Genomic DNA, 268,917 nt, shown 5'->3' on the forward strand with positions numbered 1-268,917 from the left:
CTTATAAGACACTCAAACAATGATATAGACTGTTAGAAACCGGCAATTGCAATGACGAGGAAGAAACTGATTTAATTTCAAGGCTGTGCCGTGGTAGGAGATCACTGACTTGACGACAATTACGGCCCGACAACGGTGGTAATCGACAGAGAGAGAAATTTGGCAAGGATATCAAGGGATTGCCATAAAAACTATAACATTCAAAACCGTTACATAAATACTATAACGTTTGAAACCGTTACTCACACACTCAGCCCGGGTCCAAAAAGATAGTTAAGTTAAGTTTATTCCCCAAAGCCTAAGGCCCATGGACCGAGTAGGTGTGCACGTGTGTGTTAGCAAGCCTAAGTCTAAACATGATAACCAACCACAAAAGCATCTCAAATACCAACTCAATAAGAGTAAGAAGAAAGGGAATATATAAACAAGGGATCGTATTTCCTCTCACAAACAATTTGAGACTTTCAGGAAAAGAGGCTTGTCAAACCTTAATTCCAACATATACAATCTTTAGTGCCTTCTATGAAAGCGAAATTATACATAAGTCCAAACTCCATATAATTAGTAAACCTCCACAACAATTGACCCATGGTGACAAAGTCTAAGAATAGTCTATAGCAAGTTCATGTTTCAAACCATAATTAAGAAATATGTCTGAACACTTTTTAAAATGTAGAGAAACGTCATATGCTGGAGTCAGGCATAAAGTGAAGAATGAAAAACGTCATATGTATGTTCTTTCGGCTAAAATGAAGTAGAAGATATGGATCACCTATTCATACTTTGTCCTAGAGCCACTGAAATTTGGAACTTGGCTAATATTGAAACTAATTTTCATCATCCTTTTAGAGATTAAAATATGACTGGTTGAATAAAGAAGTTATAAAGAAACCTTCTATTGCTCATAATGTCCTATTTTTCTTTTCTCCATGGTCTATTTGGTTAAGAAGAAATGCTTGAATTTTTAAGAAGAATAACATACCATCAAATGTCCTAATTAAAAACATTTGTTGGGTTGCCATCGAATGGTTCTTTATCCAGCATCAACCTAAGGTGGGAAAAGCACCTAACTTCTCTCCCTCTCTTGGTCACCCCCTCCCTCTATTTACCTAAAAATAAACATTGATGGTGTTGAGCCACTATGAGTTTTGATGATGATAAACTAAAGTAATAACTAACAAAGTTTATAAGTTTTATGTGTGCAAGGTTCAGTGATTAATATTTGTGCTTTATAAAGATAATAAGTGAAGTTCCTGAGTTGGAACTCCAAGAGAAAAACGAAGTTCCTAAGCGATGATTCATGATTACAGTTCTTGTTCAATAGTTCCTCAAGGAACTGTCTGCTGTTCCTGAGCTAGACGCATTCTAGTTTCTGTCTGTTGTTCCTTTCCAGATGCATTTGGTTTCACAGTTCCTCAGGAACTACGTGTTGTTCCTTAACAGATGCATTCGTGTTTTACCGTTTTTTCAAGAAACTGTCTGTTGTTCCTTTCCAGATGCATTTGGTTTCACAGTTCCTCAGAAACTACCTACTGCATCAGTTCCTCAGGAACTACCTGCTGCATCAGTTCCTCAGGAACTACCTGCTGCATTCGTGTTTTCTAGTTCCTTCAAGGAACTGTCTGTTGTTCCTGAGATAGGACGTATGGATCTTCAGAGTTGAAGATTTAAAGGGATGACATGAAGTCTAAGTTCAAGAGTATGTACTTAGGATTTATGTAAGTAATTTACGTTGCTTTATTCTAAGGAACTACATGGAATTTAATTAATGCAACATGGGTTTAGAAAAGTATTTAAGGCAGAGTTTTTAGGAAATATTGTTAATAAATAAAATAGTTTTATTTTTAATAAAGATTCTTTCTTTGATACTGGATAAATAAAAAATGGATTTCCTAAATAAATTCCTTATTTCTTTCAACTATTTAAAACCACGTACTGTTAGTGGATTATCCAGTACTTTGCTTGTTCCTCAAGAAGTGTGAACGTGGAAAAATGATTCTGCGTGGGTTACTGCTTCACACTTAGTGGAGGAACAAGTGGAACTGGCATGAGAAGACTTCACTATAAGAAGAGAAGTCTGCCTCATTACAATCCACCAACTGAAAACATATTTCTATTGCTAAATCTTAAGTGTTTTCTGAAAAGGTCTGTTGCATTATTAAGTGAGTTTCTAAGTTCCTTAAGTATTTGAGTTCAACGTAATTACTAGTGTTTTCACAAAAATTGAGTTGTAATTTGGGGTTCAAGGGTTGAGTGACTCTTGTAAGACTTAGAGTTAAGTCAGTGAGTATAGGCTTCAGAGTAGAAGCAAGAGAGAGAAGAGTTCCAGTAATCAAAGGGGATTACTGTGGGGAACTTGAGTTCGAGAGAGAGTAGAGTTTCAGTAGTCGAAGGGGACTACTGTGAGGAACTTGAGTTCGAGAGGAACTCAAGTTATAGAGAGTGATTGTAATAGAGTTATTGCAATAATATAGTTTTTGAGGTTTTGATTGTAATAGAGTTATTGCAATAATATAGTTTTTGAGGTTTTCCCTTCTTGATAAGGTTCAAGAAGTTTCCTCAATTTTATATTTCTCAGTCTCTCTGATTACTGTTCCTTTATTGTTTTAAAATTCCGCAAGAAACTTTGTTAAAAGTTCCAAGTACAATTCCCCCCCCCCCCCTTTTGTACGTGTTCCATTGAAGTATCAGATGGCTCCTTTCTTCATGAATAAAAAGAAACTTACCTTGTCGCTGTTTGTCGAGATCATTTGGGTACTTGGTTGGAAGGTTGTCAGGCTGGTGGTTTCTCTCAGGATGTTAGCGAGGCAAAAGCTCGGGGCCTCCTTATGGGGCTTCAATGGATAAAACAAAATGAGTAGATAAACTGCATCATTTCCATGGATTGTTTGCATGTAATGAAGGAGGTCAATGAGAAACGAAAGTTTGATACTCACATATCTAATATAATTGATTATTGCAGGGTATTGATCCAAGAGGTTACATGCACTAGGCTCGTCTATGAAGGAAGAGGGACTAACCCACTTGTTGCAACGGAAGCGAATAAACAGACAAACAAACACAAAAAACGAATAAAGAACACGCAAGATTTCACGAGGTTCACTATCAATTTGATAGCTACGTCCTTAGGGTAGGGATACTCTTTCACTATGATCAAGCGGAACGATGAATACAATAGGCAAGAGAATCACTTGAATACTCTCTTCAATTAATCTCTCAAAGCTCTCTCTCTTAGAACTTCTCTATTGTTTTCTCTCTTGTATTTTGATGATCTTATTCTTAATCTTGTTGAACGGCTCCTAAACCTATTTATTCTAAGTTTAGGATTGGAAGAAACGGGATTAAAAGAGCTGAATAGCTTGTTATGTCGAAGTGCGCGACCCGGGCACTAAAGGTACGTGATCCGGGCACTAGATACTGACAAAACTCCTCTTTTGCTCGATATGCCCAACCCGGGCACTTTTGGTGCGCGGCCCGGGAACGAGCTCCTGTCTGGCATATTTGTCTTCAGTATATGCCCAACTTCATCTCCACATCATATTGATCCCCCAAGGCTCCTAGCACACGATCAAGTCATCATTCTGACACTGTCACACAACTTGCGGACTACAATTGCAAGGAAAGAACAAGGGAGAACATATAGATGGTTTCAATAATATTTGTATTTTGTTAGTCCCTCCCCCGAATTGTATGAAATTTTATGTTATGGAAAAACAACAATATATGGAAACTTCTGTTAATTTGAGTGATCCGATGCGTGCATCACAACTAATTGTACCATATTGTCCATATACTATAATTAATACGTAATCTAATGTTCCTCTTTCTACCAGAAAATCTGGCTACTATTGGAGGGGGTGGGGTGGGCGGTCATTAATCATATAACTTTAAACATAGATAACATAGATACTTTCAGTCCCCAATACACACTAGACTCAGGGCCTCACAATTAGAAGGGCTCCAAATTTAAAGAAAAATCTTTAACTAATGAGTTCAAAATACTGCGCACCACTGTACAATATGAAGCTACAATACCGGGCGGCAAACAACTTAACTTTTCTCCTCACAATTAGAGGGCCCCAGATTTATCTCACTCCTTCCTTTTCTCCTTACAATTGGACTTTCTCCTAATGTTATGTGTCTGGAATCACGGCCAAATAGTATGTTTTCAAAATTTTGAAGGTTTTTTTAACCTAATTCTGATTTCCAGGCTTTTTTACTTTTCTCAACCAATGGACTTTCTCTCTGACTCTCTCAACCAGAAATGAGAAATCCGTGATACCAGGTGGCAAGCAACTTAATTCTTACACACGCTATGAAGCATGAAGGTACAAGATTCACATCACTAAAATCTTCTTCATCGAGAAAAAATCAATTCCTATAATGGTGATGTTGGTGTATGTTAATTTCTTATGTAACAGTGGAAGAAAATATGGGCTATTGATTTCAACTTTTGTATTTGAAAAGAGAAGTAGCAGTATAAAGTGAGATAAGTTAATTGAGTCCAGATTCGACAAGAGGGAGTCGTCGAAGGATTGTTTAGTTATTTTACTTATGCCTTCTCGATTTAGAAAATATGATTCCGGACATGAAAAACATAAATAGAAAACAAGAATTGAAAAACAATTTGCTTTTAAATTTTTATACATAGGGGCTTATATTTTAATATCAGCACATGACCTCCATATCGTTCGGACGGGGCTAATGGTTTTCAAGTGGTATCATCATACAACTCAATTATTTCTCATTGAGTTAAAAAAAAAAAAAAGTATAAGAAAACAGTGTCCGTCACTTTTCATTAAAATTATTAATGACTTCTACCTCTACGTAGTTTTTTGTTACATCATTTCCTCCATATTTCTAACAAATATAAGCGTAATAGCTCCTATGATTTGCGAAAAATTAGAGTATAATCGTCTCAGCTAAACCTTCATCAAGTACATCTTACAAACACATCCATCTTATCCACTTATCATACATTACTCGGAATAGTTATCCAAATTATGTTATCAGCATCATCTTAAATTGACTAATATTTCCAAACAGTCATGCATACCCAATTACCCATATCTTTTATTAGCTATAGGATATAACTTTTTTTAGCTAGGATATACTTGGACAATTGAATCTTTGACTACATTCTGTCTTGACGGCATTATCTAAATGACTAAATCTATATTGCGTGGTCATAATAAGTGTGCTAATGTCTGCTATCACAAGAGGCGAAAGAGAGAACTTTTTCATCGACAAAAAAAAAACCCCTTACCCTTATCTTGTTCTTCCAAAAATAGCAATAACTTTTCTCCATCATACATTGGAAGCTCGAACCTATTATTTTGTGTGTTTTAACTTTTAACTAGTGTGAAAAGAAAACCAATCACCAAGTGAATAAAGTGACAAAAATACATAACCTTTTCCAAAAACTCAAAATAAAGAAATTTGTAGCCTTGTAGGCAATATTTTATGAAACAAGGGGATGAGACAACTTGTAGGAATTATTAGTGTAATATTGTATTTACACAAGATAGAAATGAATTTCATTTGTATTAGGTCTGTAAACTCCTATATATATATGTGTGCGCGCGCGCCATGATTAACCTAATCAGGTTAACACAATTATCAGGGCCGTTCCTGAATATTATTGGGCCCGGGGCGTTATATAAAAGAAGGGCCCCTAATGCATAAGAGACGATTATATAAAATATGTACGTTTATAGGATAAAACTAATTATTTACCGACAAATATCTCTTCAAAATAAGAGAAGTTTTTCATTTTTATATGATTAATATATAATCTAACACTCCCTCTATCCTAGAAAGATTTGAACACTTGTTGTGTCACGTGATTTAAGGTGATAAGTTGTAGTATAGGTATCAAATGTTATTTATATGAAAAAAAATTGATATAATAGGAGCCGGTGGATATTTGTTATTGAAAAAGAGATAAATCACATAATAATAGTAGTTCCATGCCTTAAATAAAAGTGTTCAAACTGAAATGAACGACGAAGAACAAAAGTCATAAAACTATTGTGTGACAAATGAAGCAGTTCGTAATAAACAGATCAACTAATAAGTTGACGAATAAAATTGGAATATTTTAATATAGAATACAGTTTATCACCCAATGCCTAAAACAATGAAGATTAGAAATCTAATAAATTGTGTACATTATATTTTTAACAATTTTCAATTTAATGATATGGTGGCAGAAAAAAAAATCAAGAAGCAAGTTGGAGTTATTTTAAAAAGAAAATAAAAAAAGAAAAGGAAATTAACAAAGGGGAGTATTTAGGGAAAAAAATGCCATGAATTGGAGTCGAACCCTTGTTGGCCGTGTACATTCATCTTTCCCACAAAGTCAACTACCATCTCTGCTAAGTTATATAATTACAATACTAATGTTAAATAAGCTACTTATAAGTATTTAAGATTCTGGGCCCTGGGCGAGTGCCCCGCCTGCCCTGGCCCAGGGCCGGCCCTGACAATTATTTTCCACCCTTGTACATGGTATCACAGTCCTAGGTTGTTAAATATTTTTTTTCCATGATTCCTACGACTGCATCTCTTGATCTATCCTACGCCATGGACGACACCTCATCTGCGTCGATCACCACCCTTCCTGCCGCCTCACTTTCCGCTGCTTTGGTCGCCACCGCGCCACCCTCGGCAGGCGTGGCCTCCCTGCTCCGCTGAATTCTTTCAGCTCTCTTGCTTCGATGGGTGTTGCCCAGCCAAGCCTCGACATTGCTGCACTTTTTCAGCCCCAAATGGCCTCCTCTTCATGGTTCTCTCACCCCTACTCGGCTGCTCTAGCGTCTCCTATGCAGCCTTCATCGTTGTCGCGCACTCCCGTGCGCTACCCTCCGAGCTTCCATCTGACGCACATCGTTATGCCGCACATGTCCTCGATTCCGAAGCCCCTTTTTGCTCTTCCGCAGCTTTCCGCGCCTAATTTCAATAATTTGTAACTATAACTCTCTCTTCTCCTGAAGGTTCTTTGTTGTGGAACACTCAAATCACTTGTTTGCTTGTTTCCCGTCAATTACTTGGTATGGTTGAAGGCACGACTTCAATTCCCCCTTCTCATATTTTAGATGAACGTGGTGTTTCGATTCCTAATGCTCAATTCTATGAATATTTTACGTGTTGATCAACAATCAAATCTTGGATTTTTGCAACGTTATCTCGTGATGTATATGTTGATATGGAAATTTTGAATCGTCTGCAAACTCGTTTTATGCGTGCTAGTATGAAGCGTTTTATAGAATTGAAAGGTCGTCTTTCACACATTAAAAAGAGTGATTCTCATACTATGGATGGTTATTTGACTGAGATCAAGGTTATTGTTGATTCTTTAGCTGCTATTCAGTGCCCTGACTCCAATCAGGATTTGGTTCAGTTTGCGTTATTTGGTCTGGATAATCGTGGTTCGGACTATGATCATATTGTCACCGCTTTGTTACATTATCTATTTGCTTTGAGTTTTGATGACTTGCGCCCCAAGCTCTTGCTTCATGAGCAACGTATCAAAAGCTCTAAGGAGGGGTTGCACTCTTCCTCTTATCATGCCTTGGTTGCGGTTCAATCAATAGTTCTACTAATTCCACTACTAAGAATAATTCAGGTGGCCAAAATACAAGCAAGAATAATAAAAACAAAGGTGGTAACAATGGTGGCCGCAATAATCAAAATCGTGGTCAATTCAATGCTTGAGGCACTGGTAACAACAACAACAATGCTAATGGGGGTTGTCATAATGGTATAATACTTATCATGCCTTGTCATTACCTAGTATTCCTTGCATTGATTCTATCACTAATAACCTATCTTCAGCAGGGAATAATTTGCCAAGTGGCAATTTAAGCTCTACCCCTACTTCCGATACTTGTAGTCTTTGTTGGTTTCCAGGTCATCAAGCGGCTTATTGCCTACAACGAACAAATTCAAACTTTGTTCCTTTTGCCCCAGATAGTGTCACTCGTGCCTTTGCTGCACTGTCTGTTGGTGGTGAAGCAAATGACACTATGGTACCCGGATTCGGGAGCTACATCTTACATGATTCCTTAGGATGGTAAGCTTTCTGCTATTCTTTCTTACACTGGGTCAAGTTGTGTTGTAGGGAATGGTACCTCTTTCCCTATTAAAAGTATTGGAAATTTGACATTAAAAACTTCAAGTCGTCCTCTTACTTTGTCTTCTGTTTGTCATGTGCCTAAACTCAAACATAGTTTATTATCTGTCAACAAGTTGTGTCAAGAAAATTATTGTGTTGTGTGTTTTGATAAAAAAAAAACATGTTTTTGTTAAGGACAAGACAACAGGGGAGGTTTTGCTTTGGGGATCCAGTAAGCACGGTGTATATCCCATACATTCAACCCAAACTTGTCACTGCTGCCTCTTAGGACTCGACTTTGCTAGCTACTAAGAAGTCGGGAGATGTTTGACATGCTCATCTTGGTCACACTTCCTCTAGACTTTTAGGATCTTTATGTTCAAATAAGTCTACCTCATGTACTTCTAAATTTCATGATGATTGAGTTGGTTATAAGTTAGAAAAAATTCATCGATTACCTTTTGAATTTGTTGAACATTGTTCTCCTTATACATTGTAAAAAAAATCACAGTTATCTTTGACAATCTACTATTTTGCCAAATCAATCTTATCGTTATTATGCTGCATTTTGATGATTTTCGCGCTATTCCTGGATTTATCCTTTATTTCGCAAATCAAAAGCTCACTCTCAATTTCTTGTTTTTCAAAAGATGGTGGAAAACTTATTTAATTGCAAAATTAAAATCTTCCAAAGTGATGGAGGTGGGGAGTTTGATAATACTCCTCTTCTTCAACATTTTCGTCACAAATGATATTATTTTTCAAAAGTCATGTCCTCATACTCAAGCTCAAAATGGTGTTATTGAATGCAAACATCGTCATCTTATTGAATTGGCTCGTATTGTGCTTATTCATTCTAATTTTCCTACTGAATTTTGGGTTGACGCTCCGTACACTGCCACTTACACTATCAATAGGTTGCCTAGCTCGGTTCTAGGGGGTGTTTCTCCTTTTGAAAAGCTATTTCATCCTTCTCCTTCCTATTCTTTTTTAAAACGTTTGGTTGTGTGTTGTTTCCCTTGCTAATGGATCCGAAAATCAACAAACTTCAATCTAAATCAAAACACTGCGTTTTATTGGCTATGATGTGTATTATAAAGGTTATAGTTGTCTTGATCCTCTTACTCACAAAGTCTAAATCAGTCGTCTTGTTTTTTTCATGAACATAAGTTCCATTATAGGACTCTTGTTGGTTCTAAGTCTTCTGTGCCATATACGTCTCCCTCAGTCATGCTTGTTGATTGGAGTCCCACAAATGTCTCTTGTGTCCCTCCCCAACCCCTAGCACCTGTCGTTATGTGTGTCCAGTCATTGCCCACAACTCATTTTGACACTTCACAGGGAGCCCGTGGCCTTGCTCACCATGCCATGGGTTACCTGTGGCCAATACTGTCTACCCCAACAAGCAGCGCCGCTGCTGCTTGGCCCAACATGTCACTAGCGCACGTTGACTTCCCCTCTCCTCACTTGTGCAACTGGCTTCCCCCTCCTAACCTACGTGTCTAGCTTGGCCCACTAGCTCCCTCCTCCCCCTTGCGCGTCTGCTAATTTGGGCCTTAATTGGGTCTCTAGCGCCCAATGGTACACCCACCCCCCTTATTGGCTCGCACGCCTAGCATGTCGGCCTCTCCCGCCCACTGCTGGGCCTTCTCCTCTACTTGTTGGGCCTCACTTCTCCAAGGAGTGCGATGTCCCCCCCCCCCTCGCCTTGCTTGTCCACTTGGGACTCCTCTCCAGCAACGAGCTCTCTCATTTTGTCCTCCCCTTTCCCCCTTCTCCGGTTGGTTCTTCCTCTTCCCCAATGTCCGGATCTCCATCCATTGTCTTAAATCAACATCCTATAGTCACTCGGTTAAAAGATGATGTTTCAAAGCCACGAAGTTAATGAACTTAAAAACAGATGTTATTGAGTCAGAACCAACTAACTTTAAGCAAGTTTCTAAAGACTCACGTTGGCGTCAAGACTCAAAATCGTAAGGTGGGTTTTACCAACTTTGCTTAACCACATCTTAAGACGAATTAATTTTTTGAATCAAGACTTAAATTTGTAAGGTGGGCTTTACCAACTTGGTTACCACTAAGCTGACAATAGTTACTAGTCAATTTATGTGATTTGAAAAAAAAAAAAAAAAAAAAAATCAAATGATTAAGGAAACTATAAAAGCAATGATGATAAGCACTAGATTTTATTACATTATCTTTCTTTCAATAATGTCGACTGAACAGTAGAAAAAAGATAATCAATGTAGTAAGATACTATAATGAGATTAGCGTAGTAGTACGACATTGGATTTTATTATATTGGAAGTGGCATAAAAGGCAGCAAAATAATACAGTACGAGATGCCAGGTCTACGGGTGAGAATTAAGATGCGAGTTTTCAAATAAAAGGTTCCAAAAGTATATCTTGCAATTTCGTTGATGACTACAGCTCTGTTTTTCCCGACTTATTTTTAGTTCAGTTTAGTTTAGTACAATTTAGTTTAATTCAATTCAGTTCAATTTAGCTTTAAATAATATTTTTTACTTTCACATATTACTATTCATTTCAATTCAGTTATGCTGAATAAAACAGGCCCTAAATAAATTACATATATTTAAACTTGTTAAATATTGGATCGAAAATCTATACAATAAAAACTAGGAAAATATATGAGATGACTATCTAGGAAAATAAAAACTAGGAAAATCTATACACTTGTTATTTTACTATTTTTTTGTTAAAAGCTACTTAATTAAAAAATATTGTGGGAAATTACTTCAATATTTCCTCGTTTACTCTAGTTTTAACATATTAACTTATGATATCATTCTTGTGTTATTTATATAGAAAATATAGTCATGTGAATCTTGTTAGCTCTACGTCAATATATATTTTCATAATGTAAATTTTTTATAATTATAATACGAGCAAAAACATTGCTAAGTTGGAATTGAAATATTCCGTGAAAGATGATGACTGATCATGTAGAAATTAAGATGCTAGCTTTGCATCTCAAAAATGACCGAGTGCCCTTCCATTTTGGGCACAAACAGAATATATACATCATAGAATGTCAACACTGAGTTGTTCTTTAAGCATTTCCTTCAGATTCTAAGCATCTTTCAAATAATGTTACAAGTTACAACTCACAGGACATGCATAAAATACAAAACAAAACATTGTGAAAGCAAAGTTAATAATATTAAACCACAAGTGTTATATATAATTCAAACTAATCTTCCATAATACAGTATATTTCAGCCAAAGTTTTGAACCAAAAAAATGGCAGATGAAAACTACAATCAAAATGATCAAGAAAATAACGTCGAACCTCCTCCGGTTGCAGCAGTGATGGTGCCCTTCCCAATGCAAGGCCATCTCAATGAGGCTCTTCATCTGTCCAACCTCATAGCATCATATAGTATACCAGTTCATTTTGCTGGATCAACAACGCACAATAGCCAAGTCAAACTACGTCTCCATGGTTGGAACCCAGAAAATACAAGTAAAATTCATTTTCATGACTTAAAACTCCCTCCATTTAGCTCCATTCCTCCCAAATTCAATGCTCATACCACATTTCCTGGGCACCTCCAACCACTTTTTGATGCTTTCGAATATCTCCGCGAGCCTGTGTATCAGCTTCTACAAGAACTTTCAGGTAAATTTAGGAAAGTTGTGGTCATTCATGATACTCTGACAGCATCGGTTGTTCAAGATGTTAAACTGATCTCAAACGCTGTGACATATGCCCTGCATAGTGTCTCTGCCTTCACCATCTTCTTCTATACATGGGATTCAATAACCGAGAAGCCTTTTCAGCTAGATTTTGATATCCCAGATGATATTCCATCTAAGGAAGGGTGCTTTACACCCGAGTTTGAAGACTTTATAGCAAAACAATACAAGGTTTTGAACTTTGAAAGTGGAAGACTCTACAACACAAGCAGAGAGATTGAAGGTAGATATATGGACTTGCTGGAAAAACTACCAACAAATGCTAACAAGAAACTTTTTGCAATCGGACCGTTGAATCCAGTGGAGTTAAAAAGCAATTGCAGTAAAAGCAGACATAAATGCATCGAGTGGCTGGACAAACAAGAGAAAGATTCTGTTATATATGTCTCCTTTGGAACAGCAACATCAACGACAGAAGAGCAGATCAGTGAGTTGGCAGTCGGGTTGGAGAAAAGCGGGCATAAATTTTTATGGGTTCTTCGAAGTGCTGATAGAATAGATCCTTTCACAGAAGATAGTGTGCAAAGGCCTCAGCTGCCAGCAGGTTTTAGAGACAGACTACAGAGCAGGGGAATGGTGGTAACAGACTGGGCACCCCAGCTCGAAGTTCTAGCACACCCATCAACGGGAGGGTTCATGAGTCACTGTGGGTGGAACTCGTGCATGGAGAGCATCAGCATGGGAGTGCCGATAGCAGCATGGCCAATGCATTCTGACCAGCCACGGAACACCATTTTGGTAACACGAGTTCTTAAAACTGGTATACATGTCAGGGATTGGACAAAAAGAACTGAGCTGGTTACATCAACTACAATAGAAAGTGCAGTCAGAAGTTTAATGGAATCAGAGGAGGGTAAAGAGATGAGAAGACGGGCTGCAGAGCTTGGAGACATTGTTAGAGGATCAACTGTTGAAGGTGGTACTTCTCGCTTAGAAATGGATTCTTTCATTGCTCACATCACCAGAGAATACTCCGAAACAGAGGCTATAGCATAAGAAAATCTTAGATTACTGGACACATAAATCATAAATGAGTATGAATGTACGATCATGGATGAAGAAAGAACGAGGTCTCAGTCGTTCAATCCAAAAAAAACAAGCCAACTTGATAAAACTAGTTTATGTCTTTGTCAACTCAGCACTCAAGCTGACAACAGCATGTCATAACTGAACTCTGCTAAAGTATGAGTGGCTATTTGGCTAGATTTTAGTTAGCTAATTTTTGTCCCAAGACTCAAGAGAGTCATAACGAGGGTATTTTGAAAATTTAGTCTATTTGCCACAGCCCTCCTTTAGCCAAATATAGTTTTTAAGTAATGCAAGAATTTTTCTTTACTTAGTGATGTGTACATTTGATTAATTACCAATCCAAGATTAAACACCTTGGCTATCCGATTCAAGGAGAAAGCGACTTATATCCTTCGTATGTTGGAAAGACAATAGTTATCCTTTGCCATACTCCAATATGTATTAAACCCAACAAATACAGCAGTATCAAATATGTTCTATATATGTATGTGAATCCATTCATTGGTCTCAAGATATCTGAAGTTCATGTGGTACTTCATTACCCTACTCGTGCCATTTTAAGTGGCATTTGAAAGGCCATATCAAGTTATCAACCACTATGTTAACAAATTCACAGTGCTTTTAACTCAAGTAATCAACTTAGATTCAGATATTATCAAATTTCCTTTAAGCCAACACTCCTATGTAATGCAATCAACCTAGTAAATTTTCAAAAGTTTTCATGATGAAGATCCTTGTCAACAAAGTCTATTCAGAATCATAGAAATGAAAACAAAAAAGGCTAACTTCCTCCTAAGGGCCAATAAATTGGTTTCCTAATCTACACTCAAATATCATCCAAGGACTACCCAGTGTATGTAATACTCTTCTGTATCAAGCACAAATATCAATTATTTGTGGGTTCTTATGTTTCCATTAACTTCTTAGCTTTCAAGCTTGTGAAATGGACGAAAATTGACTTGTCTTAAATTCAAAATTAAGACTTTTCCTTATCTCAAGTCATCAACTTCTCCACAAAGTGCCAAAAGTATAAGATAATTACAAAGCAGCCCAACACAAAACCAAACAGTTTAAATTAGAATATCTTATGTTAACTTTTATATACACGAAAAAAGATAGAAATAAGAACTCTTTCCAACACAGGGCTAATAATATTTTGACTGTCATCTTCAAACCATGATAATGAATAATATTACTTTTCCTAACACAAGGTTAGTGGAAGAAACTGTCTTTTGTTCATCCGAATATTTTCTTGGAATTTGCACTTGAAAATGTCTTGATATTACTCCAGAAACAAAATATAAAAAAATTGTTTAGAAGATTTATTTTAAGATAAGGCATCTGTTTCTTTTCTAGTCTTCCAATGCTAATCTAAATTCATCCCAAGTCATATCCCAAAATTGATTCAATATGGATGGACTAAGTTGCTGTCAAAATGGCCTTAAAGATCATCAACTGGTTGTGGTGATGGTGCCTTTTCCAGCCCAAGGACATACCAACCAGCTCCTCCATCTTTCTCGTCTAATAATCTCCTATGGAATACCAGTTCATTATGCTGGGTCTAGTGTGCACAACCGCCAAGCTAAGCTCCGCGTCCATGGTTGGGACCCGGAAAGCTCGAGTAATGTCCATTTCCATGACTTTCAACTTCCTCCTTTCAGCTCACTTCCCCCTAATCCCAATGCCTGCACCAAATTTCCAGAGCATCTCCAGCCACTTTTTTTTGCTTCTTCCCATCTCCGTCAACCTGTCTTCCAACTTTTTGAAGAACTCTCTTCTAAGTTCAGGAAAGTTATCATCATCCATGATAATCTAATGGCTTCAGTAGTGCAAGACGTAAAATTGATCCCCAATGCCGAATCCTATACTTTTCTATCAGTGTCTGCCTTTACCATCTTCTTCAACAAATGGGAGTCAATAACAGAAAAACCATTTGAGCTAGATTCTGATATTCCAAAATGCATCCCCTCTAGAGAAGGATCTTTCACACCAGAATTTGAGAAGTTCATAATTAATCAACACAAACTTCTAGAATTTGAATCCGGAAGACTATTCAATTCGTGCAAATTGATAGAAGGTAGATACATGGAATTACTGTCAAAACTACAAACAAATGGTAACAAGAAACTCTTTGCTGTTGGACCTTTCAATCCTGTGGAAGCAAAAGGAAAAACCAATGCTTCTAGGCATATATGCCTCGAATGGCTAGACAAACAGGAGAATGACTCTGTTATCTACATCTCTTTTGGAACAATAACATCAATAGCTGATGAGCAAGTCAGAGAGTTGGCAATGGGATTGCAAAGAAGTGGACAAAAGTTTATATGGGTTCTTAGAGATGCTGATAAAGGCGATTTATTCGAGGAAAATAAGGAGAGAAGGCCTGAGCTGCCACAAGGGTATGAAGAAAGTGTGAAACATAGGGGACTCATTGTGAGAGACTGGGCACCTCAGCTTGAGATTCTGGCCCACCCAGCAACTGGTGGGTTCATGAGTCACTGCGGGTGGAACTCTTGCTTGGAGAGCATCACCATGGGAGTGCCAATAGCAGCATGGCCTATGCATTCTGACCAACCAAAGAACAGTATCTTGTTAACAGAAGACCTAAAGATTGGTTTGTTAACCAGGGGGTGGGAGCATAGAGCTGAGCTAGTAACATCAACTGCTGTAGAGAACACAGTAAGAAAATTGATGAAATCAAAGGAAGGAGACGAGATAAGGAAAAGGGCTGTACATCTAGGTGCCGCCATTCGAGGATCAGTTGCTGATGGTGGAAGTTCTCGCTTAGAAATGGATTCTTTCATTGCTCACATCAGCAGATGATGCTCTTTCTCAGCACAGGATACAACAGGGTAAGCAGCCTATACATGAGCAGTATTGAGCACTATATCTATCTGTATCCTAGTCTTGTGGATTGAACATTGTTACATCAATGAAACAGAAGATAAGTCTTATTTTAGCCTTGCCCAATACTGCAATTGTACTCTAGGACATGATCAAGTCTGAGAAGGCTATAACAGGATAAAAAGAGCTTAATTGTGATTTGGAAGTAAATAGTAGACTTCTCACAATCTGTATGTAAGATTGTAATTATGTTTGGGTCATATGAATATCTTTTGTAGATATGAACAAAAAAGTAGTCTATACTATATATATATAGGGTTGGGTTCTAGTGAGAACCCTCTTATGGTGAGAACCGTGAGAACCACTTAAAATAAGCAAAAACTTCCTAAAATGAGCAAAAAAAAGTAATAAATGAGCAGAAACATAAAATGAGTAGAACACATTAAGTTATCAAAAACGTAAAATGTACAAAAATGTAAAAGAAGAAAAACGTAAAATGAGCATAAAAAAGTTCAATGAGAAAAAAAAGTAAAATGAGCAAAAATGTTGATAAATGAGCACAAAATTGTTAAATGAGCAAAACCATAAAATAAGCGAAACAAGAAATGAGCAAAAATGTTATGAAACGATCAAAATCTTCGTAAAATGAGGAAAAATGAATGGTTCTCACGGTTCTCACCATAAGGGTGGTTCTCATATGAACTTAAACCTATATATATATATATATATATATATATATATATATATACATATATATAATTATTAATATATATATATATATATATATATTATAAAGTAGTGCATTTGTTATTGAATATACTACTTTTTCGATAGAGTATACTACCTAATCTGTTTTTTTTTTTTTTTTTTTTTGACATTAAGAAAATTTGCATTAATGAAAATCGGGAGTACAACCTAATGGTAATACAACCAAACTAAACCGAAACAAGAAACAACTGAAACTATGAAAACCACAATAACTAGTACAAACAATTTAACGTAAACACTAACTAGAAAAAGTCCAGTCCGAATAACAAGTATCTTGAGCGATGGGGAGTGAAGTTGGATGTGAGACACAATCTGTTGAAGTACACAATTACGATCTTCATAGAGAGATTGTCGTATAACTGCTAGTAGATCCTGTCCACTAGGCACGAAATCCCAAGGTCCTGGATGATCCTCCTGGGATTCTCCTGATGCAATTAACAAAGAAGTCACGTTCGATAGTGACTTCTGACCCTGCTGCGAGGGTATGCGAAGTTCAGTCACACTAGACTGAAACTCAAAAGAGGTGGAGGTCTTGACGTGCCCCAAATCAAGTGGGGGGCCTCCCACAAGATGCGTTTTTGAGGTGTGATGACACATGAAGTCATCACGAGAATTTGGGGCGAGTTAGAATGATAAACTACGCCCCGCTGACGGATCCTAAGATCCAAAGTGACAATCCCAATTCTACAAGATCGACAAACAACAGATTTGAAACAAACGAACCTGAAAATAATGAAACCAAAAACTACCACCCGACACAAAGAACTACGCCTGCACACAACATCGTCAAGAACCTGCACCAAACGCTTCCTTGGCACACTAAATACACGGACGTCAACTAACACTAGTGGGGGACGGGGAGGGGACACTCGACGACACCTAAACCTAACCAGGGGGACGGGGAAGGGGAAACTGAGACTAAACCACATTAAGAGGAAGGGATCAGGGAGGGGAGACGCTTGACCACGGAAGCTGGGGGTGAGGCACCCCACAGACGAGCCGAAACGGGGGTGGTAGAAAGAAACGGCCACGAACAGGGGTAAAAGGGGAAAAGGGACGCAGCGAACAGGGGAGGGGGTGGAATCGCACATACTCGGGGGAAACCTACGGACTGGAGGATGACCGACGAAACGAGATAACGGCGGCGGCGGACTGAACGCCGCTACCACAACACCAAAAAAAAAAAAACCGATCCGAAACCCGGGGGGGAGGGATCGATGGCACCGGGGACTGAAAAGTAGAGAAAAGAAAGCGACGAGAAGAAGCAGCGGCCTAAGCTCGCCGGAGTCGAGGCTGAGTAGCCACCCTCCGGCGAGCCTAGGAGAAAAGGCGGCTGGAGTTTTTGTAGGGTTAGGGTTAGGGTGGGAGCGTTTTTGTAGAGAAAGAAGTTGTGTGCGTACCTAATCTGTTAATATTAACAAAAAAATGTTCATAACTGATACAAACAAGGCAGCCCTTTGAAAGCTGATAACTAGGGCTGTTCAAAGTGCGGTCTGGACCGCACCAAACCACAACCCAAACCGTTTTTTTGCGGGTTGGGTTGGGTTGTGGTTTCAAAATTGTGGTTTGGGCTACGATTTCAAGCAAACCGCGGTTTGCAGTTTGGGTTGGGTTTGAATTTTTGTAAACTGCAACCACACCGTAAACCGCATTTTTATATTATATAATTTTTTAAAAATTTTTTTTATCTATTTTGAGTTTTTTAAAGAAATACACTTGTTGACACTTGAGTACTTTGACAATACTATACGCTTTTAGGTTAGGTTAATGGTTTCTTTGGCTCTTTTCAAATTACAGTTCGCACTTCGCAGTCATCAACTCATCACTCTTCACTCATCTGCATTCTGCTGCTCATTCTCATCAACGCACTACTGCTCCTCTAAATCTAATCCTCTTCCGCGGCTACATCTGCTGCTCATTCTCATCCTTTTTTTTATTTTTCTTTTTGCAATAATCTTAGAAATATAAAAAAAGTCAACTTCAAATTTTTTTTTTTTAATATTAGATTACAAAATTAATGTCGCGGAAAAAAAATGGTTAAACCGCAAACCAAACAGCAACAAACCGTTTTGCGCGGTTTGGGCAAAAGTGCGGTGCGGTTTGGGTTGGAAAAATCCCAAACCGTATATTTGCGGTTTGGGTTGGGTTACTTCCCAAACCGCACCAACCCAAACCGCGAACACCCCTACTGATGACTGCTTAAAAAACGTAATTCATCATATAATTTTCAGCCAGTGCTAATTATATATGAGAAAATAAGGGCTAAAATAAGGTCAAATATAAGTTCATATAAAGGACTATAAGTTCAAGTAAGATATAATAAGTGTGATTTTGATGAAGATAAACACGCAATAAAACAAACAGATTAGACATTTAATTGATGAGGATATGAGAACACGACTACCTACACATTCTTTGGTGCTTCAAGAGCACCTAGAACTATGTGTTTTCAAGCACATTTATTTGCACATTTGTCACATATTTTGCTCGAATGAGCAAAATGTTGTACAAAAATTGTGTGAGAGAGTATGTAGCTCTTGGGAGCATTATGGAGATGCTATACAAACTAAGATTAGGTTATTGTAGGAATAAAAGAAGCTAATTTTCATTTAATTTATACACTTAACATTTTACTACATATTTGAAACCATACTTTTCTATTCTTTTTCAACAATAGGTTTTAACCAGATAATTGAGACTAACATGATGAAACAGTAATTTATCTGAATAATTGACAATAGATCAACAAGATTATCTTTTACATTAAAAAAATCCCATACTATACACATAAAAATAAATCTAATCAAGCATATCTTATTGAAAAAGAGGTAAGATAGTTTAGACTAATTCAACAAAAAGATAAAGTAAGTCCAATTGAGGCAGCCAGGCAGGCATTGTTGACCTATTATTGGGACTACTTTGTGTACAAGCTGTGATCTTTTCGCGCACTCCAAGTTATCACCAATATAAAACTACAATTCGACCAGCTCTCAAATCCAACCTCCCAAGTTCAGGTCAGCAACCCAAAATTAGAACCAATATGGAAGACCAAAATCCTCAAGTGGCAGTGGTAATGGTACCACTTCCAGCTCAAAGTCATCTCAATCAACTCCTCCATCTATCTCATGTCATAACCTCCTATGGATTACCAGTTCATTTTGCTGGATCTGCGAGTCACAATCGCCAAACAAAGCTCCGTCTCCATGGTTGGGACGCTCAAAGTTTAGCTAAAATTCAATTTCATGACTTTCAACTCCCTCCTTATGATGCCTCACCAACACCTACTTCAACCTCAGGCCACTGTATCCCTTTTCCTGCACACTTCTATCCACTTTTCGAAGCTGCCACGCATCTCCGTAAACCTGTTTTTGAACTCTTACAACAGCTCTCAACTAAGTTCAAAAGAATCGTTGTCATTCATGATATTGTACTAGCTTCTGTGGTCCAAGATGTTAAATACATCCCAAATGCTGAATCCTATAGTTTGATTCCCATTTCCGCTTTTACTCTCTTCTTAGATTTCTGGGAAAGCATGCCAGAGAAACCATTTCAGCTAGATTCAGATGTTCTCCCGAAATGCATTCCTTCCCATGAAGGTTGCACTCCACCAGAGATTGACAACTTTGTAGCCGATCAATTCCAGTATTTAGGACTAGAGTCCGGAAGGCTCTACAACACATCTAGACCGATAGAAGGCAAATATGTTGAACTATTGGAAAAGATATCAACATATGATGGGATAAAACATTTTGTTCTTGGACCTTTTAATCCGGTGGAGATCAAGAGCATAAGTGGAAAAGAGAGACATCAATGCTTAGAATGGCTGGACGAACAAGAGCAAAAATCTGTGATATATGTGTCTTTTGGATCATCAACATCACTAAGTTACAAACAGATCGAGGAATTGGCAGTTGGGTTAGAAAGAAGTGAGCAAAAGTTTGTATGGGTGCTTAGAAACTCAGATACAGGTAATATTTTTGCGGAAGGTGAAGGAAGGAATCCTCAACTACCCGAAGGATACGAAGAAAGAGTGAAAAACAGGGGAATTGTAGTAAAAGACTGGGCTCCTCAGTTAGATATATTAGCCCATCCATCAATAGGTGGGTTCATGAGTCATTGTGGTTGGAACTCGTGCATTGAAAGTATCAGCATGGGAGTCGCCATAGCAGCATGGCCTATGCATTCTGACCAGCCAAGAAACGCCGTATTGGTGACAGATGTTTTGAAGATTGGAATATTGGTGAGGGATTGGGCAGACCGTGCTCAGTTGGTTACATCAACTACTATAGAGAAAACAGTTAAAACACTGATGGATACAGAGGAAGGAGAGAAGATGAGGAAAAGAGCTGCAGAGCTAGGTGAAGCTGTTCAAGGATCAGTGGCTAAAGGTGGTGCTGCTCACTTTGAAATGAATTCTTTCATTGCTCATATCACCAGATGACCCTTATTTAGCAAAATCCAAAGATGGTACTAGGCATATATCTTGAATGTATTCACCAAAACACAGATACAACTCTTCCACATACTTCAGAAAACGAAAACACATTGTTCGTGATGTAATGTTTCAGTAAGGTTGCACTAAGATTTCAATGCCAAGAAATAATATGTTTTGTTCATTCTGTACAACTACTTTCATGAGGAAGTTTATCACAAACCCAAAGCAATATTACTTTCAATTCTATAATTAAATTAACATTTTATAGTTCTTGGTACAAAAATATTTCAACAATATATCCTCTATTTTAGAAACTTTTAACTACAATGCGTTTGTGCCAATAACCAAGTCACGGATTGCACTCCCTATAGAAAGTAATCCCATCCATGCACTGCAAATTCGCAAAGCTCAAGATTGCAAGTTTGCAACTGTCCTCTTGATAAATTAATATAAAGAAGGTCCAACAACATAGAAAACTAGCCTAATTCAGAAGCATTCGAGCATACTTCTAGTGTTGTATAAAGAGTTTGTTCCAAATCTGCTTGATACTAAAAAGTAAAAACAGAAAGAAGGATCTGTCCTATATATACTCAGCTTCAATAAACAGAAAACATATCGTTCCAGCATTAAGGGAAGGATTGCTATATTACCTAGACTCATAGATCCATGTCTAACACAGGTACGTGTCCAAGTGTGACTCGGCTATTCTATGAATTTTTTTTGATGATTTTGGCCGAAAATGAAGTATCCAAATGTACGTGTTCACGTCTAAGTATCAAGGATCTGACACGGGTACTTGAGGTAAATTAAAGAGTCCATGTAACTGCAGGAGTATGCTAGTACACTTAAAATATATCGGAAATGCAATCCTTTTCCAGAATTCCTGCTCCTACCAAGCTGTGATATGCTAGTATATCACAATCTCTAAGACGACGACTTTCATCGATAATATCTTTAGCTATACTCCATATATTTTAAAAACTTGCAAAAAAAAAATGATAGATTGAACAAACACAATGAAATAAATCCAAAAAATCCTTCATGACAATCAAATTTCTTAGAGAATCAAACCTTTTTCAATCTTATTCAAAATTGCTTAGATTGTTTCTTAACACCTTCAATATTTGCTTTAAATGGAATTTCAAACCCAGACATAGCAAATTATTGGTAAGAAATTGAACTAACTGAACTAATACCCCAAAAAAAATGATTACTTAAAAAGCAATTGCCGCCTTAGTTAAAAAGTATTGATAAATTTGTGAATTTGCCTAAGCAATGAACGAGTAATTCGACTGAGAAAATTCGAAATTTCATGCTAATAATACTATGTTTTACTCATGATTATAAAAGAAACGACGTAAAATCTAGGTTAAACTCACGCAATTCTGTCAATTATTGATGATGAACATTTAGGAGAAAATTTCAAAGTAGAAATGTAGGATAAGATACAAACAGAATTATACCAGGCGAATCGTACGGTGATGGCAGCGACGAATACGATGATGATTTGGCGTACGTAGGCTCCGTTTGTTAGGGCTTAAAACATTTTCACTATAAAATGATTTTCATGAAAAATAATTTATAATTGAAACCACAATTCCAAAATTAGTTTTTCGTTTTTTGGTTTCATGTAAGGAAAATGATGAAATGAAAGGAAAATGAAAGAGAAAGTAAGGAGATAGTGAGAAAAGTGTACAAGAGGGATAAGGAAAATAATTTTCCCTTTATTTGCAAAGAAAAATGGTTTTTCATCATTAGGAGAGTAATTTTACCCCAAAAAAAATTATTCTACACTCTTTTGCCAACAAAATAATGTAAAACTGAAAATAGAGTAAAACATTTTACGCCCTACCAAACGGAGCCGTAGTTGGCAAATTATTTTTTTTAAAAAACGAAATTTTCATTTGAAGACCAGATGACATCTACAAATAAGGATAGTCCGTTACATAAAAAACAATCACTCCCTCCCTGTTACACTAGATTATCTATTTGCATTCCAAGACCCATTTGTTATGTGAAAGATAGACCACACAAAATTATCTGATTTAGATATCACAACTTGAGACCTATATTGGACTCGAAAATAGGCAAATGGCGACTCAAAGTTGAATCAAGGCCCAAAGTGACTTAACTCGAGTCATATCAAACCCAATCAACTCAACTCGACTCATATAAGGTAAATTATGATTCTCCACTAGAAAATGAACTTAATTCTAATTTTCTTTTGCTTATTCTACCACATAAGTCCACTTGGTTTATTATAAAATATTCGTGTTTATAAATAACTTTCTTTGCCTTACCCCAAAAGTCGAAAGAAAAACCTTATTCTACAAACTCCTACATTTGTTCTTGGTTTTTGGAACTACAACAAGGTTTCGTTCTCCTCAACTTATTCAAATATTTTTCAGTAAAAAATAAGTTTATTCTAACTAAAATAAGTTAAATTCGGCAAAAGTATGTTGAACAAAAATAGCTTTATCAAAATAAGTTAAATAAATATAAGTTGAGTTACAAATATCTACTCGAAGTTAGCAGCAAAAATAATTAAAAATAAGTCTTAGCTAAAAAATATATTCAGTAAAAATAAACTAAGTTTAACAAAAATACATTCAACAAATATGAGTTAACTTGAATTAAACAAAAATAATTGGAGAGAACACAGCCTAAATAGATTTAACTTGAAGGTTTCATGAAATAATTGATTGTAGGGTATTTCTAAATGCTAGTTTAAAAATGATGGACTTCATCAATGATAATAATTAGTTACAAGAAAAAAATGCACTTTATAAGAATTAATTCTATGATCACAAGTTTATAGTATATAGTAGTACTAAAGTAGAGATGGCAAGTGTCCATGGATGAGTGAATTATTCACCCACCCGCCCCGAAGAAATGGGTGATCACCTGCGGTGAAGCGAATGACTAGCGGGTGATGGATAGATTAGGTGGTAGGTCGGGACGGGTATGAATGATATATATATATACAATACAAAAACATTTTTAATACGGTTTTTTCACCATATACCCCTGACAAATTTTTTTTTTGCACCATATACCCTTTCAACTTTCCAAATTCATCATATACCCCTCACTTTTCGAAAAATACATCAAGTTACCCTTAATGACTAACGGTGTTAAACTCCGTTAGTCATTAACCCTTAATCACCCTCTAACCCTAATTAATTAACCTAAATCTAACCCTAATATATAACCCTAACCCAAACCCTAACCTCCACCCCCACCCCCACCCCCACGCCCACCCCCACCCCTGCAGTCCCCTTCCCCACCACCCAACCACCCCCGAAACCCCCCTCCACCCTTCCGCCACCTTCATCGTCGCACCCCCCTCCTCTTCCGCCACTCGCACCACTGCACCCGCAACACAAACTCACGCAAACCGCAGCACAAACTCGCGCAAACTCGCAGTTAGTCTCGCTGAAATCCGGCAGCCGCAATATAAACTCGCTGAAATAGGGGGAGAAGGGGAGGGGGAGAAGGGGAGGGGGAGCTGCGAGAAAAGGGTAGGGGGGATGCTGCGTGGTCGGGGATGGCGGAAAGGGGGGAGGTGCGAAAATCCGGTAGGGTCGGGTGGGGTGCGAAATTCCGGTCAGGGGTGGGGGTCACATATGCGAAAATCCGGCAGGGTGGGTGGGGTGCGAAATTCCGGTCATGGGTGGGGGTCATATGTGCGAAAATCCGGTGGGGTGGGTGGAGTGCAAAATTCCGGTCAGGGTGGGGGTGGTGGGTCAGGTGGTGGTCAAGGCCTCAAGGGTGGTGGGTCTAGGCATGGGTAGTGGTGTTGGGCCTGGGCATGGGCATGGGTAGTGGGGTGGGTTGGGCTGGTGGGATTTTAGGGTTAGGTTTTTGGGTTAATTAAGTTTAGGGTTAGGGTTAGTGTTAGGGTTAGGTTTAGGGTAGTTAATTAGGATTAAATGGGGGTTTAGGGGTTAATGACTAACGGAGTTTAACGCCGTTAGTCATTAAGGGTAGTTTGATGTAGTTTTTGAAAAGTGAAGGGTATATGGTGAATTTCAAAAGTCGAAAGGGTATATGGTGCAAAAAAAAATTTGTCAGGGGTATATGGTGAAAAAACGGTTTTTAATAAGATTGATATTTTGTCACTTAATTGTTAATATATGAGACTATGATTAATTTTATATATATTAATTCTTTTAAAATTGCTAAGTCTAAAAAATAGTTTTTGTTCCTAGTATCACCCGTTTTCCACCCGTACCACCCGTGGATGATGGGTGGAGCGGATATGGGTGAAGTTTTTGGCGGGTGATGGGTGGTGTAGATGGAGTTTTGGGTTGCGGGTGATTGGGCGGATGGAGCTCCATCCGACCCATTTCCGATCCATTACCATCCCTATACTTAGGCCTTGTTTGGTTGACAAAAAAAATCATGGGAAGTGCAAATTCCTAGGAAGTAGAATTATATGAAGTTGTTTGGTTGGCAAAACCATGGAATTTGCACTTCCTAGGAAGTTCTACTTCCTCCAAAATGGAGGAAATTACTTACCTTGGTCCCCCTAGGTAAGTAAAGCTTCCTATATGAAATTCTACTTCCCATTATCAACCAAACACAATTTTACACTTCCTAGGAATTTCAAATACATGGAAAAAATAACTTCCTAGGAAGTATGACTTCCTATATACAACCAAACAAGGCCTTAAGTTTTATCCACAGCACTAAAAAAAATATTTGGTGTTATTATTTTAAAATCAAATATTGCTAAATGAAGAATATAATTACTCGGGCATAACATCAGAACCCAAGCCTAAAACTAATTTGATAAATTAAAAAGGGATTCTTTCTAAAACATGAATGGTTTTTTCTTACATTACATTTACAACTTGTGTAGATCTGGTCGTTAGATCTTCCCAGTTCCCACTAATATAGGAATTTCACAAACTAACTCTCAATCTCTCAATTTTGTTCCTATCACCAATTACCAATCTTCCTTCTTGGCTCCTTTCCATCTCTAAATAATATTTTTTTTTCCTTTGCCATGCCCAATTATATAAACATCAAAATCATCATCTTTGTACTCCTATGCATATATTTAGTCTCACATGTATGTGACTCACTGCGGTTCGACCTCCAATCAGGAGAAACAAAATGCATCTCGGAAGAGATCAAGCACGACGCCATGAGTGTTGGCAAATACAATGTCATTAGCCCCATTGAAGGTCATCATGTTCCCGACATTCACCGCATCACTGCTCGTGTAATTAGCATCCTCCCGACCCCTCTCTCATTTTGACTCTTTCTACAATTTTATTCAAATTAGTAGGTGTACACGTCCGAATGATGGGGAAGGTGCACACGATGAACACAAAAACCAATATCAATGAACATATATATACTAATAGAGATGTATATATGTTCATTTGGCTGGTTAGCAATGTACATGTGTTAATTTGACGTGTTATTCATGTAAATTTGGCTTGTTAGTTAGTTATATACATGTGCGCACCTTGCTCACCATACGGACGTATGCACCATCTAGGGATTGGCATTCTATGCATGAATATGATTCTTGTTATTGATCATAAAGTTTTTTATTGTAAAGAATACATGTTACCTTTTTATTTTGGCATTGATAAAGCGTTGAAAATTAATATCTAAGAATGTGTCTTGGGTGTAACATGTTACATTATATAGTGGAGTGTTTATATAGACGCTCTAATAGATGCTATAGTCCATTTTTATAGATATATATATAGATTATATTGCTATTATTGTTGTTAAAAAAAAGTTCAAATTTAATATCATAGGTAGTCAACCTATTGTCATGCTAGTTAGGCCTTGATTTATTACAGTTTTAAAATCATAGCAAAATTTTCTTTTAAAACCGCAACAATAAAAGTATTATTTTTATTTGTGTGAATCTTGTAAACTTCCCCAATCGAGTAATAAATAATTTTGAGATGCAGGTGACATCGCCACGAGGTAACCATTATCATTATAAAGATGTGGTAGACTCAGGCAGTTTTGCTTTCACAGCAGCAGAATCTGGGGATTTTATGACATGCTTTTGGGCTTCATACCATAATCCTCCAACAAAAATTACTATCGAGTTTGAATGGAGAACTGGGGTTGATTCTAGGGATTGGTACAATGTTGCTCGAAGAGGCCAAATTGATGTAAGTATAAAATTATCCCTTTCCGTTCCTTTAAAGATTTTATTTTTCTGATCCATATAAACTACAAAGGCATTACATTGAAGGGGAGAATTTGAACATGTGACCTATCATTCACACCACCTCAATCTTAACCATTAGGCTAAGATATCCTTAGTTCCTCCAAACATTTTATTATTGTGCTTATGTTGCTTAGATGTGTTGTGAAATGTGCTTAGACAATCAACAACGTAATTGACGTTGTAACAATTAAAGGATGAAATGTCTAGTGTCTCGTCTTTGCTTTATTGTCATAAAAGCCATGAAACTCTACTATATATTTCCTTTTTTTAGTTTGGCGTTTTAACTTTTGATTTTTGACACTGGTTATATATTTGAATTCGACTATTTGTACTTTTTTTATACATGATCATAGTCTTGTAAGATTCTTTTAGATTCATATTAATACATGTATGCATGCATCAATTTTTAAAATTTTCACTTTTAATTAAGCATATTAAAATACAATATTTTGCTTTGACACATGTGCAAATTAGAAATAGCACAACTAAAAAATGAAGAAAGTATGACATAGCAAATGTAGGTCGTACGTTGGTACGTGTGGTAGAGCTCAAATGGAGTGGTCTTCAGGTCTTGTGGCCTTTTTTCAAGTTTACGAACCCCATAGACCTTGAGGTACATAGTAGAGACCTATGTAAGTTTGCTTGTGTATATATATATACATAGATATATATGCTAAAAAAGAAGAATAAAAGATGAATCATGGCTTGCTTAGATGCAATATGTACATATTCGTGCAACTAGTCGATGGTTTTTGGAAGGGAAACAAAGGCGTTGATGCTTGATTTTTTTTTACTTGTAGATAAACAATAAACCACTTTCGTTCCTCTCAGTAAGGGTGCGTTCTCTTCTCCTAAACTTATTTAAATTGAACTTATATTAGAATTGATTAAACCCTGTTTATTAACCCTAATTTCACCTTATATTTACACATAGGTGCACTTTATTAACCTTAAAACATAGTAGTATATCTTAGGGTAAATCGAATACACACTTTTATAATGGGTTACCATTCCTAACCAATGAATATCAACTTTTTATCGTGTTAGAAGATATGGAATGCTATCTTACATGGATTTTTTTTCACAAATTCTTAGGTGAAAACTGTTAGTCTGTTACATCATAATTATAGTGCAGCAATCCACAAATCACCGTTTTTTTTTTTGTAAAAAAAAAATCAAATGAAATGAAATAAACAACATAATGACATGAGAGTCATGTCATTATTTGCATAGTCCATGTCATTCTTATTACAGCCTATGTCATTATACATGTTACACAATAAGTTATAGTGTAACATGTTACACCCGATACACTTTTATTTCCCTTATGGTGCAATTGTTTTCTTCCTTATTATCGGTAGTTGTTGGACATTGAGATAAGAAGATTGTTGGAGACAGTGAAATCCATCCACGAGGAAATGTTTTACCTACGTGAAAGGTAAGAATACATACTAGTCTTTCATATTCCTCATTTTGGCATCAAATTTTTCATTTTGGAATAATTTTTTATTGTTTTGTATTTCTAGAGAAGAAGAAATGCAATTGTTGAATAAATCAACCAAATCGAAGATGGCAGTGTTTAGTTTCATTTCAATCATGCTTGTCATGTTTGTGGCCGGAATACAACTGTGGCATCTTAAAGCATATTTTGAGAGGAAGAAACTCCTCTAATTTTAAAGATGTATACATATTTTGTGGAACTTTCCTCCTTATTTTCAGTTGCATCTAGGCAAAGCTTTGTTATGTCGAGTGTACTGTGTACATTTTTCGAACATAAAATTTTCACTCTGAGTTCAAAAGTTCCTTTCTGTCCAATTTCTCCAGGTTTTGATTTGATAAATACCCAAAGCATCATATACCTTATTTGAATCTTGATCTCCATAAATCTTGAGCAATTGCAACAATTTCATATTTCTTAAGTCCCGTTCTGTTCAACTTATTTAAAAGTTTATAAGATAAGATCAGATAATATAAGACAAAATAAGTTGAATCAAAATGACCCTAAACTCAGAAGTTCAGTCAAGAACTAACAAATTTAACCTCCTTATATCCATTTTTTAACCACTCAGGGTTGTTTAGAGTGTGGTTTGGACCGCAACCCAAACCATTTTTTCGCGGTTTTGATTGGTTTGCGGTTTGGGTTATGATTTCAAGTAATCTACAGTTTACGGTTTGGGTTTTAATTTTTGTAAATCGAAACCGCATCGTAAACCGCAATTTTATATGATTTTTTTAAAAAAATACTTAAATACACTTAACAAGGTGACATACAAGTATACAACTGAAAAAATAAGTTTGAGGTAAAGAACTTGAAAACTTCCGATAAATTATTATTTATCTTTAGTGAGTCCGTTTTTGGAGAGACAGTCTCACATTAGTGTTAACGTGAGACCGCTTATGTCATGCTGACATCACGCATGTGCATCAAACCAGCAGTAGAATTAGTTAAGCGTTTGCACCCATTAGTTAAGCGCTTGCACCCATTAGTTATGCTATCCTTAAATTGTTTCTAGGTGAATTAGTTAAGCGTTGAAGTACATTAGTTAAGCGCTGAAGTACATTAGTTAAGCGCTGAAGTATATTAGTTATAACATAAAAATCAGAGTATAATGCATTTTATTGGCCTTAGTTTCAGTATCATGCATAAATAATTATCTCTTTCTTAAATTAATTCGCACTAATTCTCTTTTTCTTGAATAACTAAAGCATTTTTATATTAGTTATGCCAACCTCAAATAACCAATGCAAAAACAATGTTTCCTAATGCATACAATAAATAAAACTAATGACTTTAAAATCATAACTATTACACGCATACTATCAACTCTCAAAGTATAATTGTTAACTAAATATCAAAACTATAACCATAAAACCATGCATCATTATTACTCATGAAATTAATAAATAATTATTCATATGCTATAATTATAGTCTTCAGTTATTTTCTAGACTAAAACTATTAGCCATATAAGAAACTAAAAAACAAAAAGTCATAACTAATGTAAAAAACAATAATAACTAAATACCCACATATCATAACTACTTATTAAAAAACAATAATTAGGGCCTGTTCTCCCCAGCTTATTTTCAGTTCAGTTCAGCTCCAATAAGTTCAGTTCAGTTCAGTTCAGCTCAGCTCCATTCTTTTATAATCATTTTGTTAAATATTATTATTATGTTGGTATAATTTATTTTACTAATTACTCTTATTATTATTATTATTATTTAAATATATATCATTACTATTAAGTAGTATTATTATTGTTGTTGTTTCTATATATTATTTTGTTTATTATAGCTTTACTCATTATTATTACTATTATTATTAGGAGGAACATGGTTTAGGTCAAAGCACAAATAAACCCACTTTTTTTAGCCCATAAACCAATCAAATCTCATCAAGACAGTTTATGATGTAATTTTCGCGGTCCGACTCAATCATTATTTTTATTACTAAATATTTTTATATTATTAAATCTAATTATTAAAATAGTAATATTAATTTACTTCTTAGATATTATTGTTATTATATCATCATCAAGTATTAATATATTAATACAAATAATAGAAAATAATTATTATTAATTATCATTATTATCATTAATTATTATTATTAATAATTTATGATTATTAATATTATTTATTTATAACTATCATTTAAAAATATCCAAAATACTATTATTATTATTATTATTCATTATTATTACTTATCATTATAATTATTATTTGATATTTATATTATTATTGTTTAAAATATTATTTGTATATTTATAACATTCAGTTTAATTAAATTTAATTTAATTTAATTCAATTCAATTCAATTCAATTCAATTCAATTCAATTCAATTCAATTCAGTTCTGTTCAGTTCAGTTCAGTTCAGATCAGTTCAGCTCCAATAAGTTCAGTTCAGTTCAGCTTCAATAAGTTCAGTTCAGTTCAGTTCAGCTGTTTTATGCCGAAGAGAACAGGCCCTTAATAGCTAGAATCACAACTATCAACCATAAAACTATAGTTAAAGGTCGAGGATGAGAATTGGAGGAAAAACGGACTCTTCTCACGTTAGTGTTAACGTGAGACGATCTGTTATACGACTTTGTGATGGTTAATTATGAAGTCAATTTCATATTTATTTGGACTCTTTATATTTATTAACAATTTTTTTACTCTTAGATTACAAAATTAATGTCGCCGAGAAAAAAAATGGTTGAACTGCAAACCAAACCGCACCAAATCGTTTTGCACGGTTCAATTTGGGCTGGTTTGGGAAAAAGTGCAGTGCGATTTGGGTTGACAAAATGTTAAACCGTATATTTGCGGTTTGGTTAGGTTACATCCCATACCGTACCTACCCAAACTACGAACACCTCCACCTAAAAGTTTTCCTAAATCCAGGCGACCCCTTAGAGAGAATATTCTCAATATATAAGAAAATACTATAGTCATATATACTCATATATGATCTTGACTTATTAATATTCAATCGTTTAAATTTTTACTAATATATAATAAAAAATATTTCAGGTCCAAAAAGTATATATCGATAAACGCACAGAGAAAATATCTCTATTAATCAGAAAAAAGAAAAAAAAGTTAAAAACCTGCTTTAATTGATCAGAAAAAAAAATTAAATAATCATATCTCTATTCCAATTATATAAATACAATTTTATATATTTTTGCACGCATATCATACATATTACGATATTACGAAACTAGTTTAGATATTAGGGGGAGTAGTCGGTAAATAATTTAATTTCGATCCGGCTCAAATTGATATTTTCTCTAAAATAATCCAATCATATCTCTCTTTAAAAAAAAAAAAAAATCCAAGCAGATGGGTCCAAATTTCATTGGTATGATTTTCAACATTGTCCATTGACTTTTTCTCTTCCAAAATTAGAAAAATAAAATTTTCAAAAAACATCCTCCACAAACTCACCACTCCTAATAATACACACACTACTCCCCCAAATCAACCATTACAAAAAAAAACGTCAATCTCATAAACTCCATTTCATCATTCACCCACCCAACCAATCAATCAACCCCCCAAAACAAAAACAATGTCGTACTACCCAAGAGGCCGTGGTGGAGACGATGATAACGCCGACGATTTCGACGAGTACGATCCAACCCCATACGGCGGAGGATACGACCAATCTCTCACTTACGGTCGTCCAATCTCTCCTTGCCATGAAACATGTTACCCTCCTTCTTCCTCTGGTAGCGGCAACACTGAGTTAGACTACGATCGACCTCAATACACTTCTTACGCCCAACCTTCTGCTTATGGCGAAGAAGCTCAAGAGAATGAATACAAAAGTTATTCTCGTCCTAATTATCGCCCACCTGTTTCTTATGGTGGTACACCTCAACCCGCACCTGGGTATGGGTCTGGATCCGGGTTTCAACCTCATCTTCCTCAACCTGAATATGAAGAACCCACTTCTGAATATGGATCTGGTTATGGCCGGAAACCTCAATATGAAGCTCCAAGTTCTGAATATGGATCTGGGTATGGTGGGAGAAAACCTGATTATGAAGCTCCAAGTTCTGAATATGGATCTGGGTATGGTGGGAGACCACAATATGAGGCTCCATCTTCTGAATATGGATCTGGGTATGGGAGGAAACCCGAGTATGAAGCTCCATCTTCTGAATATGGATCTGGGTATGGAAGAAAGCCCGAATATGAAGCTCCAAGTTCAGAATATGGATCTGGGTATGGTGGGAGGCCACAATATGAAGCACCCAGTTCGGAATATGGATCTGGGCATGGTGGGAGACCACAATATGAGGCACCCAGTTCGGAATATGGATCTGGGTATGGGAGGAAAAGTGAGTATGAAGCTCCAAGTGCGGAATATGGATCTGGGTATGGGAGGAAAAATGAGTATGAAGCTCCGAGTGCGGAATATGGATCAGGGTATGGGAGGAGTGAGTATGAGAAGCCTAGTTATGAGAGGCAGGAAGGAGAAGGATATGGTGGATCTTCTTATGGTAGGTCTGATTATGGAAGAAAGAAGGATGATGATGATGAGGGTTATGGCCGTAAAAAACATGTAAGTTGATCATTTGATTGTTTTGGTTTGATATTTGATATTTATGCATATGTATTTGGTTTGTGTTTTGAATTTTGTTGACATGTATTGGGATCACATATTTAGATGATAGACATATATCCCACATTATAGACATTAGACAAAAGGGTGCATTTTTTTTTTTACCTGAACTTATTAGACCTGATTGGATCTTTTCAAAGTTGAGGCTCTTAAGATGAACATAAGACGATTCAATTCGACTCTAAGAGGCGGCCGCTAAGTTAAAGCACCACCACTTCATGATCAATCAGACAATAGAAAGCTTCTTCTTAAATAAAATTAAGGAATATCTGATTTGAGTCTATATATTTGTCAAGTATGCCTTTGGAGTTGTGAAGGGTACATAATTGCTTATGCTGCATGAGGTACATGGAATGACATTGGCAAAACTGGATATTGTTTGTGCTCTTTTTAAAGTTTTGGTTAGAGTTGATGTGTGATCACAAGGCTTCAAAGGCTTGAATAGCTGTACTTTATGATGATCCGGAACGGCATGAAAAATGCTGATTTTATGGCTAATCTTCCTCATAGATGTTTTTGTGTATTGGTTACATCATATGTTAGTTGATTTTGGTTTAGAGCTTCTAATCTTGCCACATTACTATATCAAAATCAACATATTCAAGTATTAAGTGTTGTGCTTGGTGATGTTGCAATTAAGGAGGAAGTCGGTATAAACCCATAAGGTGACAGCCCCCCTCCGGCCCTCCCCCCTATTAGGTGTGAAAAGAATCCAAGTATTATCATAAAGGGTCTCCAAGAACTGATCTCATATCCTTAATTAGGAGGGGTTAGAATAATTTGACATTTATTTTTAGATGGAGGAAGTTTTTACTATGATTCAGCAACACTTTTCTACTTAGTTTGGTGAAACCTGTTCTATGAACTATTTAAATTGTTACTTTACTTGCTGTGTATAGTACAAGCATTTAACTGCTTTTCATGTCCTCTGGTTTAAGCGACGGAGTTGAATGAAATTTTATCTGTTATCTAGCATGCTTTTGTGCTACTAGAAAACATAAAAACTTAAGTTCTCCTTGCTGAAAAGCATATAGAACTAAGGTTTTCTGTTGGGTCTTTATTAATCTGCTATGATTCTTTTCCTAACACAACAATAGATTTAGTGGAATTTAATCTGTTGTGATCCAGTATATCAGTACTTGCCTCCATGATTGCAAACTTAGATGTCTTCATCTCTATATAGTATCTCGTTTTCAACATTTGTTTACACATCGTACTGAGTTTCCCAGATATTGCACTCACATGCTGTCTTACTTTTTTATGAATTGGCAGAGTGACAATGATTCTGATGATGATGATGAAGAGAAGCGTCGTCACAGGCACCACCACCAGCACCGCAGGCACCATGATGAGGATTAAGATGGTTGATCGTCAGTTCTAAGTTGATCTCCCCCATCTTTCTCCTTAGCTATTAGAATAAGGGGTTGAGAGTGTTTGGCCTATGTTATATACTTGCTGCTGTATGTTTCTTTTGTATGACGGCTCATTTTGTGATTCTATCATTTACTGTTGAACAAAATTCCTGTGTGTTTTGTATTAAATGGTGTCGACATTGTGTTGAGTTATATAAATCCTTTTATGTGTGTATTCTATTTTCTTTCTTCTTTTTCTTAAGAACACGAGGAAAATTAACAAAGGACAATAATGCACCCAAAACCTATTATAATCTTTTCAAAAAAAGAAAAGAAGGGACTGACATTTTCTTAGTTATATTTATTCCTGAAGAGTAGCACATAGCTCTATTAAAATTGATCATCTGGTTATGTGAGCAATAAAAGAATCCATTTCTAGGCGAGCTGCACCATCTTTAGCAAGTGATCCTCTTACAGCATTGCCTAGCTCTGCAGCTCTTTTCTTCATGTCATGTCCTTCCTTTGTAGTCATCAATGTTTTAACTGCGTTCTCTATAGTGGTTGAAGTTACCAACTGAGCATGGTGTGCCCAATCTCTCACCACTGTACCAATTTTTAGTTGGTCAACAACATGGTGTTCCTTGGTTGGTCAGAATGCATAGGCCATGCTGCTACTGGCACTCCCATGCTGATAGTCTCAAGGCTCGAGTTCCACCCACAATGATTCATGAATAGACCTGGTTATTGGGCGGGTCGGGTCAGGGTCAGTGCGGGTTAGAAGCGGGTCGGGTCATAAGAGGGTCGCCTCATAAAGGGTCGGTAGCGGGCCGGGCCAAATGGATAGAGGTCTTATAGCGGGACGATAATGGACGGGTCGGTAAACGAGCCAGAAAAACAAGGAACAAAGAGAGTCAAAAGTAAGTATAAATGAATGCGAATCCGAATATGTAATTGTTTTTACAAAATTTATTTTATTTTTTAAAATTATTGGGTTTCTTTGTTGACCCTATAATGACCCTATCCAATAATGACCCTGTCCAATAAAATCCTATAAAATTGACCCTAATCCTTTAACCATTGGGCTACCTTGTCCAATAACCACGTCTACTCATGAACCAACCTGTACCAAGTAAATATGGATGAGGCAAGCAATTACGCACAATCTGAGAGGCAATTACTTCCTCCATTTTTCATACTTGTAACATTTTCCTTTTTTAAAGTTCTAAATTACTTGCAATCTTGACATGTTTAATAATATCTTCTTTCTTTTTCTTTTCTAGCATATAAGGTTCTTTTCTGTTTTTCTCTTTCTCTGTATTCTCATTGGTTCTTATACACATCTCAACATTGTAAGTATAACAAACAAATTAAGGGTGAGTTTATCCCTTATACTCAGCTCCAACCTTCAGATTGTGCCATATTAGCTTTTCACTACTTTTAAATTCTACAAACTCACTTCAGACTCATTCCAATTTTATACTCTATCCCTCATATTATCTACAGACTCAGCTTAAACAAAAAAAAAGCAAAAAAAAGAAGAAGATAGTGGCAAGTTTCCATTGCAAGTTGAGTCTTTAGACGAGTTTTTGATTTCAAAACTGAACCTCAGACTTCCTCCAAAATTTTGATGAATATCCCTGAGTCTTGTACAAGACTCTTGTTTAAGACTTTACTCAAAATCCTGGGATATTCATACCCTAAGATATTCCGACTATAACAGTTTTGTGCATGAAAACTAGTCTGATACAACTTTTTTTTCATGCAAGTGGTCAAAACTCGAAAGCACTATTACAACTAATTGTGACCAGGAACTCTGACACCCTGATTGTTGTAGAAAAGGTAAAGACAAATTCCTTTATGTGCACCTCAACGCTGTCAAGTATTATAAACTAGAATATGCAAAATTAGGATCCTCCACTTCCAAAAATCCAGGCGCACAAAATAGTTGGCCAATATGGAAAGCCAAAATTGCAAAGTAAAGCAACTTCATCCAGTGGCAGTGGTGATAGTACCACTTCCAGCACAAGGCCATCTAAACCAACTCCTCCACCTCTCTCACCTCATCGCCTCCTACGGCATACCTGTCCATTACGCCGGCTCAACCACGCACAACCGCCAAGCGAAACTCCGTCTTCATGGTCGGGACTCGCAAAGTTTAGCCAAAATCCACTTCCATGACTTCCAACTCCCTCCTTACCACTCACCCCCTCCAAGTATAGACATCTCTGTTCCTTTCCCTGATCACTTCACCCCACTCTTCGAGGCGTCTAACCAACTAAGGGAACCCATTTCTCAACTCTTGCACCAACTCTCGCAAAAGTTCAGTCGAGTTGTTGTCATTCATGATCATACAATGACTTATGTGGTTCAAGATGTGAAGCTTATCCCAAATGCTAAAGCCTTTACCTTCATTCCGATTTCGGCCTTTACCATGTTTTCAAACACATGGGAAAGCATACCTGAGGAAGCCAAACCATTTAAGCTAGATTCAAATGATATCCCCGAGAATATGCCTACTAATGAAGGGTGTGCAACGAAAGAAGTGTTGGAGTTTGCAAGGAAACAAATAGAATGTCTTGGGTTCGAGTCAGGATGGATTTTCAACACCTGTAGAGCTATAGAAGGCAAATATGTTACTTTGTTGGATAAGCTATCTTCGACTAATAAGTCACAGATAAAACACTTTGCAATAGGACCGTTTCATCCGGTGAATATCGAAAACAAAAACAGTGAAAACAGACATCAATGCCTAAAATGGCTAGATGAACAAGAGAAAGGCACAGTAATTTATGTGTCTTTTGGGTCAACAACATCATTACCAGATGATCAGATTGAAGAGCTGGCAAATGGGTTGGAACAAAGCGAGGTGAAGTTTCTATGGGTGCTCCGAAGAGCTGACCCGAATGATGTTTTTGAAGAAGCTGATAGAGTAAAAAAGGCTCAACTTCCAGAAGGGTATGAAGACAGAGTGAAAGACAGGGGAATGATAGTTAAAGATTGGGCACCACAGCTTGAAATATTAGCACATCCGTCGACTGGCGGGTTTATGAGTCATTGTGGGTGGAATTCATGTATGGAAAGTATGAGTATGGGTGTGCCGGTTGCGGCGTGGCCGATGCATTCTGATCAGCCAAGGAATGCGGTTTTGTTGACCGAGGTGCTTAGAATTGGAATATTGGTAAGAGATTGGGCACACCGTGGCGAGGTTGTGAAATCAAGTACTATAGAGAATGTGGTGAAGACATTGATGGCATCAGAAGAAGGCAAAGAGATGAAGAAAAGGGCTGCAGAGTTGGGTGAAAGTGTCAGAGGATCAGTTGCTGAAGGTGGTGTGAGTTGTTTAGAGAGGGACTCTTTCATTGCGCATATCTCTAAATAATGCAACCTTGTGTGTCTTTATATGTTTTTGTTATCATTTTATCTGCAACTCAAAAAATCTTGTTGAGGTATTGTTATTCATTTGATTTTTGGCTTAGTTTGATTTGGATTGGATTGTTTTCAATTTGTATAATAATATCGTGGTATTAGTTTTGTTGTTTCAATTCACTTTAACATGATTCGGTTCAAGTTCATCAACTCTCATTCATTTTCTTTGGTATTTTAAATTCCTTATATGGCTTGATTGTTTTAGAATGGTGTTAGGAAACAGGGTGTTGTAGTTTGATTTAATGCGGAACAAAATCAATGGAATAATAAAGATAAGAAAAACAATAAAGATGAACAAACAAAGAACACAAGGATTTACGTGGTTCAATCAGATTTTTCCTACGTCCACAGATGGAGGATTAGAACTTCTTCAATATAACGGAGAAAACCAGAGAGAATAATACAAGGAGTCCTAAATTTACCAAAGGCTAAAAGTGTTTCTAAAGTTGTGCATTAAATAATGAACACTAGAAAGCCCTTATATAACATAAGGAACCCCGTACAAAACCCTAAAAGATAACTTAAAAACGAAAAATTGAAAACCGCGTACTTGCTAAGCCGCCCGATCGGGTTGGGCGACATCCACCCGATCCGGCGCTCGTTTTTCCAAAATTGCTAACGTCTTGGGCCCGATCGGGCGACGTCCGCCCGATCGGGCGGGCTTGCGAAAATAGATTTTGACGAATTTCAAGACATAAAACTTAAAAACTGCACTTTCAATAAGTATATACAATTTTTTCACGTCATGTGATAATATTATGTCATTACCATTATTTATTTTTCATTTGTATAGTTCGAATTGCCATACCAATTAAGGAGTACACATTATACTAGGACATCCTTATAACAAGGAGAGAGAAAATAAGTGGAGTGTTCAGGAATGGAAGAAGGATACCGATAGACATGTGAGAGTGCAAGCGAAAATTCACTACAAGAAATTATTTCAAAGAGGGCAATATTTATCAATCAAGGAGGGCAATTAGCTATTTGCCCTGTCTAATAGTATCAAAAAAGGCAAATAAAATTTCCCCTTTTTGAAAATAAATAAGAAGACAATTTTATCATTTTGCCCTATTTGATATCACCTAAAAGGGCAATATTAAATTTGCCCTCTATAATATTACCTAATAAAACAACTTCATAAATTTGCCCTTTTAAAAGACACCTACTAAGGCAATTTATTTGTTTGATATCTTTGAAAAATTTAAAGGACAATTGAAATATTTTGCCTTCTTTGAAATATATTTAAAAAGGCAGTTTATCTTATTTTGCCCTATTTGAAATTAACTAAGAGGGCAAAATAATGTAAAGTGCCTTCCTTCAAAAACGCTGATATTTAAGAATTACGAAGTCCTTGATATAACTAATGAACAATCATAAACGCTGATATTTTTCATCCTCAATCTCAGACAACACACAAAACAATTGAAACTCAGCCGATTCGCTACTACTTGTTGAAGCTCAATTTTACGCAACAATTTTGTCAGTATATTCAACCTAATCCATCAGATTGTTCGATTACTTTTGGAATCAAAAGCGAATTTGTTTGAAATCGAAGCTTATTGAATCGCCATAACATCATTTTTTCAATCTCCGCCTTTTTAATCCCAAGGTAAATACCTAATAACTTCTGTTTATGGTTCAATTTGATAAATAAAGTGTTTATTATATCTGATTCAAATTTTTGTTTATATTTCGTTTTTTCACTTTTCTATCCTTGATTTATCTGAATGATTTTGCTTATGAGTGACAGATTTGTATGCTTGTATGTGTGTTTTGTGTTATTTTGGTGAACTTAGGTTTGGAATTTGAAAATTTGTGTTTCAATTAGATAAATTGTTGTGAACTTAGGTTTGGAATTTGAAATTCTGTATGTATGTATGTATTAGGATAGAATTTCAAGTTTAGTTTGGTCAAAGTCCGTGCAATTTGTTCGATCGACTTTGTTTCACTCGATTTCATCCTCATCTTTCTTTAATTTCACTTCAATTGATTCATCCTCAAATTCAGGTTTGTTTTCTTTCAATTAGTTTGTAATTAATTAATTATTCTTCTGATTTACTTAATCTTAAAATTATGTCATTAAATTTTTTTGTGGTTCACAAATCACAATTTTTCCTTTGTCTAGCCTCTCGAATGTCCTCGTACCTGGAGAGTATACAAGGAAATGAATATACAATTAACATACATAGGTTGATAATGCAAAGAAAAGTATTAAAATTCAATATGCCATAAACCTGAAATGTACAAGGAATATGAACAAGTTGATGCAAAGCACTGATGTAAGTGAACTAGGCAAATCTGTCATTGAAGACAGGAGGTTAGTATTATGATATTATCCCCTTGAAAGAAAACAAGTCTGATTCTGTGTTCTGAATTTCTTCATTCTTCTCTGAAATCTGCAGAATTAGAATCTCTAAATCACTAATTTTTTTTTCTGATTGTTTATATGAGTTCTGACATCTGATCTGATTCACTTTCTTGAAATTACTTCATTTGATTTGTTTTAGTAATCTAAATTCTTCATATCTGATTCAAAATCTCATATTAAGATGCCTCAAATTGAAAATAAAATTCCAAATTCTACTCCAATAAACCTGCAGAATCCTAGCAATATCTAATGTGTGCAGGGGTTGTAGGAGGGGGGGGGGTGTGCAGGGGCTGTAGGAGGGGCTGTAGGAGGGGGTGTGTGTGCAGGGCTGTAGGAGGGTGTCTGTGTGCAAACTAATATGGTAGCGAAGATCAAAGCTGAATGTCTCTCCAACATCCCAAGCTAGCATACACAGCTGTTGTTCTTCATTAGTTATATTTTTATAGTTTCTAAATGATTTGTAATCAATGCAAAAGTGAGAAATCCTGATCTAAGCTTAAAAAAACAAATGTTATCTATGTGCTTCAGTAGTGCTGGATCCATAAAAGTATAAACATCTTATACATATAAAAAAAAGTCTACATACATTCATTAGCGTTCACCAGTAAATAGTCATTGAGCAACATATACAAGTAAAATAGCAAACAAGCTATGCACATCACAAATCCTTGTTCTTCCTTCTTCTTTTGGGGGCAGGGGATCTCATGCCTTATTTTTGTTAGGCCCTTTATTTTTGTAGCTGACATTAAATTTTCTGGCAAATCTATTATGCCTTATTCTTTTCACCTATAAGATCCAAGACTTATATGAAGTTCATAGCTATAAACTTAATGCATCTGAAAATGTTTACCATATACTGAACTTGTCCGAACATACTTTTAGCACTGAAAGGCTGAACTATTTTACAGCCATAAACTAAACTAATCTGAGCAATGAGCCCTTTACTGAACCTATTTAATATGTTTAAAATGGCTGCGTCTGAAATATGTCTGGTGAAGATCGGGAAGCTGATGGTCTGATGGCTAATACTGAAGATACACTCAGCTTGCGGGGCTAAATCCAAAGCTAGGATTATATACGAGTTTGTAAGTTCAATTCATAACCTGTATTTTTCATTTTTTTGTGGTCTGATGGCTAATGACTGGCGGATGACAGATTCAATTTTCCAATAGATGCCTGTATGAATTGTGGAGTATTGACAACATATGGGTACTGATGTATGAATTGTAGAGGAAAAAGCATAAATGGCTACTTCTCTATCTAACACTATGTATTGACAACATTACCCTTGCGTATCTAACCCAACCTGAGTTTAGTATGGGTACTGATGTCAATACTCAATACATAGGATGTTACATGGAGAACTATTTTGCCATTTAGCTAGACTCATTTTTTAAGCTTCAACAAAATTCTAGTCTAATAAACAGATCTCTATGTGATCAAACAAAAACTTCGGACAACAATACATACCAAAAACATCCACAGATAAACAAACAACAACAAAAGTATATACATGACTATACAATCTACATAAAGTCTGAAGGTTGAGGGATTGATGAGGTTTCAGGAAAGGATGCAATATACAGACAAAAGGGGTGAAAGTAAAACGAAATGATTACTCAGCCCTAATAACACCAACTACCCATTTGCATACAATATCCTACATGATCCTTTTTTCTTTCTTTTTTTGCTAGATGACAGAAACTTAAAAATGAGCATGTTTGTTCAAGTATAAATAGTATGACGTTGTGCTTTACCTTTGCTTTGGTCATCTTTATATTTCAAATAATCCACATTTTTACTATCATCATGAATTTTTTGATGGATCACTGAAGGCATAAAGATGGATCACTGAAGGCTCACATTTTTTGGCGACTTGTCAGCATGGTGCTCTTGCTGTGAAGAAATGTTAGTGGACTCTTCCTGACTATCTCAGTCTCAGGTGCAGAAAATGTGATTCGTCTAGAATTTTCTGGTTTTATGTGGTATCTGATTTGTACATTGAACATTTTAGTTGAGAGTGTAAAGATTTAGCCGCTGCAAAGCTTAGTTGGTGCAGAAAATGTCAAATAGTGATCTGGTAGTGTAGATACATCAGACTGTGTTCTTATTATTGAGACATGTGGTATTTCAAAAATTGCAATGTGCATTACGTGATATTTGGTGTTAATGTTACGCGCTTCCCTACACTTTTAGCAATTGCAAATTTTCCCAACTTCTATCATGTTAATGGATCCTATTTGGGCTTGACAAAGTAAAAAGAGGGCAATATCTTATTTTTGCCCTGCTTGATAAAGTACAAAGAAGGCAATATCTAATTTTTGCCCCGCTTGATAAAGTACAAATAGGGCCATATCTTATTTTTGCCCTGTTTGTTGTAGACCAAATAAGACAATTGTGTTTGTCTTCTTTGTTTTTGAGCAAAGAGGGCAAAAGTATTGCCCTTTCTGATGATCATAGAGGGCAACTTTATTTGCCTTAGTTGATGAATCAAAGAGGGCAAATTTTTTTGCCCTTTTATTATTGGATCAAAGAGGGCAAAAACATGAGTTTTGCCTTGAAACCTAATACAACGGGGCTAAAAGGGCAACGGAAGGGCAATTTTAAAATTGTCCTCGTAGCCTATGAAGGCAAATTTTGTATCAAAGAGGGCAATTTTAATTGCCCTCTTTGAAGCTGTTTGTTGTAGTGATTTTGATGGACCTGAATAATGTAACAAATTCTTTTTTTTATAAATTATAGTTTTTTGAAGGTATTTTTAATAATTGTACAACTATATATATGCAAGAGTCCATATCTCTTTTTTTTTTTGTTGTTGTTGAACCCTTGTTTTCTACACTTTTAAAAATTTTGTGGAAGCTCTCTTGATTAGCTCATCTTTCAATTCTTGCACATACAATATATTTATAGTTATTGTACCCTATTTTCTAGATTTCTTTATACTTGTCTAGTATTACGTATTTCTACATCACATATCTATAGTTTTTACAAAATATTTCTAGATACATCACCGTTTTATTTTTCCAGTTAATGCAAGATTTTTCTAAATTAATCTCTATTATATACTACAAGCTATATATAGATTTTTGCAACCTTCAACCATTTTAAAAATCCTAAACAGATTATTTATATATTCCCTCCCAAAAAAAAAGTACCCATCTTTTTCTAGAATTACGATAAATCAAGATATATAAACTTATATGGGACAAGTGGCTAATAAATACTTGATTACCTCTTGAGTCTTGCATGAGACTATGATTTTAGAAGTTTGCTAATTTTGCCATTTGATTAGACTACTCTTGGTGAACACAAGTGATGTAAACTAACTTGGAAGTAAATATAATATGACAAACATTGTTTTTTTTTAATCGATAATGAGTCACAAAGGCCATACAAAGTACAAAGAAGGAGAGAGAAAATTCAAACCTGTAATTTATCGTTCACAACACCTCAAACATAACCACTAGGCCAAGACATATACTCGATTATATAAACAAACATTGTGAACTATACAGATGCTCCAAGGGCATTGGTCTAGTCCTAAAGAGATTTGCATTTACCATCTTATATGTGCAGCTTTGGCCTCTTTTATTTAAGTTAGGAAGGAAAATCGACTAACAAGGAAAGTATTCCACAAAATTACAATCACGTTCGATGATAAGATTAGAGAAACCAACTTTCTAAGCATAAGCAAGTCATTAGAATAGACAATTATTTCAGCAATTTGCGTAGTAGACAAACTCTTTTTGCAGGCTTTAGCCTGGAGAACCATTACCATCATGTGACATCTAAGTGCATTATGCATAACCTAATTTGTTTGTTTTCAAGACCTTCTTTCCACCTCCATTTCGTTATTTCGTAAACGTATCCTTCTTTTATCCTCATCATCACCATAAATTTTGTAGCTAGGGGTAGTTTCCAAGATTATCTAAAATGAAAATTGGTCTATTCACTGACAAAAGTATTCTATATTGAAATTCTACACACCCAAAATTCCAAAAATATAAAATTGGATAAATAAATGAACGAAAATGATGATAATAGAGGAAAGTTGGACAATGTTAGACCCATTTGACTAAAATAGAATTTTAATTATTGAAAAGAAAAGTTAAAAGATATAACTTTGAATATGCTCCCAATCTATTATAAAATCCCTCCTTTAATAATGGATAGTTGTTTCACCTTTAATTAACACCAATATTTATCTGATTTATTTTTCCAGAAGGTGAATTAAAGTTCCCTCTACGCTTTCTTCTTGGGAAGATTTTTTCTCTCTAGGATTTCTCGGTAGGAGGGGTTTTTTCCTAGCCTCTGTCGCTAGGTTTTTCTTCTTTTTTGAAGGTTTTTCCTTCATTCTTTCTTCTTTCTCTTTGTTTTTTCATCACTTTTCTTTTTGGTCTCAATTGTGAATCTTTGTAGGGGCTTTCGGTGTTCGTACCGGTGGTAAGCCCCAAAAACCTTTTTAATTGCTTCCAATAGTATATCCCATCATTAAGATGGTATCTATTTTAGGATGTTCCATTTCTTTTTTTGTTCGTCTAATGAAGAAGGAAGATCTAACCATCACTATTCTCTGTAAGAATCTAGAAGACCACGGAAGTATTTTCAACCAAACGACTATGCATCAGCGGAAGTTAAGCCGAATTAGGGCGAACTCACAGATGGTATTGCTTCAGATGAAGTTTTTTTATTAAGGCTATTTTTTATCAAATCTGCGATGTATCTAGTTATAAGGTGTTATATATACCTATGTTGGAATTTTCTATTTTTCGGGAATTGATTGTAAGTGCCGTTTGGCTATCCCTTATGAATGAAATTATTTTTCTTCCTGTCAAAAAAAAAAATAAATTAACACTAATATTTTATCAATATTTATTTTTTTTACCTCCCTTTCGAGAACCCGTGGTGAGATAAATTTTCCTCTGGGTTACCCTCGCACAGGGCCGCTCACCTAGAGGCCCAACAAGCCACAAGCTCCCATCCCCTTCCTCCCAAGAAATTTTGTTTCCACCAAAATTTTAACATTGGTCACCTATGTAGGAGATAGGAAGTCATACCATTGAACCCAAGGGTCCTTAAGTTGATCAAGTACATTCATCATACACTTGAGTGTACCATTTCCAAGTACACTAAAGACTAATTATTGCTAATTTATTCATTTGAGACTTTTTTTTAAGTACATTTTACTCATTTGGATGATTTCAAAAAAGCATTGAGCAAAAAAATAGTTTGGGTGTATCGTGCTCACTATAGACCCGGGTGTATAATAAATTTCATAATACGAAATATATGTTAATAGTGAAATTACGTTGAGTAATGTAAAAAAGGAAATATAGCCTCGACGCAAACAACCCAAGTAGGATCTGCGTCGGACTGGGATACGACGCAATTAATAGACCATTTGCGTCAGACATTTATCGACGCATATGCCACCATTCCATCAAGGTCAAGATTAAACCATATGCGTCGGAGGATGGGACCCATCCAATGCAAATGTCACACATCATGCTACTCAGGCATTGCGCCTTGTTTTTCACACTAAAAATTGATTTGCGTCGGACATGTCACAACATCCGATGCAAATTACTGCTTTTCATTAAAAAAATATTCACGAACCATTAAACTAGCACAACCCACAACAATAAAAACCAAAATAATGAAATTTAGCAAATAAAAAGCAAACGAGATTGAATTTATACAGTAGAACCTAATTACAAAAAGAATACATAAATTACAGAAAATCAAAAATAAGAAAATCAACAAGACTAAAAATGTTCAATAATCTAAAAATAAAAATAAAAAAATTACATTGGAAGTTAAGCTTTCGAGGATCTCGATCTTTCTCTCAATCAATGCACCCCGAGATTCATTGTATATCCTGAAAAATTGGAATACCAATAATGGAATAAAAAATATTAATAAAGTCTGCAACAAATAATATAATTTCGGACTTAAATTAACAAGAATTTGGAAGAGGAAAATCTGAAAAATTGGATGCTAAACCTTCATCTAAGAAGACGGAAGAACAGATAAATAATTTAAATCTTAAGAACAGAGATGGAAAAAAAATGAAATAAAACAGAATTGAATAAATAGTCTTCCTTTTTCATCGAAAGTGCTCCCAAATCATTCATCAAACTCGACTTGAATAAATTGAAAAATAAAAAAAACAAGGAGAGAGAAAAACGAACCTAAATTGCTATGGTTTTATGATGCTAAATTTGCGGGTTTAAAAAACTTATTCATATCGAAACCTTGTTGTTGATGTTGCTGTTGTTGATTCGAATTTCCAGTCGAAGCCATCTTTCTCAATTTTACATCCATCAAACAACCAAAACAATTTTCCTTAGAAATAGAAATAGAAATATTACTCTAAAAAACCAAAAGCGGATTAAAAACAGATCTAAAACACAAATAAGGAAGCGAAACGGATGAAGAACCATTTGCGTTGAAGGAAGCGGTAGCGGCGAAGCACCGTCCACACACCATCTGCGTTAACGTTGATGCCTGAAATGAAGAATACGGGTCCAAATGGTCGACCCATAACCCGACTTGATTCAAATCCACAATGTTCTGTGCTTTTCGAAAACTTCATCAAAGCCCGACAGAGAGAGGATGAAGGAGATTTACAAAGTTTGTTGTAAGAGATGAAGATTTCACACACAGGCAGGCCCGACCCTGGGGGTTGTTTTGAGGGCAACCGCCCAGGGCCCATTAATATAAGGGGCCTAGTTTTGATTTAAAGCTTGTAATAAAAGGAAGAAACAACAATTAAAATCAAGAAAATGAAGTTTTGCTTGGTGATTTGCTTTACACTTGCTAGTGTAGAAGACATGGGCTCAAATCCCATAAGGATAGAAAGTTTGCTTTTCTATTTGTTTTTGGCAATGATTTGCTTTTCTATATTCAACTTCTTTTTATGTTTTTTTTATCTACATTTTTTCTTTTTACACCCTCTATCACACAATACTTTTTACACTTTTTATTTTTATTAGTCGTACTTACCCTTTGCAATTTTATTTTTGGATACAACCCATTGCTATATTAATCTTTTTTTTTCAACAAACATGAACCACCACTCTCTCTCCTCCAAGAAAAATAACTACTCTGCTAGACTGCTACCTTGTGTCATATCTACTTTTTCTTTAATAAAAAAACAATTGATAATAATCATCTAAAGTTATGTATCTTAATAGATGTAAGAAGTGATTTTAGACGAAGGAAGTAATTCATTTTAAAAGTTTTCATTATTCATTTTAACATATTTCTCATTTTGACTTTAATACTATTTAGATATACACACAACCTTCACTATATTTTGATGTGTGCTTAAGGAAAAACATAGTGCACTTATTTTGCTCTGTAAGTGTCAAATGAAGTACTAATGAGTGGTGAAAATTTTGTTCTGCCACCATATATAAAAGGCCCTAAAATTTAGTTTCGCCTCGGGCCTATAAAATGTCAGGAACGACCCTGCACATAGGTGAGAGAAAGAGATGAAGATGCATGAGAGAAAGAGATGAAGATGAGAGATGAGAGAGAGGTGAGGATGAATCGATGAGAGAAAATGAGAGATCTAGGTCAAATAAGTTCTTTAAAAAAAAGGCTGAAGAGAAATAGGAGAAAGTGGGTTTTAAATATTGTTGATTATCTGCGTCGCACAAAGAGGCTCATCCGACGTACTTTACAGTTTTTTTGTTGGTTATTTAATTCTAATCCGCCCAACTCATCTGCGTCGGATGGGCCTCTATGTCCAACGAAAATAGCGTGATACAAGTATTTGCAACGCACAATAGACGCGTTCGACGCAAATCTACTTTACCCATGTGCGTCGGATGTCTAGGGCCACGCGAAGCAAATCCTCTTGCCATTTATTTGACGTGGGCATTTGTGTCGGGCGTTGATTATAATCCGACGCAAATCCTCTGCTCCTGGCGATTTGCATCAGTTCTTTATGCATACGACGCAAATAATATGACGCAAATTATCATTTTTCTAGTAGTGCTACAATATAAAGCCTAAATAACGCGCAAATATTATTATTAGTAGTACTAATTACGCAATGTTATGTCGCAACCTTTAAAAAAATTAAACAAAGGAAGCTCCTCTGCTTACAAGCTAAAGCCATCCCAAACATACAATTACTCTAAAAAATCCCAATATATCACTCCAAATGGAAGGCCAGAAGTAGAGGTGAGCATGGGCCGGGACGACACGCGGCCCGGCCCAGCACGATTTGGGCCCGGCGCGGCCCGTTTTCCGCTACGTGGGACGCGGGCCTGTCACTGTCAAGAAATTTTATTTCCGGCCCGCACCGGCACGAGCCCGCGTGGGCTGGCCCGCGGGCCGAACGCTCCTTTCCTTTGTTTTTTACCCTAAAACTGTCAAAAATACAACATAAAACATGGGCCAGCCCGCGGTCCCGTGGAATTTTTTTTTAAATTTCAACCCCGGCCCGGCACGGCTCGCCACTCATGGGCCTGGGTCCGGCCCGGTCCGCCATTTACTCAAGCCCGCGAGCCGATCCTGTGAATAGGCCCGGCCGGACCCATGCCCACCTCTAGCCAGAAGTGTTATAAACAAGTTGATATAAATTTGAGGGCGCATGCATAATTGTACTAGACCCTAAAAAATAAGTTCATAAATTGCAAAGTATTGATTACATCAAAAAATTGTATATTAATAATAATTTGGTGGGACACTTAATTCCACACCTTACAAAAATAACTCTCATATACTATTTGTTTGTGAGCTCATGTCTCACATATCTCTCCACCTTTCATGTACGGTGAGCTCATGTCTCATCCTTGGTAAACCACTTTTTTTTTCCCCACCAACTTCTTGATTATATCACTTGTATATTTATAGCATGCTAAACCAACATATTCTTCCTACTTCTATGAACTAGATAGTTCTAGGTAGATGTTTCTATATTTCCTTCTATTAGTTTTTCCATTGTCTTCTCTAGACTACATTGTTTCTATTTTTCAAGATTAATATTTTTAACACAAGTTCCCCAGTACAAGTTCGAGCAATATCCAATTATCCATTGAATAAAATACACCGCGACACAAAATCCTATATTATTTTTTTGAGGGGCAAAGCAAGCCAATAATCATTAAGGAAGAGACAAATTGTTCAAGAGTATATAGGGAGCCACCTCAGAAAGATAGTGGTTTTCCCAAACTTGTTCTACACCAAAAAGGAACTAACTTAGCTAAATGATGAACGATAAAATTGCCATCTCTTTTCACATGATACCAAGTAACATTTGAAAAATAAACACAAGAAGCTAAAATATCATGGAGGACTATATCCAAATTAGAGAGAAAAGTAGCATTCTTGGAAAGCTTATGAATCACCGTCTGACAGTCAGATTCAAGGATCAGAGCATTGAACCCATATCATTTAGCCAGCTTCAAAGTCATTGCAAATGTTTCGCTTCTGCAATCTCGGAGACCAGTAAGCCCTCATCCACCTTGTGGCAAAAAACGACAACACTTTCCCTTGATAGTCACGAGCAATAACGCCCAAGCCAACCCACCCTTCTATAGCGAGCGAAGCGTCGACGTTGAATTTAGTAATAATTGTCGGAGGGAGACACCAAATCTTCGAACCTGAGGCAGGTTTGTGCTGAGCATGTGAGTAAATATATGCTGCATACTGCCCATGTTCTTCAGTCCATCTATCAACACGGCGTAGCAGTAACTCATGGGGGAAAACATTGTTGTTGAAGACGATGTTGTTACGATCATCCCAAATTCCCCAGGCCAAGAAAGCTCCCTTACTTTGCTTCTTTTTAATTAATTTCCCCCAGCCCATCACAACTTCACACATACTTACAGTTGGGTTAACATTGCACATCTCATGACACCTAATGTCAATCCAAAGTTGGCTAATGAAAAAGGCACTCGAAAATGGCATATTCGCAGTTTCAAATTCACCGCAACCCCTAAGACACGTAGCATCCTCAATGAAATGGCGGTGATGAAGGAGGGCTCGCGTTGGGAGCGATTGGGTGCGAGCACGCCACAAGAAGTGCCTCACCTTTGGACTAGCCTCGAAGCTCCAAATATCGACCCAGACTTGATGGAAATTATCAAGATTGCACCCCTTACCTAGCATGTAGGCTGTTTTGACGGTGTACATCCCATTCTTAGAGAAGGCCCATGTCATTTCATCATCAACTCCGTTATCGCTTTAGGGAACGGCTAAGATTCACCTAGCATCTCGCTCATTGAAATGTTAATGAAATCAACCTTCCATTCACCACTTTCAGCATCAATAAGGTCGACTACCCAGGAGGCTAAATGATGTTCATTGGTGACAAAGGGCCCCTCTTCATCTAACAACCAAGGAGATTACCAAATGTTAATGCGTTCCCCATTACCAACTCGCCAACACACACCTTCTTTTAATAGTGCTTTAGAGCTCCAAATGTTTTTCCGTGAATAGCTGCAAGACGGACCCATATAGGCATCAAGGAACTTACATTTTGGATAGTACTTTGCCTTCAGAACACGACCAAGAAGAGAAGTTTATCACGTGCTAGGCGCTAAGCTTGACGCCCTAGAAGCACAACGTTGAAAACCGAGAAGTCTTTAAACCCCAAACCTCCAAGGCATTTCAAAGAGCATAAAGAATCCCAACTAACCCAGTGAGTCTTCTTTTTATCCTCCGTTCTCCCCCACCAAAAACGACTCATAAGAGAATGAATATTTTGAATAACAGTCTGAGGAAGTTTATAGACTCCCATAAGGTAAGTAGGAATAGCTTGGATGACAGACTTTAATAAGATTTCCTTCCTGGCTCTGGAAAGTAGCTTTTCCTTCCATCCTTGGAGTTTCTTCTAAATTCTATCAACAAGAGAATCAAAAAGAGCTTTCTTTGATCTACTCGCAATAGAAGGGATACCAAGGTACTTCTCATGTTTATCAACCTGTCTCATGTTCAAAATTCCCATCAAAGCTTCTATCTAGTGACTGCTGACTCCTCTACTAAATGACACTTCCGACTTTTCATAATTAATTTTCTGACCGGATGCTTTCACATTTGTTGAAAATATCAACTATCACTTCGCACTCCTGTCGGGTTACCCTGGTGAATAATAAGATCTCATCTGCAAAAAGAAGGTGAGAAACCTCCGGGACGCTATGGCTAGGCTTAGCTCCATGAATTATTTTCTCTTGAGCTTTACTCTCTAACATTTTAGAAAACGCATCAGCCACCAGAATAAATAAATACGGAGAAAGAGGGTCACCTTGACGGAGGCTCCTGCCCAGAGCAACAGAACCACAAACACCTCCATTAATAATGAAGGAATAGGAGACCGAAGAGACACACTGTACTCCATTATTAAATTGACTCATCGACCATCAAACCCATAGTGAGTAATAACTTCCTCATAAAACCTCACTCCACCCTGTCATATGCCTTGATCATATCAAACTTCATGGAGATGATACCACGACGACTACGATTCCGATGTTTCATAGAATGGAAAATCTCCATTGCTATCAGTGCATTATCAGTAATCAGGCGCCCTGGCACAAAAGCACTTTGGTTCTATGAAACTATGTCTGGAAGAAAATATTGCAATGTCATTACAATGGCTTTGGAGACAAGTTTATATATAACATTATAGAGAGCAATAGGTCTGAATTCATAGCAAGAGTGGGCTTTTTGACCTTAGGGATCAAAGCAATATTGATCTGATTAACAGAGCTGGGAGGAATAATACCATGCAAAATATTAGACAAAATTGTTAACATCATCACCAATAATATGCCTGAATCGTTGGTAAAAAAATAGCATGCATACCATCCGGCCCAGGAGCCTTGCAGGGGTGCATCTGCTGGAGAGCTGCAAAAATATCTTCTTTCACAAAGGGGCGCATAAGATGTCGATTACAATCTTCATTTACAACAGGCTTAATAAACTGAAGAACTTCTTGAATACCTTCGATATCTGAATCCTCCTCCCTCTAAATACCAGTACCATCAAATAAGCCATCAACATAGTTACGTTTTCTTCTCTGGGAGGCTTTGTGGTGAAAGTACTTGGTGTTTTTATCCCATCGCGAACCTCTGAACCACGAGAATGCAAATACCAGTAAGCCTCATGCATACTATGTAAACTGTTAAGGTTTTTCTCCAACTCTTATATAATGTGAGATTTTATATTTATTTTAAAAATAATCTACTAAAAGCATTATCGATTAATTTTTTTGGAACTTCTCAATTATTTTTTGAGAGTTCCAATCTTTTGTCCCTTTGTTTCATGTACCATTTGCGTCGCATTAATTTTTATTGATTGATTAAACACTACTACAAAAGCCATATGTTCGAGACGCTTTATCCTCGACGCGTGGATATAGGCGTTGGGGGGTTTGCAAATTCCCGCCTATCCTCAATGCTTAAAAGCGTCGTCAAGATGCTTCATTGCTTTTAGGTGTCGTTCAGGACACGTGCAGTTCACGTGTTATGTTAAATAGCGCTTCACCTTCTAGGAACGCTATACAAGAAGTCAAGAAGCGAAACCGCCTAACTTCCCACTTCAGTACTCCACGCACACACGAACCCTAATTCTTCACAATTCAATCTCAGTCTCAAATCTAGCCTAATTCACTCTCCAGTTCGTGCGCCCAGCAGGTATGTCTCCAATTCTTACCGTTTTTTTTTTTTTTTTTCATTTCTTCGATTTCTTCATTAAATTGTTCATCTTCAACCTCCTATCAGTCTTAAAGCAATTGCGAAGATTTTCGCGAAATTGAAATATTTGACAACAAATTTCTGGAAATTTCAATACAAGTCGTCAGCAGGTTTGTCTCGAATGATAGCCTTTTTTCTGCAATTCTGTAACATTCTCATCCGATTTTCTAATTTCCATAAAAATTCTGCAATTTGACATCGAATTTTCTTGAAATTTCCATGCAGTATTTAACATAGTCGAGCGAGTGATTTCTTGTTTCCATATATAACTATCTAATTTAATCTGTTTTTACACTAATGCTTTTGGTAGCTTTCTTTTACTCAGTAACTACTATAATGAGATCATCTCTCATATCTTTTCTCTGGCAGATGTTGATGAGTGTGTTGGGCCAAACAACCCTTGCTCTCATACATGTACCAACTCCCTGGTGGTTACAAGTGCTCTTGCCCAAAAGGACATCATGGCAACAGTCTGAAAAATGGCACCCATTGTTCTAGTGATCATTCAGAGTTCGTAACAAGGTTCAGTTTAGGTAATTACCACCTGAAAATTCTCTTATTTCTATAGATAGTAGTTATATTTAGATGTAGTAAAGTGCTTGGTAATAGAGTAATTGTAGCTAGAAGGTAAACTTGTTAAATGTGAGTTTTTCTTTCTTTAACTAAGCTCAACTCTTATTTCGTTTCTAACCAACTAGTAACAAAACTTTAGCTAATGCCCACTATAGACAATAAGTATTCACTAAAGTTTTTTATATTCTATGAGTTATATTTAGAATGGTATGTCCAAGTTAAACTACGGACAAAATGGAAATTATGTGTAATAAGTGTTAAGAGTTTACGAAGCAATATTTTAGGAAATAGAATCAGTTAACTAGAGTATTTGCTGCATAAGGATGGGATTAGGCCTGCTAAAAGTGTCACTATTTCTTTTGGAAGATTAATGTGGTGAGCAGCTGTTATAGATCCTAATCTGCCAAAGAGCTGTGTATTCTGCATCCTTCTTCAACAAACCCGGATAATCTCAACAGCATCACAGTAAACATGTACAATAATGAATTAGTGTTTATCAAGCCTAAAATCAGTGTTCATAACCCAGATATATGTATGAATCACTTGCTTAAAAACCCAACAACTTAATTTAGCTATATACAATTATATATTTATTAATGTGCAATAGATGCATCTAGAAAAATTTGCATCTGTTGTTTTCTTTTGAATAATCAGCAGTTGGTTTTGACTTGGCTGTCTTTTTTTTGTACTTAAATAAGCATAAAGTATGTTAAACCTGGATGATCTCAAAATCTTAGCAATTTTTATGTTCATATGGCATCTATGCTTATTCTAATATACCCTTGTACAACGATGAACAGCTTAAATTTAGACATACATTCTATTTTTACTGCCCTATACAAAAACCACCCAGAACAATGATGCAAACACAACCCACCTCGGGTTTGAATTATCAAGTACACGTTCTGGTGAAGTTTTCACATCATTTAATCGAGACACCTACTTTACCTGTCCCTTATAAAGTGCCTTCTAATTATTTAACCTAACATCACAGAGATGCTGGCAGAAACTTTATGTCGTGGTTCATTGAGTTCAATGAACATAACATTATATGTATGCGAAGCTAGATATGAGCTGTTATTCTCGCGGTTAGTTTCTGTTGCAATTCTCTTTTTTTATTCAGTTAATTTCCGTCCATTATGCATATCAGTTTTCAGTATTGTTGATGAGATTGTTTCGACGAATTTCAAAGAATGGTATTGATGATTATTTTCTAGCTAGTCATTGCATTATGATTTACAATAGGGCCAGTTTTTGGAAACTGTTGATTCTGCAATTTGAATCTTTTTTGAAAAGTTTATATTTGTGCCGAGGTTTATTATTCTTGTATTGCATTTTATTTCAATAGAACTACTCGGACAGGTTGCTTTAAGTCTCAAATCTAGAATGAGGGCAAACAAAGTGCCTGGTACAGGTGTTTGATGTTTCTGAGAAGTTTTTGCAGCTATTAGTCTTTAAAATAGATTTAGGCTCTCAAGTGCTTATGACCACAGGTCAGGACCAGCTAATTTTGATCCTGATATTGATAAGACAGTGTTTATTAGAACCATTGAGCACGGATGAAAGAATATCACAGCATAATCTATTGTAGTAGTCTGAAGATTTTGATCGTTAGGGTCAGCCATTTACATCATTAGGGAGCTGTAATAGATTGATTGTGGGCTTGCGTGATTAATGAAAGGGCAGTTAGCTTCTCATGTTATTTTAGCTCCTTTGTCTAACCTATGGGGAGAATATATGAGATAACATGATATTACTGGGTTTGGTTTGAGGATGCTATGTGTTTTTTTTCTCTTCATTGTTCCTATGGTAATGTCTACTGTGCTTTTACTGATCATCATGATTAGGAGTGACTGTACAAACTATTCTTGCTAAGAGTGACTGTACAAGACACAATCAAGGTATAATTCTTGGAATGATGTGATTAGCTTATAATTTAATGCATTCTCTTCTCTGAACTCTCTTTCTAATTGTATAATTCTTGGTATGATGTGATAGAATTATGGTTTATTGCATTTTCTTCTCCGGAATTGTGATTTGGTATTAGGAATGTTGTAAATTTCTTTTATTGTTTGGCTTGTGTTCATTTTCCTTTCTCATATTTTATGGGTATCTTTTGATAATCATCTTTCATTTTCAAAATTCACTTGGGATGATGTAAAGGTTGATAAACACAGAGAAAATTACTTGGGTCACAGTGTCAAGGCTCCTGTTGGGAGATGGTAGAAAGGTATTTAAATTTCTTTCACGTCTCGATTTTGTTGGTTATGGCATTACTCATCAGAGGCAGAAGATGTCTGGTACTCATGAAACTGGAGAAAGGAGGGGTGATTTGGCTGAATACTTTCTTTCTGTGATAGTTTAGGTGCTTCTAATTAGCTTTAATGGTTTTCTTTGGAAATATGTTGATTATAGTCTTTTCTCTTCATTGCTCCTATGGTAATGTCTACTGTGCTTTTACTGATCATCATGATTAGGAGTAATTCTAATACATAGAATGTTGATTGCTGTTTATTGAATTATTGCTATGATTATCTTTCTTAACATAATGAAATTTCGTTCGTTTTAAAAAGTTTCATGCGTGCTGGTGCATAATTGTAGCCATTTTTCTTAGCTTGCTAATCTGAACTTTTATATATATTATCATTACTGATTATATTTTTTTGTCTTTTTTATCTCCTTTTGAAGGTACTCGAAAATAATGAAGGTGCAACAGATCAAGAACGGATGGCTTCAAAGTAGCTACCATCGTATCGTCATCTATTTTGCTAGCGCGCTAGATCTTATTAGTTAGCTTATTTTCAAGGTTATTTCACTTTGGATATTTTTATTAATTAGACTTAACTACGACATACAATTTGCAATTATGTTTATAGAAAAATACATATATGGCTAGGATTTTGGTGAATATGCAATATTTGTAGGGATTTTAATTATCTTAGTATATATTTATAATATATTGATCAAAGTTTTTTTTATACCTTAGTGTGTGTATATATATATATATATTATATTATTACTGTATTGTTAATTAATTAATTATGAAAAACGTATCAAAAGAGTCCATACAAAATCTAGACGCTTTTCCTTGTCAAAAACTTATGATAAATATAAGAATAATTTTCCAGCCAAATTTCTCTCAACACTAAAAAGCGTCGTGACTAATTGTAGTCGACAAAAAGCAAGCGTTTATAAATTAATTGATGGCACCCCCACTAACCAATGTGGCGACGCCTATATAGGTAAGGGGGACGTTGTACAGCATCGCCAATGGCGACGTTTTTTGGAGACGCGAATTGCCGACTGATTCTGTTCGACGCTTTTTGGCAGCGTCGAGAGCAAATTTCGCGACGCTTTTAAGCGTCGCCAATTGGGCCAAAAAGCATCTTCACAACACTCCTTTTCTAGCAGTGAAAAAGTGCTATTAAATTTAATTATAAAGTAGTCGGTGATAGTAAGAATAACAACTAATAAAAAATAGTAGTAATTATGTACCTCTCTTGTACTAAAACAACTTTTACAAACATTCCTATTAGAAAACCAAAAACAACAAATAGAAACAGAGGGAGTAGCTCTCCACGTATTTTAAATGGACTAATTTTTATGCCTTTTTGGATAAATTTTGAGGATGAGTAGTAAAATTTGTTGTGAACAATGCAATCCTTGCCTAAGAGAAATGATAAAAAAAAAAATTCTTAAACATTTATTCTTTCGTTCTAAAATAAGTGAAACATATCTTTCAATTATGTGAGTATTTTCTTTATAAAAGTATTTTACTTATTTCATAACCAATGAAGTATATGAAAATAATGTAAAGAACCTTTTTTTCGTAAATTCAGCATCATTTATCAAGTACTCCGAGAATGCATGAACCCCAAGTTAAGGAACAAAATAAAAACCAAAAACACCTTATTTAAAAGGAAGCATCACATAGGGCTTGTTCTCCCCATCTTATTTTCAGTTCAGTTCAGTTCAATTCAGTTTAGTTCAGTTCAGTTCGGTTCAATTCAGTTTAGTTCGGTTCAGTTCGGTTCAATTCAGCTCTTGACAATACTTTTACTCTCAGATATCACTATTCATTTCAGTTCAGTTCAATTCAGCTGTTTTATGCCGAAAAGAACAAGCTCATATTCACATGGTATTCAATTTGTCCCCTGTCGGTTTCATATTTTCTTCCAAGAATGGATGAGGCAAGCAATTACGCAACATGAGTAGCAATCAAATAACGATTTATACGTTCCAATTGGAACTGTTTTATGAAGGGAAAAGTAGTCTGATACAAATTTTCTTGCATGCAAGTGGTCAAAACTCAAAAGCACTAAAGGCCATCACAACCCACTCCTCCACCTCTCTAGTCTCTCCCCCACAAATGCAGTTGAAAACGTCAAGACAAATTCCTTTGTGTGCTCTGCAAGTCTGCCATGTATTATAAACTAGAAATATATCACCACTTCCAAAAACATCCAAACCCACAAATAAGTTTAGCCAAAATGGAAAGCCAAAATAGCAATCTAAAACAACTTCCTCCAGTGGCAGTAGTGATTGTACCACTTCCAGCACAAGGCCATCTTAACCAACTCCTTCACCTCTCTCACCTCATCACCTCCTACGACATACCCGTCCATTACGCAGGTTCCACCACGCACAACCGCCAAGCGAAACTCCGTCTTCATGGTCGGGACACACAAAGTTTAACCAAAATACACTTCCATGACTTCCAACTTCCTCCTTACCACTCACCCCCTCCAAGTGTAGACATCTCTGCCCCTTCTCCTGAGCACTTCACCGCACTCTTTGAGGCGTCTACGCATCTTCGGGAGCCCATATCTCAACTCTTGCACCAACTCGCGCAAAAGTTTAATCGAGTTGTAGTCATTCATGATAACCTTATGGCCTATGTGGTTCAAGATGTGAAGCTCATCTCAAATGCTAAAGCCTTCACCTTCATTCCGATTTCGGCCTTTTCCATGTTTTCATACTCATGGGAAAGCATACCTGAGGAAGTCAAACTGTTACAGCTAGATTCAGAAGAGATCCCCGACAATATTCCTACTCATGAAGGGTGTGCAACGAAAGAAATGTTGGAGTTTGCAACGAAACAAATAGAATGTCTTGGGTTCGAGTCAGGGTGGATTTACAACACCTCCAGAGCTATAGAAGGCAGATATGTCACTTTGTTGGATAAGCTATATTCGAGTAAATCACAGATAAAACACTTTGCAATAGGACCGTTTCATCCGGTGAATATCGAAAACAAAAGCAGTGAAAACAGACATCAATGCCTAAAATGGCTAGATGAACAAGAGAAATGCTCAGTGATTTATGTGTCTTTTGGATCATCAACATCATTCACAGATGAACAGATTGAAGAGCTGGCAAACGGGTTGGAACGAAGCGAGGTGAAGTTTCTATGGGTGCTCCGAAGAGCTGACCCTAATGACGTTTTTGAAGAAGCTGATAGAGTAAAAAAGGCTCAACTTCCAAAAGGGTATGAAGACAGAGTGAAAGACAGGGGAATGATAGTTAAGGATTGGGCACCACAGCTTGAAATATTAGCACATCCGTCGACTGGCGGGTTTATGAGTCATTGTGGGTGGAATTCATGTATGGAAAGTATGAGTATGGGTGTGCCGGTTGCGGCGTGGCCGATGCATTCTGATCAGCCAAGGAATGCGGTTTTGTTGAGCGAGGTGCTTAGAATTGGTATATTGGTGAGAGATTGGGCACATCGTGGCGAGGTTGTGAAATCAAGTACTATAGAGAATGTGGTGAAGACATTGATGGTAACAGAAGAAGGCAAAGAGATGAAGAAAAGGGCTGCAGAGTTGGGTGAAAGTGTTAGAGGATCAGTTGCTGAAGGTGGTGTGAGTTGTTTAGAGAGGGACTCTTTCATTGCCTATATCTCTGGATAACGCAACCTTGTGTGTGTCTTTATATGCTTTTATTATCATTCTATCTGCAAGTCACGTTGAAAAAATCTTGTTGAGGTATAGTTATTTATTTGATTTTTGGCCTAGTTGGTTTAGATTGGATTGTTTTCAATTTGTGTTATAATATCGTGGTACTAGTTTTGTTGTTTCAATTCACTTAAACATGTTCATCAACTCTCATTCATTTTCTTTGGTATTCAAAATTACTAATATGGCTTGATTGTTTTAGAACTGCAACGGGTGTTCATAAAAAATCGAAAGATCGAAAAATTGGTCTAAAGGAGTGGTTACTGTAACGATAAAAAAAATTTCAACGGTACGATTATCAAACCGATAAAATTAACGGTTAAATGGTCCGATACGGTTATGATTTTTCGAATGAGCAGTTAACCGAAATACGAAATATGTTTTTTTTCTCTATTTAATTGTTCTGAAATATTTTCAAACAATTACATCAATTTTAATATTTGTTGCTAAGTTACAACAATTAGAGTATGTAGTTACTTGAAAACTCTAGTACTAACATAAACACTGTAATTAAGAAATGAAGTGAATTATTAGTGTTAGTCATATTTTCCAATGGATTTATTATCTACTTTATAATACATTTTATATTATAAATATATTTAATATTAAAAATATGCACAAAAAATATATATTTCCTCCGTTTCATATTACTCGCTACACTTCTCAATTCACAGACTCCTATGCAATATTTGGAGAAGAGAGATGTAGAGAGTAAAAAGACAAAGGACCCATGTAAGAGGAGAGAGATAGAGAGAGTTTATTGCCCAAAAAGGAAGTGTAGCAAGTAATGTGAAACTTCTCATAATTGAAAGTGTAGCGAGTAATATGGAATGTAGGAAGTAGTATTATTAAGTAAAACATAATGGTATAAATTAAGTAATGGTTAATGGTTAACCAAAACACCGTACCGAAAAAATGATTTTCCGCTTAAGCAGTAACCAGTCTAAACGGTTACGATTGGCAAAAAGAGCAAATCGAAATTTCTGGTTACCGAACCAAAATATTGTTTCAAGACGGTTAACCACCCGTGAACACATTATACTAATTATGATAATTATACACATTACATATATACAATTTTATTAGTCACGTCATATGATAATTATGTCATTAGTACGTGTTATTTATTTTTCATTTGTATAGTTCGAATTGCCATACAAATTAAGGAGAACACATTATACTAGGACATCCTTATAATAAGAAGAGAGAAAGATAAGTGGAGTATTAAGGGATTGGAGAGGGATATTGATAGAAATTTGAGGATGCACGCGAAAATTTTGATGTATCTAAATAATATAACAAAAACTCCTTATTATAAATTATATTTTTTTGAGGGGATTTTTAATACTTTCTCTTTTTCTTTTTACTTGTAACACTTTTTTTATCAACTCCAATGCAAAATTTGGGTATGAGTCTAGGAGAGAGGTAGAGGGGAAAAATAAAGGACCGCATGTGATTGAAAAGAAATAGAGAGAAACGAAAAACAAAAGTAGAAAGTGTTGCAAGTAATTAAAAAGTCTTGCAAGTAAAAAAAAGCGAAGGAAGTAATTATATTAATAAGAATTGTATAACTATATTTGTGAGAGTCCATATCTCTCATTTATTTTTATTTTTGTTGAACCCTTGTGTTGTAGCCTGAAAATCAACGGCTACCCTTATGACACGTGGCACTATCTCAGCCCTACATGTGGCATTCGCCTATGTAAAGAAAAGTACAAAGACCTGCAGGTTCTTTGGGCTAAAGTACACTTCTCTGAAGAAGAGGTGTACTGAAAAGCTCCCTTGTGGCCCTGAAATTGTACTTAGGCCCAATAGAGTGAAGCCTGATTCGGCTAAAAGGTAAAATGTGTTGGCCAATCAGCACTTGCCACGTGTCCTGATATTATTGCTCAGCCAATCAGATGCTCCCAAATTAGGGTGACATCAAGGTACAGCAGTCATTTCAAACAGTATAAGTAGTCCTTGAAATCAGGGGAAAGGTACGTTTTTCAGAGCATAGTACTGTTATTCTGCCATAAATTCTCTCTCTCTACTTTCTCTCTTTAAAAGTTCCTTCATATCCTGATATCTGACTTAAGCATCGGAGGGGGAAATACCACCCAAACCTCCAGGGTGGGTCCCTTTTTGCAGGTTGCTGATCGGAGTCCAGAATCGGGATTTGAGCCCAATCATTGTTGCACAAGTCTCCACATTAAGAACCTAAAGTTGGGAGTTGTTATTTTGCATTACTAGTTTCGTACTACGTAACACCTTGTTTTCTACCCTCTAAAAATTTTGTGGAAGCTCTCTTGATTAGCTCGTCTTAACCCTCTTGCACATACGATATATTTATAGTTATTGTGTACCCTATCTTCTAAATTTCTGTACCTTTGTCTAATATTACGTATTTCTACATCACATATCTTTAATTTTTACAAGATATTTCGATCTTTGTCCATTACATTTTCAACTTTTTTTTAATCTATCGTTGTTCTCCCTCGATTTCTTCTGAAATCCATTTAATATAATTTCAATTTTCTGCTTATTGTGCGGACGCATCTTATTCAACGTCTCATGTGCTCGAACCAATCAATGAATTCAGTCGTCCCTCATTTAAACCTCACATCTCAATTCTCATACAAAGGGAGTACTAGTTAGAAGTTTACGTTATATAATTAGCATATCACGGAAGATGGTCCTCGATCTATAACACATGATTGGCACTATAGTATAAAACCTAAATAACGTGCAAAAATATTAGGGGGCGTTTGGTTAGGAGTATTCTGGAAAGGGTAAGGGAATCAACTTAATTGATTCCCTTACTTGTTGTTTGTTTGCTCAATTTAATGATTCCCTTTACCCACCCCTTACCCCCAAAGTCCTCTACTCTCATTCCCCCCACCCCCCTAAGGTTTCACTTACCCTTTCTTGATTCATCATTGACCATATCTTTGACCACCCAACCACCACCACCACTTGACCACCTAACCATCTAACCCAACCATTATTACCACCCAACCCCTCCACCTGCCCACCAATCGGCACCAGAACTGCCCAACCGTCGCCCAATCAAGCCACTCAACCGACACTAGAACCGCCCAACTGCCGCCCAACCAAGCCACCCAACCGGCACCAGATTTGCCCAACCATCGCCCAACCAAGCTACCCACACACGTGAAAACCACCCACCACTTGAAATCCGCCACAACCACCCACCACCCAAACCACTGCCCACCTACAAACCCTAGAAAAAATGGAAGAATTGAGAGAAAGGGAGGAGAGAGAAAAGATGCAGCGACTAGAAGGGGAGGGGGAGGATGTGACGGCAAGGGGAGGGGGAACGTCGCGGCGGCAAGGGAAGGGGAAACATCGCGACGGCCAGGGGCTAAGGTGGAATTGACAGGGTTGCAGCAACAAGGGGAGGGGATGGAGACGTCGCAACCGCAAGGAGAGGGGCAGCGGCGGCGGAACTGGGGTGGGGAGGGGCAGCGGCGGCACTGGGGTGTGGGAGAGGTGGCGGGGGATATCAAGAGAGGGGGGATATGGTGGTGTTATGGTGGAAGAAGAAGAAAGAGGAAAGAGGAAAGACAATGTACTAACCAAACAACACATTAAATCTAAGGGTTTTGATTTCCTTTCCCCATCTACCCCTTTCTTGATTCCATTCCCTTCACCCATTTACAACCAAACGTCCCCTTATTATTAACAGTGTTATGGTTCAACCTTTAAACATCAAAGTAAGCTTCTCTGGTTAGTATTTACGTGCTAAAGCCAATTAAGCCATCCCAAATCCACAATTACTACAAAAAATCCCAAACCCACAACTACTATAAAAAAATCCCACTATTATCACTCCAAAATGAATGGTCAGAATTGCTATAAACAAGTTCCTTCACCTATAGTAGTGAATAGTGATTAGTGAAGTGGCAGTGGTGATGATACCCTTTCAGCACAAGGCCATCTTAACAACTCTCAATCATCTTACAACTTTCTATAGAATAATACCAGTACAATATGTCAAGTGATTTTTTAATTTCTATTGACGGTTTAGAAAGTGATATTAAAATCTAATTATAAAGTGACAAACTATAGTAATAATAATCCAAATATTATTTTGTCCTACAACAACTTATACAAACATTCCTACGAGAAAACCAAATCTCTATTATATAAGCCAAGGGAGGAGGTGTGGTGTCCTCTTTTGAAGCGACTAAAATACCCTTAATGATCTAATTAATGGAATGAAAAAAATTACAAAAGCAAATCATTTAAAAATTCTCATTCCAACTTGCCATTTAAAACAAGTTTAAAATGGTATATGCATCAAATACTTCAATCAAAAATTAAATGGAAAAAATATTTATACCTTATAAAAAAGATGGCATACATAACGTGCACATGAAAAGTCTGAACATTCACTATCTTTGATACTCTTTAATTCAGTTAAACCAACTCATTATTTTTGTTCTTCCTGTTCAATATTCATTCACAAAAAAATGATGTTAACAATCACTCACAATCTTTTTATTTTTTTACATTAGCGAATTAATATATCTAAATTCATCTTCTGTTGAATTTTTCACGTTCAAGTTTAATCATAAATAAAGTACGAATGGAGTATCTAAGAGAATAACAAATTTTGAAATTAACGCACGCATCGCGTGCATATGAAGGCTAGTATAACAAATACAAATAGAGGGAGTAACTCTCTACGTAACTTCAAAGGACTAATTTTTAAGTCTTTTTGTTTTTAGATAATTTTTCAGGATAAGTAGTAAAATTTGTCAACTATGCAAATCTTGCCTGAGAAAAATAATAAAAAGTTCGTTCTAAAATAAGTGAAACATTTCTCTAATTATGTGAAAGGTTTTTGAGGACCTACTTGTATGGCTTGAGGAAGGCCCTTCTAATGTAACGAGCCTAAAGGATAATTAATAAAAGAGTTCGTATTGTGTCGGACGAGTATTCTCGTCGGACCACTTCACTTGAGTTTCAGGTAGTCTTCATTTTTTTTTCAGGTAGTCTTCATTTTTTTTCAGATAGTCTTCATTTTTTTCAGTTAGTCTTAGTTCGTTTTCAGTTAGTCTTCATTTTTTTTAGTTAGTCTAAATGAAAGTAAGGTAACTCTAAATGAAAGTAACTTAGGTCTAAATGAAAGTAAGTTACCTCTAAATGAAAGTAACTTAGATTTAAATGAAAGTAACTTAGGTCTAACTGAAAATAACTTAGGTCTAACTGAAAGTAACTGAAAGAAAAAAAGAACTAACTGAAAGAATAAAAAACACCAACTGAAAGAATAAAAAACACTAACTGAAAGAAAAAAAGAACTAACTGAAAGAATAAAAAACACCAACTGAAAGAAAAAAAAAAACTAACTGAAAGAATAAAAAACACCAAGAAAAAAAGAACTAACTGAAAAAATAAAAAACACTAACTGAAAGAAAAAAAGAACTAACTGAAAGAATAAAAAATACCAAGTGAAAGAATAAATGGGAAGAAGATACCAATGAAACCAAACAACAGCAGCGGGTTATTTCTCTTTCAGGTGGACATGGGTTTGTCTCTGCAATTATGATTAATGTTATTGTTTGTTGTAATTGAGTAATTTTGAAATAGTTGATCACATCACACCACTCAAAAACTGCAAAGCCGATGAACTTTGTGTTTGTACGTGAAGTTGTTCTTGCCATTAACAAAGCCGATGAACTTTGTGTTTGTGGAGTTGTTATTGTCATTAACATGCGCTTTCGTTAAGACAAATTCGTCTGCTCCGAGTTTGCTACCTTTTCCGGTGAAAGTAGTTGCAGAATTTTTAAAGATGGTGAAGATGAATAGAGGAGAGAGAAAGAGGGCAATTGCAAAACCTGTGAAGTTCAGGACGGAGGAAGTGAAAGTGGAGATTTTTGGGTTTTAAATTTGTTTCAACAAATTCAAAGTACTGGGCTCAGCCCGTCTGACAATATGCATTGGGTCAGACGGTCTGACCCAATACTTTCACTTAATAAAAATGATACTCCCTCCGTCCCATAATATAGTGCCTATTTCATTTTTGGTGGTCAAACTTTAAAATCTTTGACCGAATATTCTCATTTGTATATATAAAAAAACATATTCATGTAGGATCTTGTTAGATTCGTCTCAATGTGTAGTTTCATAATATCAACTTTTTATATTTTTTATTAATAAGGAATTGAAGATATTAAAGGTCAAAGTTACGTTTTGGAGACCGTGAAAAAAGAAACAAGCACTATATTATGGGACGGAGGGAGTACTATTTTCCTGTGAAAAAAAATTCCTAGCACAATCAAAGCAACTCAAAAGCAGTAGTTTATGCGTATTATGAAATCAGGTCATGTGATAATTATCAAATATTTTCCGGCCTAAACAAATTTCTATTCTATTATTTTAATTTTTAAATAAATTATAGAAAAATATTTTCTTATCTTTAAAATATATATTGCTAATAAATAATAGAAAATGATATGTTTGACAATACTAGCTGAACATAAACTGAAACTGATAAGTAAACGGAAACTGACAAAATAAAAATGAAACTGGTAAGGGGCTAGAAATGGTAAGCTAGATGATTAGTTTAATTTTTTGGCAAAATTAGTTGCTTAAGTTGATAGATTATTTTGGCAAATTTAGTTGTTATCAAAATTTTAAAAAGATTTTCCAAAATTTCAGTCTGATTTAATAAAGATAAAAAATTTAATTTATCCTTTAAATTATTTTAACCACCTGAAATTATATTTTAGCTATTCCTTGAACACTATCAATCATTTTAACACCTAAAATATACTAGCACCTTATCATTTAAGGTAACTAAAATGCTTTCCTACTTTTCGTCGTTTTTTTCCTTATACACTTCTTGTTCTCACGCCATCCAATGCATTATTGTTATCAACATCTTTAATTAGGCATAGCGAAAAAAATATAAAAATATGATATTATGAAAACATGTATTAAGATGAAATAAACAAGATCCCACTTGACTATGTTATTTCTTATACGTAAGTGTAAATTTCATACTCATTTAATTAGTGTGACCAAAATGAATATTCATATTGAAAAAAATTCATATTCATTTAATTAGTATGACTAAAATTAATTATTGATGATGTAATAGCTTCTAATTTATATTTGGCAGTTAATGAAATTTAGGACTTTCTAGTTTCTAACTACTTATAAAAAAAAAAGTTCAACAAATTTAGTTAGAAGATTTCTAAATAATAGCATATAGTCCAGCATGGTGCAGGTACTACCTATCGTGACCCAACAATCCCCAAGCAGCAAAAAAAAAGCACTAAGATTTCTAAATAGTTGCTGCTAAGCCAAAATGGAAAGCCAGAATAGCAACCTAAAACAACTTCCTCAAGTGGCAGTGGTGTTAGTACCACTTCCAGCACAAGGTCATCTTAACCAACTCCTCCACCTCTCTCACCTCATCACCTCCTACGACATACCCATCCATTACGCCGGCTCAACCACGCACAACCGCCAAGCGAAACTCCGTCTCCAAGGTTGGGACTCACAAAGTTTAACCAAAATCCACTTCCATGACTTCCAACTCCCTCCTTACCACTCACCCCCTCCAAGTATAGACATCTCTGTTCCTTTCCCTGATCACTTCATCCCACTCTTCGAGGCGTCTATCAAACTTAGGGAACCCATTTCTCAACTCTTACACCAACTCTCACAAAAGTTCAGTCGAGTTGTTGTCATTCATGATCATAGTATGGCTTATGTGGTTCAAGATGTCAAGCTCATCCCAAATGCTAAAGCCTTTACCTTCATTGCATTTTCGGCCTTTACCATGTTTTCGAACACATGGGAAAGGATACCTGAGGAAGCTAAACCATTTCAGCTAGATTCAAATGATATCCCCGAGAATATGCCTACTAATGAAGGGTGCGTAACGAAAGAAGTGATGGAGTTTGCAACGAAACAAAGAGAATGTCTTGGGTTCGAGTCAGGGTGGATTTACAACACCTGTAGAGCTATAGAAGGCAGATATGTTACATTGTTGGATAAGCTATCTTCGACTAACAAGTCACAGATAAAACACTTTGCAATAGGACCATTTCATCCTGTGCATATCGAAAACAAAAACAGTGAAAACAGACATCAATGCCTAAAATGGCTAGATGAACAAGAGAAATGCTCAGTGATTTATGTGTCTTTTGGATCAACAACATCATTGACAGATGATCAGATTGAAGAGCTGGCAAACGGATTGGATCGAAGCGAGGTGAAGTTTCTATGGGTGCTTCGAAGAGCTGACCCTAATGACGTTTTTGAAGAAGCTGATAGAGTAAAAAAGGCTCAACTTCCAGAAGGGTATGAAGACAGAGTGAAAGACAGGGGAATGATAGTTAAGGATTGGGCACCACAGCTTGAAGTATTAGCGCATACGTCGACTGGCGGGTTTATGAGTCATTGTGGGTGGAATTCATGTATGGAAAGTATAAGTATGGCCGTATGGGTGTGCCAGTTGCGGCGTGGCCAATGCATTCTGATCAGCCAAGGAATGCGGTTTTACTGACCAAGGTGCTTAGAATTGGTATATTGGTAAGAGATTGGGCAAACCGTGGCGAAGTTGTGAAATCAAGTACTATAGATAATGTGGTGAAGACATTGATGGTAACAGAAGAAGGCAAAGAGATGAAGAAAAGGGCTGCAGAGTTGGGTGAAAGTGTCAGAGGATCAGTTGCTGAAGGTGGTGTGAGTTGTTTAGAGAGGGACTCTTTCATTGCCTATATCTCTAAATAATGCAACGTTGTTTTTTTTTTTTATCATTTTGGGTTTTGCTACAAGATAGACCCGTGCCTCATTGTTTTCTACGTTGTATGATTGTATCCTTTCCCCTTTTATTTGTTCTATGTTATATCCTTATATAAATTTGACTATTTTCTTACTCATTTGCTAAACGACGCCCTAAAATATCCTAGTAACGCCCTAAATACGTATAATATACGTATTTTTCCATCTTCAGATTTTCCACCGTCTACATTCACTTCTCTCCACTCTTCTCCCATATTACTATTGGGCACCGGTGCACCACCACCGCCACACCAGTCGCCGTCGCACCAGTACTGCGCCGCACCACCGACACACTGCCGCCGCACCACAACCGCCGTAACCCACCCTCCTCTTCTCTGTTTCTTCATTAACAGTAATTTGAAATTTTTTTAAAAAAAAGGGGAGGCGTCCACCATGGACGCCCCACCACTGGTGGAGGCGTCCATGGCAGGCGCTCCACCGCATGTTGAGGCGCCTGCCATGGACGCCTCCCTAGAAAAAAAGGGGAGGCGTCCACCATGGACGCCCCACCACTGGTGGAGGCGTCCATGGCAGGCGCCTCACCATGTGGTGGAGCGCCTGCCATGGACGCCTCCACCAGTGGTGGGGCGTCCATGGTGGACGCCTCCCCTTTTTTTTTAAAAAAAAAAATTCAGAAAATAAAGAAAACGAAGGAGAGAAGAAGGGGATGGTGGTGGTGTGTCGGGGGCACAGCGGGGGTACGGCGGTGGTGGCCGGGATACTACGGTAGTGGTGGTGCCGGCACATTGTTGTTAGAAGACAGGAGTCAGAAGTGTGAAATTGGAGAAGAATATGGTGGTGATGGTGTGGTGGCAGTTGTGGTGGAGAGGACAGAGAAAGTGAGTGAGTGAGGGGGAAAGAGAGGAAAGAAATGTAGGTATATAAATACGGTATGAAAATACCGTATTTAGGGCGTAACTAGAAAAATTTAGGGCGTAATTTAGCAAAGCCCTTTTCTTATCTCAAGTTCTTTACCTCTACATTAGGAGACATATTTATTAAAAATGTTTTAGCCTAGTGGTCAAGATTGAGGTGTTGTAAAGGATATGCCACAAGTTCAAATCCCCTTTTTTTTGTACTTTGTACTGCCTTCACTCCCATTGTCGTGTTTACCGTCCAACCTATTTAAAGCTGAAATTTTTTTCCCTTCTAATGTAAATCTAAACAATTGAAGATTACAAAATTTGAAGTTTACGGGTATAACAAAAAAGTAAAAAGACACAAGTCAAAACACAGAATATGTTAAAAGACACCGAACCACACAAAACAAAACCCAATTCTTTTTTTCATTTTATCTACAGGCGAGTTCAAGAAAATCTTGCTGAAGTAATTTTATTCATATTGATTTTGGGTTAGTTTGGTTCAGTTTGAATTGATTTCAATTCAAGTTGCAATTACATTGTGTATACTATCATGTAGTTTAAATTAGTTTAAAGATTATTCAGGTCATGTTGACCAACTCTCGTCCATTTTCCTGGGAATTCAAGATTATTTATATGGCTAGATTGTTTGAGTTGCATTTTTGTATGGATAGCACCCAAGTCTGTTAGCATACTCGAGTTATGTGGTTCGCCATGAACTCTGCAGGATGCGACCTCACTACGATGAGTAAAGCCAATTCTGATGAAGATTTGAGACTGTGCTCATGCTCACCTAATAGAACAAAATAAAGTAATCTTCCCTCCAATTAGACTCATCATAATCGTACACATGTCAACAAATTATACACCTTGTTAGAGGAATAATACTCTTATTAGCCCAATGGTACTATTCTGGATGTACCTTCTAAAACACTACTTTCACTCTACCCCTCTCTCTCTCTCTAAATCCTTGGCAGACACATACTAATTTGAGAGTCGTATGTGATTTTCTCGCATCCCCCAAGAGTAATTTTATTTGTTTCCTTGTAGCCTTTCATTCATGCATGAATTCCCCCACGATTAATGAAGGACATTTTGGAGGTCTGTCATCATTATGAAACGTAACAATTTTTACTTGAAAAATTAACTCCCAATAAATTCTAACTATTATCAATGTGTGTTAAATAATATTTACTCAACTATTGCCACAATAACACCAAGTATCAAGTGATTTGTGCTAAATAATATCCTGGTGACCTTACTTAAAATCCAAGGAAATATTCCGACCTTATTTATTAATTTCATATTTTATGTACTTTAGAGTATTAAAATATAATTACAAAATGATATTAAATGTTTTGTTCTACCAATTAACTACACTTTCCCCTATTGAGAAACAACTGCCCAATATTAACTCTCAGATCCCCAGCCCGGCACACACACCTTCCTATTTCCCCTAATGACAAATTTCCTCTCGAATCTTTTTCATTTTCTTTTAGTTGTTGTTCTCCAATGGTTAAATTGAAATTGCATAATGAGGGCATGCAATAGGATAACTTTTTTGTCCAAATCAATACTCATTACTACTATTTACTATTTTTCATTTGTACTTCCTCCGTGTTTTTATTCTTGCTACATAGAGAAACAGTGGCGGATGCAAGATTTTTGAGATGGTGGGTCACTTTATCAACCACTTTTATATTTTGTTTCAAAATAATTCATACTTGGTATTAAATTTTAGGAAAGTTTTCTTTCGGTTTAATAAATTTTTCATTTAGACTCCAACACGTTTGACCACTCAACTAACCATACAAACAGACTTTAGGTACATCTAAAATCACTTATAAAATTCATTTTTGACATCACTATAGGAAATTGTTAATTATGCATAGTCAAAGGGTTAGATTGTTAAAATCAATTATTCCTACTTCGTCGTCCATAATAAAATAGATGTTACACTTTTCAAATTACGATTTTTTAAGGCATAACAAAAATTACAATAATAATAATAACAAAAATAACAATAACAACAATAATCAATTATTTCTACTTCCTCAATAATAAAATAAATGTTACGCTTTTCAAATTTCGATTTTTTAAGGCATAACAAAAATAGCAAACAACAACAACAATAAATATAATAACAATAATAATAACAATAATAGTAACAGTAATAGTAAATTAAATTTTACCCAAAAAATTAGAAACATCATTTCATATTCACAAAAGCAAGCTCTGACAAAAATATTCTTAATGACATACTCCCTCTGTTTCAAATTATAAGGCATTTTAGCTAAAAAATTTTGTTTCAAAATATAAGGCGTTTTACATTACCAATGTAAAATTAAATGCAATTTTATACTATCAAGATAAGATTATAGGTTATTTTTTATTATCAATAGAATATTTAATGTTAATTCTTATTACCTATGCAAATCTAACTAAAACTAACTAAATTTTTAATATGCGGAAAAGTAGTTTACATGCCTTATAATTTGAAACGGAGGGAGTATTTATAATGACAATGTACAGTCGAAAAAATGCTAATAGACTCATAGAAAAGAGGATAGGAAGCAAGAACGATGAAATGTTTATTTATCCTGAGCTATGGTGGTGCACTTGACACATGGTGTCATGAACTGCATCCGCCACTGTAGAGAAAGTGGGGGGTTTTTAAGAAAGGTAGAGAGAGAAAGTAGGGGACCACCACTTTTTGAATAAAAAAACATTTGTTAAGGAAAAAGTATGAGTATTTTAAAAGAGAAGGTGGAGGACCGCCAACTTTTTAATAGTATTTTAAGATTTTTATGGTGAAAAAGAATCCATTTATGGTATGTAGCATCTATTATGACATTTCCATTTAAGGAAAATGTAGCATCTATAAAAAAAACGGAGGAAGTATAGTCCCAATAATAAGGGAGTAGACGTTATATTAGGATATCCATGTAATAAAGAGAGAAAGAAAAAGAGAAATGGAATAGGTATTCTTGGACAAAAAACAGTACTCCCTCCGTCCCATAATATAGTGCCTACTTCATTTTTGGCGAGTCAAACTTTAAAATCTTTGACCAAATATTCTCATTTGTATATATAAAAAAACATATTCATGTGGGGTCTTGTTAGATTCGTCTCAATGTGTAGTTTCATAATATCAACTTTTTATATTTTTTATTAATACGAAATTGAAGATATAAAAGGTCAAAGTTACATCTTGGAGACCGTGTAAAAAAGAAACAAACACTATATTATGGGACGGAGGGAGTACTATTTTAAGAATTGAAATTATGTAGTGAATTTAAGTTTTCAATATAAATCACATGCCAAACAAGTCCTATTTCCCATAATCTCATCCCAACATGGAAGGCCAAAATAACACTAAAGATGAGGCCAAAAGTTGCCTCAAACCTCAAGTGGCAGTTGTGGTGGTACCCTTTCCAGCACAAGGCCATCTCAACCAACTCCTTCATCTCTCTAATCTCATTACTTCCTATGGATTACCAGTTCACTATGCTGGATCCGCCTCCCACAACCGCCAAGCCAAACTCCGCCTTCATGGTTGGGACTCACAAAGTTCGAGCAAAGTTCATTTTCATGACTTCCAACTCCCTCCCTACAGCTCGCCTCCTCCCAACCCCGACCCTTCTATTCAATTCCCAGCGCACCTCCAACCTCTTTTCGACACTTCTTTACATCTTCGCCAACCTGTGAACCAACTCTTACATCAACTGTCAACCAACTTCAGGAGAATCATTGTCATTCATGATTGTTTAATGGCTTCTGTGGTGCAGGATGTCAAACTCATCCCAAATGCTGAAGCCTATGCTTTCATTCCCATCTCGGCCTTTACATCGTTCTTTAATTCCTGGGATAGAATACCAGACAAACCCTTTCAGTTGGATTCAGATATTCCTAAATGCATCCCTTCTACAGACGGCTGCTCAACACAGGAGATTGCAAACTTTATAGCCAACCAACGAAAATGTCTGGGGTTTGAGTCAGGAAGGCTCTACAATACATCCATGGTAATAGAAGGTAGATATATTGAACTGTTGAAAAAGCTGTCAAAAAAGTCTGAGATAAAACATTTTGCAGTTGGACCGTTAAATCCAGTGGAAATAGAAAACAAAAGCGAAAAACAGCAACATATGTGCTTGAAATGGCTAGATAAACAAATGAAAGATTCAGTGATATATGTCTCTTTTGGATCTACAACCACTATGACAGATGAGCAGATCATGGAGTTGGCAACAGGGTTGGAGAAAAGCGAGCAAAAGTTCATATGGGTGCTTAGAAGAGCTGACATTGGTGATGTTTTTAAAGGCGGTGAAGACAGAAAGCCACAGCTGCCAGAAGGGTACGAAGAGAGAATGGAAGACAGGGGAATGGTGGTAAGAGAGTGGGCACCTCAGCTAGAAATTCTAGCACATCCATCTATAGGTGGGTATATGAGTCATTGTGGGTGGAACTCGTGCATGGAGAGCATCAGCATAGGAGTACCGATGGCAGCTTGGCCTATGCATTCTGATCAACCAAAGAACGCTATTTTGGTGACAGAAGTGCTAAGAATTGGTACACTGGTGCGGGACTGGACACAGCATGCTGAACTAGTTATGTCAACTACTATAGAGAATGCATTAAGAAGATTGATGGCATCAAAAGAAGGAGAGGAGATGCGGAAAAGGGCAGCAGAATTAGGTGATGTTGTTCGAGCATCAGTTGCTAAAGGAGGTGCTTCTCGCCTAGAAATTGATTCTTTCATTTCTTATATCACCAGATGTTAACAATATGTCACAGTGAATTGAATTGGATTCTTCTATTTCTTAAATCCTTAAGTTTTTATTTGATTTCTATTATTCCTAATCCTGTCTCTTTGTTTGATATTATTTCGTCCATGAAATGAATCGAAATTGCATACTGATACAAGTAAACTTTAAGAATAATCTCATACAGAAAAAAATATTGCTGTCATAGAAGATTCCCAGTTGCTAATTTAGCTAAACAATCACCAGCCAGTGAAATATCACTAGTAATAAACTGAAATTAGACCTGTACTTACACTTGCCACAACAGATTGAGGGGTACTTACCCTTTGCTTTAAGAAAATTCAAAATTGTCAGCTGTACTAATCTTTGACTTACATATTGACAGATCAGTTAAGATTATACTTACCAAAATAATATATACGTGTGTCTAGTTGCTTTCTCTCGCAGATTCCCTTTCAAGCTGGATCTTTTGAATTTCATCTTTACTTTTGGCCATCTTAATTGACTTTTTAGGTAGCTCACTAGTTAAAAAAAATGAAGTAACAGTAACTCCTTTATCTAAACATTATGCATGATTGCAACTTGCATGTCATTTAGAAAAATTGAACTTGAAAATAGGATGATGTAAAGAACAGATGTAAACTAAATCTCATAATATAGTGCTTGTTTCTTAATTTTTACGAAAATTAAGGAAAGTGAAAAATGTTACTATTTGTATTATTTAATGATGTACTTGTATTGAAAAGCTAATTGTCTTTTTAATTTTAACAAAAAAACATAAGATCTATGGCTAAAAAATAACTAACACTACATTGAAAGTTACAACTAACAAGCAACATTGAATGTTTACTAACACTTCACATAGAGATGAACAAAAGTTTGCATGAATCCAAACAAACCAAAACTAACCAATAGAATTACATCAAATATTTCTAAAAACCAATAAAAATTAGGAAAAAGCTATATGCAACTCTTATGGCTGCATATAAGAAGTTAAAAATGGAAAAAAATGTATTAATTGATCATTTATTACATTGGTTGATGCATAATTTTTCTATAAATTCACAACTTATTTCCATTTTAGGTAGTATATTTATGTCTTATATGCAACCCTAAGAGTAGTATAAATATTTATAATAAAAATAATTTCTTGGGGTTCCATAATGTAGTGCTTGATTACATTTATTCACAGGAATTAAGGTAAATAGAATCATGGAAAAAGGTGATTTTAGGAGAGAGAATAGAGAATAATTAGTGAAAGAACATTAAATGTAACCCTTGGATTGAATAAACAAAGAAAAAAAACTAATTTCAAGAAGTAAATAAAATGATGACACGATTCTAGGCAAATCACAAAAAAATATACTCCCTTCGTCCCAAAATATAGTTCCCATTTCCATTTTGGGTATCCCAAAATATAGTTCCCATTTCCATATTTAGTTCCACATTTTTCCGTAATTTGTCTAGAAAAAACGTGTCCCATCATTTATTTTCTTCTTGAAATTTGTTTTTTCCTTTGTTTATTCAACCAAAATGTTACAATTAATGCTCTTTCACCAATATTGTCCACTCTCTCTCTCTTAAAATCATCTTTTCCCATACAACATTTTACATTTATTTAAATAAACAAAAAATCTTTACTATCTCTCTTAGATTTTACGTGCATAAATTACCGTGAAAAAAGGGAAATGGGAACTATAATTTGAGACGGAGGGAGTATGAGATTAAATATACAACCAAGCAGTATATTTTGGGACACCTAAAACGGAAATGAAGCACTATATAACCTATATTAGTATTATTGTGGAAGGGAGGAAGTACAAGCACTATATTATAAGAAGAGAGTAATATTATTTCTTAATTCAGTATATAATCAACCTTTTTATAATAATTGGGCATGTGAGTACTTACACTGATATCAAACGCTTGATCTACAAGAAGCAAAATGACCTTCAAGTGGCATCAAGGTGACAAAGTTTACCCTAAAATTGAGGCCATGACGTAACTAGTGAGATCAAAATAGAGGCGGTATCACATTGCTACTACTTAAAAAAAAACATAGACAGACTACTGTGTGTGTACTCCAAGTATTCAGTGTAAAATTCTAATCATTAAAAGATAGTCTAAAACTCACATTTCTTCCTAAGAACAACCCCCAAGATGGAAGGTAAATATTGCAATGAAAGTGGCAACCAAAATAGCTTAGAACACCCTCAAGTGGTAGTAGTGATGGTACCATTTCCAGCACAAGGCCATCTGAACCAACTCCTCCATCTGTCTCATCTCATAACCTCCTACAGAATACCAGTTCATTATGCCGGTTCCGCTACCCACAACCATCAAGCAAAGCTCAGACTCCATGGTTGGGACACTGAAAGTTTAGACAATATCCATTTCCATGACTTCCAACTACCTCTTTATAGCTCACCACCTCCCAACCCCGACGCTTCTACCCTTTTCCCTACAAACCTTGAACCACTTTTCGATGCTTCTATGCATCTCCGTCAACCTGTTTCCCTACTCTTGCAAGAACTCTCTACTAAGTTTAAGAGAATTGTTGTTATATTTGATAGTCTGATGGCTTACGTAGTCCAAGATGTGAAAATCATCCAAAATGCTGAATCATTTTCCTTCTTTACTGTCTCTGCTTTTACCATGTTCTTAAATATCTGGGAAGGAATACCTGAGAAACCTTTTCAGCTAGATTTAGAGATCCCAAGATGCATTCCCTCAAATGAAGGGTGCTTGACGCCGCTGGTTTTCAGCTTCATAGCCAACTTACATAAACTACTTGGGTTTCAGGCAGGAATGATTTACAACACATCTAGGCTGATAGAGGGTAGATATGTCGAACTGCTGCAGAAGCTATCGAAGAATGCTGAGGCAAAGCACTTTGCTGTTGGACCATTGAATCCAGTGGAAACGAAAAGCAAAAGCGAAAAAGATAGACATACATGCCTACTATGGCTAGACAAACAAGAAGTAGGTTCAGTGATATACATCTCCTTTGGATCAACAACCTCAATGACAGATGAGCAGATCACGGAGTTGGCACTAGGATTGGAAAGAAGTCGGCAAAAGTTTATATGGGTGCTTAGAAGGGCTGATACAGCTGATGCTCTCAGAGGCACTGAAGTGAGAAATCCTCAGCTGCCTGAAGTGTATGAAGAGAGAGTGAAAGACAGGGGAATAGTGATAAGAGACTGGGCACCCCAATTACAGATTTTAGCACATCCATCCACAGGTGGGTTCATGAGTCACTGTGGATGGAACTCGTGCATGGAGAGGCATTAGCATGGGAGTGCCAATGGCAGCATGGCCTATGCATTCAGACCAACCAAGGAATGCCGTTTTGGTGACAGAGGTGCTAAGAATTGGTACATTGGTGAGGGATTGGACAGACCGTGCTAAACTAGTGATGTCCACTACTATAGAGAATGTTGTGAGGAGATTGTTGGCGTCAGAGGAAGGAGAGGCGATGCAGAAAAGGGCTATAGGACTAGGTGAGGCTGTTAGAGCATCAGTTGCCGAAGATGGTGTTTCTCATTTAGAAATGGATTCTTTTATGTCTCATATCACCAGATGATGTACGTTAGTAATGGACACTTCTTCTGCATGATTTTCCACATACAAAAGGACTCAAGAACCCAACTCTGCTGTGCGCCTGTGCCTCACACTACTTCCAGAATTTTATGTGTTCTGTCTATCTAAGGATCCCGGGGTTTTGAGTTGGTTATTTTTTCATTAGTTCTATTCAGCAGGACTTTTTCAGAAAACTTTTGAAATAATACGCTTTGATCCTTCTTATTCATAGCCTTCTCTGTATTTGACTAAGAAATGAAATTCAAAAAATCCGGCTTGCAAGGGAGTCTACGAGAGAAAGGAAAAAGACGCGTGTATATATTACTAACATCTGTTTCTAAACAAGTGCAACAGTTTGACTTTCACACTTGTCAATGCACAACTTTAACCATTAATATCTCTAATTATGTATCAATAAAATTTATAAAAAGTTGATATTACGAAAATATTCACCGAAACAAACCCAACAACCTTTTAAATTATCATTTTTGTTTTTATATATTAGTAAAAAAATTCCGATTATAGTGAGGTGTGTAAATCTCTATTATATAAGGGAAGGGGGGCAATGGTGTCCTTTTTTGAAATGCCTATTTTGCCCCCTTTCCCTTTCTAAATTACAAAAGGATTGTCAAAATCAAAATAGGCACTCAAAGAAAACTACCTTACAACATTCACTCACAAATCACTTAAAAGAAGAAACTTTACAAATCACTCATACATTGAGAAAATCACGCAAATCACTCAAATAATCAGAAACGTTATTAAAACTTAAAATTAACATACAAACTAAAACTAATAACCTAAAATGTCAATACATACAAAAACATTTACAAAAATTACTTGCAAATCACTATTCTCAAGAACCATTCACAATTAATGGTGGGCCATAATAAAACATAGAGGTGTATTTGTAGTGAAATCAGAATTTAATTAGAAGTTAGACAAGGAAAAAAATTATTTACTTTTTTATAGTGTTTCCTATATATAATAAAAATTTTACATATATTTGGACCTATCTTTTTCTATTATATAATAGCGATTAATTATCAAGGTAAAAAGTTTATGTAAAATATCATTCAAGAATTAAAGTACAACATATCTCTATTATATAAGAGAAGGGGGGAGCTATGGTGTCCCCAAATGAAGAGACTATGTTACCCCCTTCCCATTCTAAATTACAAATTCACTTACAAATCAAATGGGGCTTCAAACAAAAATACCAAAAATAAAATTGTAACAATCACTCACAAACTACTACCTATGAAAAAATTGACTTGAAATCAAAGTGTCCACTTTTTTTATAATTTATGAAGTACTATACTTAATTCAAAAATCAACTAAAAAATTATAATATTAGAAATCATAAATAAATTCAATAAAATTTTATTTTGTTCATAGAATTTAACTTTGAAAAGTAAAAAAAAAAACAAAAAGAATGGTGAGAGACTTAAGTGACAGAAACTAAACCAATCAAATTTTGCAACTAAAAACAATTATACTTTGTATGTCTAAATTTCAAATTTTGACTCTTATGCCGAAGAAAATCGAGTTTCTGTTTCGAAAAAAAATTCAAGCATACATCGCGTGCAAAAAATTCTAGTAGTACAAGAGTCAACGTGTTGCACTTGAAAAAAAATTCAGAAAGTATTTTGGGCTGTTCTGTTCAGAAAAATGTTGTTGGACATCTCAAAACACAAAAAACATTATAAAAATATCAAGAAATCTCCACTCAAAATGAGTTATAAATTGAGTTATTGGCTCTGTTTGGCAATACTACCTGAAACGTAGCTGAAACTGATAAGGTAGCTGAAACTGATAAGGTATAGCTGAAACTGATAAGGTGCTGAAACTGATAAGGTAGCTGATTAGTTTAACTGTTTGGCAGAACTTGTTGCATAAGTTAATTAATTAATTAGATTTTGTAATTCTTTTATTATATATATTTCAACACTAATTTATTTCAGTAGCATATCCATATTCACAAGTAGCATATCCATCTTGATACACCCTATTTCATATATCTCGGGATCTACTCCTTTATTTTGAAACTTTTTTACTTCAGGTTTCTCCTACAAAATGCAAAGGTAGTATTATAAATTTAACTTATACAAATTAAATCTATTCAAAAAACAAGCTGCCAATCTCTCCTCATCCAATCATACTTATTCTTCATACTTTTTATTGGACATTTCGGTTTAATTCTTTTCTCAAACTTATCATGAACTAATACCCACTTAATTGCACGTCCTTTTACTTTTTCATCAAACAAGGCGATCAAAATTTCACAAAAAGCTATCATGTCATCATCTGTCCATATGAAATTCCCCTCTTTTTTATCATTTGATGGCGTCTATTAAAAAAAAAAATCCAAGAACCAAAAATAAAAATTCAAATCTTTCGAAGTGAAGACAATTGCATCCTTATGATTCCCAAGTTACAAACATCACAAACCACAAAACATTGTTTTATATTCACCAATGCTTATATACATTGGAAGTTTATTCTTTCTCTCCTTTAATTATAAACCAAAATCATTCAAAAATAGATATCGTGTTAGGTTTGGGCAAACATCTTAATAAGCTTTCTTAAGGAGTGTCGGCATTTTGGTAGATGGTGTGGAAGACTGGAAGTAATATAAGTATAAGAAAATCAATTAAGAGATAGAGAGAGAGATCTAGTGCATCCTACATCAAATGGGTTATGGAAGCCTAACTAGACGAAGGTATAGGAAACTTATGTGTTGCTGCCAAACAACAAATGAATGAAGCTTATTTTGGGAAGATAAACCAAAATCATTAAAAAAAACAGAGATTCCAAGGAGATGAATGAAATTGGAGATACCTGATGCAGAAACTTGAAAAGGGATGCAGTACATTGATGAAGTCAACAGCCAGTAGAGAAGACAAGAAAGTATGAGAGAGAATTCCGGTTGAGCCGTATATTTTCTCTAATTAACGTTATATTCCAAGATTTTAGGTACCTGATTTCAGATACCTGATTTTCAAACGTTATAATTTTTACCTTGTCAAAATCAGTCATTTTAGGAACTGAAATTTTATTTTAGTTATTTCCCAAACACACCTAAATCATTTTAGCACCTAAAAGTTTTAGCAACTTATCATTTTAGGCACCTAAAATGTCTCCCCAAACAGAGCCATTGAGGATGGTTATTTTGGTATAATCTTAACGAATCTGTCATTATATAAGTCAAAGATTATTACAGGTAACAATTTTATTAAATCAAAGTTTAATAGTGTTTCTTGATTCAGTATAATCTTAAGCAATCTCTCAGACTCTCATTATATAAGTCAAAGATTATTACACGTAACAATTTTATTAAATCAACGTTTTTATAAGAATTGAGCATGTGAGTGTTACACTGCCAGGCTATCAGACGCTTGATCAGAAGAATAATGAGGTAATGACACTCAGATGGCCTCAAGTTGACCCTAAAATTGGGGCCACGACGTATCTATTGAGATCAAAATTGAGGTGGTATCACGTCGTACTCCAAATATTCAATGTAAATGAGTTTCTATTCGTTAAAAAGATAGTTTATAAATCACAATTCTTTGCCAAAGTAGTAAGAACAACCCCAAAATGGAAGGCCAATGTTGCAACAAAAATGGCAACCAAAATGGCTTAGAACACCCTCAAGTGGCAGTGGTGATGGTACCATTTCCAGCGCAAGGCCATCTGAACCAGCTCCTCCATCTCTCTCATCTCATAATCTCGTACAACATACCGGTTTATTATGCCGGTTCAGCTACCGACAACCATCAAGCGAAGCTCCGACTTCATGGTTGGGACACTGAAATTTTAGACAAAATTCATTTTCATGACTTCCAACTCCCTATTTATAGCTCACCCCCTCCCAACCCCGACCCTTCTATCCTTTTCCCTAGGGAACTTGAACCACTTTTCGATGCTTCTAAGCATCTCCGTCAACCTGTTTCCTTACTCTTGCAAGGACTCTCTACTAAGTTCAAGAGAATTGTTGTTATATTTGATAGTCTGATGGCTTACGTAATCCAAGATGTAAAACTCATCCAAAATGCTGAATCATATGCCTTCCGTCCCTTCTCTGCCTTGTCCATTTTCTTAAATATCTGGGAAGGAATACCTGAGAAACCTTTTCAGCTAGATTTAGAGATCCCACGATGCATTCCCTCAAATGAAGGGTGCTTGACGCCGCTGGTTTTCAGCTTCATAGCCAATTTACATAAACTACTTGGGTTTCAGGCAGGAATGCTTTACAACACGTCTAGGCTGATAGAGGGTAGATATGTCGAACTGCTGCAGAAGCTATCGAAGAATGCTGAGGCAAAGCACTTTGCTGTTGGACCATTGAATCCAGTGGAAACGAAAAGCAAAAGCGAGAAAGATAGACATACATGCCTACTATGGCTAGACAAACAAGAAGTAGGTTCAGTGATATACATCTCCTTTGGATCAACAACCTCAATGACAGATGAGCAGATCACGGAGTTGGCACTAGGATTGGAAAGAAGTCAGCAAAAGTTTATATGGGTGCTTAGAAGGGCTGATACAGCTGATGCTCTCAGAGGCACTGAAGTGAGAAATCCTCAGCTGCCTGAAGTGTATGAAGAGAGAGTGAAAGACAGGGGAATAGTGATAAGAGACTGGGCACCCCAATTACAGATTTTAGCACATCCATCCACAGGTGGGTTCATGAGTCACTGTGGATGGAACTCGTGCATGGAGAGCATTAGCATGGGAGTGCCAATGGCAGCATGGCCTATGCATTCAGACCAACCAAGGAATGCCGTTTTGGTGACAGAGGTGCTAAGAATTGGTACATTGGTGAGGGATTGGACAGACCGTGCTAAACTAGTGATGTCCACTACTATAGAGAATGTATTGAGAAGATTGTTGGCGTCAGAAGAAGGAAAGGCGATGCAGGAAAGGGCTATAGAACTGGGTGATGCTGTTCGAGCATCAGTTGGCAAAGATGGTGTTTCTCGCTTAGAAATGGATTCTTTTATGTCTCATATCACCAGATGATGTACGTCAGTAATGGACAATTCCCCTTCAGGACTTCCACATACAAAAGGACTCGATCACTGCAGATCTCAGTTGCTTTCTCTCCAGAAGGCTCAAAAACCCAGTTGTGCTGTGCCTCTCTGTGCCTTTCATTACTTTCAGAATTCTGTCTTGTGTCTATCCTTCATTAAGCTATCCGAGTCTACTCATCATAGAAAGCAACCCGGTTGTTATGTATCAAATATTGTATGTCACAACTTCACATGTTTTGTTTGTCCTTTATAAAGCTATTTGTATCGGATATTGTATTCACAACTTCACATGTTCTGTTGTGTTAAGCATTGTTTAATACATGTAACAAAAAGTTGCATACCCATCTTGCTCATCAAAACTGTACTAGTTTGCATAATCTCATACTAGAAAGTTCTAAGATGACTCAAAACAGACCAAGTTGAAGATACATCAACTAATCATGACTTCTTGGAAACACATTTGTTTCGTAGCAAGGGCCGTTATGAAACATACTAGGCAGCCATTTTAGCTAGTTTATCACCAAAAGAAGTCCAAATGTTCGCTTCAGTCCTGCCTCAATACCAAAAACCTCGCTGCGCTTCTTGAAGACTCTGAATCACTAAGCCTCAACAGGATGCTAGTACGAAGAGTGGCATAACGCAAATAATAAGATGAGAATAAGACCTTCACTCAGCTTGTTGCCGGATATTAGAATTATTTGAGGGGTTCACCAGTAAGCAAAAAGGGTTTTTGTTATGATCTCCCTATTAAGCAAGCTAGCTGCAATCTGATGATTGTCACGGGATTACCGAACCTTTAGTCTCGCAAATCGACTCTTCCCAAATCCCAGCAACATGAGTAATAGATATATTGGCATCTTTCCTACTCTTTTAAGGAAGCAACCCTATGAGGTAAGAGCAGAAGCAAACTTCTGCTAGAAATATATATTTACTGTATCATTCACTTAAGCATAGTTCACTAATCAAGTACTTCATGAAGGCATGAATCCGAGAGTAACAAATAATCACTATGATTTGTGAATAGTGCATATCAAAATGTTAGTGAAAAAAACTTAGAAAGTTACCACCAAACAGTGTTACTCCAACACCTTCATTTACCTCAAAAGTGGGGTGTCGTGTCGTGTTGTGTCTGACACGACATTTTACTTGAATACTTCATTTTTAACTAAAAACTTGACTTTTTTCTACAAAATAGCCGAGTCGGACACTTGAACACTCGTATCCGAATAGATACTCAGAGTAACATAGCCACCAAACACCACCCTTTTTTTTAAAATCCAGAAAATACCCATAGTTCATCCCAAAATTACACAAGATACCATCATCATATCTCACTATTCACATATCAGATATCACCTTGATTATTTAAGACAACCTTGCGTAGAACCCAACATTGACGGACATATAAAATTGAAAATGATCTTGTTCACGAGGAAGCATCACATGGTATTCAATTAGCCCCCTATTTGTTTCACTGCTTTCTTTCCAAGTAAGGGTGGATGAGGCAAGCAATTACGCACACATCACTAGCCATTACTATATTCAGACTTGAAGTCTGTAATTCTTTTATAGAGACAAAAGTAGTCTGGCACAACTTTATTGCACGCAAGTGGTCAAATCAAATTGTGTCAAGAAAATCTGACTCAATGATTGCCTTTGAAAATGTCAAGACAAAATCCTTTTTGTGCGGAGATTGCTACATCTACTACATCTACCCACTGGATAAACTATCCATTAAAAATAAACAATTAAAGAATAAATAAATCTGCTGAGTTGGACTCCACTTATGATTAATGTCAATCTCTAGTGGATAGATTACCCGGTGGGTAGATAAAGTTTTTTCTTTTTGTGCACTCCAAGGCCGCCAATATAAACTAGAATCTTCCAGTTCCAAAAATATCACAATCCCACCAACAAGTTAACGACCAAATATGATAAGCCAGACTAACAACCTAAAACAACTTCCCCAAGTGGCAGTAGTGATGGTACCACTTCCAGCACAAGGCCATCTAAACCAACTCCTCCACCTCTCTCACCTCATCACCTCCTACGGCATACCTGTCCATTACGCCGGCTCAACCACGCACAACCGCCAAGCGAAGCTCCGTCTCCATGGTTGGGACTCACAAAGTTTAGCCAAAATCCATTTCCATGACTTCCAACTCCCTCCTTACCACTCACCCCCTCCAAGTATAGACACCTCTGTCCCTTTCCCTAATCACTTAACCGCACTCTTTCAGGCGTCATCTACCCATCTTAGGGAACCCGTATCTCAACTCTTGCACCAACTCTCGCAAAACTTCAGTCGAGTGGTCGTCATTCATGATATTATTATGGCTTATGTGATTCAAGATGTGAAGCTCATCCCAAATGCTAAAGTCTTTACCTTTGTTCCGACTTCAGCCTTTACCATGTTTGCAGACACATGGGAAAGCATACCTGAGGAAGTTAAACCGTTTCAGCTAGATTCAAAAGATATCCCAGAAAATATTCCTACTGGTGAAGGGTGTGCAACGAAAGAAATGGTGGAGTTTGCAATTAATCAAGTACAATGTCTTGGGTTCGAATCAGGGTGGATTTACAACACCTCTAGAGCTATAGATGGCAGATATGTCACTTTGCTGGAGAAGTTATCTTCAACTAAGTCACGGATAAAACACTTTGCATTAGGACCGTTTCATCCGGTGCATATCAAAAACGAAAACGGTGAAAACAGACATCAATGTCTGAAATGGCTAGATGAACAAGAGAAAGGCTCAGTAATTTATGTGTCTTTTGGGTCAACAACATCTTTGACAGATGATCAGATTGAAGAGCTGGCAAATGGGTTGGAAACAAGCAAGGTGAAGTTTATATGGGTGCTCCGTAGTGCAGACCGGACTAATATTTTTGAAGAAGCTGATAAATTCAGAAAGGCTCAACTTCCAGAAGGGTATGAAGATAGAGTGAGAGACAGGGGAATGGTAGTGAGAGATTGGGCACCACAGCTTGAAATATTAGCACATCCATCGACTGGCGGGTTTATGAGTCATTGTGGATGGAATTCATGTATGGAAAGTTTAAGTATGGGAGTGCCTATTGCAGCATGGCCAATGCATTCTGATCAGCCAAGAAATGCAGCTTTGCTGAGCGAGGTGCTTAGAGTTGGTATATTGGTGAGAGATTGGGCACACCGTGGCGAGATTGTGAAATCAAGTACTATAGAGAATGTGGTGAAGACATTGATGGCATCAGAAGAAGGAAAAGAGATGATGAAAAGGGCTGCAGAGTTGGGTGAAAGTGTTAGAGGATCAGTTGCTGAAGGTGGTGTGTGTTGTTTAGAGAGGGACTCTTTTATTGCCCATATGTCTGAATAATGCAACCTTGTTTTTTTTTTTTTTTGTTCTTTAGAAAAATTGATACCATTAATCCCAAATTGTTGTGTCTTCCATTGTCAATCTGAAGTTTCATTTATTTATAAATAATCCCAAGTTTGGAAGAGTCTTCCTAAATTAATCCTAGGCAACCTATTACCTGTTGTTAAACATGTAAAATTTTCTTTCTTCACTCTTTTCGTACTCATAAGTCGTGTCGCCTCGCTCGGACCTAGAAAACTAGCTGCAGCCACTATTCCCACCACTAAAGCACTCACCGTCGTCGAACCATCTGACCACCCCTTGTGAACCCCCTTCACTTCTTCCTCTGCTAACCCGTGGTTTTCGTACTAACCCAACACCTTTCTTTTTCTAAGGGATTGCAATGTTCTCATTCACCTTTTTTTTTTTATTAGGAAATTAAGTTAGCCCAAGGGCTAACCCCTACCAGGCTACTAGCCTGTAGGAAACACCAATACATTGGCTGGTAAGGCATGCATAGCATGCTAAGGAATACCCCAATATAATGCTGGAAGTAAGGATCGAACCCCTGACTTCAGGGGCCAAGGGGGAGCGCTCTACCCACTTGAGCTAACTCCTATCCTTATGTTCTCATTCACCTTTGATTAGAGCTCTTTCCACTTTCTCCAGCTCCTTTTTCTATGCTGTTAGCATTCAACAATAGCATCACAAATTCAGAACACCTTTCATTGTCTACCTTTTATCTAGTAACAACTAACAACAAAATAGAAGAAATCACTAAAGCAATGATCAAATCAGCATAATAATTAACAGTACTTGGTCAAATTAGTTGCCCAAAAAGTCCAAAATTATCTACAAGAATAAAAAATTGAATCAACCACCAATCTATGTTTGAACTTTTCAATCACCCCATTTGGTTATTCACCTAAATAAACACAACAGAGATATCCATAAATAAAAATCAGATATATATTAAAATTTTGGCAGGTGATTCATCATTCATGGAGTCTTGGTGATGACCAAAATTCAGAGCCAACTACTGCAGTGAATTAAGGGGCAGTACATTTTTGGGTCAGTCGTTTAGTTTGGATCGATTTCAATTCAAGTTACAATTTCATTGTACTATTTTTAGTGTAGTTTAAATTCGCTTAAAGATAATTCAGGATTTCAGAAGAAACATATCCATATTTGAAATAAACATCATTACATCAATGCTTGTGTTATGCTTGCAATATATGACCAAGCTGTGAAAGTCCTTTCGCAATTTAATTAGACATACTCTTGGTAGACGTGACTCGTGAGTGATGTAAAAACTAACTTAGAAATAGAGATGATATGACAAACATTGTCAACTATAGTTGGATGCTCTAAGAGTATTGATACTCCATAGTACTACTCAAAAGATGTTAGATTATCACCTTCGATGATAAGATGGATCACACCAATTTCTTGAACCATTAGCACGTCATTAGGAATGGCAATTGTTCTAGCAAGCAAAGTACGAGGAAGCGTCACATAGTACTCAATTAGTCTCCATTTTCTCTCTCCTTGGAGAGCACCAATGTCGGTCCTCTGAAGCAAGCAATTACGCACACATCACTAGCAATTATATTCCACTTAATTATTCTAAATATAAATATCTATCTATACAAATATATTAAAAGGCGTGCATAAACAAGAAAATGTGCCACGTGGCGCTCTCCATAGGGAATTTTAGTTCATGTAATCCATGTATAATAAAAAATTTAGAAATTGCATAGGGTTTGATCCCGAGACCTCAAGTACGTATAATAAAGTCTAACCACTAGGTTAAGTTGTATTTAGTGTTATTATAATAAAATATTATATTAATAAATGAATTTTTTTCTTACCCGAGACATAAGACCTAATAACTAGTTACTTTCTATTAAATGGAGTACATGAAAACCAGACTTATAAAAAAAACACCAATACTGGAACTGTTTTGTGGAGGAAAAAGTAGTCTGATACAACTTGCATGCAAGTGGTCAAAACTCAAAGCACTAATAGACCCAATTGTGAAAACTGACAAGGAACTCTGACTCCCTGATTGGCGTTGAAAACGTCAAGACAAATTTCTTTGTGTGCACTGCAAGGCTGTCAAGTATTATAAACGAATCCCCCAGTTCTAAAAAAAATCAGACCCACACAATAGTTGTAGCCAAAATGGAAAGCCAAAATTGCAACCTAAATCAACTTCCTCCAGTGGCAGTGGTGATGGTACCACTTCCAGCACAAGGCCATCTAAACCAACTCCTCCATCTTTCTCAACTCATTACTTCCTATGGGATACCAGTTCATTTTGCTGGATCCGCGACTCACAATAACCAAGCAAAGCTCCGTCTCCATGGTTGGGACGCAGAAAGTATGACAAGAATTCATTTCCATGACTTCCCTCTCCCTCCTTTGGCTCCACATAACAGCACCTCACCTCCTCCAAACCCTGGCCATTGTATTCCTTTTCCAGCGCACTTCTATCCACTTTTCGAAGCTGCTACGCATCTTCGTCAGCCTGTTTCTGAACTCTTGCATCAACTCTCAAGTATGTTCAAAAGAATTATTGTCATTCATGATATTATAATAACTTCCGTCGTCCAAGATGTTAAATTCATCCCAAACGCTGAATCCTATACTTTGATGCCCATTTCTGCTTTTACCCTTTTCTTAAGTTCTTGGGAAAACATAGCTGAGAAACCTTTTCAGCTAGGTTCAGAAGATATTCCAAAATGTATTCCTTCAAATGAAGGGTGCACTCCACCAGAGATTGACAACTTTGTAGCTAATCAATTCAAATTTTTGGGGTTAGAGTCCGGAAGGATTTACAATACATCCAGACCGATAGAAGGCAGATATGTTCAACTGTTGGAGAAGCTATCAACAAATGCTGATATGAAACACTTTGTACTGGGACCATTTAACCCAGTGGATATCAAAAGCAAAAGTGGAAGACAGAGACACCAATGCCTAGAATGGCTGGACCAACAAGAGCAAGGTTCTGTGATATATGTATCTTTTGGATCGTCCACATCACTGAGTGATGAGCAGATCAGGGAATTGGCAATAGGGTTGGAAAGAAGTGGGCAGAAGTTTGTATGGGTGCTTAGAAACTCTGATACAGGAGATATTTTTGCAGAAGGTGAAGCAAGAAAGCCTCAAGTACCACAAGGGTATGAAGAGAGACTGAAGGACAGAGGGATTGTAGAAAGAGACTGGGCACCCCAGTTAGAAATTCTAGCTCATCCAGCAACAGGTGGGTTCATGAGTCATTGTGGGTGGAACTCATGCATTGAGAGTATCAGCATGGGAGTGCCAATAGCAGCATGGCCTATGCATTCTGACCAGCCAAGGAACGCCATCTTGGTAACAGAGGTTCTAAGAATCGGTACACTGGTGAGGGATTGGGCACACCGTGCTCAACTGGTAACATCAACTACTATAGAGAACACAGTCAAAACATTGATGGATACAAAGGAAGGAAATGAAATGAGGAAAAGAGCTGCAGAGCTAGGTGATGCTGTTCAAGGGTCAGTTGCTAAAGGTGGTACTGCTCGGTTAGAAATGGATGACTTCATTGCTCACATCACCAGATGATTATTACTAGGGATGTCCCCTAATGGACTCAGCTAAAATCAGTATGCTTAGATAGCAATAACATGCTTCAAAGAAGTAAAACACGACCTATAGCATTGGAATCAGGAAACAAGGAATATCAAACATGTTGAATTCATATACAGCAGGATTTACAAAGTTGGAACAGCGAAAAGCCAGAGGCCATACCTTTTTACAAAGTTGGAACTGTGAAAAGCCATGTTGTATGTGTTATTTTATGATAATAGTATAATGCCAATGTCATACGTTAATCTGAATAATACCACAGCCATACAGTAAAGACATTGATCCTTACTTTGGCAATTGACACATTTCATTAACCTTGTATATGAAGTTAAATAAGCGTAAGCAAGTAAAAGCTATCATTAATAGATTATTTGGCATTTCATAAATCCATAATAGGTTGAAATGTCATATCGCATCTTGAAAAGCAACAATTATCAACGAGGACATCCGAAAATCATATTATTGCAATCATTATCACCATTGTCTATCAACATAAGCTCAGAATCAAGCCGCGACAGGTGCTCATAAGTGAATTCAAATGAAGGACTTGTTTCAGGTCGCGGAGGCAAGAGGTAGTATCAGCTATAAAATCGACAGAACACGTTCAATTAAGATCGCAATAACCTAAAATAACTAAATTTCTAATACACAAAAGACAAACAGTTAGAAGAAGCAAGGAAGACATGATTCTTGGGAGGGCGGACATTAAGGGGCATAGCAGGAGCAATGGAAAAATGTATCTGGGTGATCTTCAGTCAGGATTAACAAATATGAAAGCAGATGGTCATTTATGATGCATCAAAATAAGTGCACAAGTTACACAATTTAACTAATTGCCTATATATATGCTTTTTAAATTGGACTCAAATGCTCAATGTAGTTGAGAGTTCTCATAACGAAAACATATTGGAGTGTAATGGAAGTAGCAACCTGAAAAGACACTGCTAATTCTACATACCTTATGAAGAAGTTTTACGTGTCTATATTTATAGGAAGCATCCTCTACTACAAAAGTGAATTTTGGTCCTAGACCTCCTAGAGAACTATTGGATTTCACTAGAGGTTAGGTGTGTCCTAATACCGCACAATTTCTGAGTTCTGCAAGCCATGAAGTGAAGAAAAGAACTGTATATATGTAATATGACTATAAAGGGTAAACATAAATGGAAGTTGACATACAATTGCCTTCAGTAGCTCACTAGCTCTATATGATTCAGTTTCAGACATCCATGTTATAAAGTAAATATCATACTAGAACCCCATATCCAGATGAGTAAGATCAACATACATACTCGTACTGTCAGAGGGAAATAAGTTCACACCGAAGTTCCAACAAAAACCATACTGTTGTCTCTAGTGCTGACTTTTGAGCATCCCGTGTAGATATCCACCAGTCATTCCAAGAGAAAGAAGAGCAACAACTCCAGCAGGAAACACCTTTTTCGTCTTTAGGAAACGATAACCCATTGATCCGAGTAACATTGTAGATACCCCAACCCCAAGTGATGAGGCAAAAGCCGGCTTGTTTGGAAGTTCTGTGTAAACATAGTACAGTAGAGCAGATGATACACCACCGGCCCCAAGGGACATAAGGCTGCCTCTCTTCATATAACCCATAACTCCGCCAACTCCAACAAGGGTAGCATAGCCAAGAGTAAATTTCTGGGATGTTGACAAGTCCATATTCTTCCTTGAAATTAACAGTAGAGCAATCTGCAATGACCAAAAACAAACATAAATGAATCAGTTCCTTGCCTAAACGACTGATGATAGGAGGACTTAGATTGAAAGATAATGTCATGAACATTCAGAATAATTAAGAACCTTTACAAACACTCTATAAAACTAGTAGCTCGTATGATTAGTTCAATTTAAAAAAAAAAAAAAAAAAATATCTTCCACATTCCATTCTCTACTTAGGGCATGTTAACTTAAATGAATAGTGATATGTGAGCGTAAAAGTATTGTCAGAGCTGAACTGAATTGAATTAAATTGAATTGAACTGAAATGAAATGAAAATAATTTGGGGAGAATAGGCTCCTACTCTATTTTTTCCAAATGAGAAGTACGCGTATAACCCAAGTTTGATAAGGATGAAAACAATAAAAAGATAATAGGAGGTATGCATTTTCTCTTAATATGACCTCTTAACACAAAGATTTCTGTTAGCTCCCTATTCAAAAGTTTCAAAATAAACCCACCAACATCTAGCAGAAAGCTGCTGCATAAGAATGTTACCGCACCCATCTCCAACAAATCTCGGAAATAACCTCCATATGAACTATGAAAAAAGAGAAACAGAACATCTCAGCTACGGAATATGGTAGTTTGACAGTAAGATCATCATTGCCTTGTAAAACGGGCTATGTAATCAAAAGGGAAATAAGGCTTTTAACCAATACAAGCTGGACCTAATACAAATTATCTACTACCTCTATCTGGATTTAGTTATCACATTACTAGTTCGAATTACACTATCAACACAAGTAGGTGACTCTTGATTTCAGATGGAACCAGTGACATGTTGCAAAATTGGATCTTTTAGCAATAATGAGAAACTAAAATACCCAATCATATAATCCTCAAATTTGGTTCTCCAAATCAATATTAGTGTTAGTAATCATCATCAATTTATCTTACTATTTCACTACCAAAAAATCTAAATTATCGCCAACCTAAATTAAGGGAGTTCTAGTTTCATCTATAAAAGCCATTATCAAGGTCTTTACAATACATATTTAGCACTAAAATTCTAGTTTCACCCAGATTTTCAATTCCACTCTCAAAAAGCAGAAAAAAAAAATTAAAAGAACTTCAAAAAAAAAAAAATACAGCAGATGACATATAAAAAAAACTAAACAAAGAAACCTAAGTGTTCCTTGGAAAGTAATTTAAGCGAATAATTAATCAAACTAATGACAAAAACCCAACTAGAGAAGCAAAAACGATTAGAAATAATATGAAAGTGGAAAAAGAGTCCAAAAATGGCAAGCAGAATTGGCGGAGAAATACTCACTTGCTAGTTGCGTTTGGTAGACACTCCTGTAGTCCTGTTTGTTTCGTCAAATGAAGCATGAAGCCATGAAGGGGATGGAAAATTCACAAACTTCCCTTGTTAGTTGTTACCTTTTACCGTCTAGAAAAATACACTACTGCGATTACCACTGTGTCTAGCCTGATTGACCAATGACTTTATAGGGGTGTAATTTATAATTATTGTTATACAAATTACAGTAATCTATAAAATTTTAAGAAATTGAGATAAATATTTAGGAGGCGTTTGGTTCACGAAGTGGTATAGGTTTGAAATAAGGAATGAAACCGGAATGGTATTGGGCTGGAACTTGATACTTTATTCCATGTGTTTGGATTTATCTTGGAATGAACGTTTTCCTTTTATTTTAATACTTGAAGGTTTGGTATAGTGATGGCCACTGGTGCGGGTTGGGCGGGCCGGACCGCGGGCCGTAGTGGGTTGGGGTGAGATTTCACGGCCCAGGACCGGACCATGAAATTCATGGGTTGGGCGGGCTGGTCGGCGGACTAAAAAATCTTGGCCCACACCGGTCTGTTACCGGTTTTCACGGTTCGTGGGTCTGGTGGGCTGGACCGGGCTGACGGGCCGACATGAGAAATTTTTTTTCAAAATTATTTACACATTGAAATTATTAACTATTGTTACATAAAATCTTTAAAATGAATTAAAAATATATACAAATATTAATATAGATGAATAATTTGATTATTTTTTAATTTGATTGAATTATAATATATGCAATTTGATTAAAATATATACAATTTGATTAAAATATACACAATTTGGTTCAATATTTACTTGGATTGGGCTGGTCTGGTTCATGGGTCGGGTTGGACCGGTTTCATGTTCCGGGCTGATGGTTTTAGTAGTGGGCTTTAGTGGGTTGGGCTCAAGAAATTTGGCCCACGGTCCACCCACCAATTTCACAATTCGAGCTGGACTGGACCGGGCTTTTTACTGGCCCGGCCTACACGGCCCACGAGGTGGGCTGGGCTGGATGGGATGGATTGGCCCGCACTGTTGGCCATCTCTAGTTTATTTGGTATGAGTCATACCCACCTCCCCTCTTGGATTTCTAAACCCCATACCTTATGGGTTTGAGGCATGGGTTTAGAAATTTAAAATTTTGCAAACAAACACTAGGTATAGGTTTTAGTCATTCTAAACTCATACCTTATACCTTATTTCTTTGAACCAAACACCCCCTTGGCCCCTTAGATATAAAGTTTTATAGTCAAATTAAATTTGTTATTTTTTTTAATTATTGAGTAACCATTTTTCTCATTATGGCAAGTTTATTATTGAAATTTTTAACCTGTCTTTAATTTAGGAAAGGTTATAATTGTATAAAATCTAAATATTCAATTAAGTATATATATTTAGCTAAGAATAAAAAAGATATTTCATTGGAGGACACCATAGCTCCTCCTTGACTTATATAATAGAGATTGATCTGAACTTATTTGATGTGAACTTTTTTTTTGTATTTGATCTGATATGATCTGAACTTATTTAATCTGATCAGAACTTATCTTTTATAAAACATATAACTAATATTATTATTACTTTGTATTTTATTACTCGCATTACTATCATTTTATTACTATGCACAACTTTTAATAATAATTATTATTATTGTTAATATTTTATTTTATTTGAAAAAGAAACACATTAGTATATGAATATACAATTAAAAATAAAAGAACACATATTTTAGGTAACAAAAACATATTGTTCATGGTAAATAGAACCTATTGTTTTTGTCTAATGTCTGTTTAAAATAAGAATATAAGACAATCAATAGCAAATTAGGACAATTGCAAAATTTGATTTATCAATATATTAAAGTGAAAGTATTGGGTCAGACCGTCTGACCAAATACTTACTGTCAGACGGGCTGACCCAGTGACCTCAAAACACCCTCTCCTTTGGCCCTTCACAAAGCTCAATCATCACCATTTTCCCAACACTTTTCACCTCCCCAAAACCCCTAACTTTCCCACATTCTCTCTCCTCCATAACAACCCAAAAAAATGGGACTCAAAAAACGCAGCAAAAAAACCCACCCTCACCGACGTCGGAGACTCGCCGCCGGTGGGCCCATTTGTTGAGTTCCAGAACGGCGAAGACAACGCATGGCACAGTGTTCACCTCTTACTTCATGGCGAGACTTTCATCGTCACGTTCACCGAATTTCCCGACGAACAAGATCAACACTATCATGTCAAAGATTTCGACACTTACGACAATATTTCCAACTTCCAGCGAAGATTCCGGCCGTTGAGTTTGCAGTTTGAAGCGTCGGATTGTTTAATGGTGAAATTGGGTATGAGGTTTTCTTCATGAAATTCTTAATTTCAGTATTCATTCTTTTCCTATTTTCCATTTTCAGTTGGACTTTGTTTTGTTTCAGCTGGACTTTTTTTGTTTCAGTTGGACTTTGTTTCGTAATATGTATACCAACTGAAACAAATAATGGACCAACTGAAACAAAAAATGGACCAACAGAAAGAAATAATGGACCAACTGAAAGAAATAATGGACCAACTGAAAGAAATAATGGACTAACTGAAAAAAAATTAAGACTAACTGGAAAAAAATGAAGACTACCTGAAAAAAAATGAAGACTACCTGAAACTCAAGTGAAGTGGTCCGACGAGAATACGAACTCTATATTAAATTATGAATTTGATATTTGAGGAACCTTAGTTGTTTAGAAACACGAAAACAATATATACACACCAACTCAATAGTACATACCGATTTAAAAACTAGCAGGTTTGGCAAGAAATATTGCTTGTCAATTCCAACACAGCCTGACCTGATTTTTGAACAAAAAAGACGGGTCATGGACAACCATAATCTGAAAATTAGGCTAATTTTTTACTAAAATCAAAATAGTACGAAAAACCCACTTAGCCCATCCAAAAATATATGACTATAAAGCTTTTGTCCCAAAATGGGACTCTTTTTTTTTTACCCCCTACTGGCCTATGATCACTCCTAGTTAGACTGATTGAATATCAAGTCTACAATTTACCATACTCCTTTGTTGATCTATTCTTTTTGAAATTTTTTATTTTTCATAATGCACATAAACAATAGCAGTTTCTTAATATGCAATCGCACACGTTAAATATACAATCACGATGTAAGTTGTACTTTTTGTTTGGTATCAAGCTAATCAAGCAAGCAGCCTTCCATTTAGCACCACAGAAACCTCAGTAGTGCAAAGAAAGTAGCCTCTCAAGATAATCTATAATGGCATCCATTAAAGTGAAAGACAGTGCTATGTAGCAAGCATAAGAGAGCTGGTTAAAAAGACTATTCATTTGCTCTACCGCGCTAACAATTTCTATTATCGGTGATCATAGCCGAAAAATATCACTAAAGTAGTATGATAGTGGCCTCTAATACTTTCAAGCTGTCCACAGGTACAAATTTTGATGGCAGGACAACAAGATAACCTAAAACAAACACCCCAAGCCCCCTGATTTTTGCTGTGCCAAGAAATACTCTATAAATATTTGCATACAGGGTGGTTGAGAAAACCAAAACAAAAGGGCAAAAGAGAAGAAAAAGAAATTCTTGCTTCATATTTGTACAAAATGTGCAAGAGGAATGGCGAGCGCTTGGTGCCCAAAACCTGACTGAAAGTAAGCTTGAAAACACTGTCCAAGCTGCCAGCTTTTCCCCTATGCTTTACTTCAAAAACTTCTAGCGACCTTCTCATACAAATCACGAGGCCAATTTTGATGCAGATTGCTCGCCAGGAAATTTGCAATCTGCGAATGAAAATTTTCACATCAGACAAACTATCGCATCCTATCTACCTATTACTGTGGAAGCAAACTATTCTGTAACCCAATCATATACCAGTCCCACTTCTCTAGATCCCCCATATCCATGACATGGGAATCAGATAATATGATACTAAACGTGCTAATTGCTAAGCATGTTTTTAAGCAATAACTGGATGTCAAACTTTCATGTGATGACAAAATCAATAGCTTAGGAAAAAATGTATGATCAGGGAAGAAACAGAGAACAGCGCCTTTATATACCTTTGTTCTTAAGGCACGAAGAGATCCATCGGTATCTGTCACATTATCCAAGCAACTAAAGGCAACTCTTAAAAGGTCAGGGACACAAGCCTGGACGTAGGGGGATAGATTCTGGAAAGAGTCCATGGTCAACCCTTGTGCACGTGGATCCAATGGCAGGAAAGGAAGCTTTGCGATCTCTCGTAATGCATCCAAATGGTGGTCCTGTCGTGCCTGCTCGTGAATGAACAGTATTGCCTCAAGCTGCCTTAAGACAGTTTCTTGTTCTATAACATGCTCCCTATCTTTTACACTGCACGGATCATTTAAAATAAGCTACATGTTAGCACAAAGTCGAACCATTACGGCTCTTACAATAGAAAATCTACAAGGCAAAGAGGACTCACTACTATCAGCAATATAAAGGTTTGCGAGAACTAAGACAACCAAAAATGCATTATGTAATGCAAATTAAGCAGTAGAAATGATTGGATCTTGTTGGAGAGTGGCGATAAATTCAACCAGTAAATGAAATGGTGCTGGATGAAAGCTAGTATATGGGATGAGAAGAAGAGCTCGGGTAAACTTAAATTGATGCAATACGCCATCTGGTTTTTATTAGTTTATCCACTTTCTTTTTTGGGTTGTCCCTCATCAATTTTTTACCCACTTCTTTTTTTCTATTTTTGGAATGGTCCCGCCAATTGTTTATTGTTATCTGGATTTTTGGTCTTAGACTATATTTAACTTTCAAGTTTTTGTGAGAAACTATCTTATAAAAAATTTGTTGTCCCAAACTACCTTACTTTTACCATTTTGTTGTTGACAACTACATAATGCTGGTTTCCGGCGTTAAGACTTTTTTTTTCCAGTTTTTTTAATGTCACATAATATCACTTGACCTCTTCAAACACTTTTTCATATTCCCCCACCCTATTTTCCCCATTTCCCTATGTACTCTCTCTCTCTCGTATCTATGTCGACACTTTTACCACCAATCCACCATTAATTTTCTCTTCTAATACTTAAACTAAAATTGAAACAGTCACTCTCTCGATCCTCCTCTCAGTCTCCTCGAATCTCAAGCAATTTCCACAAGGATAATTTGATTTTCTCTCACAATTTTGAACTAGAAAAAAAAAAGTCAACGCCGAAAACCGGCATAAGGTAGCTGTCAACAATAAAATGGTAAAAGTTAGGTAGTTTGGGACAACAAATTTTTTATAAGGTAGTTTGTCACAAAAACTTAAAAGTTCAAGGTAATTTGGGACAAAAAATCCTTATTATCTTTACCTTCTCACTCCACTTTTCTTGGCCCACTACATTTCCTTCGATATACTATGCCAATAAGTTAATACTTTCTCTCTCCTTTTGTGACCCACATACCTATTTCTCATAAAACTCTATGCCCAAAGAAGTAGGTAAACTAATAAAAACCAGAGAGAGTAATTCTCAAGCAGTCTGTTAACTTGCTGCTAATGCTGCAAATTATTAGATATTACCAAAGTATGTGAACTATATAGATTGTTGTGTATGAATGCATGCATGCATGCATGTGTATGAGTGCCCTGGCTGCACACGCTGCACAAGACATAAACCAAAGTGCTCCTAACAAAAAAGTAATAGAAACAGGAATCTGCTGAGTACATAAGGGGAAAATAGATTCTTAATATTCTAGTCCTGCTCAAGTCTAGCCAGTATTTGGCATTACATAAGCTTTTTGGAGTATTAATCAGGTGAATCTATAATGAGATAAGAATGCACCCAATAATTTTTTTAAAATTATTTGCATGGACAAAATTAAAAAGACATACCTGATTTCAGGATAATATTTGCACATCTCTAAGATCTCATTTCCAGAATGGATGAGTGCAGCTGTACGACTATCACCATCCAGTTTACCACGCGACAGTGAGCATATTGCCTCAGATAGGCACTTGTTAATTGTATCCAAAGCCATTCCAAATGCACCAACTCTCTTCTGAATTTCTATGGACTGAAAGTCGAAATAGAATGGACATCATAAATAAAATACAAAACGTAAAAAGACTGGTTATATATTTATAAGCAGGGGAACAGAAGATACATGAATACACTTTCTCCACCAACAATACGGGTAACATTGTATCAAACACCTAATAATTAGAAAATTAACATGACTTTACTGAAAGATCCTTTATAATAATAACTCAGATCGTTTCACACTCCCCACCATTAAGTCCAAGCAGGGAACTTCTGGAAACAAAATGATGCTATTGCTACTTTAGGAGGGTGACCACATTTTAAGACATTTGAAAATAGCATATCTGACTACATTTCTAGGCAAAGGAATACTAATCAGCTAGCAACATCTATAGTTTGTCATGGCCATGAATCAAAAACGGAAGGTTTGCAAACACAAGTGACTAGATAAAAAGCAGCAATGAAGATTCAAAGCTTTTAAATATTACTTTGTCATATAAACCAGTTTCCTGACACTGCCGAGCTGCTTCAAGTAGAAACTGCTGCCTTGCAGAAGCATCAGTAAAAAACCGTCTCAGTTCAGCTTCCTCTCCAGCCCCTCTAGGTCCAAGTAAGAGATGAATTCCATTATCACGTAACAACAACTCTGTAAGAAGCTGCTTCAGCATCAAGCTCCTCTGCCTTTGCTGATCTAAACTAACTCTTCCTACCCATGACAACTGGCCACCTCCAACTGCAGCAGCTGCTTGTGCGTAATATTCCAATGCCACAGGAAGATTCCCAACTCTTACGTATGCAGAACCATACTGCCTAATCATGCTAGATACTTCAGCAAAAGCATCCATCAACCCCGGCTTCTGTCGTGCAGCAACACCTTCTGAGAAGACCCCATAATCTGCACATGTAATTGCTATGTGGACTGCATCGATGTTAAACCCTTCACCCATTTCCTTTGACAAGTAGATGACAGATGGTAACAACTGCACACTTAAAAGCAAAACATATGGATACATAAGAGGGTCCTTCCCACTCTTAGTGTAATACGATGGCTCAAACTTGTTGAGATATGTTTGCAAATCCTCCAAGGTGTAAGGCACAGATCCCTCATTCAGTACAGAGGAAGAGACAGCATGAGAACTCTCATGTATGGCACACAACTGGAACCAAAGAAAGTCCTCTATGGTATTAAAAAGATTTGGCAACTCTCTAAGCAGGCGATCAACCTGCCTGCGTGATCCAGAAATCATAGCATAAAGTAGCAATTTCTTTCTGTCATACACTGCTCGAGCCCCACGATCACCCATCCTAAACATTTTTTCACATTCTTCAGAAGCAGCAGCAGCTGTGTTTGCAGATACCACACCTCCAGTAGCTATCCATTCTGAAAGCTGCCAGAAAAGATGTTATGGAACATACCACCTTTAAGCTACAGAGTACAGAAGATGAACAAGTGATACCTGAGGAGCAAATTGAAGAGAAACACGAGATGACTGAGCTACACTCTTCGCTTCATCGTAATACCCACTTCTCAAGCAGAAATAAATCTGAAATGATCACGAGGAGAATTTAGCATACTTTACAGGCAACAGTTAGACACAAAACCAGTCTTCTACAGTTCTACGACATCAACTGGATGAGATGGTATGCTAATTATGAAACAGAAACCCAGTGCAGAAACAAATTTCAGAACTTAAACCACAATAAATTCTTGCATGCTAACAGGTTTCAAACAATGCTAACAGGTTTCGAACAATGCTAACAGGTTTCAAACAATATGTAAATTTTGCTAATACATTGATTAAAAGAGATTGTAGCGATGCAAATTTTGAAGCAACACAATCATCCTCCTGATTACTTCACTGATGCATATTGTTTGAATGATAATGAAACCAAGAAGGATAGTGTTGAAGGTAAGGATAAAAAAGAAAAATAGTGCACATGTTAACAGAAAATCCAGGACCTGTTGCCAAGTTGTATCTAAAGGAGGTTGCCTCCTGGCGTCAACTGCATCAAAATCTAGAACACCATGATCTCGTAAGCGGATCTGCAAAGAGCAAGCAGTTGATCATAATCCCGCAATATACACAAAGAATTCTGCAAAACTGTATAGAAACTCAAACTAACCCGAAGAAAGGCACGTATTCTTTGTAGATTACCGACTGAGCCCCCTAGTGCAGCCTGGTCACAGGAACCAAGTAGTGTAATGCAATAATACCCATGTCAGATATAAGATGCAAGCATTGATGTGTTAACTACAAGATGAAAAGTGGAGGGGGAAACTGCAAACACAAGCAAAGGTTTGACAATTTCATTTTTCTAACAAATTGAGAATAAGAAGTGGCCATAAGGCCCATAACTACTGCAAGCAGAAAGTAGTAACAGGAGAGCATACTGCACAAGCATTATTTTTGAGAAACACTTCTCAGAAAAAGCCACTGTTAGGTAGTAACCTGTACAGGATGATTTTGTATTGTTTCGATCACATGCTTTGAATGTCCCCACTCCAGATGCCGCCTTGCACCACTAACCAATAGCATTTTCTTTGAAACATTTTGCTGAACGTTCAGATCCTCACCCACCAATGCCTGCACGTGCCCAATTCATCATGATAAGAGCAAGAAAGATTGATAAAGTTGCAAGTTATAGTTTAGTCAGGAAGATGAACCATCTGATCTTGCAACTAACCTGCACAAGGTGCCATATCTTCTGCATGCCGACTGATCTCCCCCCAGATGCCTCAAGACCCAGACTTTCAAAAGCAGCCTTGAATGCTGCAGCAGGCTTTGCAAAAGTAAAGGCAAAAGAACCAGAAGTTAAAGCAATGCTCTGAGAATATAGCATACTCCTTGCAAACAAAGAGTGTTGAGACCATTCAGCATGAGGCATTCAAAAGAGTCACACTAAGAATCTTTATGATGATGGTCAACATCAAATTAACCGAATTATTAGGAGGTCATATATTTAGTACTTCCTCCGTTTACTTGTTATTGCAACACTTCCCTTTTATGGCACTTTCAAAATAATTGCCATACTAATTTATTTGGCATTGAGTTCACTCTATCTCTCCCTTCATCACATGGGTCCTTTTAATTCTCTCTATGTCTCTCCTCTCCTTGAAAATTGTGCCTCCCCTCCATGTTGCAAGTAAACGGAAGAAATATGAACTAGTAACAAGAGTCAGGAAAGATAGCAAATAAATATATTGGATTTGAATCAGATTTTTAATAACACCTTGTGAAAAAAACACCAAATTTAATGTTAGCCACCCTAGCTCAAATTATCAAAGACTTAAAAAACCTGGACATTGTCACACAATTTTCGAATCCGGTTCATGTAGTGTCGTCGTACCATTTTACATTTTGGTTCCATTTTTTATTACTTCCTCTACTCTAAAATACCTAATCAGCTAATTGACTTTCGCATACTAACTTAAGATTGCCCATTGACAAGAGTAGCAATTCATTAATTTCCAAACTTGTACATAACATAGTATTCTTCTTGTAACTCTCACCAAAAAGATATATAAAGGTAAAAAGTACTCGAGACATTAACTTCACTAAAATTAAAATGAATAAGGCAACCTCATAAAGTAATTGGAAGCGTATTCTGGACGGATGAAGTAAGTTCGAGAATCTGGATTGCCAACATGAACTAGACTTCTTCAGATTCGAAATCTTAACACAGATTTAATCCATAGAATCACACATATAGACTCAAGTTGACCTAATTAATTGAATGTAAAAAGGTCAAATATTCGAGACATAAAAAAGTTTATTTGAGAATTGAACCGATGTGGAGAGGTTTTCTTAGAAACCATTAAGGGTTAGTTTCAAGGAACAACCAATTCAAAGTGTGAACTTAATTGAAAAAACCAGACATAGAGCAAGGAAAAAGTCTCCTTAGGTCAATTTGCCCAACTACAAACTAAAGGAAAGTGTCTTCATAAGCTATGGGAAAGTAAATACTTTATTAAATAAAGATAGAGAGAAGGCTAATTAAACCAGAAACAGATGAGTAACAGCCTAACAAGAAGTGATTGGAACAAGAATGTCTCCTATTTGTCATCATATATTTTATAGGCTCAGCCCAAGTCCAAAATAAGGTAAACTCAAGGCTGTTTCATTCTATTTCTCAAAGATGTCTGACACCAAATCCTACCAGCTTTTCTAAAAATCTTTCTAGGCTTTACCCAGTAAATTATCAGGAGGTAATTATGCACTATCAAAAGAGCTAAACATATATAAACATAGATAAAAAGTTTTAGATAGACATAGGTATAGACATAAACAACATGCAGTAAATTATGCACTTTTTAGTGCTAGTCTTACTTTAAATGATAAAGCACGCTCCCTAGCACTGTTGAGACTCCTCACAACCTCAGCATAAACTGATGATTTTTTCTCCTCGATAGACTTATTAGCATGAGGGACAATCTCCATACTGGAGGGACCATTAAGGGATTGATGAGTGGAAGCCACTGATACTATTTGACCCGGATAAGTAATTGCACCAGTTGCTTCGCCGGTATTTGAACGTGGTAATGTTGAAATACGACTCAAGCCTTGAAGAAAATCCCTTTTTTCCTTTTGCCAATCATCCTGTAGAAAACCAACCATAATGTCCAGATAACAATAAGTAGAAAACTTTTTTTGCTCTTGTAGCAGTGAAGCACATACTGCTTTGATTCTTGTAAAAGGAAAAACAAATCGTAAAAGCATAGGAAGTACAAATGTACAATCAATAATTTGAATCAGACTCTAAAAGGCCATAATGGCCCATGAACAAAGAAACAGGAGAATTACAATATATATTGAAAATGAAAACTATATATGCCTGTAGAGGAAACCACACCACTATGTCAAATTAGGCAAATATAGAAAGGGGCTAGGTCATGTTTATGAGGGAGGAGGAGAGTTCAACCACTTGCAATCAAAACGATGCTTCAGTTAAAAAAACTAAAAAAACAAGTCCACAATAGGGGAGTAAGAGTGTAAGACAGGCTTATAAATAGCCATTTTCTATCCACCTCTCTAACATTAGAAGAATGTACAAGGGATCTCAATTCTCAGCAGGAAATCTATCTTCAATTCTCACCACTCGGTAAACTAATGACCACTGGGATGAAATCAGGTAATAAAAAGCTCTCTTGTGCTTGTCTCTAAACCTTTATCTCACTACAAAAATAAGCTCTTCCTTCACTGAGGTTAAAAAGGGAATAAGAACGAGTAGAACAAGAAGAAAATACGAAGGGATTCTGAACACAAGTTTGCAAAAAATAATCTTCAGAAGATGAGACTATAGAGTCAACCTTAATGTTCTTCTCCACTTAAATTTAGCTTGTTCACTGGGACGCTATGACACCAAAAGCATGGTACTAAAATTGAACAACTATGTTACCATGACTCTTCATCTTACCTCAAGGTGACATGAGTATGGACTATGGACTCTTGCAAAATCATTCTGGACTAGATGACGAAAAAAAGAACAGAAAGAGACCAAGTCTGACACTTGGACATATGACACGAGTATCGGAGTATGAGTAACATAGCTGAACTACAATGAGGCGCACGTGCAACAAAAGACTCGTTAATAACGATAAAGCACAAGGCAGAGCAATCAGCTTGGTACACTAACCTCCAAAACCTTCATCATATAGTCATTAAAATTTCTCAGATTATCCTTCTGAGCTTCCTGGATGGCTGACAGCATTGCCATCTCATGCACCTGCAGGCAAAATGAAAAAAAAAAATCGATACAAGCAACAACCAAATACCCATCCCAATAACTCAAGAAATATACAGAACTGCACCAAAGCTGAATAATTGAAACAGATGATGTAAGTTTTTTAACATGAATGAGCTGTAGAACAAAATCCATATTTTATTGGATTGCAAACTTATTATCAGTTTTAAAAATTGAACAGAATGACACACAAACCTATCTGGAATTCTCTTGGAGTATGGCTTCAGCTAATAAGCAGATAGGAAAATGTTCATAAGCAACAACAGCATTAACGTTAAACAAGAAAGTACCTGTTGGAGATACTCCTCAACAGAAGTTGCTTCAGCTGGGAAAACATCCTCATAGGTGGTCTTCAACATTATATACGAAAAAAAAAAAAAAACTGAGTCAAAGTTGTTCCATACAACAAGGGAAAGAAACTTAGGTATTGTAAGAATACAGTGAAACTTTCAGAATTTTGTGACAAATACAGCTAGCTCACTTTGCAAGCAATCAAAGAAATAATTACGGAAAAGCAGGACATACTATATCAACAAACTATGCCTATTAGAAAAGCTGAGCAGCTAGGATTAAATCCACATACATTAGAAACAATTCAGATAGCAATTACCTTTAATTCGAATGACTTTAAATCCCTTGCAAGTTGCTCTGCGTTGATTCCCTCACGAGCCAACAACCTGTTGACAGGCAGCAAATAAGGTCCACGCTCCACAGTGGTAGCCGGTAAGCATAAGGATGAAAAGATAAAAAAAGGATAAAAATGAGGCAGCATATTGTCTTTCTCTTAGTTTAGGAGATTACTAAAGGAGGAAGCATTAAAGAGTTTTAAGTTCTAACCCTTACCCAGATATCTTTCCGATATTCTCTAATCCTCAAGACCGATCAATCTCAACCCTTATATGGGATCCAATACCTGGTAAAGAGAGTTCCAAAATCCTTTTTTTTAATTACATTATCGGATTATCCTCACACCAGCCATCCAAACAATTCAAAATCCTTCTTACCCCCTCCCCCCAACTACCGTTATTATAACTCTCAAAAAGTTGCTGGTAATTAAACTTCACCTTCTAAACAAGGAAACTCTATAAAATGTGGCAATGAAACAATTTCTAACCCCATATCCTATTTCAACCTGTGATAACTGATGTAATCATAAAATGTTCATATTTCGCGTCAATTTATCACCTCAATCCAAATCAGTACTTAGTAGTTAGTTCCCTCACCTTCAATCCGAAGAGTCATCAAACAACACCAAACAGTATTAGGCAGACACTACACAGAATACAGCTAGTTCGTCTAATATGAAGTATACTTCTAATCAAGTACTAGCAATAACAAATTACAATGCAGAAACAATCTTGCCACAAATTCAACAAATAGTAAAACGAATTATAATAATAACGAAGAAAGAAACCATAAAAAGAACCTTGTAGCAGCGATAGACTGAGAAGGAGCTTCACTTCTTAGGGTTTTAGCCTTGAGTTTCTTCGACAAAGCTTCCAATTGATCCAAATTCCTCTAATATGAATCAAAATTGAAGAAAAGAAAAACAACAAAATTGAAATCTCAATCTGAAAAATTCATTGAAATTGAGAAATGCGAAATGAGTTTTAACAAAAACAGTTGAAATTGGAGGAGAGAGAAAGAGGACCTGAAGAGGAGGAAACTGAGCAGAAGGAGCGGCTTGTTCGAGAAGCTTCGTGGAGGAATGAAGAAGGTCAGTCCAACCACTCATGTCTGCATCGTTCGCCATTTTTATCTCTCTCTCTTTCTTCGTTTCTTTGTAGTGCGAGCAGACTGGTAGTGGGATGGAGGAGTAGAAAAACTAGCAATGCGCCAATGCGAATATTTCGGGGTTTTGGGGTTTTGAAAAGTGGTAAAAGGAGCGCTTTGGGGAAAAAAAATGGTGTTGTTTCTACACTCGCTAGTCGCTACATAGCCGTTTACTTGTATTTGAGGGATTAGAATGAACCAGGCTCTTTTCTTTTGGACTTATTTTCAGTTTAGATCTGTTAAATTCATGTACTTTCTGTATTTCAGTTCAGTTTAATTTATGTCAATTCGAAAGAATGGGAGCTAAGATAATAGTTTCAAATAAGCAAAATAATAACATTGGATAGATCATACTTGTGGTATACTTAAGAATATGGTAGATCTTTTTCTTTTGATACTCTCTAATTATCAACGTTTTTCATGGGTCGCTCGCCTTTTTCTTGGAAGACTAAGAAACAACCTACTGTATCCCGTTCTTCGGCTGAGGTTGAATATCGTTCTATGGCTGCTACTACTTGTGAGTTGAAATGATGGTTGAAAGTGTTGTTGTTTTCTCTTGGGGTTGGTCATTCGAAGCCCATGCAACTGTTTTGTGATAGTTAGTCAGCTTTACACATTGCCAAAAATCCGGTGTTTCATGATAGTACGAAACATATTGAGGTAGACTAACATTTTGTTCGGGATGAGTTGTTGAAAGGTAATGTTTCTACTTCATATGTTCAGACGACTCATCAATTGGCCGATATTCTTACGAAGGCTCTTGGACGACAACAATTTGTGTTTTTGTTAAGCAAGTTGGGCATTCGTGATTTACATGCTCCAACTTGAGGAGGAGTAACAGAAGTCAGTTGGTTATTTGTGATAAGTTGGTTATTTGTGATATATATTGTATATATTTGGCATGTATATCTCTTAGGAGTTTTAGGCAAGTATATTGTGGTGATTATCAATATAATCTAGCCGTTTTCTCCAATTTTTCTTGAGTTTAACACATATATTGAATTCTTATGGTTAGATATTTTGAATTGTGACTAATAGCACACCCATGTACGGTGATTTTTGTTAATAATGTTTGATATTTTTTCTTAGTTAGTGTTACAGCCTGTGAAGCACATATTCACTTTTGCCTTGTTAGATAAAAAGCTTCTAAAAGCCTTGTTTTACACCTTGTTCCACATTGGTAATGAAAAGGATGTTTTCTTTTTTTTATATATTCTATTTCTTCCCTTCATCTACTCTTTGAGTTGCTAGTATATGGTGCTTTTGTGGACATGAGGATGTTGGCATAAGTAACACACGGGCGCAAGATTTTGTAATAACAATTATTGATTTATAATTATGTTCATTTACATTGCTCTTACGTTCCTTACATATAAGGACCGTTAACCCCAAGGGGCATACCCCTAATACACTTTTGACATAATGTGACGTGGTGCCAATTGCTTGTTTGCGTTTTTGCTTCAACAAGGATACTAATACCCATACTTCACAGGTTTGATGTGTGGATTTAAAAATCATAACTTTACTAACTAAAACACTTGGTGTGGGTTTTATGTACTCCCACATTATACCCAATACTTGAACTTCACAAACCCAAACACTTCTTAAATGTTACTTATTTCATTATTTATGGTTGATTTATGATATCAGGTCATGGATGTTTTACTGTTGGTATTACTTGAGATTAATTAATTATCAAGCGATTAGTTATCTTGTTGTGTGGGTTTACTTCATATACCCCTTTAGGATTAAATATATCTTCATACTTATTATTAAAATGGAATTACTAATAATGTTATATGTGGATAACTTATTAGTCATATGTAAATATGTCATAATAATCAATTGATGATGTCCCACATTGCATGTAAGAATTTGTGAATAACATAAATCCTCCCCTCGTGTCTATGCACGACTTTAATGCAATATTTGCCTATATTGCCTACATTCTATAAAATTATGAAAAATTGATATTTTAAAATATACGTTGTCGGCATTGACATGCACCAGTTCAATAATATATTACTTCATAACATCTATTTTATTTATATTAGCAAAATGAGTTATGTTCAATTATGGTTGTTAGAAGAGGAAGGAGAAGTAAAAAGGTGGAGGTAAAAATTTGGCATGTGTGAGTTATGTTACACCCAAGATGCTTTTATGTTAAAATCCTAAATTTGTTCATCAGTTGTTTTATACGAAATTCAAGCATGTCATCTTCATGCTTAAAACATCAACATCAATTCAATCCATTTAAAATATGTGTTATTTTGTGCCGTGTTAACCTATATTAAAGATGTCAAAAATACAAATTTTGTCATACACGTACACCGTGAATAAGGTACACCCAAAAGCTATTATTCAATAATTGCTGATCTAAAATCTCTAAATGTTCATAATTAGCAATAAAAGAGTTTTAAATAAGCATTTGAAGTACTATATCATTATACACCCAGATACACAATAAAAGCTAGGGATGTTGATGGATGGTTAACCATCCCGAAACAACATTTTGGTTCGCTATTTTTGCAAACCGTAAACGTTTAGACCGGTTACTGCATAATTGGTTAACCGTTTTTTCGTACGATTTTTCGGTTAACCATTAACTGTTATTTAAATTGTACTATTATGTTTTACTTAAATGTACATATATATTTTTTATCTTTTGTGCACATATTTTATATAATATATACTCTAATATAAAATGTATTATAAAGTGGATAATAAATTTATTGGAAAACATAACTAACACTAAGAATTCACTCAATTTCCTAATTATTGTATTTATATTAATACTAAAGTTTTCAAATAATCATATACTTTCTCTAACTATTGTAACTTAGTAACAAATATTAGAATTAATATAATTGTTTGAAAATGTTTCACAATAAATATATAGAGAAGAAATATATTTTCGGTATTTCGGTTAATTGTTAACTCAAAAATCATAACCGCTTTAACCGTTAATTTTATCGGTTTAGTAACCATACCGTTAAAACATTTATTTATCATTACGTTTACCACCCATTTTAACTGATTTTTCGGTATTTCGATACGATATTTCGGTTTCGGTTTTTTTTATGAGCACTCCTACTAGAAGCCCTCAGTTGAAAACCCTTGACACTAACCTGTTATTTTGTACATTCAATTCGTGTCGTATCGGCTTTTACCAAAGGCTGCGAAGGGAAAGCAAAACTACGCGTCCAAGGCGTCGACAAATTGAGCTGTAATCGGAGGAAGAAGAAAAGAAATGCGGAAGGCTCGAGCATTACAAGCGATTCTCAATAAACGGGAAGCAATCAAAGCCAAAGGTCACGAATTACTCAAAGTCTTGCAGTCTGAGATCACTCATGAACTCTCCTCTCCCTGCTTTCAAGTACTGTAATTTCCCCCTTCTCTCTCTTCCCTTCATTTTTTTTCTTTCTTGAAAACCCTTTTCTAATATAATCATGTGTTTGAAGCATTGTCATTTGAATCTGTAAACTTTAGTTTATTCTAACCCACATTTTATCGCCTGTTTATGGGAAATTCGTGAAGTGAATTAAAATGTAGTATTGTAGGAGTATTATTGATGTGCTGCAATTAGATACATTTATGCGAATTATTGCGATCTTTTTTACGAAAATGTAGTTGGAATTAGGTTGGAGGTTAAAAAGTTTGAAGCTCTACGAATTTCTTGGGAAAATGATATCATTGAGTGAATGAGTGGTCATATTATATGGGTGCAACAACAACCAACTCAGGGGTCTTGTTGATTCATTAGTAAACTTTGGACACAAAAACTCGGAAGTTGTTTGGTTGACAAAAACGTGGTGGATTGGGTAACTAGTAACTACTAACCCCTTAGTTTAGTGAAACTTAGTGGGAATTACAATTTCTTGGGAAGTCTGATTTTTGTGCATATAACCAAACAATTTATGGACAATTTGCTGAATACACCAATACATAGGATTTTTATGATGTGTAGGACAATTTGCATTTTGAATTTCAGAAGCAATGCCTTATTCCTAAGTTGTAGCCAAACATATATTAAGAAGTTACTATCTTCTGTTTCTTGATTTGTGTTTATGCTTGAACATACTGGATTAGAGCAACTACTATTATTTGGTTAAGTCTTGATTGGTGCTCCTTATTTGTGTTTTGCTCATCTGAACCCCCAATCTATAACCACGGGTTTGGAAGGCACAGTCTAATTAGTGTTGGGTATATGGTAGTATATGAAGCTCATAGAGGTGTATGGGTGTGGAGAAAGGTTGCGTCGAAGTAAAAACGGTGAAGGAATTGAAGTAGGGGTGGCTCGAGGGATGCTCCAGGGGTGCCCGCACTCACCCGCGCTTGAGGGCCTGCGACCGCACGTCTGCGGGAGGAAGCACTGCAGTGCTGCTGTTCGCCCGCGCGCGAAATCCCGCGCCCGCAGGATGTCCTGCAGCGTTCTCCATCGATTTATGTCCGCCCGCGGGTTTTGACCCTGCGCCCGCAGGTCGTCGAACCGAGAGGACGAGTTTTCCGGTTTTTTGTTTCATTTAATGTGGGTATAAATAGAAGCCCTAATTATGATTATAAAATTAATCATCTCTAAACACATATTTGAGGGAGAAAAAGCTGTAGAGAGAGTTCTTGAGTGCTTTTGTAATCTTTCTTGAATATTCATCGATTCCTAGTGCAGATTCGTGGTTTTTCTCCCAGTTCTTGGGTTTCCACGTAAAATTTCTGGTGTGTTATTTCCTGCTTTATTATTTGATATTCTATTATTGTTTGATATTATTTTTAGATTGATAGTCAATAGAACTTACAATTAGCTCATTGTTACAGAGTTGGAGTTTTACTGGACAATGTGAATTATACTTGCTCATGTGTATTGAATTAGAATATCAATACATACCCCTTTGGCACACATATTAAGGCAATGGAATAGATAGAGACATGTGGTCCCTAATATCATGTGGAAAAGGGTAATTTGTGAGAGAAAAGTAGATATATAATGGAAAAGGGAAAATGTAAGGACTAGTAAAGAACAAAGGAAGTATGTGATGTATGTCTCTTCCACAGAAGAGAGGAAGGGAAGTAAAGGAACGGTATAATCTCGTGTATATCTATTTGAGAGATTGAGTGTGCAGGGGCATATTTCGTGGAATTTATGTTATTGGGACCTTTTCATTCTATCTCAAAAAATCGTGTTGTGTTGAATCCTGTTGACATGGGTATGAACACTTTGACAAATCATTTTGGGTCAAAACCAGGGTTATGATTTTTTCATAAAGTAGCTGAGTCTTTCATTTTGACATATACACGAGTTCGAGTAAGATAGTGTAGAATTATTCTCCTAATGCTTTGTTCCTTGGGTTGCTAACTTGTGCAAGAAGAAATGGTGAAGTAATTGGTTTGCGGCTTGGGTTGCTAAAAATAAGCTGTTTAATCTCTGCATCTGCTGCATGAAGTAGAATTTTGCTTCCCTTGTCCATATGCTGCTTTCAGTTTGAATTTCCTTTGGCATCTATTTGACATGCTTTGCAAAGGATCGTATGCAACATACTTTATATACAAACCATAAGAAGAGGCTATTATTCGGCTAACTGAATGATTTCTCAAATTGCCTTTTCTAATGCTATGCTTGAATGTTAAAATTGTATCATATTGTTGGTGCAGAATAATGAAGCTGGTTCCCCTGGAGACTTCACATTGGAATGGGATGCACCAAATTCTCAGGATATAGTACTGCGAAAGAAGTGTGATACTGGTGAGGAAGTTGCTGTATCAGCTTTACTTGGACCAGTAGAATACATAAGAAATGGAACATACCCAAGGGTGGTTAATATGAAGGTGTGCATAAAAAAGCCTGGTTTAAGTTCTCTCTTACAGTTTGACTGTAAAGTCGCCAATAGAAGTTATAATGGCCCTGAGTTCAACATCTCTTCTGCAAGTTATCTCAGATCAACAAACTCCACAGGTCCTAGATATTACAAGGCCCCCTTATACAGGTAAATCTGTTGTTCTCATTAGGATCAACAAGCACGACTTGTTCGTAGGGGGAAAAAGTCCTCATAAGAGATTTCTGTGGATTGTATGCTAGTTGTTGTTTAGTTTGCTATCAGCTCGCTTAAAAGATTCCACTCCTTGCATCTTTTGGATTCTTTACTTTCTGACCTTCAGGAAGGGGGTGGGGGGTTACCATTGATTGTTGAAAATTTCCCAATGGAATGGTCATCTTGCTTGATTTTTATTGTTTCCACTGTTAGAATTGTCTATTCTGGTTGCAGTCAGTTGAATCTTATTCTAGTTGAATCTTATTCAATTGCAATTCATGCCCTTGATTTAATCTTAGAATCTTCTTCTCTGAAACCATGCGATCATTACTCATGTAGAGCGAACTATCCTTGTTACAGTGAACTGGACCCTTTTCTTAAAGAAGTATGTTGAAATTGTCCTGATTTTATGTTGATTAACATTTTGATAATCGTATCTGGTTCCACTCAACAGTGAAGTTGACCCTCTTCTCCAAGATGCATTCAGAGACTATTTGGAGACCAAGGGGGTTGGAGAGAGCCTGATGAACTTCCTTGTTGTACACATGCACAAAAAGGAGGAAAATCAGTATGTCAATTGGCTGCAGAATCTTCAAGGAATGGTGTCTCGAGGTGAATGAAGCGTACTCGAGGAACTTGAGTTTTAGTCTGACCTATGAATCGATAGCTCTAGCATGAAAGTTTCACAGATGGAACAAGCCGTCGACCTTGTTAAATATTGGACTAGTCATCCGTTTTTGTGAAGGTGGCATCACTTAGCTGTTCTGGCCTGTAACCTGTTTATAATATATGAAGCATCACTGCAACTGGAACTTCTAAGAAATGTTCAATTACAAGTATGCTGATTTCATGCATAATGAACACATCATTATGCCCATTTTAATGGAAGTAGTTCACATGATCTTTTTGAATTGGCACATTGTAGACCTTCTAGTCGCCACAGCCCGACAAAGGCTGGCGGTTTTATGATTAAAATTATTGTGAGAGAGTGAATGGTATGAAATATTTTTCAAGATTCTAAGAAGCTATAAATTTGTTCAAAAAAGGTTGGGATATCAAAAGGTACTAACTTTAAGCACAAATTATCAAAATAGAGGGTTTATTTTCAACATAAAATTAGACGAATCCAATATTGAATTTTTCTAACAAGTTCATTCCATTTTACTCTAACGTAATACTATTCTAGTATTCCTTTTCTTCTCCCTCTTTGTTTTCTTGATTCTCAAACTAAAATAGACAATTTCAAAATATAACTCGGTAGTCTTATCGAACGGATTAAACTAGTCACTGAACGGGTTAGAGAATACCATTACTCAATAGATTAAAATGGTCATGAAATAGATTAAACTGATCCCTAAATAGATTAAACTAGTCACTACATTTAAAAAGGTGGCATGTTCTCTTCTTAATATTAGGATTGGGCAAACTAAAAGTAGGTAGTCTCTTACAAGACCAACTAAACTTTCAGATTAAAATGACATGTTAAAAACATATTGCCCCTCTTTTTAAATGGATGTTTCACTTTGACTTTTGCATTATTCACATATTCTATTTTGTTATATTTTTCTACACAGGTATAAAAACCAATGTTTGTATAAAAGAATTTGAATATGTTTTGACATATACATTAAAAATATCATTTTTTTTTTGTAATTTTACAATAATGGATAAATAAATATATTAATGTGCAAGTTTTACATTGACATGTATAGAAATTGAAATGGATCATTTATATAAAAATCGAAAGAAGTAAGAAATAACAAAAGGTAAATTGCAAATAACATCCTCAAACATAAGCGTACAATCTATCCAAAGCCCCCCACCACATTAGTGAGAAGGAAACCCACTACATGTGGATTGAAGGATTTAGGCCCTGTTTTTGTGGAGTGAGAGAAAATAAACGAAAGTTAATTGAACTTAATTGAGAGAAAATGAATGAAACGAAATTGAACCGAACTGAAATTAAGTCTAAAAGAATATGACCTTACTAATCACCATCCTTCTAAATCATAATTTTCGAAAAGGTATTCTTTATCATAATATATTGTACAGCTTTTTTTAAAAAAAGGTCAGAGTTGTTTAATGATGTATAAATAATCACTTTCTAAATTGCCTTTATTCTAAGGCATGTTCTCTTCTTAATATTAGGCTTGGACCGTGCCTAATTGTAAATTAAAAGTAGGCGGTCTCTTACAAAGACCAACTGGTTTTTTAATCACTCCCACTTAAAATTTTGACACTATTCCTACTTAGAGAGAATCTTCTCGATTATTTTTCAATTTATAAGAAAAAAATAGTTATGAGGAGTCTTGTTTAATTCGTCTCAATTAGTACTTTATTAATATTTAATTGTTATAATTATTACTCATATATAATGAAAAATATTTAAGTTCAACGATGTGTATAAGGAGACGCTTATAACAACGGGAGAAAGTTATAAAAAACAGAAAGAGTATATTATAACATGGATAAAGTATTAAATTTATAAATAACTCTAAAAGTCAAAATCAAAAATGGTTTGCAATTGACAAAAAAAAAAGTTAAAAAGAACGTGGAGAGCGCTAATATGGACCAACTCCTAGCCTCTGAAAGCGCGACTTTGAAAGGGGTGCAATCAGCATTAGCATCAATTTATTTATTCCTGAAACGCGCAAATCGTCCAAATATCTTTATCTTTTAAAAGCTGCTTAATTGAAATCCATACATATGGAGCTATAATTGCTCCGGTCATCGAACTATCTCTCTCTATATCTTCCTCCCGCCAATCTTTCAATCTCCAACAAAACACAAAACACAAAACACAAAACACAAAACACTTGAAAAGTAGCGAATTAGAAGAAGAAGTTGAATAATAATACAAAGATAATGGAGGAAAGACTGTTGAAAGACTTCAATTTACCACCTGATGCGCCGGAAGAAGCTCAGTTGCGTTGGAGAAAAGCCATCGGCTTAATCATTCGTAATCGTCGTCGGCGGTTTCGATACGTTGCTAATCTTCAAAGACGTTCTCAAGCTGCCAAAACTCTACAGGTTTTTACTTCTTTACTACCAAGGTCGTCTTAAAAATTTTGGTGTCCTTGTGCTAATTATAAAGTTGCCTCCGATTTCAAATTACTAAGCATAAATTGTGAAAATATTAAAATGTATGCTACAAAATAAACATATTGTATAAATTTTGTTGACAAAATATAGTTAGGTTTCAACGATAGGACTAAAACTAACAAATAATATAAGAGTTGTGGGCCCTTGAAAGAACGGAGTAATGTGTTGTAAGGCATTGTTTGGTTCACATGGGAAGTAATTTCCCATGGAAATTTACATTTCAGGGAAAATTCTTTTCATTGTTAATTTCCTATAAACTAAACAAAATTGTTTGGTTGTCACCATAGAAAATTGCATTTCCTAGGAAATTACTCACCAAGGGGGGGTTTGGTGAGTGATTTCCCATGTTTCATGGGAAATTCTATTTCCCTTGGAATTTGTATTTCCTATGCTTCTCTCATTTCCCTCCAGCCAAACACAACACCCATAATATATTTCCTAGGAATTTGTATTTCCAAGGAAAATAGCTTCCAACCAAACAACACCTAAGTTGTTTTGCACGTCTTATTAGACAACTTTACTTTCTAACACCAAAGGATTGTTTGGTTGAAGTTGGGAAGTATGGCTTCGCTTAAATTGCATTGCTCATGAAATTTCATTTGTAGGAAGTATATTTTTTTGTTTGGTTGAACATAGAAAATTCTATTTCCCATGGAAATTTCCACTTATCTAGGAGACGTAAGTAAATTATTTCCTTCATTTTGTAGGAAATAGAACTTCCTAGAAAGTTCTATTTTTCATGTTTTTGCCAATCAAACAACAACACATATACCTATTTTTTAGGAATTCTAATTTCCCATGTATATGAAGGTTAACCAAACAAGCTCCAACAATGTGTATTTATATGTACTTCCTAATAGCTTTTTCGACAAGTTAGAGTTAATAGTGTATGGGTTATGTCAATCATCACGTAGTTCATTGTTGTTGTAAGGGGAAAAGTAGTGGTGGAATTGAATTACTCGATCCATTTCATTTTAATCTACATATTTACACTTCTCATGCATGTCAGTGCAAAACTTTGAGGACATATATCTTTAGTTTTATATTTGTAAAAATTATAAAAAGTATATATTAATAAAATATATGTTATGATGAATCTAACAAGATCTTACATGACTATATTTTCATCCGTATATAAATCACAAATGATGGTCAAAGTAAATTTATAAATCATGTAATATATCAAAGTGTAACAATCAAAATAAAATCAATGGAGTACTAAACAACAAGGTGATATATAAGCTTTGTGGGTGGCGTCTCATTGTTGCAGTTCTTAAGAGTCAACAATCTTTTAAAGGATTTCAACAATGAGTTAAGATTCATTCTCATGTTTTCTCTTGGTGTATTAATTGTTTGAGTTGTTTTATTTTCGACTTTTGACTTTTTACCTCAACTATTCCACCTAATTGATTGAGTCACTATTGTTTTCATTTTTATATACCTCTAATGGTCCATTAATTCCACTTATATACTATTTTGATAAATTATGTACCCCATTCTATTGATTTCTTTCAACATTTTTTATGGATGAACAAAAAGAAAGAGAACTAGTGATATTGTTAATAATTGTATTGATTGATACCTAGCAATGAGCCAATTAGTATTAAATATAAATGTTGGGGTTAGTTCAATCCTCATTAGAAACATTTTGGAGAAGGGAATTTCCTTGTGTACTTTATCTATGTGTTAGTTATTGTGAAACGGAGAAAGTATAATGCAAGAAAATGAGGCTTTTTTAAACCATTTAAAAAGTTGGGATTTTCCAACACAACTTTCTTGATTTTTAGTAACTTAGGGAGTGTCATCATTTTAAGATGGAAAAGAATTGGAGATTTTAAACGTTTTTACAAAATTTCATGATCGTTGTACATTGACTTTTCTCTAAAAGGTCAATAATAGATTAATAAACTACTAGACATGATCTCTATAACCTAAAACCTGAATCCTTTAAGGCAAAAATGTAAAGTGGTCTTACAATTATTTTATTATAGGTTTTTTTTCACCATATACTCTAACAATAAAAAAAAATTCACCATATACGCTCAATGTTTCAAATATTCATTATATACTTTTGAGTTTCCGAAAACGTTCACCATATGCCCCTTTTCCAACGGACGTTAACTAGCCATTTACTATTATTTACGATTTTGCCATTGTTAACCTAATTATCCTAATCTTTAAAAAAAATTAGTAAAAAAAATCTCCATCGCTCTCCCCCACTATTAACACCGACTAATTACTGTAGCATTAGTACCCTTTTTTATCGGATTCTCGAAATTCGTGCCCTTTACGGTTCGACGGTGGCGTCCGTTTTTTCAAAAAAAAGGTTTTGGTGGTTAAATCGACATTTTAAGATTGCATCGGCAAGCTAAGCGTGTCTAGAATACCGTCGTATTGGTACTCGTTTTGGTGGGCTTCTCGGAATTCGTGCCTTAAAAGGTATTGGATCGCATATGTATTTTCAAAAAAGGTCATTTTGGCAGTGAAATCGGTTGTTTAAGATTGACTCGGGAAGCGTGGCTAGAATGTTCGCCATAGTTGTACTATTTGTGATGGGCTTCTTGAATTTTGTGCTCTTCAAGCATCGTCGGTGGTGTCTGCTTTTTTTTAAGAAAAAGTCGTTTTGACGATGAGATCAAACAATTAAGATTGTCTTGGGAATCGGGCCCATAATACCATCGTATTGGTACTCGTTTTGATGGGGTTCTCGAAGTTCGTGCCCCTTAAGGATCATTGGTGGTGTCTTCAAGAAAGTCGCTTTGGTGGTAAAATCGGCTGTTTAAGATTGTCTCGGGAAGCGTGCCCATAATACCGTCGTATTAGTACTTGTTTTATAGGTTTCTCGAAGTTCGTTCCCCTTAAGAATTGTCGATTGCGTCCGTTTTAAAAAAAAAACATTTTTGGGCTGTTTTAAAATAAAGAAAATAGTATATTTGGTACTTATTACTCTTTAACTGCTCTCAGGGCAGGGCCTGTTTTCTTGGGCATAAAACAACTGAAATGAATTGAAATGAATAGTGATATGTGAGAGTAAAAATATTGTTTAGAGCTGAAATGAAATAAACGGAATTGAAAATAAACTGGGAAGAACAGGCTCAATCACATGAGTCCGTCTTTTTTATTCTCTCTATCTATCTTCTAAATCTACATACCAATGTCTTATATTATATTTTATTTAAAACAAAATGAAGGAATAAAATACACAACCGCCGAATTTAAACCATCCTACAAGTGGGTCACGGGCTCACGAACATGCATTTTCATCCATATATTGACATGATCCAAACCTGCAAGTACTTCATTATGTAGGACGTGGGTAGGGGTGTGTAATCCATCACTCAGCTTCGCTTTATGTAGTTTTTCATTATCAATCCCCCACTTTCTTTACCCTTTTATTTGATATTCCCTACTTTTGAAAGCAAGTTGATGTATGTACTTGGCCAAAAAAAAAAGGAGAGCAAGTTGTTGGAGGTGCACCAATAAAGTATTGGCAACTTTGGCATTTTACAAAATTTTTGGTACCAAAATTAAATTAAAGTGATATTAAAATAGAGCATTTTAGTACCAATTCTATTTTGATATTAAATTTCAATTTGGTACCAAAATTACATTTTAGTGCTAAATAACTCTATTTTCATACCACTTTGAATTAACTCAATACCAAATTTTTGTAAGATGTCATTTTAACATCTTATTATGAGAAGCCTATAAGAGCAATGTTAATGGTGACGTAATTGTTCATGAAATTGCAATTTTTTTGAGTGAACAAAAAAAACACCTCTCTCATTGGTGATAATAATTTGTTCATGACATGAACAAATTGTTCATCCTGAACCACACAAAACAAGCTAATGACAAGTTGCTACATGTCTTGGGTAACTTTGGGAAATTTTGCAGAAATTTCTATGGAATTTCCCGGAAAATTCCTTTATCAAAAAATAATAATAATACCAAAATTCATAATTTATTTCCCTCTATAAAATGATACCTATATTAACATATTTCGAAATATTTTTTTTAAATAAAATAAGATATAGTGATGATTTATTTGTTCATGAGTGAAATAGATGTGATATTTTTATTCATGAATTGAACAAAATATAAATAAGGAGGGAAATTTGGTGAACTTTTTATTCACCAGTGACATTGTGACAATGCTCTAATACCTCGCACCAACGGAAGTTCCATTCCTCTTAATGGACCTTGTACTATTTGTAGAAAACCTCTAAACGTGATACTGGCTGAAAGAGATCTCTGACATCGACTTCTTAATGTTTTCAAGATTGACTTCTCTGCATTATTCCAACAAGAAATTTCCTTCAACTTTCTAAAACTGAATAAGAGAACATGGACCTCTTTATTTTCTGGCAACAATTTTGTTGCTTTTTTTAATTTTTTTTTGCAAAATTTATATTTAAGTGGATTATTTTATTACCCCATTTTTCAGTAACACTAACACCCCTAACTTAAAATAATTCTCTAAAGATACTGTTTTTTATTTTTTATTTTTCTCACTTTCTTGTGCACATCTTCCAATACACATCTTTGTAAATATCTTTTATTATGTATTAGTAAAAATTATAACAATTGAATATTGATAATGCACTAATTGAGAACAAGACCAAAAACAGAGGAAGTACTACTCTTTAATTAAAAAAATTTATTCTCATTAGTACTCATTCAACTTTTTGTTTAGTAACAATTGGTTAAAGGTAGATTAGTGTAAAGCAAATATTCTTTTTTAAAAAAAAGCTGATGCAAAGAATTTTTTTTTTAATTGTTGGTTAATTTCAACAAGAAGGTAGAGTTATTAATTTATAAATATAAAAAGTACGAAAAATATTTATGCCTTGAAGTTATTCTAAGCTTTGACTAATTCTTTAGTATGAAATTTAATAAACAAGAGGATTGATTAGAGATGCTAATTGAGTTCAGCAACTCGAGTTCTACTCCGTCAAAACTCGGTTAACGCTCGAATTGAGCTCGATCTCAACTTGATACATTAACAAGTCGAGTTAAGCTAGCCTAAACTCGATTTGATAAGCTCGTAAAATGCTCAATAAATTTATAATTATTATATATTTTACACTCAAATGTCAACTATCATTAGGATAAAATATTATATTGATTATTTGTAAGTTACTTGAAATTATTATCAAAATTGAGAACTTTATTTAAATACACAAGGTAGTAAATTAATAAAATATAGAGGAAACTGTATTGCGAATAATTTAGGAAAACTAAACAAGTTATATGCTCGTGAGCAACTCGAACTCGACTTAAAACCTTAATGAGTCGAGCTAGAATTTAAAGCTCGATAAGAACAACTCGACTAGAGCTCAACTCGATACTTTAATGAGTTGAGTCGAATGCTCATGACCGACTTGCTCGATAAGCACCCTAGATTGACATTAGCAACCTATTATCAACTTTCTATTCAAAGAAATGCTAATGCATGTTGTATTTTGAAAATCGAAACCACGCAAAAGGGCATTTTCTTGCATTCTTAAATACATAAAAGTTCTAAAATTGCTAACACATGTCAAACCATATATATATATATATATATATATATATATATATATTGTTATAACTTATATAGAATAAAAGATTCTATCTAATTCCAGTACATTGAGGTTGAGGTGGTGGAGTAGTAGCATTATTTTCGACTTCGTAGCCCTAAGATCCAAACCTCATGGAATTCAGTTGAGAAATTCCCCTTATTCCCCTCAACTGAGCCCCATTGTGCATTGCTTGCTAGGTAGTTTCGCTACCGTTATCGCGATAGAGATCCCATCCTAGATTCTAAACCATTCATGATTCACCCCTAGCTCAAAGTTATTCTTAACGTCTAATAGTAACTTTTTTTTGTCTTCAGCAGCACCCATTAGCATTTCCTTCAATAGAAAGTTAATAATAGTAATTGGTGTGAGCTCCACAACAACTGGATTTACCAAATTCCCTCTCTCACACAAGTATATATTAGTGGACCGTGGACTTCCTGCATAGTGGATCGTGGATTTCCTGCATAGTGCTATATTTTAAAAAATTAGGCTAGCATATGGGCTGGTTGACCATGTTTGTGCAAGATATGCACATTATAAAATTTGTTCATGTATTTTACAAGACATTATTTATTTCTCCTTTCACGTGACATATAATGGAATACTGATTTAGCACTTTCATCAGTAATCTGGATTCTGGTGCATGTTCTGTTGCTGTGTTGCATGTTATGTTGCTCTTGCTGTAGTAAAAAATATGGTTCACCTTTTTGAGGATTGTGTGATGCAAAAAATGAATAAGATTAGTTGTTTTATCTATCTTTAGGCGTACAATTTTCAACATGGTCAATGCGCACACTACATGCATCAAATGCATGGAAATTGTGATTTTGCAGAAAAGAATTGGATTTGTTGTATGCAGGGATTATGGATGCTCAACCAAATAGAATTCATGCTTCATAGATCATACTCTTATCTGGACCTTTTTTTTAACGTGTCATCTTTTCATAACTGCTCAAGTTGATAGATGTTCAATACAGTAGGTTAACGCTTCCTCCTTCCTTTAGCTGGCTCATTTTAAATGTCCATATTCAGGGGTGAAGCTAGGCTTGGTTGTGGATGGGGGCCGGTTTAATAGAGAATTCTAAACAAGGTTGTTGAGGAAGGCCAATTTACCTATAAAACAAGATATAACCATTGATTTTCTTCAAAGCTATGTTGGGGGTGCAAGGGCCATGGCCCTCTTAGGCCCCAACATAGCTTCGCCCCTGTCCATATTGCTTTCGCTGGTGTTATCTAATACGTTAAACCCACTCAAACCTTGATCTGAAAAAGGTAAATTTTTACATGTAAGTGGTATGCTTTTGGGCTATATAAACGAAGCTAAGTAGCCAATTATGTTCACGTACCTTGAATTAGGAAACTCTCTTTTTGCGTAATGGCATGCTACCTTCGACTTGTCTGATTTTCATAGTGAGTATCGGATCTGTGCATTATTTGTCTCCTTTAAGCGGATTGGAGGGCTAACGTAAGCTCTTGAGATGTAACTAGAGTAGGACCATAAACTCCTGGCAGCTCTTGACTGTGCGTGTAACTCTATATGAACTAACAAGGTGAGTTTCCATTGTTCTCAATTTTGACTCCATACAAAAGGGGTTTTGTTATTGGTGTCAATGCAAATATCCTTCTTGTGTGGTAGCTTACCAGCTGAACAGTGTGGGTGTCCTCAAGGCATGCAGTTTGAACATAACAGAAACAGTGTTATCTCTTTTTTCTGGAACTTTCAGCTGAAAATATCTTTGTGGAACTTGAACGGATAGTCTGCTTTTCTAGTTCAAGGTCATTAATCTTCCAAGATAAGAAGTATAATAACAATGATCCGTTGTACATCCTGCCTTTCATGGTGCTCTACGAGGCTCAAAATGTGCTGACCTGCCTCTACTTCATGATAGCTGATTATACCCAGGAATCAGGTACCATATGTGCTATAATGGAGGATCAGCCACTGACTTGGGCTTTGGCAAACAATTCAATTTTTTCACATATATGATATCCGTGACTAGGTTGATTGCGCAAAAAGTGGAAGCTATTAGAGATGGATACTTACGAGACTCAAGAACCTTAAATCATAGTGTATAAATATATATAGAGTATGAATGGCCCAGTGCCTGAACTGAGATGCTATAGAATTTTGGAGTAGAATGCAACCATCAGAGAAGATACACAGTTTGCTAAACTGTCCAGCTGACACTACGGAACTTTTCTGGAATATCATATGTAGCTCAATTGTGTGCTATATACATGAATATATGTCTCTTGTGTTCTTGACACTTAGTGACTCAAACTAATAATTAGGATTGTTCTTGTGAACTTTTCCTCTAGATTAAATAGAAAATCTAATTTGGTGCCTGTGGAACTATGCTCTGCAGGTAGTCAGGTACTCACATGCTGTTGATAGTGTAGTATTCTTAATGTTGATATAGTTTTTGGCAATCAGGGCCATATGTAAATTTATGTGCTTTGAGTTTGATTTGTCTTTGGCTGCAAAATCCCATGTTCCTGAAGTCTGTGTTATCAAGATCCTGGTACTTAGCTGTGATACTTTTTTTTCCCCCATTTTACAGGAATTACGTGTTGCTCTCATTGTACATAAAGCAGCAATCCGTTTTAGTGATGGTATGGAGCCTTGAAGTTTTCTATGATCATATGTGATATCCATATTTCTAAATTTTCTGAGTGTAATTTAAAATCATATTTCGGCAGCTGGTAGAACTGAATTTAAGCTTTCAAAGGAAACTCAAGAGGCAGGCTTTGGAATTGACGCCGATGAATTGGCATCAATTGTTCGTGGACATGATAAAAAGGGATTTCATACCCATGGGGGAATAGAAGGAATAGCAAAGAAAGTATCTTCATCAATTAAAGACGGGATCCCACCAATTGATGTATCTCGTAGGCAAAAAATCTATGGACAAAACAAATATACGGAGAAGCCTTCTAGAGGTTTTTGGATGTTTGTCTGGGATGCGTTGCAGGACTTGACTCTAATTATTCTGATGGTTTGTGCCGTGGTTTCAGTTGGGGTAGGAGTTGCTACGGAAGGGTTGCCAAAAGGTATGTATGATGGGGTTGGCATTTTGATCAGTATATTTTTGGTTGTCATTGTAACTGCTGTCAGTGACTATAAGCAGTCATTGCAATTCAGAGATCTGGACAAAGAGAAGAAGAAGATATTTGTTCAGGTGACAAGAGATGGAACTAGGCAGAAGGTATCCATTTATGATCTGGTTGTTGGGGATATCGTAAATTTGTCTACTGGAGATATAGTTCCTGCTGATGGAATCTTTGTCTCCGGTTATAACTTGTCTATTGATGAGTCAAGCTTGACGGGTGAGTCTGAGCCACAATGTGTAGTTCAAGAAAAACCTTTTCTTTTATGTGGGACTAAAGTACAAGATGGATCAGCTTCAATGCTTGTTACTGCTGTTGGTATGAAGACTGAATATGGAAAGTTAATGGAGACTCTAAATGAGGAGGGTCACGATGAGACTCCTTTACAGGTGAAGCTAAATGGAGTTGCTACTATTATTGGAAAAATTGGATTAGTGTTTGCAGTATTCACATTTTTAGTGTTGACTATTAGATTTCTAGTTAAAAAGGGGGTTCATCATGAGTTCACACACTGGTCTTCAGAAGATGCACTGCAACTCTTAGATTATTTTGCTATTGCAGTAACAATTATAGTCGTTGCTGTTCCTGAAGGTCTTCCATTAGCAGTTACACTAAGCCTGGCTTTTGCAATGAAGAAATTGATGAGTGACAAGGCTCTGGTTAGGCATCTTACTGCTTGTGAAACGATGGGTTCTGCCACATCCATCTGCACTGATAAGACTGGAACACTCACTACGAATCATATGATAGTTGATAAGATTTGGTTATCTGCAATAAACAAAGAGTTGAAAGGAAATGCTAATGCTGTGAAATCAGTAACATCTGAGAGTAGCTTGACCACCCTTTTACAAGTTATCTTCTTAAATACTGGTGCAGAAGTGGTAAAGAACCAATATGGAAAGAATTCCATTTTAGGGCAGCCAACAGAATCAGCATTGCTTGAATATGGATTGCTTCTGGGGGGTGATTTTGATGAGTTCCGCCAGAAGTACCAGATATTAAATGTAGAGCCTTTTAATTCTGTTAGAAAGAAGATGTCTGTCCTTGTAGCTTTGCCAGAAGGCGGTAATCGAGCCTTTTGCAAGGGCGCATCAGAAATAGTTCTAGGCTTGTGCAACAGAATGATTGATGACAAGGGTAATTCTGTTGATCTGTCTGAAGAGCACATGAAGACTGTAACTAATGTAATAAATGGTTTTGCCAATGGAGCTTTAAGGACTCTGTGCTTGGCTTTTAGAGACATGGATGAAGGATGTGATGACAACAGTATTCCTGAAGACGGCTATACACTAGTAGCAGTTGTTGGGATTAAAGATCCAGTTCGTCCTGGGGTGGCGGAAGCTGTTCAGACTTGTTTAGCTGCTGGAATCTCTGTGCGTATGGTCACAGGTGATAACATTAATACAGCCAAGGCCATAGCTAGAGAATGTGGTATACTAACAGAAGATGGTCTTGCCATAGAAGGATCAGAGCTCCGTAGTAAGACCCCGGAACAGATGAAGGAGATTTTACCAAGAATTCAGGTCTGTTATCCAAGTCTAACTTTTATTGAAACTCTCTTCAATCACAGGCATTTTGAAGTTAGAAAGTGCTGATTAATTAAGCATGAGGTTGTTTTTCTTCTTTATGTTAGGTAATGGCTCGTTCATTGCCATCAGACAAGCTCATATTGGTGAGTAATTTAAGAAAGATGGGGGAGGTGGTTGCTGTGACAGGTGATGGGACGAATGATGCACCTGCCTTGCATGAATCTGATATAGGTCTTGCTATGGGAATTGCAGGAACAGAGGTATGTCAATAATTAAAGTATCTTGTATCGTGGCTTTTTTATTTAGAAAATGGACACAGGCCAATCAGATCTCTTAGCTCATTAGTGCGTGTTGTGGAACATTTCTGGTGTTTGTGAAATGACTGTGTAGTGGAGTAGCTCTGAAAAGAATAAACTTGTAAACCACCCATTTAGCACCTAGCTATAATGATCATCCCATGTTTCAGTAGTATAGTATCTCCTCGGATATATCCTTCCAGATGTACTCCTATACAGATGACTTTTATTTCAAAAGACTGCGGTGAGAGCTGCATAGAGATTGTCTACTGAGATTGATCAGTAATCACCTTTAGTATATGCTCTTCTCGCTTTGATTTTACCTATTTCAGCAAAAATAAGTTTTGATAAGGACCAATAAGTTCAGATAAGTTAAATGATGGTAGTTCAGCCTTTAAGGTAAGTGCACATAAGTTAGTGAAGTATAAGCTTAGATAAGTAAAACCAAGTGAAAATACACACCTTTAGAAATGTTATGCACTGAGAAATTGTGCTATTTTTTTAATCTTTGACCCCAGAAGCTGTTGTCTACAGGTTGCAAAGGAAAATGCCGATGTCATTATCTTAGATGATAATTTCACCACCATTGTGAATGTAGCCAAATGGGGGAGATCCGTCTACATAAACATCCAAAAGTTTGTACAGTTCCAATTGACAGTCAACATTGTTGCGCTAATGATCAATTTTATTTCTGCATGTGTTGCTGGTTAGTCTAATATTTTTCCTCTTATATATACCTCTCTTTCATTGCATAATCTCTTTGTACATTTCATGGAACTCTGTTGAGGTAACTTTCAGGTTCTGCTCCTTTGACGGCTGTGCAGTTGCTCTGGGTTAACATGATTATGGATACACTTGGCGCTCTGGCCCTAGCCACAGAACCACCAAATGATGATCTCATGAAAAGACCTCCTATTGGAAGAAATGCAGATTTTATTACCAAAGCTATGTGGAGAAACATCCTTGGCCAAAGTGTGTATCAGTTCACTGTCCTTTGCATTTTGAGCTTTGATGGAGAGCGGCTACTTAGACTTACTGGCCCGAATTCTCAAGCTATCCTGAACACAGTCATATTCAACTCTTTCGTATTTTGCCAGGTTGCTTTTTGCTCTTTTCCCTGCCTCAAAGTACTGATTTGTGTTTTTTTCAGCCTTGATCTTTGTTTAAAATCAAAATCAAAAGGTATTCAATATTGCAATTTTTGTGGTTTCAAGTTTATTTTTGTTACTACGTTTCCTAATTAAGGTGCCTTACTATAAGAATGATTATTTTAAATAGTATTTGAACATCAATGCTCAAGTTTGGACTCCTGAAATCACAATTCGGAACTCAAAATGATACTATGATAACCAATCAAGCCTTAATAAACAGCTGCAGACTACCAAAAGAAAACTTCGTATTATTGCTTTAATAGTTTAGACTCTAGCTTCCTGTTTGGTAAGCTGTCAACCTGTCATAATAATGTATTTTAGTGTAAAATGTAAATGAGCTCATATGTCGATGTCCATGCTAATGCTAATCATTCTAAAACATCTATTTTCTTCCTGAAATTTATTAACATCCATTACCATGGGATTCAGTGTTAACGAAAATTTATGAAGAAAAACTTGTATATGTGGATGAGGTTTCCTTACCATGGATACTAACATCAGACTTCTTTGCAACATTACACAAAAATTCATTACCATTACTACCAATTATTACCGCTGACCAAACCTGGCAGGCTGGCATAGAGATACTTACATTGTCAGCGCACTGCGAAGGGAAATTGCTTGGAGAACAAAGATATTGTTTCTGCTGTAGCATTTTTAACAAGCAGCAGTTACCTTTGGCCTTTTGGTTACTTTATATTGTTTCCAGTGTTTCATAATCATGAGTTTAAAATGTGCGTACTTTTCCTCATTGTTCATCAGGTGTTCAACGAAATCAATAGTCGTGATATAGAGAAAATAAACGTCCTTCGTGGCATGTTCAGCAGCTGGATATTCATTGGTGTAATGGCTTCGACTGTTGCATTTCAAGCAGTCATAGTTGAATTTCTGGGTACTTTTGCAAGCACTGTACACTTAAGCTGGCAGCTTTGGTTGATCTGCGTCTTAATTGGATCACTTAGCGTGCCTTTGGCTTTCATTCTAAAGTGCATTCCTGTCGAGAAAAATGCTTCTCCTCAACATCATGACGGGTACAAAGCCCTGCCTAGTGGTCCAGAGCAAGTATAAATATATGCTGGTGGCACCAACTCTGATCGGAATATAAGATCGGTGCATAACTTCATTTCGCGAAGAAAGATATGAGCCACAGAACTACTTGAAGTATTTTTTGGAAGTTGCTTCAATTCCACATCTTTTTCTCATACCTGTGCCTTCTAACTCATTTCACTGGCACCAATATCTCAGGTGTTGATACCTTGGAAAATCTTTATTCTTGGTACTGCATGACTAATATTAGATACCTCCACACATATGGAGTTAACTACTTCATTCAATTACTTATGCTAACCCTGTATTTTAAGGTTGTTGAAATTGCAACTGTTTCAAAAAATAAAAGCTTCGATCCAACACTCAAGTTTGTCAAAACTTGAACCAAAATTTATAACTGAATTGTTGGTATGTCTATGATAGGGACTTTGTCAATTACTTGAGTGATAAAGTTACAAGGAAAGTCATTTTGTCTTCATTAAAGTACTATCCATGTCGACAATTTAATAGGAGTATTAACTTTCATTTGGGTGGAGGTATCTAAAATGAAACTACTTTATAAACATCAACCAAACTTGACATTGTAGAAGAGGTTTTTAAAATAATATAAACGAAGCTTGATATAAATGAAAGAAGGTCTTAAAGTAAAATTTCATATGGTCTCGGATACCAAGATAAAAGTATTTTAAAATGTACACTTGAGATAATGGTGCAATTGGAGTAGCGGGAAATTAAAGGTATGAGAAAAGATGTGAAATTGAAGCAACTTCCAGAAGTACTTCAAGTAGTTCTTTGGCTCATGACTTTCTTCGCAAAATGAAGTTATGCATCGTTCTTATGTTACGATTGGAGTTGGTGCCACCAACATTTGGATGAAGCCACTTGATTGCATTGAAAGAACTGGACTCATTCCCCTAAGTGTGCAACTTTCTAAGAGGAGACAGAATATTGACGAGAACTTTCCAAGTATGAATTTTTTTTAACGCGTAGTATTTTTTTTGGGTAATATAATAACTACAACACATCTGTAAGTATACAATATTCATTTGTTGCAATTATTATGTTACGAAGGAAGTATTAAAACAGTTGAGACAACTTTTATTAGATCAACCTTACTATTTTTTGGGAAAAAAAACAATTACAACCTTACTTGCTAGGACAATATCACTAACTCAAATTGTGTAAACTAATCATGGATTTTTTTTTTATTTTTTGTTTTTGGTTTAAACTTCTTATTCTGTCATCAATTTAATTTCTTTTGAGTAAAATATGTAAAGTCGAGCAATGAAATGATCATTACTGTTCATGTTTGGGCATTGGAGGGCTTAAAAGTCAAAAATGTTGCAAAGAAACCTAAAATTTTCTCTGGATGTACGACAATCACTTGGAATAAATCCCATAAAATGAGAGAAAGTAACACGTGACAGATGAATCATGACAACTAAATAAGATGCACATATGAGATAAAACAAGACGATCGAGAACAAACTTTTCTCATGATCCCAATTCTCAACAGTAATTCCCTTTAAAGCCGATGCTAAACATGTCAAAATGCACATAAACACCATCTCTATAATCTCACCAAGAGTTTCCTGACGCTTATCCACCGGGTGCGCAGAAAAAGTACACCAAAAATAAAATTAAGCTCTCTTCATCCTGTCCTCTCTCTAATCTCTATCAACATGCAACACTCTAATGAAGATATATACTACTTTACTAGAGTACAAGGGCTGAAAACACCCAAATAATTGACAAAATATACTTACTTACCTAGATATACCTATCTAACCCATCCCTCATAAAAGAATCAAATATTCATACAAATTTATAAAGGAAGAAGAACACAAATTGAATGATGAATAATCTACTACTTGTATCTGCGCTTTGTCTCTCCATAAGCAATTACTCCGAGAACAGTCATTGTATAACCACCGATACCAATTACTGTTACTGGATTTCGGAAGATAAGTATTGAGATCACGACAGCAACAGCGCCCTTTGCATTGCCTAATACCTGGAGATGGACCATTGACACATTCAGTGAGTGAAGCGAATAATTAGTGCATAAGGCATGAGAAGACTAATGACTAGTCAGGTTCACGGATAAACAATAGATATTCAGCCATCAACTTGTACTCCCTCCGTTCCATTTGATAGCAATAACATGACTTTTGCACTATTCACATAACTCACTTTCACCATACTTTTTTTTTTCACTAATGTATAAAAACAAAGGTTATTTTATAAGATGTTGGACTAACTCAACTATCTCAGTATATATCTTCAATATTTCAACTTTTAATAACATTTACTAATTGATAAATAAAAATAATAATGGTCAAAGTTGTGCATTAGCAAGGATGAAATTCAGACTGTCATGATTAAATTGGAACACAGGGAATAACTCGTAAAAATTAATTTACTTTATGAGGACTAAGAGAGTGGTTTGGAGGAAGGAAATTGTTTTCCTAGAGATGGGTTTCCATTTCTCTTTGATTTGGTTTATAAACTATATCAAGTGGTAAAAATAAGTCTTCCCAAGTGTGGAAAACAGTTTCCTTCCTAAAGGGAAATAGCCACGATTTCCTTCCTTTTCCCTTACCTTCTTTTTCCTTATGTTAATTAGCCATTGGCATGTAACAAGTAAAAAGTTGCATACCCAAAAAAAAAAGTAGAACAACCAAAAAAGTGGCAACTCAAAATCAAACCTGGAGAGTTAGAGCGCTTGTATACTTTGTCACCAAAAAATTGGACAAATTGGCCGAATACGCCATGACTGAGTTCAATATAAGAAGTATCCACATAAATTTATGCTGAATTCCGAGAGAGACAAAAACTTCTAGTACATTGGTCTCCATTATGAATACAGCCGGAATCAAGGCGACAACTGCAATTGGGGCCATATACAACATCAAGTTCATCGAGTTTAACTTCTCCCTGGAAAAACAAATAGGTCATGTCAGAATAACTAAAATTCTAACAGGAACACATCCAAACAGAAAACATGAGTCCTAATTTCCCCTCAGTTTGGACCTTGTTTCATAATAAGCCATTTGGGAAAGAAACTATCATGCAGTAATATACTATTGGAAAAGGGTGTGTTCTCTTTTACCTGTTTTGATTCCTAAGAACTTTAGTGTAGAAAAATATGTATGATAAGAAAGAAATATGATATGCACATTTAGGAGAACTTTTAGGTATGGTTACATTGTCCGATAATGATATGCCATATACACTCATAAAATTTTAACCTTAAAAAAGATATACACCAGACGATGAGTTTAGTTATGCTTTCAAATGCTATGCACAATGACGTGTCCTGTACTACTCTCTTGATCCTTTCTTAAAATGTCGCATCAAAAGTATAATACATGAAAGAAGGCCATCAGCACTGTGTCATGTACTGCAAATTTCTTAATATTGATGGCCCCGTGCTTACACCATGTCATCTGTCGGAAGTCATGACCATGTTCTTCATTCGTGTGCAAATCTAGGTCTCTGACTTCTATAGTTCTATCACAGGCAGGGGGATTATGGAAAGGAACTTGATTAGTGCACATGCACTTATGGTCTGTTTGATAGGAGGTAATTAGTGGCGATAATGATAATGATTATACACATACTTTTGTAAGGAAAATCTCATGATAAAGCTTCTCCGCCTCTGACATGTGTGCGACTTTCATCACCACAAGTAGAGGTGGTAATGAATGGCAACGGAAATATATAAACACATGCTTTGGATAGATTTGCATTACCGTAGACACTAGCATAAGACCTTTCTTGCAAAAACTACACAAAACTTTACTTCCATTATCATTATTAAGGACTAGCTATCATATACATTGTTAAAAGAAAGTTGTTTTTTTTTCTACCTCTTACCCAATAATGGGGCTCTTGGGTGTGTCTCTCCATGGACACACTTTGCAAAGTAGTTCTTAGGGGAGATACCATTTGGGTTGAAGGAGAGGTGACTCTCAATGTGTGGAGCCCATATACTATTGCAATTACTTAAGTTTTATTTTCTTCTTGCAATCATATAATGATCTTTTTTATATAAATAGAAAAAAAGATGGTAATAATTACTATCCCAACAACTATAATTTTCCTTTACTTATAAAATGAGCCTAATATTGGATATATTTCATACACAAAATCTACTATCTTTTTTTTTTAATTATGAAACTAAATATTAGCATTCAAAATTAATATATTTTAAAAAAAAATTCCACATAACATAAATTATGAAAAAGGTAATTTTTTTTGTAATTATACTTAATTTATATGAATAACTTTATTTATAAGACTTTGATCATAATATGAAATAACGTTCATTTATTGACATGAGGACCACCAAACAATAAAAAGTGAAATGCAGAGCTTTTTAAAGAGTTTTATTGTTGTTAGGTGTTTTTAAATATAGTTCTTGAGAATAGGTTTAAGAGAGAAGATAGATGAGAGAGAGTGGAGAGCTAAATGGAGAGCCATGTACCATTGTACATGCTCTTAGCAGACCAAACTAATAGTCACTTATGTGGAATTTTATACTCTTATATCTAGCAACTGAACCATGGGCCGACAAGTAGACAAACATAGATGTTATAGTAGGAGAGTGGAAAATGATGGCTATTTATTATTCTACTTCTACAAGGTCAAAAGCATTATGCTCTACTCTTGTAATTGATTAATAACAACACATAATCCTTAATTTGCCTCAATTTATTGAAAATTGAAATAATTGTTTTTGTTTCCTGCTTACATTTGTATACTGCTATTTAGGCTCTTAATCTAGAATTATACTCTCTGTCTTACTAGTTGCAACATTTGCATTTTTGCAGTCTCCAATGTACATTTCTAACCATTATTATATTTGATTATAGATTAGTTTAAATTATGCAATGGAATGTATATATTGAGCCAGTCCATCAATAGCCAATACCCCACCTGATATTATTTTATTTTATATCATCTAATGTTGTAGAAAACAAGGAAGTATGTAAATCTTGTGCGCTCAAACTTCCATAGTAAGTTCACATATGTTTTTGAGATTACTGTATTGATCTCATTGACAAGATAGATGTCCAAAACTGGAAACTCACCCTTCATTAGAGAGTAGGATACCCTGGAGAACGGATTTGAAGGCCCTTGCTGCAGTTGCACTTAGGCACATTATAAATCCAAACAAATGAAAGCTTGGCTCCCCCTATAAAAATCCACAAGATCTCGTATTAAGAAAATATGTCTGATTTTCTTGCTCTAACTCCGTGCCTAACAAGAACAACTTTCGTCATTCAATGCACAAACATTATAGTCTTCAATTTGTACAACAATTCCAAAAGGGCAACACTGAAAATATATTGACTTGGTCTAAATTCAATATTGATATTATTAATTATATAAAACCAGGTTAATTATTCGCGAAAGCTAATCAATAAACAAGCAATTCGGTTCCTATATCCCCATATCCATTTACAAGTCATATAACCCCATCTCAAACATGAACAAAATTATCCAATATCAAGGATAATTTTACCAAATATACCTCCTAAGTATTCATGAAACCCCCCAACAACTTGAGCAACAGTAAGTCTAAGTCTATCTTCGATAGGAAACTATTACTTCTCTTCGAGAATCCAATCGATGAACCACCTTGTGAACTGTAAAGTGATAGATCCATCAAGAATGACCAGATTGGAGCATAATAAGGTACATTGCACAATATCATGTTCAATCTCTAGAGACCTCACTACTCTACTTGTGGACAATTAGAATGCTACATCATACAAAATCTCACATTCTAAAATATCCCTTTTCTGAAGACATAAAGCTAATTTAAATCAATCACCCTTCATCAGCAAAGAATTCTAGATCTGATTTGTTTTTCCAGTTCTCTACTGCATAACTAAAGTTCATAAACTGATCAAAAGACAACAAAAATTTTTATTTTGAACAAATCAAAACCCAAAACAATAAAAAACCCAAATTCAAATTTCACAAAACAAAAAAGTTAAAAAAATCACCAAACTCAAGCAGATAACATGAGGGAAACTATCAACAATCATAAAATAATCTACACATAAGAATTAAAAAAAGAAGCAATATATACAATATATAATAATAATAATAATAGTAAGAAAAATCAAGAAGAAAAGTTAGAAAATTACCCCACTAGCAATGATCACACCACCAACAACAGGAAGAAGGCAAGCATAAGTAACCCAAGCTTCTCTCTTAAAGGTCATAAAATAAGCAAAAACAGCAGTAAAAAACGGCGTCGTAGCACCCACAGCTTGATTGAAGGAAACAGGAAGATATCTCAATGAAATATTACCACCCACAACAGACCCACAAAAAACTAGGCTTAAAGTTGCAATCTTTAGGAATTGTGATCTTGATTTAACTCTTTGTAAAGGAACAACCTTAAAAATAACAATGGATACATAGCTAAGAAATGCACAAGCTGACATATGACACATTGTTAAAAAAATTGGGAACCCAAATCCATAATTTGAGAGTAAAAGTTTGTTTAATAACAAAACCCCAATATTTGAAGAATACCATAATATGATTAATGATCCTATAAAGATCAATTCTTTATTTAATGGCATCTCTTTATTTCTTCTTTTCTTCAATTGGGTATTTTTTATTTTAATTTTTATTTTTGGAGATCTGTGGATTTGAAGAAGAAGAAGAAGCTCTAAGTGGAGCTTCAATGGAAAATGGATCAAGGTATTTATAATAGATGGGTTAAATGAAATTTTTTAGAGTAATTTGATATAATGTCAGATTTGGAAACTTTGAAAAAAATTGTTTTGTTTTTTTGGGTGTTTGAGAGGTAGAAGGATCAAGGAGAGGATAGAGAGGGAAATGTTTTATGTTTTGAGTTTTGTGGGGACGTTCACAGAAGATGGGAAGAAGATAGAAAGCGTGGTGTTTGTGTTTGGGAGAGATTAAAGAATGTCACACTCTTAAGTCTTAATTAGACATTAATCTTATTTAGAAGTGGATTACTAATATGTTTATGAAATTCAATATAGAATAGGAGTTGTATCCGATTGAAGTTGGGATTTGGGAATAAGTTGGAGTAAGGGTTTTTGTTATCATTAAGAAAAACTTCATGGCCAACAAAATCTTTACTCAATTACCCACCTATGTGGCTATGTCAAATGGTAACTACCTCTAGGCTCTAAGATTGGAGTAAAAATTGTTACCTTCTTTCATTTTACGTCTGTTAATGCAAAACGATGGTCAAAATGAAATTTGTGAATATGGGAATTTTTATCATACATCCGGGTGTACAGGTGTACCATACTCATGGTACACCTAAGGCTATTTTTTTTTACTCATTTGAAACCTCCAAATGAGCATAATCCCATAATAAGTAGAGTTCCAAATGAACAAATGAGCAAAAAAATATCCTTGGATGTACCATACACATGATGCATGGTACACCCGGGTATATGATGAATACACTCTTGTAAATAGTGAAAAATGTCAAAGTGTAACAATCTTTTAGAAATGAAGGTAGTAATATAAAGATTTTTTTAATAAAAGGTAGTAATATAAAGATTACGTAATGGAGGGACACCACTAGGATCGAATCAAGTCAGATCAAATAGGGTTTGTAATTTGAAATAAGTTGAAAATAACTCAATCAAGACTAACTTATTTTACAATAAGGTTGAAAAAAATCAATCATCATCTGCCTATTTATTATATGGATTGCTTGTATACTCGTTTAACCCATAGTCATTGTCATAATATTATGCATGCATAACACTAAATGGACGAGTAACATAAATTGAATAGTTATATACTTATAGTGAAAGTATTGGGTCAGACCGTCTGACCCAATACATTCCGTCGGACGCGCAGAGCAAACGCAAAGAAGAAGACGAAGAAGATGCAAGGACTTCACCAAGATGACTCTTCATCTTCTTCTTCAATCACCACCTCTTTTTCACCAATTTTTTTTTTGATAATTTGTCGGTATTTATTATTAAGGCATTAAAGCCATGAGTTACAACCCAACTGTCTGCAAGTCCATGAATCAATTTTCATCTTTAAATGATCCAATGACTACAGGCTCTCGAACAAAACATCATCTTTACATTCTATCTTCCAATGTGAATGAGACTAGTCCTGAGAGGGGTTTTAAGGCAGCCAAGCAGAAGCATCCCAATTCCTTCCTCCATGGCACTATAGCCAGGCAAGAAACTCATCGTCTCTTTTTCACCAATTGCTAACCATTATCGATTAGTAAACGAATAATATCTGATGGCCATAAAGGAAGAAGATGTCTTTTTGCAAGAAGACATATATATTGATGACAAAGAAAACTACCCAAGTTAAAGAAATGCAAACAAGAACATCACAAAGTTAACACTGGAAGTCTGGAATGGTGAGTACAGTACAGTACACTTGAATGGTGTGTTTTTTTTTGCAATTTTTGGAATGGCGAGTACAGTACAGTACAAAGAAAACACAAAGTTGGACTTGAATGGCGTTTACCTTGTGATGTTGATTAGATTCCAGTACTTGTATGAGGGTTTTCTTCATGAAATTCTTAATGTGAGTCTTCATTCTTTTCCTATTTTCCATTTTCAGTTGGACTTTGTTTTGTTTCAGTTGGACTTTGTTTTGTTTTCAGTTGGACTTTGTTTTGTTTCAGTTAGACTTTGTTTTCTTTCAGTTAGACTTTCTTTTCTTTCAGTTGGACTTTCTTATCTTTCAGTTGGACTTTCTTTTCTTTCAGTTGGACTTTGTTTTCTTTCACTTAGACTTTCTTTTCTTTCACTTAGACTTTCTTTTCTTTCAGTTGGACTTTCTTTTCTTTCAGTTGGACCAACTGAAAGAAATAATGGGCCAACTGAAAGAAATAATGGACTAACTGAAACAAAATGAAGACTACCTGAAGAAAAATGTAGACTACCTGAAAAAGAATTAAGACCAACTGAAACCCAAGTAAGTCTAACTGAAGCACAAAAACCAACTGAAAAACAAAGAAGACTAACTGAAAACAAAATGAAGACTACCTGAAAAAAAATTGGAACCACCTGAAAAAAAATGAAGACTACCTGAAAAAAAATTGGTACCACCTGAAAGTCGTCCGACCAAGATTATGGTCGGACGAGTCCGACACAATACTATCTCATACTTATATTAGGTTTGAAATATAGTTTTTACACAAGTAGTCACCTAAATTTACATCGTTCATCTCTATTCCATATGTCAAGAGGGGTACGGTACCAAAAAGTTAAAAAAAAAAAGAGTAACTACTTACTATAATTAAAAAATAAAAAAAGTAAAAATAGAAAAGGAAACTACGTATCTAATTAATTAAAAAAGTAAAAAAAGATAAAAAAACAATACAAAAAAAATATGTCAACAATTCAAAAATCCCTAATTTATTATATATAATTAACAATTAATTTAATTTTCTACATTCCTAAAAAAAAATTTCTACATATTTTCGCACACATCGTGTGCATATAAAACTAGTTTTATAAATGATAATAATAAGAATCAATGCAACATTTTATAATTTTTCCTTCTACATTTTATTTTAAGCTACCATTGTAATAAAATTCAAACATATATGAGAGTTAAACTTGCAGCTACGTAAGTTTCTAATAATTCAAATAGTCAAATTTTCCAATAACGACAAACTTATACTAATTTTCTTATTTATCTCAAGTTCAATACTCTTTAGTTTTTCTATTTTGTCAGACCCTTGTACTTGTCTTTTTATTTTTTCTCAAACTCAATTTGTCTTGTAAGAGACCACCTATTTTTAAATTAAAATTAGGCAATGGTAAGCCCAATGTTAAAAAGAGAATTAGTCCAATCGTGACTAGGTTAATTTCTTTCGGTGACTAGTTTAATTCATTTAGTGACAAGGTCTACTTTTATATTAAAATTAGACCGCCTCTTTTAGTAATTTTTGTATCATTTTATCTTTCGTAATGGAAATCATAATTTTAAGATTATCGAAGTAACTTAGCCTAACGACAGGTTACGTCACACATACAGAGGTCTAAACTCTTATTCCGTTTCATATACAAATACATTATTATTTAGAAATTCCATATTGGTTAAAAATCAACTCCCGGTTCTTACTTCTATGAACTCCATACGTTCTAAAATATACTACCTCCGTTCTTTTTTAGTTGCAACGTTTGACAAATTGCACTATTCATGTTCTCTTATTTGACCACATTTATTGATTTATATGTTAAACAAAATATAGTCATGTGGGGTCTTGTTTGATTCGTTTCGATGTAAGCTTTCATAATATCAAATTTTTATAATTTTTACTTACATACAATTAGAGATAAAACGATTTGAAATTGTACATTGGCAAGTGTGAAAGTCAAAATATTGCAACTAAATAAAAACAGAGGTAGTAGTTCTCATTTCATTTTTCATGGTCAAACTTAAAACCTTTGACCAAATACTCTCATAAAAAAATTATACTAATGTGAGATATTGTTAGATTCATTTTAAATGTGTAGTTTTATGTATAAATTAAACTTTATACTTCCTCCGTCCTGTTTCAAATGAAACGTTTGTTTTTTCACGCAACTCAACATGCTTCTTTAATCATTAATATATTTAGTTGTGCATGCGTAAAAAATATATAAAAGATAATTCAATAGTATGTATCGAGACGAATCTAACAAGATCCCACTTGATTGTGTTTTTCATTATATAATGATGATAAATTGGAGTCAAAATTGATTAATGAATAGTGTCATTTCACCCAATGTTTCATTTAAAACATAACGGAGGAAATATAATTTTTATTAAAATGTAACTAATCATATATGGTCAAAGATACTTGTTGGAGATCATGCAAAAATAAGATAGAACTATATTTTGGGACTGACAGAGTAGTATGACATATTCATTATCAAACGAGGATTAAGGTTAGCTTAATGGTTGATCGCACAGGCTATATAACTAATATAACTAATATATACATATATACTTCCTCTGTTTCTTTTTAAGTGCAACACTATGACTTTTGCACTATTCACACCCCTCATTTTAACCGTATTTTCTTTTACTAATATATAAAAATAAAAACGATCATATAACATGTTATTGGATTTGTTTCAATGGATATTTTAATAATATCAGCAGTTTATAACTTTTATAAATACATAATTAGATATATTAATGGTTAAAGTTGTGCTTTAACAAGCGTGAAAATCAAACTGTTGCACTTATTTAGAAACCAAATTGTTAGTATAAAGGAGGCTTTTTTCAAGAGTATTAAGAGTGTCACGTAAGCTAACACACAATTTGACCAATAAAATCAATGTAATATAAATCTATTATCTATATTTTCCATGAGCCACTGAAAAGTAAGAAAACTCTTGTTGGTTATCGATTTTGCAACATTAAATGGCCGAATTACTAATTCCAAAAACATAATCTGACACCTCGAAACTAAACTCCTTAGATATTTGTAGCACTTTAATTTATTATATTTGCCTACACTTTTTGACCATTAATATCTCTAATTATCTATCAGTAAAAATTGTAAAAAGTTAATAATTAAAAAAAAGGATCGAGACTAATGAAATAATATTTACAATTACAATATGATATAGAAGCGTCACATAGGTGAATTGTGGTTCAAAAGCCATAGATTCTTCTGAATGTTTAATGGTCAATCATGATAAGCCTTCTTCGTTGAGGACATTTGAAGGGCACCAAATTGTTAAGTTGGAGTTTAGTCGAGTAGATTCCACATATGACTCCCATAAATTGGATTTTCGCTCAAGAGGAAACTGAAAAAAACGCGTAATAACCAAATAATTTGGAACAATTTCAATAAAAAGAAAAACTTATCACTGGGAGGTTTTTTTTTTTTTTTTTGAAAGAAAGAAAAGGGATTTCATTAATATTTCGCCAAACGACACTTACAAGTCATTTCTGAAAAACATAAAATTCTAATAGAAATACATATCACCCTAGAAATGTAAACATCGCAGATTTGACTTAATTTTGCCTTAATAAAAATCTTCATCTGAAGCAATGCAATCTGTGAGTTCGCTCTGGTTCGGCATACGATCTGCAGATGCGGAAATTTTGGGATGAACTTACTCCAATAGTCTTCCATAATTTTACAGAAGTTGTGAAACCCTAATTCTTCATGTTGAATCTTGAAATTCAACCAATAAGAATAATTTCTCATACCTAAAAACAAAAGAATCATACTCACAACTCCCATAGGGGAGAAGGAGATTTCCAAAACAGAAACTAAAAACCCTATAAAAGGGTTTGAGAAAATCTCATAAAGAGATACTAATTTATTGAACAAAACAAGAAAATGAACTAAAAACTGAAAATAAAAGGGAAAGAGGGGCTTACCATGGATGAAAACATCCATGGCAGCCCCCTAATTGATGAAGAAGGGGTAAGAGAGGCTAGAGTTTTTAGAGAGAGAAAAGGAGAGGGGAGATCACTGGGAGGTTTTTAGGTGCATCTTCATAGAGATTTAGGCTATAGTAGTTGTATTGAGGTCATTTTTAATATATATTCTCTTTTTTTGCATGGGTTTGTCTATTTTTAGAATATTATGAGATCCTATATAAAATTTGGATAAGCTAAAGGAAACGGAATACTCAAGGTCTAAACTCGGTAGTTCAACATCTCTGCTCTTGCAATGACATCATCATCAATTAGAGGCTTAACTCTCACTTATCATCTTTCTCCTATAGATCTAGTATGTCGAACCTTGATTATCACTTATAAAAAGAAGATATTTGATAACACCAAACTTCTAACTCTCGCTTTCAAATCTAGGTTTATAAATGTTCAAGAATGAAAGTATCACTGAGTTGTACGTTAAGAGAAACAAATTTCGTAGTTGTGTCGGTTGGTAAAATCTAGGAACAAAACAATGTTTGAAATCTTAGTTTTGGAGTGAAACCTATGCTTGGACACTAGGTATTATATATTTTGGGAAATACCTCTTCTTCTTAATCAATCTTGTTAATTGTATAATTAATGTGTACATGTTTTATTGTAAGTTATCGCATGTTAGGAAGAGTCCTAATCCTATAGCTATTGCTCGTAACATCAAATTAACTTTAGTTTAATTTAATCCGGTTTTAGTTAACCACTATTCCCCGCACATTCAATGTCACTATAAAAAATATAGCATTATCACAACTTGATTTAGATAGTTTGTAATTTTCCTGCTCTTCATGGAATGACTTGCTCATTGTGTGATTGCCTTGGCTCTTGTTACCAAGCATTCTTGAGAAACCTCAAGCTTTTAGTGATGTTTATTCAACATATACATTTTTCGTTTGGAAACTCCAATTCTTGATCCATTAATAGCCTTATTTCAAGTATTAGGATATCCTATCCATCCTAAGGAACCAATCATTCCGTAGCTTTTTATTCAATTGTAGCATTTACGGATGAGGAGATTCAAACCACAATTACTCACTTTGCATTATCCATTAATGTCATGGTGAGAAAGCATCGACTTTCACGATGAATAACGAAATTCCCTTTAGCATATGCCACTATATATTGTTAGAAATAGCCTTTACACTCATAATAAGCAACTAGACATTTTATACGATACTACCATGACATTCACACCAAATATGTTGTTGTTCACTAGAGATGATCAACATGAGCCCAACTCGAACCACCCCCGAAACTGGGCTGGTTATGGGCAAGTTTTTGACAAAAAGTCGGGCCATGAGGAATCTAAATAAGTAAATTTAGGCTAAATTTTGTCCTGCTCTAAAATAATGAGTTTTGTTGAGAAAATTTTGGCCCAAGCTAGGCCCACCCCTCCTCGAGACTTCATGCCACTTTTTAAGCCTAAACTAGTTATTAGGCCCGGGCTATGCCACGGGTAAGAAACATTTTCATTTATTAATATTGTACTTTGATATGATAACACTAAATACAACTTGGTAAAGTGGTTAAAACTTTAGTACATGAACCATGAGGTCATGGGATCAAAACCTATACTATGCAATTTCTAATTTTTTTAATTGTACATGGATTACATGAACTAAAACTTCCTAGGAGAGCGCCACGTGGCACCGTTCCTCGTTCACGCACGCCTTTTAATATATTAGTACTAGCCTTCATATGCACGCGATGCGTGCGTTAATTTCAAAATTTGTTATTCTATTAGATACTCCATTTGTACTTTATTTATGATTAAACTTAAATGTGAAAAATTCAACAGTTAGATGAATTTAGATATATTAATTCGCTAATGTAAAAAAATAAAAAGGTTGTGAGTGATTGTTAACATTAATTTTTGTAAATGAATATTGAACAGAAAGAACAAAAATAATGAGTTGGTTTAACTGAATTAAAGAGTATCAAAGGTAGTGAATGTTCAGACTTTTCATGTGCACGTTATGTATGCCATCTTTTTTTTATAAGGTATAAATATATTGTGTCCATTTTTTTAATTTTTGATTGAAGTATTTGATGCATATACCATTTTAAACTTGTTTTAAATGGCAAGTTGGAATGATAATTTTTAAATGATTTGCTTTTGTAATTTTTTTATTCCATTAATTAGATAATTAAGGGTATTTTAGTCACTTCAAAAGAGGACACCACACCTCCTCCCTTGACTTATATAATAGAGATAGATTAGACTAACTCGATCTATGATCACCTCTATGATTTCCATATGGATCAATTTGCATTTTCTCACCTTGACCCATGAGTCCATGACAACTTGGAAGACGGGAGAATTTAAAGACGAAAGAATTATGTAGTGGGTCCAAAACAATTGTACTGCTCCTACGTGTCCAGAAAATGACGGCCCAAACTTAAACAAAACATAGTAAGAGAGAGAAAATAAAAAGAAAGTAAAAAAAGCGAAGAATGAGAAGAAGAAGAAGAAGGCGGAGTCCCCACTTTACTATTAATTCATTCTGCAGGACGCCAACTTCCTTTCTTCACTCCTCACTAGTCCTACTGTCCTAGTCCAAGCTGATACTTCTTCTACTTTGCTCATTTTTTCTTCCCCACTCTCTCTCCTCCGAATTTCGCGAAACCCTAGAAAATCTTCACTACTTTTTTCTTCGAAATTGCAGGTAATTTACTTCTACTACTCTCTGAATTTCATTCTTTATATGAATTTTTGTTTCTTGATCTTTCAATTTTGATGATGTTGAAATTTCCGATGTCATTTTCTCGATTTCTTCTGGTTTTTAGCTACTGTTGAATTGCTGTTTTTGAGAAATAAATTATATAGCGAAATTGTTAAAAGATGCTTGAATCATGATCAATATTGGTAATTTGATGCTACTTTGGAAATCAGTTGGTGAAATTGTGTTGCGGAACGCTATCAGTTTGATGATCGGAGGCGGAATTTTAGTCTATTTTACTCATGCATATGTTAATTGATGAACTTTATTGCTTGATGTAGTCGCATTAATAGTTTCATTGTCGAATCGAAGTGAGCTTATGATTTTGCAACTCTTATACTATAATTTATGTTAGACTCGTCACTGTTGTATTATGCAGATGTTAGAAATTATAATGTACAGAATTGGTGTACATTGATTGAGTAAGAGAATTTCATAACGAGTTTTGCAATTTCGAGGAAGAGAAGAGTTTTGTTATTGTAATTTTTTTAACCTAATATCCAATGGATAAACCGTAATTTAGTTTTGAAGGTTTTGAGTTTTAGTTTACGTTGATCAACTGACATTTTGATTTATTTCAGTTGTGATGATTAAATTTTTACTGTTTTGATCTCTATCTAAGAGAACCAAATAAGTATTGTTTGCTATGTTAAATCTTCAGCAACCTGTGTTTCCTTCTATCTTCTGTAATAAAATAAGAAATAGGGTTGAATGATGGACAAAGAAAGTCTAGAATGGGAATTTTGGGTGTAGAAGTAGCAAGTGGATGCTAGGGTGCCAACGAGATGTCTGAGTCAGATGTAGGCCTAACATGGAATTTGACCCGGAATTTCAGTATTGACGAAATTTCTTGATCTTTGATTGAGCAGAAAGGGGAGAAGTCAGCCTGAGTTGTATAAGGATTATATGAAGTGGCAAAGTGCTTGTATCTCGAAAAGTGATGCGAGGATTTTTCTTGGTGCCCAACCCTGTTCCTCTCTCATAGTTCTGTGGTAATTGTTTACTCGATTCCTGTTTGGCTTGCTGTGTTGGCGTCTATCATCATGTCACTGGACATGTCTTTCTGAATCATGTTCCTTGGGCTTCTGCCACCAGATATGGAAGACTTAACTGTTCTACATATAATTATTTAGTTAATGTAGAATGGATCTTATGGACACCTGGCCTCAGTTGTTTAATGATTTCTACTGCTAGGTGAATCAAGACCGGTATTTATTGAGTTTATGTGATTATTTGATTAAATGATATGTTTCTTTCAATTTTGTATATCTGTTTTTGATTTGCATTTATTCGCGACAGATCTAGTCATAGCATCTCAGCAGATCTCCCGCTTCTGTTATAGGAACACAAAATGCTGTCTGAGTTTTTAGGTCATGTAAGTTTTTTATTTCTAACGGTGTATTGTCTAAGTTTCACATTTCTTTTTCAGCTAACTTACTTTCTGTGGAAGCACTTTCTTGATGATATAGTGTCTTTTAATGCAGATATATGGTGCTTATGTTGTCCGCATGATGTGACATATGTTAACTGATGTCATGGATTTCGATCCAAGAGTTACATCCGATGGTGAGAGTTCAAATCTCTTCTAATCTTGTTATTATTGTGGTTCAGATGAACAAGTGGCATCTCTTACATATGTTATATTTCCTGCAGGATATGGATGGCACTGTAATTTTCACTTTGGCTATGGACATGGTAAATCATGTATCCTATATTCTGAACATGTTTGTTAGCTCTTTCTCTCTTTGTCTGTGTTCGCTCGTGGCAACCCCTCTCACAGTTGCAGCAGCTCTAATATGACTTTCCCATACTATGCTTTAAAAGTCCACAGCATATTTCCCAGCCTTCCCTTGACACTTCATGTGATAGTCTGATACATATATCAAGTCTGAACATTATTGGAGTAAATTGAGTAACTGCTCCATATATATAAAGACTAATAATCTTTCTTGTTAATATATTTGCTATCTTCTGATTTACCTTCTTTCCTTCCCTTCACCGAGTAAGTGTAATGATTATGTTTTGGCTCATTGCTTACTGTAGATGTCATTGAAGATGCAAAAAATGAGAAATCTTGTGTGCAAGTGCTACAGTGTCTGATAGCTAAAGCAGATGCTGAAATTCATGATCTTGAAGATGAACTGGCTATCCTTCAATGCCAACTGAAGTGGGCTGAGTCAGATGAACAGAGGAATCCATATGAAGTCTGCTGTGCTACTTTCAAGCAGAAGATAGATTTACTGACTACATCAATTATGAATTTTAGAAATAAGAATATCTTAACTGAGCATGGCATGGACACAACAGTAGAAGTCCAAAGGCCAGCTGAGAGAATCTATGATATTATTACTGCTTTGATTAAGAAGGATTTTGCAGCACCCGGTGAACAGGTTGGAGTATATGTTGTCCCTTTTTATTTTTTGCAAGATTATTCCTTTTTAAGTGTTAATGTTTTTCTGATATTCACAAATCTCTTGCAGTTTTATGGTTATGACCTTATATACCACTAGTTGATGACACTTTATTAGTAAGTTGGAAAGTCAAGTTCTTGGGCTTAAGTGAATGGCAATTGCCAATTAAGCACCAATGCAGTTACCTTAATGATAAAGCCAACCAAATGAAAAATAATTCAATTTAAGCAAACTATTGGACATGGATCCCATAGACAAACTAACTCCAGCTATTTGGATGACATCTTATGTAGATGCTAATCTCTCTCTTTCAGACAAAACTTAGGTCTATGACTCTCAATTCCCACCATCAGGCAACACAAATTCTTATCATTTACAGAGTACTTTGCTCATCAAGCTAATACTTTACCTTTTGGACTCAGATAGATTCGTCTAATATCCTATTCGATGTTTCTATGTAAGAGGCATTGGTTTGGGTTGGTTGATAATCACCCTCCCTTGTTTTGTGCACTTGCCTGTCCTTTCAGTAAGTAGTTAGTCTAACCCACATGGAACGACCACTTTTTCTCTATGCCTTAATTGGTTTAAAAGTACGCTAACCTGCTATTCTTTTTTGCAATGCAGGTGGAAGACTTGTCTAATGAAATGAACTTGCTTGTCAATTCTGGCTCAATGGGCACTGACCTAAGACAAAGAGAAATGACTTCAGAATCAAGTGCAGAGTCCAAAGAGCTATTGAGAGACTTTGGAAGACAGTTCAAGGTGCTTAAAAACTTTCTCTATGGCACCGTTTGGTAGGGCGTATAACATTTGTAAAATGATTTTCATGGAAAACAATTTACAATGGAAAACACAATTCCAAATTAGTTTTCCGTTGTTTGGTTCGATGTAAAAAAAATGATGAAATGAAAGGAAAATGAAAGGGAAAGTGAGGAGGAGTGTACAAGAGAGATAAGGAAAATAGTTTTCCCTTCATTTTGAAAGGAAAATGGTTTTCCATCATTGGGAGAGTAATTTTACCCCAAGGGAAAGTGGTTTTACACTCTTTTGCCAACCAAACAATGTAAAACTGAAAATAGAGGAAAATAGTTTTCCGGGAAAACGTTTTACGCCCTACCAAACGGAGCCTATATCTACGGCATGTGATACAGTTATCACTATTGTGCACTTATGTGGTCTTTGTTTTAGACTGTGTGTTGCGAGGTTTGGTTCTTTCTGTTGCAAGATTCCCATTGTCCAAATTATTTGAATCAGATTGCATGGTTCATTTTTTTCCCCTTTGTTTCCTTTGGGTGAACAGCCTGCGGACACTGTTTCTGAAGAATCTTGCTCGGAGACTGCCAAATATGTGATAAGGGACTCAATTGAAGGCAGAGAATTGGGCAAGACTGATGTTGAAGTGACTGGAAAAATTGATGCTTATGAGTTTACATCTGAAGGAAAAACCGGATTCTTGACTTCTCTGCAGGTTAACTTTTCATTTAACCTCTTACATGCATTATTTATCTGCATCTTTAAGGTCGTAGGCCATTCTATGTTTTATTTAATGTGAACCTCAGGTTTGATTTTATGGTCGGTGACTTCATACTCTCCCACTTTCTGTTTTTTTGCATGCTTGGGAGTCAAGCCTGATTGTTCACTTTCCTTCTATAATCTATATCTACATGTAAGACATGAATTTGTCACCCGAATCCAACTCAGGCTAAAGTACAAACATGATTAATTAAGAAAGACTGCACTTTTGAAATGGGACAGAGGTAATGCTGTTTAAAGTTTTATCGTCTCTGGTGAATATCTACTGGACAAATTATATCATGCCCTGCAGTGAAAGACCTCGTCAGACTGGGAAATATTAGGGAGTTATGCCATATCCTTTTTCTTTTCCGAGAGGAAAAGATCTTTTGTGAGCTCTACGACCTTTTTATGAGTATCTTATCAATTGCAATGATTCATGTTTCAACATCTTTACTTCTTCCCACAATTAGAGGGTTTATTATTCTGGTGTAACTAATGTTCATGGTTTGTTGACTCAAGAATGCAGAACTGACCAATCTTGACCACTCTTGACCAACGGTCTAACCCAATATTAAATTTTTAGAAATAAGAGAAGGTGTACAGATAATTTGCTATTTAATTAGTGACTTAGTTTGATTTTCTGATTACAAGATAAATCTGCTTGAATTGCTGTTTCATTGCGTTTGCATTCTTTCACTTCTACAATAAGGATATTCCAAATTTATTGCTTTGCAGCATGGAGAAAGTGAGGAATGCATGACTGGTACAAAAAACAGTGGAAGCGGCTTGTCATCTTTGTCTGCCAAGGCACAAGTGGTTGTAAAGGTTGAAGAGGCTGATAATGATATGAGCATTCAACATGTTGCTGATGATTTCCTTTGCAAGACGCAAGATCAGGAGAGTGGAGATCTAGTTAGGGATCATCAAGAAGTAAAAGAATTTCAATTCCGAACTATTGACGATATCCACATCAAATATGGCAGAAAAAAATCCAGTTTGAGTTCTACTCTAAAACCACAAGGGCAGAAAGTACAGAGGAAAAATCTCACCGGTGGCAGACAAATCAATCGAAAGATGCTAAAGCCACAAGGGAAGATTGGAAAAAGGCAATTCCCTTCAAATGCGGATAAGTCTAGCGGATCGGATACACCTATTTCTGTGGTAGAGGACGGAGTTTGTCCCTTTCCAGACAAAATTTGGCCTACAAAACTAGGAGACATCGCTGAGGGACATCAACCTCGACTCTTAGGAAGCAAGAAACGAGAACTTCAAGGAGCCAGCATAGAGAATGCTAGTATTCATTCCAAAGAAATGAGTGGTTCAAAGGAAGATGATGTGCATGCAATGGGTAGTTTGGCTTTAAAGTCACGGAATGAACTGGTGATGTGTCTGGAATCACCCCTCACTGAAGGGGGAATAGATTCGGTTCATGATTCTAGTCCTGCAAATCTGCATATTGCTGAGAGTAAGAGGACTATTGTGGAGAAAATAGAAACAAAAGAGTCGCCTGCCTATGATTTCGAAAGTTTGAGACTAAAGCTTTCTGAAGATCCCCAATGCTTAAACAAGCTGAAAGTGCCAGAAATAAAAGATATTCTAAAGCACAAGAAGGTGCCCAAACTTTCTAAACTCAAGAAAGACAAGATGATCGAGGAACTAACCAAGCTACTAAAGGAAACGTAGAATTTACAAGCAAGGAATGTACAGAATCCGTTATTACTTTTTCTAACCCGTCTTTTTGTCTCTGCAGTGTTTTGCTCATTTTGACTGGGCTTTGCTGCGGGATTATTTTTCAAGTCCCGATGAGAAAGTTGACTTTAGGTATACGTTGAAGAAGATATACATCATACAGGGTTTACAGTGCAGATTGTTGCTAGGGCAGAAATATGTAGGGGTTTCTGATGCTGCCGTTTTGTTTTACTGTCTACCTCATTTTATGATGACACCGATGATTTATGTACAGCATGAAAATGAACTGAGTATATATGCAGCCAATTGAAGGATGCTAGTAGACAGATTTTTTTGGTCGTCACTAAACATTGTGAGCAACTGAGCATGATCCTGAATCGATATTATGTGCTGCAAGCTGAAAAATGTTGCAATTAAACAAGGTTTCTTGATTTTTTGAACATTGAAGCTGACTTTGTCAAGTTCAATATCCATCTTTAATTTGACAGCTTTTCAACTTGCATATTTTTGGGTGAATTAATTTTTCAGCATACATGATTGCATGTCCTAGATGAGTGAGATTTACATTCTTTGAGGGCGCAAGTTGTTGTGTCATGTCTTCTCCATTCTCTTTGGTGGGTAATTATATTCGTACTTGGGAAGTTAATAACCCATTTCTGCCATTCTATCAGCACTATGGCACTTACGGCCTGTTTGAGTAGTGGTCATAAATAGTGATAATGGTAATGAAATATAGTGTAAATGTGTAAAAAAAAGTTATCATGTCAATGATCATGGGAATGAAATTTTATCACAAAACATGGGTTTTTCTTTATAAATTTTCATTACCATCCAATACTGTATTTCCAAGTGGTAATGGATGGTAATGAGTTTTTAGGAAGAATATAGATATCTTAGGATGAAATGGCATTACCACAGGTAATGACGTTGGATTTGTAGTACAAATCTACACTATAATGCATTATCATTCACACCATTTATGACCTCTTATCAAATGAGTTAATCTCATTTCTCATCTGCCCTTGAAGGTATATGTACTTACACCACGGATATCTACTTTGTAGGTAGTAGTGAATGATTGTGGTCGTATGTAACTGAAATCTGAAATCCAATTATGTGATTATGTTCATAAATTTCATTTAAACTCAACACCAATACCAAGTGTGGTAAAATGTAAATTTATGAAGAAAAATATGTTTGAGGATGAATTCTCATTACTGAGTATTCTGTTAAAAAAACTACACTTAAAGTTCATTATTGTTATCACCCTATATTATCGTTGTTCGAGCGAGTCGCGTGTGAATCGTTTGTGATATACGACCGGTTAAGTAGTCGGTAACAAAATGTGGATATGAATGAATTTACATGTTTCATAAAGAAAGTACGATGTCAATACATAAAGTAATAGAATTCCATGTCCAAATAAAAAAAATTCTTTCACAAATTTGAACATTGCCGAGTACCACCTAAGTAGTAACGTATGTTGTTTCGGTTTGAAACGGTTAGCGTCCTCGCAAGAGTCCGCCAAGTCTGGAGAGCTCACGTCCTTGCTGGAAAGCTGCACAGGATGCAAACGTAAACTACCCTCGGGGTGGTTTTGAGGAAACCCCCTCCGACGCTCAAGTCAGATATTTGGACCAATAGGTGTAGAGAGAGAAAAAGAGAGAGAGAGATAAGCTTTTTTAGTGTGTAAGAGAATGTACCTGCAGAATAGTACCATTGGGGTATTTATAGAAGTACTATTCCTCTGACAGACGTATGATCCTTTGACACGTGTAGGGCTGTGACGCATTTGACAGGTGGGAAGATTCCCTCTATTTTGTCTTGTTAGGCGTCCGCCAACACTGCCGGTCCCAGGTGAAACTGGCTCGAACGATCCCTTTAATGGTTTTATCGCACTCGCGTCCATAGGTACATTCGCGGTCGCTAGTGAGAAGGCCGTTAATGAACTTGGGTTATACCCATACAACTAGCCCCCCAGCATCTTTTGTGGTCGCGACCACTGAGATGTTGTCGGATGGACGCGGACATTTTTGTGACGGTATTTTTATATTTCTTTTTACTTTTATTTTGATCTTTTATCCTTTCTTAGTGGGGTAGGTTTGTGGGGTGCCACGTGTCGTCGTAGGGAGTTGAAGGATTTCGAAAAGTTAATGATTACCTTTTCCGAAAATCCCGCCCAAATGCTTTATTAGGTTTTAATGTAGGCTTGACACTTGGCACGTATCTGAGAGGAAGTTGAAGAGTTTACTCGATCTTAACCGCTCATCCTAGTATAAAAACAAAAAGGCGGTTTTTATTTCTGACTTTTTATCTCATTTTTCAAAGAGCTTCCTCCTTCCTTACTTTTACTCTCTGGCAAAAACCTCCATAGCCAAAGCTTACACTGCTCTAAAGCTTGCTTTTTAGTGCTCCGTTGCCACCAAAAAGCTCGTCACTTTCTTGGTTTTCTTCTTCCGATTCCGGTGACACTCGGGATTTCGCTTTTTCTTGACTTGTATTTTCCGGGTTTTACCTTGCTTTGGTTTTCGTGATTTTTCGGTGGTTTTCCGGTCCAAGGTCTCAGCTTTTGGTGTTTTGGAGTTTTATCTGTCTTTTCGGCAAGTTTCGCTCCCTGTCTCTTCTCTTTTTTCGGCGATTTTACACTTCCAGGTAATTACATACTTCTTCCCTCATTTCCGTTTCTTTTTCTTGTGTTTGCCATGTCGGACCAATCTGATAGCCAAAATGCCTTCAATGAGGTTTTTATGATTGAAAGTGACCCTTCTTCCCCCTCTATTGACCAAGCCTATGAGTCTGACCCTAGCCCTGTGGGAAGAACTAGGTTGTTGGCGGACATACCCCCTACTGTTGATAGAGAAAAAGAGTTGAGGTCTAAGTTCCTTAACGACCCTGCTACTCCTGAGGAGCAAAATCTGACTTTGAAATATCTGAATGCTAGCCAGAGTGGTGATAAGCAGACGCTTAGGGAACTTAGGCATCAGATTTTAGCTAGGCGCACCCGTAGGCACCCGCCAACAGATGCGTCCCTGGTCTTGATGTCCTTCCTCTTAGGGAACATGCTTGGTTAGATAGCTTGGCGGATGCGGGGGTTAGAGTTTCGTCCGACTTTTACGACCGTTTGCAGGAGTGCACCACTCCTAACCCCCCTATTGTTGATTTAGGTGACGACAGTGCTTCACCTGCTATGGCCCAAGAGGACAATACTGAGGTTGTTTATCAGCGTCGCACTGGAGTGGCGGCTTCCAAAGCCCCAATGGTTGAAGAGAGTTCTCGGTCGGGCCGAGAGGGGGTGATGAGGTGGGTCCTGGAACCAATGCTGTCTGGCTTCCTGAGGACGCCTGTAATGGTCCTCTTTCTGTAGTGATAGATGAGTCCTGGCGTCGAGAGGCTTTGGAGTTGCATTATCCCCGGGTGGCCCGGGATTTATACCACATGCCGGCCCCTTACCGATTGATTGTGCCGTCAGAAGGATCTATTATAACGGACTGTCCTCCCGGTCATGTGGCCGTTTACACACATCACTTCGAGTTTGGTCTCCGTTTTCCTCTGGATTCCTTTTTGGTGGAGATTTTGAATGCCTTCAACGTTTGCTTGGCCCAACTGACTCCTCTGGCCGTCCGCAACCTTATTGCGTATATAGGGTGATACGCTTTCTGGACTTTCCCCCTACCCTCAATTTGTTCCCCATCTTCATTGGTTGAAGAAGAACGGGTCTCCCGTCTGGCTGGATGGTGGTCTCTTATGACGGCTGATAAGAAGATGACGGTTCAGCCCAAGATGACCAGCCTGAAAGGCTGGCAGGATGCCTTCTTCTGGGTACGGGTGCCGGACGACTACCCTGTACGCCGCCATTTTACTGAACCTGCTCCGCATATGGAGCACTTGACTCTGAAGCCGCTAACTGGGGAAGAGTTAGCGGCTTATGATTACTTTGATTCGGTCGATTACGATATCACTTATGAGGATGGGAGAGTTGTTAAGTCTAAAGAGCCTTCAACCTGGCTTCCCCATACGAAGTACATCTTGGGGACAAGCCCTTGTCGGCTCTCTTATTGTCTCCTGCCCATGAGAATGGTAAGTAATGTTGTCGGATTGGTCCGTTTGATGGCGGCAACATATGTATAAGATTATTATGTTCATTTTATACATGCACATATATATATTTAATCGTCCTGATGATGTCTTTTCCCTTTTTTTTTTTTTTTTTTTTTTTTTTTTCGCAGGTCTTGGCTGCCTTGATCTTGACATTCTTGGCGTCGACGACGACTATAAACCACTAACACATTTACCTGCTCCTCCTCCTTCCGACTACCTGACAATGCACAGTGCTACCAATGGTCGCCGGGGAGGGAACCGTCATGGCCCCCAAACCGCTCCGAGAAGGGGTCGTGGCGCGTCTACCAGCACTCGCGTCCCTGTGGTTGCAGCCACTTCTTGCCAACTCACCTACCGTCCCCTTGAGGTCCTCCACCACCAGGACCGTCACCAGGGGTGGCACTTTGAATAGGAGGCGTTCCCGGGAACAAGCTGCTGAGGACTCTGCCGCCAACAAGAGGCAGGCAGTAGAGGGCCCATCTGTCAATGAAGTCCTTGTAGAGGACTTGGATCCTTCTGCTGAGGAAGTACGAGATGAGGGCGCCACTGATCCTGGTGCCGGCACAGCTGTGGGTGGTTCTCTGGTATCTCAAAACACTTCTTCTATTAAGGAGAAGTTGAGAGAGCTGATTGCCACTCCTAGCTTCCTCTCCAACCTTTCTCCTGGGATCTTTTATAGGTTCCGGGAATGGATTGAGAAGAAGGAGGTGCCGTTAAGCGACACGGTGGCGGCCGCTTTTGCTCCTCAGACTGTGACCCCTGGCAAGATCTATCAGCCAAATTGGGACGTCAGGGAGGATGAATCCTTGTACTCTGACATCCCTGAGAACGGTGGCATTCTTGCCTACCGTATTCTCAAGGGTATGCAGCTGCCCTTGGATCGCCCTTCAGGCTCTCTGAAGACTCCAGCTGCTAGGCTGGCTCATGACCAGTTAGTGGTATGATTTTAACTCTTCTCTTTCTTTTCTTTCTCTTTTTTTTTTTTTTTTTTTTTGCTAACGTTCCTTACTTTCTTTCATAGGCCAACAATGCTGCTATCGAGCTGATAGAGCAGTACTTGGAGTACCAGAGGCTGGCGGATTCCTACAAAACCTCGCTGGAGACTTGCCAGGAGTTACTTCAGGAGGCCGAGAAGAAGGTGGCGCCTCTAGAGGATGAAGTGGCGACCTTGAGGGACAGGGCGTCACTCCTGGAAGAGACTGAAGAGAATGTTAAAGCTCTGACTAAGGCGGTGGAGGTCGCTAATAATGAGAAAGAGATAGTGCTTGTTCTGGACGCCTCCCCGCGTGAGGCTCGGGGGGCCGCCAACGCTGTTGCTGAGTTCAAAGCGTCCGATGAGTATGTGGCGGAGCTGCATAAGAGATATGACGGTGGCTGGGCCGCTGCTATGAGATGTGTCTGCAAAACCGTTCCAGGCTTTGACTGGAACGTTATTGAAGATGCTCATGCGGCGGGCCAACATCTGTCACCTTTTGAGGGGGATTCTAACTTTGCGGATGAGGACGCCATAGCAGATGTGGATCCCCGGGAGCCCACGACGCCAGGACCTCATGCCCCTTGAAGCTTTTGGCGGCCATCTACCAGCTCTTCCTGTTCTTCAAACAGTCTTTAGTTTTTGTTTTTTGCATCCGAGTTTGTAATATCTTTTTTGAACTATTGGTGTTGTAACTCGCCCTTTGGTGGCGCCTTGAACTATTACTTTGTTTTATTTCTCTAAGTACTTTTTGCTATGACTAAAAGCCTTTTTTCATATTGGCCGCCATAATTTTTTTTGTAGTTGGCCGCCAAGCCAGTAGCTTTTAATCTATGAAAAGTACTTCTAAAGTCTGATTGTTTATTTTTGCTTATCGTCCGTATGCTGATGTGACCGTCAATATATTTTTAGCCTGTTATATGGCTTTAGGTTGTGTGCTAGGTCTGTCATATGACCGTTAATGTACTTAGCCTGTTATATGGCTTTAGTTTGTGTGCTAGGTCTGTCATATGACCGTTAATGCACTTAGCCTGTTATATGGCTTTAGTTTTGTGCTAGGTCTGTCATATGACCGTTAATGCACTTAGCCTGTTATATGGCTTTAGTTTGTGTGCTAGGTCTGTCATATGACCGTTAATGCACTTACTTTTTTCCGACAAAGAATACGATACAATAACAAACAAAGAATTTATCAGGACGCTAGTGTAGGTTTTATTATCTGTGTAATTCAATCAAGGGCTCTTGGCCAATTACAATTATTGCCTACACATAATATTTTTCAGAACATCCGCATTCCAGCAATTCTTGAGTTCTTTTCCGTCCATATCTTTAAGGATAAAGGAACCGGGGCCTATCTTCTTAGCGATTATGTACGGGCCTTCCCAGTTTCAGTTAGCTTCCCTCAGCATGCGCTTTACCAGTGGCGGCTGTTCTCCTGAGGACGAGATCATTGACCTCCAGCTGTCTTTCCCAGACTCTCTTGTTGTAGGCCTTGCTAATTCTGTTCTTATAAGCAGCTGCTCTTAATTCCGCCATGAGCCTTACCTCGGGTAAGAAATCCAGACTTTCTTGAGAGCCTGCCATTCGCGTCTAGATCCTGATGTTTCACCCGGTATGAGGGCAGACCCACCTCGACCGGCAACACTGCTTCTGCTCCGAAAGCCAGTTTGAAAGGATTTTCTCCCGTCGCTTCTTTCTGTTGTTCTGTTCGACCATAGGACGGCAGGCACCATATCTGCCCATTTTCCCTTAAATTCATCCAGCTTCTTCTTTAGGGCGTTTAGGATTTGTTTATTCGCGGCCTCCGCCTGGCCATTGCTTTGTGGGTGGCACACAGCTGAGTATGCGAATTTTACTCTGTACTCTGTCAGGAAAGCTTGAATTGGACGACAGTCGAACTGGACGCCATGGTCAAAAACAATAGCCATGAGAATCCCAATCCTTGTCATTATATTCTGCCAAATGAATCTCTTGACTTGGTGGGCTTTAATTTGAACTGTTGGTTCTGCTTCTATCCACTTTGTGAATAATCTATGCCCACTATCAAGAACTTCCTTCCCCCGGCTTTTGTAAACGGCCCCAGGATATCCATCCCCACTGCGCAAAGGGATGGGCAAAATATGGGCTGCAGATCGTTGGCTGGTCTGTTGATGACGGGAGCAAATCTTTGACACTTGTCACATTTTTTGACATAGCTCTGAGCATCCGCCAGCATGGTTGGCCAGTAGAACCCGCCCTTAGCGCCTTTAACGCTAAAGCTTTTCCTCCGATGTGATTCCGCAAATGCCCTCATGTATTTCTCCAGTATCTTCTTCGCTTCCCATGCCGTTGCGCACTTTAGTAGAGGCAGGCTAAATGACTTTCTGTATAGCTCATCCCTGTATATGATGTACCAGTTTGCCTGTCGTCTTAATTTCTTCGCGACGAAGGGATTGCTTGGGAGTACCCCTGTCAGTTTGTACGCCACCAGCTCACTGAACCATTCCCCTGCTGGTTTACCATGTTGACGGTCACAATCTCTTCTAAAATGCTTTGTCTTTTTGCATGTCTATGGTGACTGTCCTTTCAACGTTGAATGAATTGGAGCTGGCTAGCTTAGAAAGAGCATCTGCTTTTGCGTTCTCCGCTCGCGTGTATGGCCTGCACTTCGAAAGCCGAAGCTGAGCTATCAACTCTTTGCCTTCTGCACATACTTCGCCATGTTTACCCTCTAACTTCAAAGTCCCCTTTAGCTGGCCGCTAACCAATTGAGGAATCAGTCTTTAGTAGTACTTGCTGGGCGCCAGCCGCCAAGCACATTCTCAGACCAGCTATGGCTGCTTCATATTCGCTTCATTGTTTGATGCTGGGAAACCGAATCTGATAGCGTACTGAAAAGTGTTACCTTCCGGGTTGTCATTACTATACCGGCTCCCGAGCCGCTATCAGCGGCGGATCCATCTACCTCCAAAAGCCAACTTTCTTTCTGCTCTATTTCTTCTTCCTCATACGAGGCTTCCACCATGAAATCCGCCAAGGCCTGAGCTTTAATGGCGGTTCTGGGCTTGTATTGAATATCATACTCGATAGCTCTACGGCCCATTTCAGCAGACGACCCGAGCTATCCATCTTCTGAAGAGCTTTTTCCAGTGGTTGATTTGTGAGCACCTGGATGGGATGACAATCGAAGTATGGCCTGAGTTTCCTGGCTGCTATGATGACCGCCAAGGCCATCTTTTTACCAACTGGTAACGGCTTCCGGGCCGTTAAGGATATGGCTTATAAAGTATATGGGGCACTGTCGTTTCTCCTTCTCCACCAATAGTACGGCCGCGACCGTCTTTGGTGACGCTGAAACATACAACTGCAGTACGTCCCCTGTTTCGGTCTTGTGATTGTAGGTAATTTTTTCAAGTGCTCTTTCACAGCCGCGAAGGCTTTGCTCTGGTCTTCCCCCATTCGAACTTTTTGTTTCCCCTTAACAAAGCGAAGAAAGGCAAGGCCTTGTCGGCTGACTTGGAGATAAATCGAGTAAGTGATGCCATTCTCCTGTTAACCTTGGATGTCTTTCACCCCTTTAGGTTCTGGCAAGGTCATGATTGCCTGAATCTTTTCCGGATTCGCATCTATTCCTCTTTTGCTGACAAGAAACCCAAGAAACTTCCCAGCCTTTACTCCGAACACACATTTTTTAGGATTAAGCTTCATCTGGTACCTTCTCAGCGTTCTAAATGTTTCAGCCAAATCCTCAGGTGCTCGCGGTCAGATTTACTTTTGACAATGGAGTCGTCAACATAAGCTTCTATGTTTCTGCCTCTCTGATCCGCAAATACTTATCGACCAACTTCTGGTAAGTGGCTCCGGCATTACGAAGCCCAAAAGGCATCGCCTTGTATTGTAAACTCCACATCTGTTATAAATGCCGTCTTCTTTCTATCTGCTCAAGTAACTGATTTGATGATATCCTGAGAATGCATCCATAAAGCTGAGCAGAGCATGGCCGCTAGTAGAATCTACTAGCTGGTCTATCCTAGGCAAAGGATAGCAGTCTTTTGGGCAGGCCCTATTGAGATCCGTGAAGTCCACACACATTCTCCATTGGCCGTTCGCTTTCTTTACCATAACGACGTTAGCCAACCATTCTGGGTAGTCACATGGCTCGATAAACCCCGCCGCTAACAATTTATCTACCTCCTCTTTTATGGCTTTATTCTTGTCTGCCGAAAAATTTCTTTTCTTCTGCTTGATTGGACGGACGGCACCATCTACATTTAAGCGATGGACAATTACAGAGGGATCTATCCCTGGCATCTCATCAGCGGAGAACGCGAAGACGTCTGCATTCTCTCTTAAAGTGCACCAAATTGACCTCACCTCCGGATCTATATCGTCCCTACAGCCACCGTCCTCGGGATCTTCTGCCAGCATTTCTTGTTGAGTTTCCCCATCAGGCTTGGCCTTGGCGTATCCTCTGGCCTGGCCTCTAACTCCTCCATTGATATTTCCATCATCTCCTCCTTATCTTTTTGACCCTTTCTCTCCTTGTTCATTCATCGCGGCCCTTCTTTGAGCCCTTCTTTGCTTTCTCCCGGGTGGATTTGCTTCTTCCACTGGCATCCTCCTAGCTGGCTGTTTCAAGGTTGTCAAATAGCATGACTTTGCTGCCTCCTGGTTCCCCTCAGCTTAGCTGTCATCCCTTCATTAGTGACAACAGCATTGTCAGATGATAAGTGGAAACGACACCTTGGACATCATGTATCAGAGGCGTCCCACTATGGCGTTGTAGGCCCAGGAACGTCTACCACCAGAAATTCAGTCATGACATCCCGTACTTCGTTGCCGTCTCCTATTCGGACCGGGAGGCTCACCAAACCTTCTGGAGTTACAGACGCCCCGGTGAATCCAATTACAGGATATCGGACTGGCTTCAAGTATTCTCGTCCTATCATCAATTTTTCGAACGTTGAGAGATACAGGATGTTAGCTGAGCTTCCACCGTCTACCAGGATCCTATGGACCAAACAATTCGAAATTCTTAAGTGACCACCAATGGGTCATCATGAGGGAAGACCACATGCTCTGCGTCTTTCAGGTGAAAGTCATTGCCGGCATGGCTGGCGGATGCCTCCACTTCATGCTCTCATTGAAATTGACTTGGTGCCTGAATTCCTTCAGGCTGGCTTTGGCTCCATTCACACTACCTCCATGAATAGGTCCGCCACTGATGACGTGAATTTCACTTATCCTTGATTGAACGTTTTTTGACTGGTTTCACCAGATCTCCTTCTTTCGTCTGTGCTTTATATTGGCTGAAATAGCCCTTCTCAACAAATCTTCTAGATTATCTTTCAAGTGACGACAATCTTCCGTGACATGGCCGTGATCCCCATGGAAATCACACCATTTGCTTTTATCACGATTTTTGTGGAACATAGGTTTAGGACGCTGCCATTTGTCGCTATCCTTGTTCTTCAAAAAGATCTGACTTCTTGAGGTAGTCAGCTGGGTGTACGCGTCAAATCTGTCTCTGCGCTCACCTCCTTCCCGAACATCCTCTCACGATCCCTACGATCGCGGTCATACCTTTCGCCATCCCTTTCTCGTTCATCTCCTTTTTACCATATGCGACTCTTGTCGTCTATCATCTCGGACGCGATCAGATTCACGGCCCTTATCTTTCTTTTGCTTGTCCTCTTTCTTTTCAGATTCACGGTTGCCCACAGCTTTGTCAAACTCTTCCCCTCTGATATAATCATTTGCTTTACCAGGACGGGCCCAGAGTGGTGTAAGATTTACGACCCAGATAATTTCGAAATGGTGACCCTCCTTGAGGCCAGTCATCAAGGCTAGCACCGCTACATCTTGCTGTAAGCGTGGAATTGAAACGGCTTCAACATTAAAACGACCGATATAGTCCCTTAAACTTTCATTTGCCCCCTGCTTGACAGACAATAACTCTCCCGTGGTACGCTCGCGGCGCCTATTACTGACGAAGTGAGTACTGAATGTGGACGACAACTGGGAGAAGCTAGAGATGCTACCTGGCTTTAGACTTTTGAACCAAGTCTGGGCTAGCCTGTCAAGTGGACGGGAAGACCTTGCACCATATGGCATCTACATCAGTGTAAAGGAACATGTGACCTTCGTAAGCAGCCACGTGGTCATCTGGATCCGAAGTGCCATCATACTTGGAGGTTGGCATCTTGATTCTCGTCATTGGATGGTTCAAAATATCCATAGTGAAGGGGGAGAGCTTAGGCTTAATGAGTAGGTGACCTCCCATCGAATAGTTACTAGCGCCTGAGGCACTGTACTCACGACGGGAGCCACCCTGGGCCTCTTCCTCTGAATGATACAATTCTTCTGTCTCCAGAATGTCTTCTTCATAGTCTGACTGATCAATCCTTTTTTCCATCTCTCGTCCGCTAGGGTTCAAAGATCGCATTTCCAAGGGGGTGCCGTCGCGTTCTACCGGCCGTGACCAGTGGTCGCTTACGTGCACCGCCAGCTGGTTGATTGGGTGTGTTTGTTGGGGGTTGGCAGTCAACATTTGAATGAAAGAAGCCACAGTTTGCAGCTGTTCAGGTGAGAATTGACTTAGCTGAGCTAAATTGAGAGGTACATTACTATTTGGTGTCTGTCCCTCGGGAGATTGGTAGTTGAATTGTGGGTTTCCTATCGCCCCAGTGATGACTGGCTGCGACGAGGTCTGGCGACATCTTATCCTTGGATCCTTGATTTGTGTTGTTTACGTCACCCATGATTGCTTCTTCGCTAAGGTTGGGAGGCCCCCTCCTTCTAGCGCCAAATTGTTTCGGTTTGAAACGGTTAGCGTCCTCGCAAGAGTCCGCCAAGTCTGGAGAGCTCACGTCCTTGCTGGAAAGCTGCACAGGATGCAAACGTAAACTACCCTCGGGGTGGTTTTGAGGAAACCCCCTCCGACGCTCAAGTCAGATATTTGGACCAATAGGATGTAGAGAGAGAAATAAGAGAGAGAGAGATAAGCTATTTTTTAGTGTGTAAGAGAATGTACTGCAGAAATAGTACCATTGGGGTATTTATAGAAGTACTATTCCTCTGACAGGACGTATGATCCTTTGACACGTGTAGGGCTGTGACGCATTTGACAGGTGGGAAGATTCCCTCTATATTGTCTTGTTAGGCGTCCGCCAACACTGCCGGTCCCAGGTGATGAACTGGCTCGAACGATCCCTTTAATGGTTTTATCGCACTCGCGTCCATAGGTACATTCGCGGTCGCTAGTGAGAAGGCCGTTAATGAACTTGGGTTATACCCATACATATGTAATAAAAATTCATGAAGAAAAAGAGGTACTTGGAACAAAGACATTGTCATGATCATCATCATGAATATCGATATGAGAATGTCTTTACAGTACTACTTAAAAATTCATGATTGCTGTGACATGTTCAAAAACACCTGGTTTGCAATCAATAATTAACGACCCTTCCTTCTGCTAGGATATTCAATCATAATTTGAAAGAATCGATCATGATTCACTTACATCAATGCAACAATTTTAGCTAAGTGTATGGAGGTTGTCCAAGTTTCATACTAGTTCATTAGACCTCTCGAAACAGTCATGGTCAACCTGTCGAGGTGTGATGCGCATATCAAGAAAGGAATCTTCATGAGACCGGTATGGAAAATAGTCTCATTTATATGCGCCTTATCAATATTCTTTGTACGTGCCATGTATAATGGGATTGGGCATGATCCATCTACACCACAGTTGGACTATGGCCCGAAGAGTGATAAAACGCTCATCATGAGCGGTTGTCACTGCCCACTCACAAGGATAAATGTGTAATTTAACAATTGCAAAAAGGACAAAATGGTAATTTAACAATTAAATGAAGTCAATATAATATTAGGGAAGTTAACATTTTTGTTGATAATTGTTGTGGGTTTATCCCAACAAAAGAGAGATACACAAATAGGGGTTGAGTTAACAAAAACATGGGTTTCAAACACACAAACACGGGGTTTAACAATAACAAGAGTTTCAAATACACAAGCATGAGTTTGTATCAATAATCAAATGTACTTTTTAGAGGGGGGGGGGGGAGCTGAATGGGACACACAAATCAATGCAACATTTTGCTTTATGACAGCGATCACATGTTTACTTTTTCAGAAACAGCGGTTGAGTTAACAAAAACATTGAGCTTAACAATAATAGGGGTTTCAAATACACAAATATGGGTCTGTTTTTTTTTTCTGACAGAGGTGTCACATCAACCTTTTTTTAATAATATATGGTTGTAAGTGGGCGCAATAACCGTTCATGATGAGTGTTTTATCACTACTCCCATAATCCGATAGGCCTAAAGATAAGTATTGAATAAAAAAATAAAAACTTGATTGAGCAAATAGGAGAGATGTCCTATCATTATAAGGATTTTCTCAGGAGTATAAATACCCATGACCAGAGTTATTAAGGTACGTTCTTAATCATAGTTATATAGTATTTGAGAGCTACCGATGTTTTCTTTACTGACTTAGGCAGCAAAGGGGAATTCTTCAAATCAACTTCCGCAGCTTGTTAACGTGGAGTTACCAGTTGATCCCTTATAAACTATTCAGTGCTGGAACACAAACATTATATGTTCAGGGAACGGTAGAGATAATAAATGTATACTATTAGATAAAATGCACCCTTCATGAACAAGTTCTTGAAATTTTCAGCATACATCGAAATGTTTTGGAGATTTTAGACCGACTAAAATGGAAATTCTGGACAGCTTTGGGATGAGAGTCGATTCTTGTCTTGGATAAGAGTGGATTACCTTAAATTCATCAGCAAGATTAACTTCAGCACGAATTAATAGATATTACTACATTTAACTTCATATAACTCTTGTCACAAAAACAAAACTAAAAATCATATAACTAATCCGTCGGAAAAAAAAAAAGGAACTTCATATATTTAATCTTTTATTAGTAGGGAGGTTTTGACAAATATTTTATTAGTAGGGAGGTTTTATGTGCACAAAAACTCTTGAGTAATTTGCCGCCTTGGAAAGTTGGAATGGCTGTAGAGTGTTCAAATAAAGAAATTTGCACAAACCCTTCTAACAATTTTAACCCCATGGAGCATGGATCATCTGCAACAATCATATTATGAACCAAAGGCGGTGGTTTACTCTTACCAGTTTCTTAGCACCTCAAGAGTGCAACATCAGCATACATAGTCTAAAACAAAGCATACCAATAATTTGTTAAGTTTCAACTTCTACACTCAAAGATGTCCTTGAATTATACAGTGAACATCCATCCAAAATGTCATAAATCTCGGAATTGTCACAATGCAGCCTAAATTCAAGTTCTCTTCCCTGCTCTTTCTTCTACACAAGTCTTAAATTTTCACACTAAGTCAATCCAGTTCTAGAGATCCAATGGGCTTCAAAAGTTTGTATACACTGAGGTAACTTGAGGTTGTTCTTTGTCAATCGTGACTCGATCTGCAAAACAAAAGCCATGAGAATTGCGTCAAGGCAGCTCTTCATGTAAATCATTGCGGTTTAGAATGAAATGTATGTGCAATATCACAACCTCGACAGGACTAAAAGGAAGACTCCTATAAAAAAGCATAGGTTAGCTTTACAAGTAACTAATAGCTAGACTTTGAGTCTATGGTACTTTAATCCTCCAGTATAGGTCTTAAAAAGGCTTGGTTTTCAGGTTTTGTAAATGGGTCAACAGGCATGTCAATATCTTAACAAATTAACTCCAGTTATGGCACAATATTCTATTGACCTACTCTATCTTCGTTCAGGATTTGCGCACATACTGTATTTCCAGTGCAAGGTTACAGTAACATAGACATATGAACAAGAACTTTCTGGCAAATGTGCTGAGAGGCTTGTATCATATAGCTGATGCAAGTTCATAGGTGAATTGACAAAGAAAAGCATACTCTATACATCCAATAAAGTAAACACACCTTATAAAGTTATAATCTTTTGATTCATTGCCAAAAAAACATAGATACAGCAAGGAAGGCCTGAACCAATCACAATGGGTTGTAGGCTTAGAAATTAGAACCGAAATTGGAAGGTAGCAACAAATCAACTAACATAAAAAACTTTTTTTTACTTCCAAATGCCAGGTACCATTTGGAAAAGCACATATGGCCTTCACATTCGGCGAAGTTACTTCATAGCTCATTCCCAAAACTCAAGAGCCAGAATCAGTTCAAATGCAGACACTTGAAATAATCATGATTTCAAATTAAAAACCAGTGGCAACACTGCTACTAATGCAGTAATCAACAGGGCATTATTACACTTAATGAAGCCCACTATTTATACCTGCATTTAAGCTATAATCACCAGTTCACCACTACATCCAGTTCTCGTAATTAGTTGTGATAAGGCCATAAGAGTACTCCAAAATGTATGCAGTCCATTTCATAAAGATAAATGAAGTGGGTGACTGGGTGTATCTGAATGTGACTGCATTTGCATGGAAGAAAAACAATCTTAGATGCTTATTCAAGCACCATAATTTTGAAATTTAGCACACGAAAGAAGAATACATTCTAGCATGTCGTTGGAAGAAAAAAACTAGAGGGAGAACGTAGTACTAGTATCTCTATGCTATCCTTCAAAAACTGGACTCAGCCGATCCTAATTTGAAGAAGTTCAAGTCAAAAACAAAGAGGCTACTTAATACAGCTTTCTAGTCTTCTATTTATCCTCCCTCCGTCAACCAAAAAAAAAAAAAAAAAGCAATCCCTTTGTTTCATAGTTCTATGGACAAGGCAAAAGGATATACTAGTACTTATCATACTTGAGATACATTTTGAGCACCATGTTCAAATTGAAAATCATGATGTCGCATCTTTTATTATTTTTTTTAAATAAAATTACCATGTCTGCAAGATAATGAATATCTAGAATACTCATGGAAACCATCATGACTCATGACGCATATATTAGTAGCCAACCAACCTATTTGGCAGTCAATTGCTCCAACTTGAGATCAGTCTCTTTGAGTGAACGGACAAGGTGACTCATGCGGTAGTCCTTCTTATTGTTCTCAACAGTGAGCTTCGCAACCTGCATAAAACCATCAATGTGAGTACAAAAACATCCTCGAGTTCCTTTCATAAATTGATAGCCATAAAGAATGGTTAATATAATTCTAAGTAGGACCTTCTCTCGCTCAGCAGCTAGCTCTGCAGTCACTTCTTTTAACTTCAACTCCAACTCTTTCACCTTCGTTGAACATTCCTCATTACCAGATCCAGCCTCAGAAATTCCTGTTTATATGGTTTTTTATTTGAAAAATAAATTAAATTTTACTGCAAAGCACTCTATTAGAAAGTACCAGGATTAGTTCAAGCATTAAGCTCATACCCTTCTTACTCGAAATCACAGTCTCAAGTTTTGACAGGCGATCCTTTGAAAGCCAAAAACACAATATTAGAAAATCTATTTATTCGATTTAGGGAAAATAGACACTGCTAAAAATTGTAGTAAGTTAGGATTGGAATCAAAGTTACCCATTTCATTAATAATACAAACATTTTTGTTCATATTGTTGTATATAGTTTATTCGAAACATAATATCACCGTCTAGATATAGCTACTAGATTAGGGTGTCGTGATACTAAGATTTCCATATACAAAATTTGACACTCAATATACTACATTTACAACATGATATACGAACATTTGTCATTGAACATACACCAGAAATAGTTATGAACTAGGCATTTCTCAAACATGTAGTAATTCTGCTTGTTTTAGATGGAAGAAATTTTTTAAATTTTTTTATCATCACATCATACCTACAAAAGAAGGTACTCAAACACTAATCAAATACTCCTTCCGCTCTTAAGTAAATGCTCGACTTTGACCTACACACTTACTAATGCACAACTTTGACCATTATACATCTAATTATTCATTACTAATATGGTCAAAATAAAATCTGCGAATAGTGTAAAAGTCAAAATGGAAAATTAACAGACACAGTATAAAATCAGAGCAGGAGTTCCAACATTCTAAGCAAGAATGAACGAATTTCAGCAAATTCCAGACACCAATTACAAGAAGCAAAAATTCAATTCAAAGAATTGAAAAATGAGGGAATTCATTCAACAATCATTTGGAACAATAATAAGAATGGAAAAGCAAAATGTGGAGACAAGACAAAAGAAAAGTAGAAGAAAACCTCGGCTTCAGAAGCTCTGTGGTAGAAAGGTTTAAGAAGATCTTTGAGACCTTCATTCGGAATTGCACAATTCGCCATTGTTGTATTGTATCTCACTGAAACCCTAAATTACTGGGTTTGCTTTTCTTTATGTAGTATACCGTCGTGGAACTTGATCGATTTGAATGCCGCACGTTGTTTGGGCAACTGCGCCGATTCCAAACCTATACTAATGTTTGGGAAATGTTAGTTTAAACTGTGGTAACTGGTATACTTCGTTTTTAACAATGAGAAATTAAGATGAATTTTTAGCCGTCTCTTACAATAATCTCAACTTTGGATTATTTCATAATAATCTAATTTTGAGGGAATTTTCTCAAAATAAACTAAAGTATCAATTTTCTTACCTACACTAATCCGTTTTAGATTTATAATATATAAAAAAATAATAGTTTGGATTATTTTGAGAAGATATTCTCTGAGGTTGGATTATTCCAAAATAATATAAAGTTGAGATTATTCATGTCAATTTTTCCTTACACAATTGCAAGAGGTTGCACATTTTTTTATTTTTTTACGAGAAGAGAGAGATGAAAAAAAAAACTCATATAATAAAAGGACAAAGCGTGAATTATGCACAGCACTATTGTGCATCTAAAAAGAACATACCATTTATATAAAAGAACACAAACTTTTTTGAACAACTTTTCTATTTTAAAAAAGAATACACAACATAAAATAAAAGAACATGTAATTTTATATTTATAAAAGAACAAAGGAGAAATTCACAAGATAGGGTCCAACTATTACCCATTTTCTTTTATAGGTCCCAACTATGAATTATTCTTTGCAGGTCCCAAGTTTACCATATTGTGATTTTTATAAGTCCTGAATTAATTATAAACGGTTTAAAATGTAATATTTTTAAATGTTCGTCCCATTTTATAGGACTTTGTCACTTGCTGAAAGTGTTCGAAGATGGTAAACATTTAAAAATCTTATCTTTTAAACCGCTTATAAGTAACGCATGACCTATGTGAATTACAAGATAGTAAACTTGGGACCTGTAGCCTGTAGGGAATAATCCATAGTTGAGACTTATAAAAGAAAATGGGTAACAGTTGAGCTCTCTCTTGTGAATTTTTCCAAGAACAAAAGGTTATAATGAAAAGAACATATAATAAATGAACATCTACACTTGTAAAAGAACATATACCTTTAAATATAAATTTGAAGAAGGAATTTTTAATTGCAAAATTTAAGGAAGCCAATAACAATAATTTTTTTAAATTATAGACTCTAAAAATGATAGAACAACTTAGTTTAGAAAACGGTGCACCATGCTCTACACGCACTTGGGTGCATGTACTTATCTGCGATAAACAGAGAAATTAAGAGATTACATAGTCAAATTTAGTATATTGACATTAATATAAAACTTTTAAATAAGAGGAATGTTGCAATAACTAATCGATTAAATTGAAGCTTAATTTTTATAATCGAACTTTTATAATGGAGTATAACAAAAAAAAAAAATTAGGTTGGTAAGATGAAAAGCCATACATGACAGAAACTTGTGGTAGGTCAACATAACCCTAGTTAGGGTACTAGACAAAGTTAGGTGGAGTAAAAAGGAATTGCCTTTCCATATGTGTCCCTAATAAGAATTGAATCCCTAACATCTTAGTTTTCTTTATTTAAAATTTTTAGTTTAATATATAATATTTGTGGTTTAAATATACAACGATTAATTGTTTTTGACAGAATTCCGTTTAGCACATTTTGGAATTAGTTTTTCGCGTTTGGAATTGTAATCTTAACCACACAATTAAAATCAAGGGCAGAGAAGTGAAAGACGAGACAAGGATTTTTTTTTTATCTCGCAAGTGTAAGGGTAGGGATTGAATCCTAGAATTCGTTAGTGAGATGGAAAATCTTACTATTTGAGTAAATTCCAATTCCTACCATGAATACTTTAATGCAAACACATTTACCATTAAATTAAATTTCCCCTAAGAACAATTCTCATAATTGAACTTAGAAAAAGAGACAAAAATTAAATGGGGTACTACTAGTCTACTACTACTACTTGTATGCATGTAAACTGCATCCTTCGGTATGAAAGGTGAATTATGAGGATATGATGCTTCTATCATTATGATGTGGAAGTTTTTTTCATTCTTTGATCCACTTAAAACATTTTACAAATGAGAAATCAAGAATCTATAGGCTTCCCCAGAAGTGAAGGCATGTAGAAAGCATGAGATTGTGCAATTTCGATTCGATCCCGGGGATCATTCATATTCTCATCCCTCAGTGCTTGGAGAATGTCTATTGGTGATTGTTCCCTGTAATTAACACAAAGCAAACCATTAACAACTATAATTAACATCTTCAAATCTATATGACATACATTGTATGCTAGGCATCTTGAAAAAGCTAGTGAATAATATGGTAGGTCAAAAATCACACCTCTTGATGAGTATCTTGTAAAGTGTCTTCAGGATTGGGCATAACTCAACAAGCGCGACCGGCTTGCTTTCTCCGTGACGAGACACGTTCAAGGAGGACTGACTCAGTAGCTCATAGAATGCTCCAACAGCTGAGACACCCTGATAAATGTCAAGCTCAAAGTCAATATACAAAAATATCCATAGAAGTGATCATATATATGCTGCCCTTAGTAAGAAAACTAGAAGGTTATTTAGGATCCTGGGAGCCATTGATCCCAACCTACTTAATGATGCTGATCAAATTATGCAGCTTGCAAACAGCTATCCAATTAATTACCTTTCAGAAAACTAATAGGCCACCACCCCAAAACGGAAAAAAAAAGGAAGGAAAAAGGATCGTCTCAGAAGTGAAGCATGAATTATGATAGTAGTTTGTAAGAGTACCTGAATCATCCCCTTTCCACTAATGCTATCCCCCATATCGAGGTTCAAACCACCCTTCGCCAGCATTTGTCCATACCATGCATTCCGTCCTTTCAATAATGTCACATATGTGTCAGCCAGCAACGGCCCAGCAAGCTTCTCAGGCTCTTCAGCCAACAAATGAGTAATGAATATCATCTCTGATGTACAGTGAGCAAAATACACTGATTTGCTTGTAGCACTTTCATTAGTGAGGGCAGCTACCATTCCTGAAAATGTAAAAAACGAAGATCGGACTTGGATTCATCATCTTTGATTAAGTTTTCATTAAAACCATATAAATGTGTTTAATTTAACCTTATTTTCGTTAAGCTTATATATGTGTCAATAATGAAAACAATCAGGAACTTCTGTAACTGAAGGTTAACTCTAATAACCCAGAACATGTAGTAGCTTACCAGCTCCAATAGCATACACATTCTTCAGACCCCCCATAACTTCATGAGTGACAAGATCACTATTGTCCCACACAATGAAATGAGGTTGTCTTAAAAACTTTGCCAGAGGTTTCCTCCATTTTTCTGCTCCACATATACGTGCGTTAGCGTATTCCTTGTTGTAGATCTCAGCGGCAATATTTGGTCCACCTAGGTAAAGGATATTCTCCATTGGAACTCCAGCTGCAGGCATGAACGAGAATGCTTAAAATTTTGAGATAAGTTTGTATCAAAAAGGGGAAAATATCATAAAATTTAATTATGGTAATATGGTGCAAAAATAATGATGACTTCTAAGAACTTTTCAGATGAGGATGACACATGAACAGTTATATAAATCAATATACAAGGCTAGTGATACAAATGCTGCAGCATCTGTTAAGCAATTTGGTACAAGTTGAATACGTGACTGTGAAAAAGCCTTCATCCCAATATGCGGTTGGCTACATGAACCAAGATCTAGTCTCTTGTAGTCGTCCAAAAGTTGATAGACATTGCCTGGGACTAGGGTCATAACTTTTCTATATTGCACCTCCCGCGAATTCCTTATGTTTCTCTCTTTTGACATGAACTGATGTAGTAGCCATCTAAACAGCAGAAAGGGGATGGCAACAGGATACAGTCATACAGACATGAAATGGCGAGGCATTCGCGCCCGTGATTCCTTCTTTCTTAAGTAGGTCATACAATAATCATGGTCATGAGTTCTTCCAAGCATGATGGTTAAAATTCTGATCCAGAACTTACGATCCTATGATTATCCGATCCCATATAGAAATCAATCCTGATCCTCGGTAGGATATTAAAGTTTGTAGGATCTCACGATCCTACTTGGACAAAACTTTGCGTAGATAGGAACTATATACGATCAAACGATTCAATCCCACGCGCAACGATAATTTGAGATTGTAAATCAATTTCAACTTGTGTTTTTGCGTTTAAATACTTTTAGGCTTAAAAGTAGGCATGTATCAACTTCATATGAGCAAGACGATGCTTTTCAGTAATTTAATTATCGGAAATATCTAGTAGGATCTCATGGTCCTAAAACCTGATTCTATAGATCCCGATCCTACACACCCTCATCGATCCAAGGTATGATTTTGATTCTGACAACCTTGCCTCTAAGAACTATGCAGTGAGTTTATTTAGTCAAGGAGTATGAACATCATTCATAATAAAACACACCCACATAAACATTGTCGTTTCCCAGTTTTTCCAATCCCCACTAGTGTTCATCAAATAGAATACTACCCTTTAATTATTTATATTCATAACATATGCAATTTTATTATAACCAATTCAGTAAGATGAAGTTTGTCGAATAAACAAGGGAAGATCAATCACAATCAGAATTCAGAAACAGGTACAAACAAGTAATTTTACGATAAACCTTATTAGAAAGTAAAAATGAAAGGGAGAAAGAGATTTTCTCACTTGCTCGGTGAATCATCTGTGTTGGAGTGATTATATGGGGAACAGGATGCAATGCAGCCTCAATTCCCTTTGACAAAGAGACGATTAGTGGAACAGAGATCCTCTCCTTCCAATACTTACTGATCTCTTCGAAAACCTCACGAGTTTCAGTCGAGGGCAATCCATTCACAACAATGTCAGCATCCCAAACCGCTTCCTGTAAGTTGGTCACAACTTTCAAAGGACAAAGTGGTGTATCAATCATGTTTAAGCAAAATCCATCCCTCAATATCTCATCTGCATAAAGAGTTCGATCACCCAACCTCGCTTCAACATACTTCAAATAAGCACAACGACGAATCAATCTCCTTAAAACATCCTCTCTTGAATTAATCACTTCAAATAGATGCTCAGCAGTTGGTCTATCAACAGCTCTTCCTGACCTCCTCCATATCCTAATTTGAACCTTATCCCGAAATTTACCATAACTGTCTTGCAGCAAAGCTGCAAATACACAACCCCAAGCACCAGCTCCAACACCTGCAATCCTTAAAGGATCACCATCAGTCTTTCCCAACAGCCTTCGGAGCTCGTCGAGCTTCTCCTCATTGCCATTCTGATGATGGATTGATCCATTACTATACAAACCATTACTCATGGCTGCAATACTCCCAACCATTTCTTTCTATGTCAATCACTCAATCCCAATTATCACAGAACATCCAAATTCACACTATCCTAATTTATGTATTTATAACAAGAGGTTTTATGCAATAATCTTGTAGCTCACTTGTACTAATAATTCTAGTAAAATTTCCTCAAACCCACTTCAAAATCTGATATGGGTATAGTTTATTTGATCCTATTACACCAAAATCAACTCTTTGTATCCCAAAATAGAATCATAGAAACCCAATTTTTAAGACAAAATCTTGATGTTGTACAAAACATAATCTTGATTGGTGGATTTTCATACCTACATCATAACTAATCACAGAAGTCTTTACTTTTATTTTTGAAGACTTGAAACATCAGGACAATTAAAAATCAGAATATTAAACAACAAATATCCCAAAGATTTCTTTGGTTACACCGTCAGGGTTTGTTCAGCTACCAAAGTTATTATCTTCCAAAACACTAAATAAAAATCTCAGTAATATAATAGTAGTAATTATAAAAGAAATGTCAAAGTTCAAACCTTTTACTTGTCAGGTTCTCCATAAAAATGACCAAGAAAAGAAACCCTGAAACATCCCATTTACTTTCCACTGGAGAATAAGTAATGCATGCAACTAACAGTTGAGAAAATTTGGTGCCCAAATTCCCAACTCAACCAAAAAGTGTGTAAAAAAGTGGATTTTAGCACATGCATTGTATAGTGCTTGAATTTATAGGAGAGAGAAACGCAACATCTACAAAGGAGTCAGGATTCAGGAGATGGCTAGATGCTACATATGGTAGCAACGTGCACATTGTGCACAAAATAACATTAGAAGGCATCCTACTAAATTAATACTCCCTCCGTTTTTTTTTTAATGTAACATTGGATTTTTCACATTTGTTGAGTCACAACTTTGACCGATAATATCTCTAGTTGTATAAAAGTAAAAATTATAAAAATATTTATTTGGAAAGTGTATACCGTGACGAATCAAACAAGATCCCACATGACTATATTTTTTCTTATGTATAAATAACAATTAATGGTCAAAGTGTATTGGATGAATAGTGTCCAAAATCAACATGTTACATCTAAAAAGAACGGAGGGAGTATGAAATTACGGAAGGTGGGTAGCCGTTTAAAAATTTTAGAAAATCAACATTTATATTTTTTTTAGAAAGGGATTCGACTTTAACTTATCAATAATGAAAAGAAAAAACTAGCTACAAAAATAATGAAATCTCTAACTTAAAACTAGGGACTAGATTTGAAAATAATGAAATCTCTAACTTAAATTAGGGACTAGATTTCAATAGATTTGAGTTGGCTTAATTAATTAAGTAGTAAAAGTTCTGTCAAACAAAAATTCTCTAAGTTATATATCAATGTGATTTTTTAATTTTTATGTTGTACCCCAACTTTATAAAAAAATCCGCACGATACCCTTAAACTTAACACATGATGGTCAATGTCCATGTCGCTAACTAGATAAGAAGATATCATTAATTTCTTTTACTTCTTATAAAGTTGTATTCCAACGTAACTAATCGAAGTATTATAGGTGAACACTTGGATGGAAATCAATAAGTTAGGTTAGATCCACTAGATTATAATCAAGTAAATGAAATTAATGGCACATATTTAATTTTTTTTTTATATAATTTTTGGAATTTTATTAATCATGACAATCGATCCTTTTACAAACAACATGCAACAAATGAAACAGTGGGCCTCAGAGGTAGCCCAAATGTGTCTTTAAGACGCGTGAATTACAGGAGATTAGTCAGACACAAGTCTTAAAGTCAAGTTAAAAATTCATCCTGCCTTGAGAATCCTTGTTTTGCCAACGAGTCAGCGACCATATTTGAGCCTCTTCCTTTGTAAATGATCGATATCCCAAGGTCTTTTTTTTGTTTCTCCCCGGATGAAGTTTGTAATGAAGTTCAGGTTCCATGCATTGGCCCCCGTCTTCTTTTGTGCACCATTGGACATCGTTTTTCAAATCTAATTTGACTATAATATATATGCACGATTGAAACTCGATTGCAAGAATAAGTGACCTTGAAAGCCTAGTGAATTGCAATAACTTATGCATTATTAATCTCCATGAATAGAATCGGGCTCAAGAACATACAAATGAACTTGCCATGATAATCTCTAAGAATTCCGCCAATAGCGGACGAGTTTGAATTCGGGTTGACCGATGCATCTAAGTTCCACTTTAACTGGCCAAGAGGTGGGGCGATCCAAAAATCTTCTGTAATTGTGGAGATCATAGGTGGTGTTGATGAGGTAGATTGCCATTTTAGACAAGATGGATTGCATAGAATTTCTTCAGTAGGGAATTCTGCATCAAAAAAAAGATAAGTTTGGTCTATTGTGTGAAAGGTAATCAAATGGCGAATCGGGCTGCCTAAAATAATTTAGTCCATATGTCGGGCCGAACTTTACTCTGATTTTTTATTCCTATAACCCGTTATTTCAGATCAAATGTAGTTTTTCGAGTCAACTCATTTTTAAAGGCACAACTCATTTTTTGAACTACCCAAAACTTGTCCAAAAAAAAAGAATCGAAGGCATGCTCAAAAATCTGCCTAAACCCGAGCATTTTTTGGAGCCGGATCGACCTTAATCAGTTCTAGTGAACTTTTAAATTGAAATACAACTTAAAAATTGAAAAAACATAAAAATGTAACTTAGAAAAAACAAAAGAAGAGTGATAAGAGTTGGATAGGGTGGAGTGTGGAGAAAGCATTAAAAGAATTTTGTTGACTGCCAACTCCCACAGCGGTCATTAAATTTCATGGGAAAATGTTGTTGGTTTTGGATGAGATTGAGAAGGCAAAGTCTTTATATTGTTTCAAGTCCCTATCAACTGCCCATGCCTACCCAAATAAATTTTGTAGCTACCTTTGAATTTTGATTTGGCCTATCCTTTTTTTTTCCCCATTTTGGTAATCTGTAGTCAGTCTGTACTATTTAGGTCCATACCCTGTTTTCATTTCTCGTCCGAGTTGTGTATGCATTATTGGAGAAACTGTCGTCTCATGGTGAAAGCATGATAGGCGAAAATGGTCTCTTACAAGACACATTTAGCATTTTATGTAAAAAATGAATGATTGATTTATGAAATTGGTACCTGTTGTGAGAAATAGAGAGAGAAGTTACGTAAATATATCAGATAGTATTGTATATGTATTAATGTGAAAAACTGATTTCTTACACCGGTATTTATAGGCAAAATTATACTATTTTAACATTACATTTTCAACAATTTCTGCGCGGACGAAAAAAGTTTCCTAACATGCAGTAAATGCATGTCAGGACATTCACTATGCTTGAACAGTGAAAATTTCCAATTCACCGTTTCTCAACACTCCCCCTTGAATGTCCACTTATAATTCATAATAGACGTTGTCTTATTAAGAATCTTTGTAAGGAAAAACCCTGTGGGAATAATCCGTAACTAGGGAAAGAGTATAACTATTATGTATCCTTATATGCTTAAAATTAACTGCCTCATTAAAAACCTTGTCAGGAAAAACCCGTGGGATAAAAACCTGATCGAATGGAAAAGAGTGCAGCGCATATAATACCCCCCCTGAATTTAGCATACATCACGAAGATGATGCATTCCAGTTTTTCGGACTAATTCTTCAAATTTCTTCGCCGGAAGGGATTTGGTGAATAAATCTGCAATATTCTCACATGATTGGATTTGTCGGATGTTGATCGTCCCCTCCTTTTGGGGGTCATGAGTGAAGAAGAGCTTTGGTGATAAATGTTTAGTTCTGTCTCCTTTGATGTACCCTTCGCTTACTTGGGTGATCCATGCAGTATTGTCTTCGTAGATGATAGTTGGATTTGTTGTTATTGTTTCCATCCCACATTCTTCTTGAATATTCTTGATCATTGACCTTAGCCATACACATTCCCTTCCAGCTTCATAAAGAGCAATTAATTCTGCATGATTTGATGATGTGGCCGTCAAAGTCTGCTTCGTGGATTTCCAAGATATTGCAGTACCTCCATAAGTGAATAGATATCCGGATTGAGACTTAGCCTTCTGCGGATCTGATAGGTAGCCAGCATCTGCATATCCAATGAGTGACGCATTTGGTCTCGATTGATAGAATAATCCGAGATCTTGTGTTCCTCGAAGATAACGTAATAAGTGTCTGACTCCATTCCAATGTCTCTTTGTTGGTGCATTGATGTATCTAGCTAACAAGTTTACTGAAAAGAACTATGTCAGGTCGAGTATTGTTAGCCAAGTACATTAAGGCACCAATTGCACTTAGATATGGTACTTCAGGACCAAGAATCTCTTCGTTTTCTTCTCGTGGTCTGAATGGATCATCTTTCTCATTCAGGGAACACACTACCATTGGAGAACTTATTGGGTGGGCTTTGTCCATGAAAAAACAACGTTTCAGAATTTTTTCTGTATAGTTTGATTGATGGACAAAAATCACATTTCTTAGATGTTCCATTTGCAGGCCAAGGCAAAATTTTGTCTTCCCGAGATCTTTCATCTCAAATTCTTTCATCAAGTATTTTGCAGTCGCTTCAAGTTCTCTAGGAGTTCCGTAATGTTCAAATCATCGACATATACAGCAATGATCGCGAATCCTGATTTAGATCGCTTAATGAAAACACAGGGACTGATTGATTATTTTTGAATCCTTCTTTCAATAGGTATTCACTAAGACGACTATACCACATTCTTCCAGACTGTTTTAACCCATAGAGTGATTTTCTCAATTTTATTGAGAACATCTCTTTGGGCATGCAATTTTCTGGTAGTTTTAGTCCTTCAGGAACTTTCATTAAATATCTGTGTCAAGTGACCATACAAATATGCGGTCACTACATCCATCAATCTCATTTGCAATCCTTTCGAAACTGATAAACTTACCAGAAATCTTAGTGTAGTTGCATCGACTACTGGAGAATATGTCTCATCATAATCAATCCCTGGCATTTGCGAAAAGCCTTGGGCTACTAATCTTGCCTTATATCTAGTAACCTCATTTTTCTCATTTCGTTTTCTCACGAATACCCATTTGTACCCAACTGGTTACACCTTTTGGTATTTGGGTTATTTGACCGAATACTTCACGTTTTTCAAGTGATCTCAATTCTGCTTGAATCGCCTCTTTCCATTTTGGCCAATCTTTTCTACGGCAACATTCATCAACTGTATTTGGCTCTACATCATTTTCACGTATGTCATTTCAACCGCTATCGAGTAAGCAAAAATTTCATTCAAGACAACATCTTTTCGATTCCATTGTCTCTTTGTAGAAACATAATTAATTGAAGTTTCATTGTTGTCTATGCTTTCATGTTCCTTTTCTTCTGGAACACGTTTGTCTTCATTTTTGTTTTCATCATGCTCTGTTGGGAGATTTATATTAATTTCGTTCGTTGTCTCCCCTTGCCTTTTCATTTTTCTCGGTTTTAAATCTTTAGAACCGGGTGGTCTGCCACGTTTTCGACGTGCTATTGACTCATTTTCAATTGCCTTATTGTCATTAGTAGGGGTGATAATGAGCCTGACAAGCTCGCGAGCAGCTCGGGCTCGGCTCGGTCAAAGCTCGGTCAAAGCTCGGCTCGTTGAAGCTCGGCTCGAGCTCGGGCTCGGCTCGAGACTTAAACGAGCCGAGCCGAGCTAGGCAAAGCTCGGCTCGTAAAGCTCGTGAGCAGCTCATTTATTATTTTATATTAAAAAAATATTCTTATTAAAAAAATATTTTATATTAAAAAATTTAATACTAATTTATATTTTAATTTAGATTACAAATTATATATTTTAATTTGTGATCCAACTTCACCTCTACTCCACTAGGCACTAAAGTCCCACATTGGTTAAGAAAACAAGGATTAACCTTATTTTCTTTATAAATAGCTACTATTCCTTACTTCAACTTAAAGTTTAATTTTGTATCTCCTTGGTTGGGAAACAAAAACTATACTTTATTTTCTTCATAGAGGGAATGAAGTATAATTTTAAATAGTTGATTATTTAATCCTTCAAATATATGATAATTTTTTCTTTAGCAAAACATGGAGTCCCACATTGAAATTTTAACAATGCTAGGAGGGATTCCAAGTTATAAAAGCATATGTAAACAAAACAAGGGTATAATGAGTTTGTTTTCTTAACAAAACATGGAGTCCCATATTGAAATTTTAGCAATGCTAAGAGGGATTCCAAGTTATATAAGCATATGTAGAATGAGTTTCCACATTGAAATGGGGATAGTGAGTTTGTTTTTCTTTAACAAACCATGAAGTCCCACATTGAAATCTTAGCAATGCTAAGAAGGAAATCAAGTTATAAAAGCATATGATGGGTGAGTGAACAAGCTCACCTACTTCGAGCCAAGCCGAGCTCATTAGTCGAGCCTAAACGAGCTCGCGAGCCAAGCCTAAGCGAGCTCGCGAGCCGAGCCTAAGCGAGCTCGCGAGCCGAGCCTAAGCGAGCTCGCGAGCCGAGCCTAAGCGAGCTCGCGAGGCGAGCCTAAGCGAGCTCGCGAGCCGAGCCTAAACGAGCTCGCGAGCCGAGCCTAAACGAGCTCGCGAGCCGAGCTCGAGCCCCAAATTTCCATCACGAGCCGAGCTCGAGCTCGGCTCTCCCAAGCTCGGCGAGCTCACGAGCCGAGCCGAGCCTTGGAAATTATAAACGAGCTCGAGCCGAGCCCAGTGCTATTCGGGCTCGGCTCGCTCGATAAGCACCCCTAGTCATTAGGAATTTCAATTCGTTCCGGGGCATTCGCAGCAGGTACATGTGACTTTGTCACTTTCTTAGAATCTGTGAATGCATCTGGCAATTGGTTTGCAATACTTTGCAGATGAACAATTTTCTTGACTTCTTGTTCACATGAATTTGTTCTCGGGTCCAGAAACGACATTTGCGATGCGTTCCATGTAATTTCCGATTTTATATTTTGTGGGTCCACTTTCTCTCCCCCTAAGGATGGGAATACCGACTCATTAAAATGACAGTCGGCAAATCGAGCCGTAAATAGATCACCAGTTGTTGGCTCTAAATATTTGATAATTGATGGAGATTCAAATCCAACATATATTCCCATCCTTCTTTGTGGACCCATTTTAGTACGTTGGGCGGAGCAATAGGTACATGTACAGTGCACCCAAAAATTCTCAAATGTGAGATATTCGTTCTCGACCAGATACTAATTGTAATGGTGAGAATTTGTGATAGGCTGTCGGCCTTAATCTTATCAATGTTGCCGCATGTAATATAGCATGACCCCAAGTAGTAGATGGCAATTTTGACCTCATTATTAATGGTCTTGCAATTAATTGTAGTCTTTTGATTAATGATTCAGCAAGACCATTTTGTGTATGTACATGAGGTACAGGGTGCTCAACAATAATCCCAATAGACATGCAATAGTCATTAAATGTTTGGGATGTAAATTCCCCAGCATTGTCTAATCTTATTTTCTTTATTGTATGATCTGGGAATTGAGTTCTTAATCGAATTATTTGAGCCAAAAGTTTTGCAAATGCAACATTTCTGCTTGACAGAAGGCTCACATGTGACCATCGAGTAGAGGCATCAATTAATACCATAAATAACGAAATGGTCCACATGCAGGATGAATAGGCCCACAAATATCTCCTTGAATTCTTTCTAAAAACATTGGAGATTCAGTGGCAATCTTATTTATAGATGGTCTGATTATCAATTTGCCAAGTGAGCATGCAGAGCATGTTAATTCATTTGACCGAGGAATTTTGACATTCTTTATAGAGTGTCCATTTGAGTTTTCAATGATTCTATGCATCATTCCTGTGCCAGGATGGCCTAATCGGTCATGCCATAGAGTAAATGATTTTCTATTATCTAACTTCTGGTTAGATATCATATTAATTTCAATTGGACGTATATCTATGCGATATAGTCCCGAGGAAATTGCTGGCAATTTTTCATAGATGTATTTCTTGCCGTTTTTCTCTGCCGTTAGGCATATGAATTCCTCTTTGTTCACCGTCATTGTTTCCAAATGGTAACCATTCTGACGTACATCTTTGAAACTTATGAGGTTCCTTCGAGATTTACTCGAATATAATGCGTCATTAATTATCAATTTTGTCCCATTTGGAAATATAATGCAAGCTTTTCCAGAGCCTTCAATTAGCTTGGCTGTCCCAGAAATTGTACTAACATTTGCTTGGAATATTGTAAGTTTTAAAAATACTCTTTATTTTTCAATATGGTGTGTGTTGTCCCACTGTCCAGGAGACATTGTTCTTTGTTCCAACTTCTGATGAATTCATATCTTCATAAATAATAAATACGATGATTAGTATAAGAAAAATCATTTTTATTAATAATAAGGAACAAATACATGAAAGTGGATATTGAAGCAGTTAAATAAACTAAGCACATTAATCGATTGTGATCTAAACAAACTTATTTTCTACTCCAGCATCATCCATAAAAAAATCTGAAACATCAAGGCTGGGCATGGATGTATGGGCTTCATTAACAAAGTTTGCTTCAGCATTTTTTCCTTTGTTTTTTATTGAAGCTTGATATAGATCTACCAAATGTTTGGCAGTACGACATGTGCGGCCCCAGTGCCCAGTCATGCCACATCATGGCAAGTTCATTTCCTTTATAGGACTCTGCCTCTGATTTCCAGATGATTGTCCCCAATTTTTTATTAGAAAGTTTAAAATTATTATTTCTTGGGGAAAATCGGCCTCTGCCACGTCCACGGTAATTACCACGTCCTCTCCCACGACCGTTGTAATTACCGCGTCCACCACTATGTATAGCATTTGCTTCTGGTGGATTAGAGCTTTCTATTGCATTTATCTCATGAGTGGCTGAAGACCCCGTAGGTCTAAGATTATGATTTTTCAGCAAAAGATCATTATTTTGTTCAGCCACAAGTAGTACTGAGATTAGCTCAGAGTACTTTTTGAAAGCTCTGAACCTGTATTGTTCTGCCAATATGATATTAGAGGCGTGGAAAGTGGAGAGCGTTTTGTTTATCATTTGCTCTTTGTGATGGGATGATCACAATATCTTAACAATGATACAATTCTAAACAATGTTGAATTGTAATCACTGACCGTTTTAAAATCCTGGAACCTCAGATTGGTCCAGTCATAATGTGCCTTTGGGAGAAGCACATTTTTGTGATGCCCATATCTTTCATTTAGGCTATCCCATAGTTCTTTTGGATCATCCACAAGTAGATATTCACTTTTTAAACTTTCATGTAAATGATGTCTTAGGAGGACTAAGGCTTTTGCCTTTTCTTGTACAGTCGCAATTTTAACTGATGCGGCTGTTGTAGTTGCATCCCCTTGTTGGGTTGTCACATCTTTAATTGTATGTTCCAGTCCTTGGGCCTTTAAATTCATTTGGGCGTCCACCGTCCATTCTAAAAACTTTTGCCCAGATAGATCTAGTATGTTAAATTGTCTTTTCACTAGATCTCCCATTCTTTTGACTACAAATAGGTAAATATTTGAAATTAGTAATGATGATAAATCACATATATATATATTTCCCCCTGATTTATATCATTATTATTATAGATAAATAATACAAACAAAAAAAACTAAAAATAGTGTACAACAATAATGAAGCTAAGCAAAAAAAAAAAAAATACCAAAAATAGAAACAAAATACAACAAGTGAATAAACAAAAAAAAACTTCCTAAAATGCACTTAAAGACAAAAAAAATTGATATTCATGTGCATTTTTCGCCATTCTTCCGGGGGAAATTTTTTTTTTTGTCTCCTATATGTTATTAGGAGATATATCATTAATGCCATGAGGAGGAAAAAGAAACCGGCTATAAGAAATAAGTAGAGTTTTATTTTCCTAAAATCCTCTTCAAAAGAGAAGATGAGGGTGGAGGACAGTTGTCGTCGGCATTAAACATGTTGGCCGGAAGGTTGAGGAAGAAGGAAAAAAAATTTGTGGGTTTAGAGAGAAAAAAATCGGAAGAAGATAAGGGATGTGTGGTGAAAATGGGGATGGTAATCCGCTTTTATAGAGGGTTATCCCTAACTGTGCAGTTCATATACAGTTAAAAAAATATACAACGCAATAAAATTCTAATATTGACAAATATATATTAGAGCATGCTAGTAAATTGGTAATATAATATATGTAACTATAAATGCAAAAAAAGTAGAAGATTAGAGACAATAATATATAATAATGTTCTGAATGCTTGTTCCCTGCATACATACAACATTATTGCACATATAAGACATAATAATCTATCATTTCACTAGGCCGTCCATATAGGTGGCAATAAAAAAAATTAACCTGTCCATATAGGCGGTTTAAGAGCAGATAAAATAAAATAACGAAATAAAATGTCCTTGCCCTCCATGAAGGTGGCGTTAAAATTATTTGTTTTCTGCGTTAGAGATGGTGACGTTTACTACTAGTTTCTTCCTCGTTCTCTATCTCTTTTATTACTGGGCGGAGGTTGATTTTCAGCTGGTTGTATAGGAGGGTTATTATTGGTGTTGGGAACAGGGGTTTGTGGGTTTTCTCTGTAGGATATTTGTACCGCTGTTACGGTTACTGGGTCGGGGTGTATTACAGTTCCCCTCGCTGGGTTGGTAGTGAATGGCACATTGTTTCGCTCTATCCAAAATAAAACCCGAGACAGAGACATTGTGTAAAACAATGTTAATCCCGTTACTTTGTTGTCCATGTTCGGTAGTAAAGGGTTGGGCTTGGAGAAAAATTTAAACTTAAAAAACAAAATGGATGTAAAAATTTTAAAGATACCTTTAAAAAAATTTCCGGTAGAACACTGGTGCTGATAACGTGCTGTGAGAAATAGAGAGAGAAGTTACGTAAATATATCAGATAGTATTGTATATGTATTGATGTGAAGAATTGATTTCTTACACCGGTATTTATAGGCAAAATTATACTGTTTTAACATTACATTTTCAACAATTTCTGCGCGGACGAAAAAACTTTCCTAACATGCAGTAAATGCATGTGAGGAAATTCACTATGCTTGAACAGTGAAAATTTCCAATTCACTGTTTCTCAACAGTACCAAATTTCATTAAAAATTTTTTTGATAATTTTTGGAGATTTTTATTCAAAACTTTAGCAATACATGGTTATGATTACAAATTTTCGCATGAATAAGGAGAAAGTCTCAGCATGTTCGGAAAAAAGAAATCGCTTCCTAAATATGCTTACAAGAAAATTTGGAGCCAAGCAATGAACTCAACATCTCTTTCTAACCCTTGCTTTGCTAAAGTATCAGCTACAACATTTGTAGCTCGACCTCGGTGAATTATCTCCAGTATCTGACCCCTCTTTCTCGCATTTCGAATGAAATTTAATTGAAAGTTTAGATTCCACGGTTCCCATTGTCTTCGTTACACCACATAACCGCATTTGATGAGTCGGACTCAATAATGATTGAGGAATGTTTTATGGAATCACACTTGGATGAGATTTGAATGGCTCGAAAAATTGCCAATACTTCAGCACTATTTATTTCTATTGCTGGAATGGGAGTCGAAAAAACACACTTGAAAGATTCGTTATTGTCTCGCAAGACACCACCAATTGCAGAGAGGGATAGAGCATTGCTATACGAAGCATCGACGTTCCATTTCAACATATTGATTAGGGGAGGCAGCCAGCCCACATCCGAGGCTAAGGGATTGAAGCAGCCCCTTTTAATAACCAGCAGCGACCATAATAGGCTGGAAGGGTTCTTTGAGATGTCTTCATATGAGTAAGGGTAAGGGTCTCTCCACCCTTTTAGCCACCAACTTAATCTTAGTAAAATTAAGTATTGGACTTGATCCGCGGAGCATGACACATTATTGAAAATTCTGGCATTTCTCTCCTTCCATAATGACCAAATTATGATGAAAAAAATTACGTGCCATACCTTTTTGAAGAACGACCCTTTATTGATGTACCGCCACTGGTTATAGGCTTCCAGAAGGGTTGCTGGGAAAGCCCAACTCAGCCCCCACAGATTTATCCACCAGTTCCATAGCCGCCCTGAGAAGCTACAGTGCAATAGTAGATGGTTATGGTCTTCCGGGGATGAATTGCAAAGAGCACAAACATTCTCCTCAATTGAAATGATCCCGATGCGATATAGCTTCCCTTTGGTATTTATTTTCCCAAGCAGACTAAGCCAAATGAAGAATTCAATATGGGGGGGGGGGGACTAGAGCCCTGCATAATCCCTTTATGACATCATGTGCTAAGGGCTGAGATTTTTTTGCAAGTTCCAAACACATGGATTTTACTGAGAACTCACCAGATTTGTGAGGAGTCCATACTAATGAGTCATTACTTGCTGGACTTAAGTGAACCCTTTCAAGGAGGGCTTGAAGGCTATTTCGGTCTTCAATATCACGGGTTCTTAGTGGTCTGCACCATGAGAAGCACCACAACCATTTTTGACCATCCCAAACTCCACTAAATGCTATTGAAATTTGTTTATTTGTGGCGAGCTTGAACTCACCAAATTTTATCAAAATTGATACCAATACCAAAAAAAATCGTACTTTGTTATCAATTTATACCAAAAGTTTATGAAAATTGGTACTAATATCCAAGTGTAAGTGAATTTTGGTACTAACTTATACCAATGTTCAGGAATTTTGATATCAATACCAAAGTAACTTACATGTAACAAAGTGGAAGTAAATTTTAGTATCAACTTTGAATTTAGTATCGATTTTACTTACTTCAATTCACTATCAATTTTGAATTTTAGCTTACTTAGTTACCTCTAGATACCAAAATTAAAGGTCATTTTGGCCTCTCACGATGAGACGCCTAGTGACGCTAGCATTATTGTCGTCTGTATTGATAGAGATTACAGAGGCGACAGTAAGATGAACAGACCAAAATATATATCAAATCTTCGGCCACATATTCAATGACTAACTATGATGGTAGTACTACAAAAAGAAAAAAAAGCTATAATGGTGTATTTGGATTGTACCACTATGTATATAAGAATATCATAGTCAGTTGATTGTTTTTAAAAAATAATAGAAGAAAAAAGTTTTATGGTATATTATTATTAGTGAAATATTATTTTATAATCTGGTTCAATTTTTATTGAGATGGTTGAAGAGACGGATTACAATTATTACATTGCTATTACGTATCCAAAATGGTAACTAATCTAATGGTGAAAGTATTGGGTCAGACCGTCTAACCCAATATTCTCGTCAGACGGGCTGAGCCCAGTACTATACAATTTTAGTTTCGACTTCCCTCCACAAAACTATGGTAGATTCTCTATCTCACAACTTTCTCTCTCTCGTTCGCACATTTTCTCAAGTATACAGTAGGTTACTTGTACTTCTTAGCTAAACAATTTGCTTCTCCTGCAACACAAAATGAAAGATCTGCACAAGTGTTGGAGAATTTCTTTGTTGATTATATTGTGGACGACATTATTGCTGGGTATCATCATCATCACTTCTCCCCCTTTCTTCTTCAGCTTCATTTTCACCTTGAAATGCATCTTCTTTCCCATCAACCACTAGTTCATTTTGATTTTCTTCATCAACCTCATATCTCTCAGATCCTTCATCTTTTGTTTTGTTAGAATTCTGCTCACCAGTAACAGTCACATTTACATTTTTACTGGTTTTCTTGCTCAAATTACCGCGCTGCTTGTGCTTACTACGGGACATGGTTGCTGAATGAGTAGCCCTGTTTGTATGCGATTGCGAAGATGATGTGATGATGATGATGATAGTGTAGTTGTTGCTGCTGCTGGGTCTGCAATATCACTGAAACTCTCTCTCTGAGCTGCCAAGGAATCCGAGGTTGATGAAAAGAATAACCAGACAAAAATGAAACACAAACCCAATATCACCACTGCAGATACAGTAATCAAGGATTTTGTGGCAGAAGAGGAATGAAGAAGAAGGAGAAAGTGAGAGAAAGTAGAGGTTAGTGTTTTCTTTTCTTTTCAGTTGGACTTTGTTTTCTTTCAGTTGGACTTTCTTTTCTTTCAGTTGGACTTTCTTTTCTTTCAGTTGGACTTTCTTTTCTTTCAGTTGGACTTTCTTTTCTTTCAGTTAGACTTTCTTTTCTTTCAGTTGGACTTTCTTTTCTTTCAGTTGGACCAACTGAAAGAAATAATGGGCCAACTGAAAGAAATAATGGACTAACTGAAACAAAATGAAGACTACCTGAAGAAAGATGTAGACTACCTGAAAAAGAATAAAGACCAACTGAAACTCAAGTAAGTCTAACTGAAGCACAAAAACCCACTGAAAAACAAAGAAGACTAACTGAAAACAAAATGAAGACTACCTGAAAAAAATTGGAACCACCTGAAAAAAAATGAAGACTACCTGAAAAAAAATTAGAACCACCTGAAAGTCGTCCGACCAAGATTATGGTCGGACGAGTCCGACACAATACGTTCTCAATCTAATGAGCCTTAAACAAAATGAAATTTATAACCACGCAATGAACTGGTGACAATTTAGTTACCAAAATGTAATATGACTTACAAAATTTGTCATTCCTGTCAATAAAAGGGTAATTTTGCTTATTTCTTGTCTTTGTTAATTCATGTTGGCATTTTATACTCGAATGATTTTGAAAGTTCAAATCATCTATCGTGCTCTTTCATCTTTCATCGTATAAGTAAATGCATAAAGTTGCTCAACTTGATTTCAATATCTCTTTCTGTTTACGATATCATTCACCTTTCATGTACTGTGTCACACGCAAATATGAAGGTGTGACATCATAAATTACATTAATTATGCATTATCAGTAATCAATCATTAACATTAATGATAAACCTCATAGTAATCATAATAATCCACGTTAATAACATAATATATAATAGGAAAAATTGACGATAGAGGTTTCAACTTTGGGTGATAATTTTTAAAAAGTATGAGCTATTGATTAACCTGTGTAGGTCCCAACTTTAGGGGTATTAACTTTTAGGGGGCCTTAGTGACTTGAAACTGGCTTAATAGGTCATAACCTGTAAAACTTGGGTCACACCAGAAGGGTTAATTGAAAGAGGGAAGTAGGAACTAAGTGAGATTTAAAAAAAATTTATCAATTTTAAGTCATCGAGGTCCGCTAAAAGTTAAGACCCCCTAAAGTTAGGACCTACACAGGTTAATCAATAGTTCAAACCTTTTAAAAATTATCGTCTAAAGTTCAAACCTCTACTGTCAATTTTTCCTATATAATATGTGAAACCATTAATTAGTAACTCATGTTGCACCATCAATTGTTGTTGCATCGAGTCACGTATAAGAAATTATATTAAATTAGAAAAAAGTGTGACCTTAAAAAAATGTCATTATAAATCCCAAATTTGCTGTATATTCTCATATTAATTCCATTTGATTAATTTAAATAACCCAATTTTGGTGATAATCAAACACTTTACCATATGCCACAATGCTTTTTTTTATATGTGTCTCTTTCGCATTTTATAGATTACATTCGATTTTAAAATAACAAATATATTAAAATTTTAATCAAGCATTAGATTTGTTGAAAGTTCATTCTTTCTTTCTTTTTATCATTCAAGATCTCTTTGTTGGCGAGATTGTATTTCCTTTTATTCTATAAATTAAAATATTTTTTATTTTTTCTGGCTAATCCTCTTTATATTTTTGTTTCTTTTATCTAAAAGACTAAAAGAACATAGTTGTAGTATCGATTATTTTAGTGTTAAGTTGCTTTGTTTGGTGACTTTGTCCTTCAATTATAAATGTGCACTTTAATTTAATAATCAAACAATGTGTTTTATGTAAAAGAACATGGGTTTTAATGGTGGTTATTATAGTGTTAAGTTTCTTGTTTGTTGATTTGTTTGTTCAACGTATATTTCATGCTGGAAACTGAACATTTTATATTAGAATGTATTTTCAATGATGATTACTATAACATTAAGTTGTTTTTAGGTATTTTGGTTGTTAATTGTATACATTTTATGTTCTAGGTACAAGGGCTTTAAAAAGGGCTATTTTGATAGATCGGGTTGTTCCTGAGATAGGAGGCCCAACTTACAAGCCCATCCTCTTACCTGCCAAAAGAAAGGAACTAGAGATAAAAATGTGGAGAATGTAAATATTGATATTTTTCGAAATTGAATCATCTTCATAGTAAAAAGATGAGTTGATAGGTCAGAGTCAGGTCTTTTTTTTTAAACACTTCCTTCATTCTTTTTTAATTGCAACGTTTATTCGAATGTTTCATATTAATTGCAACGTAATTCTTATTTAGTACTATTTTTTCTGTATGTCTCACTCTCTCTCATCACATGGCTACCACATTCTATCTATTTCTATCTTTATCTCTCTCCTCTTCACATAAATTTTTTAGACAACATGCCAATAAGATCGGTTGCGATTATTTTGAAATGGGGAAAGTACAAATACTTTTTTTTTTTTTTTTTTTTGACAGAGAGAAAACAAGAAACATGGGAGGGAGTTAGCTTTTCCTTGCTGTGGTAGCAAGGAGATGCGCTAACCTAACCTCTTCTCTACTTACCTTGACGCATGATACAAACAAAAAACTATTGGCGATCCTTTTAATATCTCTGATGATACTATCTATACTCTTATTCGTGATATAATCCTTTTGCAGTGCTATAATAACCTCTGTGTTGTCGGTTTTGATTAACAGCCCCGGACTTCGCCATTCCATATCCGATAAAGCTTTAAGAATTGCATAAGCTTCTGCCTGAACTGCCGATGTAGCAAAAATCTTTGTGGCAGCTTCCTCCTTAGGATCGTTATTAACATTTTTCCATGCTATAGCTGCTCTCCACTGGTTTGTACTTGCATTTTTTTTCCAAGCTCCATCAACTACAATTGTTTGAACACTGATATTAACCATACTTCCCTTCGTCCAAGCATGCTGGTGATGATTTCCATGATCCAGATGCAATCTTTGAGAATTCTTGTCTAGCTTATAATCTTGTTCTTTTTCCCTGGAAATCGATCGTAAGATGTGATCTTTGATTATGAGCATGATTCTTTCCGGATTTGGCTGCACCTTCCTGAAGATGATTTCGTTTCTGTGTACCCAAATACCCCATAGTGTCGAAACAAACTCTAGTTCCATGGGAACTCTATCTTCCTTCTTCCTATGCTTGAATAGACTAAAAAAGTTTTTAATCCACTGCTGGATATTCAGATGGTTTCCGTTACTTGTTGTGATACCCATGGAACCAAACCATATTCTTTGGGCGACAGCGCAGTCTCTAAAAAGGTGAGAAAGAGATTCTGCTTTTGACTTGCACAAGCTGCAAGTTGTGTTAATCCCCGAGATCGATCTCTTGATGAGATTATCCGCTGTAGGAAGAGCGTTGTTGAAAATCTTCCATAGAAAAAACTTCCATTTCGGAAAAAAGTCAGCTTTCCACAAAAGCTTCCAGAAAGAAATATCAGGAGCGAGGTTATTATGAGCATTGTTCAAGAACCAGTAGCCTGATTTGACAGTGAAAATTCCTGCTTTAGTGTAACTCCAGCTAACCTCATCCTCTAATTCTTCGCGAGGGATGTGAGTAGCTAAGATTTCTTTCGCGTCCTGCTTGGAAAAAGCCTCCAAATAATAGAGGAATTCCACATTTTATTGTTATCCATGAGATCCGAAGCTTTGGACGGAAGCCCTTGCGACTCAAGGTTCCCCAACTCCCGAGGCTTGAGATTACTAACAGGGTGCCATTTATCAGTGCCCAATCTGATCGACTTCCCGTTCCCCAGTCTCTTATAAAGGCCCTCCTTGAAGCTTTGACAGGCTCGAAATAGACTCCTAAATGCGTAGGAACAATTCTTCGGGTTTTCATTATCCATAGCCAACCGAACGGGATCCTTCTTATATTTTGCCACAAAAATCTGATACAGAAGGGAATTCTTACTATTGTGAATACGCCAGGCTTGATTGAATAAGAGAGCTTTATTCATGTGTGAAATGTTCCTAAAGCTCAATCCTCCTTGAGACTTGTGTTTTTCTAAAAGAGCACGTTTCCTCCAATAAATTGGCTTTTTATCCATTGCAGAAGCCCACCAGAATTTTAGGAGAATTGAAGTAATTTGTCGAGCTATTTTTTGAGGTAGGATGTAGGTTGAAATGATGTTTGACGCTAGCGAGGTCAAGATGGTATTGATCAGAATAAGTTTCCTAGTTTGAGATAGATTGATAAATTTCCACGACGAAATTTTATCAACTATTTTTGAAGTAACTCCGTTGAAAACCGCCGTAGATCTACCGTCAACCTCCATTGGACAACCCAAATAAGAACCAATCTTGTTTTTCTCCTCTACTCCAAGAGGCTTCCTCATTAATTTCCTGAATTTTTGAGGAGTATTAGGGCTGAAGATCACATGGGATTTATCGAAATTAATCATTTCTCCCGACTTCTCGCAGAAAGGAGATAGAATGTTTTTGATCGCCCAACAATTCTTAGGCACTGCTTTGAAGAAGAATAGGGCGTCGTCTGCAAAGAAAAGATGAGAGATCTTTGGAGCATTCCTAGCAATCTTGAGACCTTCCAGCTCATTTGACTCTTGTAGTAGCGAGAGATTTCTCGATAAAACTTCCATGCACAGGATAAAGATATAAGAGGAAAGAGGGTCTCCTTGCCTAAGACCAGCAGAGGGGAAGAAGTCTTCAGAGGGTTCCCCATTAACCAGCACTGAGTAGGAAACAGTAGATATGCATTGCATGAGCCAAACCACCCATTTTTGAGGGAAATTCATTTTCTTCAACATAGCTTCCACGAAATCCCATCTTATTCTGTCATAAGCTTTACTCAAATCAACCTTGAGAATCCCAGCAAAGCAGTTACCCTTTTTCCTTTTCCTAACCCAGCTAACAATCTCATGAGCAATAAAGCAATTATCCGTCATTTGCCTTCCCTGAACGAAAGCGTTCTGGTACTTATCCACCAGATCTCTCATGACCGGCTTTAATCTGATTGCAAGCAGTTTCGCAATAATTTTGTACGAAGAGTTGCAAAGGCTAATAGGTCTGAAGTCCTTTGTCTCTTGAGGCCGATCTTTTTTGGGGATAAGAGTAATAAAAGTCCTATTTTGCTCTTTCAACAGGAACCCTGAATGCAGGAAGGAGTTGACACTTCTAATGACATCTGGCCCTATTAAATGCCATTGTTGTTGAAAGAAGACTGGCGGGATTCCATCTGGGCCAGGAGATTTAAGAGGTTTAGAACTGAAACAGGCATCTCTAATTTCCTTATGAGTGAAAGGAGAATTAAGAGTGTCCAAATTTTGTTGAGACAGGATAGCAATCGGGGAAAAAAGGGGATCCTCAGGTTGGAGATGAGTCTCGTCGACACCTCTATTGTGGTAGGTCTTTTTAAAACTTTCAAGAAACAGGGACTTGATTTCCTTTTGGTCCGATGTCCAATTCCCCCCTTCGTCCTTAAGAGCTCTTATTTCGTTCCTTGAAGATCTCCCTTTGACGCTCTTGTAGAAATACGCGGAAGTTTTATCCCCAAACTCATCCCATCTTGATTTTGCACGTTGTTGCCAATAGTCTGTTTTTATTTGAAGAGAGGTAAGGATCTCACTTCTGGTATTTTGGTCTATTTCAGCTTGCGAATGACATGTAATACCTCTTTGATGATCAATGAGCTCATTATTAATGTCCATCCAATCTATCTTATGTCGTTTTTTATACTCCAACACCCAACTTCTGATTCTACGCAAACTATATGCTCCCTAGACTCTTGAATATATGCATTTGAATTTCACAAATTTCAATTTTTGTGATGTGCCCACTTTCAAGTTCAAAGGTCCATTTCTATTCAAAAAAAAAAAGTTCAAAGGTCCATTTACTACCCCATGTGCCCAAAAAAGTTGCATTTTGAAGCCCACTTCACAGCCCAACCATGCACTACTACAAAGATCTTCGCAAAACATTCATCATGACCATAACAGAAGAGTGTCACTGTTGCAGAAAGTTGAATCAATTGCAGTGAGAAGTGAGAAATTCATCAAAGATAAAAAAAAATGGAGACAAAACCAACAGAAATCTGCAGCTCAAAAATGCATGGAGGTTACAACAAGAGATTCAAGCATTTCAGCCCAACTCTTGGATGTTCCATGACTTTTCACATTTACTTCCCACCTTCTCATTCTCCTTCCCAAAAATTCCCTGTATGTTTCCAATTTTCTTTATTTATTCTTGTTCTAATTCACTTTTATTATTGTTTCTTTATATAGTTTTATATCTAACATGGGTTTTTTTCTTTTCTTTTTGGGTTTTTGTTGTCAAGCTAGTATCTTTATCTTAGGGTTTGTGCTTAATCAGTTCTTTGAGTTTTATTCTTGATGGATTAGTAATTGAACTGTGAAATTTTGATTGATGGGTTGTGATTTAAATGAAAATCTGAAAATGCCCATTTGATTTGATAGTGAATTATGATTGAAATTTGCTGTCTTTTTGCAATATCTTCATGCATGTCATCGTAAAGGGGATCTACTTATTTGCAAAAAAAATTTGATGTATTACTAATCACCATTTGTCATTTGGTGTAGTCTCTTTAGGGCAGCTTTTGAATGTGATGTGCATATTAAGAGAACAACATATTTTTGGTTGCCACAAAGTTTTTTTGTGCAATGGAAAATATAAATTCTGGTGCTATTGTAGTTTACTTAATTTTGATTGATTGAAAATTTTGGCTCAAGTTCAGGTAATTGTGAATTTTTTGTCCTTTTGCATTAGCTACATTGTTTGGCTGTCATCATTTGTAGAATTAAGTTATTTGGTGATCTATAATAAATCGGTTAATCCTGAGCTGCATCAGAATTAAAATCTTGAAGTTCAACTGAGGATTTTTCCATGACTGTTGATTGAGACGTCGAAGTCAATTTTCAAATAGTGAGAGAAATGTGGGCTTCTTTGTATGTATGCTCCATTTTCATACTGTTGCCATGCTATTCGATTATTCATATTGTTTCGTGATCATTTAGTGTAATCAAATATAATATACGCTAGCGTGTGGAGGATTGAGGTAGCAACGAATTTGAGCTTGTGTACCTTTCTGTTCCCAACTAGATCTTTGATGTACATATGCTCAACACCTCTGCTTCACTTACAAATAATATATAATCTTTACTTGATTGCTCAACAGGTGCTCTACTGGTTATCTGGTCTTACATGTACAGATGAAAATTTCATCATTAAGTCTGGAGCTCAACGTGCTGCTTCTAATGAGGGTATCGCTCTGATTGCCCCTGACACATCGCCAAGTAAGTCCATGCTCGGTAGCTTTATTTTGGCACTGCTACATCAGTTAGATCATTGAGAGGAACCGTATCTTGAATGGCAGTTGTTGGTGTTGTCCATGCTAGTTTATGATAGCTTTTGCATGCCAGCAGATTATTTCCGATGTGCAGTGGCAAATCTTGGACTAGAGGGACGTGAATATTTGAACAGATTCTTGTAAAGAATTTCTTAGTATGTAGAGATGTTTATGTCATTTTCCTATTCAAGTTTATCTTGTATGTTCTTTCCGGTTATCTTTTTAACCTCTTCCTTTTAATGACAAAAAAGTTAATACCTGTAGCATAGCTCTAAAGAAAAAATGTCATTACTTGAGCGGCAATGTCACCAGTGGTAAATCATAGTAATTACTTTGTCTCAGGAACTCAGTACCAGCAGCTGCAAGCGTCCGTGACATAGTACAGTACACCTTTAGTCACTCACTGTTGCTCAAGATTTTTAGCATTATATTTTTCTTTCCTCCAAATCAGAACATGAAAGATAATTTAAAACTAAATTGCACACCCGGATCTGTGTTGCATTTTTAGGGGCCCAGGCTACAATAATGTGGGAAATAGAAAGTGCTATTTTCGAAAAAGAATATTTGAGAACTTGTGGAATTGTTTTCTTTTGTACCTAATGGGCATCTTGGTGATTAGTTTCTTGAAGTGCCAACTAATTTGATGCATTATGTAGATGGAAGTAACAGTGGCCTTTGAATTAGTGCACAAAACACTGTGTGCCTGAGGCATGCCTTGGCGCTGAGGCGCAGATGATTGAGGTCAAGTGCTTTTTTTGTGCTAGGCAAGGTGCACCTAGGCGCACAATTTTTTTTTTTTTTTACATCAGATTTTTTGAATTATCCTTAGTTGTGCCTCACTTTAATGAGGCGCTCCTAGGTAAACTAGGATCCTATTGCCTCAGTGTGCCTTGAGCTTTTATATATATTGCTCTAAATTTCTAAACTTGTTAAACTAAAAAACCTTTTTCTTTTTTTTTGGGTGGGGTGGGGGGTTCTGAAGGGTGGGCTGTTGGGGGTGGGGAGGTAAATATGTTTTCTTCCCAACGATAGGAGATATCACATACTACCTTTGTTTCCCAATACATGCACCAATTTAATATGGCACACAAACCAAGGCGAGGGAAGAGGGGGTTGTGATTGCATTTCAAACCCAGGTGATTATGTTTAAAGGAGGGGATGTATTGTGAAACATCCAAAAGAGGAAATGGTGCATGAATTGTGAAACATCCAAAAGAGATATGGTACATGTATTGAAAGTTGAAACAGAGGTATGTTTGAATAAAAGTTTTTTCTTTCTTTGTGTCTGAGGGTTGTTGTCCACAAATTCTGATCCAGATGTAGCCATTGTGGCTGGTATTGTATATTGCAGATGTAGTAAGAGATCCTGTAAACGAGTGTTCAGTTATATGGCAATTAATCACTTATAACCGTGATGGCTTTAAAACTTTGTGCTAGGGGCTCCTTATTTATACTTCATTTTGGTCTATTATGGCTTGCTGGGCCAACTTATGGTTCCTGATTTATTGTACTTCAGTGTACTATGGAAGTAAATTTTTTTCATTACTGTATCCAGTGTTTCTAGAAGTTGATGATTGACCATCTCCTTATATGTTTTCTAGGAGGGCTAAATGTGGAAGGAGAAGCTGACAGCTGGGACTTTGGTGTAGGTATGAACTATAACTATAACTATAACTATAATTGTTATTGTGATATAATAGTGGTTGCTTGATACCTTACTCTGTTTTACCTTTTTAGTTTATAACTGAATGAAATAAACTCCTGAAATGTTATAGTTCACATTAAGAGCAACCAATCTATGAGATTTTGTTGAAAGCTTTTGTTCAAATCACTAAAGAAAATGTTGGTCTGACTTATGTAACTATCTATATAGTCAAATCTCGAATTCCCTCTTCTATCTCTTGATGTTTTTCCCTTTTGGTAGGTGCGGGGTTCTATCTGAATGCTACACAAGAGAAATGGAAAAATTGGCGTATGTATGATTATGTAGTCAAGGAGTTGCCTGAACTTCTGAAGGAGAATTTTCCACAGCTTGACACCACACGTGCATCAATATCAGGTCATTCAATGGGAGGTCATGGGGCCCTGAGTATATACTTGAAGAACCTTGACAAATATAAGGTATTCCTGTTTCTCTCAGATATTGTATATGCCTTAGTGCTCTGAGTATTTTTGCTTATTTTAACAAACATGGCCTAAAGTATTTTTGATGTCAAGTATAAAAAGAGATGAGTTGCAAGCAGGAAGGTTTCATACAAGAAATAAAACGTCTATTTGTTTTGAATTAGTGGCTTTGCTAGTTCTTTGTTTGCTGAACAGGAATTTGATAGCTCATCTAATACTCAATACATCCGTTGGAATTTTGGTTACTTAATATATGATACTGAAAGATGACAGTCATGACACCAAATATATTAGAAATAATACCTTATGTGTGGATTCGTAACAGAACCTATTTTTCATTTTCTTAAGTTCTTTGACAATGTGGACTTCCTTTTATTAAGCATTCTAATAGATGCAACTTTTTTGCAGTCAGTATCAGCCTTTTCACCAATTGTGAATCCAATAAACTGCGCCTGGGGTCAGAAGGCTTTCAGTAATTATCTGGGAGAAAATAAAGCAGATTGGGAGGTATGATCAATCCATCACTTTGTTTTGGGTTGTTCTTAAAATGCCTAAGATACTACATTACTACCTATTAGTTAAATTCACACTCAACTGCTGTAATCTTGTAGGAATACGATGCTACTTGCTTGGTTTCAAAGTTCCATGATATATCTGCAACCATTCTGATTGATCAGGTAAGATTTGCGTCAGATAGAAAATTATCATTTTTACATTGGTATTTAGTATACTCATTGTGATGATAAATGGCTAAAAGTTGGGCTACCTACATTTTTTTCTATTTGGGGGTGGTTTTCTTTGGATGTTGAGCTGGTCACTCTTGCTTTGGCTGTGGAGTAGAAAGCAAATATCTTTTGCCTAGTTGGATCACCTAAACTCTCCTAATTGACCCATTCGGTAGCTCTTAATAATGACAGTAATAGTAATGAATTTATGGTAATTTTGTAAAGAAAGTTTCATGTCATGGTAATGGAAGTATGGAACATCATTTGTAAACATGTACTATAATTTTTCTGCAGAAATCTTCTTTACCACTCAATACCACCTTTAAGGTCATGATGGATTATAATGAAAATTTGCAGGGAAAAAATTATGTATTTTGGGATGGACGAGCATTATCATTTACCTTGGCACGAGACTTTATACTTTCCCCCACAAAATTACCTATAAATTAATTACCTTTACTACCAATTATTACCACCAACCAAATAGCTCGCAAATGCTCACCAGGCTTTCTCCCTTTAAGTAGCAAATTGGTTTCTTAAGATTTGATTCGATACTCTGTATGTTTCCACCATCAATCAGTTCTTTTGTTTGATGCCTTTTGTATATTACATCCACAGGGAGAAGATGACACATTCTTGCACAATCAATTGCTGCCGAACAAGTTTGAGGAGGCTTGCAGGAAGGTCAATGCACCTCTTCTGTTGCGGTTACAACCTGGTTATGATCACTCCTATTTTTTCATTGCTACTTTCATTGAGGATCACATCAGCCACCATGCTCAAGCCTTGAAGTTATGACTCTGTACTCCCAGAATGTGACTACTTGCTTCATGTATCAACTTAATAATATGTTTATCATCAGATGAAGGCTATACTTATATTGAGGATTTATTACCTTTGCTTTAGCTGAAAGGGGAAGGGTGGATGTCATGCTGGAATGCTAATAAGAAATGTCTCGATATATTCTTGCGAACGATTGCTCTTAATTTGAACTCGTATGTTATGCAGATATGAGTGTCATTGTTTTGAACCCCCCCCCCCCCCCTACAGCCAAGTTGTATGCTATCCTCTGTTTTCGGTGCATGTTTCCAGTACCCTCACGAGTCACGGCTACTTCTTGCTCAGGGTCAGATATCCGTGACCCAGCCCGTTGCTGACTCAACCTGTGCTGGTAGCCATGTCTAGTTCACTGCAGTACAGATGAGATATCTAATGCAAAGTCCATATATTATTTTGTAAAGTAACAAAATTATTGAATTTGCACACTTCTTAAGAGGAAAGAAAGGAACAACTTGAAGTTCCAAAGTGAAGTACAAATGGTATTTGTAATGGTCATTCATTCTGATGGTCTTTCCATACATAAAGTGGTAAATTTTAAGGTGCAATCTGGAATTCGTGGAGCCCTCAACTTGACGAATGTTTAATGAAAACACTGAAGTGAGTTAAGAGTTAACTAAAAAAACATACTCAAATCAATAGATTTAAAAAACCACTAATGATTTTCACATATGTAATCTAATTCCCAAAATTTTTAAAGACGATAAGTGACATATCAAAGCCAAGGCATTACTAAAAAATATTTTGGTTACATGGCCAATGGAAGTACAAAAATCTTATGATTTCTTCTCCAGTCATGTAAAATATTTTTGTTTTACTTTCGTCGTCTTCGTTTTGGATCTTAAGCAAGTTCATTAACTCTCTTCTTTAAGGAGATTGCTCAAGCAATATAACTACTTATACTGTTTATGCTAATATTCGGAATTCCAATCACAATCTAATATAGTGTAAAGTTGTTATCGGATGTTCCACTTTAACCCTAATATTTAACTATTATATGTTATTATGGAAATTAAATTTGATCTGTACGTGCAATATGCTATAAAGCATTGCATTTTATTAAAGCATAACTTTGAATTTACTTTTGTATATATTCGTATAATATGTGTTCCCTTTTCTACATGTTTTTATCGTATTTGGTCTTACCATAAATAATTCGTTAAAAGTCTTATCATAAAATGGATTATGTACGAAAAGAATGATTTTGCATATAATTTGAAAGTTATAAGATTTGTAGTAAAAGGAGAAAATATACTCCCATATTCGGTATGGGAAAACTTTTCACATACCATTTATGATTAGATGTAGTCCATATATGATTTAATAGCTAACAGATATGATAAGATATTGTTAGGATATGATATAAGATTTCAATTAACAAGCCCCCCCAAAAAAATATGAAAAACAAAAAAAATTATAATTTTTTAATATTACTTTTGTCATAAAAATTACATAAATGTCATTATATTGGTCCATATCCAATATGGGAATATCATTGCTCGAATGCTCGTAGTAAAAGATACAATCTCCACCTATTATAAAACAGCTATTATACCTATTATAAAACAGCTATTCAAAAGGCATGTCATCTTTTGAAAAATCTTTTCAATTATATTTGAATTTATTAAAAACAATAAACAAATTCAGATACATCTTTTTTATCTACTTTTTGCACCCAATAAAAACTTCTTAACAATCCTTTTGAGTTTTGATACTCTCCTCCGCTTACAATTTTTGCTTCTATAGTCTATACAATTTAATTCATATTTGATCTAATCTAATTTCATTCTTTTTGGTGAAAAATCTAGTTTCTTTAGCCAAGGATGTCTTGGTCTAGTGGTTAAGATTGAGGTGCTGTGAACGATAGATCACAGATTCGAATCCCCCTTATTGCAAAACTTTGACTTTATCAAAAGTAGCAACAATAAAAGAAGCATGCTAGAATATCATGAAACATTTGGCGTTGTAAAACCCAGCTGATAAAACTATATTCTAATGTACATACTGAATGAATGGTTATATACATTAAAGGCAATACTTTGCTTATATTTCTTGTGGGATTTCTTGTGGGATTGATGTTGCTTATATACACTGCTCGCTACGACTATAACTGCCAGTTGAAAATGGCACTAGAATTTGAAGAACCTGTACAAAACTTACAACAGGGCATGCTTTGCTTCCCAGATTCCAACGTATGGGATTAGCAAAAACGGAAGCAAGAAACCCGGCTTGGTAAAAACTATCTACTTCTCCCAAAGCGGACTGAAGAAACAATGGAGAAATCCAGCTACAGACCACTCTGATGAGGGACAAGATTTTCCTCTGACAATGGCGCAAAAGCTCCTGAACTCTGATCAATGAAAGGTAGGTTTTGCGGCTGTATTGGGACCACAGCAGGAGAAGCAGTGAATGCAGGTTCGATGTTCTCATTCACACTCTTAGTCGGTCTTTCTCTCTTTGGCCTCTTGGGTCTTTGTTGTTGGTCCGGGTTGTTAACATAGCCATCAAACTCATTTCCCGGCATTAAGCCAGCATCAGTTATTTCTGTGTTGGAGGCTTTTGCCGCCTTTTGCTTCGATTTATCACCAGTTTTTCTCTGCAATGAAGAGATTTTAGCATCAGTTGCAATAAAACAAGTATAGGTTGTCAAAACACCTGAATAAGTTTACCAATAGAAAAGGGAATAAACTAATAAAGGTACTATAGGAGAAAAGCCGGAACAGAGTAGTCTTAGTCACTTAGGGTGCCCGCTTTGCACTATCTTGCTTACTGAAAGGGGAAAGATGTAGCACAGCTTGATTTCACGGAGTTAACTTGATCACTGGCCTTCTGGGACTACCCTTCAAGCAGACTCAAACGCCATGAACACGAGGACAAACAATCTTCGGCAGAAATATTTTCACTAATTCCTATTACCTTTTTATGGTTAGACTTCGGCTTCTCTGGGTCAGGAGAGGGTTCTATCTCGGCAGCTTCATTTGCAACCTTGTCAAGATCTTCCAAAGATGCATCTCCTTCTGCATCTATACGTATGCCTTTGTTCACACGCTTTTTCTTTAGTTTATCTTTGACCTGGGGAAGTGGAAGATAAATATATCTCAACAGTAGAAACTTCGAGAACTAGTGAAGGCAGGCACCACCAGAGACAAAAATGTCTCAACTCATGTTAGATAATTGTAGATAGAGCTGGGAAAAATTTGACCCGACCCAAACCTAACCCCAAATTAGCGGGTTAGGGTTGGGATTGTCAACCCATTCAAGTAGATGGGTTGACACGACTTATCATTTAATTAAATGGCTTAGGTTAAGGTTGACATTTCCAGCCCGAAATTAACCTTTTTGACCCATTTAACTCATTTACAATTTACATATAAATTTCCTAAAAAGTTCTATTGAAATTAGTGAAAATAAGAAATACTAATTGTACCACATATACAGAAAAGAAACTCTAATCATGCATACATTTAGGTGGCTATATTGTAGATAAATAATTAGTTCTAATTAGAATTTAATAGTGAGAAAAATATAATGGGTTAAACGGGTTAGTTGGGTTTAGTGTTGAGTTTTTCAACCCGTTTAATAAACGGGTTAAAATTGGGATGACATGTTCAACCCATTTAATAGCAACATGAACTCGACCCGACCTAATATGTTAACCCACCCTAATTGTAGCTACACTGACCTGTAATGGAATTTCTTTCAATTTCTGCTCCAACTGGGCATCATCAATAAGTAATGAGACAACATCTTCTGGCGCCAACAAGTCACCTTGTACATGGCCCCCAGTCATTACAAGCTGCTGTACGGTACTTTTTTGACTCGCTCTCTGTAAAATCTTCTCTTCGACTGTCTCTTTGCAAATCAAACGGTAGACGGTAACCTGAATCGTGAAATTTGTAATCATTTAGGAGAATGAACTTCTAGCAACAAATCCTACAAATTATGGCCAAAACAAGGCACACGCCAAGATCGCTCATCCTTGTCTTAAGTGCATAAATGATTCATTTCCATCTCCTTTTTTCCTTATTTTTTCTGAAAGAGAGGGAGGGATAATTAAAGAAGTAAAAATATGGAGTATATCATAATATGACTACAGCTAGTCTCGATAGCAGCTTCAAAGCTATGCAAATCTCCAAAGTTTCTAAGTCTAGAAGATTTCCGGAGCACACCTTTATTTTTCATCATATGAGATGATAATAAAGAGCCCCAGCAAAAAACAGCAGAACACAAAAAAGACTGTTTAGAGATTGATTTCATATTGATTATCATGTCACTGTGCGTTGGGAGCCCAGGAAAACTCAAAGGACCCACCACACTTTTATCTCCCCCATAAACATCATTTCTACTGTGGTAAACTTGGTAACACAGTAAAGGTACTGTAATTGACAGAAGACCAGCTTGATATGCGAAATTACCACCAGTCAGCGCGGAACATTGACATGTTGGAGGGAGGGAGTAAAATGTGCACAGAAGACAAAACAAACATAATCAAAAGGCAATATCAGCAACTTCAACGTGGTAAAGTTTCCTAAGGTAACAGAGAGATCAAGATACTAACATCTTTTGTCTGACCCAAGCGATGAGCTCTATCCATTGCCTGCAAATCCAAGGTTGGATTCCAGTCACTTTCATAGAATATCACAGTATCCGCAGCAGTTAGATTGATACCCAGTCCACCTGCCCTTGTACTCAGCAGGAATACAAATATATCATTCCTGCAAGTAATAAAGCCAACAAAAAAGATTCTCACTCCAACAGATACTTAACAAAACCTTGCATTACATAGTTTCATAGAAATTTCTATGCTGTCCATGTGATAACCGCATTAGTACTAAGCTAGCCTAAGAGAGACCATCAGAAACACTAGAACCAATAAATCTGAATGGAGAATAAACAAATTTCTACCTATGTTGGAAGTCTCGAACCATGTCTCGTCGGTCCATGATGGTCGATGATCCATCAAGTCTAAGATACTTGTATTTTCGGTAATTCATATAATCCTGAGAAGAAAGGATAGATCAGCAGTCAGTACCATTATACCCGTGGACAATGCCATAACAAGGAGAGTAAAAGAAAAGCATGATGAAACCACAATAAAGAAATAACAGCACCACGAAACTGAGCTCTTCATCAAATAAAGTGTTTTCTGGCACTAGTTTGAGGAATGAGGATACCAACCAATCACAAAAATGTACTCCCTCTGTCCTCAAATAAAGTTTACATTAAGCTTGGACACTCATTTTAAAAATTCTTAGTATGGATCTATGGAAGTATAGAATTTGAGCAAATACTTCCTCTGTTTCAAACTACTTGACACAATTCTCTACACACACTTGCCAACGCATAACTTTAACTATTAATATCTTTAATTTTCTACATGATATTATGAAAGTATATATTGAAACGAATCTAATAAGATCTCACATGACTATATTTTTCCTTGTGTAGAAATCACAAAACACGATAAAAGAAGTGTGTGAATAGTGCAAAAGTCAAACCATGTCATCTATTTTGAAACGGAAGTAGTATAAAAGCAAGAACAGGATTGATAAAGAGAGAGTTGGTGGAGGGGGCCTACAACACACCGAATATGAAAAGAGAGAGAAAGAAATTCGTGAGAGGTCCATATCACATGGGTAAGTAGGGTAAAATTTCCACTTAAGATGATCGGAAGTCTATTTGTGAACTACATAAAAAGGAACAAAGGAAGTTAATTTAGGGACAGCACACAACAGGGGAGTATCCGAGATTTGAGAATGAACAGGAGTATATGATTAAAATGAAAGGTGTAGTTACTAGAGAAATTGTACCAATCACTTAATCAAAAAAAAAAAAACATCAAAGATCACATACTACACACAAATGTTCCTCGGATAAAAATTAAAAGGTGCACATCAAGTCATACATTATTACTAGTAACGCATCACCTTGCTAAGCAACATGATCCTCATTCATCAATCACACATTACCTAGCCAAATTTTTAGAAATAGTTGCATCATTTGCATAGCGTTTACTATTCACATCTTGGACTTTGGTCGTCTTTGGTGATTTTATTAATAGGGAAAGTCATGTAATTTTGCTAGTTCAATGTATATCTTTTAATGTCAACTTTTTATAATTTTTACTTATAGATAATTAAAGATATTAATGTTTGAAACCATGCATCGGAAGCGCAAAAACATGACATGGTGCAACTATTTCTAAATGGAGGAAGTATATTAAGAGTAATGGTTGGATGTAAAGTGCAGATGCAAACGGGGAAGAAGGGGGGAAAAGAGATGAGAAATCATAAAGATAGGGTTGGATGTGATGGAGAAAGAAAAGCAGAAAAAAAAAATGCAAATTATTCCTTATACTTTAAGGCAAACATCCCAAAATAGTAATAAGAAATCATTTGTGAGACAGGAGTAGCATAATGTTATATAATTATACATACCTCAAGTATATTAAGCATTTTCGTCATTTGTGCAAACAGCAGAACACGATGATTCTCGGCTCTTAAGCGTTTCAATAATATATCAAGTGTCTGTAGCTTCCCAGAATCCTGTATTTCACATGCAATACCAGCTTAATTTTAATGCCAACAATAATGAATTAGATTGATTGCTATGAGTGATGGGGAAAAGCATAATCTTACAGTAAGCAACTTTGATGGATCAAAACTCTGCATCGGCGGGCATGAACCAAATATCCTGTATGTCAGCTGAAGAGCTGGTTGTAAAACAGGTAGCTCAGAATCAATCTCTTGAATTAAAGGATTAGGGGGTCCATCTGGCCTTCTAGGTCCACTAAAGTCGGAAGTGCGAGCAAACCCAACAAAAAGTCTCTTGATCCAGGGGTTATGTAGCTCTTCAAGCATTTGATAATAGAAATTTCTATCCGGACAGTGAGCGCAGATCTGATAAATCATCAAAGTATCATCACATGAACATCAAACAATATTATTGAATAACAAACAAGTACCAAAAAAGGCAAATTAATTACCGGTGGTGCTCTACTTTGGGGGATGTAAGTATACATTGAATGAAGAAGTGTAATGTTTGACAAGAGTCTGTCCTCATGAGAAACCACCAGTGCCTCATATGGAGAATCCTTTGGACCAGTTGCAAGCTTTCTTCTCAGAAACTTGCAGCCTGATTTACTTGGTGTTAGCAACATTCTTGTGACAGCTCTTACTTTTCCTCTTTCAATTTGCAGATCACCATCTTCGACCTCCATCAAGTTTACAATCTCATCCAAGTACTGCCTATCTTGTGTCATCACGGAAAACATCAGTCTCTCCAAGAAAGAGCTATTAGCCAAGAATGTGACTTCTGCAGGTGACAAGTCCATTAGATGGGTAAAAGCAAATGTTCCACTTCCAACAGATATTGCTTGAGTTGTACTTTCTTGGTTTATTATGGATCGATATATAGAGCTTGGAGTAAATATATTGAAGTATTTCTCAAAAGATCCTCTACTGAGACCACGCCTGACAGCAGAACAATGTGTGCGAGAACCCCGAAGAACATCTTCATAGACTAATTTAGGTATCTAAGAAAAAATAAACAACCATCAATCAATAATAGAAAAGAGAAAATTGACAGTCAACCATGCTGCTGGATGGCAGGGAGAGGAAACTAACAAGTCAGCTCATCGTTCATATGGATAAAACTAAATTGCAATCAGAATCTGGATCTGCCCTAAGCACTAGAAAGATCTGAACTCAGAAAATGTTTTGAATACCCCCACAGTAAGTGCTACTCAAACAACTAACACATCATAGCAAGTTAGCAACAGTACATAAAGATTGGTATATCGAACATCATGCGCTACATAATTTAACCAATGGTCCAATCTACTGAGAAAAGAAATAGTAATGGACTACATCAAACTGAATGGACAAACAGACATCATGGAACACATGTTATCATCCAAAGGAATGCATAAACTTACTGCTCAGCTCCATGGGTGATACAACATTAAAGCAGGTCTTATAAAACTACTCAAGATGTACCTGGTATGTTATAGAATTCCGACCACCAGCATAAGGTACATCCTCCAGTTCCCCAAAAGGAGGAGGCTGAAGAGAATTTGGGATGTCTCCGAAGTAAAGGTATGAGCTACCCTCATTCCTTTCAAACAACTCTGGATGATTGCAGACCTGTCAATACAAGGAACATTCTGAATTACACAGAGCTGTGACATTGCAACTAACATATAGGTTATATAGAAAACTTCACGACATCAAAAAAGCTATAATCATGTAATATACCTTCCTCAACTGGATCACAATATTCATCAAATTAAGAATCTTTTTTTCATTAAGCCCACGACTGTTATCAAATAACTCAGCCAGTGATATCTTATTCTTTATTGCTTGATAGAAAGCTTGTTGTCGGGAACTCAATTTGCAGTGCACAGTAATCTCTGTCTTTCCAGTCAACTCAGTCACCACATCTTTCTTGACCCGGCGCAACATAAAAGGTTTCAGTACTGCATGCTATTTGGAAGAAAAAAAATATCAAGGAGATAGAATAGGACCAAAGCGAAAAAAAGAAGTAAAAAGAAGTACATAAACTGAGCTGAATTGTAGAAATGAGATGATTAATACTCAGGCTTTAAAATTATCAGAAATTACTATCGTGTGCACCTCGCAAATCATATCCTACCAATGCATGATCCGCAGAACTATTTTCAATTCTCAATTATGCAGACAACACAAAAAACACTCACCAATCTATTTAGCTGGTGTTCATTCAATGTACCTCCATGCTCTGCATGACTCTCTATCCTGCACACGTGAAGCCATGAAAAGTGTGTGGTTCAGCTAATAGCACATTCAGAAAAAATGTGGTCACTTTGTTCAGATAATCAAGCACATTAAGATTTGTACCCTTTAGAGAACCACTCATTAAATTGATCATGGCTGTCAAAAAGAGTGGGCATGATGAAATGTAGAAGAGCCCATAACTCTGCCATGTTATTTTGGATAGGCGTACCCGTCAGAAGCAAACGATTTCGACAGTTAAAAGTAAGAAGAGTCTTCCATCTTATACTGCAAACCCAAAGCAAATGGAATAATGAATTTACGATCAACATATAGAACGTGCCTAACAAATACTTTATTTACTTAAAATTGCAACAGTTCGACTTTTGCGCTATTTAATACTGCACTTTCACCATATTTTGTAATTAATGTATAAAAGTAATTGTCAGAATGTAAAATGTTATTAGATTTGCCTCAATGTAAATTCTCAAATATTCACCTTTTATACTTTTACTAATGAATATTTAAAGATATAAGCAAGCACGCAAGTCAAACTATTGCAATTTTAAAAAAAAAAAAGAAAGAAAGAAAGAAAAGGAAACAGAGGAAAATGACTTGGGTGCATGTTCCTATTTCCAATCACCGTATGTACTAAAAAGAAAACCAACCCTTGTTTAAAATAATAAATAAATAAAGAGAAGAGCAATAATGCCCACTAATCAACATATAGGGTTCCTTCATGGCACAAATATACAATTGCATAGAGTTCGTGATGCTTTTGATAAAAGAGGTTAAAAAACCTGCTTGAGCTTTTAATTGCCTGAGCCTCATCTAGTACCATGTACTGCCATCTGACACGCTTCAAGTACTTCTCATCAGTAACCAATAATTGGTAGCTTGTGATAAGTATATGAAATCCAGCATCCCTAACAAACAGACATAATCAATAATGCCTCATAAGAAAATATTTGAAGTCAATATGATGCATCTATTAAAAAATAGAGGAAGTATCAAATTGCCATGTATCAGCTGATATCATGTCAACGAGTACGGCATATCGCCTATAGCAAGCAAAAATGGCAGGAATCAAAAGGTGACTATATTTTATTTATGTGAAATAGTTACAAAAATAAGAGAATGTTAATATGGTACAAGAATAGATTTGTTTAGCAGTCTACGTAGGAGATAAATCATTGATTTGAAGGTAATAAATTACACTTCAATTAACTCAAAGATACCGAAAAACATTTAAATATATAAACTGAACAACCTAGAATAACTCAAACGACCAACATAATATGATGTCTTTTTAGTCAATGAGGCAATGACAATCAGCAGACAACATTAAAGCTCGTGCCTCAATTACATCAAGCTTACCTACGATAAAGTCGTTTCGGATTAATATTTTTCCTAAGAACCTGTCGTTCTTGAAGTCCACCCCAGTATGGAAGCGTTTTCAGATCAGGGCAAAATCTACTAATTTCATCAGCCCAGTTATTCAAAACTGAAGCTGGGGCAACAACCAGAAAGGGGCCCCAAATATTTTTACCCTGTTAATGAAACAAAATAAATCTGTCAAACGGGCCCAAATATTTTATCCTGTAAAAGAAACATTATAAAGTTGTTCACAAGACTTTATTTACTAAAAGCCAGAAATACTAAGTGATACTCCTTTTGTCCCACTATGACAGCCCACATAGATATTAATACTCACAAAGCTGAATTGCAAAGTTCAAGGTGGACAATCTCGGTTGGGCTGACGGAGAATTAGTAATTACCTCAGCCAAATGAGCCAAGAAAGCCATGGCCTGTATAGTCTTCCCCAATCCCATCTCATCAGCCAGGATACCATTTAGACCCTGGCAAACATAATGAAGAGAATTTCAATGTCCACAGTAAGCTAACATAAGAGAAGGGGGGATGAAAGTGAAGCAAATGAGCACACCTGTTCATAGCAATTAACAAGCCATTGGAGGCCTTTCAGCTGATATTCTTTCAAGGAACCTTTAAATAATTCTGGTGTCTGTACTGTTGAAGTAACCGGCATAGTTGATCTAAAAGAGGTAATAAAGATTTAGACGAATTAACACACTTTATGATGTAAAATCAGAGAAGACCGTCTAAGACAAGACTCACGGATGAAGTAGATCAATATTGCTAGATCCAGGTGCTGACGCGTCTTCATCTAGAACTTCACTATCAACTGATTGCCGCAACTTCATACATTCATCATCAAAGGCACTAGTCAGCTTTTTCTGCTTAGAAACAGCATCTTGAGCAGCCTTAAGAGCTTCTTTCTTTAATTCAGCATCCTCTATATCTTCTTCTCCCTCCTTTACGTCTTCAATTTCTTCACTACTGATATTTTCATCGCCAGGTAAAGCCTCAGACGGGCGTGCATCTGGCTTATTTTGCATGAAATGACTATACAGTTCTGTTTGTGACAAAAGAAAATCGAGCCTTTTCTTCTGTCTTCTTGCTTCTTCAAGCTCGCGTTCCCGCTTCAAAGCTTCTGCGGCTTCTTTTTCTTCCTTCTTCTTCACTTCTGCCTATAATTGAGACAGACCAATAATTTAGTAAACTTTTGGCTAAGCAGCAAAAATAGATAATCACGATAAAATTACTCTTTAGAAACATGACACTGTTTAATAGCTCGTGACATGACATAAATTACATCCCTGTAAAGTCCTGATATATAGATTCGAAAGAAAAGAAAAAAAAGAAAAAAAATAATAAGCTTAATGATTTCTCACAAAAAAAAGTGTGGGTTCAAAAAAATTTCAATAGGTAATAAAGAATTATATTAAAAAGGGACATCAAAGGTGTGCCAGCCCTCAAAAAAAGGGAGGACTAGAAATCGAAGAATATCATGCCCCCAAGAGGCCAAGACAGTCTTCATGCCAAAAAAAAAAACAAGAGACAAAATACACAAATCTTCAATATACTGCACCCCTTTTTCTATACTAATGGAAACCAGGAGAGCGCACTTCATTCCCAATTATAATTTCATAAGAAACAAATAAAGCATTCGAAAGATACCAATGGGGTGTTCCCTATATACAAAGGAGACATAGGCACAAATACAGTGAAAGCCTCTACCTCAAAGGGAATTTTAGCATATAGTCATTCTTAATAACATTCCAGAAAAAAAGATTGAAAGACAAGAGTAAGCTGTTTTTCAGAAACTAAATCCTTTCTGCACCTCCAAATGCACGAGGCACCTGTAACAAAGAGGTATATGAGGAAAAGCAGGGCAGTATATGAGGAAAGGAAATTGGCTGTTAAAGGACTCAGATATAGAAAGCATGAAATATGTGCTAAAATCATATAGTTTAAACAAACAAAAACATAACGAACAAACAAAATTATGATTACATACCATCTCCTTTTCCCATCTTTTCCAATACACCACCATGTCTCTGGTAAGTCTCCTTGATCTAATTGGAGCAGCCCTCATCAATCTGAGTGATCTACTAATTTTCATTTTTACCTGTTATAGAAGCAGATGGAATGTTAACCACTTCCAGTTGTCCGAGAAAAATAATGACATCACGAAGAATAAAGGAGCTAGACTACTAGACAATTCATACTTCTCTTTGACAGGTTTCTGCAAATCTTTTCGCTTCCATCAACTGTTTGCGGTGGTTGTTAGTGAAAATTCGATGATGCTTCGGTAGATCTCTCCGAGCAATATTGATCCAAACTTTTCCAATCTTCTCCTTTTCCTCCCTTTCAATAGCAGAAGGATCCTTCTTCGCCTTTTGCATTTTGGGTAGACTCTTTTCGATAATCTGACATTTAAGAAATCAAATTAAACTAACATAAAGCAAAATAATTTCTTTCTACATCTTCCAAGACTACCTCTCCCGCAAAGAAGGAATTATAAAAAGAAACTTTAGTCACCTTATGAGAGAAGGAACTTACCTCATATGTATCTCCTTTCTCCAACACCTTCACGTAGTGGACATGCATTTGACCTCCATCTGATGACATTATTGACCTTTGTATCCTTCCAGCTGCCCCCTCAGGGATCGAGTACAACCCTTCTTCTGTCACTTTCAAATCGAACTTCTGAACCTGGTCACTCGGAGTCAAAGACTTCAGTTTTGCTTGAAGTGAGTCATATTGGGGCAGTGCCTCCCCCATGCCAGCAATACCTCTGTAACCAAACCTCCTGTCAGCTGCCATCATTGAAGCTAAGGAACCCAAATCCAAGGTACTCTTTAAATAATACTCCTCCACTCTAATATCTGAAAAGCTTGGTAAGTTCAGAGTTGCTGCCAGCTTGTCATAAGTTGGAGGAATTTGGTAAGCTATACCCTCCCCAATATCCAAATATACAGATTCCTGAGTCATCCTGTGAAGCAGTCTTCAGAATCAGAACATTTCATAATCAATATGCAACAAAAAATAAAAGCCAACAAAATCAGCAAAAAACCAGTATAAATATATAATTCATGCCAACATTAACCAAGTATACCTGTCATTGGCGTATCTAAGCGCATAGTCGGCGTCATAATGGTTTCCCAAATTCTGAGGAAACGAGTGATTCAAATAGTCTGGAGTTTTCTCCAACTCACGTAACCCACCTCGGGGCTCATTAACAAATTTCCGAGTTTTGGGAGCCACGGGCACAGTCGCACTACTTTTTGGCATAGGGACAGGAATTCGTGCAGGTGCTGGGCTCAGAGAAGAATCTTTGGGCCTCCTCTTATACTTTTGGAGGTGCTCACCTAACATGGAACGATAGCGCTCCTCCGTAATAGGAGTCTTGTAGTAACCATTTTCTAGCTCATCATCACTGTTCCTATTCCTCTTCCTTTTCTTTGCATCCCTCTCAGTCACAATTCCATTACTATGGCCACCTATCACTCCCCCTATCAACAGCCAAATGAGCAAAAAGGTTAGGTGAACATAGCTATGAGCAAAAGTAAAAGAAGCCCCATCAAGTATCAATCATAACAGGTGACAAATAATAATTAAAAAAAACATCTTATTTGTGAATGCATGTGTATTTACACACATATATACATCTATGTAGTATCAAGTATGTATATTTGTGTGTGCACATGTGTATACCAGCCTAAGCAAACAAGAAGTCCACTACTGTAAAAGTAAAACATATTACCCATGAACTCGATTCCTATACATCGCTAGAACAGGATAACCCTTACAAGCCCCAACCACCTTAACCCACAAGAAAGCTAAATTGCTTCCTTGCTCTTAAATAAAAAAAGACTATATGGGTTCCTTATCCCATAACAAGTTTTACAGTAAGTTGGCTCTGAAGAAAATACATGCATAAGATTCCAGCTAAAATGACATTACTACATATCAACTTCCCCTCCAAACCCACGAAGCATAAGTGTAGAAACTCCGAAACATTAAAAGGGCAAACCGATTTCCCCTACATTACATATCTACCGAAACCTGCGCAAAATAAGCAATTGCACCCATCCCATCCCTTCCCATCCCATTGGAGAAAGATAGGATCCATCACAACTCCAAAGGGATATTCCTCCAAAACGTCGTCCACTTGGTGGACGATGCATGCAATCTAATAAGAGAGGGGCTTTTTACTGATGTAAGAACGACGCAGAACGACGGCATTGTAATCTATGTCCTAATAGGAAAGAGAAAATGGAAAGACAAACAATGTTCTACATCAATAACATTACCACAAAATTTATCAATATCTGAATACAAGCAATGTACCTTGACTACCTCTACTTTCATCCTGACTGCTACTCCCATAGTAATCAGAATCATCATCTGGATGCGGCACTCGAAAGTTCACCAAAGACTACACCACAAACACAAACACAAACTCAGCAAAACAAAAAAAAAACATTGCAATTGAAAAACCCTAATTTCACCTCAAACATTCATCAAAAACAAAACAAAACAAATTCTTTGAATTACGAAAATTAACAAAATTTCCAACAAATCAAAGTACAAAATTGAACCAAAAAAATCAAAAATCAAAAACAAACCTCAAGGTTAAAGAGATTAGCGAACAAGGACTGTGAATTACGGTCCATATTGAAAACTCTCGAGGTAACTGAAGAAGTAGGAGAAATCATAGAGCAGCCATTGAAGGAAAATCGAGAAATTTAGAGAGAAAAAAAGGGGGAAATTGAGAAATAAGTGTAAACCCTAGAATTCGAGAAGAAGTAGGAAAAAGAGGAAAAAGAAAGTGTGAGTTTGGTGTTTCTCTTCTTCTACTGTGTAATGCTGGAGGGCGCAGGATAAGGGGAGAAAGAGGAGAGAGAAAGTGGAAGAGTTGGAGGGAGACGGTGGATGAGGAAAGCATCTTCCTTCGCAGACTGCTAACATGCGCCATACCAGTGACATATTTTGTTAACGTGCACTGAGGAGTTTTTTTTTTATTTTGTTTATGGGTTTTATTTATGTTTTGCTTGAATTTTGGGGGTTTTTTATTCATCTGTTTGTTTTTACTATTTATGGATGGTACTTGACGATGGGCACATAGGCACTAAGATGCTCAAAGTAGATAGGACTGAATCTGATGAATATATAACTACTAGTTTAAAATTTCGGGACAAACACAAGTTATGTTGTTGTTACGATAAATATTCATAAGTGTTATACATAGTAAAAATAAATTATATATAGCAAAAAAAATTAAAAATTTAAGAGTCGTGATCATACTAAACATGATAGGGGATCATATATACAAATGATCGTCCTGTAGATGGATCATACTCATACATGATTAATAACCCCTCATAGGGGGTCATCGACAAATGACCCCTTTGTAGGGAATTCATGTAGGACAAATGACCCTCTAATTCGAAAAGAAAAAATAATAACTGTCTGATATTGTAATACGTTATGATAAGCGAGTGATCTTAAGTAATATCGTTAGACTATAATTGGTAGTTAGGTACAGCAAATAAATAATAAGTTATAAAAGTATCTCATGTTTTTTTAACTATAAAAAAGGTAAAATTAATTATAGTTAAATTATATAAAATATTAGATGTTGTATTTAGCATTTTTTTGTTGTATATATATAGAGAGAGAAAGAAGTTAAATCATCATATTTTTGAAAAATCAACAATAATAGTAATGCACGATTATCTCCACATAGTAGTTGTTTGCTTTATTTTACTTTTCTTAAAAACCAATTTGCTCAAAAAAAAAGTTTCTAAGTCTCCACAAATGGCTAAAAAGACACCATTTATGAGTATTGTTCTAGTGCTACTAGACATTTTATCATCAGGTAACCGATGAAGCTGCTAGTAGTGGTACTTTTTTCATCAGCTTTGTTGATATTGTTGTCGTTGATTGATATTTTGCATAATCGTAGTTGAAGATTATATTCTATTAAAATATATATAGTCCTCTAATCATTTGACACATTAACGTGATTTAATTTATAATGTGACACTTATTTACAAATTAAACAAGGATTTTCAGTTTTTTAATCACACTAGTTGTTGGCCCGCATACTAACACGTGCGGTTCTCCAAGAGAGCAAAATCTAATTAGCATTGTTGCTAAAATCACGATCCAAATCTTACGATTCTACGATCTGGAGGGACCCCACCGATCCCGATCCTACATATGATCTTAATTTTGTAGGATCTTTCGATCCTACCCAACGACGAAATTACATGGTAGGATTTTAATACGAGTCTACGATCTGATCATATCATAAAAAAATAATAAAGTAATCTAACATACTCTATTTCTCCTATTAGATTTTGGTTGCATGTTACTTCTTCAATCTTATAGTATTGAAAAACTATCACCTTTTGCCATTGAAATAAGTCATTATTTAATAAGTGTAAATTTTTAAGATGAGGTTCCCCCCACATTTTAGCATAATTATCTCTATTTTACCAAATTGACACAATCCCACCGATTCAATCCTACCAACCCCTACATACGATCCAAAGTATAATCCCGATCATGATAATATTGCCAATTAGTGTTACTCTGGTGGCATAAAATCCTTGATCTTCTAAGTAGCAACAACGATCAAGATCTCAGTTTCACAGATTCACAAAGATCATTCTCGAGGAAAATTGTGGAACAACTAACACCACGGTGATCCACACATATGATAATATGATATATCACCTCATTCCAAACATTAATATTAGTACTTCGACCAAAACAGAAGTGTAACTACGCCTTCTTGATTTAACTAAAATAGTTGTGAATAACTAAATGTCCATTCAAAAGTATGTTAGGCTCTTTAGACCTCACATATGTATGTCATTGCTACTTTTTAGATATAGAATGTACTTTTGTAGATATGCAATTTAAATTGAGTGCAAATGCTGTAATATTGTATTTTCTATGAAAAATCATGGATCAGGAGGCTAGCTAGTAAACATGTGCAATTTTCTTGTTTTTTTATATGCTAACAATGTGTTGAAGTAAGCTAACAAACTTTATTTTTTGTCAAACTAAAGAAATTGTTAGACATTATATTAGAAACTAAAATAACACAATACAATTAAAGGGTTAAATTATATACAAAGTGCCTTATCTTGAAGATGTCTTCAACTGCCATCTAGAAAAGCTTTTCCAAGTCTTTACTAAATATTGAAACTGGAATCATGTCGGTTCCATCATGGATCTTATAATGAAGCCAATAGGAGACCGAAAATATGTATGTGTTTTAAACTGTTAGATAGCGTATTTGCTTAAAGTATGTAGGAGTACATGATATTAATATGAGTATGAAAGAGTATGAACGCATAAGAAAGCGTGCCAACATTTGGGTGAGGCTTTTTGGCCTATTTATAATTAAAATCGAGAAAAGAAAAGATAAGATCCAGTGTAGCGCGGTGCGCAGTGCTGATGCGCGGCGTGTAACACTGTGTGCTGACGCATCCTCCTGTGCATTTCTAGATTTTGTTGATTGTCTGGCAGATGTGTGTGCGTAACAAGATACACCAGACGCATTGGGATGAAGCTCATCCACATATCTGACTCGGTTTGTTATTCTATCATTTTTTAAAAGGTTCTTATTATATTTATCAAATATTACCATTTAAATCCGGAAATCAATTATCTAAAGAGACAAAATAAGATTTTAATCCAAATCCTTTATCTTAGAATAGTAAAAATTATAACGATTGAATATTAATAATGCACTAATTGAGACGAATCAAACAAGATCTCACATGACTATATTTTTTCTTATAAATTGAAAAAATTGAGAAGATTATCTCAGAGTATGAATAGTGTCAAGATTCTAAGTGAGAACGATAAAAAAAAACAGAGGGGGTACACTTTAAACAAGTAATTAAAGCACTTAATTACTTACAATAATGAAATCTTTTTAAAGAAACTATATTTAAATAGAGCAATGTGGATAATAATAACCCTATGTCAAGAGTCCACCGATTTTGAGTTGTTGGAAAACACATGATATATATGGTCATAATAATAACACTTTTTCCACTTTTTTTAATAAGTCAAATATAATAATTTATAGGATATTCCATTTGGTACCATTGAATTTTTGGCTTTTCCATTTGGTACCACTGTTATTTTAAAATTCCACATGATACCACTCTAATTTAATATTAATCTTTATCATACCATTTTTTTGAGTAAAATGTTAGTTAATGGTTAAACAAGAATACAATTTTGTTTGTGTTTGCATGTTTCTATTTGCAATTGCAAAAATTTAATAAATTAAGATTTTAAGGTGTCGTTTTAACCCTTAAAGCTCTATTTTTCAGTCAAAATTTTCATAAAAATAATCATAATATTCTATGTCTTTTTATTGTCAAATATGACCTCAACTTTGACCTTAACGACTAAAATGATTACTAAAACCTTAACGCAAATTAAAACATGTACATCGAAGTAAAACTCTAGCCTATTCTAACTTAAATTAACACTTTACTTAGTTGAATGTTATAATAGAGAATAAAATCAAATTATAGTGGTACCATGTGGAATATCTGAAAAATAGTGGTACCAAATGGAAAAGCTAGAAGTATAATGGTACCAAATGGAATATCACTAATTTATATAAGTGTGGGTATATCGTTAATATGAGTTATAATCGAGTCCAATCAGATCTAGGGTGCGTTCTCTTTAACTTATTGGCCCTGAACTTATTGGACCTTATTTGAGCTGAACTTATTGAACCTGAACTGAACTTATTGGAACTTATTAAACCTGATTGAACCTGATTCAACTTATTGGACCTGATTGAACCTGATTGGAACTTATTGGACTTTATTGGAACTTAGTTATTGACCTTATTGAAACTTATTAGACCTTATTGACCCTGATTGAAACTTATTAGACTTTATTAGACGTGATTGAAACTTATTAGACCTTATTGGACCTGATTGAAACTTAGTTGACCTTATTAGACAAAAAAATTGACCATTAATAACATAAATATTACCCCTAACGTAAATACTACCCCTCAAAATTTATTATGAAGTAATAATTATTAAAATTCGTCCTTTAAAACAATAATAATTATTAATTATCTCTTATGATAATTAATCTAACAAATTTTTTTTACTATTTATATATTTGCCTATACAGAACTTTGACCACTAATATATCTAATACTCTTGTTTTGATTTTATAAAGCACTAGTGGAAAATCAAAAGTTGATTAATATTTATTACTAACAAGTTAAAATTGGCACATATAGAAAACTCTCACCCCACTTTCATTTATGTGAAGGTAGTAAAATGCATCAACTCCTTATCTCTCACTCTACATTTATATCTTTCATTGTAATTAGTAACGAAAATATGTTATCTCTAGTTATTTAAAGACGAATTGCAAAATATTGTAATTCTAATGATTATTATTGTTAACCTTAATTATTTGACCATGATTATAATATTATTTAATAATAATATAATCACCTAATAGTAATATGAATAATCAAATAATAGACAATAATACAAGTATAACACTATACATTGTGGTACTTTAATAATTTTTTTTTAATAATAACATAATCAATTAATAGTAATATGAATAATAAAATAGTAGACAATAATACAAATCTTGAATAAAATAATAGACACTAATACAAGTATAATACTATATAATCATTGTGGTACTTTAATTAAAATTCTAATAATAACATAATGGACAATAATACAAATATTTATTGAACATTGACTATTTGGACCTGATTGGAACTTATTGGACCTTATTGCACCTGATTGGAACTTATTGGACCTTATTGCACCTGATTGGAACTTATTGCCCTTATGGGACCTTATTGCAACTTATCTGAACTTATTGGGTATGAAACTTAATTTTTTAAGTTGAGGAGAACGTACCCCTAGTAAGTTTTGTCCAATAAATTTAATTTAATTAATTCAGATAAGTTAAATTCAATTTTGAGTTATTCATGTGAAAAGAATACAATTGTGCAACAAAAACCAAAATAAATGGCAAATTGTAAGAAAAGGAAAACGAAAAACGTAATAAGAGTGAAGGGTAAAGAAATAGGAGAAACGAAGATCAAGTCTGTAACCCTAACCCTCATTTGAGAATTTTTGCAACTCTCTTTCTCTCTCTAGATTCTTCGATTCCAGCTTTCCATCAAAAAGTTAACAATTATTACACACAATTTTCGATTTTCATCATCAGATTATCTTGCCCTAATTTGCGGAACAGATAAGAAGAGTGAGAGAAAATAATTGCGCGCAAATTACACTTCTCCGAAGCGATCGGAAACTTGTCTTCCACAGTAGTTTGAGGTATGATTAAGAGTAATTTCAATATAAGTTTGAAGTTTGAAAACTTTGATTTTTCACATATATTGAGCATGAATGCAGATTTTCATTTACATTAGTAAGCTCAAAAACAAAAATAAATTCAGATTTTGGGAGTTTAGTTGAACTTACTGAATCTTTCTTTGATACGCCACAGTATTGAACTCAGTTTGTTTAAGATTAGAGTTGGGTGAATAATTGTCGAATATATATGATTCGTGCAATATTGTTGGATATAGGTTATTTGTTTAATTTAAGCTAGTATCTCACTTGTTCCTTCTTCGTGTAATCGAAATAGCAATTTCGAATATCAAGTAAGATCATTGTTGCCTCGTTCGATCTTCTTCTTCTTAAACTTCAAGTGTCCTAATCTGTAAGATTATTATTTCATGACTGAAAACTCTGTGTATTAGTGTTTGTTTGGTTGAACATGTGAATTAATATTTCTTATTAATTAATTTTCTTGGTGCATTTTCATTTCCTAGGTCCCTTAGGTAAGTAGAACTTCTCGGACCTAGGCAAGCAATTTATTGTGGAAGTAGAACTTCTCGGAATTAGGCAAGCAATTTCTTTCATTTTGTGGGAAGTAGATATTCTTGGACGTTGGACCTAGGCAAGCAATTTCTTCCATCTTTTGGGGGAGTAGGACTTCCTACAACAACCAACCAAATTCACCTAATTGTACTCCTTATGGACTTATTCTTCCCATGTTTTTGTTATGTCAACCAAATAAGCACTTATAGTTAGAAAAGATAGGATTTAGCTTGTAGTCCATTTCTTTCTTTCTGTTCTACTATAAGCCAAGGCTAAGCACAATAAACCAAAAATGGCGAGTCTTCTTGGTGAATGGAGTGTATATATATATATATATGAATTAGATTGGGGGAAGGGGTTACTGGGTCCCATTGGTGGTGGGGGTCTTCTTGGTTAGTGGGCCCCATTGAAGAGTAAATGAAGGAATAGAATTTGCCAAAATAGGAATGAAGTAAAAGTGTGTAGAAATGAGAAAAATGAAAATGAGTATAACAAAGAAAAACATAGGAAGTATTACATCGAATGGAACTTAAAGATATTCAAGTTGTCTTTTGCTTCTTTAGAAAAACCTAGGAAAATTTTACATCGAAAAGATTGAGGGCTTGATGCTGGGTATTCTTCATCAAAAATCAAATGAATTAGTCTGTTTTAATTAAGTTATGGTTTATTCGAGTGGAAGCTCTATTATTGGTGTGACTGAACTTTAATCATATCAACACATCGTTCAAATTTTTTGCAATCTTGTTAATACATACTTTAAATGAGTTTTTCAGATAAAGAGATCTAGATGGCCTAGTCTAAATGTTTTTGATGTAATAACGTTCACCCCTAAAGGTGGTTAGAGTACCTTATATGTTAACTGTAAGAAAAATTTTACGTGAGAATGTAAGATCTTTGGGCTCTTGTTCTAGATTGCTTCTTTTTCCTTTAGAAGGCACCCATGTTTCTTGAACTTTAAGTACTTTAATCATTGACATCTTTTAAAATATTATGCCGAATTCATACCATTAGATTTGTCTGAAAAGGTATTCTTTCTTAATGTTCTTTTTCTTTATAATTTAAAAAAATGTGTTAAGAGTAATTAATGACAATTTTCTGCCTTTAATTGTGTGTTAGGGACTTAGGGAGTAACTCTGACGATTTCAAAATGAGTGACTTCTTATCTTCCTCAAAAATGATTGTGAATTTTCAGATTGTAGAAAGCTGAGCAAGAAGGCTTTTGAGCATCCAAAAATGGAACCTTCCGTCTTAGAGATCTTATCCCTCATGGACGTAGCTGATATTTATTTGACTTACAAAGACATGAAGTATGTTTTCTATACTGTTTCAATGGATCATTTACATGTTACACTGAATACTATACGTATCATTTTGCAACTTACGTTCACATGTTTCTGAATATAGGAGTGATGTGTAGCATTTTTGAATGATTATTTGGTAAAGATGGACGCAAAAGTTGTTCAACTCGTAGAAACAGAAGTTCTTATTAGAGGCAGTTCAGGGGCAGACTTGGATTCTAGTCCCAGACAAGTTGAAGATAGAGAATATGAAAACCATGTTGCTTGTGAACAAACAGCTTTGCGAGTTAAGTTAGTTGCTAAAGGTGTAGATCAAGAACTGGAATATGAACCTGGCTTTTCAGTGCCTGAGCACTTGGAGGATAGAGCAGAAGATGATGCTCATGAGGTTGATGCTGACGTAGAGGATGTCAAGGATATGCAAGAACAAGCTGCTAATACTGAAGCTGTTGAGTCGCTTGAAGAACAAGAAGTAGATCAGGACCTAGTTAAAAAGATGGATGCAAAAACAGTTCCTATTGTGGGAACAGAAGTTCGCGATGATTCTATAGGGGGAAGCTCAGGGGAAGACTTAAATTCTGGTCAGAGACAAGGTGGACATAGAGTATATGGAAACCATGCTGCTTATGAACAACGACCTTTTCACGTCAAGTCATCTGTTCCAGGTGTGAAGGAACAGAGATATGAACCAGGCTCTTCAGTGTCTGATCACATGGAACATATTAGAACAGGTGATTATAATAAGGTTGATCCAATGGTGGGGAATGTTAAGGGAGTGCAAGAAGAAGTTGCTATTACTGTAGCAGGTGAGATGCCTAAAGAACAAGAAGTAGATCAGGAGCTTGTTTCTGGAAAGATGGATCCGGAACTAATTTCTGTCGCGGAGAAAGAAGTCCCTGATGTTTCTATTGAAGGCAGCCCAGAATTGGATTCTTGTCCCAGGCAAACCGAGGATAGAAAATATGGAGATCGTGCTATATATGAACTATCACTTTTGCCAGTGCAGTCATTTGATGAAGGTGCTGATCATAAGAAGAACCTGGAACATAAAACAACAGGTGATAATGATGAGGTTGACACAGGATTGCTACGCGTTAAGGAAGTGCAAGAAGAAGCTGCCGACACTGAAGCAGTTGAGTTGCCTAAAGAACAAGAAGTAGACCAGGAGCTGGTTTCTGAGAAGTTGGATGCAAATTTAGTTCCTATTGTCGAAAAAGTTCTTGATGTTTCTCTTGGAGGCAGCCAAGGCTTAGATTCTAGTCCCAGGCTAGCTGGAGATGGAGATTTTGGAGGGCTTGCTGCTAATGCACGGCTACCTTTGCCAGTCAACTCATTTGATGATGGTGGAGATCGCGAACGGGAATATGAATCAGGCTTTTCACTGCAGTCATCTGATGAAGGTGTAGATCATGGACGGGAATATGCACCAGGCTCTTCAGTGGTGAAGCACCTGGATCATAGAACAGTTGATTCCCATGTGGTTGACAAGGAGATGGAGGGTGTAAAGGAAGCGCGAGAAGAAGCTGCTTATACTGAGACACTTGAGTTGCCTAAAGAACAAGAAGTAGATCAGGAGTTAGTTTCTGAAAAGATGGATGCAGAAGTAGCTCCTATTGTGGAAAAGGAAGTTTTTGATATTCCTCTTGGAGGCAGCCAAGACTTAGATCTTGGCCCCAGGCAAGCTGGAGAGAGAGAATTTAGAGATCGCAGTGTTTATGAACAGCCACCTTTACCAGCCGAGTCATTTGATAAAGGTGGAGATTGCAAACGGGAACATGAACCTGGCTGTTCAGTGGCTGAGCACCTAGAACATATAATGACAGGTGGTAATCATGAGGTTAACACAGAGATAAAGGAAGTGAGGGAAGGGCAAGAAGAAGCCGCAAACATGGAAGCAGTTGAGTTGCCTAAAGAACAAGAAATTCCTGCTTCATCTATTGGAGGCAGCCCAGGCATGGATTCAGATCCTAGGGAAGCTGGTGATAGAGAATATGGAGAACATGCTGCTTATGAACAACCGCCTTTGCCAATCAAGTCACTTGATGAAGGTGTTGATCAAGAACTGGAGTATGAACCAAGCTCTCCAGCGCTGAGTTGTATAGAGCATAGAGCAACAGTTGATATTCTGGAGGTTGACACAGAGATGGAAGATGTGAAGGAAGTGCAAGAAGAGGCTGTTGATACTGAAGCACCTGAGTCGCCTGAAGAACGAGTAGTAGATCAGGAGCTGAGTTCTGAAAGGAGGGATGCAGAAGTAATGCCTGTTGCTGGAAAAAAAGTTCACGATGTTTGTAATGGAGGCAGCCCAGACATGGAATCTTGTCACCGGCAAGCTGATGATAGACAATATGCCAATCATGCTACTTATGGACAACCATCTTCCCCAGTCAAGTCATTTGATAAAGGTGCTAACCATGCACAGGAATATAAATCAGGCTCTTCAGTGATTAGTTGCCTGGAACCTAGAGAAACAATTGACTTTCATGAGGTTGATGCACCCATGAAGGATGTTAACGAAAAGCAAGAACAAGCTGCACAAACAGAAGCAGTTGAGTTGCCTAACGAACCCAAAATACTTCAGGAGCTGGATCATAAACTATTGGATGAAAACATATTTCCAATTCTGGAAACTGAAGCTCCTGATGTTTCCATTGGATGCAGTGGTGTGGCAGACACGGGGTCTAGTCCCAGACAAGCTGGAGATCATGCAGCTTATGAACAACTTTCTTCTCCAGTCAAGTCATTTAATGGAGGTGCCGATCATGGACAGGAATATGAACCAGGGTCTTCAGTGGCTGAATGCTTGGAACTTGGTGCATCAGGTGATACTTGTATGTTTGATACTAACGTGGAGAATGTTATTGAAGTGCAAGAACATGCTGCCAATACTAAAGATGTTGAGTTGTCTGCGGAGCAGAAAGGAGATAGAGGGCTGGTTTGCAAAGAGATGGATGCTAAATTGGCTCCTCTCGTGGAAACAGAAGCTCCTAATATTTCTACAGGAGACAGCCCCACATCAGACTTGTTTTTTGGTCCTAAAGTAGTTGGAGATAGGGAACATGGAGACGGTAGTGCTTATGAACAACCATCTTTGCCAGTAAAGCCATTTGTTAAGGGTGTCGATGATGCACTTGAATGTGAATCAGCCTCTGCAGGGGCTGAGCACCAGGAACATGAAGCAACAGATGCTGTCGGTGAGGCTGACACAGATGAGGAGACTGTTCAGTTAGTGCAAGAGGAAGTTGCCAATGCTGAATCAGTTGGATCGCGCAAAGAACAAATAGTAGATCAAGAGCTGGATTATAGAAATATGGATGTGGAAATGGATCCTATTAGGGAAACATATGTTCTTGATGTTTCTTCTGGTGGTAGCCTAGGGGTAGACTTGGATTCTGGTCCCAGACAAGCTAGAGAATATGGAGATCATGATGTTTGTGAACAGCCTTTGCCAGCCATGCCATCTGTAGAAGGTGTAGGTCAAGGACTGGAATATGAAGCAGGCTCGTCTGTGGATGATCACTTGGAACATAGAGCAACAGCTGTTCATGAGGTTGACACAAGTATAGATGATCAGGAAATGCAAGAAGGGGTAAGTACAGAATCAAAGGAGTCAGCTGAAGAACAAGAAGATCAGGAGCTGGTTTCTTATGCTGCAAAGGCTCGGAGCAAGGAAGAAAAACATGGCAGACGTTCATCTTTAAAACCTGGAAGCTTGATGAAAGATCACCGTGTTAGTTATCAGCTACAATCTGAAAATGAAGGTGAGTTTGCAGTTTTTGATTTGGTATGGGGCAAGGTGAAGAGCCATCCGTGGTGGCCTGGGCAAATATTTCACCCTTCTGACTCCTCAGAGAAGGCTATGAAATATTATAGAAAGGATTGCTATCTGGTGGCATATTTTGGAGACCGGACATTTGCGTGGAATGAAGCATCAGTATTAAAGCCATTCAGGAATCATTTTCCTCAGGCAGAGAGGCAAAACAAGTCAGAAGCATTCCAAAATGCAGTGAGTTGCGCATTGGAAGAAGTTGAGAGAAGGGTGGAATTGGGTCTGGCTTGTTCTTGTTTATCTGAAGAAGCCTACGACAAGATCAAATATCAAATAGTTGAGAACACTGGGATAAGGGAAGAGTCAAGTAAGAGGGAAGGAGTTGATAGATCCACAGGTGTGGATTCTTTCCAACCTGAAAAACTCACTGAGTATTTAAGAGCACTAGCACTGTTCCCAACTAGTGGTGTTGACCGGCTTGAGATTGTAATAGCAAAATCACAGCTATTAGCTTTTAATCGACTGAAGGGTTGTGATGCATTACCTGAGTTCCATTATTATGAGGGATTAGCGGAATATGATGCTGACATGCAGATGCTAGATGAGAATGTGCAAGCAGATTCAGTGACTCGAGGTGATGCCAAGAAAGGCCCTCATAAACGTAAACACAACTTGAAAGATATTGTATACCAAAGGAGAAAGGAAAAAAGCATAACAGAATTAATGGGTGAGTCGATGTATTGCCTTGATGGTGAATTCGACTCACATGAGGAAGATGATATAATTTTGACTTCCCCAATTGCTGGCACTAAGAGAAAAGCATCAGGGTTTCTAACAGATGATTCCAAATCCCAGCGGAGCACAAAAACTATTTCCTTAGCTAAGGTTTCACATGCAGCATCTCCAAATCCTCAGCAATCATTTAAAGTAGGTGAATGTATTCGTAGAGTTGCAAACCAGCTGACAGGATCATCCGCGATCATCAAAAGTTGCAGTGAGGGAAGCAATAACAAGCGTATAGGGGATGATGCTGATGAAGTGTCAGAACCTCCTGATGATGATTTGACTGAAAGCGTACCAAGTCCTTCAGTAGAAGCTTCTTTAGATGAGATGCTCTCACAGCTTCACTTATCTGCTCGAGATCCCATGAAAAGATACAGCTATTTGGCTGACATCATTAGGTTTTTCTCTGAATTCAGAGATCTAGCTGTCACGACTCGGCGACAAAAAATGCGCAAAGGGTCTGGCAGAAAGAAGAAGTCTTCTGTTCCTGTTGTTGGGTCCCCTGAGACTTTTGAATTTGATGATAGAAATGACTCCTATTGGACGGACATGGTTGTTCAAAACAACGCTGAAGCTAAGCCGGCTCGACGTGGTCGTAAGAGAAAGAATGAGCAGGTTGTCTCTGGTGATCCTGAGAAGACTCTGAAACCGAATCGTAGGAAGTATTCCAGGAAACAGTATCATGTTGATAAACATGAATCTACAACTGAGACCCCAACTGGGGATGAGAAGAAACTGGACCTGCCTACAGAGCTCATGATGAACTTTGGTGAGATGGGTTCTATACCTTCAGAGGTGAATTTGAACAAAATCTTCAGGCGGTTTGGGCCTTTAAAGGAATCGGAGACAGGAGTAGATATGCAAAGCAGTCGTGCTAGAGTGGTGTTTAAGAAGCGTTCAGATGCTGAAGTTGCTTATAGTAGTGCTGCAATGTTCAATATTTTTGGGTCAACTCCAGTCAACTACCAGCTTAACTACACGCCTGCTTCCTTCAGTACTCTACCCCTTGCATTGACTGATGGGAAAGAGGATGCAACATGATGGGCTGTGAGATCCATTACACCAGGAAGACTGTCAGGTATGAGCTCCAATCTTCTTGCTTTTGCATTACTTAATAAGAAAAAAAATGTTGGCCTTCTTTGCTTAAGCATGTGCTACTCCTGTACGAATATGGAAAAACTACAATTATCCATTCAAACAGCAAAGACTCTTTCTTTCATTATTTTCTGCCGTGTATAATTCATATGAGTCCTCTAAATTCTAGCAATAATTTAACTTGTTCTAAGACAGTGAGAGACCCAATCTTCACACTGAAATGAGTCAACTAATTTTTTTAGTAACTCATGAATACCTGCTTTTAAGAGTTGATGCTGACCAATTTTACTGTGTATTTGATTTTGGTTCGGTTACCTTCTCTGTTTACATCTGATGTATTCAAATAAGGCTGGTAGAGTTTCATTGTTTTATAGATGCACTAATAAAATATACTCCCTCCGTCCCATAATATAAGTCCTGATTCTGTTTTTACGCGGGAATTAAGGTGAGTAGAATCTTGTTTTATTTAGATAAATAGATTCATTTTATCTTGAAAACATTTATAATGATTTTTTCTTTTCAAAAACACCAAGGCCGAACATTAAATGGGGGAAGCATTTTTTGTGGGAGGAATACTAACAGCCTCTTGCTGTTGGTGATGGAAAGCTAACGGTGCGGAGCAAATGAAACAGCAATCCACCCATAGAAAAATTGACCAATCAAAATCTTTCATCAACTTTAATTAACCAATGGAATGCTTAATACAATAGGCATGCAGATTACAGCTTTAGACATGGACGAACCAAATTTCATTACAGCCTTTAATGATAACTTAATGAGGTGGTCATTAGTGGTTTGGGATAAAAGATCCCATTTTGTCATTACTATTGGGTGCATTGGGAGAGTAAATAATGAGGATATTTTAGGAACTTATCTAATTTCATGAGGGTATTATGGACATAATTGATAATTAAAAATAGAAATAGGACTTATATTTTGGGACACCTTATAAGGAAACAGGACTTATATTATGGGGCGGAGGGAGTAGGAGGCATTTTTGGTTTTTGAGGGATAGGATCAATACCTGGCATATACCAAGTATACCTAAAAATTGTTTGATTAAATTGATTCTCAGATGTATTGCCTTCTTTTTATAGCTATTAAAAAAATCATGTTTATAATTATGCATGCATGCATTTGGTTGTATTAATTTTTCTATTATCCTTGACCAATATATTTCAATTGATAGTCATTTTGCACATCTAATTTGACATGAAAATTTGGTTCATTAGAAAAATTGACATGGATGGGGATTTATTTAGTCCTTCACTAACATGATATAATATGTCTTTGTACCAGAATGTTGAGAAACAAAATGACTTCTTAAAAAGAGCACTATGCTTTAGATGTTCCAGATTCAGGGGGAGCATCTCAGCTGAGCTTGAATGGAGTTTGACAGGTAGTTGATTATCCGCTTTTTTACAAAATGTAAAAGGGTTCAATTTTTTTTTTTGTTCTGTGCAATCTTTCATGGAGTTCATTTAAATGCATCTTTTGTATAATATCCGCCTGGAATACACTCCTGATACATCTGAGAAAGTATGTCGCAATTTTGTTTCATTGTCGTGGTGAATTAGCTGGCTTTAAAAATCCATTGGATCTGAACAACTAATTCAAACCTTAAACATGGTGCTGGTGTATTCTTCTACAGAGCAAGTTTCTTAAGTTACACCTTCGTAATCGTTAATTAATGATAGAGTATGTGAACTTAAATGAAGCCATCATGAAGTTATTATATATTGATGGTGTCAACAAATTCTGCAATATAAATGAAGTTGTTGCTGAAAGTAGCTTTCTTCAGGAATTCTTCTACATGGTATTATTACCATCAGTTCTGATTTTTTTAGGGGGTTCGCTCATGTTTCTCCGGCTATTTAGAATTCTGTTTCTTCTTCTTCTTTTTCTATTTTTATTTTTATTATTTTGTTTTTTAAAAGGTCCAAACAGAGTTAAGGAAACCAGATTTGTTTAGGCTGTTAGAACTTAGAACTGAACAAATATCCAAAGAAACTGTAAAAAAAAAGTATCCAAAGAATAATTTTATTTGAGCACATCCAAATAAATGATGCGGTATCAAAAGACAAATGGCGTCGGTTGACCTTTTTGCTTTTTTAAAGTGTTACTTGGTTAACTGATTTATAATAAATTCTTTAAATTTTCTATTTAATTGTTTTTAAAGTTCAAATTTGTCAGTATGTTATAGGCGTAGGAAATAAGCATGTCTAAATCGAATATACATCAGCTTGGGGAAACGAGGAGCTAATAAGAACATAGCATGACTGAAAAATGGTTTGGCTCAAGTTGGCTGTTTGAATTAAATTTTGCTTCCCCACTATTTCTAATGCTTTTCATTTGGGTTTTTTTTTTGTTCGATATGAAACTTCAATCTAATGCTCATGTATTAACTATGAGTAATAATTTGCAATCTGCAAGTTTTCTGTTTTTATTGTTCATGTGTAGGGACTTTTTGGTCCTTGACTAACGTGATGACTTTGTATTTGGAAGATAAGAGACAAAATGACTTTCTAGGAAGTACTGCTGTACTTTGTTGGTTTCAGATTTAGAAGAGCATCTTACTTGAGATTAGACAATTTTAAGGTAGATATTTATTCTGAAACAGTTTCAAAGGCTTTATTAAAATTTGATTCAAGAGTCTTCCGTGAACCTTTTTATTTTTACTTTTTTCCATTCAACTTGCATATAAGTTCAATTGCAATATTTTGCATTATTGGTACATCTTTAAAATTGTATTAAGGCTTTGTCTCATTTTTCATATGATTCATATTGAAGTAGCTTGCTCATGTTAAAGGGTAATGTATTAATACTTGTATCTTGGATATAAATCACTAAATCTATGAGGGTATATCTCTATGTTGGTTCCTCATAGGACAGATAATATATTTTAGAGATAAGTGGGTCCAAGAAAGTGAGGCGAGGGAGGGCATAAAGGGGATAAACCATCACTGGAGGGAAGAAAGGGGAAAACAGTCAGTAACTAAGGAATAAAGTTCAAGTTGGAAGAATCTAATGGAACGAATGATGATGGAAAATAGGAAGAACTTCAAGGAACAGAAAGAATGTAGATCCAATCATCCAAGTGATCTTATTTAGAGAACATATACAATAAACTTTATTGAATCCATCTGATGGAACTAATACTCCTTCAGGATCAAGTAAAGACTCTGGGTTTCCAGCAAGCCACTGCTACATCCATTTCATTAGGAATTGATGATCTTTTAACAATACCTTCTAAAGGATGCGCAACTTTTGGAAAACACCAGAAGTTATATGTACCCTCGGACCCCCCCCCCCCTTTTTACACAACCATTTAATGTTTCTCGGACCAGTAGTTATAGACTTATAGTGCCAAATTTGTCGCATTTTTCTACATCTGTATTGGTTTATGATTGAATATTCTAAGATTCTACTACTACAATAAAGTGATGTGTGTAGTTGATAAGAAATGACACAATTTTGAACAAAAAGGGGTTTTTTATTGTTATTTTATGTAGAGTCATGTTGTAGTCTTAATTATGAAGGATTGGGACAACGTGATGACTAGTCTCGGAGAGGGGGTACCTTTTTGAAAAGCTTCAGGGTGATGACTATTTGTTTTTTAGATGTTAAATGGTATTCGTAAAAAAGCAAATATTATCTATTAAGTAAGAAATTCCCGTCATGGTCTTGTTTGAGACCCATCTCATACATGACTGATATTTTGTTATGATGGCATACAAAACTTGAACATGCAGCCATGCACAAAAACTCACTTAACACCATTTTTTCGAAACTACTCGTGCAATTTCGTTTTATATACAATGAAATTTCCCCCCTTGTGCTATCCTTTGTTTTACAGAATTGTGTCAAATATATTGGTTGGGAGTATGAAGCAAGCGCCTAAGAGCAACTCTGCATGAAGGACAACTAAATGAGTGAAGCACCTGGCCATTGACATGAAAAATGGGTAGAATTGATTGAGCTAATGGTAATTTCTGTATAGTGGTACTCTATGTGACTTGGGAACACATTCTATCATTCTATTTAAATTTGTCTAATATGTTACATTACCCGTTTTTCTCGGGTTGAAGCAAATGAGCATGAATTGTCCATAAATTATGTGGATAAAAAAGGTGATCATAAAGATAACTTGCTTTGTATTTTCTGTTGGATGATTACTTCCTGTAGCTTAATGTCATTGTCTGTCTTAAGAATATTGACATGATTCTAGATTTCAAAATAAACTGTATAGTTTCTGTACAAGTTTGGGGTTTCATGATTGATTAGGTGACTAATACTAAGAATTCAGCAACTTACGGTTGTGAAATTTTTTATTTGTCTAACTAGATAGGCATTTAACAAGGTCAAATTTCCTCATTATCCTTAATGAGCGAACTGTAGGCAGACTCAAGTAAGGGAACTATGGTCATCTTGTGCTCTGTTAGTGTCAGATAATTAGTCGGACTCGTACTATATATGGGCGCCAATTAGGGTCTCATGGGTACTGGTCGAATGTGACCAGGAAAACTTCATATGGATACCATTCTTTCTGAATTTTTATTATCTTTGAAGTGGCTGAGACGTATTGCTTTAACTTTCCAACCTCTTTTACCATTACTAAATGCTTAATATGACTCCTGAAGAAAAAGATTGATGATTCGCTGCTTTGATTCGCTGCTTTCCAACTTCTTGTACCTCTGTTGATTTCATTGCAGGCTATATTAGCTTAATGATGTTTTGCTCGTAGAAACATGTAAACTTTTTATGACCTTATTGGGTTTTGACTTACTACCAGTTATGAATTATGTTCACTAAATGCTGCTCGCATATTTGTTATTCTGTGCGAATTGCGGACACCGGAAATGCATATATTGTGGTTTAAGACACTCCTATGTTTTGCAACACTTTGGAGCTTGTTCATGACTGGTATATTGGTCTTGGCTTGATCTGTGAGAGTAAACCGTGTGGCTGGCCACCTCTGCTGGAATAGTGGTAATTGGGACAAAGGGTTGGCTTAGTCCAACTTGGCTGCTGCTACTATGTTTAGTTTCATGTTTTCGCATTTAAAATGGTTTAATCGACTGTCATGCAGATGCTGAATATTTCTTGCCTGGCACATTCGTTCATTTACAGCCACAGGAGGTGACTTTGGGCGAAACTATTAGGAGTAATATGTGTGCTAACTTTGATTTATATTGTCGGATCAATGGGTCTACATATGAACAATCATAGGCTATGACATTAGAAACTATTAGTAGTTGGAGTATTTATGGCTGATCTATGGGTGTACATATCAACAACATAATGTCCTGGTGGAAAAGTCGGATATTGTGGAGTAGGGAAGACACCAAGCCGTGCTCTAACATGCTGTGGCTTAGTTCAACTGAATTTCAGTTTTACAATTTATTTCAAGTAGAGAGGGTTTCTGAAATTAATAAGCTCACAAGTTGAATTTAGTTGTAGCTCATTTATTTGGTATAAGAATTATAATATTAAATGTGAGAGTTTGTCTTATAAGAGACCGTCTATTTTAAAATTAAAATTAGGTAATGGTAAGTCTAATATTAAAAAGAGAATTAACTCAATAGTGACTAGGTTAATTTCTTTGGGTGATTAGTTTAATCCATTTAGTAATTAGGTCTACTTTTACATTGAAATTAGATTGTTCTTTTAATAATTTTTTGTAAATCTGAACTTAGATTATCTACCATTGAACAACTTTTAGCCGATTGAATTGTTTAGATCCGACTATCTTTGTGGCCACCATTGAGATGATAATGATTGGATTGTAATTTCACATAATTATATTTTTTCTTATAAATTTTTTTTTTGAGAAGATTATCTCTAATTATGAATAGCTAATTATGAATAGTGTCAAGATTATAACTAAAAAGATTTTTTTTTAAAAAAGTGGGAATACTTGAAATGATACTACATGGGGTGAGGGTATATATCGTAATTATAATGAACTAGGTTTTGGACCCGTGCATAATGCACGGGAACTTTAATACAATAAAAATGTTTATATATCCGCTACATTGAAAACATATAAACGATTATTTACGTCTACTTGATCAAAAACTTTGTGTTTAAGAGAAATACACATTTATATTAATTATAAAGTTGTTTAACAGATACATGATATTCATATGTTTTGGAAGACTTCTTTTTAATTAGAGCAAAACAAAATGTTTCAAGAAGCTACTTCATCCGTTCGTAGTCTAATATAACAATGAGATTTTTACACTATTCATTCACTATCATACCCTTTCACTATATATTGTTATTTTTAAGTAAAGACAAATATAGTCATGTGGGTTATTGTTAGATTCGTCTTGATATATACTTTTAAAATATCAAATGTGTATAATTTTACTAAATAGTAAATAAAGATATTAATAGTAAAAATTGAGCATTGGCAGCGTGAAAACCCAATTGCTGCAGTAGAAAAAGAACGGATGAAGTATAATATAGTCAGAAGCAATTATATCATCATAAGTAAAGCCAACAACACCTTAGGAGGAAGATTGGAAATCCTGATTTTCTTCCACACTTCCGATACAATAGAATCGCCAACAACTGTATGGGAATTCTTAAAAAAATTAATAAAGTGATGGTCTTATTTAGTAGAACATACCAATTTTGGTGTAGCCCCATAGAAAGCCATCATCTAAGGGTTGAGATGGTAAAGGTTAAGGATCTCAACCGCCTCAACAGGGAGAAAATTTGCACGAACTTGGTTTTCATCCCAGTAACCAGTGGGGGGTCAATCGTCTCAGAAACTCTCTCTACATTACATCTTCATTTTTTCCTCGAAATGGCCTTAAAGTATTAGACTTCCCATTATCTTTCTGATATAGGAGTACTATTAGGCAATTTTTACCAATGACTGAGAAATGGCTACATAAAATTGCCATGACTGAGAACTGGTCTCGGGGATACAAACCCACCATGCGATAGGGATTGTCCTTGACTTTTGACACACGACCAACTAAAATTGCCTTTTTTAAACCTCAGAGGAATTTGTTCCATCTGACGGAATGAGTACCATACGGGGTATAAATACCTTATTCCGCGTTGCTACCTAAAATGACCACAATTTCGATGATATATTGTATCATACTTTATTCCCCATTTCATCTGGTGGAATGAGTATCATACATGGTTTCCCCACTCTACTTTTTTCCTAAATACCTTATTCCCCGTTGCTACTTGAAATGATCACAACTTTGATGATATATTGTATCATACCTTATTTCCCATTCCATCTGAAGGAATGAGTATAATACAGGGTTTCTCAATTTACTTTTCACCTCCCAAAGACTACCTCAAGTGACTTCAATGGTCCACAATTAACCCTTATTCATTAATTTCTTCCTAAAACCAATTTTCAATATATTAAGCGAACTAAAGTTTTAATATTCATTAAGACTAATTTAGAAAATGTAAACAAATATAAATACCCACTACTTGTATAATATATGTGTGTTTTATAGGTTCTTTATAAGATGTACATTTCAATATTATCTTCTACATCAAAGAAAAAAAAAACCAAAACAAAGTTAAATAAATTAACAACTTTTCCAATTCAATAACTTTATTTGATCTTTTCAAACAGTTTCACTCTATTATAAACCAATTAAACTTGAATACTTATAAATCCCCCTTTTTTTTTACATATAAGCTTGACAATTAACTCATCTTGTTGATTCACCTTCTAAATTAGTGTCGCAATGCTCATTAGATATCTCTCTTTCCAGTCTAATATCGTCCACACGATTTATGGTTTAAAAATTGTAACATTACTTTTATATAAAATTATAAGATAATTATTTTACTTGTAGTTCCCTAAAATGACCACAATTTTGATGATATATTTTATCTTACATCATTCCCCATTTCATCTAACTGAATGAGTATTATACAATATTAATTATATAAGAAAATCATGGCGCTGCTTAACTTTAATGATGAATAAGTGAGAAATATCTATTTTAGCAAGGAAACTATATTTAATCATGCATATAAGAAATAATTATTGATATCCTATAATGTCAACTACTTCATGATTCACTCATACTTTCATATATAATTTGAGTTTAGGATGTTAAATTTATGAACAGTTATATTAGTTTTTTTTTTTGCAAGAATAATTAGTTAAAGAATATTGGATTATATTGAAGAAAAATAATTACTATTCTTAGTTTCTTAATACACGCAACATATTTCTTTTTGGGATATTTCATAAAACTTGCAAAATAATTCGCAAACTATTATAAAAATTAAAGAAAGCTTTATTTTATAATTTAAGCACATGTGTCATGTTTTCACTCTCTCTCCTACTCTTTTATTTTATAATTTTTATAGAATGGGCCAAATTCAAAGTGTGTGAATTTTCTTTAAAAATGATATTAGTATCAAGCGTAAGTTCATAAGTGTATGTACTTATATCGTTTGTTTCATTTGAATGTAAGAATGTGGGAAAATATTTGAGTGACCCTAGTCCCTAAGCCTAAGGTTGTCAACCTTCTTAGTCGCAATAATAGAATAAATATTAATATATATCCAATAAATTGGAGAGAGAATTGCCATAGATTAATGTTTTAATGTACTCTTGACCTTAACTTTTTAGTAGTGAGAAGAATATTCATTTTTATCTTTAAACAACTTATCTTGTCTGACATTTTCTTAATTCTCCCTTAAGTTGTCTGAAAAACACTTAATTATTATATCTAAATTTGTTTAATCTTATCTAAATTTTCCAAACTTATATTATCATAGTTATGTCAAAATTAGTTAAAGTAGACAGATGCTTATATATTGGTTTTCATTTTTTTTTTACCTAATTCAATTTCTTGAACATATATATAGATGAACTCTTATTTTACCTCTCTCACTTTAACTTTGTTTTTTTTTAAAAAATACTTTTAGTATGTATTGGTCATGGATATGATTTTTTTATGATTATCATATTAGCTTACCTAAACCACTTTGGGACTAAAAATTGAATATTTAAGTTGTTATTGTTTTTGTTATATGTAATCTCTAGTCATAATCATGGTGTGTTATATTTTTTTCAACAAAATCATCTTTTTATTTCTTGTTTGGTAATAAAATAAACTTGCATTACTATTATTATTACATTTGCATATTTTCTTGAAGGGGCTAGCATCTCATGATAATGGTTGGTATTCATTACCAAAAGTGAATAATATTAAAAAAAAAACTTATTAGACCAATGTACCCATTGGCTTGAAATTAGGTAATTTTTAAATTAATTATATTATATAAGTTTGATAGTGTGATGAAAAACTTAAAGTTGTTATACCAACGCACCCATTGGCTTGTACTTAGCTAATATTTGTTTTATATTTGAAATTTCATATTTTGACTTTTTGAGTATCTTGTATTAGTGAAAAACTTAAAGTTGTTATATCAATTCATCTTTTTCATTGTATATTTTCTCTCTCCTCTAAATTGGTATTTAGCTTGAAAATAATTCCATAACTGGTTTTTGTGAAAATAATAAGAATGACCGCTAAGATAATATATGATTTTCGTTTTAAAAAAAAAGATAATATTTGATTTGTTTCCTTAATTGATAATTGGTTGATTGATTCCTTTAGTTATTGTAGTTGATATTATTTCCTTCATTGTTAAATTAATTGATTATTGTTAAAATTATTTTTAGCAATGCCACGTGGCATAAGCAAGCATTAGGTCGAAAGTTGAGGGTGAAGGAGAACAAAGGAAGGTTGAGGTCTTGCCACGTAGGACAATTTTTTCTTGCTTTAATATTATATATGATTGTTGGCTGTTGGATCTACAATCAATAATTAAGTCCAAGAATGCAGCTCATATTAATATTTCATTGGTCAGAATGCATTCCATTTGTTTTCTAAGTTCTATTCACTTTTATTTTTACATTTATTTTTTCGAGTTTTATTCACTTTATTTTATTTCTTATTAACTAACTTTTTCCTTCTTTAACTCTCCAGTACCCTTCAATATTGGATCCGCTTTTACCTTTTCTCCTTCAAAGTAATTAAAAAGAAATATGGGGTGATCTCTTTATCCTATTCTCCTTCGTTATTTGAGGTATATTATAGTCAGTAGAATTTAGAATGTGTACAATATAAGATAATTAGTTTTATATGTACACGATATGTGTGGAGATAAATAAATAGCAAAATTGTTTATGAAATTTAATAACCTCATGTAATAGATAAGAACTTTTTTTCACAAAACCCCTTTATAGAAAAATTTGATATTATTTTTATTTAGCGAATATAAGATAATTATATGTACATTTAGGGAAATTTGTTGATTAATAGAGTTTGCATCATTTTCAAAATTAATTTAGTTTAATTATTATGTGAGTGAGGATATTTTTGTCGTTTTACTGGCAACACAACTTTTTGAGAGTTTGCTTATAGTATAGAGGTACATCTAATATACATAAGTAAATTACCAAGAATTTAATCTCAACACTTGGTAGAAAAAGGAATATTGATTATTGAACTGATACGCTTGTCTGTAAGAGGCGATGACCAAATTCTTCTATATCAAATTATAGGTCTTTCATTGGTTTATAAGAGTAAAAGTTAAAATAATAAAAAAAAGATACAGTGAAAATGTTGTTAAAAAATTGGGTGATGTTTTTGCAATACACAATATAAGATTTTTTTTTTGGTGTAATAAGCAACTAAACGCAACAAGAGAAACAAGATTCGGTCTCAAGTCTTAGGTAAGATCCCTAGAAAATTTTACCAACTAAGTTAGACGATATCTACGTACATAATATATGATGTAATCGTGCACCGATGACTTTATAACGAGTTATTACTAATAAATTTAAATAAGTTTATATGAGTTTAAATAAGTTGAGAACAAGTAAGGTAAATATATCATATCTTTTACTTTTGAAACTTTTATTAAAGAGAGAATTGTGACATTTTATCTAAGAAGAAGTAAGGTCTTGTTTGATGTGGTTTTTTCTTCTTCAGTTTTCTGTGTTTTTTAAAATTAAAAATAAAAATATAGAAACAAAAAAAAAAATATTTTTCAGTTTTTATGTTGTCAATTTTAAAAATGGACATGTTTAACATAAGTACAACTAATATTAAGTTTATTATACTTTTAACGGTTTTCTAACCTATACACCCAATTGTCAGTGTAAAGGTTAAGGCTTATCTATTAAACATATTAATTAACGAAAATAAAATATCCTCCCTATCATTATGCTAACTATTTAATAAGTCTTAGTCTTAAGCATAATTATAGGGAGTATATTTTATTTTAATAAATTAATTTGTTTAATAGATAAACCTTAACCTTTGCAGTATGTGCATACCATAATCGTACTTTTTATACTTCATTCATAATAGAAAAATTGCAACAAATGTATATTTTATACCTTATATACCACCCAATTGTTACATTCAATCTGTTACCATATGGAGGAAGTATCATATAAATTCTATATCCATAAAACCAAAAACTGACAAATAGTATGAACAGACCTTATGAGTTATGAAGCAATGATATTCCCATACTCGATATGATCCAATATCATGATATTTCATTCAATTTTATGACAAAAAATAATATTAAAAAATTAATTAAAAAAATCATATATTTTTATTTGGGGATTATTGGTTGAAATATAATTGATGTATTAAATAACTAGTATACCATATTAACACTATCTCATCATATTAGTTAGCTATTATATCATATCTTGACCGCATCTAATCATATCAAGTAAATCTTTATTATATAAACCAAGGGAGGAGGTGTGGTGTCCTCTTTTAGAGTGACTAGAATACCCTCTAATAATTTAAAACAATGTTTTCCTTTTTATAAAAAAATAAAAAATGAGAATCAATGAAAATTGTCATATGAGTGTGTCAAAAAATAGAATATGCAATATTATTAATAACTTACAAATTAGATTGACACAATCAATTCACGAAATCAATTAGAATCTTCAACCAAAAAAAGCTAGCAATATATCGTGATAACATAATATTTCATGTTTACAAAGTTCAAACAATATGGTTTATTAACATTTATAATTATTAAAGAACTATATTAAAGTCGTTGGAAAAAAAACTATTAAATCATCAACCAAATTTTTCAATGATGGTACTGAACAGTTAAAATCATTCACCTTTAATATAGAAAGATAATAACACCTCCAAAAGAACCTCGATGATTTATATCACTACCAAAATAATTTTAGATAAAAAAATATTTCCATTTATATATACCTACATAAGATTTTTGACACACGCGATATACAACTAGTGTTATATTATATCAAACTAGTTTTTATATGCACGCGATGCGTGCGAATATACGTACAAAATTATTTTTTTAGGAGATGAAAAAAATTAAATTAATTATTAATTATTTCTAGTAAATTAGGAATATTTGAATTCTTGATGGTTTTCTTTTTGTAATATTTTTTTAATTTTTTAAATTAATTAGGTAGTTTTCTTTTTTATTTTTTCATTAAAGGAAGTAGTTATAATAGAGATGTTATGAGGATAAAATGGGGTTTCTAATATTTTGGTGTCCTACCCCTCTTCCCATATAGAATAGAGATTATTAGTAAAATTACAAAAATACCATAATATGTTACTATAAATTATACCCTATCGGATATGAAAGAATACTTCCTCGTTTACCTACGGTTACAAATATCAAAATTGCAACAAAAATCCTCCCCTTCTTTCCCCAACTGAAATTCTGTCTCTCTCTCTCTCTCTTTCTCTAAAACAAAAATCATGTCCGGCTACCCCCACACTCCTCCTGGCTACGGCTACGGCCAACCATACAACGCTCCACCACCTCAACCTCATGAGTCCCACCCACCTCCACCTCAACCTCACGGGTCCCACCCATCTCCACCTCAGCCTTACGGGTCCCACCCACCTCCACCTCAGCCTTACGGGTCCCATTCCCACCCACAAACGGCTCAACCCTACGCCGCTCCCTCCTCTTACGGCTCCAACCCATCGGCTCCATCCTCTTACGGCTCCACCCCATCGGCTCCTTCCTCTTACGGCTCCAAGCCGGATAAACCCTCTAAAGAAAACCACCCATCACCATACGGGCCTCCTCCCGGGTCAGGATACCCGAACCCATCTCAACCGGGTTCAGGTTACCCGGGTCATGGGTCCACTTACCCACCTCAACCCGGTTCCAGCCCATTCTCTTCGTTGTTACCGTCGACTTTTCCACCGGGTACTGACCCGAATGTAGTGGCCTGTTTTCAGGTTGCGGATCAAGATGGAAGTGGACTTATTGATGATAAGGAACTTCAAAGAGCTTTGTCTTCTTATAATCAGAGTTTTAGTTTGAGGACTGTTCATCTTCTTATGTATCTCTTTACTAGCACCAATTCTCGTAAAATCGGTCCGTTTTCTCTCTCTCCCTCATTGCCTCTTTTTCTTAATGTTCTAATCGGAATAATTGAGGTGAATAATCCCAATTTTTGGTGTATGTTTATTCTAAAATAATCGCGACTTATGGGGAACCTTCTCAAAATAATCCGAACTATTAATTTTACCTACCGCTACTCTAATGTAGGTTTATGATACTTCGTCAGTTCAGTTTTAAACGAAATATTGGATGAACTCACTATTCATTAATAAACTTTGACTCCAATTTATCAATATTATATAAAGAAAATTATAGTCAGGTATATTTATATTTTTTAGGTGTGCATAACTAAACATATTAATGATCAAAAAAGCATTTTTAATTGGATGAAAAAGCAAATGTTTTATTTAACGGACGAAATATATAAAACATTTAATAGTTTAGATTATTTTGAAAAGATACACTTTGGGATTATTTAGATTAAAAGATAGGTGAAAGGTGGGGAATTGGGATTGTTATGTTAATTTTTCTTTTTTTTGAAATGGAATTGGCTGGTTTTTGTATTATTAGAAGTTTGGAATTTGATGGTTTTGGGATTTGTTTGGGATATTTAATGAATGGTGCGTTTATTGGTTGGTGTTTAACTAATAAATTAGAGTTGGCCCCACATTTAGTCTGGAATGGGATTTGGTTTGAATAACGTGAGCGTGTTGGTGGTGGGATTTGGACTTTAATAAAGAAGAAGATGATGATTTGGTGAAGCCGTTACTACAGTAGTATTATATGCTTTTTCTTAATGAGGAATCAATTGAGCATATATTAAATACTCAAGTCTAACAAAACGAAAAAGTAAAGATAAAGATGAACACAATTGATTTTTTATTTGAGGGGAGAAAGCGGGAAGTTTATTGAAGTAAATCAATTTCCGCCGAAGCTAAGACACTTTGGGGAAAGGAGTCACACCATACATGCTCATAATTAAAAGCAATACTGCAATACCCTATTTAGCAATCAAATGAGCTACTACTGAGAAATAGAAGTGATCTAAACATATTGATAATTGGTTATGTTACTTTGGTTTCATAAACTATATAATTTCATATGGGTGGGCTACGTTTGTAATAATATCTTCCGTTTTTAGGATGCAACATTTGCTTTTTGGTGAGTGAATTTAAATGTTCCGTGAAACAAAAACGGATGTAGTATATTACATTGGTGGTTGTTGGTAGTAATAGCCATAGCTAATTACTTTGTATATACTGGTACATTCGAGGTGGTGCTTGTCACTAATAGCTGATGTACTCCGTGTCATGTATCGGCTTATCTCAGAGGAAAGAGGGGATAGTCTTTGTTTGGTTTTGGGATTGTAAGACATGGTTGCTGAGACAGCTAAAGGGGATGGCTGGGATACAGTGCGCTGTCAACTGTTGTGTGGGCAGAAGTTCTCAGATTTTTGATGAGGTAAGGGGATCTAGTGCATTGGATTCACTAAGATAACTAGGAGTCTAGGAAGGTTATGTTGAGATGGAGGCCTTGTCTCAATATTGAACCAGTTCAACCAGAGTGGTTTCAAACATTCTAACCATGCAGAAGCCTTGAGAATCTTTAAGGTTGGTTAATGAAGAAAATGCACTAGGCAATAGGAATATATCCTTGTCTTAAGGCTAACATGACCATGACCCTTGGTCATTGCTGGTTGTGGTATTGCTGTTTGGGGGCTTTATCGAAAATGTTTCTTTGTGTTCCATTACAAATGAAAGAAGGATGAAATTGTGTGGATCGTATGAATGCTAGTTGGCTATAAAATTTCCATGCACTGCTTCTTTGTTTGGTTTTCCGACTTTTGAGGAAGTCATTTGAGCCTTGTTTCAAGCTCAGAGTTATCCTCCCCCCCTCCCCCCCAAACTTAGTCTGTAGCGTGCTTTATTTATCTGCCTAGCTCATTTGCAGAAGGTCCTACATATTCTAGACAATGTAGATTTTGGAACCTACACAGAGTTTTAAGTAGTGCTGCTGATTACTAATATGAGACTTTAAAACCAAATATCGTTCTTTGCTGCAATTAAACCAGTTGTCTTAGTTTAAGATGTTATTGGACATCTTCAAAACAGTTGATGTGCTTCATACCCATTCCTGATTGTTGTAATAATTCCTCTTCTTTCCGTTGCTTCATTTTTAGTCAGTTTCTGTCTTGTCTCCCGAATCCCGCCAGCATTGGAAATGCAGCGATAATGACATGGAAAACCAAGGGGACTGTTTCTCTAGCATGTGTCCAGAATATTTTGCTTTACTTTCATGATGCATTATACTTTCCGTCTATACTTTTTTCTTTCCTGCTACTTATAGGTAGTAGGTACACATGCATGCTCTTGCACAATGCACAGACTCTAAGAGTGTTGTGTTGGGTGGGCTGGGTAGAAATATAGCATAGTGAGACTAACTGTCCATTTCTTTTAACTTGCACATGTTTGGTGCAGGTCCTAAGGAATTCACTTCTCTGTTCTACAGTCTGCAATCTTGGAGGGTATGTTAAATCTTCAGATATACTGTTGCACCATGGTTTATCTCTTTTATGGAGGTTTATTGATCACTAAGCATTTTATGGGGGACTGTTGCTCAGGAAATATTTGAGAGATATGATAGAGACAGGAGTGGCAAAGTAGATGCTTCAGAGCTGCGTGATGCACTGTATGGCCTTGGATTTTCTGTGTCTCCTGTAATATTGGATTTGCTAGTCTCTAAGTTTGATAAGACTGGGGGAAAGAGCAAGGCCATCGAATATGATAACTTCATCGAGTATGTACCAGTCTAAACTCTTTTGGAACTGTTGCACATTGTATTTCATAGATCATACTTATTTTAGCAATTCTAATTGTGTATTCTCTGTGCTGCAGGTGCTGCCTCACCGTGAAGGTAACTTTCGCTGTTCTTCTGTTATCAGTGTTCCATCTTTCTCTGGGAATTCTTCATATCCTTCTCGTTTTCTTCTTTGGCTTCCCTTTTTTTTTTTTGAGAAGGGGGAGGGTTGGGAAGGTTTACTTTTGAATATGGGCTGCAAAATTTTAAATCTTGATGTCATTTTAACTACAAAATACGTAACTGATGAGACTTACGCGGGAAAGATTTTTCTGCGGAGTGCATGCCTAAGAGTTGCTTTTTTCAAAAACTAATTTGCCAGTGATGTCCTTAGACTTCAATTTGGGAAAGTAGCTAAATTACAAATGCAACCCCTTGCTTAATGAGCCCTTTAAATCTTCTACTTCAACCTTCAATAAGTTATACAGCTACATTAGAGCCTTAAGAGGACATTTTGTGGTTGTATACGCATTGGGGAAGAACCATAATTTATTGAAAAAAGTTTAAACTAATCTTAGGAAATGTACATATGGACATTTATGTCCACAACATTGATATAATTACGTTCTACTGAGAATTTTTGGCATTTAAAGCACCATAGAGAATAAAAATTGGTTTCTTAAAGGGAGTTGTCTTTTTTGACATAACTGGTTATTTTTTCTTTTCAAAGTATTCTTTCTGATATCGGAAACTTCTACTATAATTTCTGTAATTCCTACTCTAATGGCACTGAATCTATAGTTTTTGAACGTCATTCATAGTTGAGTTTCTTTTGTAGTTTTTCATAGTTTAGTCTATTTTGGTTTGATGCCCTATATATCAGTCTTTCTATGTCATTTTTGGCTTGCACTCATCATGTATCTTACTTACGTTTCTATTTTCAAAACATTCCAACGTCCAAGTGTTTGGGTAAATGTCAGACCATGTACGGTATGGAAATTTGAGGGGCTGGAAACGGAATCGGTAAATCCTTTCCGTTATTGATTGTTTGTTTGAGGAGAGGGGATGACAATTACCGTTACTCAGGGGATACTTAACCCACCCTATTGTTTCTGCTCATAGACCACCGGTAACAACTTGTTTCCCTCAAACAAATGCCTCCCTTCCCTCTCCAACCTCACCCCAATCTGATGTCCCAGAGTGTTGAATAATAGCTGTTGAATAGAATAGAGAGATAGAATCAGAAGATTGGGACGGAAAGTGAGAGGTTCCAGTGAAAGAAAAGAGTTTGGTTGGGAGGTGGGGGTTTGTTTTTCTTTGACATTTTTATTTTTATGATTCCATTCCATTTATTGGCTGAACCAAACAAGTTAAATAATCAATAGTTCTTGTTTCCATTCCACTCCTTTCTTTGTTTCCATTCCGTTTCTATTCCACTACTTGAACCAAACGAGGCCTCAGTCTCAATAACCTGTCTATTTATTCTTTTTTGTACCCAACTGAATTTCCACATGGCCCTTATTATTGTAGTTTGGACTATCAGCGAAGTCTTTCTTTGAATCTTCTATCATCTTCTCCAATTGAGAATTGACCACTCTATCCATATAGAGCTCGATGTGAAAGATTTGAGGCAAACAATCAGTTGTATTGTCCCTCCTTAAGGAGAGGATGAACAAGATTTGTACCTTATCTAAATTTTGCAACTAAAAGGTCGAAGAGGAACTTGGTATATTAATTCATTTTCTCACAAACAAAACGAGTAGAGACCGAAGTTCGCATAAGAAACTTGACATTATTGATCCTATTGTCTCCTATTATTACCTACAGATGGAGGATCAATGACAATTTTGATCCCAATTATAAGGCTCTTTTCTCATCTAGTAACTACGATGCAAGCATTTTGTCTGAGAAGGAACCATTACTTTCCCCTTTTCCTTTATTTATTCACATTTTTGCTTGTTGCAGGGTCTAACTGAGAAGTTCAAGGAGAAGGATAAGAATTATAGTGGCTCAGCAACTTTCAGTTACGAGGATTTCATGCTCAACGTGTTACCCTTTCTTGTTGCGTAACTAAAAGGCCCAGAAGATATTCTTTGGTTTCTTTTCTGGTCATAATAAGTATGATATAGGAGTATGTAAGTTTTTGTGCTTAAATGTTACAACATAAGTGGCTTGATGCTTTGGGACATATAGCTCTGTTCTGGATTGATTTTTACTTATGTAATGACTAATCTGTGTATATGATATTGTTTCTCATCTCTATTTTTCATGAGGTAAGATGTTAAAACTTTGTTCGATATCGATTTAGCGCGCAGTTGAGGAGGATGTCGATTTAGGTTCTGCTGCTGGAAGCTGAAAAATGCACTGTTGGTTCTTGTTGTGATTCATAGACCAGTCACTTGCGGATGTTAAAATTATGTTGGGGAGCTGCTTCTTCAAATCTGGTGTTGCTGTTAGAGCCTTGGGTGAGACTTTTGATAGAGATCATTTTTTTTTAGAATGCTGTTAAGTGTTAAATGGTGAAGCCATTCTCACTCAAGAGTTAGTAACTTCAATCGCAGCGTGTAAGAAGAAATTATTTTGTCCAAGCATAACTATTACTTTCTCCGTAACAAAAAAAATTTGCAATATTTGCCATTTTGGGATGTAATACAAAAAATGCAACAATTGAAAATTTACTTGTTGTAGTAAAAAAAAGTTCCAACAAAATTACAAAAATGTCATTACTTTATAAACATAAACTCTAATTAAAACATCTCTAATACTCATTAAAATTAACATGGTTACTAATGCAACCTTAATTTACTAAATACAATCTTGTAAAATATCTAAAATATCCCTTTTCCTCATAACCTATTTCTCTCTCTAAATACTCCTCTCTCCCTTCTCCCTTCTCCCTCTTTGTATGTCGTCCAAATTGGGACTGGTGACTGGTGTTAGTGGTGTATTCCAAATTAAGAAGAGAACATGCCACCTTTTTTTTTTTTTTTTAAAATACAGTGACTAGTTTAATCTATTTAGGGACAAGATTAATCTATTTCGTGACCAGTGCAATTTGTTCAGTAATGACATTCTTTAATCCATTCAGTGACTTGTTTAATCCATTCGGTAAGGCTACCGAGTTTTTTTTTTTTTTTGAAATGATCAATTGTAGTTCGATAATCAAGAAAAAAAAAGGGAAGAGAATGGATGACTAATATAGTGTTGGGTTAGAGTGAAATGAAAAAGACTTGTTAGAAAAATTCTGTCTTGAGTTCGTCTAATTTTAAATTAAATTAGACTGTCTATTCTAATAATTTGCGTAGTTAACATTTTCTACAAGGTGTAGTCCAAGATTAGATACTAGTTATCATATTATTACCTGATAATTTCTTTATCAGACCAAATTATCGCCAACATCCTTCGAAATCATATCACATTTAGGATCCGATGAAATAAGATGAATTGAAACATTATATTGTAAATAATTAATTATCTTAATATTCTCAAATCATGTCTTTTCACCTATTAAACAGGTTGATCCGTCAAGTTCTTCATTTAATTTTTAGCCTATTTACCTTTTGGGTATTATTTGTAATACTATGTACTATAGACTATTTGATGTGAATGAATTTTAAGTATAATGTTATTAGGGAAGCACCCTTAAAATCTTCATGAGTGACATTTTTTCTCTATGGGCAAGCAATTTCACCCATAAACTTGTGTTTTTGACTTTTTGCTCCAAGGGGAAACAATTTTCATTACCACTCATCTATACATGTAATCCATGTACAATAAAAAATTTAGAAATTGCATAACATAGGGTTTGATCCCGAGACCTCAAGTACATATACTAAAGTTTTAACCACTAGGCTAGCTAAGTTGTATTTAGTGTTATTATCATAAAATATTATATTAATAAATGAAATTTTTTCTTACCCGAGGCATAGCCCGAGCCTAATAACTCGTTACCACCTACAAGGTGGTATTGGATGGGAATGAAAATTCAAGAAGAAAAGTAAATATTTTAGAATAAATTAGCATTACCATGAGAATGTATAATGACATTCTTCATAAATTTATACACAAATTTATTTTCGTTACCATCATTTAGAACCAACTACCAAAAAGACCGTTTGAGTATTATTTCATTTATTTGTAATGATATGTACTATAGATTAGTTGATGACGATTACTATTGAATTTTTGACTAGCTGAAGCAAGTATGCAAGTCAAAGACTCAAAAAAGGGGATCACTGTGTAATCAAGGGATACATTCTCTTGCAAATCGCTTTCTTTGGCTGCTACGTCTACTTGGAAATAGATAATTCTTCATCCGTGGCTTTGAATTGGCAATACTATGAGATTTAAACCACTCACACACACACCTTATCATTAGTATATTTAATTAAAAATTAATGAAGTTGATATATTAATAAAAGTATATATAATGAAAATGTTCTAATAAAATTTATATAATTTTTCTTTATTTGTTAAAAAAATTATTAAAGAAAAAATATATATAATACAAAATTCGAAGTATTACAATTTTGAAAAGAAAGGAGGAAGTATGATTTTTCTTCTTCTCTTAGCTCTTGATGAGAAGGTTGAAAGTATTATTTAACCCGCGCATTGCAATGGTTCGGAAACCAATTGTTTTTTAATGAGGTGGTAATTAACTCGAGTTTACAAAAGTCCAATATATAATCTCTAAACAGAGTTAATACTCCCTCTGTTTCATGATATAAGACATTCACGCTTTACGAAAATTTGTTTTGACCTCAAATATCTCTCATAATATGATGAATATAAATTATAAGAATTCTACCGTTGGATTCCTCCTGAAAAATACTATAATAACATTAATTTTTAAATTTTTTTATCCACGTAAATTTAGAGTAATTAACGGTCAAAGTTCGACCTCGAACATCGTGCATGCCTTATATTTTGAAACAGAGGGAGTACTTTTTTTAATTTAAATATTTTTTCTTTTTTCTCTTTACATTTCAGTTGGACTCAAATAGGATTAGAACTAGCTACTCCAAAATTATATAGGATCGAATTTGTTGGATATATGCTTAATCATGTGTTAATAACCCTCCAAAATATTGATACTTAAAGGGAATATTAGATCAAAAACTCAAACCTAATAAGAAGAATTCTTCTTGGCAATAAATATAAAGATCAAAACTTGGTTTATACTTAGCATAAATTCAATGGCGAAACAATTCCATGCATATTAGGTATTCACATTTGCAACTGTAGACACTAAAAATTTATTAGTGTTTTACATTAAAATAAATTGATTATTATTGAGCTAAAATAAATCTGATTAGCCCAATTTAATTAATTTAGCCCACTCAAATTACCTATCCAAATTAAATTAAACAAATATAATTTGGGTTATAAAGTAGTGGGCTAGCCCAGATTACTAGTCCGAATAAGATGTCAAGTGGCAAAGGTAAAAAGACTTCCAAGTCATAAACGGGCCCAAACCCATAAATTACCAAGTCCATGAAGGGATCTCCATTCCCTATAAATAGACCTCACATCTCTCAGTTGAGGGGACGGAAAAATCATTATTCTCAAGAGCTCATAAAATTCTCTTAGAATTCTCTCTGCAATTAGTCAACAAGCACATCAAAACTGTGCCGACTATTAAATCACCAAACATATTCGACTGAGATTCAAGCTTTGTCAGCCCTCATTCGAATATACCCAAACAAAACTCAAACTCAGGTTGACGTCGACAAAACGTCATCCCACACTCAAACTCAAATTGACGTTGACAACAGGTCAGTCTACATTCAACTCCACGTCGACACCAACACGTGTCACTCTCAAGCTACGAAACAGAATCAGAGGACTTAGTTTATTTTTCATTATAAACTGTTTACAGAGATTGTACTCAATACATTTATTGAAATATAATTTCTTTGTTACTTTTTTCTCGTCTTATTTATTTCGACTCGAAATTTTGTGTATACAGATTTTGGCACGCTCGGTGGGACCATCTCTGCCTCTCATCTCTGTTTCGTCATCAACAACAAATCTGAGAAATGGCCTCAAGCAAGAACATCTCTCAATCTTCTGAAAACTCTGCTGACACCCCACGAAAATCTGTAACGTTGGGTGATTATATGGATGATATGACTCTTGGTTTTCGTACCAGAGGAATGAAGAAGGCTGCTATTGCTGCCGCCGCTGCAAAGCTCCGAACTGCGAACGTTCCTACCAGGCCAAGAAAGCTCTCTAAGCCTATTGCTACTGAATCATCTGTCGTGCATGGCTCATACAAGGAGCGTGAAACCCCTGTGTTTGGCTCAATCGCTTTGGCTGAACGTGAGCCATCATTGATTGCTTCTCAAATATGGAAGCAACTCTCATCTGATAAGTCAGACAGACTGACTGTCCACACTAGCCCTCTCTTTGACCCACTCAATGTGGGGAGTGACGATGAGACAAGTGATGACATTGTTGACTCATCGCCTCTAAAGATTATCAACTTAGAGGAACCCTTACTCTCTCAGTCGAACACTGCTGCTGTTATGGTGACTTCGGCTAAGACAGTTGAGGAACAACTTGCTGAAATGAATAGCCTACTCCAAAAATTAATGAAAGATGGAGAAGAAAAAGATGCTCAAATCCGACTCCAAAATGAGCAAATCGCTGCCCTCAACAAGAAACTTGAGGGAGACGACGCAGCATCAAGACTGGATGGGGGTGAAAGCGAAGGCGATAGTGGTGAAGACGATCGCCGCCCACCCACAGCTCGACAACTTGAGTTATTAGTAGCTCACGCTATCAAAAATCAACTCGGGGAAAGTTCTCAAGGCAGTCATCGGTATGTAAAGCCTTATACCAAAAGAATTGACAAGCTGCAGATGCCACTTGGCTATCAGCCCCCAAGTTCCAGCATTTCGATGGGAAAGGAAATCCTAAGCAACACATTGCTCACTTTGTGGAAACATGCAATAATGCTGGTACCACAGATGATTTCCTGGTCAAACAATTCGTTCGTTCCTTAAAGGCATGGCCTTTGACTGGTACACTGATTTACCCTCACAATCCATCGACAGTTGGGATCAAATGGAGGAGGAATTCCTGAACAGGTTCTATAGCACTCGACGTATTGTCAGTATGACTGAACTAACTAAGACTCACCAGTGGAAGGATGAGCCAGTCATCGATTACATCAATCGTTGGCGCGCATTGAGTCTAGAGTGTAAAGATCGCCTGACTGAAGTCTCTGCTGTTGAGATGTGCATTCAAGGGATGGATTGGGACTTGCTTTATATTTTGCAAGGTATAAAGCCTAGGACTTTTCAGGAGTTGGCTACGCGAGCTCATGACATGGAGCTTACCATTGCCAACAATAGAGGCAAAAGCAACACTTCTTCAGAGTACAAGAAAGAGAAGAAGGATTTTAAGAAAACTGACAAGACTGCCAAAAGTTCGACTAAGGAGTCAATGTCGATCACGACTACCTCCTCGCCTGTCAAGATCTCTAGCAAGGCTGGTACTGAAAACAATAAGGGTTCACCTTCCAAAGAACCTAGGAAAAATAGGCCAACCTTGAAAGAACTCCAAGCAAAGAAATATCCATTTCCAGACTCTGATTTATCAGGGATGTTAGATGATTTGCTTGAAAACAAAGTCATTGAATTGCCCGAAGCTAAGCGTCCTGCGGAGGTCGGTAGGACTTCTGATCCTAACTACTGTCGGTACCACAGGCTGATTAGTCATCCTATAGAAAAGTGTATAACACTCAAGGAGAGAATCATGCAACTTGCAAAGGATGGGAAGATTGTATTGGATTTTGATGAAGTTGTCGAAGCTAATCATGCCTCTGCAATGTTAGATTCTTATTGGGAGGCTCAAACTTTGCAGTTTGGGAGTCTGGAGCCAGTAATTGTACATGTGTTGCGACCAGTTCTTCAAGTTGATGAGGTGCCATTTATTGAGCACAGTAGCCCAACTAGCAACCAACAAGAAGAGGATGACGAAGGGTGGACGTTAGTCACTAGAAGGAGGCCTAGACGACAGTCGAAGCCTCAACCAAAGGTTGCTTGTCGTAAGAAGAAGCACCAAAAAAGGAAAAGCTCAAGACGCTCGAAAGAAAAGAAAAAGTCAAAAAAGCATACTAAACAACAAGTATTGCCATTGACTTACTTGAACAAGACCCACTTACTCCTGTAATCTTGAAAGAATTCTTTCCTGAAGATTACTTTACTACGGTTACTGTTAATGCTACCTCATTCGTTGAGAATAATGAAGAAAAAGAAGAAGAGGGAGATCAAGAGAAGGTTAAAGAAAATGAAGTCTCTGTTAAAGTGACTGTTCAACATTCAGGGTCAGAGATAGATCCAAAGATATTATCTATCTTAGAAGCTCTTCCTACACGCATGGGATGGAGGCAGATCTTTCATTTGCCTCGAGAAATGTGTCGACAGGTGGCTCTTGCACTTCAGCATCCAGAACTATACCTTGACAAAGTGAAAGATGCTGGAGAGCCAATAGAAAGTTCGGCTAAATGCACGTCATGTAATTTTGCCTTAGCCTTCACTGATGAAGACTTATTGTTGGGTTCAAAACCTCACAACCGACCCTTGTTTGTTGCTGGTTATATTTTTGGCCAGAGAGTGAATCGTATCTTAGTGGATGGAGGTTCAGCTGTCAACATCATGCCAAAGTCCACCATGATTGATTTGGGGATCACTATGGAAGATCTTTCTGATAGTCGTCTAATGATCCAGGGGTTCAATTTGAACAGTCAGCGTGCCATAGGCATAATACGTCTTAACCTTGTGATGGGAGAGTTAACATCATCTACTCTCTTCCATGTCATAGATACAAAGACGTCATATAAAATGTTGCTTGGACGACCATGGTTACACGAAAATGGGGTGGTCGCATCAACCCTTCATCAATGTCTGAAATTTTATCGAGGAGGAGAGAAGAAAATAAATGGAGATGTAAAACCCTTTAGCATGACAGATTCGTACTTTGCCGATGCTAAGTTTTTTGAAGATGAAGAACCCTCGAGTGAAATGTTGCCATCTAAAATTCCTTCAACGGGGAAAAGGGGTACAAACAAAAATGGTGACATTCCATCGTCATCAAGCTCTAGGGAGTCAACCACCACTGAGATGCAACAACAAAAATACAGGGAGAAGGTAAAAGAAGAAGTTGTTGCTCAACCCCTTAAAGCAATGAAGAATTCAGTAACTACTCCAGTTTTGCGATATATTCCTAAATCACGTCGTAAGGAAGGGGAATCACCTTTTGCAGGGCATCAGGTCATGAAAGTAGATCCAAAGGAAGAAAAAGGAGTAGATGAGACTACTCTCCAATGTTTAAAGCAAGAAGTGGTTGTTCCTTTGCCTAGAGCCAACCACAATCAAATTGCTAAGCCTCCGACATCGGAATCTGTTGATCAATCTAGGAGAAAATGGCTTAACAAGGGTAAATTTGACCCAAACGCTTATAAGCTCTTGGCGAACTCTGGTTATGACTTGAAAATCCAGCGTCCATGGGAAATGTTATTGAGGTTAAGCCTCATGGAATCAATGACACACAAAAGAGATTACAAGAATATGGCGTTGAGGTACGTCCGACTAAAGTTGGTTTGGGATTTGAAGCTCCAACACCCATCAAAATTTCCGCACGGCGTAGAGGGACAACCTCTTCTTCACAATATATTACTGCGGAGGAAGTCGAAGAAAATGAGGGTGAAGAAGGTGCGACCCAGCAAAAAATATCGGTCTTTGATCGAATACAGTCGCCTGTCATAAAGAACCATACATCGGTTTTTGACAGACTTGGTGGACATGAGCTAAATGAAGGTGTGAAACCAAAAACACGAACACCCTTACAAGCTTCTCGATTCTCTAAGAAGAAGGCATCTGTCTTTAAACGTCTTGGCGCATCGACCTCAATTGATAAACAACCAAGACGGTCGGTACTAAGTCGCATCACAAGAAGCAAAGATGAAGTCAAAGGCGAGGACGCACCTCAAAGTGTTATTCCATCTCGCATGAGGCGTACACAGGTGGTAGACATCATTGAACATACACCTTTGAAAGCCAAAGGTCGTGTCATAGTGTTAACAAATCAAAGGAGTTCGCCTAGTCAAGAAAAAGAAAAGGATGTTGAATTTGTTTCTTCAAACCATATCACAGGGCATGAGGCTCCTGAAAGTGACGAGGAGATGGAAACAGATGAGGCTCCTAAAACTCTTGAAGATGGGGGGCAAGCCACCGTTGATGAGTTAAAAGAGTTAAACCTTGGAACTCAAGAAGCGCCACGCCCTGTCTACGTAAGCGCTTCTCTTACCCAACATGAAGAACAAAAATATTCCATGTTACTCTCTGATTATAAAGACGTATTTGCATGGAGCTATAAGGAGATGCCAGGACTCGACCCGAAAGTCGCTGTCCATCGTTTAGCCATCAAAAAGGGTGTCAGCCAAAGAAGCAATCTCAAAGACGTTTCAGGCCAGAACTAATTCCTGAAATTGAGGCAGAAGTAAACAAGCTCATTGATGCAGGATTTATTCGTGAAGTCAAGTACCCTACTTGGATAGCAAACATTGTGCCAGTACGAAAGAAAAATGGACAGTTACGAGTTTGTGTGGACTTCCGCGATTTAATGAGGCTGTCCAAAGGATGATTTCCCACTCCCCGTAACGGAAATCATATTATGATGCTACCACTGGTCATGAGGCTTTGTCATTTATGGATTGTACATGGATACAATCAAATCCACATGGCTCCTGAAGATCAAGAAGCAACTGCATTTCGAACCCCTAAAGGGATATTCTGTTACAAAGTTATGCCTTTCGGCTTGAAAAATGCCGGAGCTACGTATCAGCGTGCAATGCAGAAAATTTTCGAAGATATGATGCATCAAATTGTGGAATGCTACGTAGACGACTTGGTGGTAAAGTCTAAGAAAAAGGAGAATCATTTACATGACCTTCGTCAAGTCTTCGAAAGATTGCGAAAATGGAAATTAAAGATGAACCCTCTCAAGTGCGCTTTCGGCGTCACCTCAGGAAAGTTTCTAGGCTTCATTGTCAGGCACAGGGGCATTGAAATTGATCAAGCAAAGATTAAGGCCATCCAAGAGATGCCTGAACCTAAGAACCTCAAGGAGTTGCGTGGCCTCCAAGGGCGTCTCGCTTACATTCGAAGGTTTATTTCCAATTTGGCAGGCAGATGTCATCCTTTTAGTCATCTCATGAAAAAGGATGCCCCATTCAAATGGGATGACTCATGTAAAAAGGCCTTCGAAAGTATCAAGAAGTATTTGTCTTCTCCCCCCGTCTTGGGGGCACCAATAAAAGGGAAACCACTCATCCTTTATATCGCGGCGCAGGAGCGATCCCTGGGGGCAATGTGTGCTCAAGAGCAAGAAGATCGTAAGGAGACAGCTCTTTATTATTTAAGCCGAACTTTGGTGGGTGCTGAATTGAATTACTCCCCCATTGAAAAAATTTGCCTTGCTTTGATTTTGCAATCCAAAAATTAAGACATTACATGCAAGCACATACAGTTCATGTCATCTCAAGGTCTGACCCAATAAAATACATTCTCTCAAGGCCCGTGTTGTCTGGCAGACTTGCAAAGTGGGCTATGCTTCTGAAACAATATGACATTGTGTATGTTCCGCAAAAGGCTTCAAGGGGCAAGCGATAGCAGATTTTTTCGCGGACCACCCAGTCCCTGCAGAATGGGAGATATCAGATGATTTGCCAGGTGAAGACGTGTTTTTCATTGAAATACTCCCACCTTGGAAAATGTACTTTGACGGTGCCGCTCGTCATGACGGTGCGGGAGCTGGAGTTGTCTTCATTTCTCCAGAAAAGTGTATACTGCCATACTCTTTTATGCTAACTCAACTGTGCTCCAATAATATGGCTGAGTACCAAGCACTCATAATAGGCCTCCAAATGGCAATCGAAATGGGACTTAGAGATTTAGACATTCACGGGGACTCCCAATTGGTCCTAAAACAACTATCAGGTGAATATGAAGTCAAAAAGAATGATTTAATCCCTTGTCAAAGGCAAGCATCACAATTGCTTGACAAACTCGATACCGTCAAGTTAGAACATGTTCCAAGGAGTGCCAACAAGATGGCTGACGCGCTAGCTGGGCTTGCAGCCACTTTGGCACTGGGGGCAGAAGAAAGAATGTATGTACCCGTTTGCAAACAATGGGTTGTTACTCCTGATGACGATGGTGTTGACGAATATGCTGAAGAAGTCGACATAATCTCTGTCTATCAAATCGACAAAGAAGATTGGCGTCAACCAATTATCGATTATTTGGAACATGAAAAATTGCCAAGTGATCCAAAACATAAGACAGAGATTCGTCGTCGAGCCTCACGATTTATATATTATAAGGGGACTCTCTATCGACGATCCTTTCATGGTCTTTGGTTAAGATGTCTTGGAGATGAAGAAGCAAAACAAACCATGGAGGAAGCTCAAGTCTCAGGTCCCAAACTACATGATTGTATTAAAAGAATGGGTTACTATTGGCTAACCATGGTACAAGATGCATGACTATGCAAAAAATGTGAAGCCTGCCAATTTCACGCTAACTTCATTCATCAACCTCAGAGCCATTGCACCCACAGTCGCATCCTGGCCATTTGAAGCATGGGGACTCGATGTAGGTTGGCCCAATTACACCAAAGTCATCTGCTGGACAGCAATATTTTGGCAGCGACTGATTATTTTTCTAAGTGGGCAGAAGCCATCCCCTACGTGAAGTGAAAAAAGAAAATGTTGTTGACTTCATTCGTACTCACATCATCTACAGATATGGTGTACCCCAACGAATTGTCACGGACAATGGAACACCATTTTACAATAAGTTGATGAAAAACTTATGTGAGAAGTTTAAATTCACACAACATAGATCATCAATGTACAATGCACCTGCGAATGGGTTAGCTGAAGCGTTCAACAAGACACTTTGTAGTTTATTGAGCAAAGTGGTCGCCAAGTCCAAACGTGATTGGCATGAAAGAATAGGGGAAGCTTTATGGGCATATAGAACGACATATAAATCAGCAACACAATCAACCCCATACTCGTTGGTGTATGGCGTTGAGGCAGTTCTCCCCTAGAACTTCAAATTCCATCATTGCGAATTGCCATACAGGAAGGCTTGACGTCTGATGAAAATGATAAACTCCGACTTGATGAGTTGGAGGCGCTTGACGAAAAAAGACTCCAAGCACAACAAAAATCTGAGTGCTACCAAGCTCGCATGTCACGCGCTTTCAATAAGAAAGTTCGACCTCGCTCCTTTCAAGTTGGAGACATGGTCCTAGCAATTAAGAGACCCATCATTATTTCTCGCAAGACGGGAAGTAAATTCAGTTCTAAATGGGATGGTCCATACGTTGTCAAAGAGGTGTACACTAATGGGGCCTATAAAATTGTTGACGCTGACGGATTACGGGTGGGGCCTATCAACGGCAAGTTTCTGAAGCGCTACTACTCATGAAAAGTAAGAACAGCGTTAACTCCTAAGCAAGAGGATAAACTGCATATTTTGAAAGAAACATACGTGCTTTGAACTACGTTGGCTTGATCTTGTAAAAGCAATTTGTTGATATTTTACAAGTACGTAGGCAGCTAGGGTAACATAAAAATTACTCAAGTGCAGCCACACCACAAAAAAAAAAAAATTGTAATACTCCTGGCCCGCAAGAGTATAAACTGTGAACGGCGAAACAAAAATAAAAAATTGTAATACTCCTGGCCCGCAAGAGTATAAACTGTGAACGGCGAAACAAATAAAAAAATTGTAATACTCCTGGCCCGCAAGAGTATAAACTGTGAACGGCGAAACAAAAATAAAAAATTGTAATACTCCTGGCCCGCAAGAGTATAAACTGTGAACGGCGAAACAAAAATAAAAAAATTGTAATACTCCTGGCCCGCAAGAGTATAAACTGTGAACGGCGAAACAAAAATAAAAAAATTGTAATACTCCTGGCCCGCAAGAGTATAAACTGTGAACGGCGAAACAAAATAAAAAAATTGTAATACTCCTGGCCCGCAAGAGTATAAACTGTGAACGGCGAAACAAAAAAAAAAAAAATTGTAACTCCCAAGCAAGAGTCTAAACGGCACACCAAAAAATTCTAACTCCCAAGCAAGAGTCTAAACTGCACACCAAAAACTCTAACTCCTAAGCAAGAGTGTAAACTGCATATCCAAGCAAAAAAAAAAAAAAACAAAGAAAATTTGAACTCCCAAGTAAGAGTTTAAATTGCACACACACACAAAAAAAAAGTTCTAACTCCTAGCCCACAAGAATGCAAACAGTGAAGGACGACATCAAAACAAAAGCAATTCTTCGGGTTAACGAACAATAATTTAACAAAACAAAAATCATGGGTTAGACAACATACCTCGAGGGTGAGATTGACTGTCTTCAAGGGACTGTCTGGAGGTGTCAGTGTCGCAGTGCTAAAGACATATGAATAACACCCCTGACAGGCTCACAGTGCTAAAGACATGTGGCCCATCACGACGGAATCCCTGCCTTCGTCTTCGTCTTCAAGGGACTGTCTGGAGGTGTCAGTGTCGCAGTGCTAAAGACATATGAATAACACCCCTGACAGGCTCACAGTGCTAAAGACATGTGGCCCATCACGACGGAATCCCTGCCTTCGTCTTCGTCTTCGTCTTCAAGGGACTGTCTGGAGGTGTCAGTGTCGCAGTGCTAAAGACATATGAATAACACCCCTGACAGGCTCACAGTGCTAAAGACATGTGGCCCATCACGACGGAATCCCTGCCTTCGTCTTCGTCTTCAAGGGACTGTCTGGAGGTGTCAGTGTCGCAGTGCTAAAGACATATGAATAACACCCCTGACAGGCTCACAGTGCTAAAGACATGTGGCCCATCACGACGGAATCCCTGCCTTCGTCTTCGTCTTCAAGGGACTGTCTGGAGGTGTCAGTGTCGCAGTGCTAAAGACATATGAATAACACCCCTGACAGGCTCACAGTGCTAAAGACATGTGGCCCATCACGACGGAATCTCTGCCTTCATCTTCGTCCCCGTCTTCAAGTGAACCTGTCATTCACACCAAAAAAAAATATACGGGTACACATGCACAAAAAAAAGTGATACTGTGCAAACAAAATATTTTAGACTAAAAGGGTGTTAAAAGAAAAAAGTCATCACCTCACTAGTCTTGAGCTTCTGCAAGACTTCAAAGTTAGTCTAGAATTCCATTATCTCACAAAATACTGCAAGTCAAACAAAGTAGGTTAAGACCTAATTGTGTTAAAAAAAAAAAAAAAAAAAAAAAAAAAAAAAAAAAAAAAAAAAAAAAAAAAACAAAGTGCCCACTCACATAAAAAAAAAAAGGTGTGAAACAAAGAGACTAAATAGGACATAACCTTGCTAGAGTTGTGCCTTTTGGTGTTGAACAATGTTGGGAGCATCATTGTCCTAGTTCTGTAACACCTTATGTACTCATGGACACTTTGTCCCTTTGATTAATGCACTTCTCTTTCCCCTAAAAAAAAATAGGGACAACAAGATAAATCACCGAAATTCAAACTGAAAAGGTGAAATTCAAAAGTACATTAATAAAAGAAAAAATTATATATATAACTTGCAAGAAGCGGGTTGTATAGTTGTTCTTCTTCGCAAGAACTTTGAATTGGTTGATTACCTAGTACGAATAAGGCAAAAATAAACAAGCCTGTGAAAAAAAAAAGCCAAAGCAATCACAGTGCTGACACATCTCGCATCTCGCAAACATGAATTGCAGTTGACGGCAAAGTTTGGGTAAAAATATATATATATATATATATATATATATATATATATACATATATTCCGAAATTTGGGTAAAAAAAAAAAGTCGAAGGTTGGCGTCACAGTTATATGACATTCATGGTGTCAAACTGCGTATACAAGCAATCAGGGGATCATGTATGATCATTCTCATCACAAACAAAACAAAACAAATAATAATAAAAAAGGGCAGCACACATTACACATGGCAGGATAATCCATAGTTTGACAAAATCTACTTCGCTGATACTGATGATGAATCATGCAAATAGAAAGGAAAAAATTAATGAAAAAAAAAAAAAAAAAAGAGAGAACATGTTGATGCAGAAGACAAGTAACCAAAAGACAAAAAAGAAAATAAATCATCATGCTTCCTATTCAAATCAACCGAAAGTCAATAGAGAAGAGGAAGGAGAAACAATTCTATGGCTAATAAAGAGACAATATCAACAACCCCATATTCCTATGTGATGAAAGGAATAACGAAGTACTGGTGAATAACCGGTTAATATGCAGAAAAAAAAAAAAAAAAAATCAAGACAAATTCAGGAGCAGTGATGTACCCACAGTGTTATATTATCAGTGAATAATCATCAAGCATCAGACGATGGTGGGAATTCAAGGAAAAAAAATGTATTGCGTGTGTGCGTTACCTTGATTCACAAAAGACGAAGTTGGTTTGCAAAGCTACGAGTCAAACCCAATGTCTGGGTAAATAAATGAAGACCAACAGATTGACGTACAAATTGATTCTGCTAATGTGCACATAGCACATTAAACGCAAGTCTTGTGTATTTATATACCTCAAGAAAAGATAACCTAAAATTTATTCGATTAGGATTATTTTTCCGAGTCCAAAAACTTAATAGAGTTGTAAGTAGTTCATAACTCTAGGAAACAACTCTCAACACGGTGATTGTCACCTAATTGCTAAACCAAACACAAATTCGAGACCTTGTCACGATTAAACACTTCAAATCGTGTACGTGACGATGTCTCGAGGGGGCAATTTGTAGACACTAAAAATTTATTAGTGTTTTACATTAAAATAAATTGATTATTATTGAGCTAAAATAAATCTGATTAGCCCAATTTAATTAATTTAGCCCACTCAAATTACATATCCAAATTAAATTAAACAAATATAATTTGGGTTATAAAGTATTGGGCTAGCCCAAATTACTAGTTCGAGTAAGACGGTCAAGTGGCAAAGGTAAAAAGACTTCCAAGTCATAAACGGACCCAAACCCATAAATTACCAAGTCCATGAAGGGATCTCCATTTCCTATAAATAGACCTCACATCTCTCAGTTGAGGGGACGGAAAAATCATTATTCTCAAGAGCTCATAAAATTCTCTTAGAATTCTCTCTGCAATTAGTCAACAAGCACATCAAAACTGTGCCGACTATTTAAATACACCCAAACATATTCGACTGAGATTCAAGCTTTGTCAGCCCTCATTCGAATATACCCAAACAAAACTCAAACTCAGGTTGACGTCGACAAAACGTCATCCCACACTCAAACTCAAATTGACATTGACAACAGGTCAGTCTACATTCAACTCCACGTCGACACCAACACGTGTCACTCTCAAGCTACGAAACAGAATCAGAGGACTTAGTTTATTTTTCATTATAAACTGTTTACAGAGATTGTACACAATACATTTATTGAAATATAATTTCTTTGTTACTTTATTTCTCGTCTTATTTATTTCGACTCGAAATTTTGTGTATACAGCAACATTCTTCGGAATTCCTTTTTATTATTTCTAAAACAAACATACTTTTTCTTCAAAATGTAGACTGTAAGGTACAAGTAACTTAAAACCCTCAACTTTCTCTCTCTTCCTTTATCTACAACTTTTGAGGGTTTCTTCCGTTACCAAGGATCAATAGCACCTTTGCTTGTAATCCAGGAAAAGAAGCCAAAAGATTTTGGATAAACTAGCCACCACAAATTTTTACGTATTACCGCTTGTATCTATCTAGAAGAGTAGAAATAGATGGACCCAATACAATACAAAGTTCATATCTCCCAAGCAAGCAAAACACCCGTCATATATCCGAGTATATCATGAGCGTGATACATCATTTATTCAATATCATTGTTTTGTTCATTTGCTTATTTTACGCTTGCTAAAACGACCAATAAACCTAAAATGACCTTGAATGTAGCATATAAATTGCATTAAACAACAAAGCCTAACTCACTTAGAAAGACTCGTCTTTTAGAAAAAATCTTGAGCTCCTTACCATAAGTACAATAAACAAGTTTATATTCTAGTTCTTTGATTTTCAGGTAAGCAGATGTACTTAGGCTCTGTTTGGCAAAACATTTAAGACACCTCAAATGAGCAGGTGCTAAAAGTTTAAGTCACCTAAAACAAATAGTCGTGTTTAGGTAAGAGCTTAAATAAAATTTAAGCTAAAAAACTGACTGATATTGAATTGCTATTAAATATAACATCTCAATTTAAGGTGCTAAAGTTTTCAACTACCTTACCAATTCAGTTCCTTTTCAACTACCTTATCAATTTCACCTCTATTTTAACTTATGTTCTCAAACATAGCCTTAGAAAAGTTTAGATAAGAAAATATGTTACTAGTATCGATATAAATACACCTAAATTTGGATTGTAAGAAATCATGTCAAATCGATTCATTTAATATAAATAAGATTCAAGTGGATTTCATACATGACATCATATATCACTCATCTCATCACATTCTCAAATACTCATTAAACAAATCGTTATACGACATCTACACTAAAACATCAGTTTAAAATTCGTCATCCAATTTACTAATATAAACACTTCGGATCAGTTTTTGACAGCTCTATCCAAAGGCTATATCCACAATGCCACAAGGCAAGAACTTTTCTCCCCTGGCCTTATTTGACCAACAAGGCCATAAATGATAAAACCACGCGCTCTAGATCAGTCTCTCACCCACCTTTCTCAATTGTTGAAGTTTGACACATTATACTCTTCCCCAAACTATAAGGTTAGTTATAACTTCATGCATCTTCTCATATTTTTACATTCCTTCTCTCTTCTTCTTGCTATCTTTGTTCTATCTTTCAACATCTAAAACAATAGATTCCTATTACTATAGGTACCATTTTTATATGCCTAAAACTTACACGGTTAACAGCTGTATAATTTTCCATATATAGGAAGAAGTAAAGCATTATACCACTTTATTTTAGAGTATATATAAGATGGTGTATTTCCAAATATATTACTATGATCTTCATGAAACAAGAAAATTTGATGAAACATCTTTTATTAATAAGAGTAAGATTATGAAAAAAGAATTAAGGTTGATCAAGAGAGTTCAATCTAAGCTTCTTTCTCTCCTCTTTCTGTCTTTCCTCTCTTGCAGCCTCATTTGGGTGTCTCAGATTTTTGGGTTTCCATTTTCCCTCTCTTTTATACGTAAGTACAATGTAATTTTACGTACTTTCTCCGTAACAGAAAGAATACAACAATTGGGTATTATTTATGAGCTATAAAATATTCAATTGTTGCGTTCTTTATGTTACGGAGGAAGTATTATAGTTGATAATATTTTGAATTTTGTTCAGTTATACGATATGTTCTGTTTTCCCCTGTTTCCATGCATGCATGATAAACTGACATATATATGATCTTTTTTATTTGGTGATTATAAACAGGAGAAGAGAAATCTTCACATGAGAAATTGGGTTCAGATTTTTCTATTCCTTCTTCAATATCAAATGGTATTTCCTCCTATCTTTAGGTTATTTTTAATTGTAAATTTTCTTATAAGCTTAGAAAAATGAATATTGTGCATAATAGTCCTAAACTGTAAAGTCAATGGTTAATTCATAGAAATAAATAAAACCTAATTAAGAGGAAGTATGTCTTAACTTAATTCATTGAGCAATTGAAAGAATACTTTTTTTTTTTTTTATAGAAACAAATTTTATTAATACTGTAATTGATAAACTATAATACTTTGTTCATATAATAATACTCCTAAACATGTAGTATTATTATAATTTATTCATTCTCTTTTAATTAGTAAGGCTTATTTTTCAGTTATTCCAAGTCCAACTCATTGAATTGTTTAATTCAGCAATTAAACATTAGGTTTATACTTCCTCAGGTTTCAAGGGTTACCAAACAATTTGGACTAACCATATTGAATTTTGAGTAGTCCACAATACTAAAGGAAAATTCTATTCTTGAGTGTCAAATAGCATCATAATTCATAAGTATTCATAAATATGTTAGGTATTGGTTAGAGTTTTGGTCAATTTTAAGTTATAATGGTCAATACATCATAAATATAGCAAATAAGAATGAATCAACTTGGATCAAATTTGAATGGGTCGAACTTGAGTTTGATCGGATTTGAAATTCTCATTATAAACTTAGTCAAATTTGGATGAGATGTAGTAAACAATTTATACGTCATACATGATATCATACATAAAACAAGTTCGTGTTGTATGTTTTGTATAAATAAACATATGATCGATTCCAATCCGATTCTAACCCAAAATTATTTGGTTGAATGTAGGAACATTATATTGTGATAAAAGCCACTTTCGAACAGACATATGCTTCATGAAGGGAGACATAAGAACAAATTCTTCTTCATCTTCAATCTTCATATACACATCAACAAACCCAAAATCCCATCTTAATGACTTTGCTACACATTTTGAGGAACATGAGCTAAAACATGAAACCATCAAGCCTTATACCCGAAAATGGGAGACTAGTGTAATGAACACAATTGACCAATTACACCTAATCTCAAAACCATTAGCTAACTCTGATCACAAATGCGACGTCGTTCACAACGTTCCGGCTATATTCTTCTCAACCGGAGGTTATACCGGCAATGTATACCATGAATTCAATGATGGCATAATCCCTTTGTATATAACTTCTCAACATTTTAACAAAGAAGTCATCTTTGTTATCCTTGAATACCATTCTTGGTGGTACACAAAGTATGCTCAAATCCTAAGACAACTTTCTAATTTTCCTCTAATCAATTTTGACTCCAACAATCATTCCAAGACACATTGCTTTCAAGAAGCCATTGTAGGATTAAAAATCCATGATGAGCTCACAATCGACTCATCCGGCCTCATGGAAGGAAGCTCAAGCACAGCCAATATGTTAGGCTTTCGAAACCTTCTAAGTCGAGCTTTTGAGGCTCCGAAAGGGGTACTAAATCATCACAAGAAGAAGCCGAAAATGGTCTTATTGTCTCGAAGTGGATCGAGAGCCATAATTAACGAGCATTTGTTGGTTAAATTAGCACAAAAAATAGGATTTAACGTACAAATATTGAAGCCTAATCGAAAAACAGAACTAGGTACCATATATGAGGCAATTAGTAGTAGTGATATTATGATTGGAGTTCATGGAGCTGGCATGACTCATTTACTCTTCCTTGAGCCTAAATGCATCTTGGTTCAAGTAATTCCACTAGGAACCGATTGGGCATCCGAGAATTACTATGGGCAACCCGCGAAAAAGATGGGATTAAGGTACATTGGTTACAAAATTCATCCTAGAGAAAGCTCATTGTACCAGAAGTACAATAAAGATGATCCTGTTTTAACAGATCCAAATAGTGTAAATAAAAAAGGTTGGGGTTATACCAAAACAGTTTATCTAGATGATCAGAAAGTGAGATTGGATCTCAAGAGGTTTAACAAGTTGTTAGTTCGAGTGTATGATGATCACTTTGTTAATTTGAGGAATACATCTAGGAGGCAACATGGAAGGCTAATTTTGTAGTAGTGAACTTCTGGTTCCCTTCAATTCTTTTGTTCTTTAATTTGTAAAGTTTTTTTAATTGTACATATATATACTATAGAGTAATTTATACAACTAATATGTAAATTTGAAATCAATCTTTTTTAAATGTTAACCGTCCATAAGCAATTTCTTTTCACAAATTTTTTGGTGTAATTGTTACACCATAATTTATGTTATCACAAACTAGAAACCACTACTTCTTTTTGTAAAATAAACTCAAATTATATGATACAAATGACATGAAATTCATCTCAACATTTGTATAATATATGTTATTCTTGTTAAAGTGTATGTCATTATGCATGTTACACAATAAGTTATGGTGTAACATGTTACAATTTACACCCGAGAGGGACATTCACTTCATGAGATGGTATTGTGTCAGACTTGTCTGACAAACCATTCTCGTCGGACGTCACACACAGAAGACCAAATGAAAGAAAAACAACACAAGTGAAAGAATTTACACACCAGCTGAAAGAATACAAGAATCAATTGAAAGAATACAATAATCAACTGAAAAAAAACACAAGCTGAAAGAATTTACATACCAACTGAAAGAATACAATTAACTGAAACATAAAAAACTCAAGAAAAACAAAATCAAAATACCAAATGAAAAGTAGAAATGTCTAATAAAGAAAAACAACATCAAATGAAAGGAAAACATATGTGAATGATACAATCACTATTAGCAAAAAACAGCTGGAGTTGGTTAGAAAGATGGATGGCAGCAAAACATGGGAATATAGACTAATAATGGAAGAGCTCATAGTACAATATCAGAAGTAAAACGCCACTCCTAAAACTTTGTCAATCCTTCAAAGAAACTTGTCCTAAATCTTCTGAACTCCAAAGTCATGTAAAAGTAAGAAAGAACAATATGACCACAAGAATCTCGGCTAAACCACCCATGATAGCTCAAGCAACGCGTTCAGATTTTCTGTATGATGAGAGCTCGGCGTCCTCCTCCATGTGCACTTCCACAAGTCCACAACTCTAGTTTTTGGGAACGAGGAGCATGTATGGTGCCCTGTCCGACGGAACCTATTGGGTCAGACGGTCTGACCCAATAGTTTCACTTACTTGGAGCATAGCTCGAACCTTGAAACTAATTCTATATAAATAAGAATAAAAAGTATTAAGGTATAAAGAGCAAAATGGTATAGATCCAGAAATGAATCATAATGTGAATACACATAGATAAGATATGAAACCAACCTTTATACCACATAATAGAGGAAAATTCATCAGAAACAACCATTCAAATACAAGTTTTTGCAAGAAACAACCTTTTAAATACAAGTTTTTGCGAGAAACAACCTTTAAAAAAAAAAATGACAAAATAACTCGACTAGAAATTATTTTGCCATAGTAATATGAATCATAACGATATTTAAAAGATTATTTCTCGCAAAAAATATTAAGGTAAAAAGAGCAAAAACAATATTCATATACCACTATCTATAATGTGAATTTAGTAGTATATAAAAGTATTTTTAAGAACACTCTTATGAATTATACCAATATATTATGTTTATAAGAAGTATTGACTAGAAGTCAATATTTTAACCACAAAGCAAGAGCATGTAACATGTTATTTATAAAGAAAGTGGAAAATAAGTTGCTTCAATCCTACAGATGATTTTCTTTACTTGATATAAAAAAGAGAAAAAAAAGACCTAGGCTAATATAGTAATATTACCCATATATAGCACTTGAGTGCATAGTTATTTAGAAAATAGTAATGTTTTTTTGGCCCCACTGAGGACCCCTTGGTAAGAAGGACCTTATTGGACCAGCACCTATTACAAGCTAAGTCAGCCAACCCGGCTACACTATTGCCACTTTGGTAAATATAAGATTTTTCCTCCGCAAACGGTTAAACTAAAAAGGCAACGCAAAATCTCTTCTGAAGAAATGAGTAAAATAAAGAGTTGGTTTTTGAGTATCATTCAAAAGATTAGCAAGAAGCTTTTGCTAAGGTGTGGCAGATAACTAGATAGGAAGAGCAGGAATGTGCCAATGTCCCTAGCGCATGACTACAATTGGCCGACGATTATAGTTGAAGGCGATACACAAGTGGTGATTTACGCTTTTCGAGGTGTTCGGACTGAGTTTATTTAGTCTCCACATTTTCGGATTGAGTCTATCTAGTCTCCAGTAAAATATGAGTCTATGATATTTGGCCTTTGGGTGGGGATGTGATGCACCCTTCCCACCTCAAACTTGTCGATAAACTCTTTACATGTTGTACATACAGATTTTTTTTTGATAATTTATCCTGCCATTTTATTAACAGTAGGGGCCAAAGGTGAAAGAAGCCTCTAGTACTCAAATCAGGTATTTCACCACAAGGGTGAAAACTTTCATAGTGCCAAGCACACCCAAAGAGAGGAGGGACCTTTCAACCTTTGAGATAGAAGTACATGATACAATACAGAAAAACACATACATGAGTCTCAACATTTGATTCCTATCACAGAAACTAAAAAACTCGAAGAGAAACAAAAACAACATGACTTAAAACATGAGTTGGCAGGACCAAAGGAAGATCATATCCCACTTCACATCCAAGCTATGAATTCAGATTGTCTATGTATCCCTTGCTTTGCCATTGAGTCTGCTACAAAGTTTGCGCTGCGCCTTTCATGAGTAATTGTTAACCTGAGATTCTTTTTCCTCGCATTTCGTATAAAATTGAGCTGGAAATTCATATTCCAGGGGCCACCCTCATCTTGGTTACACCAAGAGACCGCATTTGCTGAGTCTGATTCAATTATGAGATTTTTTTCCTTGATGCAATCAGAAGAGATTGATATCTTGACCGCTCTATAGATACCCAAAATTTCTGCGCAATTTATTTCCATGAAAGGAATGGGGGATGAAAATAAGCACATGAAATTACCTTGACTATTGCGCAAAACCCCTCCCATGGCCGAAGTAGAGAGCAATGGATTAGCCGAGGCATCCACATTCCATTTGAGAAAATTTTCAATAGGTGGAGTCCAAACAATTGGACATGGCTGCAGCTTTGGATATTGCATGAGAGAATTCGCACCATTCCATATAAGACACGAGGGGGAGCGCAAAACATCATTGGGTGAGTACGGAAATTCATCACACCATCCTTTGATCCACCATCCAAGTCGGAGCAAGATCAAGTCTTGGATGTCCTTTACGGAGCTTTCTGATTTTTCAAAAATTCTAGAGTTTCTCTCCTTCCAAACCGACCATACAATGATGAAAAAAATTGTGAGCCAAGCTTTTTTGAAGAAAACACATCTTGACCTGGTTTGCCATTGATCAAAAGCCTCCCTTAGGGTATGAGGGAAAACCCATTGGATATTCCATAGAGAGAACCACCAGTGCCATAGAGATCTAGCAAAATTGCAGTGAAGGAGAAGATGGTCGCTGGTCTCTGATGAATTCGAGCACAAGATACATATATCATCATCTTTTGGAATAATTCCAATTTTCGCAAGCTTGTGTTTAGTGCTTATTTTCCCTAGAAGAGCCATCCATACAAATATTTCGATCCGGTGAGGCACAAGCCCTCGCCACACTCCATTAATTGCATCATGGTGAGGAGGGGGGCTTAATTTATCCACCTCCAAAGAAAAGGACTTCGTGGAGAATTTTCCTGAAGAGCTATAAGCCCATATTAGTTGATCTTTCTTTTCATATGCTACATGGGCCTGCTGAAGAAGACTATCCAGATGGGTCTTCTCAATGAGATCTTGGGGCCTAAGCATCCTGCGCCAAGAGAAGCTCCATACCCACGCTAGGCCATCCCAAAATCCATAAGATGCGACTGATCCATTTGGGGACATGGCAATTGTGAAGAGGCGAGGAAAAAGTGACTTCAAAGTAGCCTCCCCAATCCATACATCATGCCAAAAGAGGGAGTCATGGCCATTCTTCACATTTTTCCTTACTCCCTTGATAGCCATATCTTTTACATCTTGATTTCGGAGATAGGAAGCACATATTGACCTCCATGGACCACCTGCATTGGGAATTTTAATGTCAGAAATGGTGAGAGTGTTCGGGTATTTGTATTTCGCTCGGATGATTTTGCACCATAATTGGGATGGCTCATCAAAGAGCCTCCATATCCATTTGAACAGTAACGCTTGATTCTTGTGTTTTATGTTTCCAATCCCCATTCCACCCAGTGATTTCGGTAATTGAAGTACGCTCCATGCTACAAGTGGCATTGCATTTTTTCCGTCAGATCCAGCCCATAGAAATTGCCTTGCAAGGCCTATGATTTTATTGACAACATCCTGAGGCATAGGATAAATAGACATGAAATACACCGGAAGGCTAATCAATGAAGATTTAATTAGAGTAAGCCTCCCCCCAATTGATAGCATCTTACATTTCCATGTTGCTAGTCTCCTGGAGATCTTTGCTATAATCGGGTCCCATAGTTGAATTCTTGAGCATTGACCTCCTATAGGAACACCAAGATAGGTAAAAGGGATTTCACCAATTTTGCATAACAATGCTTCTGCAGCCACTTTTATCCAGCCACTTGAAGTGTTAAGCCCAATCAGAGAGCTTTTATGAAAATTTATCTGCAGGCCCGATGCGAGTTGAAATAATATGAGGGCTTTTTTGACATTTTTGAGAGATTCAATATTGGCATCACAGAAAATAAGGGTGTCGTCAGCATATTGGAGATGGGTAACAATTATCTCACCCTGCCCAACTTCTACTCCTTTCCATAAGTTCTGAGAAGTCGCTTTCATGATAATCTGATTTAGGGATTCAGCAATTAGCACAAAGAGGAAGGACGACAGCGGATCCCCCTGCCTTAACCCACGCTGGAGTTTGAAGGGAGCACACGGTGAGCCGTTGACTAAGATGGATACTGCAGCCGTTGATACGCAATTCATTATCCATTTGCACCACTGATCTGGAAAGTTCATCTCCTTGAGTACCCATTCAAGGAAACTCCAAGATATGGAATCATAGGCTTTATGAAAATCTAGTTTGAGAAGCGCAGCCTCAATGGACTTCCTTTTGCAGTGATCAATTAACTCGCTGGCAATTAGTGCCCCATCAAGTATACTCCTTCCTTCAATGTATGAGAATTGTAGCGGTCCAATGAGGGAGTTTATAACACCTTGCAATCTTCTAGCCAACAGCTTGGCTATTATTTTATAGATGCACCCGACCATACTGATCGGGCGATAGTCATTGAAATTTTTTGGGTTGTCGATTTTCTGTATGAGTGTTATATATGCTATGTTGCATCCTTGAGGGAGGGTAGATGAATCATGGAATTTACGAACCATTGCATAAATGTCTGATTTTACCGTTTCCCAGGCACTCTTTATAAATCTGAAATTGAAACCATCTGGGCCCGGCGCCTTATCAGCAGCGCACGAAGAAACTGCTTCATCAATTTCTTTGTTTGAGAAGGGTTGTGTGAGATCGGATGCTTGATCATCTGTGATTTGCCTGAAGCTTAGACCCTTGAAGGTAGGTCTGTTATAATTGTTCTCTGCAAAGATTTTCTTGAAGTGGGATACTGCTTCTCTCTTGATGATTTGAGGATCACCAGATTCTTTGCCTTTCACTTCAATGCATATAATTGAGTTTTTCCTTCTTTTGTTTGAAGCAATAGTGTGAAAGAATCTTGTGTTTCGGTCTCCTTCTTTAAGCCACGAAATCCGCGCATTTTGTGCCCAGTAAACTTCTCTCCTTTTCATCCATTTCCATAATTCAACCTGAGCCTTTTGTTTTTCTTCAAGTTCATCCTCAGTTAGGATTCTTTGATTGGAGATTTCATCATATTGTTGAATTAGGTTTTCCATCTTTGATATCCTGTTGTCAATATTGCCATACTCTTCTTGATTCCAGACTTTGAGTCTCTTCCTTACTGCTTTCAGTTTTCCAACTGCGGAGACTCCACTGGATGCTTGCCACACTTCTTTTACAATCTTTAAACAGTTGGGGTCCGATAGCCAACAATTTTGAAACCTAAAAGGTTTGGGACCCCAATTTTTATCCTCATTGTGAACGAGTAAGGGGCAATGATCAGATAGCCCGCGCATAAGGAGTGATAACTTGAGACCTGGGAACAAAATCAGCCACTCCGGATTAATAAATAATCTGTCTAGAAGGCTTTTTGAATTACCTCTAAACCAAGTGAAACCACCAGATGATGATGGGATTTCTAAAAGTTGCAAGTTTTGAACAAAGTCCCTGAACTTGGTCATCTCAGATTGCGACGCAATTAGGCTTCGTCTTTCTGATGAGTTGAGGACCTCGTTGAAGTCTCCAATTATGAGACTTGGTAATGCGCATTCCTTCCAGAAGTCCCTGATTTCAGTCCACACTTCAGCTCTAATGGAGGCTAGGCATGAATTATACACATTGATTAGGATACAGTCAAAGTTGTGTGAGACTAGTGATCCCTTGATAGCAATCCAGTGCCTTTTGATTATGCTTGATTTTTTTGCAAAGAAAGATGTGTTCCAGATAGATAGAATCCCTCCAGAATTTCCTTGAGATGGGCTGATTATCCACTCAACATTGTCTGATTTCCATATTGATCTCATTATTTTTTCGGGCATCTCCTCCATCTTAGTCTCTTGTATGAAAACAAAA

General features: G+C 36.2%; 25 protein-coding genes, 2 long non-coding RNA genes and 2 pseudogenes across 42 annotated transcripts; 23 read left to right on the plus strand and 6 right to left on the minus strand.

Annotated features, from left to right (window-relative positions):
* Positions 1-11,258: 11,258 nt before the first annotated feature.
* LOC109134633 (uncharacterized) lies at positions 11,259-15,907 on the plus strand. The gene is made up of 2 exons (XM_057393424.1): positions 11,259-12,826; positions 14,270-15,907. The coding sequence occupies exons 1-2, from the start codon at positions 11,381-11,383 to the stop codon at positions 15,686-15,688; spliced, it is 2,865 nt and encodes a 954-aa protein (XP_057249407.1). The 5' UTR covers positions 11,259-11,380; the 3' UTR covers positions 15,689-15,907.
* A 3,547-nt stretch (positions 15,908-19,454) lies between these two features.
* Positions 19,455-21,093, plus strand: LOC104889580 (zeatin O-glucosyltransferase). The gene has a single exon (XM_010674836.3). It carries the CDS (start codon positions 19,518-19,520, stop codon positions 20,916-20,918), a length of 1,401 nt encoding a protein of 466 aa, XP_010673138.2. The 5' UTR covers positions 19,455-19,517; the 3' UTR covers positions 20,919-21,093.
* Positions 21,094-25,923: 4,830 nt separating this feature from the next.
* Positions 25,924-28,791, plus strand: LOC130590743 (transmembrane emp24 domain-containing protein p24delta9-like). The gene is made up of 4 exons (XM_057393280.1): positions 25,924-26,142; positions 26,852-27,061; positions 28,482-28,558; positions 28,647-28,791. Exons 1-4 carry the CDS (start codon positions 25,924-25,926, stop codon positions 28,789-28,791), a joined length of 651 nt encoding a protein of 216 aa, XP_057249263.1.
* A 3,168-nt stretch (positions 28,792-31,959) lies between these two features.
* On the plus strand, positions 31,960-34,829 carry LOC104889379 (hypothetical protein). The gene is made up of 2 exons (XM_010674580.4): positions 31,960-33,182; positions 34,515-34,829. The coding sequence occupies exons 1-2, from the start codon at positions 32,184-32,186 to the stop codon at positions 34,599-34,601; spliced, it is 1,086 nt and encodes a 361-aa protein (XP_010672882.2). The 5' UTR covers positions 31,960-32,183; the 3' UTR covers positions 34,602-34,829.
* An 860-nt stretch (positions 34,830-35,689) lies between these two features.
* On the plus strand, positions 35,690-38,166 carry LOC104889380 (zeatin O-glucosyltransferase). Its single transcript, XM_010674582.4, has one exon. It carries the CDS (start codon positions 36,549-36,551, stop codon positions 37,971-37,973), a length of 1,425 nt encoding a protein of 474 aa, XP_010672884.2. The 5' UTR covers positions 35,690-36,548; the 3' UTR covers positions 37,974-38,166.
* A 1,472-nt stretch (positions 38,167-39,638) lies between these two features.
* Positions 39,639-42,561, plus strand: LOC104885463 (uncharacterized). Of its 2 annotated transcripts, XR_007272798.2 has the most exons (3): positions 39,659-40,340; positions 41,390-41,476; positions 42,227-42,561. It is a non-coding gene; the product is annotated as an uncharacterized LOC104885463 (long non-coding RNA). The 2 variants fall into 2 exon arrangements; XR_008968505.1 differs by lacking the exon at positions 41,390-41,476 and having other exon boundaries at positions 39,639-40,340.
* Positions 42,562-52,778: 10,217 nt separating this feature from the next.
* Positions 52,779-56,652, plus strand: LOC125496105 (uncharacterized). Of its 5 annotated transcripts, XM_057393283.1 has the most exons (6): positions 52,779-53,041; positions 53,129-53,211; positions 53,471-53,634; positions 54,669-54,762; positions 55,838-55,904; positions 56,363-56,652. In XM_057393283.1, the coding sequence occupies exons 3-6, from the start codon at positions 53,514-53,516 to the stop codon at positions 56,414-56,416; spliced, it is 336 nt and encodes a 111-aa protein (XP_057249266.1). In that variant the 5' UTR covers positions 52,779-53,041; positions 53,129-53,211; positions 53,471-53,513; the 3' UTR covers positions 56,417-56,652. The 5 variants fall into 5 exon arrangements, 3 of the variants coding, with proteins under 3 accessions (XP_057249266.1, XP_057249265.1, XP_057249264.1); XR_007272800.2 differs by lacking the exon at positions 55,838-55,904; XR_007272801.2 differs by lacking the exons at positions 54,669-54,762; positions 55,838-55,904.
* A 1,315-nt stretch (positions 56,653-57,967) lies between these two features.
* Positions 57,968-59,756, plus strand: LOC125495762 (zeatin O-glucosyltransferase-like). The gene has a single exon (XM_048640578.2). It carries the CDS (start codon positions 58,096-58,098, stop codon positions 59,584-59,586), a length of 1,491 nt encoding a protein of 496 aa, XP_048496535.2. The 5' UTR covers positions 57,968-58,095; the 3' UTR covers positions 59,587-59,756.
* Positions 59,757-66,865: 7,109 nt separating this feature from the next.
* LOC104889381 (zeatin O-glucosyltransferase) lies at positions 66,866-68,527 on the plus strand. Its single transcript, XM_057393163.1, is given in 2 exon segments — positions 66,866-68,083; positions 68,086-68,527. Coding segments are annotated over 2 exon segments (1,431 nt in total). The 5' UTR covers positions 66,866-66,949; the 3' UTR covers positions 68,383-68,527.
* A 4,056-nt stretch (positions 68,528-72,583) lies between these two features.
* LOC130589398 (zeatin O-xylosyltransferase-like) lies at positions 72,584-74,153 on the plus strand. The gene has a single exon (XM_057393164.1). The coding sequence runs from the start codon at positions 72,650-72,652 to the stop codon at positions 74,072-74,074; it is 1,425 nt and encodes a 474-aa protein (XP_057249147.1). The 5' UTR covers positions 72,584-72,649; the 3' UTR covers positions 74,075-74,153.
* A 1,795-nt stretch (positions 74,154-75,948) lies between these two features.
* On the plus strand, positions 75,949-77,920 carry LOC125496106 (zeatin O-glucosyltransferase-like; annotated as a pseudogene).
* A 3,189-nt stretch (positions 77,921-81,109) lies between these two features.
* LOC104889582 (zeatin O-glucosyltransferase) lies at positions 81,110-83,051 on the plus strand. Its single transcript, XM_010674838.3, has one exon. It carries the CDS (start codon positions 81,239-81,241, stop codon positions 82,661-82,663), a length of 1,425 nt encoding a protein of 474 aa, XP_010673140.2. The 5' UTR covers positions 81,110-81,238; the 3' UTR covers positions 82,664-83,051.
* A 1,453-nt stretch (positions 83,052-84,504) lies between these two features.
* On the plus strand, positions 84,505-86,169 carry LOC104889583 (zeatin O-glucosyltransferase). Its single transcript, XM_010674840.2, has one exon. The coding sequence runs from the start codon at positions 84,606-84,608 to the stop codon at positions 86,028-86,030; it is 1,425 nt and encodes a 474-aa protein (XP_010673142.2). The 5' UTR covers positions 84,505-84,605; the 3' UTR covers positions 86,031-86,169.
* Positions 86,170-88,149: 1,980 nt separating this feature from the next.
* Positions 88,150-89,952, plus strand: LOC104889383 (zeatin O-glucosyltransferase). The gene has a single exon (XM_010674586.3). It carries the CDS (start codon positions 88,194-88,196, stop codon positions 89,616-89,618), a length of 1,425 nt encoding a protein of 474 aa, XP_010672888.1. The 5' UTR covers positions 88,150-88,193; the 3' UTR covers positions 89,619-89,952.
* An 803-nt stretch (positions 89,953-90,755) lies between these two features.
* LOC104889384 (protein FATTY ACID EXPORT 7) lies at positions 90,756-92,810 on the minus strand. Its single transcript, XM_019248685.3, has 3 exons — positions 92,660-92,810; positions 91,845-91,924; positions 90,756-91,355 (listed from the first exon to the last, which is right to left on the minus strand). Exons 2-3 carry the CDS (start codon positions 91,848-91,850, stop codon positions 90,996-90,998), a joined length of 366 nt encoding a protein of 121 aa, XP_019104230.1. The 5' UTR covers positions 91,851-91,924; positions 92,660-92,810; the 3' UTR covers positions 90,756-90,995.
* Positions 92,811-95,992: 3,182 nt separating this feature from the next.
* Positions 95,993-106,364, minus strand: LOC104889385 (nuclear pore complex protein NUP93A). The gene is made up of 15 exons (XM_010674589.3): positions 106,079-106,364; positions 105,854-105,945; positions 105,038-105,104; positions 104,718-104,777; positions 104,320-104,409; positions 103,014-103,283; positions 101,371-101,466; positions 101,136-101,270; positions 100,810-100,863; positions 100,646-100,729; positions 100,143-100,229; positions 99,174-100,073; positions 98,538-98,719; positions 96,745-97,036; positions 95,993-96,465 (listed from the first exon to the last, which is right to left on the minus strand). Exons 1-15 carry the CDS (start codon positions 106,178-106,180, stop codon positions 96,388-96,390), a joined length of 2,589 nt encoding a protein of 862 aa, XP_010672891.1. The 5' UTR covers positions 106,181-106,364; the 3' UTR covers positions 95,993-96,387.
* Positions 106,365-109,323: 2,959 nt separating this feature from the next.
* On the plus strand, positions 109,324-113,140 carry LOC104889386 (hypothetical protein). 2 transcript variants are annotated; one of them, XM_010674590.3, is made up of 3 exons: positions 109,324-109,576; positions 111,847-112,178; positions 112,678-113,140. In XM_010674590.3, the coding sequence occupies exons 1-3, from the start codon at positions 109,451-109,453 to the stop codon at positions 112,841-112,843; spliced, it is 624 nt and encodes a 207-aa protein (XP_010672892.1). In that variant the 5' UTR covers positions 109,324-109,450; the 3' UTR covers positions 112,844-113,140. The 2 variants fall into 2 exon arrangements, with proteins under 2 accessions (XP_010672892.1, XP_048497588.1); XM_048641631.2 differs by lacking the exon at positions 109,324-109,576 and adding an exon at positions 110,969-111,275.
* Positions 113,141-114,754: 1,614 nt separating this feature from the next.
* Positions 114,755-128,417, plus strand: LOC104889388 (putative calcium-transporting ATPase 11, plasma membrane-type). The gene is made up of 7 exons (XM_010674591.4): positions 114,755-115,253; positions 123,451-123,502; positions 123,590-125,520; positions 125,631-125,786; positions 126,357-126,528; positions 126,621-126,919; positions 127,736-128,417. Exons 1-7 carry the CDS (start codon positions 115,089-115,091, stop codon positions 128,039-128,041), a joined length of 3,081 nt encoding a protein of 1,026 aa, XP_010672893.1. The 5' UTR covers positions 114,755-115,088; the 3' UTR covers positions 128,042-128,417.
* A 1,083-nt stretch (positions 128,418-129,500) lies between these two features.
* LOC104889389 (UDP-URONIC ACID TRANSPORTER 1) lies at positions 129,501-135,060 on the minus strand. The gene is made up of 4 exons (XM_010674592.4): positions 134,182-135,060; positions 133,117-133,220; positions 130,729-130,957; positions 129,501-130,034 (listed from the first exon to the last, which is right to left on the minus strand). The coding sequence occupies exons 1-4, from the start codon at positions 134,623-134,625 to the stop codon at positions 129,888-129,890; spliced, it is 924 nt and encodes a 307-aa protein (XP_010672894.1). The 5' UTR covers positions 134,626-135,060; the 3' UTR covers positions 129,501-129,887.
* Positions 135,061-142,883: 7,823 nt separating this feature from the next.
* LOC104889390 (uncharacterized) lies at positions 142,884-149,286 on the plus strand. 5 transcript variants are annotated; one of them, XM_048641634.2, is made up of 10 exons: positions 142,884-143,115; positions 144,039-144,161; positions 144,265-144,377; positions 144,469-144,544; positions 144,654-144,735; positions 144,823-144,864; positions 145,213-145,559; positions 146,205-146,342; positions 146,881-147,048; positions 147,831-149,286. In XM_048641634.2, the coding sequence occupies exons 5-10, from the start codon at positions 144,690-144,692 to the stop codon at positions 148,776-148,778; spliced, it is 1,689 nt and encodes a 562-aa protein (XP_048497591.1). In that variant the 5' UTR covers positions 142,884-143,115; positions 144,039-144,161; positions 144,265-144,377; positions 144,469-144,544; positions 144,654-144,689; the 3' UTR covers positions 148,779-149,286. The 5 variants fall into 5 exon arrangements, with proteins under 5 accessions (XP_048497591.1, XP_010672897.1, XP_010672898.1 ...); XM_010674595.4 differs by having other exon boundaries at positions 144,039-144,363; XM_010674596.4 differs by lacking the exon at positions 144,265-144,377.
* Positions 149,287-152,506: 3,220 nt separating this feature from the next.
* On the plus strand, positions 152,507-154,443 carry LOC104903513 (uncharacterized). The gene is made up of 3 exons (XM_048641635.2): positions 152,507-152,861; positions 153,011-153,820; positions 153,904-154,443. Exons 2-3 carry the CDS (start codon positions 153,122-153,124, stop codon positions 154,441-154,443), a joined length of 1,239 nt encoding a protein of 412 aa, XP_048497592.2. The 5' UTR covers positions 152,507-152,861; positions 153,011-153,121.
* An 8,533-nt stretch (positions 154,444-162,976) lies between these two features.
* Positions 162,977-172,271, minus strand: LOC104889391 (hypothetical protein). Of its 3 annotated transcripts, XM_057393167.1 has the most exons (10): positions 170,828-172,271; positions 169,352-169,573; positions 168,915-169,162; positions 168,490-168,629; positions 166,039-168,365; positions 165,219-165,261; positions 165,015-165,121; positions 164,811-164,918; positions 164,169-164,312; positions 162,977-163,319 (listed from the first exon to the last, which is right to left on the minus strand). In XM_057393167.1, the coding sequence occupies exons 1-5, from the start codon at positions 171,483-171,485 to the stop codon at positions 168,233-168,235; spliced, it is 1,401 nt and encodes a 466-aa protein (XP_057249150.1). In that variant the 5' UTR covers positions 171,486-172,271; the 3' UTR covers positions 162,977-163,319; positions 164,169-164,312; positions 164,811-164,918; positions 165,015-165,121; positions 165,219-165,261; positions 166,039-168,232. The 3 variants fall into 3 exon arrangements, with proteins under 3 accessions (XP_057249150.1, XP_010672900.2, XP_057249149.1); XM_010674598.4 differs by lacking the exon at positions 164,169-164,312; XM_057393166.1 differs by lacking the exons at positions 164,169-164,312; positions 165,219-165,261.
* A 19,153-nt stretch (positions 172,272-191,424) lies between these two features.
* Positions 191,425-196,665, plus strand: LOC104889393 (S-formylglutathione hydrolase). Its single transcript, XM_010674600.4, has 7 exons — positions 191,425-191,661; positions 192,639-192,756; positions 194,411-194,458; positions 194,734-194,930; positions 195,342-195,440; positions 195,545-195,610; positions 196,277-196,665. The coding sequence occupies exons 1-7, from the start codon at positions 191,515-191,517 to the stop codon at positions 196,454-196,456; spliced, it is 855 nt and encodes a 284-aa protein (XP_010672902.1). The 5' UTR covers positions 191,425-191,514; the 3' UTR covers positions 196,457-196,665.
* Positions 196,666-198,411: 1,746 nt separating this feature from the next.
* Positions 198,412-211,701, minus strand: LOC104889394 (chromatin-remodeling ATPase INO80). The gene is made up of 23 exons (XM_010674601.4): positions 211,239-211,701; positions 210,961-211,048; positions 209,726-210,122; positions 209,170-209,602; positions 208,836-209,036; positions 208,625-208,735; positions 207,382-207,794; positions 207,191-207,299; positions 207,024-207,104; positions 206,623-206,795; positions 206,046-206,171; positions 205,372-205,533; positions 205,212-205,269; positions 204,751-204,978; positions 204,493-204,639; positions 203,481-204,029; positions 203,134-203,394; positions 202,933-203,040; positions 201,401-201,495; positions 201,054-201,210; positions 200,178-200,375; positions 199,412-199,567; positions 198,412-199,091 (listed from the first exon to the last, which is right to left on the minus strand). The coding sequence occupies exons 1-23, from the start codon at positions 211,326-211,328 to the stop codon at positions 198,783-198,785; spliced, it is 4,650 nt and encodes a 1,549-aa protein (XP_010672903.1). The 5' UTR covers positions 211,329-211,701; the 3' UTR covers positions 198,412-198,782.
* A 4,984-nt stretch (positions 211,702-216,685) lies between these two features.
* LOC104889395 (hypothetical protein) lies at positions 216,686-228,649 on the plus strand. Of its 4 annotated transcripts, XR_008968509.1 has the most exons (6): positions 216,686-216,980; positions 218,722-218,836; positions 218,934-224,457; positions 225,774-225,873; positions 226,980-227,072; positions 228,331-228,649. XR_008968509.1 is itself a non-coding variant. In XM_057393168.1 (4 exons), exon 3 carries the CDS (start codon positions 218,973-218,975, stop codon positions 224,418-224,420), a length of 5,448 nt encoding a protein of 1,815 aa, XP_057249151.1. In that variant the 5' UTR covers positions 216,686-216,980; positions 218,722-218,836; positions 218,934-218,972; the 3' UTR covers positions 224,421-224,457; positions 225,774-225,976. The 4 variants fall into 4 exon arrangements, 1 of the variants encoding a protein (XP_057249151.1); XR_008968508.1 differs by lacking the exon at positions 226,980-227,072 and having other exon boundaries at positions 218,646-218,836; XR_008968507.1 differs by lacking the exon at positions 226,980-227,072.
* Positions 228,650-237,154: 8,505 nt separating this feature from the next.
* LOC104889397 (calcium-binding protein CBP) lies at positions 237,155-242,912 on the plus strand. Its single transcript, XM_010674604.3, has 5 exons — positions 237,155-237,893; positions 240,338-240,384; positions 240,481-240,656; positions 240,755-240,773; positions 242,622-242,912. Exons 1-5 carry the CDS (start codon positions 237,263-237,265, stop codon positions 242,724-242,726), a joined length of 978 nt encoding a protein of 325 aa, XP_010672906.1. The 5' UTR covers positions 237,155-237,262; the 3' UTR covers positions 242,727-242,912.
* A 7,233-nt stretch (positions 242,913-250,145) lies between these two features.
* LOC125495763 (uncharacterized) lies at positions 250,146-253,209 on the plus strand (annotated as a pseudogene).
* Positions 253,210-255,037: 1,828 nt separating this feature from the next.
* Positions 255,038-257,327, minus strand: LOC125496107 (uncharacterized). The gene is made up of 3 exons (XR_007272803.2): positions 257,130-257,327; positions 256,074-256,192; positions 255,038-255,920 (listed from the first exon to the last, which is right to left on the minus strand). It is a non-coding gene; the product is annotated as an uncharacterized LOC125496107 (long non-coding RNA).
* A 2,219-nt stretch (positions 257,328-259,546) lies between these two features.
* On the plus strand, positions 259,547-262,399 carry LOC104889584 (xylan glycosyltransferase MUCI21). The gene is made up of 3 exons (XM_010674841.4): positions 259,547-259,923; positions 260,163-260,228; positions 261,035-262,399. Exons 1-3 carry the CDS (start codon positions 259,707-259,709, stop codon positions 262,270-262,272), a joined length of 1,521 nt encoding a protein of 506 aa, XP_010673143.2. The 5' UTR covers positions 259,547-259,706; the 3' UTR covers positions 262,273-262,399.
* The last annotated feature ends 6,518 nt before the right edge of the window (positions 262,400-268,917 follow it).

This window comes from Beta vulgaris, chromosome 3 (genome assembly GCF_026745355.1).
Source record: "Beta vulgaris subsp. vulgaris cultivar EL10 chromosome 3, EL10.2, whole genome shotgun sequence".
NCBI lineage: Eukaryota > Viridiplantae > Streptophyta > Magnoliopsida > Caryophyllales > Amaranthaceae > Beta > Beta vulgaris.

Coding starts and splice junctions, on each gene's coding strand:
- LOC109134633 (XM_057393424.1), top strand. CDS start 11,381: ATGGCAGATGAAAACTACAATCAAAATGATCAAGAAAATAACGTCGAA. Junction 12,827..14,269: donor ACTCCGAAACAGAGGCTATA/GCATAAGAAAAT, acceptor TCCCAAAATTGA/TTCAATATGGATGGACTAAG.
- LOC104889580 (XM_010674836.3), top strand. CDS start 19,518: ATGGAAGACCAAAATCCTCAAGTGGCAGTGGTAATGGTACCACTTCCA.
- LOC130590743 (XM_057393280.1), top strand. CDS start 25,924: ATGCCCAATTATATAAACATCAAAATCATCATCTTTGTACTCCTATGC. Junction 27,062..28,481: donor CTCGAAGAGGCCAAATTGAT/GTAAGTATAAAA, acceptor TATTATCGGTAG/TTGTTGGACATTGAGATAAG. Junction 28,559..28,646: donor ATGTTTTACCTACGTGAAAG/GTAAGAATACAT, acceptor TTGTATTTCTAG/AGAAGAAGAAATGCAATTGT.
- LOC104889379 (XM_010674580.4), top strand. CDS start 32,184: ATGTCGTACTACCCAAGAGGCCGTGGTGGAGACGATGATAACGCCGAC. Junction 33,183..34,514: donor GTTATGGCCGTAAAAAACAT/GTAAGTTGATCA, acceptor ATGAATTGGCAG/AGTGACAATGATTCTGATGA.
- LOC104889380 (XM_010674582.4), top strand. CDS start 36,549: ATGGAAAGCCAAAATTGCAAAGTAAAGCAACTTCATCCAGTGGCAGTG.
- LOC125496105 (XM_057393282.1), top strand. CDS start 53,514: ATGTACCAACTCCCTGGTGGTTACAAGTGCTCTTGCCCAAAAGGACAT. Junction 53,635..54,668: donor CGTAACAAGGTTCAGTTTAG/GTAATTACCACC, acceptor CTAACATCACAG/AGATGCTGGCAGAAACTTTA. Junction 54,763..55,837: donor TATGAGCTGTTATTCTCGCG/GTTAGTTTCTGT, acceptor GATGATGTAAAG/GTTGATAAACACAGAGAAAA.
- LOC125495762 (XM_048640578.2), top strand. CDS start 58,096: ATGTATTATAAACTAGAAATATATCACCACTTCCAAAAACATCCAAAC.
- LOC130589398 (XM_057393164.1), top strand. CDS start 72,650: ATGGAAGGCCAAAATAACACTAAAGATGAGGCCAAAAGTTGCCTCAAA.
- LOC104889582 (XM_010674838.3), top strand. CDS start 81,239: ATGGAAGGCCAATGTTGCAACAAAAATGGCAACCAAAATGGCTTAGAA.
- LOC104889583 (XM_010674840.2), top strand. CDS start 84,606: ATGATAAGCCAGACTAACAACCTAAAACAACTTCCCCAAGTGGCAGTA.
- LOC104889383 (XM_010674586.3), top strand. CDS start 88,194: ATGGAAAGCCAAAATTGCAACCTAAATCAACTTCCTCCAGTGGCAGTG.
- LOC104889385 (XM_010674589.3), bottom strand. CDS start 106,180: ATGGCGAACGATGCAGACATGAGTGGTTGGACTGACCTTCTTCATTCC. Junction 101,271..101,370: donor AGATATGGCACCTTGTGCAG/GTTAGTTGCAAG, acceptor GGGCACGTGCAG/GCATTGGTGGGTGAGGATCT. Junction 96,466..96,744: donor TTCGTGCCTTAAGAACAAAG/GTATATAAAGGC, acceptor TTTCATTCGCAG/ATTGCAAATTTCCTGGCGAG.
- LOC104889386 (XM_010674590.3), top strand. CDS start 109,451: ATGCGGAAGGCTCGAGCATTACAAGCGATTCTCAATAAACGGGAAGCA. Junction 109,577..111,846: donor TCTCCTCTCCCTGCTTTCAA/GTACTGTAATTT, acceptor TTGTTGGTGCAG/AATAATGAAGCTGGTTCCCC. Junction 112,179..112,677: donor TACAAGGCCCCCTTATACAG/GTAAATCTGTTG, acceptor TCCACTCAACAG/TGAAGTTGACCCTCTTCTCC.
- LOC104889388 (XM_010674591.4), top strand. CDS start 115,089: ATGGAGGAAAGACTGTTGAAAGACTTCAATTTACCACCTGATGCGCCG. Junction 115,254..123,450: donor AAGCTGCCAAAACTCTACAG/GTTTTTACTTCT, acceptor CCCATTTTACAG/GAATTACGTGTTGCTCTCAT. Junction 126,529..126,620: donor TATTTCTGCATGTGTTGCTG/GTTAGTCTAATA, acceptor GGTAACTTTCAG/GTTCTGCTCCTTTGACGGCT.
- LOC104889389 (XM_010674592.4), bottom strand. CDS start 134,625: ATGCCATTAAATAAAGAATTGATCTTTATAGGATCATTAATCATATTA. Junction 130,958..133,116: donor ATCCTACTCTCTAATGAAGG/GTGAGTTTCCAG, acceptor TTGTTTTTCCAG/GGAGAAGTTAAACTCGATGA. Junction 130,035..130,728: donor CAAGCGCTCTAACTCTCCAG/GTTTGATTTTGA, acceptor GTCCATCTCCAG/GTATTAGGCAATGCAAAGGG.
- LOC104889390 (XM_048641632.2), top strand. CDS start 144,690: ATGTTAACTGATGTCATGGATTTCGATCCAAGAGTTACATCCGATG. Junction 144,865..145,212: donor TCACTTTGGCTATGGACATG/GTAAATCATGTA, acceptor TGCTTACTGTAG/ATGTCATTGAAGATGCAAAA. Junction 147,049..147,830: donor GATTCTTGACTTCTCTGCAG/GTTAACTTTTCA, acceptor ATTGCTTTGCAG/CATGGAGAAAGTGAGGAATG.
- LOC104903513 (XM_048641635.2), top strand. CDS start 153,122: ATGGTCGCCGGGGAGGGAACCGTCATGGCCCCCAAACCGCTCCGAGAA. Junction 153,821..153,903: donor TGGCTCATGACCAGTTAGTG/GTATGATTTTAA, acceptor TTTCTTTCATAG/GCCAACAATGCTGCTATCGA.
- LOC104889391 (XM_057393166.1), bottom strand. CDS start 171,485: ATGGTTGGGAGTATTGCAGCCATGAGTAATGGTTTGTATAGTAATGGA. Junction 169,163..169,351: donor TGTGTATGCTATTGGAGCTG/GTAAGCTACTAC, acceptor TTACATTTTCAG/GAATGGTAGCTGCCCTCACT. Junction 168,366..168,489: donor TACAAGATACTCATCAAGAG/GTGTGATTTTTG, acceptor TGTTAATTACAG/GGAACAATCACCAATAGACA.
- LOC104889393 (XM_010674600.4), top strand. CDS start 191,515: ATGGAGACAAAACCAACAGAAATCTGCAGCTCAAAAATGCATGGAGGT. Junction 191,662..192,638: donor CTCCTTCCCAAAAATTCCCT/GTATGTTTCCAA, acceptor ATTGCTCAACAG/GTGCTCTACTGGTTATCTGG. Junction 195,441..195,544: donor AAAATAAAGCAGATTGGGAG/GTATGATCAATC, acceptor GTAATCTTGTAG/GAATACGATGCTACTTGCTT.
- LOC104889394 (XM_010674601.4), bottom strand. CDS start 211,328: ATGATTTCTCCTACTTCTTCAGTTACCTCGAGAGTTTTCAATATGGAC. Junction 204,979..205,211: donor AACACCAGCTAAATAGATTG/GTGAGTGTTTTT, acceptor TCTTCCAAATAG/CATGCAGTACTGAAACCTTT. Junction 199,568..200,177: donor TGAAAGAAATTCCATTACAG/GTCAGTGTAGCT, acceptor CCACTTCCCCAG/GTCAAAGATAAACTAAAGAA.
- LOC104889395 (XM_057393168.1), top strand. CDS start 218,973: ATGGACGCAAAAGTTGTTCAACTCGTAGAAACAGAAGTTCTTATTAGA.
- LOC104889397 (XM_010674604.3), top strand. CDS start 237,263: ATGTCCGGCTACCCCCACACTCCTCCTGGCTACGGCTACGGCCAACCA. Junction 237,894..240,337: donor CACCAATTCTCGTAAAATCG/GTCCGTTTTCTC, acceptor TGTTTGGTGCAG/GTCCTAAGGAATTCACTTCT. Junction 240,385..240,480: donor ACAGTCTGCAATCTTGGAGG/GTATGTTAAATC, acceptor ACTGTTGCTCAG/GAAATATTTGAGAGATATGA.
- LOC104889584 (XM_010674841.4), top strand. CDS start 259,707: ATGGTGTATTTCCAAATATATTACTATGATCTTCATGAAACAAGAAAA. Junction 259,924..260,162: donor ATTTTCCCTCTCTTTTATAC/GTAAGTACAATG, acceptor GATTATAAACAG/GAGAAGAGAAATCTTCACAT. Junction 260,229..261,034: donor TCCTTCTTCAATATCAAATG/GTATTTCCTCCT, acceptor GGTTGAATGTAG/GAACATTATATTGTGATAAA.